Source organism: Furipterus horrens, unplaced genomic scaffold, assembly GCF_987537825.1.
Source record: "Furipterus horrens unplaced genomic scaffold, mFurHor1.1.pri manual_scaffold_8, whole genome shotgun sequence".
Taxonomy (NCBI): Eukaryota; Metazoa; Chordata; class Mammalia; order Chiroptera; family Furipteridae; genus Furipterus; species Furipterus horrens.
The window spans coordinates 34,197,082-34,485,439 of NW_028327178.1; the positions used below are offsets into that span (position 1 = coordinate 34,197,082).

General features: G+C 37.4%; 1 protein-coding gene and 1 non-coding gene across 2 annotated transcripts; both read left to right on the forward strand.

The window, feature by feature from the left end:
* Positions 1-24,609: 24,609 nt before the first annotated feature.
* Positions 24,610-235,247, forward strand: CDH2 (cadherin 2). The gene is made up of 16 exons (XM_090285686.1): positions 24,610-24,757; positions 53,432-53,543; positions 174,520-174,746; positions 176,434-176,580; positions 178,332-178,487; positions 182,471-182,615; positions 185,280-185,452; positions 194,463-194,600; positions 195,266-195,451; positions 197,701-197,954; positions 199,334-199,476; positions 203,127-203,360; positions 203,652-203,885; positions 205,852-205,991; positions 224,485-224,649; positions 233,875-235,247. The coding sequence occupies exons 1-16, from the start codon at positions 24,698-24,700 to the stop codon at positions 234,079-234,081; spliced, it is 2,721 nt and encodes a 906-aa protein (XP_090141812.1). The 5' UTR covers positions 24,610-24,697; the 3' UTR covers positions 234,082-235,247.
* On the forward strand, positions 232,695-232,799 carry LOC150002715 (U6 spliceosomal RNA). The gene has a single exon (XR_016512806.1). It is a non-coding gene; the product is annotated as a U6 spliceosomal RNA (small nuclear RNA).
* Positions 235,248-288,358: the final 53,111 nt, after the last annotated feature.

Consider the following 288,358-nt stretch of genomic DNA (forward strand, 5'->3'; position numbering starts at 1 on the left):
CTCTCTGAAGTGCACATACTAAGGAAAGGCCATATGCACACACAGAAGAGCACTTTCACCAGAACCCAACCGTGCTGGAACCCTGCTCTCTTTCATCCTCTAAATTTAAATTTCTGTTGTTTAAGTCACCCAGTATACAGTATTTTGTTATGGCAGCAAGAGTAGACAAAGTACTCATACACTTGGGCTACTTTTGTTTTCCTTTTTATTGAATTTATTGGGGTGACACTGGCTAACAAAATTATATAGGTTTCAGGCACAGGATTCTGCAACACATCATCTGTACAGTGTATTGTGTGTTCACCACCCCAGGTCAAGTTTCCATCCACCGCCATGTCCCACCCTTAAACCCTCCTCCACCACCCTCCATCCCTCCCTCCAGGCAATGAACACATTGTGCACTTAGGTTACAGTTTAAAAAATTAAATTCCTTGAGAATAGAAAATGTATAGGTATACTAATGACAAATTTTATATAGCCAGATTAATTATTAAAGTCTGGGAAGGTGAAAGAAATGGATAAAGGAAGCACAATTGGTTAAAAAAACAGCCTCTTTGTTGCTATTTTGATTAATAAACAAATAGTTATGAATATATTGTAATGATGAGGAGATACCACTAACAGAATTAAACACAGGAAATCTGCTTTCTAAAACTGTTGAGAAGATAACAGTAAACAATTAGCCTGTAGAACAGAGGTCAAATGCGAGCAAACAAAAAACAGACAACAGAACTACCCATCAGACCAAGAAAATTAACAAATATAGTTTAAATTCCCCTATTAAAAAGGAAAAATGTATCAGACTAAGCAAAATATAATGCTGTGATTTGAAGAGGCATTTCAATACATTTAAGAGAGATTTAAATAATAATAAAAATAATTACATCAGAGTTGGCAACTCACACAAATGGGACTAAAAAGGGCAGTTATATATTGAAAAAAAGTCACAAACAGTAAGAGAAATGACACTACTGAGTACCTAAAGGCGAATAGCTTAAAACACATAAAATAAAATTATTAAAATCATAGGAAATTACATTTTAAACACTCTATCTATCTAATCTATTTTATCTATTGTTAAACATCAAAATATGCCAATAGACAGATAGCCAGATGGATGGATAGATATAACACATATCTATATTTTTAAATTAATGTCTATATTGTTCTGACAAAAACGATTGTAAGGAGTATGGACAAGGTAGAACTGGCATCGGTATACGTAATGTATCTTCTACTCCCCTGAGGGAAGATCATTGTCCATGGGTGTCTTGCATTTCTGCACATTGTACGAGCTGAAGCACTATATTCCTTTGTTCCAGACCATCTTTCCAAGGATGTTTTTTGTAGAAAACAACCTTGGAAGAGAAACACAGTCTACATCTGAAGTAAATGGCTGGCTTGCTTAGAATCTTGGAATATAAACACAGTCTCCCTCGGGAACAAAGGACAGATGATTATGAAAAAGAATAAGGTTCCTTAAGCTCAGGATTCCTCTTCTGTAACTATACACTGTGCTTACAGGTGCCACATGGTCCTCTTCACCTCATCTTGTAGAAATCACAGCCTGGGGAGCTGCCACAAGAAAACAATGATGCCGTAGCCATTGCCGTTGCTGTAAGTAATACAATATTTTCTCCCTAACCCAGGAATTAGCTGTCTTCTCCCAACAATCATACAACAATGGAAGCTAGTAAGTAGGACAAAATCTCAACCATTCACAGTATGGGCATTACCAGTAACTTTCTTTGTGTAAAATATGCAAGAAGCATAGAAGAAGATTGATACCAGACCAAAAGTGAAGTCAATAATCTAAAGAAAGCAAAAGTATGCTCTGTATTAGCTGACAACAATGGAATTAAAATATATAAATATTCTGTCAGTAAAACAAAATTCATCCACATAGATATGAAAACACACCTTTTAAAATAACTATTGAGCCAAAGAAGAGATTAAAACATAATATAGAAAAATATTAAAGCAAAAAATATGTACAAAATGAATTCATAAGTATAAATATTTTTCTATGTTCATGAAAGATGCAAACAACCTTAAATTTTTGAAAAATAACATCAGTTTACAATAAGGGAATAATTATGTAACAAAATTAATTAATAGAAAATTAAAACCAGCAAAATATACCCAAATACTTAAAAACAGAATAAAAGCTAATGTTTAATGATGTTATTAGCAAATATCAAATACAGTTATAAGTGATAAATACAATATAACAGTACTTTTAGAAATAGAATACCAAATATTTCCAGGAATAAATCAACATGTCTCACAGAAAATGTTTTTAAATCAGAAATAAATCTTAGAAATAGAATTTGATACTACATAAAAGAATTCATAAAATTAGATTTATTTCAGGAATGCAAAAAATCATGTTACATAATTCATTATAATGCATTCAATTATTAGGTCAATTAAAAATTTATAGTTATCATAATTTTAACAAGGCATTGAAAAATTGAACAGTTATAATTACTGAAAACAACTTGATTAAAGAATGTGCCATAAACATGATTAAAAAATAGTCACTATCATAGTTTTCTAATGTTTAACCCCAAGAGAGGCTGGTATTAAATGTGGGGAATAAAAACAGGGATGTCTAACATCCTTATTAGAAAGCTTTGGTCCATGTTAGAACTGTAAATAAAAGACTTAAAGAACAGTGATTCTTTTAAAGAAAATCCAAAATGGCATCCCATGGAAGATGTATACAATTATTGTATTACAGGAGAAAAATACAAAAATAATAGCATGCTTATATACAGGTAACAGCAAATGTAGAAATAAAATTGTATAAAGAAATTTTACTTCTTGCAACAAAAAATATAAAATCCCAGAGGTTTGTTTTAATAAACACACATTTAACATATGAAGAACATGATAATATTTCTGAAAGCTATAAAGGACTTATATGGGAAGGCTAAATGCTATACAGATATTAATTATTACCAACTTAATTGCTAGTTACAGCTATTCAAATAAAATCAAATGTGATTTGCAGTAATTTAACAGAATAATGATAAACTTTTCTTGGAACAATAATCAGGTGATCATAACAAAGAAAAATTTTTAAAAGAGGAAGAAGTAAGTCTTCTGCTATAGTTTATGTATTATAACGCTTTAACAATTAAAGTTGGGTAGATTGGATCCAAATACAGAAAGACCCCGATTAATGGACAAAAACAAATAGTATCCCAAAACAACCAGTAAATATACTTGGGACACTAGGTCAGTAATTAATGGTAGGGTCGGAGGTGGAATTGAATCTTCACACTTTTCATCACTGAAAATCTCCAATATACATGTGGGGTGTACAAGAATTAAACCTTTGATAATTTAAGCCACTGAGTTTTAGGAAGTATTTGTTAGCCCAGAATAATTTAGCCTATCCAAACTGATAGTCCTGCTCCAAGATCTAACTTTTTCAGTAAAGTTTAATGTTGACTCATACTATAAGCATACATTTTAAATTATTTATCTTGGGTAACAAGGGGCTTCAGTGTCTTATGGAACTAGGGTGCAAAATCATGTGCTGCCAGTAGGTGTCGTGATCTACATAATGCAGTGAAGGCTAAAAATACCTGGGTTTAAGATTAAGTATGAGTTGGGTGCCACAGATATAAAAATAAGGTAAGTGTTCTTACTGGCCAAGACGTGACTCCAAGTAATAATATATATATTTTAAATTAGGTCTCTGTTTCATCAATTTTTAAATTTATACAATTTTAAATTTCTGTGCATTGGTTTCCTTCAATGTGGACATTTAAAAAAATATTTAGTGGCGCTGTTTGATTGCCACATTGAACTTGATAACTGAAGTCATTGTTATGTCAGTTAAGTAATTTCTGCATAGTATATGTGCTTTTGGGGCAATCAGAGAAGGAAAACTCTGATTCCAAAAAACCTCCGCTGCCTTGCGGCATACCTCTTCAGGGGAAAGGCTAAGGGAGTAAACCCCGACAGAAAATCTGGAGCCGGAGTCCCTAAGGCGGTTTGACGTTGTAGTCAACACCAGCAACTCCTGCGGCGCACCTGAAGCCAAGCTGTATTGACTCTGTCTTTCCCCTTGGATCCTTCAGCTGCAAAGAGAGGGGGGGGGGTCTGCTGCATGGGCAACAGCTGGCCCTCCATATCACTCACTCTGCCCAGGCTTTGTAGCTTCACTGGAGAGGACACTCCAGCGTCATCGCAAGATGTCGACTCAACACGGGAGGAGACAGATACCGGTTATAAGCTCATCCGATTGGCAAAGGAAACGAGCGCCAGGGGTCTCCTCTGACGGTGGGAGAGGTCATCGCACCTCACTGGACAGCTATTGCCCGCCTCAAGCTGGGCAGCCCCCAGCCAATTAGGTGCCGTCTCGCCATGGCTCGCCTGCCCCACTGGGTGCGTGGGGATCAGAGAGGCGTCTCTCGAAAAGTGGGCCACAAAACACTCGCACCAGGCAATTCCAAGCAAAAAACAAGAAAGAAGCCTCCAGCTCTTCGCCTCGCTAGCTGGAACATCAGGACCATGTGTCCCGGACTTACTGCAGACCTTCCGTGGATCAATGATGCCAGGAAAACCACCGTCATCGACAGGGAACTGGCACGACTAAACATCGACATTGCGGCTCTACAGGAGACCCGGTTGGCTGACAACGGAACTATCAGAGAAACCAACTACACCTTCTACTGGCAAGGGAAGTCTCCGGACCAACCAAGACAGCACGGTGTTGGGTTCGCTGTGAAGAACACGCTTGTTAACTCCATAGAGCCACCCACAGGAGGCACAGAGAGATTACTTACCCTCCGATTGTCAACAACTTTCGGCCCAGTCAGCATTCTTAGCGCGTACGCCCCAACCCTCTGCGCCACCACCGAAGAGAAAGAACAGTTCTACCATGCACTGGACGAAGCGTTATCCAAGATCCCCTGAAGTAACGCTCTTTATCTCCTTGGAGACTTCAACGCAAGAGTAGGAGCTGACCACATGGCCTGGCCCACCTGCCTCGGAAACTTTGGGAGAGGTAAGATCAATGAGAATGGTCAGCGACTGCTTGAGCTTTCGTGTCACCACGGCCTGTGCGTGACAAACACATTCTTCAAGTGCAAAGAGATCCACCAGGTGTCATGGAGGCACCCCCGCTCCCGCCACTGGCACCAGCTTGACCTCGTCATCACCAGAAGAACGGATATTGGCAACACCCTCCTCACCCGCAGCTACCACAGTGCAGACTGCGACACGGACCATGCCCTCGTGGTAAGCAAGGTGCGCATAACGTCGAAGAGGTTGCACCACTCCAAGATGAAGGGTTGCCCACGCATCAACACCAGTTGTGCCAGCAACCCAGTCAAGACCCAGCAATTCATCAACAGGATGGAAGATGCACTCGGCGAGGGAATGGCGGCAGACGATATTATCGAATCCAATTGGTCACGTCTCCGCGACGCCATATACAACTCCGCCATTATTGCTTACGGGAAGAAAGAGCGGAAGAACGCTGACTGGTATGAGGCTCACTGGGAAGAAATGGAACCCGTGATCGAGGCTAAGAGGAAGGCCCTACTGGCTTACAAGGCCACGCCCACTCCCAGTACACTTCAAGCTCTACGGGCTGCCAGGAACAAGGTCCAGAAGACCGCCCGCCACTGTGCCAACACCTATTGGCTAAACCTGTGCAGAAGCATCCAGGAAGCTGCCGATATAGGCAACGCACGAGGAATGTATGAGGGTATCAAGAAGGCAACAGGCCCAATCCCCTCCAAGATCGCCCCCCTTAAGTCCAAGACAGGTGAGGTCATCACTGACCAGGAACAGCAAATGTGGCGGTGGACCGAGCACTACCTCGAGCTGTACGCGACGAGGAACACCGTAACAGACACTGCTCTTAACGCCATCCCAGACCTACCAGTCATGGAGGAGCTAGACACCCCACCTACTGCGGCAGAGCTCGGCAAAGCCATCGACCGCCTCGCTTGCGGGAAAGCACCAGGAAGCGATGGAATCCCTCCAGAAATCCTAAAGAGCGGGAAACCAGTCCTGCTACAGCCGCTCCACCATCTACTCTGTCTCTGCTGGAAGGAGGGTTACATCCCCCAGGATATGAGAGACGCCAACATTATCACCATGTACAAGAACAAAGGAGACCGCAGCGACTGCAACAACTACCGGGGCATCTCTCTCCTCAGCGTCGTCGGCAAAGTATTCGCCCGGGTCGCTCTTGCCCGCCTGCAGACCCTTGCTTCCTGCGTCTACCCAGAGTCCCAGTGTGGCTTCAGAGCTGGCCGATCAACAGTGGACATGATCTTCTCCCTACGCCAGCTGCAGGAGAAGTGTCACAAGCAGCATAAACCACTCTACCTCACCTTTATCGACCTCACAAAGGCGTTTGATCTGGTCAGTCGAAGCGGACTCTTCAGCTTGCTACGCAAGATTGGCTGTCCGCCACATCTGCTTGCTGTGGTCATGTCCTTTCACGACAACATGCACAGCACGGTGTCCTACAACGGCGCAACCTCTGAGGCCTTCCCAGTCAGCAGCGGAGTAAAGCAGGGCTGCATCCTCGCGCCTACGCTGTTCGGAATCATCTTCTCCATGCTCCTCCAATACGCCTTTAAGGACTGCAGCGAGGGTGTTTTCATTCACACCAGATCCGATGGCAAGCTCTACAACCTGGCCCGTCTACGAGCCAAGACCAAAGTCAAAGAGGTGCTCATCCGTGAGATGCTCTTCGCCAACGACGCAGCCTTGACATCACACTCTGAAGAGGGACTCCAGCAGTTAGTCACTTGCCTTTCCCACGCATGCAAGGAGTTCGGACTAGCCATCAGCCTGACGAAGACGAACATTATGGCTCAAGGCACGGGGACTCCCCCATGCATCACCATCGACGGATACACCCTGGAGGTTGTCAACGATTTCACTTACCTCGGGTCCACCATCTCGAGCTCTCTGTCAGTCGACTTGGAGGTCAATAGGAGAATCGCCAGGGCAGCCACAGTTATGGCCAAACTGAACCGGCGAGCGTAGAACAATTCCAGCCTCACTGAGAAAACCAGACTGCGCATCTACCAAGCCTGCGTACTCAGCACTCTCCTCTATGGCAGCAAGACGTGGACCACCTACGCAAGGCACGAAAGGAAACTCAACAGCTTCCACATGAGGTGCCTGCGACGCGTCCTGCATGTCGCCTGGCAGGATAAGGTCCCCAACACCGAGGTGCTGAAGCGAGCCAACATGAGCAGTTTGCATGCAGTTCTTAGTGAGAGACGCCTCAGGTGGCTCGGCCATGTCAAAAGAATGGATGCAGGCCGTATTCCCAAAGACCTCCTCTACGGCGAGCTAGCAGAAGGCAAGAGGATGACAGGGCGCCCAAAACTGCGGTTCAAAGACATCTGCAAAAAGGGCATGACACAATGCTCCATCAATCTCAACACATGGGAAGTTCAAGCAGACGACCGCCTAGCCTGGAGGCTCGCGGTCAGGCAAGGTACGTCACGCACAGAGGCTGCGCGCAACGAGGAGGCGGTCCAGAAAAGATCGAGGCGGAAGCAGCGTCAACAGCAGCAACAACAGCCATCTGCCTTCACCTGTAACAAGTGCGGCAGGGATTGTCACTCCCGAATCGGACTGCACAGCCATTCTCGGCGGTGCAGATAGACTCTCAGGAAGCTACGCCATCGTCTCTCGAGACGGACGGCTGCCGCCGCCGCCGCCGACGATTTTAAAATTTTAGTACTTATACAGTACCCCCTTAACAATAATGTATATTACAAAAAACCAGCCTAAAGTATTTTACTTGCCTCCAAAGAGTGCCTGAGAGGAAAGCCTTGGAAACCTACCCAAGATTTCTGGTGGCCTTACTTGTCCTTTAGTCTTCTTTGTTCCATGAATGTTCATATTTGTGCCAAACACTCATCAAGAAGCCAGTCTGGGCCCATTATAGGAAATAAAATACAATAATAGTGTAAACAAAATGAATAGTTAACATTCTGAATGTTGTCCATAATAAACAGCTGTGAAACTGAATTATGAAAGCAGACTCTACCCTGGAGGCATATTCCGGATGCAAATATACCCTTCTATTTTGCAAAATTAGATGTACTCCTTGGGAAAACTTCCTGAAGACCACTGCTTTACACCAATCATCAACCATATCTGTCTGGAGGCGAAGTAGCTGAGAAGCTGTTCTTTTTCAAATGCTTGTGTTCCTTTTAACCTGATGTGTTTGTCTGAGGGCCTATTGGTGTTCTGTGGTGCTAGTTGCCAAAGAAACATTTGTTTTTTGGGTTAATTGGATGACTTCAGTTTTCAGAGCTGTCAGCTTGACAATTTTTACAAGTTTTAAGTTCAAATAGAATAAAATTTCTGAAATTAAAGTTCTACAACAGAAAACCTAAATTCTGAGCACATTCTAATAGCACCTTGTAAAAAGCAGGGCCATACCTCACCCCTCTTAGGATCAGATGTTTAAACAAAGCAGAGAAAAAATCGAAGTGTGGATAACTCAGTATCTTTTTGTTCTTTCCTCCCCACTTACTTCCCCTCTACTTTTTTCTTGCTTGTTTATTTTTATAATGTTATAAACTGACTCAGTATAAATACAGATTTTTTTTAGCATCAGTCAACAGAGAGCTAAGAAATTACATTAGCTATGAGTTTTGAATCAAAGGAGGACAAAGTTGGAGAAATGTTTAGTAGAGAAGACAGGTCAAAAGCGATTATTTTAAAATAAAAATAGAAATTGGGAAAATGATAACTAAGGATACAAAATATATTTGTATTCAAAATTTTGCATAAAGATTTAAGAACTTGATTTCTGGAAAAAAATGGTAATTACGATATTGGTTGTTTGATATAAATGCACCATTTTGGAAGACCACATGTGTTTTTTACTCTTAGAGAGTAAAAACATTTTTAAATGCAAAGTTTTTAAACAATAATTTTGGTCAACTAAAAACAGCACATACACCTTTTACTTTTACTTTGATAATAATTCAATTTTCTGTATTGATTATAGGAGATGTTGTCCAGAACCTGAACTGCATGATTTATAGAGGAATGTTAAAGGAGTTTCTTAAAGACAGAATTTACTTTTTGATGCTTAAAAACAAACAAACAAACAAACAACACGTGCCTCGGGGTTGCTAATGATCAGGGCATGGGCTAGGTCTCTAAGTGTATAAATGTGCACATGTATGCATGCACATGTGTGTGAGAGAGAGAAAGTATGTGTGGGTAAGAGAGAGAGAAAAAGAGAGAATTTATAGAGCTGGGATTTAAAACAAAATTTAATCAAAATCATAAGGCTTTAATATTTTAACCAGTCCTGGGTTAACTTTTCTAGGCTCTACTGACCAAATTGAATAATTTCCTGCTTATCCAGATCCAAGGCACCTGCATTCCTCCAGGCAGAAACTATATGAACTCATCATCTATTCAATGCTAGCTTTTTCCAGGCACATGGAGTATAAAAACCGTCCTGGAGCGTGCCAGCGTCCATGCTCCTGCGCACCATGCTTCTCCCTTCCACCAGCCAATGGTTGTGCTCTTGTTTCTCTTTGCATAAGCTCTCCAGTCTGTACAGAGTCACTCTAAAGTCTGCCTGTGCTCCGTAGAGCTAAGGTTAAAAGTTAAAAAAATAAAAATAAAATAGCGGCATTGGTCTTGTATTTTGTTCTCACTCTCAAGTTCTCCAGTTTAGACAATCTTTTAAAAAGTCACCATTTTTTAAGAGTATTCCTTTTTTAATTAAAAAGAGGTTTTATCCTTCCATATGTTAATACATTTGTTGTTGCCAGTAAGTGGTAACCTCCCCAGTTTTACTGAAAGGTAAACTGGATATTTTAAGCAGGAGCAATACATTTCTTGAAATTGATTATCTGAAAGTAAAACTTCTGGTGAAATGGTAAATGATTACTCTATATCTGTTAAATGGATGCTAATATCCCTTTTAAATTGAAGCTTGAAATCATCGCGTATAAAATCTTATAAATCCTCAGAAGATGAAGTGATGGCACATTGTCAAGTAACAAGATGAAACTGAGGGTCCTTATGACTTTAATTAAATTTAGTTTTAAATCCTAGCTCTAGATATCATACCACTCTCTATACAGGATCGAGCAAAAGTTGGTTTACAGTTGTGGGTATGTGAAACAGAGTTTACTCTTGTATTACTATGTATTAATTATTTTCCATGCAAACAACTGTAAGCCTCCTTTTGCCCAGCCCTGTGTCTTCAGATATACCCACTCAGAGACCTAACCTTTTCCGGAGATAATCAGCAACCCCCAGAGGCAGCAGAAGACAGTAGCCCGAATCTGACTAATGGTCACACAGTGTGGACCTCTGGCAAGATAAAGATCAGATTTTTACTGAAATTGTTTCAGTTCCTGAGCCTTAAGGTGGAATTACCTACTGGCTACTTTCCCATGAGATGGGACAACTGGACCCTGAAAAAGTCCTCAGAACTGCCCTCAAAGCCTGAAAAATGATTTATTACCTGTTCTTCACTTCTGGCCAATCAGCTCCCAGCAAAACCCAAACTCCCTAACCTATGATATCTTGTGATTTTGCCCTATTTAATCTGTAACCTATATGCTACTCTAGAGTCAGGTCTTTAGAGCATTCATTCCCCAAGTCCATATTGGCCAATTCAATATTAAACGTTTTTTTTTTGTTGTTGTTGTTTGTTTTCTTTTTCCTGTACTAAAAAGTCCTGCTCGTGCTTGTCTTTAGTCCAGTGCATGCAGGTCGGTAGATCCAAGGAAGAACATTGGAGTGCCAGTAACAATTTTTGGTGCCCAATGTGAGTGATCCCTTCATGTGGATACACCAGTCCCCAGCCCATGTGGGGTCTCTAGGCCCCCTCCTGGCGTTGCTGGGGCCCATTTGGCCTGGAGGCAGGAACTGGGACTGGATGACGACACCTTGTTAGCTAGCAATGCTGACCTATAGCGGGGTTTTGTTTTATTTTTTTAATTTATTGATTTGAGAGATTGGGGGAGAGAGAGACATTGATTTGTTGTTCCATTATTCTATTCATTCATTTTTACTTTTTGTTTTTGCCCTGACCAGAATCAAACCTGCAACCTTTGCAAATTTCGAGGATCCCTAAGCTACCCTGTCAGGCCCTACACGCGCTTCTTGTTTTGCAGTAGGAGAAATGCAGAAAGTCAAGACACCTCTTTGATTTTGTTTTGGAGATGTCTACTGGAGGGAACTTCTAGGGTGATGATCCCAGGAACACGCTCCCCCTGTATAATTACTTTTGATTGGGTGCTTGAGGGACTCATTTAACTTGGTTTAGGGATCCCCCTATTGGTTGTATTAGGGAGGTTACAGTTAGTAAGTAGAATTGATTACTAAAACTGTATCTGTTATTTGTTGGGTCTATTTAGTCTCCTAGGAAGAAGGGGCAGGAAGACAATTAGAACTGTGTTTTAGCAGATCTTGATGGAGTGGGCACCCCAAGTTTAACCCAGCATAACTCACCTGTAGTAAGTGGCCCTTGTGATCCTCACCACCCTCCCCAACCCCATTCCCCCACTGGGAATTATACTCAGGGTCCCAAGCATAGTTGAAAATTTGGGCCATCCCCACTGTCTTGTCTGTAGTGTCCGACTTGTCGGGGGACAGAGTTTATAATATAAGGCTTGAAAATACAGTTTTTGAAAGAATCAAGGATAGCAGTTTTCTCCTAAGTAGGTTGGTGGACTCTAAACAAATAATAAAGGATAAAGCTAAGAGGGACTAAGAAAGTGGTAGAAGGTCTGTGGAAAGTAATTATGAGGAAAGGTATTGTTTGGGAGAACTTTCTGTCTGACTTGGCCCTACAATGCAGCCCCCCAACAAAACGGGCCACATTTAACTGTGAACCAATGAAGAGAAAGAGAATGCTCTTCCTCTGCCAAGTGGCATTGCCTGAATGTAATTTAGGATCAGGTAAACATTGATCAGAAGATGGGTCCTTAAATTATACTATCATCATGCAACTTGAGTTATTTTGTAAAAGAGAGGGAAGATGGGATGAAATCCCCTGTGCAGAAGCATTTACATTGCTGTATGAGAATAAGTATGTTCAAAGGAAATGAAAAATTATACAAACAGGTCAGCTGGTTAGGTCAGTTCTGCTGGAGACTTCTGAGAATGAGGAAGACTCATTCTTACTCCAGCTTAGTGACCCTGTGGTCACTACCGATCCACCACCTAATGTTGGAGAGGGGGTCTCTACTGGACCTGGAGATAGTCTCCCCTCCTACACCCAAAGGGGCACTAAATTTGGTCAGGAGGTGCCTCCATTCTAGGCAGAGTAATTCCCATTGAGACAAAGGCCAATAGTAGGACATGATACCCATGGACAATCAGCAGAAATGGTCAGCATGTACACTACTTTTACAACTTCAGACCTTTTAACTTGGAAGAATAATATGCCTGAATTCCCAGTGCTTACTTTTTTAGATGAAACTTTTAACTAAACCGAATGCCAAAAGAGTCTTTGCCGTGTGGACGGGAAGGTGCTTCAGGATGAAGCTTGTGCCTTGCAGGCAGTTTTAATGACTTCAGCATAAAAAGGAATTCTGATGGACATCAAAATAATAATAATAATAATAATAATAATAATAATAATAATAATAATAATAACAACTCCAGAGGTCTGGGCCAAGGGCAGACCTGGGAAGGCAAAAACTGCCACTCTAATCAAAGTAAAATTGAGGCCAGGGGCAACTGTGTCCCATCTAAAACTCTGAAAGAACAAGCTAAGAGGGGAATTCACACAATGGTGGCAGCATTCTTAGAATACTAGTTTATCCAGCCTTGTCACTTACTATATAATACTCCCATCGTACTGGGGCAGAAACCAGGCACTAATGACTTGTCTAGGACTTGTGAAATGGAGGATCCTTATGGTTTTGATTAAATTTAGTTTTAAATCCTAGCTCTAGGAATCATATCACTCTTTCTTTATATTCCCCCTCAGAGATCTAGACTTTGCCCCAATAACCTACAAGCCTAGAGGCAGCAGAAGACAGAAGCCTGGACCTGACTAATGGTCACACAGTCCGGACCTCTCCCAGGCTAAAGGTAACATCTTGACCCACTTTATGTTTCAATTTCTAAGCCCTAAGGTAGAATGAGCCCCTGGGTACTTTTTCATGAGAATGGACAGACAAGTGCCGGAAAAGTCCTCAAGACCTCTCTCTCCCTCCTGTTTCCTTTGTTCTGCCTTTCCTTTCCTGGTTCATAAAATCCCCCACCTGCCTGAGATGTTAAGATGGTCTTTGTAACATTAGTCTGCCATCTTCTCAGGCTGCAGGCTCTTGAATAAACTGACTTTTCCTTGCACCAGCCCTTGCCTCTTGATTATTGGCTTTACAGGCAGCAGGCAGCCAAACCTGAGTTTGATATCAGAAAAACAACATCAAAAAATTTAAAAAGTTTAAAGATAATTATACTAAATGGGTTAATGAGTTATTACTACCTTATCTATGCCAAACTTCAGGTTTGGCTTACTAATATTGTAAATTTATATTTCATTATTGTCTATTGAAAACACAAACCTACCCATATTATATGGAAAAGTACTTCACTCTGGATTGTTTTAGCTAGTGTGAATGCAAGTGCACACATTAGGGTGAATACACCTCCATGATTGGCTTCAATATAATGTGGTTAAAACCTTAAAATGTATTTTTTTATAACTATTATTATATTACGCTAAGAATAGGGCACTTAGAAATTTAAAAAAAAATACCTAAAAACTAAAGGGACAGAGAAAATGATCTGGGACCACAATTTGTAAAAAAAAATTATTTCTCATAGAACATGGAAAATGGGGTGTCCTTCATTAACTTCATGAAGGGCTGAGTAACAATGGGAGTCCTAAGCTGCTGTCATGGTCAAGGGCCTCAGTTGAGACCAATGTGTATGTCATCCTTGGGAAGGGTTAGATGACCAACTCAGGGGAAAAGTACAAGTTGTCAACCAGTCTTCAAATAATCACTTAGGTCTCCTTACCTTTGTCAAAAAAAAAGGAACAGATGAAATCTGGACAGAAATAAGTAAGGTCAAGTCACCAGCACTGTGCAGTGTGACTTAAGTCTTTGCCAGCTGGAGAGCTTCTAGAGGTCAGAAACTAGTTCCAGAAGGTATATGGGCATGAGACATCTAGTATAGTTAGGGGAGTAACAACTCGTTTACACAAGTGTGAGAGGGCAGTGATTAGAAGATAATCTGAAAAGACAATCTTGAAGTCTTCAAGACTGGCTTTGAACTGACTTGACTCATGGACTCAAGTAAAGCTCAGGCAGGGGAGGGAAGCTTGTTGAAATCTGGGAGGATTCAATAAAGTTCTAAAGTATATACTAAACATAATACCTATCTCCAAGAAAGAATCTCTCAAACATGAAAGACAGAGATATAAACAAATGCTGCAAGAAAACAACAGAGAGGAAACCAAGATAATGCTGGAATAAAACCAAGATAATCGTTTAGAAAAACTTTGAAACATTTATAAGAGATAAGAGAAACCCCTACCTCCATGAAACAAGAGCAAGTTTCTATGAAAGACACTATCAGAAAATAATCAAATGCTATTGAAAATAGGACTTCTGGCCAAGACGGAGGCCACAACTAAGAAGGAATACAACTACCTAAAAACTAGAAACAACCAGAAGTTCTAGAAAATCAAACTGCATGGAAGTCCAGCAAACAAAGATAAAGAAGACACACTCATCCAGACAGGTAGAAGGGGCAGAGCCAGGGTGGAAAGGATGCGGTGTGGTGGCGGCAGCGGTGGCGGCAGCAGCAGTGGCAGCAGCAGGCCAGCAGAAAGCGCAGTTACACATTTTAAAAAGTCAGGAGGGACACCTGGGCAGCATTCCCAGCTGCTCACCAGACCTCCAAGCTCACAGTCCCAGCACCAGGGAAAATAAAGTCTCGTTGCTTCTGACTGTGCAGACCACTGGGGGTTGAGGTGGAGGCAGAAACTGCTGGTCTCAGCAGAGTCCACTTGTTTAAAGGGCCCCCACAGTCCTAGATCGTCCACAGACCTATCCACTCTGGGAACGATGGCCAGGGCAGCAGCTAGAGGGGTGCCACTCTGGTACAGAAGTGGGAGAGGTGCTGGGAAAAGGGGCGAGTGCTGGGAAGGCAGCATTATTCCCTCTTGGACCCCTCCCACACACACAGTACCACAAAGTGGTGAAACAGGTCATCCTGTACTGATGAATCCCTAAGGCTCCGCCCCTTACAATGTAACAGGAATGACAGCTCTGCCTGGGATGTGGAGGCAAACAAACACAGGAGCCTGTCAGAATGAGGAGACAGAGAAGTATGGCCGAAAAGGGGGAACGGATCAAGTTTCCAGTGGGAGAACTAAGCGACAAGGAGATAGCCAACCTAACAGATGAGGAGATAGACAGCCTAACAGATGCAGAATTCAAAACACTGATGATAAATATGCTCACAGGCTTGACAGATATGCTTGAGTACGGCAAACACATAAGAGAAGAAGTGAAGGCTATGCTAAGTGAAACGAAGGAAAATCCACACAATGGTGAAGGGAAGGAAACCGGGGTTCAAATCAATGATTTGGAAGATAAGGAAGAAAAAAACAGCCAACCGGTGCAGAATGAGAAACAAGAATTGAAAAAAATGAGGAGAACTTCTCAATTTTTGCAAAGGAGATGGACATACAGGTCCGGGAAGCACGGAGGGTCCAAGGTGAGCTGGACCCAGAGGGGACCACACCAGGACACATTATGATTGAGATGCCAAAGGTGAAAGATAAAGACAGAGTCCTGGCGGCAGCAAGAGAGAGGCATAGAGTTGCCTACAGGGTGGTAGGCTATAGGACTATCAGCTGATTTCTCAGAGGACACTTTGCAGGCAGGAAGGGACTGGCAAGCAGTATTCAATATGATGAAAAGCAACCTACAACTAAAATTACTCTATCCAGCAAGGCTATCATTTGGAATGGAAGGGCAAATGAAGTGTTTCCCAGACAAGGTGAAGCTGAAAGAGTTCATCATCACCAAGCCATTATTATTATGAAATGTCAAAGGGACTTACTTAAGAAAAAGATCAAAACTATGAACACTAAAATGACAACAAACTCACAACTATCAACAACTGAATATAAAAAATAAAACAAAATTCAACTAAGCAAACCAGAATAGGAACAGAATCATAAGTATGGGGATCATTTGGAGTGTTATCAGCTGGGAGGGGGAAGGGGGAGAAAGGGGTAAATGGTGCAGGGATTAAGAAGCATAATTGGTTGGTACAAAATAGACAGGGGGATGTTAAGAATAATATAGGAAAGGGTGAAGCCAAAGAACTTATATGCATGACCCATGGACATGAACTAAGGGGGGTGGGACTGCTGGAGGGAAGGGGGGGTACTGGGCAGAGGGGAGCAAAGGGGAAAAAATGTAACTACTGTAACAACACAATCAATAAAATATACTTAAAAAATCTATTGAAAACAAAAAAATATGGCCAAATATTCAACACAGAGGCTGGAAGTTAAAGCTAAAGGAAACTTTCAGAAAATGTATTTAAAAGAGAGAGAAAGAAGGGAGAAAGAGAGTAAGAAAATTATTAATCAATCTGTGAAATTCTACATTCAAACAAAGGAGTTCCAGATAATGAGAAAAAGTTAGGAATAATCTATACCTTTTTCAGCTAAAGCTTTTAGAATATCTCATTGACATTTGGATAGTGCCTATTTTTGACTTAAAAAGGCTATAAACTAGATAGAGCCATTTAACAATTTCCACCTTCATAAAAATAATATGACAGGAATTTTTGAGGTATAAGTAATTTTATATATTTGTTGAGGAAACAATTTGAGAACTAAGGATAGCAACCCACACTCCCACCAGCAAGCATCTCAGATGGGAGCTTTCTTACTTCTAAGGATGACTTGTTCTTCTCAAGAGAAATGCAAATATCTGGTAGCAGACAGACTGAACTGCCCTCTATGGACCCTTACTTATTATTCGCCTTGTTGTGTGGCCATTCCTATCTGTTCTGGACGCTGAAAAGTTGTTGTCCCACGCTCCTGTCCAAATTCCATGTCCTGTTTTTTGTTTGTTTTTTTGTTTGTTTGTTTTTTTTCCTGGCATGACTCACTCCTGAAATTGAACAAATATTTATTGAGCAATTACTAAGATTATGACCTTGCCCATATCTGGTAGTGTGGCCATATTCACATTCTATCTACATCATGAGCCCCTTCTCTCTTTAGAGAGCAGAAACCTCAGGTGTGTTAGTTTTTCCCTTCTTCTGATGTCTAGTTGTGTTCATGTGTCCCTGCATCTGCTCGTCCCTTCCCTCATTGTCCTGATGACTAGACTCCTTAAGTTCTCTTTACCCAATTAGAGGCATCCTTTGTCCTAGTGAGCCTCAGAGAGCTTGAAATTTCATTCAGCTTGGATAAATTAGTTTTGGAATGCAAATACATGTTTATTACAGGCTTTCATAACAACTTTAAAAGTGAGACTATTTTTATCTCTTGAAAACATGTTTTTGAAAAACTCTTCTCAAGGATAATGCAAAGTAATAGACCTCTGAGAAACATAATGCTTATCTGCGGTAATCACTCAACTCTTTTGAGCTGTGTAAAGAATGAATCACAGTGATATACATTATAAATTCTGTAATAAGTGGGCCTATCGTTGACTTTTTTAACATTTAAAGTTTAAAAGAAAAACTAGGACTGTATCATCCATGTAGTACTGCAATGTAAGGACTCATATGTGAATTATGTATGAATAATTATGGTGTTTTTCATAATTATCTTACCAAATATTATTCTCTTAAACATCTATGCATAAACATGTATTGCATTTTAATGGAAAGATAAATACATTATTTTAAAATTTTGTGGATTAGTGAAAAAAAGGTATTTAATAAGTACTTAATGGCTTTTAGGTTGTGCCCCATCATTTAAATGTGACTTAACTTTAGGAACCAAATAATCATTCCTCTTCTGGTAACTGAATCCGTAACCTTAAAGAATTATACATGTATTTATTGAGAATTTCTCTTTCAAGAGCTAAACAGATTTACCAACATTATTTTCTTAGTCATCTTAGCACTTCTGTGAAGAAAGTGGAATTATTTCTGTTCTACAGATGAGAAAACATGTAAAGAAATTAAGTGGCATGTTTAAGGTTATTCAGCAAGCCATACACCTGGGAAGAGAACGCTGGTATCCTGAGCCTAAGAAATACTTTATCAGCTGTCTCGATTTTCACTCGAGGAAAGGGCACAGGCAGTATCAGTTTGGATACTAAACATGCTTACTGTCCTCTAAATACTGACAATTGCATATCAGAACTACACAGAAGGCAGATCTTTGCTTAAAAAGGACACAAGGGCAAAAGATCGGCACATACATTAGCAACATCTTCAATATGATTTGTTTTCTTTTCTGAAGATATATTTATCTTGAGAAATAGGCCTTCTTACTCTTAAGCAATCCAAAGTGCTGCTGTTACCCCATAAATACCCATGCTCCTGATGTAGAGGTAGATTTCTTGAATACCATGAAAATCTAATTTTTTCTGATACAGCTGATCTTGGAGCAGGACTCATGAAATCAACTATGAAGATTTGACTCTGGGAACATATACTCAGAAAGTGGTTTGAGAAATAACAAAAGCCAGGTTCACAGGAGAAAGATTCTAAGTAAAATGAACTTCAGTCCTGTAATGCTATTACTAATTTATGTGGTAATTACAAAAATGAATTGGTTTTCCTATATGAATTGAGTACGTAAGTATCAAATATCTTGTTTCCTATGAATACTTTCATATTCTCAGATGTTTTTATGCATCTTATAAAGCCACCCAATTTTTATTAGTTGTGCCAGTCTGTAGATTATTTACTCTGCCATTACTATCTACACTAGTTACTTTGTATTGTTCTGTAAAAATTGAGCCTCCCAAATAAAACTGATTAAAAGCTCTAGATTGGATTTATTATTTTGGGGGGGTTGTTGTTTTTGTTGTTTTTTTTAATTGCAGACAGAACTGGAAGGGGTGAGAGGAGCATTTACTGAGACTCCTGGATACTCTGCTCCAAATCCCCAATAGAAATAAGCATACTTAATACACATAAATAAAATGCTAAGCTCCTGCTGTAATCCACTTGTGCCTATCAAGGTTTCTTAAGAAATACTGGCATGTTTTCCACATTTGAATACAAGGGAAAAGACCATTAGACATTTCAGAAACTCATCCCTGATTCATACTTGACCATATGTACTTCAAATTACTTACTTGGTTATATTTTCCATGAAAACGTTGAGTTTGATTTTCAAACACTAAAAGAAAAAGGAAAGGAAAAAGGCAAATAACATCCTCAAATAATAGTAGATAAAAAAAGAAAGCCAGGTTTTTCCTTCGAGCATTGGAACTGATCATGACTTCTCTGGTTGAGTACCAGATGAATGGCTGACTTGTGTTTTGACAGCCAGGTTGTACCAAAGATATGGATCTTGAAATGCCAGAATCACACTAAATACGGTGAGATGATCACACTGAGAAAGGCACAGAACTGAGAGCAGCAGAAAAAAAGGCAGAGTCATCTCCAATCTCACATGCAGAGTAATTTCCCCTTATCCTTATCTGCTGTTTCACTTTCTGAGGATTCAGTTACCTGTGGTCCACCATGGTCCAAAAATATTAAGAGGGAAATTCTAGAAATAAACAGTTCATAAATTTTAATCTGTGACCTATTCTGAGTAACATGATGATTAAGCATTCCCACTATGTCCTGCCTGCGACCTGACTCATGAGCATTTCAAGGCTGTATAGGATCCCTGCCCATTAGTCAACTTAGTAGCCAGATGGGTTATCAGATTGATTATCAGAGAGAGACAGAGGGAAAGGAGAGAGAGAGAGAGAGAGAGAGAGAGAGAGAGAGAGAGAGAGAGAGAGAGAGAGAGAGAGAGAGAGAGAGATCACATTCTAACAAATTTTATTATAGTATATTGTTATAGTTGTTCTATTTCATTATTAGTTATTATTGCTAATCTCTTACTGTGCCTGATTTATAAACTGAACTTTACCACAGGTACGTATGTATAGGAAAAAGCATAGTATATATAGGATTTTGTACTGCCCAAGGTTTCAGGCATCACTGGGGGCCTTGGAATGTATCCCCAACAGAGTAGGGGGAGGACTTAATTTACTTTGAAGAACAAAGCACCTGAGAAAAACAGTGGACAAATCCTCAACACCATTAAATTTTCTTATTCTTTCTCTTAAATCTCCCTCTCATTCCATATCCAGTTAGTTGATGCTTGAACAACTTGCATGTTAGGCACACAGCCGCTGCATAGTCAAAAAATCCACATATAACTTGATTCCACAGTTGGCCCTTTGGATCTGCAGATTCAACCAACCACAGATCCAAAACAATATTTTCCATCCAGTAGGGAATCCATAGTTGGGAAGTGTGGTTTGGAATGCAAAAATATTGTTTCTAATCTGCAGTTGGTTGAATTCACAGATGTGAAATCCTGTGGACATGGAGGACCAATGGACTGTATTTAATGAAAAAAGTCCATGTGTAAGTAGATCTGTGCAGTTTAAATTTGTATTGTTCAAGAAGCAACTGTAGTTGAATTTTCTAAAAATAAAAGCAACTCCCTAGACTCACATAAGGAGACTAGGTAGAGAGCCTGTGTAACATTGTGGGCCTCAACTTGCCAGCTGGTAGCCCTACGTACCTCTCTAAGCCTTTGTGTTTTTGTAAAATGAGGGGGTCCATCTTTAAGTTTCATTTAGAAATTTTCATAACTTTGTGAAAGGTGTATTGCCCAGGGACCGTGAACTTTAATACACTTGAGCTAAGTGGGGAAAACCTTGCAATGTGAGGGATACTTCCTAAAGGAGAAGGAACAATCCTAGCTTGTCCTGGAGGTTGTGGGGGAGGTAGAGTAGAAGAGGGTCTTCAGGCAACATCTGGGAAGGATACTTAGCTGGGTGTTAGAAGTAAAGACAAGCATGACCTCTGCCGTGGAGCTGTGTGTTGGGGCAGTGGGAGGAAGGGTGCTGCTACAGATATACTACTACTGTTTGGTATTTGTTTCCAGTTAGGATCCTTTTATGCAAACACTCATCTGATGTATTTATACATTTAGCATCTTCTGCTTGAGAAAATTCACTAGAACCAAAATTTATTGTGATTTTACTTTGAAATGAATGTGTATAAATGCGTCGTCATGGCATTATATATACATGAAAACTGGCTGTGTGCAGGAGACATCGTTTTTTCAGGCTTCTCACAATGCTTGGTGCACACACTCATTTGCAGAACTCTTGTAGCAAAATCGGCAGCAGTCCACAGGTCAGAAATCAGGGAATTAGATTCGTTTTCTGTGTATAAGTCAGCCTTAGCTTTGTTATTTTTCTTGTCTTCCCCTGCTTCCTCCACGATGTGGCTGTTTCTGTGGGTCACTGTCAAACCCCCTGTAGTCCTGGAGTCTTCAGATTGGTGATGGACGCTTTGAGCAGATGCTGAAAATTTGAATTTACTATTTGCCCAGAGAAATGAATGGCTTCATTAGATTATCCTAAGTATGGTGCAATGGAGGTAAGTCTGTGTTGCATGCCAAAGTCAACACCAAATAAACTTTTACTAACATCAAATGAATGCACTAAGTCACCAGTGGCATGATTTTAGACTGGGCTATGCCTTCCTCTGATAAAGGTTGATTAACAAAATTTGGCTGACCGGGTGATCAGATTAAGCTCACTCAAGATTCCAGAGCAATTCACAACCATTGAAGAGAGGCATACAAGTTGGACAAAAATAAAAATAAAAACAAAAACAAAAGTGCTTACTTGCCTGTTCGATCAAAAACTATTGGAATCATAGAATTAGTTCACTTACAGGCATTCCAAAGTAAACTTTAAAGCTACAAAACTTTCATTTATTAGGGGCACGATGTTCAAAGCCTCAAGCTTACTAGCAAGTAATTCATGCTGGAAGATAGCTGTTCTACCTCCAAATTAATCAGAATGGCAATAAATATCAGTGGCTACTTCTGGGAGTGGTGAGAATGGTAAAGCCTCAGGTTCAGGATCACAGCTGAACTCTTAGGCATGGAGACAGGATCTATAAATTCTACTTTGTAGTACGACAAGCATTATTCCCATATTGCAATGGAATGTTTTATTATTATGCATGACTCCTTGAACATAGAATTTATAAATATCCTACTGCAAGGATGACTTTTATGCCAATTAGCAATAATGTCACAATAATATCTAGCAAAAGAAGGATGAGAAAGAGAAAGAACAAGCAGAGCCTTTGGTCTTTAAATTTAATTAACATGACCTTCCTTATTCTTTTCAGAAGAAAAGCTAGGAAAAATTTTTTGAGTTTCATTAAGAAATGGCCTATAATATTATGTTTTAATTAAATGGAATAAACTTCCCTGTGCATATTAAACTTTAAAAGCCTAACCAGCAATAGTATATTACTAAAAGCTGCATCACTTACGTCAAAGAAATTAGTACTTGAATTTTAGAGATTAAGTTCTTAAATGATCATTATCCTGAAACTCAAATTCACATGTTAATATTTCCGTTAGGGAAGGCAGAGAAGATCGTTCATAACTGCAATGAAGAAGTTCAACAGCCTTCAAAGTGTTGAAACTCTTCGATAAAGCCAGTATTTTTATTTACCTGTTAAAACCTGGGGCGGGGGGGAAGGTTCTGGAAAATTTTATCGCCTCCCCCAAATTAATTGTTTCCTCGCCCTTCCCTCCATTCCACAGAAGTTTTTGGCCTAAACTTGTAAAGTCTCTCATTTCTTTGTGTTCAAGTTTGTGCCCTAAAAGGAGAAAGTAAAAATGCCTTCACTTGGTGCGAACTCTGCATGTCATTGTATCTTTTATATAATCCTATTTTCACGCCATGTTCTGGCTTGTAGGCTGCTTCTCCCTTTTTCTTGCCTTTTTTTCGTTGTTGTTGAGGATGGTGTAGGGAGGAGGTCAAAGTTCCCGAAAATGCTGAAAAATACGAACTGCACCACTAACGAGTAGAAATATAAAACGAGAGGTTTACAACAAAATAACACACACTCTCAAACTCTCAGAGGTAACAACAACAACGACAAATAGGAACACTGGAAGTTAGGCTGTTCCGACACAGCCAAAAAGGTAGGAGAGGTGCAAGCGCCCAGAGAAGCCGCGGCCTCCGCCCTGCTCGCCGGCAGGTGGCTCGTGGCATGCGCCTCAGACAACAATGGCCAGAATGGGCTTTGCCTGCGACGCTAGTTTGTGGTGGCTGCCCCTGCCTAGAAAAACAATCTATCTCGAAAGAATGACAAAACAGAAAGAGAAGCGTGCGTTATGCTACCAAGGAAGCACCCGGCCCCTTCTCCCCCCGCCCTTCACCCCTGGTTTCTAATCTTTCACTGATTTCCCATTACGGTCCAAAGAGAAACCTGTCACCAATCAAGTTCCTGCGCAAGTTATTTCCCACAGTCCCTCCACCAGCCGGGGCAGTACTCCGCGCACCCCAGGCTTCCCTCCGGCAAGCACCCCCCACTCCGCCCCCCTCATGGGCTGCAGCAAAACCTGGGCGCTTCGGCGGGGCGGGGGCGGGCGGCTGCGGTAGATCCGGCCGGCTACCGCCGCAGTTTGGTGGCCTCCGATTGGCCACGACGCGGGCGGGGAGGCACGGCGGAGGAGGAAGGCGGGGGCGAGGGAGAGGGCGGGCGGCGGCGGTGGCGGGAGGGGATAGGAGAGGGGAGCGGCCCGCGCAGCCGGGCAGCGCGTGCGGCTAGAGCCGGGAGAGCGCAGTGGTGGCGGTGGCCTAGTCGCGCTCGCGGATGCTGAGCGAAGTGCGCGGCGGCGGCGGCGGCGGCGGCGGCGGCAGGGGGTGGGGCGGTGCGTGCAGTGAGCGGCGCGCAGCAGCAGGTTCGGCGGTGGCGACGGCGGCGGTGGCTTCGCGGGACGGAGCCGCAGCGGTAGTGGCCAAGCTGGTCCCTGGCTTCATCTCCGCGCGGTGAACGAACTGTCTCCAACTTGTCTGGGGGACCGGAAAGGGGATCCCAGAAGCGGCCCTCAGCACCCACGCAGAGGAGGCGCCAGGCGGCGGGACTGCTACCCTTTGTGGGCGCAGCGCGCAAGACACGGAGCGCCCTCCCTGCGGCGCTCTCCTGGGAGTCTTAGTCGTGGCGAGCGAACCTGCAGAAGGGATCCGGAGGGGGAAAAAGGACACCACCAGGAGCCCGAAACCTCGCGTTGCGGAGCTCCTGCTCCACTTCCACCTCCGCATCCTACACCGGCCAAGGTCCCTGCCGCTGCCGCCTGCATCCCTCCCGGCTTCCGCTGCGCTTTGGGCCACAGCAGGATCGCCTGTGCTGCCACCGCGGCCGCCTATCGACAAACACACCCTCTCACGCACTCTCTCCTCCTCCGCCCCCTCCCCAGCCCCTTGATCTCTTGGTCTGTTTTATTACTCCTGGTGCGAGTCCCGCGGACTCCGTGGACCGCTATTTGTCATCAGCTCGCTCTCCATTGGCGGGGAGAAGAGGGAAGCGGAGAAGGGGGTGGGGTGGGGAGGAGAAGGGAAGGGGGTGGAAACTGCCTGGAGCCTTCTCTCCGCGCTGCTGTTGGTGCTGCCGCTTCTGCCGCCGCCTCCGGCTCTTCGCTCGGCCCCTCTCCGCCTCCATGTGCCGGATAGTGGGAGCGCCGCGGATCCTGCTGCCGCTGCTGGCGGCCCTGCTTCAGGTACGCGGCGGTCCCGCGGGCGGGCCGCGGGTTGGGTGGGGTGGGCCGGGCGGCACCGGGTCCCTTTGTTCCCCGCGCCGCTGCGGGGCCGGGCTGCGCACCCGGGAAGGGAGGTGCGGCACCGCGCGGCCGGGAGCTGCGCAGACTAGAGGCTCGGGCAGGGCACAGGGTCAGGACTGCCGGGGCAAGCTGGTCTCTCGCGCCTCTCCTGGCGGGTCCCGAAGAGGCTACCGCAGGCCCCTTCTGGTCCTCCCTAGGGGTTGGGCGAGCTCGCGGGGGTTGACCCTAGGCAGCAGAAAGGTAAGGTAAGATAGAACTCCGGTTTTGCAGTTTTCTCGCCCCTCGAATTCCACTTTGTCCCCATTTTTTGTTTGTTTTGTTTATTTCTGTAGGGATGGGTCTCGACTTTGCAGTAGTGATACTCACTCTGGTGTCTTAGTTACGGGACTTGCCTCAACTCCACCCCACCCTGGCACCCGCGCCTCTGCGGGTGCCCTAAGTCTCCACTGTCCTATTGTTTTTACCCCAGCCCAGAGTTGCCTCCTATTTTTGCTCTTTTGCCCTCACAATTTGTTATGTCTGTCCCACCTGGGGAAACAAACAAACAAACAAACAAACCCTCGCCCCTTGCCTCCAGGAATCTATACGGGTCAGCGCCTCAGCACCTAGCTCCTGGCCCGCACGCCCCTTATCCCGCCTACAGGGGAGAAGTTCCGTTATTCGGCTATTATTCCTTTCCCTTGGTCCGTTGCCTCTTCCCAGCGTGCGCCCTGGGGGCGCCTTCCCCAGAACCCTTAGCACTTTTCACGCTTTGGAAGAGTGCAAGCTAGCCCCTTCTTGGAATCGGTGCTGGGAGGGTCCTCGGCGGCAGGAAGCACCTGCTCCGGATCAACACCCCGGCCGACCGCCCCGCTTTACCGCGGCGTCTGTCCGGAGGATGCCCTGAGGCCCCTCTCGGCCAGCCAGGGAAGTCCCGGGAAGAGACGCTGCGCACCTACGCCGCGACCCCTATGTTTGGTAGGGGCCAGGCGGGGGTCCTGAGTCTGTTCCCGAAAGCAGTGGGATCCTGGAGCCGCTGCAGGGAAGGGGCCCGTCGGCCCTCATTGCGGGCTAGGGTCTCCCGGGTAGTCCGCCGGTGGGGCTTCCCTGAGCACAGCCGGCTGTATAGAGTGGTCAGCTGGTGGCAGCTCCGAAAAGTGCGGGCACAGCTCGGAAGTGTCGTTGCGCGGGGGGCGGCCGGGGTAGGGACAGATGGTGCGGATCACCACCCCCTCCCCCCCGTCCTGGTTTTCACGGGTCAGGGCCTGGCGAGTCCCGGCTTGGGGAAAGGGGGCTTCGGACACCAGGGACAGGACGGGGCCGACGCCCGCGGTGTCTCTCGCTTTCTCCCACCGCCCCCTAGAGGGGTGTGGGCCGCGGTCACTCGGAGCCCTGTCCATGGTGCGCTGAGGAGCGGCACGCCGGGGCCCTATCGGGCTTTGCGCTCTCCTCCCACCAGTGGTGCTCTCCCACTTTCCGGCACTCTTCCCCCTACTGTCTCTGGCGGCCCGGTCCCTCGTTCCTTTCTCCTTGAGTTTCTGCTTTTGTTCTTCAGTCTCCTGCTGGTCTTTCTCTCTCCCCTTCCCCCACTGGCCAGTCCGCCGCCCCCTGGTCTCTCTCCGGACTCTGGGGTTTCAGAACTGTTAGACTAGACATTTTTGGCCTCTGCTGTTTTGGGGAGGGGATGGAATTTCTTTTAACTTGGGGGAGGAAACCTGCCAATCACTTGCTAACAAAAGTACCTCCTGTTATAAAACCGCCCTTTATTCTTGGAGCACGCTCTTCATTCTTTCACCTCCTGTCACTTCATTTATTGCTTTTTCTTTTCAAATTGGGTTTATTAAATAGGTTAGGCTGAAGGGAAAGAAGGAGAAAAGCGTTACTTCAAATGTTTGAGGTTAAGGGAAAGATAAGCTCAAATCCTGGGCACATCAGATATTTTCTTAAAAAACAAAACAAAGGAAATGTCCTAGATCAAAATATCTTCTTTCTTGAAGTATTATTTTTGAACATAATATATCATCAGAGTGTGAGTCCAGCAGTAGATGGTGTATGTCCACTAACTTTTTGATCTGAAAGTAAGTTTTAATTAAATACAGTACAGTGAATTTAGGACTGGAGGAGACAACCGATAATACTATGGGACTTAGTGTGGCCACCACTGGGACAATTCCATTTCCTCTTGTAGTCATTTACCTTGAAATCAGGTGTGAATTTTGGAGGTTACTTACATTTTTTCATCAGTATTTTTTAAATACCACCAATAAATGTCAAATATTACGCTTATCTTGTCCATTGTAAGATCTTTTCAGTCTCTTCTAAATGATGTTACGGTGACTTTTATAAACCTTCAGGAAAGGGGAAATTATAACTGTCATCAAGTTTTTGGCGGTCTTATAATTTATGGGTGCAAGTGAAGCAATAACATTGAATGATTTGCAAGGTCATTAGGAGTAGAAGCAGAGCGGTTCATGCGACATGAGTTTTAGGGTTATGTGCACCATGTGTGTTGTACAACTGAGATTAGAAATGACTTTGTGCTAATGGTCTGCTTTACACACCAGAATAACAAAGATCTGTCTGCAAGGTGAAAATGGCCCCTCTGCAGTCATCTGCTATTAAAAATAATTTTTTTTCAGGCCAGATTAAGGAGTCAAGAGTTATAGAAAAAAGAATGAGTAGGTTAGTAGTGCAGATACAGAGCAACCTTATTTTTTCAGACTCGTTAAATAAGTATAATTGAATAGTCAAAAGGACTTTATGTCTTTGTTAACTGAAGTGTGCCTTGTTTTACTTGGAACACTTTTTTTTTTTTTTACTTTGAGAGCTTCTTTATTGGTTTCATTACTCTATTACTTAGATTTATGTATGTTAAATTTTCTCTGTTCTTTCTCATTTTAACTTAAGGTATTGGTATTGTCCTTTACATTTTAAAAAAGTAGACTTTGAGCACTAAACTTCACTTAGCAAAGGATATCACAAAGGTACTTACTATAAGCTTTCCTTTTAAATTATACAAATGACTTTCAAATCCAAAAACTCAATTTTACTTTTACTACCTACCAAGTAATTAATAGATTAAGAATCTATTTTGTTTTTCTAGTTCAAATTTTAATTACATAACTGTTCTTATTTAAATGACTTGTATGTGTTATGATGTATCAAGGACATAATCTTAATGTTCATAAATATTCTGGATTCATAGTCTGTTCACATAGGTCCAGCATTCAACCTGGAAGAGAACATAGGGAAAAAAACTGCATTAACCATGTATGATTTTCATCTGTTTAGGCATAGACTTTGAAGAAGTTAATATTCAATATATGACACATCAAAAAAAGAGGCTTTTTTTTACAATGTGAACATCTAAGATGCAATAATTATTTTAAGTATACAATATGTATGTCTTTATTTTACTTGATTTTTATGTGTCTTTGTTACAAGTTCTTGTGAAAGTAAAGAGAATTAACATAGTTGGTGTCACAGTTTATTCTACTTATTGGACATAGTTATGTGTATCTTTGCTCTTTCTTATCTTGTGGTCAATACTAATAGATGGTGCGTTGCAAACACACTGGGTATGATTTGAAAAATAATAATGTGTATATCCTAAAATATTTTATAGGCATATTTTAAAATTTAATATATATGTATGTATAATTTTTTTAGGCCTCAGTTTCAAGTTCAGAATTTACTTACAGAGTGTTCTTTTTTACTTTCATTCCTTTATTAAAGTCTGTTTTGGCCTTCTTCTAAATGTTGGGACTGAGACTTTAAGAGGGAGTTCTTTTTAGAAAGTTTGTGGTTTTTTACATGTAGAGACTAAAGTCTTCTTGGAACAGATTATTTTGGTGACAGTGCATTTGACCAAACTGTCCTTAATTTCCCTTTTCATTAAAAATCTTCAATTCTTAAATTTGTTGTGCCTCATTAAGCTTTAGGGTTATTCACCGGGAAATGTCAAGACTGAAAGCAACAGTTAATCTTGCTTTAACATTCCTTTAAAAAAATCCTAAGTAACTCAAATCCCCATATTTAATAAATGTAGTGTTTGTGCATACACTCTCATTTTGCCCAAGTTAACATTATTCAAAAATTTTCTTTTGGCTCAAATACAAAAAGTAATCAACTTTAACCACTGCAGAGACTTGTGGTGAATTTTATCAACCATTTAAAAATGTGATAGATTTGGAATTTGGGTTTTGTAATTTGAGTATTTTATGTCTTCTATTAGTAGTACCTTCTAGAGCCTAAGTATTTTCAAGTTCGGTTAAGAACTATAATTGAAGCATAATTTGTACAAACAAATCAGTATACCTCACAGTTCTGATTTTTTCCTACTAAAACTTACTTTGTCTTAAATTTTCAGTAAGCTATATCAGTTCATTTGAATATCTACTAGTCTTTGTGTGTTGAACTAAGTGTAGATACATTTTAATTAAACAACCCGATCCATGCCTGGCAGATAAATGTTTTAGTAAGAGCTATATCTTCTACATATATCGTTGGCAGCCGTCCGTCTCGAGAGACGATGGTGTAGCTTCTTAAGAGTCTATCTGCACTGCTGAGAATGGCTGTGCAGTCCAACTCGGGAGTGACACGGTATCTGTCTCCTCCCGTGTTGAATCGACATCTTGTGATGACGCTGGAGTGTCCTCTCCAGTGAAGCTGAAGCTACAGAGCCTGGGCAGGGTGATATGGAGGGTCTGCTGTTGCCCATGCAGCAGACCCCCCCTCTCTTCGCAGCTGAAGGGTCCAAGGGAAAGACGGAGTCAATACAGCTTGGCTTCAGGTGCGCCGCAGGAGTTGCCGGTGTTGACTACAACGTCAAACCGCCTTAGGGACTCCGGCTCCGGATTTTCTGTCGGGGTTTACTCCCTTAGCCTTTCCCCTGAAGAGGTATGCCGCAAGGCAGCGGAGGTTTTTTGGAGTCAGAGTTTTCCTTCTACATATATAAAGTGATGGGTTTAAAGTAGGCGGAAGAAGGTGAATTTAGGAGCTAACTAGGAACTTCGAAAGATTTGGACATAAAGGTTACAATTTGTGTTATAATACAATTCTAAAATGAAAATTTTGGTTACACATAAATACTGCTTAGTTTTTATTTCTTGTTACTCTCTGCAGTACTCAGTGTACTTTCTTACCTGAGCTTCAGACTGTACTTAACTGCACCAACCCATTTCCATGGGTTGCATATATATACATGCCACATATGTGTTGAGGACTGCTATTTATATATGTGTCTCCTCCAGAATTTATTTCAGGTTGACAATAAGTGTGAGTTGATAGTTAATTGATACCTTTGTGTGTGTCATCCAAGGTGGTTTGGGCACCAAGAGTATAATAACTTTGTCTTTGCAAATGAACTGCCCTTACAAAGGGTCAAGGGCAAGAGCCCGTGTCAAGGGCAGGAAATTGGGGTTCTAATCTAGTCCAGATGTGGTTTAAGTTCTTAAACTCTCATGACATCTTTTTTTTTTTTTTCTCTCAGTATTAAAATCTTGGACCTAGTTGCATTAGTTGATCTCTAAGGGACTTTTTAGTTCTGTGACTCTTGCAGCTACTTAAAAATATCCCAGATATGCCTTATTTTCAAAGACTTTGGAAAGACTTTATTTTTTAACCTGGAGTGCAGGGATTTTCAGGTTCTCACAGTGGTAGAATGTGATTTTAGGATTATTAACAATAGTTTATCTTTACAGTAGGTTAGAAGTCCTCTGAATATTTATATGCTTGACTTTTAAACATATATTTTTTCATTGGCTGTACTGCTTTTAACACTAAGGGTAAACTTTATGCAGAGAAGGTCCGGTGAGGCTTGAAGGAAGGGAAGTGTAATATTAAGAATAAAATTACTGATTTTGTTATTTTTTTCTGTACTTTAATGTTTCTTTGAGAGATGAAAGCCTTCATGAGAATCACCAAATTCAGTAGTATGGGTCAACATTAGCAATATATCTCGTTGACCTAGTAAGTCCTTCTCTAATTATTTTTCTATAGATATATCTGTATTTGTGGTGTATACATATCATGTATACATATATAAAGATGTGCACTGAAGCATGTAAAAAATAACTCCACGAGATTGAATTAGTTGATCTCTGAAAATCCATCACTAGGAGCCTATTTAATAAATAATGGTAATATGCAGTCAAATTTGAGAACCCTTACTGTGTGGAATAAAACATTTTAGTTCTAGTTCCAGATTAAGAAAATGATCGTTAAACTACCCAATGTTTTTGGCATAATCATGAACCTCGAAGAGCTACAAGGAAGGACACTCCGAATAATCAGTGGGATTCCAGGGCTTCTGAATGAGGAGAAAATGGACAGTGAACACAGCTAGAAGCTATAACTGAAGAACAGAAAATCAGGCAGAGTAGAAATAAGATGAAGATGATGTAAACTAACACTAGAACATTCTTAACTTAGGTTGAGAACAACCTATAGCAAGCTGATCTATAAGTAGTTCCAAAGGAAGATTGGTTAAATTAATGGATAGTTAAATAATAGATAAGTTTCCATGTTGTATCGTGGAATGACCACACTGTGCTGAGTGCCTGGGAGATTATACTAGTTGGCTGAACCATTGTGATATTTCTTACATCCTCTTGGCTGATTGAACATTTAATTTTTCATCTCTTCAGAGGTGAAAGTAGTCTAGTGGACCCTACTAGTATCTAGAACTTGAGATACAGAACATTAGTATAGTATGTTCTGGTCTACTGCCTAGATGAAGTAAACTATTGAACTTGGGTTTTTCCCAAGAAGCATTGGGAGAATTAGTTGTGTAATGCTTTTAAAACAGCTTGAGCTATTTAAAAGGAGGTGCTATTATAAATACCAAATGGCATTCATAATAGAGTAACTTGGAGAGGTGCTTGATTCATCATCTTTTCTTAGGTTTTCTATTACAAAAAATATAATAAGAATAAATACTGGAGCGATAATGTACTTATATAGTTCTATGTATTATAATTTTAATATTGGTTTTTATGTTAATTAAAAACTTTACCATGTTGTATTTGTGTACAACTATATTTTGTAATTTTAATACTGATTTCTGTGTTAATTTTTTTCAAAACTTACTTCACTGTCATAATTTAAAACATTTAAACTTAGATCCTCCCTCCCTCCAACTCTGATATATTATTTAATGTTATAGTGGATTAAAGAAGTAGTAAAAAAAAGTTAACTAAAGGGGCTTTATTTAGAGTCTTTAGTACTACAGAAATTATGGGAATCGGAAGGGTTAAATAACATTTTTCTTCATTACTAAAACATTTCGAGTTTATTCAGCTTTCTTCTGTTGCATTATATACAACACTTTTGTACTACTGCTTTCAGTAAGGGTTCTAAAGATTGCCCTTTCAGTTTTTTTGTACATATGCATTTCTAAGACATTTCACAGTTTATTTTTAGTAATTGCCATCAGTTCATTCCTATAACTCTGAGAAGCACATACTCCCAGGCAAACTATGGAAACTTTAGATATTTGCTGCTACCTCGTCAAGTCTTTAAAATAAAACAAAACCATGTCTGGTAGTATTAAACCTTAAAATGAAATAGTTTTAATTTCAGGTAGGGAAGCTAATATGTTATCTCAGTTAATTATTTCTGTAACTCTAGGAGATGTGGTTTTATTCCCATTTTAGAAATGATGAAACTGGAACTCAGGCATTTTGAATATTGTGAGAATCCAGAGGAAAACCTTATCTGACGCTATAGAGGTGAACCTGACTGCAAAGCACATGATTTTCTCCTCCCAAAATGGGACCTTTTGAATGTGATACTTTGGGGATGAGTATCGCATAATTGAAATTTCTCTCTACTGAATTGATAAAGTTTTTTAAAGTAGTTAACTTTTCAGTTACAGTCTTTAATCTTGACATTAAATATTTTTATTTACTTTGGAATATGAAGCCAAAATTTAATGGTTGGTTAGGACTTTATTTTAAAATGTTCTTTTAGAGAAAGGAAAAGAAAAAGGAAAAAAAAAATTTAGGGAAATGATTCGTAGTCAGTTTTATAATGTTCTTAAAATAGTTTTGATCATCAAATAATGGACTGATAAGTGCTCAAAAAACAATTCTTTATGTGAATCCAAGAACTAAAAAATACTTACCAAGAGCTTATAGAAACTCAAGGCTATGAATGCTTTTTTTAAAAACTTTTTTTCCAACATTCTTTTGTGAGAAGAGAAATTCAAGTTTCCATCACTCCATTTTGAAATGCTTAAATGTTTAATGGCACCTTTCTTATGTTTGAATAGTTTGAATCACTTTTTCTCACACAAATGAAATTATTTGGCATTTAAAAAAATATACGAGGCCTGTCCAGAAAGTATCCAGCCATGCACTGTGAAAAATAGAGACATTTATTGAAGAAGATACAAGAAACATTGTACATAGGACAATGATGCCTAAGTCCCCTTCAGCGTAGGCACCTTGGGACCTCACACAGTTCTTCTAATTGCCATCAGCTGCCCCACTATATTTTCCTGAATCTCAGTGACGGTCTCAAATCTCTTCCGTTTCAAAGGTGATTTCAGTTTTGGGAAAAGCTAGAAGTCACAGGGCTGTAGTGGGGCTGAGTCACCTGGGTGATTTGATATTTCACCAAAAAAATCTGCATAAGACATGATGGATGAGTGGGCACATTGTTGTGATTAAGCTGCCAATCACCAGTTGCCCATAGGTGCAGTCTTCTGAATCATCCGAATAGTTTCTGTGGAGGAATGTTCAATCTTAACACAAAATTTGATGCAGATTCGTTGCTCTTCTTGCTCAGTCATTTTAAATGCAATGATCACACAGTACACATGCTCACTCAATGGTGTCTACCACCCTCACCAACCAGTACAGTGAAGTTGTAATTGTTCGTTCATGTGCATTCCAGTCCACTCTTCTTGACTTCACTGATATGCAAACTGTTCTTGTTATATTAACAATGGTTGGACTTTTTTCTGGACAGACCTCGTATGCGTCCATACCTCAGAAGGACCTACTACAAACAGGTTCCTGTGAATGTTTTGTGCAGGGACTGAGTACAGATACTGATTTATCTGTTTGCTGTTGCAAAAACCTAGAACTATTTTGTTTGTAACTTGACCTACGAGGGGGGACCCAAAAAACTCAATTTATTTTTATTTTTTATTTTTTAAAATAATTTATTTGTTTGCTTGTGTATTTACTTATTTTTAGAGAGGGGGGAAAGGAGAAAGAGAGAGCGAGAAACATCACTGTGTGGTTGCCTCTCACTTGCACACCCAACTGGGGACCTGTCATGCAACCTAGTCATCTGCCCTGACTGGGAATTGAACCAGCGACACTTGGTTCGCAAGTCGACGCTCAATCCACTGAGCCACAGCAGCCAGGTCAATTTATTTTTAAAATACGTATATTCTTAAATGTTTAAGCTTCAGGCACCTTCAAAGTACTCTCCATTTGATGCAGAACACCTACCGAGATGTTTTTCCACTGGTCAGAACAGTTTTGACCTTGTCAATTTTGATGCCTTTTAGTGTTTCTGCTGATATTTATTTCACTTCTTCCACATGGGCAAAACATTTTCCTTTGAGGACATTTTTCATCCAAGAAAACCAAAAGAAAAATACCTTGGGGCAAGATGGGATGAATAGGGAAGGTGGGGTATGGGTGTCATGCTGTTTTTGGTCAAAAACTGCTGAACCCTCAGTGTGGTGTAGGCAGGCGTGCTTGTAAATCGCCCATCATGTAATGGGTAAATGCATTGAAAGTGTCTTTCAAAAAAATTCACTGAAACTGAATGCAGCCTCTCATAACAATGCCAGCCGGTAGAGATACAAAGAGAGTCCTAGAACACTCACCTAGCGGGGGAAGCCTGTATTACAAGGAGCCTGCCAGCCAGAAGATAATTCCAGTGTCTTCTTTTGGGGCATCTTCCTTGGTATTTTTGGTGGGTGGATACATTTGGCTGGACTATAATCTCCAACAATATCACCGTTAGTTGATTGGGGAGTTATTAAGTAAACTGAAATAAATAACTAAAAAACATTAATTTTATTAAGTTTAAAGGGGATATAATCCACTCCTGCTTAACATAAATCTTTAAAAGTAGAGACTATGATCACTTCATTTTTTTCTTTTGTCTCAATTGGTTAACCCAATGGTTCAGAGTGAAGTTCATTTTTTATGGCTTTCTGGTGTAGTAAATAATGAAAAATTAATTTGTGCAATCAAAATATTAGCCTTTTACAGCTCCTGTGGCATCCAGCCCCGGTAGAATCCATCTGGTGCCAACATCTCCATGATCGGGTTCTAATGTCCTGCTTCCCATGTTACATTTTAGGGAACTCAAAATGTGAAGTTTACACAACACTCACACACGACCCTACAGTTTATAGAAGTATCAGTTGCGTACAGGGAAGGGTGCACATAGTGGATAGCCTGCTGAATGTTCAAAAATTGAACATACTGTCGAATCAGCAACTAACCAGTGACAGTATTACCAGCACTCAGGAGTTACCTTCTTCCAATTTTAATTATTTCTCTATGGTAATTATTTACTTGATTTCTAATAGCACAGATCACTTTGCTTATTTTTGTAGTTCATCTAGTAATACACTGTACTTGTATACCCTTTTGTGTCTGGCATCTTAAACTCAATTTGTAAGTCATTCACATATTTGTGTCATATTTTTTATTAGTCACAAAATTAAGAAAGACTCATTGATACTATATAAATATCTGGAAAATTAAGGAAGTTGGAAAAAAATTTTTTTTTGAATAACCAGAAGCAATAGATGGATTTTTTCATTGCAGCAAAGTTCACTTGCATGTTATGGGGTAGAACCACGAAAGGTATTTCCTACTCAGATTTCTTTTTCTGTAATTCTGGTAATTTGGCAATATTGCTCCAAATGTATTTGGAATTCAGTAACTCATAGCCTCTCTTTAAGAGGAAGATGGAGGCAAAGGACTAAATGTCTTTTTGACTTGAAGTCTTCAAGCAGAATGTTTGAGTGTTAACAGATTCTAATCTAAGTGGTGCTTCTTAATACCTTCTCTCAGCTTAATACTGACCCACTTCTTAATGAGGCCTTACCCAGATTTATTTTTAATTTGAAAAGGTTACATTAAGGGTTTATAATTCCACAAACTCCCAGTCTCCTCAGCTACAGCGCATCTTTGGGTACAATTGACCCCCTTTTGTATTTGTGTAGATTTTTTAAGGATTTGAGAGGTTGCCATGAAGGATGCTGAGTACATACTTGTCCCTAGATCTTTCTTGTAGAGGCCTTGACTCTCCATTTATAAAGGTTGCTGAGTAGATAGATCTAGATTCTATGCAGAATGTTGAGGACTAAGGAATCCAATCCAGAAGTAATAGCCCACCAACGATTTGTTTGCTTAAGGTGGATCTCATTTATTGATGTTCTTAAACATGTGGACTTTATTTTACAGAGTTTAAAAGCTTGTACACATTGTTGGCCTTAGCTTATTGATATATAATTTGTATTTACTTTTGTTTCATCCCTACATATAGTTTTTCTACGATAAATTGTTTACACAGTGTTTGTGTTTTCAGCATTAAATTTTATTTACAGTTCTGTTTTTCTGTTTGACAGATAACTAAGAACATTTGGGGAGAATAGCATAACCATTGATTTAATTTACAAATTAATTCTAATTAAGTACCTTGTAAATGAAACTAAATTATTCCATGATTTGGGTTAGGGTTTTACCTTTATTTGAGGTGGTCTCAATGGAGCTATGTTTTAAAGGGGGATAGTGGTATATTTAAATGTAGATAAGAATGGATTATCTGCAGATTGCTTTATAGCCTAAAATACAAGCATTTTGGAAAACAGTGAGGTTACATTTTTTTAGTATTTGCTTTAGTAATAGATATTGTCAAGATTCCAAATCCTTATATTCCCTGAGCCTTAGTTCTTCATAATTGAGATGAATAAATATCTAAAAATAATATATAATGCATTTCTGGAATACTGTTCTTTGATAGGTGAGCCAAGATGTAAGTTGAAACCATCCACCTCCAAACATAGTCTTCCCAGACGTCATGCCATATCATGTTGTATTTATGTTTATATTTTCACACTTAGATTTTTACTTGTCTGAAACTTATTTTTGTATATGGTATGGGTTAGTGAGTGGTTCTTGCTTTATTTCTTCCCCCAGTTTTGTGTACCTAAAAACACTCGGGTGACTATCATTTGTCAAATAAAATTTCCTTTTTTCTGAACTAAAATGCTTCCTTTATTAAATATACTTATGTAAATTGTTAGATCTCATTCTTTTTTTTTTTTCTCTTTACTTTTACTGATTTAACTGTTTAGAGAGGCAGTGTTGCACAGTGGTTAAGAATACGGACTGGGAGCTAGATGACCTGTGTTTGTGCCCTGGTTCTGACACTTGGTTGTTGTGGAATTTGGACAGCATATTGAAATTTCTGTCCCTTGGTGTGCCCGTGTATATAAATAGTATAAATCATAAGGTGGTTATGAAGAGTGAATGGGTTCAGACACACACACACACACACACACACACACACGAGGGTTGCGGGTAGTGTTATATTGATTGTTGCCAGCACAAAATAGGCAAAAACAGAGTGGAGGTAGATTCATTGTTCATGTACATACTGATAATTTATTGACAGAGGCAGGAAATGTTGCTTTTAACTTAGTTTCATCCTATCCTAATATTAGCACATCTTTTTTGAGTAGTACATATGCTAGGCATTGTTTTAAGTACTTTACATGTGGTAACTCATTTAATTTGCCAAAAAAAGAAATTATACCCATTTTACATATGAGGACACCAAAGCACAGACAGGTTAAGCTAAAGTACCCAAAGTTATTAAGTGATAGAGCAAGGATTCATATGTCAACAGCCTGATGTCAGAGATTGTGTTCCTAGGTTTGACATCTATTTATATGCAGGTAAAAAAAAAAAAAAATGAAGGCAGAATTGGCATTCGATTCTATCTTGTATATGTATGAAGTTCAACCTTTAAAAAAATACTTTTTCAATTGTAAAATATTGTACTTGGAGAGGAGCATATAAAGCATATGTATACAGTATGAGCAGTAATTAAAATATTTAGACTATGTCAGTATAACTACCATCCAGGTTAGGAAATAGAATATTGCCAGTCTCCAGAGTATTATTCCCATTCCTCACCTTCTCCTAGAGGTAGCCACTATTTATTTGTCTAAAAATTATTCCTTGCTTTATACTTTTACCATCTAACTATCTATCTATTTCTTATATATGTGTATATATAGAGGTGTTTACATAAGTGTATATACAGTATATCATGTATATTTGTATCAGTGTACAATGCATGTATGTGTATACATGTAATGTAATTTTTTATTTTCTTCTGCTCAGTATTATGTCTATAAGATTCATTTAGTTGAGTTGTATAGCTATAATTTGTTCGCTTTCACTGCTCTAGGGCATCGTATGCTCTGACTATGGTACAATTTACTTACTCAATTTGTTCTTGATGGGCTTGTGTGTGTGGTCAGAATTTTGCCTCTGTGAACATTCCTGTACATGCAAACTGGGCGTAAGTGCCAGGAACACTCTAGGGCTGTATTTCCCAAACTTGAGCTTGCATAAGACTCGCCTGACAGTTTGTTTAACACAGATCCCTGGCCCTACTCCCACCCTCTGAGCTTCTGATTCAGTAAATCTGTGGTGGACCCTGAGAATTAGCATGTCTAGCATGCTTCCAGGTGATGGAATGCTGATCTGCTCAGAACTACATACCAGGAAGTAGAATTGCTGTGTAGCAAGCTATGTGCATGTGCATCTTTACTAGCTAATTTGGCCTTTTCTTCTTCCTTGAGCTATTTGTATGAATCCTAGTCCATCATGTGAAGTTTGTAACTTGCCTGTCTCTTGTTCTGGCTCTTTGTTTCTCATTCCCTTTGTGTAATATTTTTCAGTTATGGCTTGTATGGTGTGTTTCCAAGGATTGTGAGCCTTCTTGAAAGCAGACTCACTTGATTAAATCTAGTATTTGCTGAGTGCTTACTATGTGCCAGGCCAAACACTTCTCATGCATTGTCTCATGTAATCCTCACATCAGCCCCCTGAGATGTGTAGGCATCTTATCATTGTCTATTCTACAAAAGTCTGAACAAAGCCTGGCGTAAACCATTTACCCATGGCACACCACTAGGAGGTGGCCAGCGGGGTGGGAAGCAGTGGGAACAAGATAAGTCTGTCTATTCAAGATTTTGAAGGATTTTAGTCTGGAGGAGGATTTGGACTTTGGAATGAAGACTTAAAGGATCTCAGTTTCAAGGAACAAACTTTGGCCTTACGAGTGGGAAAATCTAACAGATTGAGCCAAAAGTAGGATAGGCCACCATGGAAGTAAGCAATTTCTGTCACTGGTCACACTGCCCCAGGTGGTGATTTTAAGAGATGGAAGTAACTGATGAGTAGTTACTGGTTCTGTGAATCACCCTATTTTCCCTGATTTCAGCTTGGTCCATAACTGTAGTTAGCCAGTAATCCAGAGATACATGTGACTTTCTCTTCCCATACCATTAACTCCCCAAACAATTGAATAATCTTGGTTGTCTGCTCTCAGACCTTTAGTGTCCATCTATCCAAGTGGCCTTGTGGCCCTGCTGACGGTATAAGATTTTTTGGCCTGGCTTCTTTTTTGATCTCTTAGCTTAGGCCTTTAAGTTTTTAGTGATAGTGAGTCTTTATAGGCAATTTTGGGGCCTTTGAAGGGACCTAATAAATAGAGCTTCTTATCCATCTAAGTTCTGAACAAATAAGACAAAAGAGTGAGAAGATGGAGAACTAAAATACAATCTTTATTACTGATAAAGACAAGATTGGAAATGTGGCTTAAATGTGTCAGGTCTCAGAATTAGTTCCCCCCACCCAGCAATACTGGATGAGGGCCAGCTTTCCACCTATGGATCCTGTCACTGTAAATTCACCCAGAGCATAATCATATTTGCACTGCCTGTGAGGCTGGCCCCAGCAGAGAAGAGATAATGTGATGGGGTGGGGGCGACTGGACTCAGTAGGCCCAGTTATTGCACCCAAGCTTGCCGGAGAGGTCGACAGAGGTCAGGAGTGGTGTGGCTAGTGTAGGGCCCTCTACCTGGAAGTAGGGAAAATGGGGTTCTACTCAACCTTCCCCAGATACTGGGTTAAAAATTAAGTGTGTGCTCCCCCAGAAGCATGGTGATCACCCTAAGAGGGGGAGGTGGGCTCTTGTCCGGACAGTTTTGCTCCCAACCTCATGAAGTTTTAAAAGATCTATAGCTTTACTTTTTACAGGGTCCTCAAACCTAATAGGGATGCATGACGAGCACAGTAGTCACACAGCCTGCAGCACTAGAACACAAGCCAGTCCCAAACCTGGAAGAGGAGTCATCTCAGGTGAAATCACCATGACCCCAGAGCCTGTCCTTAAGTGTCCTAAAGAACAAAGTAGAGAGCCAGTGATATCTGAGGGAGGGACTCGCAGTGGGCAGAGAACACCTTCCCTAGGTTAGCTTTTCCTGAATGCTAAGCCCCTTGCACTAATCCATGACCTTTGAACTAAACACAGAGTTCAAAGAGGGAATAAAGACTTAAAGATAATGAATTTGCTGGATGAGAAAGAAAGGTACTTGGAAGAGGATGGGGATTGCCACCATCGGACATTTCTGAATCTTGTGCATAAGCAGCAGTATCTCAAATGTCAACGTTCTGAGAGAAAACCCAGAATGCTGGGGGTGGGCCCCCTCCTCCCCAGGTACATACAAAGTGCTACATTTAACCTCCCTTTGGGAGCCTCTCCCTGATGAGTTTTGGTCTGTAACCAGCACAGTCAAACCTCCTACTTGGCCTTTCCCTGTGAGCCCCTTGAGGCTGACAGCCTGGTGCTGTCACCGGTGTGGGCTCTGGCGTGTGGTTGACTGGGGACACACTGTCTTGGGAGCAGGTGTTTTTAGTGTCGTGCCACATTGGCTCTTTCCATGCCACTTGCTCTGGGGTTGCTTTGGTTAAAGGAGACCATCAACAAGGGCAGGTTTCCCCTTCATTTGTAAAGACTAATCCAGACCACTTGGTGGAAGCTGACCGTTGAGCCTCTGGTCAAGGTATGAGAATCCCCAGGGCTCTTGAACTCACTGTCATTGAAAAACAGCAAACATTGTTCTGCTTACTTAGTCCATGCAATGGATGTTGAAATAATCCCCTTCTCTTCTGCCTCAGCTGTCTCTGTTTATTCAGGCCTGGGGCCCATGGGCACCACCAGGAATGCTGACCTGCCTCAGACCTTTGCCAAAGCCAACCTGCAGCAGCCCTCATCAAACATTTGGCCAGGGTCACTGTGAGTCCTGCCTCATTTCTGAGATCCTTGGTCTGTAGCCTTTCTTGGGGTTCATTGTCTTTCCTCCAGGCTCTACCTGTCTGAACAGCCACTTTCCTCGGGAATAACCACCATCAGTTGTGGTCACACGTGGAAATCAAAATACCCTGTGGTTTAGGAATTAAAGACTCTTGATGTTAAAAGCCACCTGCCAGCTATAAAAACCAGCCACATTGCACATTCAAGACTTCAAACCACTGAGTTAAAGAACATTCAAAGCCTAAGTAAAGCACCCTTTCTCCCCTGCCTGATGCCCCAGTGCCTCCTTGAGTATTTCCTTCCCCACCATCGGACTCCGTTTTTATTTTTTGTGGTCCTTAGAGAGTACACCTAAATGCCAAAGTCTCTAAAGGCACCCAGTAAATAGCACTTCTCTTCCTTGTGCTGAGTTCTGAATCGAGTGTAATGTAAGCCAGAAGAGCCAACAGTTGGAACAGCAAAATACCGCCAAGGTTCTGCTCACGTGTGGGCTGGAGGGGGTGTGGCTTTTATTTCTCTGTGGGCATGTCTATTGCTAATACAGGACCCCAGAATTCCACAGACATGCTCACTCAGTTGCAGGCAGTGATGGACTAACTAACCCCCCTTCCCCAAATGCTGCAGGAGACCTGCGAACTCCCAGCATGGAAAATGAGATCACCACACTTGTTTTCTATGGGTTTGTGACTCCCAGGTGGGGAGGAGGACACAGTGCTGGCCACCAGCTGTCTAGATTTTTCTTTGGAGTTCTGTCTTCAGATAATTTCAGTCCATCCCTCTTCTCTCTAGGGCTGCATTTCACAACTTCTTGGTGCACGGACTCTTTTACACTCTTAAAAATTATTGAGTACCCCAATGAGCTTTTATCAGGTGGGGAATATTTTCAATGTTTAGCATTATTAGAAATTAAACTGAGAAAATACATAATATTTATTTAATTCATTTAAACATTTTAAGTACTAGTGTTTGTGAACAATAAGTATAATTTTCCAAAACAGAAAAACAAAATTAGTAGGAAGAGTAGCATTGTGCTTTTAAATTTTTGCAAATCTGCTTAATGTCTGTCTTAAGAAGAAGAGAGTTGGATCCCCCCCATCTGCTTCTGTGTTTGCCGAGTTCAGGTGTCACAGATCACGTGGCCACTGGAAAATTCCACTTTACATCGGCGTCAGAATGAGAATGAAAAGGCCAGAAATACTATGTTTTGAAAATAGTTTTGCTTTTTCAGATCCTCTGGAAGGATCAGACCCCACTTTGGGAACTGGCATTCAGGGTGTGACTGATTGATTGGTAGAGTGGAAAGAGGTGGAGGTACTACATGGAAAGAAGCCTCAGAAGGGGAAGAAGCATCCCCTCTCTACAGATTACACAGTAGAACTGTCCAAATGTCAGACTTAAAAATTACTCATGGTAGCCACGGTGGAAAAAATGCTAGATTATTCCACCCCTGAGTTGCAGCTGGAACTGACTATCTTAGCTTTAACCTCTGAGTTACCATGCAGTTCTGTGGGTTTGCTTCTTTGTTAGTTAACTTATTAGAAGTCCAGTCAAGGGACATCTATAAAAGACCCACGGACATGGACAATGGGGTGTGGATTGACTCTGGGAACAGGGGTTGGGCGGGGCAGGGGAGAGCAATGGGGGAAAATTGGGACAACTGTAGAAGAACAACAGTAAAAAAGAAAAAAAAAGAAAAGAAAAAAAAAAGCCCACTGGACAAGGTGCTGTTTTGGGAACAAGCTCAGGAATGGCTTTGAACTCTGACATTATTGACAGTGCCCTCCTTTCACTGCAGCACCTTTCTGGAAGCTGTGTTGTGAATGTTGTTTTATCACAAGAAGAATAGTTTAATTGGGTTGGGTTTATCTTATCAAGAACTCAGAATTAGGTAAATTATTACTATGGCCTGTTATTCAAATTAAGTCAGAGTTATGGGGACTGTAAAGGTCTGTAACCAGTTTTAAAAAGTGAAACCATGCTTCAGGTTTTATGAATCAAACCTGAGTGGATAAGTACAACACAGTCTGGATGATAGCAAATTAACACACTGTCACAGACTGCAATCATTCCCTCATCAATATCACCTACTGAAAATTAACATACTCGATACATATTTTTAGAAGAGTTGAGGGTGATGGTGGGGGCTTTGATTTAGGTAACTTAAAAAAACAAGGTGTTTATGGAAGTTTGACTTGATGTCTCTTTCTCTCATTTTTTTTCATAGTGAAAGTATTTTATTAACATATATCACATATGTGAGAATTATATTTTAGAAAAAAAGGTCACATTTACAGAGGGTAAATTTCTCACTGGGTCTTAATTTACCTAGGACAGGTTCCTACTCCTTAGGCTGTTAGATATGTATTAGTGCATTTGGATGCTTCCAGATGGTTTATATTGGTGACTGGGCAGTGGTGAGGGGAGGTCCCTAAAGACCTCCAGTGCTGGGCTGAATAGCATTACTAAGTTGACTGGTGACCTTAGGGCCTGTTGTTTCAGTTTGCTTCCTTGCCGCAAAATGGCACCAGTGTTAGCACTTGCCCCAATGGATTGTTGGAGATTTGTTGAGGAGTAAGGCATGCAAAGCGTTGGATCATAGGCCCTGGCACTTAGTCGTCGTCGTCGGCAGCCGTCCATCTCGAGAGATGATGGTGTAGCTTCTTAAGAGTCTATCTGCACCGCTGAGAATGGCTGTGCAGTCCGACTCGGGAGTGACACGGTATCTGTCTCCTCCCGTGTTGAATCGACATCTTACGATGACGCTGGAGTGTCCTCTCCAGTGAAGCTGAAGCTACAGAGCCTGGGCAGGGTGATATGGAGGGTCTGCTGTAGCCCATGCAGCAGACCCCCCCTCTCTTCGCAGCTGAAGGATCCAAGGGAAAGACGAAGTCAATACAGCTTGGCTTCAGGTGTGCCGCAGGAGTTGCCGGTGTTGACTACAATGTCAAACCACCTTAGGGACTCCGGCTCCGGATTTTCTGTCGGGGTTTACTCCCTTAGCCTTTCCCCTGAAGAGGTATGCCGCAAGGCAGCGGAGGTTTTTTGGAGTCAGAGTTTTCCTTCTCCACTTAGTAAGCACCCGGTAAATATTAGCAGTCACTGATATTCAGTGTATTTAGTTAACTATATTCCCAAGTGGATTATAAACACAGTCTGGTGTTAAATACTATAACATTTGATATTTGAAACGTTGTATGGAAACATGGTACAATCTCTGGTGAGTGTAATGAGTTGAGGGGACAAAATCAATTTAAACCAGGATTGGCCATCTCTATGGGAATTGCCTTAGACACTTTCTGGAACTTTTAATGCAGTTTCCTTGCATAACTGCCTGAGACATCATCTCACAATTATATACTTTCAGAAGCCAAGTCAGTTGGTAGCTATAGTGTTGCTATTCATGACATTAAAAATCAAGGACACTCATTGGTAAACTCCTGTCTGTCCTCTGGGACTTCACTCCAGGTGCCTTGGAAGCCTCCCTTCACATGGGCTCTGGACATCGGGCATTGCATACATCTCTGTGGATTCTAGTTGATGAATGTTTACATATGGTCCTAAGCACTGATAAGTTCAACACCTGGAAGTTGATACTCTAAACCACATTTTGTATGTAGAACTAGGTTTCTGTCCATCAGGCTGTTATATTACAGTGCTGTCCTCTAGTTCAGAGTTCAATTTCAGCAGAGTTGTCAGGTTCCTGGGCCAGTATTGGTGCTATTATTTGATTATTGCCTTTGGCACTATTTTGTTAAAAGAGATAAAAATCAGAAAAATAACTGTCCTGCTACTAGAAATATTCAAGGGCCCACCCCAATAATACAATTGAAGCACAGATGGAAATCTCTAGGTGGGTTACAGGGGGATAATGTGTGGCCTTCGTCAGGTGTACTTTGCACTTAAGTTGGTCTAGGTCGTATCATGAAGTCAAGGCAGAGTTAAAGAACCTGTTTGAAAACAAAACAAAAATATCAACATCCAGGGTTAAGCTTCTTCACGTTTCAAGCATGTTTCCAGGGATATGAAATTCAGGGTGCCATCAATGGCATGACTGACACAGAGAATAATCTTTCAAGAGGGGCATAGCTCTTGAATAATCTTAACATAGCCAACCTCCAACATCATGGATCGAATCCTACGAAATGTAGAGAATCTGGCAAATGTAACTGTGATTATAAATTGGATTTAAAAAATTAGTCATGCAGAATTGGTTCTTGGACAGTTTCATTATTAGTTTGCCACGTACCCCACAAACCACTTGAAATACGTCTTCACTAATTGTTTATATATGCCTATATCATTTGGAACACATAACCACATAATAAAAGCATTACTGTAGTTGTCCCCGCTCCTTCTCCACCACGGCCCACCCCTGGGCAAATCACTTATTATGAAGGGAATTCCACTTGTTTTCCTTTCTACATGTTTGTGAATGGACTTTTAGTGGTTTCTTTTCAGTATTTCTTCTTCACAAAATTCTTTAAAAATAATTATCGGGTAGCAAAGAGATAAAAGTATCCCCCCAAAACAACAACAGTATCTTAATAAGTAATAGCTAACCATTGCACTGTGGTGAACCAGGCATTATTTTTAAGGCCTTTATATGCTTCACAGCAATCCTGTGAGGCTGATATTCTTATTAACTATTATTATTATTATTATTATTAGTAGTAGTAGTAGTAGTAGTAGTAGTAGTAGTAAGGAAGAAGCTGAGGCACAGATGAAGTTATATAGCTTTTCAAGGTCACGCAGGTTTGCTCCAGAGCCACCGCAACACATTACTACCTTTATATCTGTAAAGAGTGAGGGAAATAAACATACTATTAAGGAAAATGAGGTTTTCAGCTTTATTGACTGTGTTCGATATGCTACTTTACAGTATTCTTAATTTTTACCAGATTCTGACCAGAGAATACCACAGGAGAGAGAAGAGGAAGCGATGGGTACTTTGGGGAAAAACATCCAATTGATTAAGGAGTTTATGGTAACCAGCAGAGCCTAGGTTTTAGTTTAGGCAGTCTTCAGAGCCAGAAGGAAAAAAAATCATATTAGGTTTGGGTCGCTTTCAGATGCAGAATTTTTAGCCAATAATCATAAATGATCCTGATCAGGAAGAAGGTGGAGAGGCATGGAGATTGAAGAGTCCACTGAGGCTTCAGTGGAATATTTAAGAGCTTGGATTTAGGAGTGACTTGGGGGAAACAGGAAAGCAGAGCCAGTGACCAAGGATGACTGTAAAATACAGAAAGAAAAAAAAAATTATGAAAACGGGAACCTAAAAGCATAGCGGACTCAGGCTTTAAAACTCCCAATATTCAGGCTACCAAAAAATTTTAACAAGAGCAAAAAGTGATGTCGCTGTGAGTTCAGAACTGGAACAGATAGACTAATACTAACAGGCAAGCAGAACTCCTCAACTCCTATTACACTTCTGTCCTTTTTAGACAAGAAGGTCGATCTTCAGCCGGGGAAGAGTAGAGCAAATACTTGTAGGAGGAAATTGAAACTCAAGATAGGTGAGCTGATTGTGTGAGAGTGCGGGGCAGCACTAAATGAGTTCAGATCCTCTGCCCAGCGTGAATTTCATCCTGATGGGCCGAGAGCACTTGCTGACTGCTTGTAATCTTTGCAGAATTCCGGAGAAGAGGAGAATTACTAAAGGACTGGGAGTGGAATATGTTCCAATTAAAAACAAAACAAAACAAAAAAAAATCAAGAAGGAGTGTTTTTCAAGTAAAAGAATAGCTTCATGCTAACCTGGGGCAAAATTCTCATACAGGTAATTATGAAAGGATGACTGTGGTTTCAATTTTCCGGTGCTCACAGTAACTAGGAGACCACATGGAATTGTTAAGAGCAGAAAAAATAATTGCTTCGCTACTCCTTTTTGTTGTTGCTAAGTTATTAGACTTGAAGACTAGGAACAAAGATAAGATATGCCAAATCTGGAGTTCAGAAACGTTTCAGAGATGGAAACATGGGCTGAACGTGTGGCCACTTGTAAAATATACTGATTTATTCACATCTTCTGACATTCTGTTTTAGTGTGTCTTGAGCTGGGATCTAGGACTCTGTATTTTAGAAGAATATTCCAGATTCCTTGCTATGCTGAGCAAGTTTGGGAGCTAAATTGGCTATACGACAGAGTTAGATTCACATTGTCATAAAAATAGTAGTACTGCTATTGCTGATAACAACCATTGAATAACCACGTGCCAGACACTCCTGTAAGCGCTTCACACATGTGCGTTCATGTACTCCTCTCACCTGCCCTCTGAGTGGGTGCTGTCTTTATTAAACATTTTGTGCAGATAGGGAAACTGACTTCTCTGAGGTCTCACAGATAGTGAGTGAAAGACGGGATTCAAACTCAGGTGGTCTGGCATGTTGAAAGGCCATGCTTCTAACTACTCCACGGACTGCCCATCCAGAGCCTGGCTTTTGGCTCCGGAGCCCCTGTAGAGCATGAGGTCTGGGTGCGTGCCATGCCCTCTCTTCAGTATCTGAGTAGTATCTTCATGAAGACGGTGGGGTGTCTCATTAGATTTGCTTGATACGGAAAGTCAGGAGGACTGACTAAATCTAGATGTAATTATTAATTTATTGAGATCAAGTCTTGTAGGGTTAAATGTAAATTGTTGTTCCCTGGGGCTCCAGATCAGCAGCAAAGATATTGGAAGCCGTGAGTTAACAGTTGCCTGGTATAAAAGATCAGGGTTGTTTGGGTTGACTACAAGCTCAACATAAATCAACAGGGCCTTTGTTCGTGCTGCACCTCTTGCCTGAAATGAATGCCTTTTTCCATTTCCTCTTCTTTCTCCTGGCAAATTTTTAATCATCTTTAAAGACAGAGCCTAAATGTCACTTCAGCTATGGAGTCTTTGATTTCTACAGGAAGATTTACCATCTCATTCTTGCTGCTGCTTTAGCACTTTGTTCCTGATGTGCTAATTTCGAGATGTGTTCCCTTAGTCTGTGCCACTCATGTCCACAGCCACTGAGCTGGAACCGTGGGAGGGCATCACTCCCTCCCTCCCTCCCTGCATCCGCTGTGAGACCCTGTCCTCGCTGAGCCCTGTCATTTTCAACTGCCTGCATATTGATACAGTCTGCCCCTCTTTCATTCCTGCAGCCCCTGCCTGATTCAAGGCTGTGTCCTAAGTCTCAGCCTTCCCTTGTCGCACCCCCCACCCTCTGCCACACACACACATTTCCCACAATGCATCACAGAACTCTCTGTCAAACAGTCCGCCTCTGCTTAAAATCTGTGCCTGGCTCCCCTACGCCAACAGGGTGACCCCAAGCCTCCAGCCATCTATGATCTAACCCCATCTAACTCTCCAGCCTCAACTTTGACTTTCTCCCTTGCTTCTTGGACTCCAGTGACACTGAACTCATTATAATTCCCCAGGCGGTATGCTGTTTCTCACTGCCTTGTTCTCGCTCAGGCAGTGACTGCCTGGGATGGCTTCTTGCCACCCCCCACCTCCTGGCTTCTCCTGGGCTCTGCTTGGAAGGCCCCCCCCCCACCCTTGTCCTGGCTCTCTTATGCCCTTTGCATATCTTTACTTCCCAGTCAGCACTTTATTTTGCTCCAACATAAAGCCTTGAACTTCTTAAGGGCAGGGGCAGTGTCTTGTTCTGTTTCCAGAGGCAAATGGATACTCAGTAAATGAGTCTTGAAAGAATTGTAATGATCTGTTGTACTTGGAAAGACTATAGGGTTAGAATCTTTGCTCTTCCTCCTCCCGGATGTGAGGTCTGGAGTATTCACCACGTAAGTGAGAAGCTGTTTGCTCATTTGTAACATGTGCATAATTTCACCCTGCTCAGGGGGCCATTGTGAGAAGTAAGGGAGATAGCAATGTTTTATAAAATTAGCCACACTGTTTCAGGGATCTGAAAACAAGAATCCTGATGCCTGTTTTTGTATGGCCAGAAGTGTTTTTCACATTTTCAAATGCTTGAATGCTTTTAAAAATAATAAAAAGATTATTTTCTGACACTTGGAAACTAAATGAAATTCAGATTTCGGTGTCCATAAATAAAGTTTTATTAGAATGAACAGTGCCATGTTCATTATTTCCAATTGTTTGTGACTGCTTTTGAACTACATGAGCAGAGTGGAATAGTTTCAGCAGAAATCCTGTGGTCTGCAAAGCCTCAAATATTTACTGCCCCGCCCTCTTACAGAAAACATTTGCTGACCCTGCATTATTCAAACATTAAGAAAATGCATGTGATTCACAACCTCCTCATCTGCAGGGAGCTTTTTTGGGGGATGGTTCTCTCTCCCTTTCTGACTTCTAGAATCTTATCTTAAGCCTGGCAGAGTGATTGTGTAATGTTGGGGAAGTCACAGGTGCTGAGTTTTTGCTTACCGAAAAGGAGGATGTACCAATAAGAGTTCTTTAAACTGGTTAAAGAGATAGTGAGCTTCCCACTGCTGGAGGTGTCAGAGGGTAAGGAGACACTCCTTTTTCATGAGTGTCACCCTTGACCCTGTTGACATTAGGGGCTAGACAATTCTCTGGTAGAGGGGATCCTGTGTGATGTCTGGGAGCTTGTCTGACCTCTAGCCACTAGAAGCCAGGAATACCCTTCTCCCAGTTGTGACAACCAAAAATGTGTCCAGACATTGTCAGATATCCCCTGAGGCACATACCCACACTGGACTGAGAACACTGTTGGACTGGGAACCACTATTGGAGAACATTAAAACATTAGTTTTAGGTTAGACTAGAAAAATTTCAATATCCAAAAAGCTGCTGTCACCAGAGGCTTCACAATGGAATCAGCTTCCCTGGATAGATCGTGTCAGCAGCTCTGTGGAACCCACAATCTCAGAGCTAGTACCAGCTCCAGCCTTGGAGGGCTGCTGTGAGCATTAATTGAGATACTGATGCATCAGCACAGTGGTGGCCATGATGTAGGCCTGCTGTAGCTCCAGTTTTGAGGTATTCATTTCAGTGCTTCCTGTTTTTTTTTAAACATGTTAATTTTGTTATCTCTGGGCTGAATATTAAGAAGGGAAATTAGTATTGTACTAAATTAATAGGGAAAATATGTTTTAATAATTTCATGGAGCCCATTTTAAAGAAAATATAGGTGAAGAACAGCATGTTATTTCTGTGGATTCATTTTGTCTTGGGGAAGAAGAATTTAGGGAAAGTTCAGCTGTTTAAAACAAATGTGAAAATCTCATAAAGTAATGCATGACTCCCATGGTTGTTAAATGCCGGCAGTCCTGGTAGAGAACATTTGTTAGAGATGTGCTTTTGTGGTTTCGGGAGTTCTCAGAGCCACTGTATGTTTCTGGGTGAAGAAAATGAGCAGAGTGTTTGGGTAAAAGGTAGTATTCTAAGGACAGAAGTTCCCTTTTCTGAAATAAGGGGGAGACCGATACTCAGAAGTGAACGTTTGCAGTATTACTGATGGACTTCATGTGGCCTAGAAATTTCATTCCTGTGGGTTTGGATGAGGAGCATGTTGCTACTTGTTCCCCTGCCTTAGGGCAGATCCACTGAAAAACAAGACATTAGCAGTGGAATTCAAGATTACTGTGTACAATGAAGGTGTTAACTAGACTTCCTGTGGTGATTGTTTTGCAATATGTATAAATATCAAATCATTACATTGTACACCTGAAACTAATATAATGTTATATAGCAATTATATCTCAATTTTTAAAAAGTGATGTAGGGTATGGCAATTATAGCTCAATTTTTTAAAGTTTTTAAAAAGTGGAAAAACGAAAAAAGATTAGTTTTCCTCTCGTCTTTGGGTGCATACCTAACACAGGTGCCCAAGTTGGAATGTAACTCCTGCCTGCTTACTCAGTGCCTCCCATTGCTTGGCGGTGGCCTGCTGTCCTAGCCACGCTCTTGTTCCCACTTGCCCTCCTGGGCTGGAACCCTGCCACCATCTCCCTCTGTAGAATCCTTGACTGGAGGGAAAGAGGTGGACCCCTACCCATCAGTGGATGCAGACTTACAACACAGTGGCCCATTTTCTGAGGTGAACTGGTGACCTCCCTTTATATGTTTTGTTTTGCTAAAAGCAAAAACTTTCACTTACTGAGTGCTTGCCTGGTGCCAGGCTCAGGATGAGTGCCTAGATTTTTAGATCTGGCAAGTATCAAAATATTGCCTGGTGTCCCAAACGGAGGGATGTTAGAAGTCCAGCTTCTAACTTATCCATCCCTGATATTTTCTCTTTTTATGGAATATGTACAGTATGGAGAATATATGGAGAATAATATAATTTGCACCCCATGTGCCCATGTACATCTTTACATTTTACCCTGTTTGCTTTAGATTCTTTTTGAAGGAAATGAATTATTACAATTCATATCAAGGCTGCCTGTATGATTCTTCCTGATGTCTTTCCTATCTTGATGCCTTTGGGGAAGCCACTATCCTAAATGTAGTGTTAACGTATCAATAGCATGACATTATCTTTTGTGTTTAAATGTTATATATAAAAATGGAGTCATCAACCATGCTTTTTATTCTTATTTTTTTGCAAGGTTAATAGGGTAGTATGCTTTGTCTCCTGTTGGAATTTGGAATGTTGCATAAATAGATTTCTGAACTTACTAAAAATAATAGTCATCCCTAGTTTGATTTTATAATTAAATTCCTCTTTCAATATTACATGGAAGTTGAAGAAACTGACTTTTTGTTTGTTTGGATGTAACCCTGTAGATAAATGTAGTTCCCAGTCTTCCATTTTAAGGCTGAGTGTTCCTTTGGTTGGCTGTTTGAGAATGTATTAGTCCATTCTCCTACTGATGGGTGTTCGATAGGCTGCCGATTCTACTGTCATAACCATGCTGCAGTGAGCATTCCTGCACATGTTGGCTGGAGCGCCTACGGGAGGATTTCCCGAGGAACATACCTACTGTGCACGATATGTCCGCATTCATCTTTACTACTGTTGTTCAAATTGCACCCCAGTGTGTCTGTGCTGGCTTTCACTGACACCCGTGTAAAGACGTCAGTTGCTCTGTTTCATTGACTTGATACTCAAACTCCTTTCTTGCACATAACAGACTTGAAACTGTTTGCTAATTTGATGGTTTGAACTATTATCTCACTGTTGCGCCTCATACTTTTTTAAGATTAAGTACTGTGTGATATATTCAACAAAGTTCAAATTTACTTTTTTTTATTTTCTCATATTTGAAAAGAACAGAATATTAACTGAGAATTTTATTAGTCTGGGTTTTTGCCGCTTTAATATTTGCAAAAATTCACATGCATAAACCATGTGGCCCTTGAATTGTGAAGCTGCACCGTGTTACTCCATGCAGACAACGGCTTTGAGGTCTCTTTATTTCTGGGGCTTCCCTTTGTCTTTCCTCTCAGTTTCTGATTCTCCTCAGCAATGCAGACTGCTTCTAATGCTGGCCCAGCCACTACTGAAGTCCCTCCCTCTGGCAGCCTCCATCCTCTCCTCCTCCTGTTTCTGGATCCTCATAGGACAGGGTAGTTTCCTGTAACTAATGCAAATGTTGTACAGCTTCTGCTGAGGCCTGCTGTCCTGGGAGGATGTCCACAGGGCCAGAAGAAGTGGTGAAACTAACTTGGAGGACTAGGTGGATAATATTTGGTATAATTGTGTAAGTGATGATAGGAAGATGGCAAGAGAAGCCAATTTGAAGTCTAAAAGGAAACATAATTGTATTAATCTTTATTTATATTTTTAACGTATCCCTATCCTTCAAGTATACGCACACACACACACAAATTTTTTTTTTAATTCATTGGTTTTACTTGGTATAAAATACTCTATATCCCACAACAAGTGTATTGCAATTTTGTGTTTTAATTACCAAAGTAAATAGTGAAACAAACTTCACAGAGAATTAGAGATGAGAATATAGAAGTCTGTATACTTGAATGTATACCTATTTTTTTGAAAGTTAAGTTAGCGATGCTAATTTGTGGAGTTTACAAACAATTTGGCTGTCCCCACCCCCAGATCCATTTGCTAGTCACAATGACCATTTTCATGGAAATACTCAGTTCTTAGAAGAACCTGGAATGTGTATTATTTAGATTTTACTGGACAAGTGGGATTTGTTTCTTCTACCCCACTTATCAGAAAGATTAACCCTCTGCCCTCTACATTCTAATTGTAACCATTTGGAAACAATGGGTTGTTTGTCCATGATTGTTGAAAAAATGAGGCATTAGGCCAAGTGGAATGTTGAAGGAGGTAGCAATCATTGCACACATTTTTCTCTTTGTATTGCAGGCATCTATAGAGGCTTCTGCTGAAATTGCGTTATGCAAGACTGGATTTCCTGAAGATGTTTACAGTGCGGTCCTGTCGCAAGATGTGCATGAAGGGCAGCCTCTTCTCAATGGTACTATCTCAAAATATATTTGTACATAGAGTGTCTATACGCTTGAAACAAATTAGCCACTGAAAAGTCTCTAAGTCAACTCTACTGTATAACAAGTATGAATTTGTCACAATTACTCTAATGAGGCTGTAGGGACCTTATTTTAGGATTACAGAAGAGCTCATGAATCTCTCATGTACAATATCGGAAGGCTCCTGATCTTTTGAAAACTTCATATTTCTTCCATTTTTAAATTGCAGTGGAAACCATTACACAACTAATTTTTATTTTTCTGCACATATGTGGAGTATTTTGAAGAATAATGTTTACTAAACATCTGATTCTAATGGTTTTAAAATTATTTACAGCAAAAATTTAGTATTTTGAATGAAAGAAATTACTGTAATATCTGTGGTAAAACATGTCAAGCTTTAACATTTTGCTAAATTATAATGAACATATTTAGCAGGTAAAGTCTTGAGGCAGGAGCATGAAATGTGTATTTTTGTTATGACATTGTTTATAGAAATTGCTAGATAGCTAATTTGATTATAGCATATGTGAATTTCAAATATAGACTCATCTATTTAAATATGGAACAAGTTCCTTATCACATGAACAGTCGTGTCAGTAAGTATATAGATAAAACCTGAAATAAAACTTGAGTACCTAAAGCAAATTGAAAAGCCCCCTCCATTACCTCTAGTTGAAATCAAATAAAATACTGGTTAGTTGAATTTTCACAGTCTTATTTGTCACTACACAAAATGTCTTTGCAATGTGGAAGCAAGAAGAATTGATTAGTAAATTGTACTTAAATTCCAGTCCCCCACAAGTTGTGCCTGTCTCTGAGGTTGTTTTAGAGAGCTGCTTTTAGAAGATGTGTGCATCATCAGCTAAATAATTTGCACAGAGCTGTTCCACACAACCATAACTGATGTGTCTGAAGCACCGAAGACCTTAGCGGTGCAATACTAATACCATAGACAGAGAACTTTGAAATGTACATGGCCTCTTTGGTACTAAGGTTCTCTGGTGAAGGTTCCCATTTTATTTTCATTTCTATTCTAATTGTGAGTTGCTCACACCTCTGTGCTTTTTCTGTAATTGATTTTTTTTAAAAGCATCTTCTTGTCCCTGTCTCATTACATGGTATTTTAATGAGTAAATATTAAATCAGTCTGTCTCAATACTGAATTGCTACCTCATTTAGTGGGTAATGGTTGACAGGATAGAGGTTTAATTCAAATCAAAGTGTGTAGATTTGGTTTAGCTTAATGTGAGTCTTGGAGTTCTGCACATGTTATTTTCTTTAAATTTAAATTATTATGGGACATTCTAGACCCATGTGACCTGTAAATATTATTTGAATATTGAAAAAAATATATTGATCTGATTTTTTAAACTAATTCAGACAGATATAAAATGTCAGTGGTATTTGTTGCCTTTTTGAAATTTATTTTTTAGATTCATTTTTAAGTGGATAATTCCTTCTAATCTCTTTTCCTAACAGCTTGAATTTATTGGTTGCAAATAAACATATGGTCTGTCACTGGAAACCATTGATTTAAGATTAAGTACATTGGCATGTTTAACAGTTTAAAAAATGAAAGCCTATTTTCTAATTAGAATATAATGCTGGTGAAAGTGGAAATTGGGCATAGCTGCTTGCCAGTGTCTTTTTAGTATAATCTATACACTTGGAATTTTGCTTGAGTTCTAAATGTGAAAGACGAAATCCTTTTGATTTTGTGCGGTAGCCATCACTGGGAGAAAAGTATATGGCAGTCTTTGATAGAATTTCTATGGTTCGAGGGTGCCCAGTTTTATCATTATTATTTTATAGCCTTTTAAAAAAACTGTTTTGTAACACATTATTACTTTTTTTTCCTTTTTCATTCATGGAATATGTTAAAGGGCACCATCATCTTAAAGCTTAAAACATAAACTTCAAAATATTGGTTCATCGAAAAAATGTTTTTTTGTTTTTGAAGGAAAAAAACTAACTCGGGCATTTGGGAAAATCAACAACCCTTTTTACAAGAGTGTTGTCACTGGTTACAGTTTCTTTTGGAGAATCATTACATAGAAGAATTCTAGATTTTTGCCTTTTATATCTTTTGGTAGTTTTCAGTGAGATGATGACCCGAAGGTACATCTATACAGTGAACTCAGATACTATGCTGTAACTATGTTCATGAATTCTGTCCCTTGCACCAGGTCCATTTACCTTATTCATACTGAAGCTGAAAGGGATCTACTGCCAGGCCAGCCAGAGTCATCATTTTTGCCATGGTTTTGTGACTTCCAGTGTTCAAGGAAAGAGATTAATTGTACCTAAAAAATGTGCGGCAGTTTCCAAGGCATTTGTCTCATGGCAAGTCCTATCATACGTGTTAAGGCTGACGTCAGAGTCAAGAGTTCTGTTGAAGTTATTTGTAACTGTTCACTCTTGATGCTTCCTTTAATTTCCTGCGGATGCCGGCTGGGGAGTGGAGGACGGTGTTCCAACGGGATGTGTGGTGTGGTTTCGTAGGATACATCCCTGGCACACTGGACCTTGCACAGAAGTTTAACATTTTAGTTTATAGATGCCACAAATGCTGATGGTTTTTCAGACAGTTCAGTAACAATCTTTGTGTAGGTGCTTGAAAACCATTCAGCAATAGATGGAAATATAAGGTGGTATTAGTTGCGATAGAAAAACCATGCAGAAGACATAGGAAAAGGGAAAGCTGGACTATAATTTGGAATGCATTCCCTTTTCCCCACCCACCCCTTTTATTTTTTGCTGTGTGAGGACTTTTATAGAAAGAACGGACCCAATGAATCAACTATGTCCCTCCAAGTTTCTATTCTGGTTTTCATCAGTATGTTTTTTAAATAAAATCCTGAAGAGGGCAAACATACTTCGTGATTAACTTTTACATTTCATATTATATCACATTGAATATTTCCACTCTTTTGAAAACCATTCAGTATTTTAAAAATGGCTGTGGAGGCCTTTGTTCCATTCTGTTAGCGAATCTGGATTTTGCTTAACTGTGTCTCTATTTTTGTACTTACAGGTTGTTTTCAGTTTTTCTCTCTGACATATAATGCTGCTATGGAGATTTTTTTTTTTTTCTTCTGAGAGCTTTGATTTTTCTTTTAAGTATATTTTCTTTGGGGATTTGTGTTCAAAAGTAGAATTACTAGGCCAAAAGGAATGTAAAGTATGGCAGTATTTTTCTTTGCATTTTTGTAGGACTCTTTTTTTTTTTTATTTTTTATAGAGCTAAAGTATGTGAGTTCTTTTCTACATCTTCATTACCATTTAATTTTATAATGTTTTTCATTTTCCTGTTTCCCCGCAGGTGAAAAACATTCCTTTTTTATCCCATGGCATTCTTCTGTACTTGCCTTTATAAGTTAGGATCAATTTTAAGCATTTATTGCCAACCCCCTCATTTTACAGATAAGTAAATGGTAGCTCAGAGAGATTATAGGCTTTTCCCATCATTATATAGCTCTTTAGATTGTTAGCTACAGATCTGGAATTAGAACCCAGGCTTCCTGATGTCTAATTTAGTTCTGGTGATGGTGATGATAAAAACCCATTGTGGTATAATACAGGGAAGGGTGGGGGCTGATGGGGAACAGCCTAATAGGTATCCTACGACAAATTTATCATAGAGGTGGTCTTCTTTACTCTCACTTAACACCATGACTTGTGTGTTACTAGCCATATTTGAGAATTGGTGGCCATTAGGCACCCAGCATAATAAAAAAATAACTTTCCATTATTGTCACCATTCGTATTTTGTACATACCTGTTTACAAGCAGAAAAAGGGACGGCTTTGGAGAAGGCTATTTAGCCCTTGATGTTTAACTTACACTCCATTGAACTAGAAAAACCTCTTGTGGTAGCACATTACTTGAAAATAAAATAACTGCAATCATAAATTTTCATTTTGTCACCAGCAGTGTATCTGACACTATGAAATAGCAACCACACTGTGACAGTGCAGAGAGGATCTAGGGTGTTTTTAGTGTGGATGTCAAGAGTCATTTTCCTGTGTGTTCTGCCTTGGTGGTCTGCATGCTTAGACACCTCACAAAGTAAACTCCAACTTTGGTGCTCATAAATGCCAACCTGCAATTACCAAGAATATTTTCAGTAATTCATTCATACTCACTAGCTCTGGGCAGCATATGATGATTATTTTTAACTGGATGGAATTTGGTTTAGATTAGGTTACTTACTGATCGAGCCTTGTTGGTATTTAACATGCTTGGAGGAAGCTGTTATCTTTAGATAACAGTCCTGAAAATATTTTTTATTAGTTTAATGGTACTATACAACTACGTTCATTTTTTAAAATGGAATTTTTGTGTGACATGTGTTACTGAATTGGAAAGCTGTATATATTTCAGGCAGGTCTGCTATGTTTGAGGCTTGTATTAATTTGTTATGAAATCCTGGATTTTGTTTATTTTTTACTTTTATAAATTTTTTTTATTATTTAATGTATGTTTTAAAATATTTGAAAAGTAGTTTTATAAACACCTTATTTATAATGTTGGCCATCTGTTTACACTTCACTGATTTCCGATTGATTGTGGGAAATGGTACTGAGTACTGAAATCGTTCTCTTGGATATTGTTGATTAGTTTTAAGAACTTACAAATGACATGCAGCCATGTAGATCCTTGGGGATAGGGAACATTTTTTAATAACTTGTAGCAGTTTTGTTTTTTAAAGAAGAATTAAGTATATAATATCAATAGTAGAACTAAGAAATTTCATTCTTGTTTTTACTGTAATTATTTAGACTTTATTTAATACTTAGAATTTTTATATCTCTTTATATATATTTTTAGGTCTAGATTTCTTAATGTAATGCTGTAAGATAAGCCAGTTTGGGTGGTCACTTATTTTTTAGTTCTTTGGCAATAATTTGAAGTAGGTGAAGTCTGCCCTCTCACAAACTAGCAACCGGATCTGTGTTAAAGATTAAGTAAGTCACAATTCACATCTGAAAACATATTAGCAAGCGGACACTTGAAAATCTTTCTAAGATCAGAGAGCCTCTTTCTCTCTTTCCCATTAAGCTCTCTAGTAAGCATCTAGTGAAGAGTAGAAAATAAACACAATAAGTAATAAAATTTACTGTATGGATAGAGAAAAATAAAGCAGAGAAGCAAAATAGAGAGAATATGTGTTTTGCAATTTATGCAGGATGGTCAGGGAAGGCATCATTGTGCAGGAGGCATTTGCATAAGAACTGATGTGAGAGATGGTTCAAGAGCTATTGACACCTGAAACATTTGAAATAGAACATGCAGCAAGTGCAAGGGCCCTGAGGGGGGAGTGTATCTGACTTATTGAAGGAGCATCCAGGAGCCTGGTGTGACTGGAGTGGAGAGAGGAAGGGGTAGGAGTGCAGGGAATGAGATCAGATGAGGATACAACAGTAATGGGCCACACTGTGTTGGCACCTTATGGAACTTTGGCTTTGACTACGAAGGGATGAAAAGCTATTGGGTGGCTTTCAGCAGAGGAAAGACATGATTTGACTGATAAAATTGTATCATTCTGGCTAATGTGTTGAGAAAGAAAAAAACAACGGGGATAAGAAGGGAAGAGGAGACCAGTTAGGAGGCTGGTGATAATCTAGGTGAGAGAAGATGGTGGCTGGGACTAAGATGGTTGTAGGAGAAGGGCTTGGATTCTAAATACTAAAAAAAAAAAAATTATTGAAGTGAAATTCACAATATATAAAATTAACCATTATGAAGAGAACCACTTAGTGGAATTTATCACATAATAATATTTTGCAACCACATCTCTTATCTAGTTTCACATCATTCTCATCACTTCAAAGTAAAACCTCTTATCCGTTAAGCATTTTCTCCCAAATCCTTCTCCCTACCACTACAAAACCTTTTTGTGTTTGGCTTTTTTACTTAGCATTGTAGAGGTTCATCACATTGTAGCATGGACAGCACTTTATTCCTTTTTATGGCTTAATAGTATTTCAATATATGTTTGTATATGTATGTGTATGTATTGTGTGCATATATATATATATATATATATATATTTGTGGTTTGTAAACTATGTTTAACCATTTATTAGTTGGACATTTGGGATATTTTCACCTTCTCACTGTTGTGAATTAGTGCTAGTATGAACATGCGTATACATCTGCTTTTCTGAGTACCTGTTTTTTTATTCTTTTGGGTATATACCTGGGAGTGGAATTGAGAGGTCACAGAGTAATTAATTCTGTGTTTAACTTTTTGAAGAAATTTCAAACTGTTTTCTACAGCACTTTAACCATTTTATATTCCAACTAGCAATATGAAAGGATTCTGATATCTGCACGTCTTTACTAAAACTTGTTATTTTTCATTTATTTTGATTTTAGACATCCCAGTGTGTGTGAAGTAGTACCTCTTTGTGGTTTTCTTTTGCATTTCCCTAATCATTAATGACGTTGAGTATCCTGTCATGTGTATTGTTTGTACATCTTTGGGGAAGTGTTCATTTAAGTCCTTTGCCTATTTTTTAATTAGTTTTTTTGGGGGCGGGGTGTAAGAGTTCTTTACATACCTAGATACTATACCCTTATCAGATGTATGATTTGCAAATACTTTCTCCCATTCTCTAAGTTGTCTTTTCACTTTCTTAATGTCCTTTTTTGCACTAAAGTTTTTAACTTAGATGAAATCTAATTTACTTTTCTCTCATATTACTTTTTTTGTGTCATATCTCAGAATCCATGTGGCATGAGATAGAAGTCCAACTTTATGCTCTGTGGTTTGAAAATAGTGACAGGATTTATGGATTGCATAGGAGCGTGAAAAAAGAGGAGTCAAGGATGATTCCATGATAGTTTGTCTGAACTCTGGGACTGGTGTTAGTCACTGTGATGGGGAACAGCAGGGACTTGGTTTGAATCTGTAGAGATGAATATGAGAGCTGCCAAGGAGACATTTAAATCTGGGTTTGGGGTTCAATGGAGTGGCCTGGGCTGCAGAGTGGGCAGCACTAAGTGTGTAACTAGTGAAGGCATGACCCAGGGTGAAACCTCCAAGGAGCCGAGTGTGAAGAGGAGACCATTGAAGAAAGAAGGGGAGAGGTTTCGTGTCGAGCCTCTGCGCACTCTAGTGTTAGGAAATCATGATCAAGAGGCGACTGAAGAGCAAGAAAGAGTGACTAGGGAGGTAGGAGAGAAGTCAGTAGGGTGTGGTGTCTTGGAAGGCAAGTGAGAAAGTGTTTCAGAAGAAGGGAGTGATCATTTGTGCCAAATGCTACTGAAGGGTCAGCTCAGGCGAGGAGTGAGAATTCACCATCGATTTTGCACCATGGAGGTAACTGGTGTCTTTGATGTGGCTTCATTCAACCGACAGGTGAAGGAGGCAAGCCAGATACAGGTTGAGTTTTTCTTCAAAAGGAAGAAGAGAAATTGGGTGGTAGTTGGCAAGGGAAGTGGGGTCAACTGAGGTTATTTTTTAAAGATGAGAGTAGCATTTTCTCGTGTTAATGGCAAAGAATCCAGTAGGCAGGGGAGAAGTGATGTTGCGGGAGAGGAGAGAATTGCTAGGACAGTGGCGTGGAGTAGACTAGAGGAATGGGTTCAAGTGGGACCCAGCAGTCTGTTTTTTATAACAAGCTCCGGAGATGTCTTTATGTACCTGCATTTGGGAAATTTGGGAACCACTCTTAACACATTTTGTTGAGTCACTCCTTGAATGATTTAAAATGCTTCATTTCAGCTTGATGATTTTATGGCAGCAGAAGGTTTGCTTGACAGAAATGGTAGCTAGGATAAAAATGAACTCCTTGTGGCGTTCGATGATGTAAACAGCGTTTTTATTGCTGCAGCGTCCTTGACAGATGGTTATCCAGCCACCGCCACTCTCTCCCCCTAGACGAAGAGGATATCACTCCCTTACAGAGTCTGCTCCATCTTTGGAGAGCTCTCACAGTTAAAAAGTGGTTTCTTAAAAAGTTTAACTGAAGCATATGTTCCTAAAATTTTTACCCACTGGCGCCCGTTTCATCTTTTGGCACCACACAGAGCAAGTATATTCTTTTATATTCTTTCATGTTCTGAAGTCATTTATTTTATCATTTCATGTGCCAGGTGTTTTCAGGGAATGGGGCAATGGTGGACAACAAGCCAGGCAAAATGCCTGTAGTAGGGACTTATATTTAAGAGATCTTCACATACCTGAACGTACTCACCTTGGCTTCTTAAGTCTTTTCTGCCGCAGGGTAAACATCAAACAGTTTCTGGCTTACTTCTGCCTTTCAGGGAGAGGGAACTGAAGTTCCCTCCACACCTGAGCCGTGCCGCCTGTGTCCTGTGGATGCTGCAGAGGCTGTCTTCTCGCCTTTGATGTGGACGCAGCCCTTCTGGGGCAGCCCAGAGTGGATGGGTGTTGTGTACTGCGCCTTATTCTGTTGGACCCTGTGTAGGATTGTGGTTCACTAACACTCCTGGGTGTTTTTCAGATGAACTGCTAACCAGCTTGCACTTGTAAAATTGATTTTTGTACTCATATGTTAAACCTGAAAGTTAGTTTTCTCCCCCAGAAGGCCATAGTTTCAATACCATCAGGAGACCCCACCAGCAACCCACATAACATAGTCGCCCCAGGAACTGATGCTAGCATTTATTTTATATCCTCACTGAACAAAGGGGTATGTAGTAACATTTAAGACTTTGACATAGCTGTCAACTTGATGGCGTAAACTACTGCAGATATGGAAAGGTATAAACAACAGGGCACTTAGATCATCCTGGTGGGTAGTTTCAGAATGCTACTGACAAATGAATTTCATTTCACAAAAAAATAAAAATTATATGTTTTCAAGAATGCATATATCTTATTAAAGTGCATCTCTAGCCTTTTCAAAGTCTCCATTTCATCTTGAGAACTTTTATGTCAATAGATGGTTGTCCCCTAAGCTGACAGAACATAGAACAAAGCTGAATCCTTTATGGTGTGTGTAGATCTGAGCACTTTTTGTTATTGTTGTTTTCTTTGCCTTCAGTAACTGTGGTTTTGAACTGTGTTTCTCTGCAGGAATCTAAATTTTGCTTCTTTAATTGTTTTTGTTGAATTTTGTATAGATCACTCTGGTTGGGACTTGCTCACTTGTAAGGGGAACGTCATGGGCACCTTGATCTATTATTTTTCCTTGTTCAGTGTGGACTAAGTTTCCCTTGTGGATGCTCTACTTTGCTGTTCTTTTGAAGAAAATGTACTTTATGCTTTTTTAAATGGAACTGTCCATGATGCTAATATGTGTACTCTTATGTTGTATCAAGACTGTGATTGAGCATGCCGACCATTTTTGAAGACGCATGTCTTTACACCAGGACAGGCCTTCCCTGTGCCCCATGCCGAGAGCCAGTCATCCTTTGTGGCAGGGCATCATTGCTCTTTGTTTAAACTTCTGGTGTGAGGAAGTGAGTTCATCAAATTTTCATTGCACTGCCTTTTAAATTGACTGTTTTTTTATTCTACACTATTTATATGTTTTATTCTTTTCAGTTTAACTTTGTTCTTAGTGTCTGGATTAAAAAGTACAGGAGATAACTTCCAAAGTGCTCTAGTTTTAACCTTCTTTTATTTAAACCAGTGTCACTGATTTTCAGATTTTAGGGTGCCTGAGAGTTACTTTGGGGTAAACTTGTTAAAGTACAGATTCCTGGGGCCCGTCCCAGATTTTAAGGGCTAGATCCTAAGAATATGTATGTTTACAAGTGAACTCCAGGTGATTCTAATAAAGGTGGTCTTCCACCAAACTTACCTAGTTGGCCTTATTGTGTATTTTCATGACAGAAACATGTCGAGTTCAGTTACATTTCTTCTGTGTTTGCATAATCAAACCCTATTAGTCAAGATGGATTTTTGGAAGTGTTATACTTTGGAGGTGGTATATTACCTTTTCTCTCTTGTCTTTTTATATGGAAGCCTACTTCTGTCTTTGTTTGGATAGATACTACAACATCGAACATAGATATTAATTAGTGAACATTTTGTGAATAATTGATCAGAACATACACCTGTATACACTCTAAATTACATTTGTTTGTTTTTAAACATCTGAATATTTATTTCCCCAGATGCTCAAATAAGGAGACTAGTGAGCTCTAATATAAGTGCTAATAAGTTGATATTAAGATTCTTCATTTACCTGGTAGGAAAAAAAAATGCTACAGCAAAGAAAACGGCTCATAAGTTCCACTTTAAGTTAATTCCTAGGGCTGAAAGCTCCTTCTTCCTGGCCCTTCGTTTACCTGCGGATGGTGTGTGTGATCTAACTAAGGGCATTTATGCCAGAGGGGAAGCTCCTAATGTACTGCATTTGATTTTCCTCTGAAATCAACTGGCTTTCCTGATGTTCTCCTTTCATACAGGTACTTGACTTTATTTAAGTTGTTGAATTACATTTTTAAGTCCTAAAAATAAGGGTCAGTTCATTATTACTCTGTCTTTCATTTCAGAAGTTCATTTAGGTGTTCTCAGATTAGCAGGCATTATGAATTTAATAAAGTGTTGATATGGAAATTCTCAGAGCTTAGGGAGTATCTGTATTCTGTACCTCATTCAGCAAATATCTGTCCTATGTCATGTGTAAAGAAGCCACTATGCATTGCCTTGGAAAATGCCAGTGCCCAGCTAACACAGATTAGCTGTGGAAGTGGGGAAAGGGGTCATAATTTGTGGTAATCATTTAAATTATAGAAATTTTTTTGTAGAATTTCGTATGGCTTTGAAGGCCAAAAATAATGGGCCACCTTAATGAACTGATCAGAGAAAAATCTCAACAGGGCTGAATATTTGTTCTTCAATTTCTTTGTGAAATTCAGTACTGCAGATTTTTATATTACACATATATGTGCAATAATTATTCCTTCAGTTCAGTCACAGATCTGCTATGGCATCTTTTGTTGACTTTTGTTGTCTATTCTATCGCTGCAGAAGACGGTTATTAAATCATTTTGTAGTATTTATATTGTAGGAAAATGGCCCTTTATGAGGTAATCTCACATTAACTGCACAAATTCATAAAGCCGCAGTGTGGTATTGTCACTCCACTAATGATTAACAAATTAGTAGATAGCATGAATTCTCAATCTGTATTAGTGCCTCGTTCTCAGAGGTTTAAAGTTTAACCCATTTCAAATAATAATTTATTATTTTTCAAGAAGCCATTTAAATAAACTAGGCAATTAAGGACAGATCCATCCTGTGTTTTGCTGATTAATATGTCTGGTGTTCATAATGTGGGCATTTCAGCAATGCTACATGGAAATGTGTAAGAAACACCTTACACATTTGGCTTTCAGGTTATTTGTTAATGTATTATATTTGCATAGCATTTTATACTTCTTAAGCAGTTTAATACATTTTATCTTAGCTGCCCCAAACCCTGAGTCAGGTAGGATGGTGTGGCCTTTCTGTTTTCACATAATGAAACTGAGTTCACAGAGATAGAGTGACTCACTTAGAATCAGAAGATGAGTAAGGAGCTGAATGTGGTCTCAATACTGTCTTCTGCTTTCTGTACATTGTAGGGAGTTCTTTTTCTCTTGCCCATGAGGTCAGTGACGCTCATAAAAGCCACCTTTTGATGGAGAATTTTGTGCACCTTTCACTTTCTCAGCCCCCTCTCTTGCCCACGTTCTAGTACTCACTTGCTCCACCGGGGTTTTAAAATTCATGCTGCCTGCAAAGGTACACATTTATCCCCTCCCCCCAAGAATGATTGTAAACTTGGCTCTGTTTCCTTGAGATTCTACTATATACACCCAGAATTCTCAGTTGTTTGGAACTATCATTCTACCTTTTTGAATTATGATCGGTTCTCAGAAACTTGTAGTTCTCTTTTCCTTGTTGTCTTGGAGGAGAAGGTAGTTTGTACTGTATTGTCACAATCTACCCAGCATACTTTAAGCCATGAATGTTTTCTACTCAAGAAATATAAATTAATTTCTATAGACGATGATAGAAGACAAATGTAGTCCTAATGAAGCAGAATCTAGGTTTTGCCAGATAGAGTGGCTAGCAGTTCTTTGGGCACAGATAGAGAGATGGATCTTCTTGTTTGCCCCAGAATACTAGTTGTTCAGGGGAGATGTAGTACATCGGGGCACTGGAGAGCTACTAGAGACTCCATACAAACAAAAGATCTCATGGATCAATAAAGGAATGGATCTTTTATTTATCAAGTGACTTGCATGTGCCAGGATCTTAATAGAAATTATCATTGGTCTTCAAAATGGCTCAGCAGAAGTGCCTCTCCTGTGTTACAGAAGGGAAATTCAGATGTAAACAGTTTTCAAGTGATGTATTTAGAGCATACCATTAGCAAGTGGTAGCATCAGGAGTTGAACCCAGGTCTGTGAGATTTCCACTCCTGTACTCTTCCTGATATACTGTGAGGTCTCCATAGGGTGTACCTGACTATTCAGGTAAATATGGGACTAGATCCAGCAGTGATCAGTTATTGGAGAAGACACTCTGGAGAATGGCAGTTTGGATAGATAATGAAGAGAGAGAGATAAGGAGTGGTGTGTGTGTGTGTGTGTGTGTTCAGATTGACATGGGAGGGTGACTTTTGTTGGTGGATATTCCCCCAAAATGTAGACCGTTGGGACCAAGTCTTGATCCTTGAGTGCCAGAGTGAGGCATTCAGTTGGCTGGTAAGGTGGGAATCAGCTAAAGGTGGGAATCAGCTAAAGCTGGGAAGGGAAATTAGGCAATTATGGATTCTGGAGAGGACAATGTGGATGAAGCTGACTTTAAAGGCTATAAACAGTAGGTTGAAGAATCATTTGTGCAAGCTAGTTGTGTAGCGGACATCATGGTGGCCTCCCCTGAGAATCCTCCCTCAATTACTGTCTGGGTACCTACTTCTGGCCACCCTATGCAGTCGTAGCTTTAGAAGTTTAGTCCACCTATGGTCTTAGGAAAGAGGTATCATGGTCCTATTCCTGTGACTGCAGCGGAACCCTCTGGACCAGTGAGGTCAATGGCAGGGAGATAAGAGTTCTCTCTCAAACCTGTCTTGTGTCTGTTGTGCCCTCACTCCTCCAGCCCCCGCCCCTCTCCTGCCCTTTCCCTCCATGTTTTTTTTCCTCTTCCTCAGTAGGAATTAAGAAGCAAGTATGCTCCAGAGTTCTTGTCAGTCATCCACTTTAGGCAGAATTTACGTTATCCTGAGCTTTTCTATCCCTGGGCTTCCAGTCACGTTAGCTGATAAGCCCCGTGGATTGCGTACGGCAGTATAAGGTGAGTGTTATGTTACGTGCAGTGAGTCGCATCCTAACTGACACTGAGTCTTACAGAAGGTCTCAGTGAGGTTGCGAGCACAGACTTCATAACTTTGGGGGAGTAAGAATCTGGTTTATAGGCATGTCAAGGTAGAGAGATGAAAGGTGTTGCTTTGATCAAGGGTTATGCTTTTCTGCTCTGGTCCCAAGATGGTGGTCAGCTGTACGAAGTGGGGACTGGGTCACTTGTTCTCCCAGTAACCCCAGTGCCTAGCACAGTGCCTGGCAGATCCGGGCCTTAACACTAGCTGATATAGGTTAAGAGAATGAATGATTATGAACAAAAGTTTGGAGATGTACTGGGAAATGAGGTCAAGGAGAATATCATCTATTGCCAGGAATAGTATGGAAATAAAAAAAAAAAATGAAGTAGTAATTGAGCAAGATGGGAATGGGATGCTAGCTTATGAAATTGGTAGAAAGTATTTGGATAAAAAGAAAATTTAAGCTGTAGGATCACACTATTTCAGGCCACCAACCAACCAACCAACAAAAAACACCTAGCTTTGGGAACAATTTCTTCTCTGTAAACGGACCATTTTTTTTCTAAATATCCTTCAAAATATTTTGATTTTCTTAGAAGACTATATCGTGAGAGAGAAAGTAGAGGAAGACAAATTAAGGGTTTTTTCTAGGTCAGATCTTAATAGAAAATCACCGTGGCAGTGATTGATGTGCTATGTGAAGATTCTATTAAAGTCTTCCTGTAACTTGTCTAGATGTGAAGCAAGGTGGTGTCGTTGAAAACCCAGAGTGCGCTTGCCCAGAGACTTTGCTGTGGTGGTTGTTACTTCTGTGGCTCCCTTTTTCGCAGAATAGTGATGCAAGTGTTATTCAGAATGTTAGATGTTTAAAAGTTGACAGAAAATTTACTGTCTGGGATTGCTTTTTTTTTTCTTTACTTCTGTCTTAGTCCATTTGGGCTGCTGTAACAAAATATCACAGACTGGGTCATGGGCTTTTTTTTTTTTTTTTCCTTTCAATAAGGATCCTGATTCCATTGTGGAGGCTCCACCCTCGTGACTGTGTAACTCCTAAAGGCCTTACCTCCAAACACCATCATATGAGAAACTAGGTTTCAACATATGAATTTTCCTGAGCCACACATAGTGTATATTGCAGTTCCTAGCAGAAGACAAATTTTGGTATTTTTGAAAAAAATTATCATGTATTTTGTAATTCTGTTTGTGGATAGGGCAAAAGAAAATTACCACTTTCAAATACTGTGGAACTAAGTCTATCTTATTTGAGCTTTTGTGTGTAGGTCATTCTATCAACAAGTTAAATGGTATTTATTGATCCAAAATGACTTTTGCTTCCTCATATTTTTGAAACTGTTTTTTGATTATATATCTTGTTAGCTGAGGAAATGTTTTTTAAAATAAAGAGTTCATTAAATGGATAAGTGTGTGTGCTCATAAATGTGTCTGATTATACATTTTTAATTACCCCTTGATGGGAACTCATCAGAATCCGGGATTACAGAAGTCTCAGCCTCCCACGGAAATTTAATTTTTTCACTGCTCTAGACTGCATGATAAGAGGGATTATTGCCCTTGCAGTGGACCTCCACTTTGGAAAGTCTTGGCAGCATTACTGCTCTCTGCGCCCCAAAGGAGGTAACACAATTTTAGATTTCACTCATGCGGCCAGAGCCAAAATCCTCTCCTCCTGGTAGGGGCCTGCTCGCATCTTGATGCTCTCCATTTTCTCTTAACTCGTGTCAAGTAATTCTGCTTTGTAGATTCCAGGTAGCACCAGTGTGATTGCTGCACAGATGTCCTGTTTGGGATGAGTGTATACCTATGTCTTTGATAGTCGTGGTTTTCAAATTATTATGGCTGGGAAACATTATTAGAAATACATTTTATATCATGTTCCTGTATTCGTATTCATATATATACATATTTCACAAGACAATACACTTACCATTGACAGTGATGTACTCCATTTTCCATTCCATTTTAGACTAATAGTCTGTTGTTATCTGCACTTTGAAAAATAGTGCAGTCCCCCTGCTTTTTAGGGTAGATTAAGTACTTAGCCCGGACTCTCCAGGAATGTTTCTGTCTGTTCTCCAGTGGAAATGGATTCTGATAACCAGCCATGACTTCCCTATGCCCATGGTCACTCTGTTAGTGTTAATGCAATTCCAAAATGATCATCGTGATTCTAATATTTCTTTATGGAACACTCTACTAGATATAATTTTTCTTTTATGAATTAGCACCTCACAGTCATCTGTTAGCTGTGAGCACTATGATTGTGTATCTATTTTATAAATTAAAAGAGAGATTCATTATGCTGCCAAGGTAGGAGCAGAGCAAGGACACTATGCTTCATGTTGCATTATTCTAAAAATTTGCTTTTTGACCTAATAATGCTTTTTGTAGGCAGTTCTAGATGTCCTATAATGAGTAATAAGAAAGGTATATAAATTATGATTACTGACATATAAAATCATCATTCACTTTTTATAGGTTAATAATTTTTATTGTTTAAGTTTTGTGCAGAACTAGATTCTTATAGAAACTGACTCATCTGTTTTGCAAATTGTAAGCTGTACTTTAATTAAGAAAAATAGAGTTTTGATATTTTATCTTTGGTTTATGTTAACCAAAGACATCAGGCTGACTTCTTTCAAAACATTTATTGATAATTACAATTGAAGTATATCTGCTTTAGTTGTAGATAGATTTTTATATGCATGCAGTAATATTTTTCTGTGAGTTTAATAATTTTATAGCTGTGATTTAAAAATATTAAACTAACGAGAGTAAAATAAATTCTTCAGAAAAAAATAACAGCATTAGAAATATGTCAACTCTGGACTCAAGACGTTTTGAAAGGCAAATTATAATTTTTTGTAAGAGTAGCTATTAACTAGATCCCACAATGGCAGTTCTAAGGGACAAGAATCGCATGATATATGCTGTCTAATTACTTTGAGTGGATTAGGATACATCTGAAACATATATCTAAAGGTCTGTGTCATTAGAGATTGTGGGTTTGGCCTATCCATTGTTGGCTGCATCAGAAACTAGTGTATGAATTTACTTTCAGATATAAGCAAAACAGCAATTTACATAGGCTTTGGTCTGTACCACTGGTGAATCTGCCAGGACCCCGTAAATAGAGTGTATTGAATGTGGGCAAAGCTCATTTGATTTATTATACTTTTCTTCTTTATGTAGGAGCTAGCCTCATTAATAATGGGGTTAATGCTACTTCCAGCACTTACTTAGCTGCCTAATTCATGAATGCCACTGAAGCATATTAAAGGAAAAATTTGGATATTACAGTTTAGCAGTCAAGCTTTTTTGGAGGGAAGTTAAATATATGAGAAATAAATATACACACATCTGATATTTGAGGTACACACTTATGATATCTTATTGTTCATAGAGTTCTTGATGCATAATCTATGAAATTTGATAAATGATAAGATTATGAGACAGTTGCAATTTATAAAGGTTTTCATAACCTAATTACATATTGTGGTGTTGCCTATTAATTCACTTTAGTTTTATATTTGATTACAGAGAAAAACAAAAACCGACAAGGATTTTTATGATAAAATGTTAAAGCATATCAAGAGTGTTATGATAGGTTGTTGCCATCAACTCCATTTGGTTGTTAGTGGCACACTGACCAGAATTTTTTACTATTTCCTTTAGTTATGTGCCCTGGGAATGCTGAAGGTATCTCAGGATAATAGCCTACTGGTCATGGGTCCTGTCTTTATCCTTTTAATCATTATCTAAAATCTTTGTCACTGGAACATTCCTTTAGGATTATGAGTTAATAGGTAATCGTTTACTGTTGCAAAATTTGACCACCATCATCCTTGACCAGCATTCCCTGTGTACTTTGATGCCTAAGCACAGAGAGCTTTGCAATAGGTTATCTTGCAGTTAGCTGAGTTCATATGTGTATATAAAATGAAAAAGGAAATCCATACATTTTTGTTCTTTTATGCAAGAGTGTTCTAATTGCATTTGTACTGAAATAGCCTTAGGACAACATTAGGGCAACTCTACCTCCAACTATAATAAGCCCCACATTTTTCTGACCTAACTGTATTATATATATGTGTGTGTACATATATGTATATATGTGTATATATATAAAATATGTGTATGAGTATATAGGTGTATATATGTATGTGTGTGTATATGTACACACACACACACACATACATAAACTTTTGGCATGACTTAAATTGTAAAAGTATAATCAGTCTTGGTACTCTGTGACTAGATTATTCTCCTTATTAAAAAGTGGAATGATTATTATTTTAATAATGCTAAATAAAATCTTCACTGTATTTTGAACAGGTAAAATGGTTTGGCCGTTGCTCACTATGAAGAAAGTGTTTTCTCTGGGCCTCAGGGCCTTGTACTGATGGCTGCTTCCCAGAATTTTGATAGAACTAGAATAACCTGTCACTATGGCTACCAGAATTTAAATTTACTGTTATTAGAGGGAAGCTTATAAATTCCCAAGCCACTCAGAAGTTGAATCCATCAGCTAAATCTGTAACTGCTCCCATAGGAGCTGGAGAAGAAGCCCTGTAGATTTTAGTATTATTTCTCCCATATCAGTTTGTTAGATTGGATAACTTGACAGTGATTTTTTTTTCTTTACAAAAGAAGATGATTTAATATGTAAAGCAATACTGATTATTTGTTCCTTTATAATACAATTTCTCTCCAAGCTGTCATCTACAGTGCTGCTGGAATTCTTTCTACAAGGCAGATATTGTGTTTCTTCTGCATAAGGACTCACCATGGACCTCTAAGGGCCTACAAGTTCCTTAAGGAGAAGGTCAGCCTGCCTAGCCTAGCTGTAAGGTCTCAGATCTGGCCCTGGCTGTGCCTCGGCAGCTTCTTTGCCCCATAGCCCTTGTGGACATCCTGGACCCTAGTCATATGAAACTATTATTGATGGGTGCTAGCTGCACTTTTAGGTCACACTGCCATATCTTTGCTTATACTGATACGGTTCTCCAGAACCTCCTGGCCCCCTCTGTCTACCTTTCAATTCCAGGAAGTTGTTTTTCCCTACTAGTCTGGTAATTCTGTCAGGAGTGCCTGTGTCTTATTTACACCTTTGTCTCTTGTATCAAGCACAGCACAATACTATGTAGCAGAAAGAAAGAAGGAACTCCTGCCATTTGCAACAACATGGATGGAATTAGAGAGAATTATGCTTAGTGAAATAAGCCAGGCAAAGAAAGAAAAATACCATATGATATCACCTAATACAGGAAACTAAAGAACAACACAAACAAAAGAACTAAATAGAACAAAGAGCAGAATAGCAGTCAATAGGGGGGAGGGAGAGAAGGGGGATAAGTAAGGGAAGGGTTTAGTCAAAGAACGTGTATAAATGACTCATGGACACGGACAACGGGGAGGGGTATGATTATGGGAGAGGGGGTGGGCTGGGTGGGGGAGAGAAATGGGGGAGAAATGGGACAACTGTAATTGAAAAACCAAAAATAAAAAATTAAAAAATAATGTTTAAAAGCAATGATGAAGATCACTCATTCATTCCCTTTATTTAAGAGATTAAAAAATTGGAGAGATGTGCCCAACGTTGAGATATTTTTTCAAGGTAGATAATTTGTAGATGGGAGATGAGAAACCTGTGACTGTATTTTATGTTTATGTGAGTGTATGGAATGTCCTTGAGTTCCAGATGCTAGGTTAGGAGCTGTAGGTGTATTAATTAGCTGAATTATCATAACAACTAGTTGGGGTAGATTTTATATATATTTTAAAGGAATTGAGTAAAGAGATTCAGTAAAGATAGGGAGTCTGCACAAGCTCTCTGAGAGTAAATAGAAAATTACATATTTTTACAGGCTACATGCCATCTTTTTAAGTAAGATTGGATATATAGACTGTACTATAATTTAAAGAAATGATCTAGCTTGATTTTTTAAAGGTTTTACTATGTAGTCATATTACCTCCCCTGTTGTTTTATTTAAGTGTTATTTTATTGTCTATTTGTGGAGAATATATAATTGAGCAATAATGGATATCTAAGTCCATTTTTCTCAGGATGGTGGCAGTCTTCAAAATAAAAATATTTGTACTGTTTTTATAACATGCATCTGGATATTTTCTTGGAAAATAATATAAGACCCTTACAATCTCATTTTTATTAAATGTTTTCCTGAATCTGAGCAGTTGAAAGTGTTACACAATGTGGTTGATCATAGATTCCAACTTTTTACCTGTAAAAATACAATCCTTCAGGTAAGTTTTCCTGTTCTTCATTTGCCACAGTATTTTCAGTTCACAATTAAGGAAAATGATGAAAACGTCTTACATATTTTCTACACAACCAAGTATTAAATGCAAAGTGTGCATGTTTTCTAATCAGGAGCGTGAGCTGTAGGGCATAAATCACACCTGAGCTTTAACCACTTCAGTTTCCTTCAGATACTGAGGATAATAATGGTCTCTGTCTTGAGTGCCTATTGGGATGAGTAAATGAGTTAATATCTATAAAGTGTTTAGAACAAAATCAAGCACATAATAAATGCTAAATAAATGCTCATTAGGAACATTTCTTTATAACTTTGTTTTCAATATGAAGTGTTTTCAGAAATCAAGTTAATTCACATTTAACATTTACAACATTTAATAAATTACTTGGATAGATAAGACCATTCTTAGAAAACAAGTGCTGGGGTTAGTGTCTCACCTCTCCTCCTCCCCGATATGTTCCCACTAATCCTGACCCCCTTTTTAAGCAGAAAAATTGAGTAAAATGTGCTCTCTGAGTCTTAGCCCCCCCACCCCATATTGTTGGGTTCACTGCTGGCAGATACTGGTTTTTGCAGTCATTGTATTCATTGAGTGGTGGCAACTCCTTTATTCATTCTCGGTATTTGTAACTTTTGGTTAAGCGAATCAATGATTGTACAGTAACGTGCAGGGTTTCTGGCTTCTTGTCCTTCAGAGAAAGGAACATAAAGAGTTTTCTTATACTTCATATACTGAAACATAAATATTAAAGTAGAAGTCTCTCCTTTCTCTCTCCCTGAATAAAAAGTCCTCAATATCTGTGTCACAGCTATGGCATTTACCTGATAAAGTAGACATAAAGGTATTAGAATTTAAATCCCTGGTAACTTTTTAAATAACTCATATGTGTATCTAATACTGCTTTTAAGATAAAATAATCATCTTAAAGTTTCAGAGCCAACCCAGTGAACAGGCAATGTGTGTTCTATAATACTAACACCGAAGGGCATAGCAACTTGCCTGAGATAATGCTCTGCACAGCCCTTCAGTGGCTAAACAAAGATCTGGATTGCAGTCAAGTTTGAATTCAGTCCCTGGGCTGGATTTCACACCCCGGCCCCTGAACTACATGCAGCCACTTACTTTATATCTTTAAATGAGTCATACTTTAATCATTATTAGTCAGTGAAGTTGGAAAAAAAAGAAATAGTGGGGAGATTAATGTAGTGATTTAATGCTAAATCATTGTCTTTCTATTAAATACTGAAATATTGGAGTAGTAATGGTAGAGTAATATTGAGCAAATATGGTAATATATCATCAGAGCACTTAACCCTTTCAATTTGGAAGAGAAGATGGAAAGGCTTTTTGGAAGTATGCCCTTGGCTGATATTTAGAAAAACAAGTAGGTTTCCCTTTTATTTATTTTAAAATCAAGAACTCTTTGTAAGTGTAAATATGGAACCTAACAAATGTTTAGTTTGTGTTCTGAAAACCAGGATAAAGGGGTATAGTGTCTCTTTTTTTTCCTGAGATTAAAGTCTGCTGTAAATTTTCGCAGTAATATTTTATTTGCGATAAGATCAGTTCACAGCATATTCAGGCTTATTTTGAAGGAAAATTGAGTTTGACTAAAGAAAAGTATATCCTTCCAAATGAAAATGAGCAGATGTATAAAGTGAACCTTAAAATTAATCTTGGATTTACCCCTCCCTGCATGTATCATTTCACGGTAATATTGAAAGTGACAAGGTGGGCTGTGGGGAGGCTGCTGTGTATTTAGAGTTTAAAAAATCACTGAAGACATATTTTGGGGGTTTCAAAGGAACAGCTATTAAGGAGATGAAATTGCTTTTCTGCTTAGAAACATGCAAAGAAAATATTCCTCTTTTTAAAATCATTTTACCTTTAACTTCTTGTTACATCGTGTTTAAAACTGTGAATTGTTTGAATTTAACACTAGTTTTATCTCCCTGCCTGTTCTCTGACTGAATGCTGTCTATTATTTTAATCACGTTAATCTACCACTTAGTGTAAAATGCTGCTCTGTGGCTGCCGGAGAACAAAAGTGCTTTCTGTTCTCCCTTCTTCTGTGAACTGGCCTTCACATCGTGCATGGCCCTGCAAACAGCTAGGCGTTTAATACAAGCTGATCAATACATTCAGAACCCTTTATTTAGTGAGATCAATGCAGCGTAATGAAGTCTATGTTCCAATTCCCTTCCAAGCATCACTGCTGGGCTAGGAAGGTGTCTTGTTTTGTGTTCGAAAGCTCAATCAAAATTATGTTTGAAGTTTTTTCTTATTACTCAGGATGGAGCAATGCTTTCGAGCCCTCTTTATACACGCTCCACCAAACTCACTCCCCGGTATGTTCCAAAGACATGTCCTCTGTAATAATGGGGTAGAAGAGAGAAATCATGTGTTAAAAAAGAAAACTGAGTATCAGCAAAATACTGCTGCTTCAGTTAATATCTATGGCTTAATCACATGATTATTGCTAAATTGTTTTGAATAAAGTCCTTCGTTTTATGAAAATATGCCCACAGGTTTGCAGCATGCCTGTGAAAAGTCCATGGGTTATCATAGCATCAGAGAAGCGATCTGTCAAGTAAGTTTTGTAGATTCATTTCTACGCAGCATAAATACAATAAATTGGAATCTACTGTACTTTCCTTCTGAATTGTACTTTGTTCAGGATTTGCTCTTAGGGGACTTTAAACAGTTTTCATCTTAACTTTAAAAATGTTTATGTATTTGGAAGAGTGTTTCAGAGTATTGGGAGAGCAGTTTGCTAATACTTTCATCAAGATAGGAAGACCTGAGGCCTGAAACTTGAACTATTATATGAAGTGCTAAAACTCAGTTTATCACCTTGTTGGCTATTACATTTATATATATTTTTATAAGCTCTCATCATGACCTAACAATGTCCTAAGATTGTTTTAGCTGGAAAAGTATATATATCAATAAAGATTATCCTATTTACTAGAAATTACTTGTTTTTAGTATAAGACAGTTAACTAATTGAGTGCCATTGGAGAATTTCTATTTTTTATATTTTACTTGGTGTCATAAGACATTGCTTATATTCTTAGGCAAGACCGAATTAAGGCATTTGACTTCTAGTGTGCTGAAAAAGTTTGTATTAAGAAACATTGGAGAATTCACCTTATAATGTGTTGATTTAAAACAGTTTATTTCTCAGTGTTGTATAATGAGAAATCTTAATACTAACAGTTTTTAGGTAACCATATTTTACAAGACCAAGGACTAGAATTCTAGACCTGGAAGGTGTTTTATAGATGGCCTAGGCGCCCTTCTTCCATGGAGCCCATTAATTTAAAAAAAAAAAATCTTAGCTAGCTGAATTTATGTTGATTTTGTTAATAGAGTAAAATGAGATTGTTAAAATACTCTCAATAATAAGAGTAGTGTAAAGATGAATAGGAAATAAAAAGAAGAACCTACTTGGAGAAAAAGCAGCATTTTTGGGCACCTGGTGTTTACAAACACTGGAATGCGAATATGAATACAAATAGTTTTGTTTTGTCATATTTTTTTGTAAAATAGGGTTGTTGAACACAAATAAGATAGTGGAAGTATTAGGGGGATCTCTGGAGAAGTGATTTTTTTTCTGTCTGTAATGGAGGTTGGAAAAGGCTTCTGGGAGATATGGCATTTGAGCTTGGCATTAAAACATAAGCATGAAGTAGATGAACCGAACTGGGATTTTCTGCTGGGCATTTGTTGGGTATGTGGTCCCAGGAGTAGAAGGGAGCCCAAGACTTACAAGATGTAAGTATAGCCCAGACCCGTGTGGCTCAGTTGGTTCGGAGTCTTTCCGCAAGCAAATGGTCACTAGTTTTGTTCCCGGTTAGGACACATTCCTTGGTTGTGGGTTCAGTCCCTGGTGAGGACGTGTACTAGAGGCAACTAATCGATGTTTCTCTCCCACATTGATGTTTCTCTCCCTTTCTCCCTCCCTTCCCTGCTCTCTGAAAATAAGTAAAATCTTTAAATAAAAAATGTAAGAACATTGCTGGTACTGATAACTGAAATAAGTGCCAAGACCAAACTTCAAGAGGGAGAGGGAAGACATTCTACTTTTCTAAAACGTTAAGTTCTTACTTTGCTGAATGACGCATGTCCAGTGTCTGCACACACTCAGCTGTACACCTCTGTGTGTGTCACTCTGACCCTGCACCTTCACTTTCCCACTCTGCCCAGCTAACTTATCTGCTCGTGATTTTTTTAAAACAAAACTCAGGTCAAATGTATGGCTTTGGGTACAGCCACTGGGATACGTGCTCTCCTGCCCCCGGTTAAACTTCTTATAGTTTATCACACTGATGAGAGTGGTTTCATTTTGTGGCACTGCAGTGACCTTGTTTTCCTCGGTAACTCTAATCCCAGCACACAGCTAATACTCAGTAGATTTCTGTTGGATTAATGAAAGACTGTAAAGAATGTTGGTTGTTGTAAAGATAACTAGGGGGAGGACAGGAACCAGCTGTGACTTGGGCCAAGATTTGGGGAAAAGGGGCAGGACTCCTACATGTTAGAGCTGGTGCTTTGAAGCCACAATCTAGAGAAGAGAAAAAGTGCTGAGGACTGAATTGTGGGACCCAAATGTGGAGCTGAAGGAGGTTAGAGGGGAAATCAGTACAACATAAGCTAAGGACAAAGAAAATTCCCAGGGTTAAGGAATGACTAAGGAGTTAAAATACTGCACGGACGCCAAGAAAAATGAGACATAATGAAAAGGTTGCATTCAGTGAATGGGCAGTCTTTGAGGCCCTGGAGACTAGTTTAAATAGAGTGGTTAAGATGAAAATACGTGTTTCTTTAGGAAAACATTCACATGTTTTCACATGTCATTTGTAATGATGTGCTGGACAATTTAGTATATTTAGGTGTTTTCTGTTGACCTTTTTACCCCTTAGTAAGCAGAAGGCTAAGGATTTCTTGTGGTCGTTTTTAGTTGATTTAAAGCTGGTTAATGGGTAAAACACGTTCTAAGTACTGGATACTTATGTGAAACCGCACAGAATAACGTTAGTGTTTCACCATGGCTTCATGGATTTCTCTGTTTGTCCTTGACTTATAATGAGCCTAATAGCTATAAGTTGTTACAGTGCCTGTGGATACAGTCAGATTCTGTGAGTAAAAGTTGACACCTGTGACCAAAGGGGCTTTTTCTTGAGAGGGGCTGAAACCCTTGCCAAACAATTTAATTTTCTAATCAGGAAATTGTTATCAAAGAAAATAAAATGATAAGAAAACTTTTTGATAGCCTGAGAGATATCAGCCTAAGACATCCTGTATATGTTATGTCTGAGCATTTCTTCACTTAGTATTTTTTCATTCTTAGGCTTATAATTTAGGACGGGATAGATGGGGTCAATGAAGGCTCCATAGGTTTTTTGTCCGAGTTGGGCATAAATCATGCCTTCCTTTTATATATATCTGTTTTATATTACTGCTCATCTGTCTTCTTTATTATGGTCATACTTGTTTTCTACATACACACAGGCTCTCTAGCCATGTACTGTTGTGTGAAATATCAATTTTGGTCATAAACAGGCATATATTTGTTTTATATCTATAACTATGCAACAGCAACACTTTTGAAGAAAACTAAGTGATATATGCAACTTACCACAATCTGTGTCTTTTCTGTTTTTTACATTCTGCAGTGTCTTTGCACAGGTTCTTAACTAGTCATATTTTAAAGCATCCAGTCCAGACACATGCATTAGGGAGAGGGAGTTTAAGAAGTATGTTGGACCTATCCCTTTGATATGCCATCTCAAATGATTGGGCCCTATACACACACATGCTACAGACTTCTGAGTGTCTGTGTCTATTTTCCTAATTATGTATGTGAGAGAGTGATAACTTAGCCCAAGTACTTAGGGATAATTAAAAAGCATGAGTTTTGTCCACTCGTCTTATGAATTAGGGAATATACAAACTTGGTGCCGTGAAACAGGGACTAGAAGTAACAATAACTTAAGAAATATTTTTATTAGTCTGATAGGTAACCATTGAGAAGTCTGCATTCAGGGGAGGAAGGATGGCTCTGCTCCATGAAGTCATTCAGAGGTTTAGGCTCCTTCTTTGTTGTTGATTTACCTTCCTAGACAGTTGTCTTCATTTGCAGTCTGAGATGGCTAACAGTCCAGTCCACAGTCTAAGCAACTTAAAGGCAGAGAATGCGCTTTCTTTTTAAACGCATGACCTGGAAGCTGCATATATACCCTGGCATCCTATTGGCCAGAGGTTTCTATGAGGCACAACAACTTGAAGAAAGGCAGGAACATGAACTCTTTATTTTGCGCTGCATTGGCCCAGCTAAAAATTCTATTACTGTGGAAGAAAGTGAGACTGAATACTGGGTTATAGTTTCTGTCCTAGGGCACGATAGAGTTGATGTATCTAAATAGCAGAAATGCCACTTAATGTATTTGCATTATTGTAGATCATTTATGAATGTCCACGCAATATTGCTCAGTATTAAGACATTATCGAATGCTTTATACATTATGCATGCCTCCTTCAGTTGGAAAACTTTTGATCTCAAATTCCAGAATTTTAATCTCTGAGGAATTTGGTTGTGTAGTAGATGGCATTTAATTACTGATGGAAATCCATTTGTTTCTTAGCAGGTTGGGGGTGGTTGGTATCTGATTACTTCTTGAATATTCTGTTTATTCATTAATTTCAATTCCTTATTGAGCTTTCTTAAGTCTAGGTCCTGTTCCAGGCAGTGAGTGAAATAGGAAATGAATTGGACACAGATTCTAACATTAAGGCACTTTTTTTTTTACAGTTGTGTGTACATCCCTGTGAAAAGCTGGCCTTGATGACAGTGGCTGTATCTGGTGAAAATCACCAGAGAAATGCCCCAAAGTCTCTTCCTCTCATTTACTCAGAGTCTGCTCTGCATTACGTTCCCTGGCTGCTAATGTGAGAACATTTTCCTGATGGTTCAGGTTCTTTATTTTCCTGGGATTATGTTTTGGTTTTGAATTTTCTAATGGGTTAGGAAGTTGCCCCAGTCTAGTCAATTGGTCATGTCAGGGAACAAGGAAAAAAACTATGTTTATTTCATTAGTTGTTCTTCAAGATTTGGGAAGTTCTTTTTTTAACGTAACAAAATATACTTTTAGCTAGTAATTTAGCTAGGTAGTAGCTTTTAACGACTAATTGAAGAAGTAATCCTTTTTTAAGTGATTGAGATTTAAAATTTTCCCATCTAATTAGACTCTCAAGTTCTGGACTTTTAGAATGAACGATCTTAAGAAATAAAAGGCCACTTTTAATACAAAGTAATGGAATACATCAATAACCATTAAGGTATACAGGCTAAGCTTCCCTTAGGAGCACTGTTTGGGTTTTATTCTTAAAATCCCAAACACAGCAAAACCTGGTATGAGCTTCCTATTGCTCACAACCTAAAGTCAACACACACACACACACACACACACACACACACACACACACAGCACTTCCTAAACTTTAAATGTACTGCATTAAAAGCAACAACAAAGAACACTGGCTCATCTAGTTTTTTCTTTGTTTTTGAATTCTCTAATGAAATCTTTGGAACTTGTTCTTTTTAACAGTCTTCTTTTGAAATAGGTTGATTACTTTTTCTTTGATTACACTGAAAGAGTGAAAACCAATATTGATGTTACTAAATGTCATATAAAAATAATAGCAGATGGAGCACCTTGCTTGGCTGTAAATACACCTCAGTACATTGGTGGTACAATCAGAATTTGTTCCTAACTCATTTTTTTATTGCATGTCTGTCCTTTCATTTCTTATTCTTCTTTCAACCTTGGTCTGCTCTCTGTTCTGTAAAATAGAGATATGTGAATAGCGATGATCATATAGGAAACTTTTGATAGAATCATATCATTAAGGAAAATAAATGAAACTCAACAGCGAAAAGAAGAAAAGGAAGACTTCTGTTTCTCTACACTTGGCAGGAGGACAGATACAGTTTAAATAAAAGTGGAGATGTAGCATCACTATTCTTCATTCTTTTTTTTTTAAACAAATTAAGTCAAAGCACTTAGGTTGGTATACACGAAAAAGCACTTAAAAATTTTCCCAGGATTGTGCTATTATTTAGGTGACAGGCAGCCTAACCTACTAGGAAGAGCAATAGTCCAAGAGCCAGGAAACTTGGGTTTCAGGGTCAGCTCATCTACTAACTGCAGTATAGGCTTACCATGCATGTAGGATCACCGTGAATGTTTCTCATTTGTAAAACGCAGGGCTTGCACTGTATGATTACTGAGATTTCTCTCAGGGGTGTGATTACCATTTTACTGGTCACTTTTATCTTAAAAATAGAACAAAATAAAACAGAAAGTCAAAATTTGTAAAGCCATCTTCCATAAAAGCAGGATTTGTGCACACATCTATGTAATTCATCTTACCTTAAGACTACATACCTTTCTTGGTAGTTGAAACTCTCCATGAATCAGGTGTATGATTTGGTGATGTTAAGCTCTAGTCCCTGGGTTACGTAGCACGAAGCCTCTTTCTTTTGTATTCTAGGAGCACTTACGTATATATAATAAAATCTCCTGAACCAGCTCACAAGTGAAGCTGTTGGTGGGAGCTTGGTGTGGGCAGCCTTGTGGTTGTGCATTCTCTACGGGTAAGGGGCCTGCTGGCCAGCCTACATGGGATGTCCCTGACCTGCTGGTTGTGAACATTTGTCCCAGCTGTATATTTTTCCTTTAGCCATATTCCCCATGGATCACATGCCTGGCCATATTGATTTAGTTTACATAATTTGAGGTTGGTATTTTCAGTCTCACTTAAGCTTATGTAGAACACTTCGGTTTTTGTGAGTAGGTGAATGGATTTCTCTTGGGGTGTCATTGCGTCCCTTTTAGTAGTAGCAATCAATTTCAATTTGAAGGGAATATTAAATATCAGTATGAGAAAAACGGTAAGATAAACAAGCCACTTTGCAAACTGAAACTTAGAAGATTTATTTCAAATACATTGTAATTTGTAAGGGAGGGAGAGTACAAAATCTAGATGGCGGGCACCATGTGGGAGATGAAGCTGCTTAATGAACCTTACTCTGCTGACAAAACTTGAGCAATCTAGTTTTTAAAAAGATGAAATACTGAGTCTTTCCTCTTCCTTCCTAAAAAGGTACATCTTACATAAAACAAGCACTTATTTCTTTAGACTGTGCTGTTAACTCTTGTAGGTAACTCACTTAGTTACCTTTAGTAAGGTATGGTTTAGTTCACAGAGTCAGGAAGTTGTACTCTGAATCGTTCAAACGTCGAGCATTTGTTGTGTCATACTGACTTTACGCTCAGGATCAAAGGCAGAGAAATAGTGTCAAACTATTAACAAATAGCAGGGTAGGTCGGAAAAGTGTGAAGCCTATAGTCTCTGTCATTAATTGGTTTTATATGAAAACCTCCAAGGTCAGTAACCTTTGGTATCCACTCCTTTTCATCCTCTTGCCTTTTGAGAATTCTTTTCTAAAATAGGCACATGCATGGTCATTCATTTACTCTATGAAATAGGTATTTCCTTGAGAAACTTTACTTTGCACTAAGTTAAACCCATTTAATGAAACCCAAAATGGCTCATAAAAGGGTATTCAAAATAAAACAGAGTTTGATCAGAAAATAAGTTAAAGTAGTGAGTAATGTTTAAAACATTATGCAAATATATCATTAATTATCACTTTTATCCTATAGGTAATCAAGTTTCAAAGTTATCTAGTCCAGATTTTCCTTTTTGCATTCTAAACCCTCTTTATCAACCAATGTTCACTTCCTAACAAATCATCATTTTCAGCCTAGCAAATTGAGGTCATTTGGATTAAAAAATAAGTAGAATTGCAAAGAATTTGTTTAGTGAAGACTTTAACTTTGGTTTCTCTAACTCAGCACTATTGACAGTTTACACCAGGCAATCCTTTGATGTGTGTGGTTGTCCTGGACATTGAACAGTTTAGCAACATCCGCTCTACCATTAGATGCCCCAGTCATGATAACTAAAAATCTCTCCAAAGATTGACAGATATTACCTGGTCACAGAATCACCCATGGTTGAGAGGTACTGCATTAAATAAACAATTATTATCACCATTTAACACGAAAAGTGTTGGAATAAAGGACAAGCTTGCGACATGCAGGACGCGTCGCAGGCACCTCATGTGGAAGCTGTTGAGTTTCCTTTTGTGCCTTGCGTAGGTGGTCCACGTCTCGCTGCCATAGAGGAGAGTGCTGAGTACGCAGGCTTGGTAGATGCGCAGTCTGGTTTTCTCAGTGAGGCTGGAATTGTTCCACGCTCGCCGTTTCAGTCTGGCCACAACTGTGGCTGCCCTGGCGATTCTCCGGTTGACCTCCAAGTCGACTGACAGAGAGCTCGAGATGGTGGACCCGAGGTAAGTGAAGTCGTTGACAACCTCCAGGGTGTACCCGTCGATGATGATGCATGGGGGAGTCCCCGTGCCTTGAGCCATAACATTCGTCTTCGTCAGGCTGATGGCTAGTCCGAACTCCTTGCATGCGTGGGAAAGGCAAGTGACTAGCTGCTGGAGTCCCTCTTCGGAGTGTGATGTCAAAGCTGCGTCGTCGGCGAAGAGCATCTCACGGATGAGCACCTCTTTGACTTTGTTCTTGGCTCGTAGACGGGCCAGGTTGTAGAGCTTGCCATCGGATCTGGTGTGAATGAAGACACCCTCGCTGCAGTCCTTAAAGGCGTATTGGAGGAGCATGGAGAAGAAGATTCCGAACAGCGTAGGCGCGAGGACGCAGCCCTGCTTTACTTGGCTGCTGACTGGGAAGGCCTCAGAGGTTGCGCCGTTGTAGGACACCGTGCTGTGCATGTTGTCGTGAAAGGACATGACCACAGCAAGCAGATGTGGTGGACAGCCAATCTTCCGTAGCAAGCTGAAGAGTCCGCTTCGACTGACCGGATAAGGTCCCCAACACCGAGGTGCTGAAGCGAGCCAACATGAGCAGTTTGCATGCAGTTCTTAGTGAGAGACGCCTCAGGTGGCTCGGCCATGTCAAAAGAATGGATGCAGGCCGTATCCCCAAAGACCTCCTCTACGGCGAGCTAGCAGAAGGCAAGAGGATGACAGGGCGCCCAAAACTGCGGTTCAAAGACATCTGCAAAAAGGACATGACACAATGCTCCATCAATCTCAACACATGGGAAGTTCAAGCAGACGACCGCCTAGCCTGGAGGCTCGCGGTCAGGCAAGGTACATCACGCGCAGAGGCTGCGCGCAACGAGGAGGCGGTCCAGAAAAGATCGAGGCGGAAGCAGCGTCGGCAGCAGCAACAACAGCCATCTGCCTTTGCCTGTAACAAGTGCGGCAGGGATTGTCACTCCCGAGTCGGACTGCACAGCCATTCTCGGCGGTGCAGATAGACTCTCAGGAAGCTACGCCATCGTCTCTCGAGACGGACGGCTGCCGACGACGACGACGACGAAAGGACAAGCTATATATATATAGTGTGGGAAACAAGCTGACCTAACAAAATTTCTATATTCTCATATTTTGAGATTGATGGAATTTACTTGTTTTCCTTGTACATGTTTGACAAATCTAGACCAGAACATAGAAGGTGAAGTAGAGTTCAGATATCTCATTTGTTCTGTCACTTAAAGTCATTGTAAAAATTCAGATTCACATAGGCATAGTGGAATATTCTAAGCAAACTGGAAAAGCTGGCCAGTAAGTTGGTTGTGGTGGTTTTGGGGTGTTTCTAATGGGGCCCACAGGTTGATCATTAATATTTTGCAGTCAGGGGCCCTGCCATCTGGAAATTTCCTGACGAAGATACCAAGGGACCAATAGGCAGCTTTGTCACCAGCCAGTAGGAAACCATTAAAGAATCCTGAGGGTTGACTAATTTGATTTCCTCCTCTCAGTCACGGATGATTCACGCTGCAGATATTCCTGCATCTTCCAGTGTGGGAGGTCTGAAGACCAGGGTAGGAATTAGGACTATTGCTCCCATCCCACAGGCGTTTCTTGTGGAAGTGATTATGGTGACATCTTGTGGGTGGGGGATCTAGCTTAGGAATGTCTTAGATAACATATTTCAGTCATAACTTTCACTCAGGAACCAGTACTCTGAGTAACCCCAATTCTATCCAGGATATTGAATTGGTTCCCAGGCTTCAAGTAAAGGTTGAAAACTCCTGGCACTCCAAAGTTATTGACTCAGTTAATTTTAATAGACAAGTTACGTTCTCCAATAGTGAAAATGTGGGGCTGATACTTACCCTTTTGACATTACCACTCAGGAGCCCTATTATTCTTAGGGTTTGTGATATCCCTTAGGTAGGTTGGGCAGGAAAATAGAGAGAACCACTGAGGCCTTAAACGTTTTTGAAACACAAGTTAAACCTTAATAGTGTTCATTGTAACATATTTTTCAAATATTTGTTTTCCATTATAAAAGAAGTCTACAATTTAGCTGTAGAGTGTTGCGTTTATTGTTTTTAGAAGATGAACAAATTGAGCCAAAGCTCATATTAATAACAAGTTCAATACCTTAAAACTTAGATGACCCATAACTCAAACATCTCATAACATGGCAACCTAAATATTTTACTGATACCAAATCTAGATAATGTCATCATTGAACTACATACAGCTTGATATGCGAATCATTATTAAAACCCATATTTGACAGTTACATGCCATTGAAGGTAAAGGAGAACACTGTTTAAATGAACACTACTTTATTGCTAATCACTTGTCAGTTAAATTAAGAAATAAATTCAAATAAAAATTTAAGTAATTTAGATATGAAGTATGCAATCATTTATTTTTTCTTATTGAATGCATGTTTCTGTACTAATTATATGTTGGGGAAGCAGCGGAAAAATAATTAGTAATGTGTACATACAGCCCTGGAGTATTTAGAAATATTCTAGGATACGGTTCTCTTGTTCTACCTAACATCTTAATTGTTGGAGTAGAGGATGGCACTACTAAAGACTATGAAATCTGATTTCTTTGCAAACGAGTACTTTCGTTTTACATAGTCCTTTTTCTTTTAAAGATGCTGTCAATTTTCCCTTAGCTTTTTTAAAAAAGAAAGTGCTTATCTTCATTATGCCTTCTTGGGGTTTGTGTGAATTACTCAGTCTTTTATCGGAAGTAAGTTTATATACACTAGGAGTCATTATTAAAAACTTGAAGGAATATATAGCATTTCATATTTCATATTTCTTTCAAAGCTAATTCTATTGTATTTTTATAAATTATGCTCATTTTATCCACTATTCTGAGGAAGAGGAACTTTATAAATGCCTACAGTAGAAATGTTTCAATCCCAATAGCTCCGAAGTTCTTTCTGTTGTCTAAATGTAAATCATTCACGTATCTTTTATGCCTAATATTTCTCTTATCTCACCTTCTCTTCTCAGGCAGAAGAGAATATTTATGCCACATCTTCGGTGAACATGTGCCCATTTAAAAAATCTTTTTCCCCTCTTCTTCTGGCTTGTCATAATACTTTGACAATTTTGCATTCTAGACAATTAAAACTATGCATGTACTTAAATATTCTGTTCAGTATGGTTGCCAGTAGTCATGCATGGCTATCAAGCATTTGTAATGTGGCTAAATTTGGAAGACTGAGTACCAAAAAAAAAAAAAAATTGTAAAATATCTCTTTTAAAAATATTTATTACAAATTAAAAGGAATATTTTGGATATGTTGGGTTAAACAGATTTTACTATTAAAAATTAATTTCACCTGTTTCTTTTTTACCCTTTAAAAAAATAACTGCCTATCAGAAACTTTAAAATTACACATACGGCTCACATAGTATTTCCATTGGGCAGAGCTGCTATAGAATCCATATAGTTTATTTGCACCCTGGCATCTAGATTTAGTATTTTACTCAAGGCTTGATAAATACAAATTGTATTGAAATAATACTTACTGTCTTCATATTCCATGAATACTTTTGGGGTTTTTCTTTACCCAACCTTCTAGTATTCTTAAATTTTAGCAAAAATGATTGATGTATTTAAAAAATTGTTTTCATTCTATAAATTTGGCCTCTTTGATTTCCCTTCACTGTGTTGTCTCTGTGCATTGACTTTCCATCCTTAAGAGAATTAGTGGACACTATTTTTTCAACTTTATTTTTATTGTTGGCACTATTATAGATGTCCCCATTTTCCCCTCCTTTGCTTACTACCTCCTCCCAGCTCCCTTCAGCCTATCACTCTCTTAATGACTCTGCCTTGTTTGCTCACCAGTCTGCAGAGATAAGGGTCTCAGAATGTGGGCTTTGATCTGCATGTTTGAAATCTTTTTTTTTTTTTAATTTAATCTGCTTGTTTGGGTTTGTAAATCTGTTGCTTTGAACGTGGGCAATGATTCCCCAGGAAGTTTTTCTTTCTTTTAAAATAAATCTTGAGTTACCAATTAGAGGACGTCACATACTTTTCTGTCGGAATAAAAAGGTTATTGGATATTAAAAGATGACCTAATGAGCACTAGGATGTAGTCTTCAGAAACTTTTTTTTTTCTCCCCAATCTAACCGGTTAATACCTTTTAAGAGTGTTTGAAGCTTTAGTGAAATTCTACATGAAGCTTTAGTGAAATTTTACATGAATGTCACAGCCTGGTGCTGAATCCATCACCTCCATGCCTCCTTCAAAGAATTGGAGTCTGGCCTTTTCATTGGCCATTTGGTGTCCCCTCTGCTCCTTAAGACCAGGGTGTGGAATTCTGCAGGCCAGACATCACTAACCTATTTGAGGACAGTGAGTGCAGAAAGTCAGAAGGTTTTATTTTGGTTCACGAAAGGGTCTACAACCGGAGAGCTGAAATATGAAATAAACCAGCTCTTGAGACAGAGTGGAAGAGATTAGACAAGTGGCTGGGTAGTGACACAGACATGATTCATTCTCTATCTGTGGATGACGAAACTTTCCAAATGCTTTCAGTGGACTGATAACACAGGCCTTTAATGCTAAATATAGCTAACTCTTAACAGCTAATTGTCAGGCTTATTGTCTGTTCCCCTTAAATGCTAAGGTCAGCCTGTCCTTCTGTGTTTGTAGATACAAAAATATGTATGTGTGGCAGAGGGTGCTAAATAAAATATATAAAATTAAGTGTACACTTGTAAAACTTGGTTAGCTTAAATTTTAAAGTAATCATTGTAAAAGCATTTCTGCTGTTGACACTTTATTCTTGTTATTTTTCTCTTGGTAAAGAGTTGTAGAACTTAGATCCCCAAAAATGAAAAAAAGCTTTAGAGATCATCCGTCTCAAGTTCTTTATCTTCCCATGTTGCTGATCAGTAAATTGGGCTGAAAGACGCCAAACCCCCCTTTTTTAAGTCTCCATGGCTAGTGGAGAGCATAGGCAATTAAAGCACAAATTTGAATCGCTGACACTTAAGTTCAGTATTCTCTCGGCCTGCATTTGATGCTTCTCACTCAGAAAGTTTCAGGCAGATCAAGACATCTGAGAATTCTGTGTTTTTAATTTCAAAGACATACCACATGCCTCTCTGACCTGTGTTACTTCTTTTATAAAATAATAGGTCTTGATTAGATGATTCCTAAGATTCTTTGGCACATACAAATTATAGCACAGAATTATTTCTTTTTTTTAATACCACAAATGCATATATTTTCAACCTTTTGAAAAGCCACTTCTATTTCAAGTTTACATTAAGTAACATTCAAAATCCAGATGAAACCAAGGAGAAAAGGAGGGTTGTGATATTTCATTGCTGGGGTGGGGACGAGGGGCACATGTATACCTGTGGTGCGACGCACCAGCTCTGATGTGTCTCCATCTAGGTCAGCAGGCGGGTTCCAGGAGGAAGGGTGAGGCTGAGGCCCAGCTGCGAGGCTTTGAGATTTGATAATAGAAGTCCTGCTCTATTGTTCCTTCCCTGGCGGTATTTGTCTTCCGTTTCCAAGGCCTGTAAGTAGGCCAGACCAGCCACTGAAGGTTAGCCTTGGGAGTTGATAGGAAAGTTGATAAGAACTCCCTTCCCCTTACAACAGTAAGCAAGAAGGTCTACCTTCCGTGACTGCGCTGTCAGATCAGCATGTGCCTTCCCTACCATTCTCTTTCATTTCTCTGCCATGCTAAACCAGTTCAGCTTGATATGGAGGGCCAACTGTACATGCTATTGAGGAGCTAAAGGTAGACCGAGGCTACCTTTCTGCTGTCCAAAGGATAGTGATGAAACTGACATAAATGCATGACGTAAGTGGTAAAGTGAATGTCATTTACTGTAGCAGAGTTCCAAGAAGAAGGATGCCCATGCTTATGTAATGGACGATGTAGACCGGCTTGGTGAAGAGAAGCCATAGTTTGGAGAATAATGATTTAGGTTCTATAGCCAGACTTGTCCTATACCCTTGGCTAAGTCTGGCCACCTCTCTCTTGCCTTAGTTTCAACTACAGCTTACATAAGCCTACCTTTAACTCCTAAATAGCATGTGCAGTTAGCCCTCAGGATCTGTGGGTTCCACGTCCATGGAATCAACTACTTACAGATGGAAAATATTTTTTTAAATGTTACTTATTGCTGATGTGTACTGTGTATAGGCCATGGATAGTTGTCTGTACTAAACGTGTACAGACTTTTTTCTTGTCATCATTTCATAAACAGTACACGTAACAGCTACTTCCATAGCACTCTGTATTTATTTATAATAAATAATCTAGAGATGATTACGTAGGAGGATGTACGTAGACTATATGCAAATACTATACCATGTTATATAAGGGACTTCTGCATCCTCAATTTTGGTATCTGCCGGGGTCCAGGAACCAATCCCCTGTAGATACTGAGGGACAACTGTATATTCATTATCCTTATTCTATAACTCTCACTATTGCTTAGGTGGATCAGCCTACTAACTTTCAGAGCACATTTATTATTTTAGCACTAAGAAAGGAAGGCAAAGGTCTGTATTCAAGAAATAAATGATGCAGCAAAATAATGTGGCTGGTAGTGGGTCTTATATAGGGAAATGCTGTTTGTTAGTCCTTGGCTGAAACTAAAACAAAGCAGAATTAACCAGAGGACAGTGCTACACAGTGGATATAGCAGCAGAGGTCCCCGTGTGTAATTAGTACAGTGTGAGTATGTTTTATCTCATATGTTAACATGGGCCACACCAAGTTCACAATCCAGAAGGGAAATGAACTCCTAAATGTGGCAAGTTCATTGCCTTTCACCTCTTATCTCAAGAAAGGACTCCATATGGCCCTGTATTTGTATACTCTTGCCATGACAATTCCTCCTGTCAAAAATGATTTTCTCCAGAAATTTGGTATGTAAATTCTTGGCCCATCATTCAGAAAGAAAGGAAATAGAGTTTGTTAACCAGCTATTTTGAAGATACTATTTGGCATATGAAAGAGGAATTAACAACCCCCTATAAGTGCTAACATTATTTATATACTTTTAATGATAATAAGGATACATAATTTTATAAGCCTTCAAAGCTTTCTTTCTGATCTGATTATCTAGAGATGGAAGATTACTTTGAAGAATTTGACATTCCAAAGTAGTAGGGAAAAGTGACAAAGAGATTTTGACACCAGTTATTTGTGAGATCACCTGGAAGCTAAGACTTCCTTCTGTCTTGAGTGTTGCTGGAATTTACAATAAGAAACTCTTCCCCCATTTTTAAGAAAAATTGTCCAAAGTGTCTTATTTATGTGATCATTACATTTCTTGCCTCTCATTTTGTTTTGATTATTATAATACTTAGGAGATGTGGCCAGAGTTCCACTTCATTTTCTTTATGCTTAATGAACTTTTCTCCTGAAATCCTCCATGATCTATATAAGGAGGAAGCATTACTCTTTATGTCCAGATACGAAGGGATATAGGAATCTCCCCACTTAAAATTTGATGGTGTTTCACTTATTTGTCAGTACTTTATAAATTAGCAAAACTTTTTTTTTCTGCCCTCTAACAGTATTAAAAACTGAAAGAAAAAGGCTACTTAAGGTCACAGGCCAGTTTACCCAAAATGTATTTATTTTTCTGCATAGGAATCTTGTTTCTATGGAAAATTTTCTTATTGGCATTTCTGGAGTGAACTTTCTCTTTTGCTTCTTTTCAGCTCCAAAAATAGGAGTTTGTAGGTACAGTGTGTATGCCATTAGCTTTCTAATTATTCTTCCAATGCATTTGGCCATGTTTCAGATGCTGGTTAATAAGATTAATCATACTACTTTTAGTACTGGAGAAGGTGCTGTCGTGCTGTCAAAGTACTATTCAATGTTCAGCAAAAACAAAGCCTCTTGAGGTATTAGTATATGTGGGTTTCATTATTTTGCATTTCTTGATTGGTCAGGTACATGGAAATCTACGGGCTCAAAGGGAAAAGGGGGAAACTTTTTTTAAATTTGTTTAGACATGACAACTGCATCTAAAGTTAAGAATTTGGGAAAAGCTATTCCCTTCTCATCATGGCCTTGCTTTATTAAAAGTGCTTCTAATCCTTTTGCACAGCAGAGTTCACATCAATAGAAAATGGCTAGTTAAAACCTTCTGATAATTGGTCTACCTAATGCAAAACATTACCATAGAATAAACTAGAGTTTGTACTTTTGTAATTGTGGTTTGCGTCTATCTGGCATGCGCAAATGCATCTTGAGGACTTAGAATAAACTTGCTTTTCTGAAAGTCCTCATTGGTTAGGTGCTGTGTTTGACTGTGAAAGGGATACACATGTGTCTTTGAGCAGCTGCTTGATTAAAAGCCTAGCCCCAGTCTTCCAGAATGAGTTAGAATTGGCCAGGGCTCAAGTGTACATGATTGCATTTCATCTATTTGCTATCTCAGCAGATGGATCTATTACATTGCATATTTGCAGTTTGTCCTTCAGTGATGGCTAGATACACCATGACTGAAGATTCCATTGACCAGAAAGAGTTAATGATGCTTTTAACTAGATAGTTATGTTTCCCGCAGTAGTTTTAAGATTTATGGATCAAATAAACAAGTGAGAGTTTTCAGCACTATTTCAGATTTTGGAGGTTGTCCCGATAGCCTGATCCAAAGAAAATGAAGCCATTTATCTTTCCAGGGGTTTCCATGCCCTCTCAACACCTATGTGTTAATGGGATAAGTAAGAGTGGTTTTCACTTTGGAAACCTGCAGGCTGTCAAGTAGAGGGAGAAAACCGGAAAGGTTACTGCCTCCACTGTCTACCAGGTTTTATTGTGGAAACTCTTCACCAGATAATTGGGTTTAATTTGTAGCAGAGGGGAAGGTTTGTATTGTAAACAGGAACGTTCTTTGAAGATAAATGGAGCAGTCTCTGTTGCAAGGATGCTACAGAAGGCCTTGATTTTTTTTTTAATGGCCTGGAGTGGTATGGTGTTTTTATTATTTTCTTTTTTTCCATCCTCTTTTCACCCTTTTGCTAGACTACTAAGTGTTAGTAAGGCTGGAAGGTGATAATTAATAGTCCTCACCTGTTTGTTTTTTGTAGGCTGCCTAATTAAAATGCATAAAAACTTGAACTTTTTGCTCCCAAAGAGAAACATAGTTTTTTTGACAGCTGCCTTTTGGCCTTCTGCAGCCTTTCCTGTCACTGTTTTATTGACTGCTGCTTTAAACATTTGACAGGAACTAATATGCTTATTTGTAATACCTAAGTATTAGAGGATGAGTCCTATTTGTAAATGCAAGGTTTGTACCAATATTTTATCAGTGTTATAGGAAATGTATTTATTATAGTCCTATTAAGTCACTTATTCAGTTATTCTAGTGTTTTGCATTGGGTTTTTCCATATTTAGTGTTGTACCATTTTTAAGTCTTAGGTCTTAGTGCTTCTACAGTTTTCTGTGTTGCAATATTCACCAATTCAGTGGTTTCTGTGTTGATACGCGTACCATTTCTCATTCCAGACTTCGCTATCACATCAACCATCAACTAATTTTTCAACATTTTAAACAGTATCTGTAGGTATTGAGCATGAGGTGTTGTATATTTAAGTTATTTTCTTAGGTGTCTTCCTCCTGTTAATGTATTATTATTGATGAACTTTGATTTTATAGTCTAAAATGGTGGTAGATTTTTTAGGCATATTACAATAAATGCATTAAATAGTACATTCTACTTTTGCCTACTTTTAATTGTCAAACGTGGGGTTTTTCAGTTTTACTGTTTTCAAATGTTTATCATCTAAGAAAACGTCTTGGAATTGGTAATGGATGTTTAGTTTTGTGTGTGTGCGTGCACGCATGTGTTTTCTAATCAATACTTTATGGGGTTGCCTCTGTATATAATTTTGATTTTTGTGCTTATATCAAAAAATAATTTTAACTAAACACTTGCTAACTAGATGTACTGTAAAAAATAATCTCATGCTACCCATCGTATAATTAATACATTTAGAGATGCTAAATCAAAATTACACATTATTTTAAGGGCTTGAATTTCATTTTTTTAAATGTTGCTATATCTGATACTTACCATTAACATAGAAAATAGCTTTAAGAAGAATAGCTTGATTAAGCCAGAAACAAAAATCCATGAAATGGCTTAGATGCTCTGAAATGTAGAAACAGATGAATAGCTCTCATCCTGTGGACTACCTCATTGTTAAGTAGTTATATGTACATTATTTTTAAAAAATCATACCTACAGATTCATAACAGTAGATAATTTCAATAGATAGTGTTTTTCAATTTTGAATGAAAAAAAATAAGTACCAACCACCTGTCTAGGAGGAAAAGAAAACACCCTGGTAAATTGATGCCCATAGCATGCATGTAACACTTTCCTACCCCACATATGCTAATGGTAACTGACTGCTTGCCGGAAGTAAGATTTTTTAAGAATCTCACATTCAGAATCTCAGAGCTGAGAACTTGTGACTAAGCCCTGTGAATGAAGTAATATCATGAGAATACTATTAAAGAGAAAGTATTCTACTCACTGTTCATCTCTTACAATTTCTGGTTAATACTTTTATAATAAATTCTCAATTAAGAAATCTACATAGTGGGTTTTTTTTTTTTTCCTGCTTAAGTCGTATAGGGGTTAACCAGGAACCCATTTATATTCAAGTTTTATTTTAAAATATTTCTATGAAATGTATTAGGATACTTTTGCCATTATAACAGCATTAATGAAGGTGATTATATTTTTATTTAAAGACTGTGCATTGACCAAGGTGAATAATTTTCTAAATTTGAATTTTCATCATAAAGTTCTGGGACACAGTCCATGTCCCTGAAGTTAGAGAGAGCAAAAAGGTTTATTGAATAACTGATATAATTTTCTCTTATTATGAGATTGAACTTCTAAGATTGGAGAAAAAATAATTTTAAACTTTAAACATATCTAATTGATGAGTTGTTTAAGACTTCATTGTATTTCTTCTTGTGAAAAGCTTATTTTGAAAGGGATTTGAAAGTATTCTGGAACTCTCTAAAATTCATACTTAATAATTACTTCATTCAGATTTTTTTTTGATTGGCAGGTGATTCCCCATGCTGTGTTCTGAAATATCCAAAATCACAACATCTTGATAGAGTCTTCTCTATTTTGGAATTGTTTTAAATAGTAACTTTAAAATTTGCATTAATTGGAAAGTACCTTGTCATAACATTTGCTTTGTGTCATGAAAGGTTATCTATATTTGGAAGTAACATTTTGGTAAAAGGAAGATTATGGAATATTTATGAACTTTTCTCTCTCACAGATTCATAGGTTATTAGAACAGGATGGAACCTCAGAGCTTTTCAACCACAACCTTCTCAGTTTGCAGGTGAAGGAAATGAAGTCCAGAGAGATTAAGTGACTTGCCCAAGGACACACATCTGAAGCGTAGTTTAAGGATTGTAACCCTGGACTCCTGGCTCCAGGTCAAGTATTTTTTACCGTGGAAGATTCTCTCCAATAAATGTAATATAACTTTTCAAAGACTCACAGTGTGAACCTGGAAGGGGTGAACTTTATTTAAGTATACTTCATTATGGTGAATTAGTTTTTGCATATATGTTTGTTTAGGTAGTTAATTTTTTCCTATTGAAGTATGTTTAACTCAATTTGTTAACTATAAGAATAGGTGATTTTACTTGGATGTGGATAATTTTACTTATTCCCATGACCCAATTTTAGGACTGGTGCTACTGAATAATGCCTTCACAAGATAATGGAAAGGAATAGGGATATAGTGTAAGACTCTTAGCTTAAATTCTTGGATCACTTTATAGTTTTAAAAAATATATTTGAAGAAAGATTAAAATTAAATATTATCTTAAATGGCCCTTGATTTCAAGATGTCAGCAGTTTATAATCTCAGCTTTCATGTAATCAAATGTTATTGTATAGAACAAATACCTGTGCATTTTTAATTAATTTTATTTTAGTTCATTTCTTAACCAGCAAATGTTCTGGGAACCTTTTAATGAATATATATGGTAAATATTTTCACACTTACAGTATTTGGTATCAACAGAATCAGTAGAAACTATGGATAATATTATTTATAGTCTTCCTTCATTATAAATCAGTTTAAGTAACTAAAGTCAATAATACAACCAATTGGAACTGATTTTTTTTCCTGAAGAGACAGACACAATAATGTCACAGCCACTTGGCATCAAGAAGGTGCCACAAGAACACCATGCCACTGGACACAGCTGGTAGAGTTTGCTGGAAAAAGTGCTATTCCAAGTTCTCCTGGGTCCTTGGTATTCACAGTATGCAACCCATTTTCATATTACAAAACCCAAAACAATCTTTTTAAAGAAGCATTTTAAAATCCTCGTTTTGAATCCATGAAAGTATATGATAACAAAGACTTATCAGTTGGGTTTTTGACCCTTGTATCACTCCATTTATTTTTAAAATGGCTATTGACTGAGTCCCACTTCCTACGAGTACCTACTATTAAGTAAGTAGTAAAAAAACAGGGTGCTCTTTCTAGGCAAATCAAGTTTTGATGATTATAATCAGCTCTGCTGTATGTGTTATGTATTTTACCTGACTTCAAATTTATGCTCTAAATATTTTTATGATTTGAAAACTAGTTTCATTTGCAGTGTTAGGGATTATCAGCTATTTAGCATGGCTCACTATATACTAATAACCTATTTTTATACTTTATGTTTCCTCCTAATTTCTCTTCAGTTTCTCACATAAGTAATTTGGGGCCATTACCGTACCCCTTGCCGTCTTGCCCACAAATGAGCCAAATAAATAAGGCCTCTAATTATTAATTCACGCTAAACTACAAGCTAAGTTTGAAGATTTTCTATATTTAATTTACATTGAGAGTCTAAACTCTTGACTGAAAAAGACAAGGGAATAATTTGCATATTCATTTAAAAAGAAATAATCTGTTATGCAATTGCTCTTCCCTAAGGTTCCAAATACTATCATTTACTATAAGAGATTCAGTGTGGATATGGGCCTCTTGTCCTGCAGACAGTCCTCAGCCTTGACTGCAGGGCTGGATATAAAGGACCAGAAAGCAAAGAGATTGGTCTCTGGTACTGCACTCAGTGTTTCTCGTTAGAACAAGCAAAACAAAATAAAGCATTTCAAGAAATGATTCTGCAGAAATGGATCAGCATACCCAGCCAGTGCCTGACATTTTTCATTTCTTAATTCTTTAGGCATTTTTGCAGTTAAGCAATTCCAAACACTTGGGATTTCAGTTCTCCTTTTAATAAGGTAAAATAATAACATTTTATTCTACTAAAATTAACTCGTGATTCCTTGGTGTATGGAAAACATAATGGATTACCCCAAAGAGAGAGAGAAACCACTGGCATTTGCTCTGCCTTCTGACTGGAAAACTAAGACACAGGCCAATTTCTTAGCAGAGAGGTTTCAGGGTCATGATAATGGCGAGTTGAACTGTTAGCCTTTCTTTGGAGAGGGCCTTGGGAAATGGGGACACGCTTTAGCTTCTCACCGTGCGCTTTCATTGCCTGCTCCCTCTTGAGCACTTGGAGAAATAGGAAGACACATAGGTAGAAACAGAGGGGGCAGAGGAAAATTGAAACAGCTGCACAGGTGGCTCGTTTTGACTTTGGTAGGATTTTCATTATGGCTAAAGTAGGAAGTCTTTGTAGTGTGAAGTCATTATTTTACTTTCATGTATTTGGAGTCCTTCTTAAGCAATCAAGGAAATTAGAAACCCTTTCATGTTTAAGGCGGATTTTGGTAAACTATTGTATGCTTCAAGCTACACAATTTAGTTTCCTGGATTCCAGAAAAGTTTATTCTTGTAATTCAATCAGTTCTTTCTCTTTTGAAAACTCTGAATCTCCAAGAACTGCTATTTGAGGCAAACATAACATTTTACTCAAATTAATATGCACATAGGTATTAAAATGGGTATTAAAATGGGTGAGATTAAATTCCCAAAATGTGTTTGGGTGTATTGTTTATAAATCACAGGTGCGGTTATAGTCAAGTCTCCAGATGGCTTTCGGAGAAATGTTAAGTTAATAGGATTCTGTTAAACAAATGCATACAGGTGCAGATGACTTTGAAAGGCAGGAGAATTTGTCATTACCTTTATGATGGCTTGATGAAAATTAAGTTATGTGTAGTAAGGAGGGTCACATAAGTAGCAACAGGGGTCATATGGCATTGCTAGGGAGGTCAAGGTTATGTGTGTAGTTTAAACTTGTATAACATGGGATGTTTTGGAATGCCCTGGGAAGAAAGTTTAGATATAAAATAAAATCTTAAGTAGAAAGCAAAATACTAAGGTATCCTAGATACCATGTAACTGGAAAGTGACTTAAACCATTAACATATTTGTCTTTAAACAGAAACACATGGAAGACAAGCTTATACATTGGTGAGTTGACAAAAATGTTATGACCAGAGGCTTGTAGGACCCTAACTCTGTTTCTCTCCTAGAAGCAATAGTTAAGTATTTTCACTAAATCAATGTTTGAAGTGACTTTACAGAACATGATTATCATGAGTAATGAGAATCAACTTTAATTTTTTTCTTTTTTCAAAAATTGAGTTCTATGTACATTTGTGCATTTCTTCTTCATGGTGTATTATGATTACTTCCCTGTGTTATTAAATATTCCTCAATATCTTTTAGGTTGCAATGCAGCTTACAAATGGGTTTTCAAGTTCATTTAGCCCTGGCTGAATGGCTTAGTTGGTTGAACCATCATCCATACACCAAAAGGTTGCAGGCTCAATTCCCAGTTGGGGGCCTGTACAGGAGGCAACTGATGGATGTTTCTCTTCCACCTTGATGTTTCTCTCTTCCCTCTTCCTCTCTCTAAATCAATACAAAACAAAGGGAAACAAAAAAAAACTTATTCTCAAGTGAGGATTTTTTAAGAAGTTCTTTTATAGAACACTTACTAGCACCCATCCAGTTTTGCTACTACATGTAATTCTGAAATAAAGATCCTTGTAGTTTTATCTTTATTACATCCATGATTATTTTTTTTGGATAAGTTTTGTGCAAATGAAATTTTTGGAACAGGATTTGCAAATTGAGACTTGCTGTTTGCAAGATTCCTTTGTGATCTTTCTGTGTTCTTTTCTGGATAAAAGGAAATTAACAAAAAACTCTCCATTTCTATCAAATTTTGAAAACCTTTATAGGAATATAAGAAAATTATAAGTGATTTTTATCTCTTATTTCTGTGGTCATTTATAGTAAATTTGTTTTAATGTGTTTAAGTTGCAGGGCAGTGTACTTTGGATATGGAGAGAATTGCAGATTAGATAAGAATACATTTGCAGAAGATGTTAGGGTATTTTATTCCAACCCTTCTTTTTTATTGATAAGGTTGGAAATGGTTTGAATATGTTATTTTGAATTTGGTTTTTTAAAAAAGGAACAAAACTGAGTAGCTTTATTTTCTTTTGAATGTTATAACCCATTGGTACAGAGGAAGACTTCTAGCCTCTCTTTGGTTCTTTTTTTTTATAGCTTTGTTTCAGAAGCTAAATTCAGGAAACGCCAGTTATACATCTATTCTCTGTAGAGGCAGTTGCAGAAGTGAAGAAGGCGTACCATTTCCCTCCGTCCAGCAAGTCAGAGCAGATTCCCTTAGACTTTCTGCTACAAAGATCCTGATTAATGCCTCTGGAGAAATCTAAATGAATGCATTGGAAATACAGAGGTCGGAGCAAATACTACTTTCTGCTGTGAAGATTTGGCAGCTGAAAGAGGTGGCATGTGTGCTAGACATTGAAAGATGACTTATGCTCATGGAAAAAATTACCTAATGCTATAAATTTGCATACTTGTACTACATAGGCAAATTTTTAATTTTGCATATGATCTTAAGTAGGGAGCATGCCTAGCTTTTCATTTATTTTAAGCATTGCTGCTACAAGAGAGCACATGTTGGTTTATGCCATTTAATTCTTATTTACAAAATACATGTGGCATTTCATAGTTTGTACATTTCTAAATAACAAACTTTTTAGTTTGTTTCTGTAGTGCCTTGGTGGTCATAAATTATTGAATACACAATATTAGATTGTGTCAATATATTCTAATTTGTTAACATTCTTCTGTAATTTGATTATTTCGGCTACTTTTTGATTAATATGGATAATGCCAAATGAACAACTTAATGCTTCCATCTTTTTCTTTTTGTTTCTTGGTGGGTATTTTCAGAGCATATATTCCTAGGAATAGAATTACTTGGAACTGCTTTATTGCTTTTGTTGTGTATTTCATATTGCTTTCCAAAAATGTGTTGCTAATTAATATTTCCTACAGTGGTTATCCCATGATTGTGTGTTATGTGTATTAAAAACAACAGCAGAAAAGAATCCTGCTTTCTTTTTTTTAGGTATTCATATATGAGCCCAATTCTATACTAAGTTCTTTTTTCCCTAATTACAATAGTTCTTTTTTTTAAAGTATATTTTATTGACTATGTTGTTACAGTTGTCCCAATTTCTTTTTCCTTTGCTCTCCTCTTCCCAGTACCCCCCCTTCTCTCCAGTAATCCCACCCCCCTTAGTTTATGTTCGTGAGTCATGCATATAAGTTCTTTGGCTTCACACTTCGTTATATTATTCTTAAATTCCCCCTGTCTATTTTGTACCTACCAATTATGCTTCTTAGTCTCTGCACCATTTCCCCATTTCTCCCCTTTCCCCCTTCCAGCTGATAACCCTCAAAATGATTCCCATACCTATGATTCTATTCCTGTTCTGGTTGTTTGTCTAGTTTATTTTTGTTTTTATTTTTTAGATTCAGTTGTTGATAGTTGTGAGTTTATTGTCATTTTAATATTCATAGTGTTGATCTTCAACTTTTTCTTAAATAAGTCCCTTTAACATTTCATATAATAAATGGCTTGGTGATGATGAGCTCCTTTAGCTTTACCTTGTCTGGGAAGCACTTTATCTGCCCTTCCATTCTAAATGATAGCTTTGCTGGATAGAGTAGTCCTGGTTGTAGGTCCTTGTTTTTCATTACCTTGAATACTTCTTGCCAGCCCCTTCTTGCCTGCAAAGTTTCTTTTGAGAAATCAGCTGAGAGTCTTATAGACACCCCTTTGTAGGTAACTCTCTGCTTTTCTCTTGCTGCTTTTAAGATTCTCTCTTTATCTTGAATCTTTGCCATTTGAATGATGATGTGTCTTGGTGTGGTCCTCCTTGGGCCTAGCTTGTTTGGGACTCTCTGTGCCTCCTGGACTTGTATGTTTATTTCCTTCGCCAGATTTGGGAAGTTTTCCTTCATTATTTTTTCACATATACTTTAGATTTTTTGCTCTTCCTCTTCTCCTTCTGGCACCCCTATAATTTGGATATTGGCATGTTTAAAGTTGTCCCAGAGGTTCCTATGCTTCTCCTCATTTTTTTGAATTCTTGTTTCCTCATTCTGTACTGGTTGACTGTTTTTTTCTTCCTTATGTTCCAAATCATTGATTTGAACCCTGGTTTCCTTCCCTTTACCATTGGTTTTATGTGGACTTTCCTTCATTTCATTTAGCATAGCCTTCGCTTCTTCCCTTATTCATTTACTATACTTAAGCATATCTGTCAAGTCTGTGAGCATCTTTATCACCAGTTTTTTAAGCTCTGTGTCTGTTAGGTTAACTCTTTCCTCATTTGTTAGGTTACCTATCTCCTCGTCGCTTATTTCTCCCACTGGAACCTTGATCCATTCCCCCTTTTGGGCCATACTTCTCTGTCTCCTTATCTTGATAGGCTCCTGTGTTTGTTTGCCTGTGTCAAGAATTCTGCTTTCTTAATGGCCATAAAATAGCCTCATTTCATACTTTATGGAGTTTCTCCAAGTTAAGTATGTATTTATGTATATAAAATGTAAAACCTATAACATGAACCTTTAAAGATCTGGTAGTATAGAGGGAATAGCACCTCATGTTGAGTTCTTACTTGGATTCAAACACTTTAAGGAGTAAAAACATGTCTGAACCACCCTCATAATGACCTATGAAAGAAGTGTAAAGCATAATTCCCAAACAGTTGATTTTCTCATGTTGGAATGCACCAATTGATACATAGTAATACTGCTTACGCTTCATATCAATTCATTCATTTCTCTTCTGTGTTGTTATTGTACCTTGTGTATATACCTCATGTGTGTCTTAATCACAGTCAATTGTTATTTTTTATTACTTGTCTGTATTTCCACTTCTGGACACTTCCTAAGGAGGGGAAACCCATAGTGTTTTTTCTTTTTTTAATTCCCCCTGCCTAACAAATAACAATGCAGTCACGCCTAAGTTTGTCAAGTATTTATTGCATGTCTGAGTGCTGTCCTAAGCTTTATTGGGCATGGAGGACATAATGATGAAAAGCCCTGGTCCCTGATGTCTGGCCAGATCCTTTACAGGGGGAAAATCCTGGATCCCTAAGTAACTGATAGAGTGTGAAGTCTGATTCTAGACCTTGGAATGGCCCTTAACCACTACAATATATGAGTTGAGACACCTTATTAAAGCAGCAATGATCAGGAATTATTGGAAAAATGTATAGAATAACATACTGTAAACTTTTTAAAGATTGTTTTTCCAGACTTGATAGATTTTTAGTTATATTGGCGTGACCAGCTGTAAAGCTCCACCCTCGTTCATTAAAAACTTGAAGTCATCGAAATGCTGTATTTAGAGCTGGCAGAGACCTTAGAAATCATCAGTGTATACTCCTTTTTACTGTTGAGGAAACTGAACTTCAAAGCAGTTGTGACTTTCCCCAGGCTAGCTGAGGTTTTTTTTTGAAAAGAAAAGATTTCAAAAATGTGGAAGGATATATTTCTTCATAAATAGGATGAAGAACTTTATGTACTTCTTTGCATGTTTGAGCCTCAGTTTTTAATCAGATGCAGGCATAATTGAGATTTGCTACTATCGGGGCCGTCTGCTCACACGCTGCCCTGTGTCCCTTCATTCTGCATGGAGATCCGAAATTGCTTCAGGGATCTGGAAACTGTGATGTTTACATATTTGTATGTTCATTGCTTTTTAAAAAGAGAGATTGAAGTTTACTTCTGGGGTTTCGTTATGGTTCTCTTTGTGACAAAGACATTTTTTGAGTTTTAGTTTTTCAGTATAATGTTTAATTGTAAAGGAATGAAATAGAATATGTCAAGAAAATTGTATTAATCATGCAACTGGCTGGCAGAAGGGGAGTTTTTCCCAATGTTTTATATGACCTTTATGGTCAAGGGGTTCATTGTGTTTTAGAACAATGTAGTGTTTTCTCTTTTACTTTGCTTAGATTTTAAAAGATAAAGACATAATTATCTCAATAACACCTGACAAAGCTAACATAGTGGCCTCCATACAGGATTAGAATGGTGTAAAGGGGCAGAAAGGAACCTTTGAAACTCTGTTATCTTGTTGAATTCTGAAAACTTAGGACACATCTTATTACTTTTTAGTACATGGAAATCCTGTTAAGAAGAGGGCTTAGGGGAAGAAACTCTACTTAGCATCTTCTAACTTGGGCTTTGTTTTTGTGTGAGTCAGAGGTTTTGATTCCTGAGTACTTCTTATAGGAATGTTTGATTTCCTGGAAGTGCCCAATCTTGTGAGTATATGTATTTTCTTTTCCCAGGAAGAGGGTTCATAGATCATCCACTGTATTCTCAAAGGTGTTTTTTTAATGAAAAAGGATGAGACCCATTGTTCCAAACTTTGACATAGTACCTGCTACAGCGTGGTAACTTAATAAATGGCAAACAAGTTTATTATCACTGTCCTTTTGAATTAGTATTTCAGAATGACAGACGTGATAATTCAGTGTTACCTATATTTGTAATTTGCCTAATAATATGAAAAATATTTAAATTCACTTGCTGTCTTTGGAAAGAGCATATAACTTAAAAGGAAATGGCTTAAATAAAGGGCCTAGGCTTGACTACTGACTAATTCCACTTAGTTGTCAAGAAAATTTCTTTTAGTGCTCCTCATCTTTCACTGTTAAAATAAGGGGGATAGATGTGAGGATTTATATGATTCTATCTGTCTTCTTCCTGTAATTTTGTTCATTCAATAGAATTAGAAAATGTTTCGCATTAGTGTAAATGCCTGTACTAAAAGTATAGAGAATTCAAAGTAGTTCCTTCAGTATGCAGTACATTAGTCAATCCATGCTAAAATGTGATGTGATACTACCCTTGATAAGTGTCGCTGGTTCGATCGATCTTCCAGTCAGGGCACATCAGAGAAGGAAAACTCTGACTCCAAAAAACCTCCGCTGCCTTGCGCCATACCTCTTCAGAGGAAAGGCTAAGGGAGTAAACCCCGACAGAAAATCCGGAGCCGGAGTCCTTAAGGCGGTTTGACGTTGTAGTCAACACCGGCAACTCCTGCGGCGCACCTGAAGCCAAGCTATATTGACTCCTTCTTTCCCTTGGACCCTTCAGCTGCGAAGAGAGGGGGTGTCTGCTGCATGGGCAACAGCAGACCCTCCATATCACCCTGCCCAGGCTCTGTAGCTTCAGCTTCACTGGAGAGGACACTCCAGCGTCATCGCAAGCTGTCGATTCAACACGGGAGGGGACAGATACCGTGTCACTCCCGAGTCGGACTGCACAACCATTCTCGGCGGTGCAGATAGACTCTTAAGAAGCTACACCATCGTCTCTCGAGACGGACGGCTGCCGACGACTACCCTTGAATATGGATTTTGTCTTGCTATGGTTTCTTCAAAGATATGGTCTCTACCAAAATAATATGATATATTAGGATTTTCAACTGATTAGTTTCTGTGAAGCTTTTACAATTTTCATACTTTTTGGTAGCTTTTTTCTCTTCTTATCAATATTTTATTTCTATTTCTTGAAATAGGGCCTTTGAAGAAATTTTGAGAATTGGATTGAGTATAGTTTAATTACATTGGGCTTCCAAATGGTGATGACCAGTATTTATGTGTCCCAGCTGACTTACTTATGATTTATTTTATACTACTCATTTCAAATGGAAACTCATAAGTAATCTTAATTTTTAAAAAAATGCTAAGACTAGACCTCGACTAGCACCAAGTGTTGTTGGTTTGTCATCATTGTCAATAATTTCTCTGACTTTCCCACAGTCTTCTTTCCTTGACCTTGGAGATAAAGAAATAATGTTGGCTGAGAAAATTAGACATGGTAGAGCCACTTGAAAATGAAGCGTTAATTTTTGACTCGTGAGGATATTGTGGGCCCAACTTATCTCCACAAAATTCATATGTTCAAGTCCTAACCCCCTACCGCCCATGACTGTATTTGGAGGTAGGGTCTTTAAAGAGGTAATTAAGTCAAAATGTGATCCTCAGGGTGGATCCTAATCCAGTATGACCCAAGTAAGGCCAGCAGGGCATAGACATACCCAGAGGGAAGACCATGTGGGGAAACCAGGAGAGACATATAGCCATTTCTACAAGCCCAAGAGAGAGGCCTCAGAAGAAACGAACTTTGATCTCAGCCTTCCAGTCTCCAGAATTGTCAGAAAATAAATTTCTGTTGTGTAAGCCACCCAGTCTGTGGTACTATCTTTATGGCAGCCCCGAGCAAACTGCTATAGGAACCTTGTTTAAAGAGTGATTAAAACAGCTCAGTTAATGAAATGAAAATATATAAATCTATCATTTCATTTTTCTTTGGAAACAAAGTTTTTATTAATGTCTCTTTCCTATAATCCCTTTGAGGGTGTCCTAAAACCATTGATACTTTATTAATTTTCCAATGGCAGCTCCTTCAATTAGGAAATCAATAGGGTTTCTTTAAAGTGTATTTTTCTGTGAGGCTTCTGGAAATGTATACTTAAAGAAGTAATATGAGTTAATCATTAGTATTAATTACTTCATTCCCGTGAAAATATTATTTTATCCTCTTTGATGGTAAGGGAAATTAATGAGGTATTTTCCCTACCATTTTACAAAAACACATTGAAAAAATTGTGAAATGTTTGCCAGACAGACTGAAGGACAAAGTCTAATTGAACTAATGGGAATTAAACCAATTAGTTACAGAGTAGGTGAAAGACATTTAAGTGTCAGGCTCTGTTTTTCATTTTCTTTCTATTTCTCAAAGTAATTTAAGAATAGGGGGAGGAAATGAGAGAGAGAAAGAAGAAGTACAGTGTTAGCACTTTTGCTCCTATTTTGGTTAAGATTACTAATGTGAATTTCTAGTAGGAAAAACAACTCTTTGAAACCACACAGGTATATAGAAACTTTCACTCCTAACTTTATTTTTCCTTTTGGCTTGATATCAGAGTGTATCTTGATCCTTTCATTTTTACAACTTTGTCCTGGAAAATATGAGAACATCAGCCTATATAATTAAATGTAAAATCAATGTAAACTGCCCAAAGGACTAACATATTGGGTATTAGCTTGTAGAGACAAATGCTTTTTCAGTCCCCTTGTGATTCTACATCTATCGAATTTAGAAATTTAAGGTTTGATCTCTATTATCTTATTGTAATAGTTGTAGGCAGAGTGAAAAGGAGTAAAAGGACTTTTTTTCTCCTTCTCCAAACCAGATAGATCCATGTTGCATTAGAAATATTATATAGGCTTCTGGGTATTTTTAGGCCATGACAGATATAACATTTTACAGTACAATAAAAAACCATGTGTCTTTTGCCCTGAAGTTATATTTTAGCTTTCATTAAATTCTTACCTACCATAAGATTGGAAGGAAAAAAGCATTCATAACACTTCCAAGAGTTTGCTAAAATCTAGAAGATACATTAAATAGTGCACAAAGGGTTTACTTTCAAATTTTGTAGGTGAAAGAGAATTGTACCCTGGGAGGAAGGTTGTACGTAGCACATAAGGAAATGTTTGTAGATGCTACTTGAGTGGAAGCCATTAGACTTCAGTATTGCCAAGGCAACTGTATTGCTAGCCAGTGGTATGACCTTGGGAAGATGATTTGCTCATTTCTGGCCTTGAGTTGGTCAGTGATAAGTGAACGTGAAAGAGATGGATGAGATTTTTGGCTCTTTCCTTTAAGTAGCCTCAGAATTATTGCCTGATACATAAATCCATAAGTTCGTTTACACCACACATTTGCCACTATTCTTCAAATTAGTTTAGATGTTGAGATTATTATAATATGCAAGTACTTAAAAGCATATGGAATTCAAAGTGGTTCTTTCAATATGCAGTGTATTAGTCAACCCACACTAAAAAGAACAATTACTGGTATGTGGGAGGGAGTCCACAGAGTTCTGTTCTTGTGTAGTTTTGTTTTGTTTATAAATTAAAAATTAGTGCTTATATTCAAAAAGGAAAGGATCAACCAGACTAATCTCCAAAAACCTATAGCTATGGCATTCAATAATTTTTTGAAGCGTGCTAACTACACTTGAGTTTCTCATCCCTGAAACCTCAGAGATTTACTGAAATCGTATACTCAGATAGTTAGTTTATTAAAGCACAGTTTACAGTGGGTCTTAGAGATTTTCTGTCTTTCAGCTGTGGATGTGAAGTGTGGAGAGCTCAATTAAGATATATTCCTGGCACCTTTCTTACACCTTTAGATAGTATGTGCCCACTCAATATTTGTTTCCGATGCATGTCTTGGAATAAGTCCTAGTAAGAGTACTAATCATATTTTCAGCGAACCTTACTTCCTCTAATCTTTCTCTTAGAAAGGAAAGTGTTATAGATACAATATAACCAAATAGGAAATCGATACAATAGATATAACCATTTGTTTAGAAAAGATTATTAGACTTGAACAAAATTGCAATTAAAGTTGTTTAAGCTATTTAAATAATTTGAGAACATTTAAAGTATGACTCTACAGACTATCAATTTATAGGCAGCTTTTTGGGGAAAAGAGATTGTGAGGAATTAGATATTCCTATATAGAGAGACAATAACCATTAAAAAATTTCCTTACATCTAGGAAATGTTATAACTGTAATAATTATTAAGATGTGAGGATTATACAATTGTAATGTGAAGAAATGTATGGAATTGGTTATACTAAGTTGTGACTAAATATGATAGCTTGATTTTTTCTGTGGCAATTATCACCTGGAAGGACTTTCATTGTGTTCTGACTCCTTTATTTGAGGCTCTAAAATCTTTTTTCCTGCAAGTTACCAGTTTAGGATGTCCTAATCTGACTTAGAGTCAAAGAAGTTTGTTTCATGGTTAGGCTTTTATGTAGGTCATTTCTAGCTGTTTTTTATTATAAAACAGTCTTCTGAAGTGTAGCTTTCAATGGCAAGTGAAGGGAACATACCTTTCATCTGTTGCCACGTTCCTTTTTCTTTTCTATTCTAGGTATGTTCAGTTATGAGAAAGAACAAATGAATAAAACTAAGTCATAGGTGTGTAAGTTTTTATTAGTTTACAAAACCCTTTTAGAATGGGTATTTAGTAAATTATAACAGTCTTTGTATTAATATTAATATTTTTAAAGTCAGTTTTGGCTTCCTTTTGATTTTGCACTGTAGTCTTGACATGACACCCAGCATAAAACTGGTGCTTTCTCTCAGGGTGCATAATATCTGCTTCCATTTGTTTTTCACTTACACTTCTTTGCATCATTGTTATCTTGTGGAAAGTACAGACAACCCCCAGTTTAGAAACACTCAACTTGCTGAGCAGGTGGCTGCCATGCAACGCTCTTCACCAATCCTGTAGAGAGCCCTTCTCCAACCCTGGAGGGGCTATTGCTGCTGGAAACCTTTACTTCCCTTTGGCCTTCTGTGGGAGGGGCCTGGCTCACCAGGCCCTCTAGACAGACCTACACCCCCCGGAGGACTCCTCATCGCTCTCAGGGTCTGCGTGCCTCCAGGTTCATGAGAAGGAAGGCAGTGTTGTGAGGTTCCTGGCGCTATTAATTCCCAGTGTTCTAGGTTAGAAAGGATTCTCTGAACTAGCTAGGAGATGTTCCCATGATTTTCAGTTTAGTTTGGGAAAATTGTGGTTCAAGTGTCAGATTTATAAATTAACTTTCAAACCCATTAGCATGTCTAGAGCTTTTTAGGCATGTCATATTTCTGACTCTAGATTTTCAGTCTCATCAAGGACAGTTGCTTAAAAAGTGCTTTAGTGATTTTTATTTATATACTCAAAAATGTAGTTTATTTTTGAGTATTAGTCTATCCCCCACCAAAATAAAGAAGAAATTGGAAAAAAAAATTATACTTTAATCTGAATGTGAAACAGTCCCTTTTTTCTTTAATCCATTTTTGCCAGTTTAGTATTATAAATTAGCTGTTTCTTACCCATTCAACCTAATTAATCGAGGTAGTATGCAGTTTTCTCTGTGTGGATTAATATTTTTGTCAGAGAACCATCTTTCCATTTTGACAGATCAAGTCTACCCATTCTGCCCTCTCTGAAGGGGAGAAAGAAGAGGAGAGGAGAAACCCTGAAAGCTGAGTGATCTTCTGCCCAGATTTGTCCGCCCTTCTGTGTAACGCAGCTATAATTTCCTTGTCCCATGGCAGTTTGGTCAGCATTATTTTTTATTTCCTTTTTATTTTTAAGATTGTAGTAGAGGAGAAATGTATTTTAGCAGAAGATGATGATGGTGAAATGGTTTTGCCACACTTTTAAAAATATAGCAATGTTACATCAAAGGAATGTGGATTAGGGTATTGAAGATTTTTGTTCTTCTTAACCCAGTGTAATAAAAAGATTGGAAGAAGAGGATCCCAGGAGTAAAAACCCAACGTGTCAAAATGGTGTCATTGTAGGGGAGGGCGTGACGCCAGTGATGCTCACTCAGACTGTGGTGTGTTTGTGCTGACATGCGGGCATGTATAGAGGGCATCTTAAAGTACCCTGGCATGTGGGAAAGTGAGAAGATGCTTTTAGTAGTTTATCCCCGTTACTGTTGTTGTCAGAACATGTTTCTGCTTTCTTCAGACAGGCTTGTTGTGTTTACACCCCTCCCCCTGCCCCTCCCCCGGAGTGGGGAGAGCGAGTTAGGCTTTACGGTGCTTCTCTCCACACAGATGCACAGCTCTTTGTGTGTTTTGCATCGAACTCGGCTTTCATCCCATCTTTTGTATCTTTTGCAAGGAAATTGATCTCATAAAGAACGCTATCAAATTCATCAACTGGCAAAAGATATCATTTCAGAGTATAAGGAAGAGACAAAAAGGATGCCATCGGAAGCTTGACTGTTTCAACAGAGCTGCTTAGCAGAAAATATGAAATTTGCCTGCAGGCCATTAAATCACTCTGGGCATAACTAGCCAAAGAATTTCACAATGTGGATAACCTCCAGCCCTCTGACTGTATGCAAAGTAGGAGGCCTGAATAAGAGCATTATGTTAGAAAACCTTAAGCTGGAGGGAGACTGAGAAGTCCAATCTCACTGGTTATTTTGGACATTCAAATGCTGTCTGAGGGAAAAGAACTCATTCTGACTCAGTTCCGTTAATTAGACGTAAATTACCATCTTTTGTCTGATACAAATGAAGGTGAAGGGAACTCTGCAAGACCAGAGGATACAGAAATTCTAATGAGATGAGAGCATTGGCTGGGAAAGGACTGAATACAAGGAGCCATTCAACTGGAGGCAAGCCCCTAGTGTGGCTTGTGTAGGAGCAAAAAGCAAAAACATACATTTGTAATTGTCTGGATTCATATACTATTTAGAACAGCGGTCAGTGTCTCCATAGAACTCAGAGAGTCCTGATTTTGACAGGATGTGAGGCTGACCCAGGAAATTTGTTCTTTTCTATTCCTGATTATATTCTGGAGATTTTTGTTGTGTACACAGCCTGTTCTCCTTGGGATACAAAAGGCCTCAAAAGTGGTTGAATGATAAGTACATGGACCTTTCACTTAACAATTAAGGGTTAATAAATAAAGGAAATTGGCAAAGTTTGGCCAAGATACATAAGGAATTAAACAGAAGTTGAGGAATTTTTTAAGCATAATAACTGAGGAATTATAGAAGACTGGTGTTTGAAAGGACTATAAGGTAATTCTGGAACTGAGAAGGGACTTCATTAGGCTAAGAAAATAGTAAATTCATTAATCCTTTATTTAGAAATGTATAAACATGTTTTATGAATTGCATCAGCTTCTCAGTTGCAAACCAGGCTGTTCCAGAGTAATGTAACCTTACTGTGAAAGCTGAACTTCTCTCTTGTGTTAGACAGAGATTAACATGGTCTCAAAGGTCCTATAGTCTGATCACTAAAAGTCATTTGTTTCGAAAACAAGTTTATAATACAGTGGTGAATGTACTTCCAGGTAGATAACATTTTTATTCCCTTTTGAGAAAATGAGTGCACTAGTTTATAATCTGTGTCCTGTGGCATTTACTATCATATAATATTAGAAATAATTAATCAGTTCACTCATTCACCACATTCATTATGTATTATGTCCCAAACACAGTGTTAAGTGCTAAGGGTTAGAGGATAACTGTGACCCCGGTGCTGGGCAAAGGGATAGAGTACAGGACCAGCTTTAGGAGACGGTCCCCTCAGAATTTTGACTGTAAGATGCCCATAAACATGACATCAGTCGGTGCCAAACAGATCATTGAACATGGATTTTTGAAGAGGAGGTTATGTCTGGGCTAATAGATCCAGCTCTAGAAGCCATTAGTAGGGTGTTGTTTTTTGACACCATGTGATAGTGGATGAAATCTTAGAAGGTGACTGAGAAGAGCCATCACAGTAGGATGATGTACTAGGAATTAACTTTTAAGAGGCCGGTGGAAATTTAGGAGCGCGAGATGGAAAATTAAGCCTGTTCAGTGAAGAGGGTAGGAAAGTAGAATGCAGTGTTGTGGTTTCCAGGTAGGGAACTGTGTTTTCTCAATATGTTTTAGTTGTTGAGTGAGTGTGTCAGTTGGGTATGTGTCAGTTGTGTGTGGACAGAGAGGAGGGGGACTGCCAAGTAAAGCTGAGAAGTATATTAAGATAAGGTCTGGGGGAAAGGAAATGGCCATTTTTGAACAAGTTTATGGCCTGTGTACAGGAAAGTGTAAAGAAAGAAGCTGAAAAAAGGAAGTGGAGTGGGGGGTGTCCCAACTATGCCTCTAGGTGAAGTCAGGATCAAAGACACAGTTGCAGTTGGAAGGCTAGTCACAAACAGGAACAGGACTTCCAGCTGCAGTCCTGGAGTTAGGAATGGGTGTGGATTTATATAGGTTTGTAGATAGACTGGAGGGGAATTGAATTGTGACGACGGCTGATGGCCCCCATCTTTCCAAGAGAGATGTGGTCCAGGGAGAAAAGGTCACCTGTTGGTTGGGCAAGAGCCTAGTGAAAGTGCAGTATGATCTCTGAGGGAATGGAAGAAAGAGGTGTAACAAGGACAACAACAAAAAATCATAGCTACTGGTTACCCAATTTAGGACTCAAGGAATGCATTAGAACTGATGCGTAGCTGCAAGATTTTCATCCAGAAACTCTCAGCTTTCTACATCTGGCTGTGAGATGGTGCTTTGCTATTGGTTCCAGCTTTGAGGTTTTGCTGGGTGAATGAGATGGAAGGATCAGGCCAAAATGGAACAAACAATTGTTTAGCTGGCCATTAAGCTAGTAAGGGTGGCCTGGGGCTTAGGTATATTGACCATGATGGGTGTGTGTGTGCGCCCCGTCGGTTCGCAATGCCCATCTTTCTCTGTGAAAGTGTTGAGCCTGGAGAAACTGGGTAAACAAGGAGATTCTCTGGCCACGTCTCGGATGCCTGGCAACAGATGAAGCCATAAAAAACAACTGAAATATTGGTGATTCTTACTATTATAATTTGGCACTCTTGAGTATTCTAGTAAAAAACAAAACAGAAAAGAAATAGTAACAAGTGAAACAAGAAAACTCCTTCCTTATTGTATTTGAACTCAGCAACTTTTTTCCCAGAACCTGCCCAATTGGTGTCTTTAGAATTCTGTATAAGGGATCAACTTTTGTCTTAGTATTGCTTGTTTTTTTTCAGGTAGACATAAAGGCAGTAGGCACTGCCTTTGAGTGGTGATACTTGTAAGAGCTCAGAGACTCATAGGTATACAGAGAAATAAATAAATGGGATTTATTTATGTTGGTTGCTGGCACTAAGTCATGTACTGTTGACATTTGCTAATTTGAATTTGTCAAACAAAAATTTTCATGGTTGATTTGCTTACTGGCTGTCTAGGACAGGCTTCAGATTATGTGTGAACCAAGCTGGAGACAGCTCTCTAAGCTCTGCAAAATTGCTCTCTGCTGAACTCGGCAAGGCAGGTGGAGAACTAAATAAACTACAGTATGTACCGTCCCACCCCTGTGGAAAAATGTGAACATGATGAGTTGATCCAATGCCAGCCTAAGGTGTTCTCCAAATATTGACCTGAGTACTGTGATTGCCAGCCCATTTGCCTCAAAGAAAAAACATGGTTAATTAATTTGACTGTAGTGTGTGTATGTATATTTTCAATCAGCCTTAAAATATAATCTTACCTTTTAAGAGTGAGATAGCATGTTGAAATCAAGAGGTGTGGGGGGGGGGGCGGGTATGTAGTGGGGCAGGGGGAGTTGGTGAGTGAATTTTAGCCTGAAAATAAGGAAAATCTGGGTTTTAGTTCTTTTATTTTTTAATTTAATTTTTATTATATTTTTTCCATTACCTTTTAGTCCTCTTATAATCCCTCCCCCAAGCAATCACCGTATTGTTATCCATGGGTTTTGGTTCTTATTCAGCCACTACCCAGCCTTGTCACCTTATGCAAGTCACTTTCCTCTGAGATCTTAGTTTCCTTAGCCATGAAATGATCTTCTAGGTCTGTTTAGCTCTTAATAATTCATGATCTTTTAAATTGGTGTTTGAAAGATTTTTGTATTTTTCCCTACATTTTCTACTTAGGTCAATGTGGCTTAGCTTTTTTCTGGTATGCCTGTATTTGTGCTCAAACTGCAGATTATCCAGGTGCTGTTGGAACAAAGCCGTTCCTTTTCAAATTCTTTGTCTTCTGTCTACCCTGTAACTTTTGGCAATTTTTCTATTCATTAGCACCCCAGCCGAGGTGGACGGGGACAATAAAATAATGAAATTTAGGCATGGTACTGCAATAATCTTGGTCCTGATGCTGAAAATGAGTTTCTTGGGGGATATTATCCTTAGCTACTTAATTATAATACTATCTGTGTCTCCAGGAGCTAATTGAGGGAATGGCTCTGCAAACAGATCAGCAGCAACAAACATGTTTTACCAGCCTTGCTCCCCTAGGAAGTCCATAGGCAGGAAACTGAATATCAGCATTCTTTTCTGCATTGTTGGCATAAATTGTTACTTGCTTGTAGACTGCTCGCAAAGTATTTTTAGGCCCCTTTATTTGAGTTCATTGTGAAGAAAAAGAACAACAAATCTTACTCCTGTGGTCATTGACCAAGGTGGGGAAGAGCTTTTGTGGGGGTGCAGCCCAGCCCTCCACCAGTGCTAAAATATTCTCCTTAAGGTATGGCATGATGCTCGATTTTGTCTTTGGGTATTCATGGTATTTTGCCTATTCTTTTCATTTGTGTCCTAAATAATTTTAAAAATTTTAAAGTGCATTTTTGTTAGATTCAAGAAACTAAAGCTTAAGTACAATTAAGAAAACAACCATTTAAGGAACAGCTGTGTGGTCATAAAGCAATATGTGTGAGGCACCGTTTTATCATCTAATATAAAATAGGATTAATGAGATGTTAAGAATTACTTTGTGAATCTTGAAGCAATTTGTAATAAGAAAATGTAAATTAATTTCTCGATGGGGATGCCTATTAAAATCTTAAGTGTGACACAAAGACTTAATAGGAGTTTGATCCACTTTTGCTGGTCAGCCTCAACTTACATCATGAAGTCTCCAGAGGAGAATGTAACCATGACTGTAAGTATTGGTTGCTGTTTTGAAAACTTTTTAAAAAACCCTGAGGTGGCTGTGGTCCTTTTAATATTAACTGCAGAATGTTTGGATCAGTCATTTGGTTTCAGTAGTCTTGTCAGTAGGCAAGATGTTACTAGGCTGTAAGCTTAATCTTGAACTTGATTATGTTGTTTCAGGAGTTGATATGGAAAGGGTGTTATTCAAGAGATGACAATGAAGAAAATGGTAAACTGTTGTCTTTTTTACCTGTTTATACTATGTATTTTGAACAAATGAAATACCTTGTTGTAAAATATTTCACCTTCGGCAAACATTATTCACATGTATTTCATTACATAATGCAAAATTATATGTGCGGGTCAACAGCCACTAAGCTGACCGTTTAAGCATGCTGACATGCTGATCCATGTAACATAGAAAATAATTAATTTTATAAATGCACTATAATCATTATTCAGGGAAGACTTATGAACAATCCTGAAGCCAGATGGTATTTTCCCCATGAAGCATCATTACACATGATAAGTGAAATAATACAATTAATGGTGCATTTTACTCCTGGAGAAAATTTACTGTTGTAGGATGATCTATAAACTTAAAGATTTATAATATTGCAACTTATAAAATGTTGTCAGATAAAATATTACAACTAGTTTGTAAAAAAAAAATTTAATATAGCTCATTTGTGAGGGATTCCTTAAAATTTTAAAACATTTTCTAAAAGTTTAATATCTAGGTGTAAGTTATTTGATTTTTTTAAAAGCTGTTTTAAATGTCTCTACTCAGGGCTTCAACATTAAATGAATTGATGAATATTTATTTTGACTAGTACTTTACAAGGTGCTTCAGAATAGGAGATGGGACCTGTCCTATACGAATAAAATACAGTTTGGGGGAATCACCAACATAACTAAACCATTAACAAAAAACAAGTTAAATGCTAAATTGTTAGAGTTTAAGGAGTCCACCAGAAGAGAGATTATGCTAACCCTGATGGACAAATAGCATCTTAGGACGGATCTAGAATGAGAGGCTACATGTAAGTGATTCCTGTGGAGCAGGAGAAACCATGCTAGTTCCTTAACCTTCACCTTCACCAATGGTTAAGCCTCACAGCAAGCAGCCTTTTCTCAGTGAGGAGGCCAAAGCTCAGAGCTTAACCATTTGCCCTGGATCACAAAGCTGCTCATTGGGCAGCTGGCTTTTGGGGATAGATCATTCCAAGTGGAAGAAATGCTTGGAAACAAGGCACAGCCTCGGTACAGCTGTACCTTCCAGGACTTAGTAGATGCTAAGCTTACAGGAAATCTGTGCAATACTGGAAATCTGATTTAGGTGTGACGCATGACCTTTTTGAGTATTGTTAAATATTTGCCCTTGTGTTGTTACAAGATGTGCAGTATCCTAGGTGCTCAGTGATAGCTGATTGGAGTGAAGGAGAACTGCATCTTTCCCAATTTTCCATGGAATATATTAAATTAGGTTAGTCATTGGGTTAAATTTCAGCATGAGCATGATTCATGACTAAGCTATAAGTATTATGTGAACAAAATCAACTCTATCAGAATTTATTATAATGTTTCAGCATTTTTTAGAATCAAAGTTTTCATATTTTTTAGAAGTACTTTCTTTTTCTATGTTGTCTGTGCTGCCTTAATTATCAGAAGACATAATAACCAAATGTTTAGGATATCTCCTAACAGCTTCAAAATTGAGAAAGCGAGGCATCTTTATTGCAGAAACCAAACAGAATTGTAACTTGTGTTTAACATAACTTCTTTTTTAGTACAACTAGGGGCTATCTGAAGTGCCCTTATTAAGTAAGAAATGAAAACCGAGATTTCTTTATTGTGGTGTTATTTGTGATTTTTGGAATATTCCTCAGAGGCCTCTGGGCTTGTGTTAGATTTCAGGTAGTGACCTTCAGTGTTCATTGCTAATTTCTCTTTTGGCTTTAGAGCAAGTATCTTTATAATTTATGCCTTGGCCCTCAGGGTCTTGCCTTTCCTTCACCTCCTGGTAAATTAATTACCAGAATATTTTTTTCTTCCTTTTGAATATTAGCCTTCCATCCTCTTCCTAAGAAATCTGTCATTGGTCAATGAAGGTTCCTCAGGGTCCCTGGATCAGACTCTAGATAATATCGTTCTAGAGAATTTCAGTTATGTTAGATATGTGAAGATATTTTTTCTGACCTCATGTTTCCCTTTGCTAAAATTTTATTTTTATTACTTTAAAATTAATGGTCCAGTTTTTAAACATCAGTGAAATCCCCGTGATGACATGACATATTTTCTCTGGAAAAAAAATTTAATTTTTAAAAAGTCTACCTGCTCTATCTTTAGAATTAAGATTTGTCGTAGGGCATCGCCTAACAATGCAGGCTCTGGTCTCAGGGCAGTATCCTGCTTGACAGGGCTCTCTCCTTCTCAAGGACATGTCTTGCCTCTGACTTGATAGCAAGACTGGAATTGGGAATCTTAACCACTTTGAATTATTGACCAAAATGTCATTCATTATTGTCTTTCATTCTTTCGTAAGTAATTTGATCCTACAAAGAAAAAGAAAAATAAAACATTCATTGGGAATATGGAACTTAAAGCTATGATTCTTAAAAAGCAGAAAGAGTACACAACTCTAGAATTACAAATTATTGGTGAAACCCAAATACAGCTCATTATGCATTTTGATTGTGTACAGACAGGACTCAGAGCTACACAAGATTGGAAATATAAACCATCTGCTGGGCTCTATTGTAAAATACTATTTTCTGGATTGATTGTCATATTTTAAAGTCTAATGAAAAAGTTGAAGAAAGAAATAGGAATGAATGATTAGAGAGTAAGGGTTTTTATAATCTAGAGCAAGCATAAAAAATAATACAGCTTTATTTAGAGAAATTAGGTTAAGCATAGAAAGAAATTTTAGACAGTTTAGGTAGCTAGCTATATGTTAGACTATTTTAATTATTTATTTAAAAAATATTTGTTGAGCACTTACTAAGTTGCCAGATGCAAAAGTAAATTAAAAACATTCCTGTCTGTTTAAGGAATTTGAAAGTCCATTAGTAAAATCAGGTAAGCAAATAATTACACTTCCAGGTGGGTTCTTCTCTCTGATTAATGTGTGGAGAAATGATGTTATTAACATCCAGAGGAAAAGTCCCATTCAAAGTTATCACAGATGTGATTGCTCAACCCAGTGTGAAATAAGCATCCCCATGAAGCAAGAGTGAGCAGTGTGCTTTGGAAATCTAAAAGACAGGGATTAAACTTCTGTGGGGAAGGGAATAGAAAGCTTTTGATGTGTGGAAATGTTTTCCTAGGTTCTTGAAAGATAAATAGTAGCTTCTCAGCTAGAGAAAGGTTATTTCAGGCAAAAAGATGCCTGGGTGCTTGAAAGAGCACATTATTAGGAAGGAGGGTTTAGTTTATCTGGGGTACTAGATATGAGAAAGGAGGTTCAGGAGATGAGGCAGGTGGGTAAAATTAGGAAGTACTATGTCCTGAAATCTGAGATAGTGTCATGCCACTCTCTTATCCCAATATCGCAGTTAGTCACCAACAATGGCCTTTACTGCCTGACTCTGTCTTTAGTTAGCTTCTTCCCCAAAACTCTCCTTTACCCCCTTTGTTGAAGTCCTTCTATCCCTCTTTTATCAAGACATTAATGAATCAAATTTATTCATGAATCTCCATCTTCATTTATATGTGAATATCACTACTCTCCTTGTATGAATTAAATAAGTGTAATGTTTCCCCAAGACTAGGAGTTTAACTGGCTGATTTGGAAAGTCTTTTCAGCTCCGGGCAATTCTTTTTAGTTAGTCTGGAGAGTTCCAGGGCACCAAATGGATCTTGAAAAGTATATTCCAAGATTTCATGAGAACTCTGTTTTCATGTCAAATGGAAATGCAAAAGGAGTGTAATGTATCCAGTATGCAAGGACAGTTTTCAAGTAGCAAGAATATATGGTGTGGTACTGCTGACTCCCTGTACAAAACTTATGTCCAACTTTGATGTTCTCTGAACACAGGCTTATCAGACTTGTACTTGATAACCAAGTACTTTCTTCCTTGCAATGGCCACAGATTTTATTTAGTGTCTAGAATTTTGCAAAGCTTCCACTTTACAGAGAATAAATGTTAGTGAAAACCACTGTTCCTTTTCTTTTGGAACAGGATAAATGGTTTCAGTTTCTTTTATTTTTTCTGTTGATTTTTAGAAGAAGTTAAAAAGTAATGCTCTTTCCAGATTTTCAGATAGCACTGTAGAATGCTTTAGTCTAACATAAGCAGGAATTTTTGGATGTTCTTATACTAGAGAGTTCCTTTATTTTAGGACTTCTTTAAATCTTGTTTTAATTTCTGATTTGATGACATCTTCCTTTATAACTTTTCATTTTATTCAATTTGAAGATTCTGTAAGTCTCTGGTGTAATTCAGTTACTGTTCATTCCAAAGAAGATGACTTCTGCTGTTATAATCAAGAGAATAGTATACTGTTACTCACTTTTATTTTTTTCCCAGCTTTCACATATTTAAAACAACAGTGTGGCCAGTGTACCAGAAAACAATAATTATCTAAAATAGGAAAGGTAAAAATTAACATTTTTTGGCAATAGGGCTAGCTGATGCAAATAGCACCCAGGTTTCATTTCCAAAGTGGAAGATGAAAGGATACTTCTGTAGATGATGATGCCTTATGATTACTATAGTGATGGTAGTGATAATGGCCGACCTTTATTGAGGGCAAGAGAAGGATACTGTAGAGAGTTCTTCTCATGTATTATCTCATTCAGTTTTTGTAATTCTTTGCTCTTTCACTTACCAGAGATTGGTAAAGACGTTTGGCTATAATTTTGTGAGCGATCTGATGAACTAATCAATGCATTCCCTAAAAACAGGGTTTTTCAAGCTGGAGAAATAGAAAAACTTTTCTTTTTTCATGAAGATTTAAGTTGTACCCTGTTAGTTATAAATGTGCAAAATATGAAATCTTTCTTATAATGCATGTCTCATATAATTATAAAATCAAAGAAACTTTAAACATATACCCAAAATCTAAAAAAAAAAAAAAAATTAAATTTGGAATTCAGAGTGTTAATTTAGTGTCATAGATGATGCTGTTTGTTGAAACTAACATTGTACAGTGTGCCTGTGTTATGCTAGCGGGTATTTGTCACATGTCTCTGTTATGCTTATTGTTTTCATGTGTCATTTGACAGCCAACATTCCTCACTACTTTATTGAAACAATTTCAAAACTTCATACAGCATGGTATGGCCCTTTTATACCTTGGCTTGACAAGACAGTGTCATCTTCATATTAAGTCCACTTGTTCATGACTGCTTTGCACTATTTTCATACATGTAGACAACAAATGGGCCTCAAGTACTCTTGTTAACTTCAAAGATTATCATGTGAATAAACCAAAATTTGGTTTTTAAAATTTCTGTAGAGAATTTGTAGTTTTTCAGAATTTCTTGGACATATCTTTCTGCCTCCCCTTCACCCAACATACTAATTAAATTAATGCAGTGGAAATAATAAGCCTAGATGCTGTACTAGGCTCTTTAGATGCACTATCTAATTGACTCTTGAGCAACCCCAGGACCTGGGTAGTCTTGTTATTTCTCTTTTATAGATAAGGATACTGAACCTCAGACATATTAAGTAAATGATTTCCAAGGTCACATGACTAGTAGGAAATCAAACTAAGTTTGAACCCAGGTTCAAAAATAAAGCCAGAGCCAATACTACCCCTGCCAGTAGCCTTATTTCTATAAAAATGATTCAATAAATATGTATAGTGTCCCTTCCAGTGCATCGAGTACCAGGCCAAAGGCTTCTCATATATAATAATCTTTACAAAGTCTCAGCGGAGTGATACTATCATCTGCCTTTTATAAGCTAGAGGAGGTTTAAGGTCACCCTTTTACAAAGTTATTTCTCACCTTAAAATACTTAAGCATTTAAAGACTCATTGTAAATGACAATTTTAAAAGCAGAATTTAAAATAGTGTTTTTCCTAGAGCTTTAGGAGCTTGATTTATATTTTTCAGAGAAAAAAACAACTAAGAGTTCTTCTATTTATATTAATTTTTTAAAATAAGAACTTAAAAAATGTTTTTAGGAAACAGGCCTGTTATGCTTTGTAAAGGACTCTATTGTATGTGAACCTTGACAAAGGATATGAAATAAATGCCTTGTGAAATGACGTTCTCTACATTAAAAACATTTTTGGTCAGCAATTTTTGTGGCAAATTTATCGATGTAAATATTTCATTTACTAATAGGGCTGTTTGGGAGATTTGTTTACACTAGAGTACTAAAGGAAATGTAATCCAAATTATGGGCATAATGATTCTCATTGATATTCTTGCAGTGTCCTCTGGCTTATATGCATCTATAAAATGGCTTTTTGAAAAAAACCTTCTGTTTCACCATCTATATAATGTATGAGATTATTGACAATATAAGACAGCTTATGACAATGTAAGATAGCTTAGACAGTTATAGGAATTCTATATGAGTGTGTATGTGAGCATATGTGTATGTGTATATAGTAGACATGTACACACATAAGCATATGTGTAACCACAAATCCAACTAGGGTTCATATGCTTTTGAACATTGGTTGATTTTCATTTAGAATTTATGATACTACTCATATTTTCAAATATTACTCTGCACAGAGCAGAGATTATTGCTTTGGGTATGAACAGTTATTTAAGGTCTTTTAATATATTACCTTTGTTTGAAAGATAATACATTATAACGGTAAATACATCCTAAAGTTTAGAAAGTCTCCCATTGTTATATGTTAAAGTTTCATAGAAAATTGTTGGTTGGTTTTGTTTTTCATCTCTTATCATTTGGATATGATCTTCCTGCAGGTTTTACTACTCAGAACTCTATTGGTTACTTGCTAAGTCATGGAAGAATATTGTTGTTAACGAAAGGGGCATAGTCCCTGACTTGGTGGAACTAGTGGGTCAGATGGACAACTAGCAAGAATATGATCCCAAATTGTGGTGAGGACACAGAGGACCTTGCCAGGTAGAGTCTTCAGGGTTGAGCAGGTCTTTGTCAGGTGGGGATGGGACATTGAAAAGGAAAGAGAGCCACGTGAATGGAGATGCTGCAGAATGTGGAAGGCATTGGGTATGGTGATCACATAAAGCTAGTGTTGAGGACAGGTGGGTCATTAGCTTGGACAAGTCAAAGGGCTCTTCATATCATTTCAAGGAGAATCATCCAGGGGCATACCCACACTTAAGAGAAAGACGAAGGAGACTGGAAAGGAAAGTGTACAAACGTGGGAGGAGAACCAGGTGAGAGGGTTGACCGAGGGAGCTAGGTTATGGTGCTTGGGTTCAAGGCAGAGGAAATAAGGGATCCACAGCATCAAATGTTGCTCTTTCTTTAAAGACAAATGCTCTAGAGTGTCATTGACTGCAGCAGTTAAGCAGTCATTGGTGGCCTTCTCAACAGCTATATCCTTATTATCCCTAGTGCCTATTGAATTTCTAGAATCTCAGAAAAGGAATTGTAGGATGAAAAAAGGTTCATAAAATAGTCATTTTCCTAATGGTGGTGGAACTAGTGTAGACATCATTACTACCACCGGTAGGGTTCGTGTAATCCCTGTTTGTGAGAAGGAGCCAAATTGTAGGCTGGAGGAGGAAGAAAGAAAGCAGAAAGCATTATTCAAGCTACTTCAAGGAAATGGACAGTGGACCCAGGCTCATCTGGAATGTTTAAGTGACAGGATTTACCTTAAGTAGCTTATACACGGAATGACTCATGTTGGTTGCTGATTAAGAAAATGCACACCAGCTTGTCTGAATGCCAGTAGTTCGTTAATTGTTCAGCAATAAAAAAGGTTTAATTCTTTCCCTGCTTCAGGACTAATGGGACGATAAGAGGTGGAGGAGAGGAGCCAGGTCCTAGTCCTCCTGTTCTTGGAAAGCTCTCTGTTTTGAAGCAAGATGATGGAGTGACTGTTCTGGACAGCTGCCCCTCCCATCTGAGTTCTCTGCTCCCTGCACTCGCTCACACTTGCCCTTCTTACTTCCTACTTCATTCTCCAAGGAGCGGAGGAAGACCTTTCCATCTGTACGCCTGCATTTTTGCTCACTAGCACTTTTAGTGTGTCCCTTTAGGAATGGCAAAGACATATTTTCCCACATTCTTTCTCTTATTTAAAGGAAGGAGAAGAGAGAGAGAGGGAGGGAGGAGTGAGGTAGCAAAAATTGGCAGGAAACCATGAAAGAAAATGAGTTTGACAGATTTGTTCAGTTCTTTCTGTTTCCTCAATCTGTCACAAAAGCTAAGGCCCTGCCCCCACAATGAATAAAATCCCTAAGGCTGCTGTCTGAAAAGAGGGGAGATACACACCATTTTCTCTCCAAATTATCAGCGGAACATCCATGCAGACATGACCGAGACACAAATCATTATCTTCAAATTGTTGGCGGGAAATCAAATTAATGCTTGAGGCTTTAAAATGGGTGGGCTAATGTGGAGGAGAAAAAAAAAATTGAAAAACAGAATGTCTCATGAATAATAAATAAGTAAAATCTAGTTGTAATTTAATTCGAATCCTACCACTAATGGATTGCTCATCATTAGCGGTGTGGTGTGCTTTTTCCTATTTCCTGATATCTCACCTCTCTACCTGTGCTGTCTCTCCTACCACGTTTATCTTCTGATGTTTAATTACTTGTTTACACCTTGTTGTGCCTGGTTAGGCCCTGAGCTCTGTGAGACCTGAGACCAGGCATACTGCATGCTCAGAGCTCAACTCGTAGGTATTCCAGAAGGCTCCGTGAGCATCCGACACTGTGGGGCAGTTTTTATTTTGCAGAGATTTTTTGATCTAGTGAGGGGTCCAACTTTGTAATGCTGTGGTCTTCTCAGATGACTTGGCTCAACACCTTGCTGTCTGCATTCTCTACCTGGCTCCTCTGGGGCTGGTTGATTGAAGCCCCCTGCTGCGTGACGAAATGTACACAGGGCTTGGAGTCAGTAAAATCCCCGTGCAAATCTTGGCTCCACTCCACTCTGGGAGGACCTTAGCAAGTTTCCCCAGTCCTCCCAGCTTTAGCAGTTAAATACAATAAATATACCTTCCTGCTGGGGTGTAAAATGACTCAAATAAGATAACTGTGAATGCACTTTATAAATTATAAAGGTTGTAGTTGTAGTTGGGCTTGTAAGAGCAGAGCAGTAGCCGTAAATACTGTACTTCCTATGGAACTGTTGGCAAAGTGCCTTATATAAAGATATATAGTATATAGTATATATGTAGTGAATTTTCTTTGCTTGTGAAATTTCTCCCTGACTCAAATGTGTATCCTTAAACCACACCCAGATTCCCTGCCCCCATCTCTAATCCTGGGCATTGGATGAGCCTTCTGATTTGTTGCCTTGTTTCTTATTCACATGACCTGTCCCTGCCTATTGGGCTTCTTGCAGCTGTCAGTACACAGGATACCTATAAGATGAACTTCTGATTTTTTATATTCTCCTCTTGGGGGGGGGGGTTGCTTATACCACAATTTTATAGAGTTCCCAGAGAAACAGGACCTTGAGTGTTGGTCAAGTTGGGATGGAGAACTAGGCAACTAGTTCCTGAGTTGTGTCCAGGTGAGTTGGACAGTCAGCACTGAATGAGCTCAGGCTCAGTTATGGCAGTGAGTCCACCCCCACATGAAACATGGGGATACCTGCATTCCTCATCTTCTGGTGGGCAGACAGCTCCTCCCTTCTCTGTATGCTATAATACAGGTATCAATAAGCTTCTGAGAGCCCAGTGACTGGGCACTGATAATCTGTGGGTCAGATATCAAAGTTTATCTTTTAGTCCAAGATCTCGGAGAGGAGTGCATGAAATAATCCACCTGGGAAAGGATAAATTGCCCTGGAAAGTGGCATTAAAGTGACGTGGTTGTCACTGAGTGTCTTAGTTCTGGACATTTGAATCTTAGAATGAAAGGTGGGCACTATTACAAGAAGAGTACCAAATGAGGAGGAGGGGAGTTCCTGTGGAAAGAATGAAATTCAGCATGGAGTGGGAGTAATATTAGAGGTTCAGAATAAAGTGGATACTTTTTTCCACTTAAAGAATAACCACAAAGAACTTTTCAGATTGTTCTTTCAAAAAATATTGAAGATGTCAAGTTCCAGATTAATAAGACAAGCAAAGGTTAGCATCACAGTGTTATCAATTTCCAAAGTTGAAAATACTATAATATAAAGATATGTATAAAATGTTTGATATAAATTCTGAAATAATGTACATCTCTCCAAATAAAAAAAGAATGTCAAGGTTACTATAATTTTGGTTGAACCAAATGAAGTTTCATGATGGTTCTACTGCATATAGTAAATATCCTCAATCATTTGTCAGTATTAGTCTTGGAATTCAGGGAGAATCCAGGAATATGCCCCTTGTGTAATATGTGATAATGCTGTGCCTTTTTCTCCAAAAATACCAAGAGAGAGAGAAAAAATAAAGACGGTTTGTTATATGGTAGGGAAATGACTTCTCCTTTTCTGATTTAATCTAAGTTTCTCAAATAGATTTCAGATTGAATACCCTTTTACCAGCATGGTGCCTATCAAGTTCTGTCAAATTAGTCACAAGTTAATAGAATAGCATGGAATCTTGTTCACCATGATGAGTTAGCCCTTGGCCTCTGCATCTCTTCTTTAACTGGAGGGCGTTTCTTGTCATCCTTCTTTAGACCAAGTTTAGTCTCTAAAAGCTGCTAGTCATGATCGATAGTAGCTAATGTTATTATCTTCATGTATGAACATTAGGTGTCATAATCTTACCACAAGGCTTAAGGAAGCTATTTTGGTTATGCTGTTAACACTTCCATTTTTAATACTGAGTGTCTGCATTATTTGCTGTATGGGCAAATGCAGTTTATTTTTAATTTGCCGATAAGTGTTGTACTGGTTAGAAACATTTATCTGTTTGTTCCTTCTCAGAGTGTTCGAAGTAGTCTTGATGGATATTTGGAGTGTTTGTGTGTGCACATTTGTTAATTTCACATACTTGGATCTCCAGAAATGCATACTGACTTCTACTTATCATTTGGATGCTCTGGAACATTCTCGTATTTGTAAACAGACATTTTGCATGCTAATGATGTTCATAACTTATATCAAGCAACTCTGATATTTTTATTTCCTCTTTTACAATTAGTTTTGGAATGCTTGAGGACGAGGGTTTTTCTTTTTTTTGCCCCTGCAAATCTGCTCTCTGCTCCCTGGGGCTGACCCCTATGGACTACACCACTGGGCCCCTTTGCCCTCTGTTTCTGAGTGGATGCAGCCAATTAAATCCTTAGCTGAGACTGGAGGGAAGGAAGACAAATGAATGAGGATATTTTTAAAATATTTTATTTATTTACCACATATTTATTTATTTATTTATTTATTTATGTATGTATGTATGTATGTATTTATTATAAATAGGTGAAGGGAAGGAGAGAAACATCAGTAAGGTGCCTCTCGTACACCCCCAACTGGGGACCTGGCCCACAACCCAGCCATGTGCCCCGACCGGCAGTTGAACTGCTGACTTTTCGGTCTCCAGGACAGGTCAGTGCCCAACTAAGTGAACCACAGCAGTCAGGGCTGAACATCTGTTGCTTTTATGGAATAATAAATGTGTCACTAGATTATACTTTGTGTTCTAGTCAGCTTTTTCTTTTTTGATAATTATTTCTACTGCATTTTGAATATCAAGATTCTTAAAATGTGAAACTCAGAAGTAATTTTTATTTCACCATAGCTAGATAATTCATTATGTCATAAATGAGAAAATAGAGGCGCTTACAAGGTGTTGGGCCTTGCTTAATAATAGTAGTATCACTTGATTCACAGGAACATTTAGTACTTTTGATCATAATTTTGAACAGAAAGGAAATTATTTTTCTTTAGAGAGGGGATGATTTATAGAGCTTGATAGGGTGACTATTTTTAGTCAAGAAAGTAAAACTAGGCATTACCCTATTCTAAAACCAAAGACATTACAGAAAATAAAATTACGGACCAATATCCCTGATGAAAATAGATGCATAAATTCTCAACAAAATTTTAGCAGATTGAATCCACCAATACATTGAAAAGATCATACCCCATGGACAACTGGGATTTATTCCTGGGATGCAATGTTGGTTCAGTATCTAAAAATCAATTCACATGACACATCACATAAACATTGTAAAGAATAAAAATCATACAATCATATCAATAAATGCATGGAAAGTATTTGAGAAAATCCAACATACATTTATGATGAAAACTCAGCAAGGTGGGAATAGAGGGAAACTACCTCAACATAATAAAAGCCGTATATGACAGACTCACAGATAATATTGTACTCAATGGGGAAAATCTAAATTGTTTTCCCTAAGATCAGGAACAAAATAAGTATGTCTGCTTTTACCACTTTTATTCATTGTAGTAATGGCAGTCTTAGCCATAGCAATCAGAAAAGAAAAAATAAAAGTTGTCTAAATTGGAAGGAAAGAAGGAAAATTGTCTTGATTTGCAGATAACATATTAGTATGTATGGAAACCCTAATGATTCCACCAAAACCTCTTAGAATTGATAAGTGAATTCAGTCAAGTTGCAAGGTAAGAAATTAATATTCAGAAATCAGTTGCATTTTTTATACACCAATATTGACCTTAGTTTTCCCATAAAGAAAAACCAAGAAAACAACCCCATTTACAGTTTAATCAAAAAAAATAAAATAAAATACCTAAGAATAAATTCCTCTAAGGAGGTAAAAAATCTGTATTCAGAAACTTATAAGACATTTTTGAAAGAAATTGAAGAAGATACAAATAAATTGAAGCATATTCTGTGCCCATGGATAGGAAGAGTTAATATCTTTAAAACGTCCTTACTACCCAAAGCAATCTATAGATTTAATGCAATCCCTATCAAAATTCCAATGACATTTTTCACAAAGCTAAAACAAAGAATTCCAAAATTTATATGGAACCAAAAAAAACAAAAACAACAACAACAACAACAACAAAAACCTGAATAGCCACTGCAATTTTTAGAAAAAAGAACAAAGTTGGAGGTATCATGCTGCCTGTTGTCAAACTATGCTACAAGGCTGTACCAATCAAAACGGCATTATACTGACCTAAAAACAGACATATAGATTAATGAAACAGAATTCAGGGCCCAATATGATCAGTTAATCTATGACAAAGATAACTGAGGTAAAGATAGTTTGTTTATTCAATAAATAGTGTTGGGAAAACTGGACAGATACATGCAAAAAAATCAAACTAGACCATCTTTTTATACCATACACAAGAATAAACTCAAAATGGATTAAAGTCTTAAAAATAAGATTCCAAACCAGAAAATTTCTAGAAGAAAACAAAGGTATTGCTCTGATATTGCTCTTAGTAAAAATTTTTCTGGTATATATCTTCTGACAAGGGAGACAAAAGACAAATAAATAAATTGGGACTACATCAAACTGAAAAGCTTTTGCACAGCAAAGGAAACCATCAACAAAAGGAAAAGACACTGAGTGGGAGAAGATATTTGCCATTGATGCATTCCAAAATTTATAAAGAACTCATGCCACCTAACCCCACCCCCCAAAAAACCAAGCTAATTAAAAAATAGGAAGAGGACTTGAATAGGCATTTCTCCAAAGAAGACATACAATGGCCATTAGGCATATGAAAAGATGTTCAATGTCACCAATCATCAGAGAAATGCAAATTAAAACCACAATGAGATATCACCTCACACCTGTCAGAATGGCCATCATCAACAGTTCAACAAACAACAAGTGCTGGAGAGAATGTGGAGAAATGGAACCCTTCTGCACTGTTGGTGGGAATGCAAATCAGTACAGACACTATGGAAAACAGTATGGAGGTTCCTCAAAATTTTTTAAAAATAGAACTAACTTTGACCCAGCAGTTTCAATTCTGGATATTTATTTGAAGAAATCCAAAACACTAATTTGAAAAGATATATATACCCCTATGTTCATTGCAAAATTATGTACAATAGCTACACTATGGAAGCAACCTAAGTGCCGATCAATAGACAATTGGATAGAAACCTGTGGTAAATATATAGTGGAATATGATTAAGCCATACAAAAGAATCAAATCTTACCATTTACAACAATATGGGTGGATCTAGAGGATAGTATGCTGAGTGAAATAAGTCAGAAAAAGACAAATACCTTATAATTTCACAAATTTGGAATCTAAAGAACAAAATAAATGAACAAAGAAAATGTACAGACTCATAGATACAGAGAACATACTGATGGTTGCCAGATGGGAGAGGTGTTGGGGGCTGGGTAAAAATGGTGAAGGGATTAAGAAGTACCAATTGGTAGTTACATAGTAGTCATGGGGATGTAAATTGTACTGTAGGTAATACAGACAATAATGTAATGGCTGTGTATGGTTCCAGGTGGGTGCTGGATTTATGAGGGGCAGTCACTTCATAAATTATATGGATGTATGCCCATTATGTTGTGCATCTGAAATTAATATAAAATAATGTTGTGTCAGTTGTAACTGAAAAATTATTTAAATTAAAAATATAAAACTAGGTAAGAATTATTATTTAAACATTAGTTATTTGGAAGTATCCCAAATGTCCATTAACTGACGAATTCATACTCGTACATAAAACGTGGTATACTCGTCTAATACAATATCATTTCACCACAAAAAGAAAAGAAGTACTGATGTATTCTACAGCATGGATGAATGTTGAAAACATTTACATGAAAGAAGATAGTCACAAAGGACGTTTTATTGTATGATTCCACTTACATGAAATGTCAAACACAGATAAATCTGTATAGACAGGAAGTAGATTAGCAGATGCCTATGGCTGGGTGGTAGGGAGTTGGGATGAAGTTGGTAAAGGAGGTGTGATAGCTAAGAGATGTGGGTTTGGGGAGGGTAAAAAAATTGTCCTAAAGTTGATTGTGGTAATGGATGTACAACTCTGGCAATATACTAAAATCCATTAAATTATATATTCCGCATGGGTGAGTTGTACATAGAATTATATCTCAATAAAGGTGTTAAAAATTAAGTGTCATTACAAGTAAAAAACAAAACCAAATACAAAAAATACATTGTATAATGAATATTTGTATGCAATTATTTGCTTTCAGATTCTGTGAATTTTTAAAAATAAATTTTGATTGTTACCATATACCAGGAAGTATAGAAATCCATAGAATGTATTTATTAGTACATTTGTAGAGTTTGTTTTCCCTTACAGATTTTATAGTTTTGGTTTATGAGGAGAAAGAGCCAAGTAGAAAACTAAATTTCTGTAATCTTATTTTATTTCAATTGTTACTTGAAATTTACTTTTGACTTTTATATTTTATGAGATTTCCCAGTACTTGCATACTGGAGGAGCATATATGTAAATGCTGCACTCATTCTTCTGAATGCTAAAAGTGTTCATATTGTGGATTTCAGATTCTGACAATCAACATTTTTGTTCCTTACAGATTAAAATTTTTTTTCCACCTGATTCAATGGTAAAACTCATCCTTTGTATAATTCAGCTTCAGCTTGACTATAATAGAAATCATTATTCAAACACTAGAGTAGTACCAGATTTTCGGTGGCACCTAAACTAAAAAGAGAATTAGTAAAATGGTTTTAATTACATGCTTGTCTGTTTGATAGTCAGTAAGAAAAGGGTAGTTTTTCCTTTGAAAAGTGAAAGAGGTCTATTTGGAGAAAGGAGTTGTCAATACAATTCCATGCATTACTATCAAGAATTATTCTGAAAATTGTTGATGCATTAAACATAAGAGCCTTTGTTCGAACTCTTTCTTGAAAGGTGGCAACTTTAAAATCTAAAAATGCTCTGATTAGAAACCAAATTCTACCTTAATAGTATAAAATTGGTGTTCTCTTTATGAAATAACTGCATTTTTGAAGTTTATAGGTAATTAAGTTTGAAGATAAAATTATTTTATGTTTAGTAAATGTCAGCTTTGGCTAAGTCTTTTCTTTTTCTGTGCAATTGAAATATGCCATCCAGTTCAATCCAGTTGAATTATAGTTTTTCAGATAAATATTTTGAATTTTAAAATAATTATTCTAAAGGCAGTGATTAAGTACTTTTCAAAAGGTTATTAACAGAGAATTGTGGCATAAATTGACATTCAAATCCTAAAATATAGCAGACTCTCAAACAGTTGATGAAGAAATAGGGAGAGTGGGGGTTGTAGCCCCAGCCCTATCACCCCCATCTCACCCCCACTTTAGCTGGAAAGCCACAGGATGTCCTCTTCCTCAGATTTGCTACTTATCTCAGCAAATAATCATCAGAGCCCAGGGAGACTAAACTTTAATTCTGTGATGTTCTTTAGACCCGGAGCATTTAAGTCAGGCATTGCCTACAAGAAATAAATGCTGATGGTTATCCTGCTTTTCTGAGTCATTACTCACCTCATTACTCAGGGAACTACTGAGATCTTTCTAAGACACCCTTGCTTATAGTCTTCTGCAGAATTTGATATTGGGTAACTGGACAGGATGATGACGATGATGATACAATGATGATGTTGACGAATGGACCATGGAGAGGAGGTTGTTGTAATATTTCTTATAATGTGAGCACCCGGGGAAAACAGAGAACCAATTAATTCTATAGCAAGAGACCATGGATTTCCTTGGAGGTGGACAATGACTGAATTATCAGTTTAGCCAGCATTCTTAGCACTTGAGCCAGTGTCTGAGAATGTAGCACAGCAATCCCTTTTCCATATTAGGAGATCGAAGCATTTGTAGTTGAAAATAGCCGTTCTTTTGAAAGATTCCTCTATTACATTTGCTCTGGAATGGATTCTTCTTAACATATAACCCAAGTGCCTTTTTTAGTAAGTCATCTTCTGTAACTAAAGTGTTGTTTGGATGTACCTTAATCAACTGACATCCTGATATATGGGTGTTATATTGTACAGAGACTCAATTGGGAGCCTAATAGAGTTGGGACCTAGGCTTGGATCTTGACTTGATCTTGTCACCTCTCTGAAGAGTGAAGTGTCAACAGGCGATAAACCCCTTGCTCAGAGTTTCTGGCTCAGCTCCCAATGGCTCCCTGTATAAGTGGGACTGAGGAGTAAGTGAAGTGCTACAAACTGTAATTTATAGTTTTCTTTTGAGCATAGCATCTGAATTGTAGTACCATGTCATTTTTGACATTGCTGGGTAGAAGACATCTTATGGTAGGCAGCTCCTGGTAAGGAAGGGACTTGAAAATTCATGGGTCTTGGACAAGACAAACTGAGGGAGTAAGGAACAGGGGAGAGAAGGTCAACCATGAAGCTGAGGAAGCTAAAAATTCAAAACCCCTCACTTTCAGGCCCAGAGTGATAGGATTTGTTGGGAATTATTTCAGAGCATCCTAGAAGGGGAGGAAAAGCCAGGTTGTAATCTGGAAACATTTCTGGTAAATTGCCTGAAGAGATGTCAGGAGAAAGGCATCCAAATCCCTCAAAGCTCTAGTAATTTTGGTGATTTATATTCTCCTTTTAAGCAAATCTTCACTTTATTTTATATTTTCTATTGTTGTTAAATATGACTTCAGGTTTCTGAATACTTCTGCTTTGGGGTCACCACATTTATTTGCTTTTTCCTTTCCTTTGAACCACCTCGGGACAGGGGAGGTAGCCGGTTACGTTCATCCCTGTCTCTATATTTTAGTCTGTTCATGTTATCTATCTGTCTGTCTACCTATCCATCCATTCATCCATCTTACCTAATTTTGGTACCCTTCTCTTTCCTTTTTCACGACACTGGTCTATCCCCTTATTCTCTGACTGATGCTTCATGGAAAAATGAGTTGTTTATGGAGCCAGCGAAACTGGTAGAGAAAACTGTCCTTATTTCCAGGGATCTCCTCCAACACATGCCAGATTTAGAGTTGGGGTTTCTTTTGAGAGAGGATAGAGAGAAATCTCCCTCCACCCCTCCCCCTACTTTGAGGAATTCATAGATTTAAAGAGATTTCCAGATGTTTCTCATCTAGATGTGTCTGGAGAAACAAATGAAGGACAACATATATTTCAACTTGTTTTGGCTGTTAACGCCTCTCAGGCAGGCAATAAATATTATATTATTTTTTCCTTTGCCTAAGTCGATCTTAATGATAGAATAAATTGGGCCTGGTTATGTGCAATAGACTACGCCACTAGTGAGTTTTGAGGATTGTAGAATATAGATGGTTACCAATAATGATATGAAGCTCCTTCAGGAAGAAAATGTAGAATAGCCTGTTTATACTTTTTAAAGCATGAAAGAAGATACTTTTGTCTACAAACCCCAGGGACATGTAGCTTAAATGGTGTAAAGTTTTACATATACACAGTTATGCTGTCAGATCTGTCCTCGCCAAGTAAATTTGTCTCAGTAGACACCCTGCTGAAGATCATTACTGGGTTCGAGCTTCACTTTATGGCTTCCTGAAGCTATAGACCTCCTGCTGACATTTAGTTTTGCATGTAGATTAGAAAGGAGCCCCTGTGAAAAAATTTTATTAGGATGTGTTAATAGTGCTTTAGTGCTCAAGACAATGGTTTGGAAAGATCTCCTCTGGATGTGGGTATGTGCCACCATAAATAACTTGCTAGAATTCCCCATTTTTCTTTACTCCAGATGAAAAACACTTCCTTCCCATCCCCTCAAACAATATGATACTAATCTTCTGCAATATACTTCCTCTTCAGTTGTTGCTTGTTGACTCTCTTACCCACCTTTGTTTTTAAATCATCACCAAATAGTGATGTTAATAGTAATGACATGTTTAATAAAATAATTGAGTTTTAAAATATAAGAAAAGCAGTATAAATGTTACTGGTGCCCTAGAATAATTTTGCGGTGTGATTTTTTTTCCAAATACTTTTTAATGAAATGAATAGAATTTTACAAAGTTATATGCTTTGATTTCTTTAATCCCCATAAAAATAGAGGGCCATACACAGTTACTTAAATCTAACAGTCAAGAAGCTGATTTTTAAATTACTGCTTTTTTATTGTATTGTAGTTTTAACAATTTGGGAGCCTTTAAGGCTTTTATCAAACATGTATTTAACAATTTGTGATGTTTCATATCATTTCTTAATGTTATACCATTAAACTTTGGAAAATTTTCATATATGCAGCCACCTGATTTATGTTAATGTGGTGAATATTTGCGTTCTTAGCTCAGCTGCGTGATGTGGAATACTCAATTTACAGCACAAGGAGCTATTTTAAAAATAGTCTTATAATTAAGAACAAGCCTAGGAATTATAGCAATTTTCATCCATAGTAACTTATAAAAATAATAAAGGCACACAAAACTGAGATTCTGTTGTTGACTCAAGTTGAATATGTTGGATTATAAATTGTGATCGATTAGTTGAGTAAGTTGCATCTTTTGTGTTAGACTAGTTGATAGATCCTTTCATTTGGTGAACAACTGCATGAGTAGTAGCCAGTAATCTATCTTATCGCATTATATTCTTGTCCTTTTCATATAATTTTAGCCAGTTTTTAAATTTTAAAGAGAAATAGGTAAATGGCTACAAAAAACTATTAAGTATCTCAGAAATTTATCGCAAAATAACAAGGCTGTTCCACTTCAGATTGTTCATAACATTTAAAGGCAGAAACAAACCAAATCCCTGAGTTGGGGACTGGTTGGCTAAATTACAGTAGATCGTCTAAAGAAGTACTATGTGGCTTTAAGAAAGAATGAGGGTTATCAATAAACTGCTGTGGTGAGAGCTTTTGCATAACATGTTAAGTGAAACAGTACAGCAGAGAAAAGTATAGTTAAATAAGTGCTGTTTGTTTAAGGGGCTGTTTTATAGATTTGACTCTAAAAACATGTCCATATTTTACATAAGTATAAAGCAAAAGCAGTAAAAGGAAGACAACCATTAAAGATAAAATAAACATTATATATCTAGTTGCTGATATAATGAGTCACACAGAGAAGAATCATTTAAAATGATACTAAGACACAGAAATTTGACTGTATATCCTCAGTGTGATATATCTGAGATCTAAAATTAGAGGCAAACGAAATTTGAAACTTCCTCGCATTCTTATTTGGTGGTAGTATTAATTTTGGAAACTGTTGTGTGTTTGTATATTGCAGGGTAAAGCAAGTGAGTAAGCATGCTTTGGAGAGAAAAAAAGTAGAGTTGTAAGACCAGTGTGATGAGTAAAAATTCCAGCATCCCAAGTTTCAATGAGAATTATCAAAATTAATTTATTTTTAAAAGTACTCAATTTTTATATTAATCTTTTGAAAAGCCTGAAAACAGTGACCATCTAGTAGCAATGAGTACCCCTGGGTCCATATCGAGGTTCATCCAAAGGAACTAGGGCTCTTTGAAGAAATGGCTGATGCCATGTCTATGGCTGTCATGTTGCACCCATCGCACAGTAATCTGTTAGCGGTTACTTGTCTTATTTAAAGGTCTTCCCAAGATGGGTAAGCTTGGGCATTAATAAGATTAATAACAGCAATGGGAAACAAACAAAAAAACCCTAACCTATTTGGTCATGGTTTTGTAAACTGTTGAATAAAGGATAATAAAGTATTTATCTTGCTTTTTGTCAGTATATTTTATTGATTATGCTATTACAGTTGTCCCAGTTTTTTCCCCTTTGCTTTTCTCCACCCAGTACATTATATGACATTATAGTACTACAATCAGCAAAATCTGCATTGTGAGGAATACTGTATGTAGCTCAAGTGGTGTGGTTTCTTCAACAGTAGCCAAAAAAAGAAAGAAAGGAAAAGGGGGATGAGAACCTATAAATTAAAGGAGACCTTTCAGCTAATCTTATTGGATCTAATTCACACAAATGTATAACCTGTATGTGTAGGTTTATAATATACATACATACACATATAGAAAACATGTGAAACACATGTACATGCATATGTATATATGTAATAGGGAAATTTGACTATTGATTTAATATATAAGATTAAAAATCTTACTTACCTTATTGAATGAAGCCAGTGATTAATTTTTAGAGTTTTCAGTATTACATAGTATATTAGTTTGCTAGAACTGTCATAAAAATATTTTAGAATGGGAGGCTTAAACAACATAAACTTGATTTTTCACAGTTCCTGAGGTTGGAAGTCCAACATAAAGGGGTTGGCTGGTTTAGTTTCTGCTGAAGCCTCTCTCCTTGGCTTGCAGATGGTCATCTTCTTGCTGTATCCTTACATGGTCTTTCCTCTTAAGTGCATGTCTGCGTCCAAATTTTCTCTTCTTATAAAGCCACCAGTCATGCTGGATTCAGGCCTACCTATATGACCTCATTTTACCTTAATTACCTCATTAAAGGCCTTATCTCCAAATGTGTACTGAGGGTTAGAGTTTTAACATATGAATTGAAGGGTGACAAAATTTACCCTGTAACACAGAATATAATATTTTATTGATCTAAAGAAGACAGATTAATTTTCAAACTTAAAAAAAAAAAATCAGCTTGTTTCAATGAACTGTTCCTTGATGTTGAGCCAGCAGAAGCACACAGAGAAACCTGGTCACTTTGTCATGGCGAATTCTCGCTTTCAGTCCCTTGGCAGGTTCTGCTTTGTTCCCATGCTATTCTCCTGTTCTTTTATATTTTTTCCTATTTTGGGAGGAGGGGATGCACTGGCAACACTGAAGTTAAAGCATTATTTAATAACGCAAAACACTTCTCTACAGTCTTTGAAATTCCTCTACCTTTCTCAACAAGTATGAGATCAGATCTTACATAGAGAAACAAACCATTAAATATGATGTTAGCTTTTTGTTTAAATTAACTTAAGAAAGGGGATCCTTCAGAATTCGCTTCTGTGTAGTTTTTAATGGCATTGAACACTGAGAAGTTTAACTTTTCATTTGCTATTGATATAGCCTAAATATAAACTAGAATTCAAATAATGATTTTCTGTATCTGTTTAATTACAAGTTTGATATCCATATTGATACCATGTCTTATCTTAATTATCCCTCTCTTACACAAGTTACTTTCTATGTGCAATAAATTGAAAACGGAAATTTTGATTCATATAATTATGTTTTCATTTCTTCATTTTTCCTTTTTGTAAAAGTAGTGCTGAGAAGTAGAAATAATTTTCTTTGTAAAATATGTTATGACAGAAATCAAACCTTATATACTAGTTATTCCATCATGCCAAACAGTTATCATCCATTGTATTAGGGCTATAATGGCATTGTGTTCTCTGAAGAAAGTGTTCACATTTTTGAAAATGCATACCAATGAGATCAGGGTTTTCTTTAAAATATTTTAGCAGTGAAAACAAGCAGGACAGATGTAACACTTTAGCAAATTCTGATAATTGTCCTATCTGGATGATCAGGAGTTTATTGTATTATTCTTTTTTTGCATATTTTACAGTTACTCCCAGTAAAAATTAATGCCGTGACATAATTATAGTTGTTACATGGTGATGTCATTGAAAAAATAACTAACAGTAGTATTTACCACATTCTGGAGGTTAATTCATGTAGAGTTTGTTTTCCTGTAGACAGAGACATTTCTAACAGGCCCTACATTATGTGTGCTGGGAAATTTTTATAAAGAGTTTTATATCAAGAGCAGGCCAATTCTGCAGTTAATAGGAAGCATTTTTGAGCAAAGGATTAAATTATTTGGTTCTTACTAAGAATGTTTGGCACTAAATATCTTAATTTATGATTCAGCATAGAATCTGTCATCTTACATGCAAATCCCTTCTTTTACCTTGTAGACTGCATTTTGTAGGACTGACGTTTTTAGTTGCAAGCCTGATGTTACTGACTGTAGAGATAACATCATCCTATTATTTTGCGGGGGTTATTTTTCGATGCATTTGGTCTCTTCCAAGGTCATTGTTACTCCTATTCATAATACCTCATTTTCCCATATCTTAAATTTTAAAAGACATTTGCTCTCAGTTAGCTATACTTCAGTTTCCACTACTATTAATTAAATAGAGTTAGCCTGACTACACTGATGTATTAGGAAATCTGATAAAAGATTATATCAGCAACAGAAATATTAATAATAGTTTAATAGAATGCTTAGAAGGACTTAATCTCTTCATCAGTATCTTTTTAAAGCTACTTCAAGAAAAGCATTTGTAGAAAAATGTCCATAGTGATCTGCTTTTAAAATAATATGCTTAAGATTTAGAATTGGGAAAGGAAAATTATTTGAGAGAAGTGTTTTCAGTGTTAATTAAGAATACACCTGGTTAGGGAGATGCATTTTATTTTAAAATATCTGACTTTTCGTTTGTGGAGCCCTTATCAAGACTGACCTAACAATGATTATAGATGAAAATAAATAAACTTTTTTTAAGTATCCTCTTAAGCTAAACCTTATGGCTATCGATTGTAGCAATTTTCTAGGCGGTACTTCTCCTTTGTAAGAAGAGAGCTTTCAGGCATCCCCAGAGGCCTCTCCTTGTCAAGTGGACCATCTGGGGGTGGGAATGGGAGAGCTATTTCAGTGCCAGATGAGTCCCTACAGAGCAACAAAAGCGAAAAAGACATTATATCTCCTCTATGGAGTTGGCTTTTTCCTTCTTTAACCATTTTTAAATAGAAAAAAATGTTACTGAAATATGGTAAGTATTAAGGAAGCACCTACTTGAAACCTAGAGCTGCAGCCTGTTAGCTCTGTGGTCTGAGTTACTTAACCTCTGTGAGTCTTGATTTCCTTATCAGTACAGGGGGATAAAGTTACATTACTGGACATGTTTTAAGAATCAAATGAATAGAAAGTGACTGCTTTAGTGCCTGAGATGCTGAGGCGTAGTATATAATAAATGGCAGCAGCTACTTATGTGGGTGTAGAAAGCTTGGAGGGAGTAAAATTAAGAATGTCCAATTTTACTATGGCTCATAACTATACTGTATTCTATCAGTAATAATGAAATCTGTATTTTCATTTCTCCCTATACCGTTTATTGAAAATGCATAGTTCTTACCATGGCACAGTTTATGATCATATACTAATTATATCATTATTACTATTATCTCAGTTAGCTATTGCGAAAATGATGCTGTATAACAAACCATTCCAGAACTCGTAATTCTTGCTCATGCATTTATGGGCTCAGTAGGGCTCAGCTGATCAGGTTGGGCTTGGATACAAACTGCAAACTGAGTTTAGTCTGTACATTTCCTTTATCCCCTTGAACTCAGTGAGTACCTAGAAACCATTCCTTTGCAAGGTGATGGCATCCTCAAAGAAAGCAAGTCCCACATGCTCCAAGAAGGCAAGCACATTTCAAGCGTTTGTTTGTGTCATGCCTGCGAACATCCTAGTGACCAAAGCAGAACACATTTCCAAACCCAACATCTATGGTCTGAGAAAGTATATTCTGCTCATAGGTAGGGGAAGAAGCTAGTGAATATTTGCTGTGTAATAATTCAAACTATTAAAACCATTATTATTATTATCATTATTAATTACATGCAGGTTAAATTAGTGAAAATTTCTTAAAGCAGTGACCAGCTCTGCCAGACATGGTGTTGGTTGGTTGCTTTTTGACATTTAATGTGCATGTTGCCTTATCATAGATGTTATTCAGTGATGAGTTAATCCAGTCACTGAATTGGATCCTTATGGTAATACACTGTGCCTGACAAATGAATATATGTTAAAATTCAAAAGCACATTCGTGCTTCTCTGGTATCGCTAATAATCTAGTCTAGCGGATGTTTTCTACTGGTTTTATCAATATGCTTATTCGATCTCACCCTTCAGTACCACCGGAGTGCATATTTGTCCTGTCATTTCATTTCTGTGTGAAGAGTTTCTCACAGAAGGCAGAGTTTCAGGAGTGTGTTTAGCATGTAACCTGTGGAATGGAAATAGCTGCATAGCCACTAGGGGCTGTTGTTGCGGTACAGGTACTACCTGCCCACAGCACGGGTTTGTGTAGTCACCACAGAGGAGGCTTTTGAAAAGCATTCACCTTGCTGGTTAGATTTGCCACTCATCACTTTTAAATTCTTGTTTTTTCAGACTTTTCCTTTTTCCTCCATATGACCCCAAACAAATCAATCAGAAGTCCTCTGGTTGCAAACTTTTCCAATATGTGCTATGACACCAGCAGAATATTTTTAAAAATTACTGTGTATTCCTTCCAATGTACAGGAACTAGGAGTATCAGGTAGGTTCCTTGAATGAAATAAAGTCTAAAAAGGAGGTTGTGGCTGATGGGGAGTTTATCCTGGAGACAAGGTAGACCAGCAAGGTTGTCCTCCTGTTTACATGCAGATACTGTTGTCTGTTTTTTTATTTTTTTCCTCTTTTTCTTTCCTTTCTTCTACTTTTTCTTTCTTTCTTTCTCTCTTTTCTTTTTTCTCTTCCTCTTTTTCCATATGGAAATGGGAGAAGAGGGCTGTTTCAGCTGCCATTGGAAAATCAAACTCCCAGTGTTTGGTGCCAGGCTGCTATTTCATGCTCTGCCGTTTTGTTTTGACAGAAATGTAGTTTGTTGCTTTTGCAGGCAGCGTTGGCCTGTTTTGAAGTGGAGAGATGGCTGCATCTAGTTAGGGGGTCAGCATGCTTTTCTTATATTCAAATTCATGTCATGGTTCAGGGGCTTCCAATTCATTAAACAGAAACACCTTCATGTAGACTGGGAAATAGTCAGGAATAACGTTGTAGTCCTGAAGAAATGCCAGAAAACTTAATATCGGTCTCTAGGTACCCACTTTGTATGCTTTGGGGGCATTTGGCCCACATTACATATCAAATAGTTATTCTTAATAATGACCAGAATCATTATTTATCACCATGAAGTACATTTCTGCAGGGTTGTTTCTTTGTATACATTTAACATCGTAAAGTCTCTGCCCACAATTTCAAGAGAAAAGCAGATATATGAAACAAAAATGTAATGGGAAAATTTACTTCAGCTCCCCTTCCCTTTTTCTTTTTATTTTTTAGAGTTAAACACTAAATAAAGATAAAAATACATCACAGTTCAAACTTACCAAGGCCTTATTCTTCATATGTTCTGTTTATGTCATTTAAAATGTTTTATAATAAGAACATGAATAATCAGATGAAAACTTGTTTTTGTTTTGTTTCCTGATGCTTACTGAACTAAAATCCAGCATGGCTTCAGAAGGCAAGGGTTTTCTTTATTTTAAAAGGGCACCTATAAATACTGCAATTTAATGGCCAAATGCTTGGCAAGCCAATCTTAACCTTTTGTCTGAAGATGTCTTGAGTTGTAAAATGAGTATTTTGATACATTTTTCTACTCAGCCATGAATATAGAGAACCAAGGCTTTCTACGATAGATATCTAACTTTTATCAGTATATCATTTCTGGGCTTCTAGCAAGTTTCTAGGTATTTAAATCTCTTAGTGCTTTTGTGTAACTTTGTTGCTTCTACAGCTAGGAATCTCTTGGCTGTGGAAGTGATGGTAATTTGTTTGTGAACTGCCTGGAGCGTGGCAGACCACAAGGCCATAGAAGATTTGAAGTGGAAAGGAATCCCTCTGGAAGTCACAGCAAATGCAATCATTTGGTTTCTAGCACATCCAAGTAATGCACAGTTCCTGAAATCCATAGTCTTTCTTTCCTAAACCTCCAATAGATTTTACAAAGGTACTATTGGGTACCCGCTAAGGCTGCTTTAAAATGAAAGATTAGTAAGTCAGTCATGGGTCCTTACACTCGCATCCATTACTCCAACAGAATTGAGATCTGTAATGCCAAATTAGAATTTTTGCTGAGTTAAGTTCATTACAAAGCACAAACAAGTTTTTTAAAAAACTTATTTAAAAAAAAACCTTTTATTAACATTAGAATGGGTAGCATATCTAAAAGTTTATCAAAATGTTTATTCATTCCCTTCAGTTTTTTATTGACTAGATCGAAAATTGATGGATAAATTACATCAATCTTATCTAGTCTGTGACACATTTTCATAGCAGATTTGTTATCTGGGATGCATTCTGTAAATTTGCAGAGCATTTTCTCAGTGCCGAGTCTTATATTACAACTTAATTTGATTCAGTAATGTAAGATTTTCCTCTACATTATGAGTTATGTTTATATGCCTTCTCACCTGAATCGCTTTATGTTAAAATTTTTTTTTTGGTTTTTGATTATATCTTTGCATATATTCTTAATGTTTTAGTATGGCATAACTGTGAACATTTTTTAAAGAAATATTATTCTTTTGAACAGATTTACCAGTACATTTTTATCTTCCATATTTTTCCTAAACACTCCATTTCTCATTGAGAAAGTTATATGCAAATTTATTAAAGTTTCCTAAATTTCCTAATAATGTAAGAGATGAGTCTCAGATTACTAGACATTAATAATCTGTTGTTGCTCAGTAATGTACTGTATTTAAATTTGTCTCTCAATCAAAATGTTGTTTAATGGGCAATAGCCACTTTAGAAAGCCAATGCTTGACTGAACAAACCCCTTTTGGAACAATATGTCAGCTTTATCACATACTTGATTATCTTAAATAGGGGGAAATCTGAATAGCTATGATGGAATGCTTTTCTAATTAGTAGAAATCATTATGAACAGTTTTCATATTCTGTATTGTTGTGAGTCTCATGAGGTACTGAATGTCTACAGACTCCAAAATAGGCACTGAATTCCGCTTCGCATTCTTGAAATTCCCTCACTGTCTCTGTCTGTTACCTTCTTTCATTCAGCAGACATTTATTAAGGGCTTGTTTAGTGCCAGAACTGAGCTGAGCAACAAAGTCCCTAAAGGAAAAAGGCATAGCTTTCTTTGGCTTTCAGTTTGGAAAAATATGTACATAGCATGTTAAATACAAGTATGAGTGCTAGAAGTGATAGGAGATTCTCAGGGTTATAGTTGGAGCACACTTGGGGGAGGCCTATGTCTGCCAGGGTTTCATAAAGGAAGTAACCCTCAAAAGATGCATAGTCACTTGCCAGGGTGCTGAATTAAGGGCTTTCCACCCAGATGCACCAGCGAGAACAAAGAAAAGGAAGTCTGAAACAGGCTGATGCATTGCCGAATCTGTAAGTGGATATGAGGGGAGTGGAGTTCACTAACAAGGCACGATGAGAGAATTGACTTCAGGCCGTGGCCACATTGTCAAGGACATGTGTAATAGTCCAAAGAGAATATATTTATTCTCTAATCAATGGAGAGTTATTCATAGATTTGAATTTGATCAGCTTTGAGTTTTAGAAAGACTCATTAATTAGCTGTTGGGAGGGTAAATTTGGTGAGCATAATGAAGGCATAATATATTCACTAGGAAGCTATTGCTGGAGGCCTGGTGACAGGTGCAGAGGATCTGGGAGCCAGGGAGAAACAAGAGGATGGATCCCAGAGATGTTCAGAAGGTAAAGTGTGCAGGGTGAGGAGGAGATCAGTTGGGTGAGGAGAGGAGTCTGAGATTATCATGCCCGTCATTGAGACTGGTGGGTGGTGATACCATTCTTCAAGGTATAAGGGGTGTAGGACAACCCAGGTTGGGAGGAATGTAGGTGTTAATTTCCTTTCGGACAAATAATTTGAATTTGAGGTCTTTCCACATGGAAAGTTTCTATAAGATAAGCACTGAAATCTGTGGCTCTGCATCTGAGGAAAGAATTTTGGGTTACAGATAATGAAATAAAAATGGATCTCATTTATTGAATACATTACAAATACATGCTGTGGCCTGTGCCAGGTGATTATATATATATATAGCCTTTTAAATATAACTTTAGGAACAAGATACTATTATCTTCACATTACTAAGGCATAGGGTCGCAAGGAAACTTGTACAAGCTTCCACATCTCATAATTGGCAGGTCTAACATTTGAGGCTAAACATATCATTAAAGTAATGCTCACTGTCTTTTCCACTATCATTTTCAGTGGTGACTTAGGATGAATGGGAAGCAAGGTATGGAAATGGTGACAGGCTATGTGTGTGTACTAGATCTGGAAAGTCATAAAATGAATATTGGAATGTTAGTAGATTGGATTTTTATCTTATTGGCAGAAGGGAACATTAAAAGTTTTAACTGGGTGATTAGAAAAAAGGAAATGACTTCAAATGAAGCATTCAAAAATGGGCCAGTGGGAGGAGATGTGATTTAATGTTCTTTTGGATGCAAGCAACAGAAATGAACTTAAGCAAAAGTAGTGGTTTATTAGGAGACTACCAGAAAAATCTCAGAGAAACAAAGTAAAAAGTCAATAAAGAAGAGCAGTTTACGGCATCTTCCTTCCAAGGTACAGCCGGAAATTAACACACTATCAGCAGGTCTCCGTTTATTTATATCTGTTTTCAAAATTCCAAGTGGCTGAGAAAGAGATGAGGGGTCCAGCCAGGGACGAGTCTTTAGCGCCGATCATGTCCATTGAAATCACTGTAAACGCAGCTTCTGCAGTTCCTTCTGGTTGCTTGTCCAGTCATTTCTTTTCTCTTTATTTGTTAACTTGATTTAAAAAATGATACTTAAAAAGATACTTATAAGAATAGTGTGTGGGGTATATGTATTTCAGGGAGAATAGCCATAAAGTTTGAAGTAAAATGAAATGTAATGAAAACTCAGTGCCATCAACTACTAAATAACTACTAAAATCATATCTCCATCAATTTCTCCAAACCAAACCTGTTTTTCAGATATATGTCCACATTTTATTTTATTTTTTATTGTATTTTTTCTATTACTGTTTAGCCTCCTTTCTCCCCCTCCCACCCTCCACAGTCACCACTCTGTTGTCCACGTCCACGAGCCCCATTTCCTCTTTGCTCGATCCCTCCACATTCATCTCAGTAAGGTGGTGCTCTGTCCTTCCTTCCATTATGTGTCAGTTCTAGTTTCCCGCTAGAATTTACTGGTTCTAGTTACTCTGGGTATTATTATTACTTTTTTGGAAAATGATAAAAATCCCTTCATTTCTAAATAAAGAAGGTTAAATTGTACTTTTAAAGCCTTTATTTTCTGTAATAACTTGGTCAATCAGTGTTTCTTTAATTGTTCTTAATAGTGCGTGTGTGTGTGAGTGTGTGCGTGTGTGTGTTGACTGCTGTATCCCTAAGGCTCATAGCAGTGCCTGACACATGGTAGGTGCTCAAAAATAATTATTGAATGAGTGAATTATTTTGTTAGATATGTTAAAGTGAGGTGATTGCCTCCTTGTTTTCAATATGAAAAACAATAGAATTTATCAAAGTTTAAGATTTTTAAGTGCTTTAAGAATGTAATGGCAGGCCAGCTATCATGCCATTCTGTGAAGAGTGGATTTAAGTATCAAACAGATCACTGTAAGTGTCATCTGAGACAGGTTAATGATGAGATTACCAAAGAACCTCTAACTTAGCATACTCTTAAGGTAAAATAATAAAGCATTATTTCAGTAATTCTGGTGCTGTATTATTGGGTATTATAAAAGAAGAAAAGCTTATCTATGCATAAAGAGAAATCAGTTGTTCTAATGTCCAGAATTTTAAGTTTCCTTCATACATATAATAAAACAAACATAAAATCTATTAATAAAATGTGAAAGCACATATATTGTTAATAAAAGTGCTTATTAGAAGTTTAGTATTTGAAATATACACAGCTGTTTCTTAGTTCTAACTGCAAAAGGCATAATACAAATAAAGCAAAGCTACTAAAAAGGAAAATTATATCTTAGCATTAATTTCTTTCATCAATATATTGTATTTAAAAACTTTCAGCGATAAGATGAATAAGGTCTGAGAATTTCATGTAGAACATGGTGACTACAGTTGATAGCATAACTTTGTATTGTATAATTGAAACTTACAAAGACAGTAGAACTTAAGTGTTTTTACAAAAAATTACATATATGTGAAGTGACAGATGTGTTAATTAACTAACAGGGAAATCTTTTCACAATCTATACGTATACCAGAACATTGCAGTGTACCTCAGTGAAGCTGAAAATTATATTCAAATGAAATCAAGATAAAATTATTAAGGTTATTGGAAACATTGTTATATAATGGTATACTTTGTGTTTATTGTAGAAAATAAATTTATATTTTTATTTCATTCATTCTTAATGTCTTTGGGAACTTTGTAAGTTGATTATGAATTATAAAAATATATGTGAAGTGTAAGACTGTAGTAAAGTGCCAGTCAGTCAGCTAGCACTTAGCACACAAGCGCTCTGTCATTTCAGGAACAGGTATAAAAGTGAGGTGGAGGCGGGCCCATGCTTTTGTCATGCTTCTTAATTCTGTTAAGAATGAGTCATCTGTAAGAAGGAAAAGAAGGAGGTTGATTGATCTCTAGGCTAATTCTATTCTTAATTTCTTTGAGCCTGCTAAGTGTTGCTTGGACTATGGCATTTTTTCCTGTTGTCATGGACACTTATCTATTGAAAACACACAGACTCCTGCTGACTGTCCATTTTTTCACATTGCCTGATTAGTCTTGGGTCTGATTTAGGCTTTGATTAAAGTAGAATGTATTCTTTAGAAATTCCTTTTTCTTATTTCATATGAAACTTGATGTACAATTCCAGTGAGAAATTGAATGAATTCTGATTATTTTTAGAAAAATGAAAAATATTTATGACTCCCCAGTGCCTATGGATACCTTATTTTAAGTACAACGGACAGGTTTTTTTCACCTCAGAAAACCACTTTTATAAACATGCCAATTAAAAGAGATCATTTCAAGAATGTAAAATATAAGATTTTATTATTTTATAAATGTATAATCTAGTGCAGTTCCTAAGAGAAAGATACTTTTATTCATAATTATATTAATTGGTGGCTCATGTATTTACTCTTGACTTGTGCTCACTATGGACTTCTCTCCCGTAACTGAAAGGCTTTGGAATCACAGAGCCGTGTTCAAATATGAGTTCCACCACTGTGTGACCTTGGACCTGGTACTTTATGTCCCTGTGAATCTTTTTTTTTTTTCCATCTCAAAAATAACATCTACCTTTTAGAGTTACTCTTAGGATTAAATGAGATATGGTGTATGTTGTGGCATAATCGCTTAATCAGTGGACCAAAGATCTTTTGATAAGAGAAAAATGAACTTAGGATCCTTGGCATTTATTGCTCTTTCACTATGCTGTGAGTCTCTGGATGATTAGGACCAGGACAGGAGCTGCCCATCTTGGTTATCTGTATTTAATATGGTTACACTGAGTAGGGCGATATTTAACCATACTGAGGGTTTGCAGAATTCTGCATCAAATCTCAGCTGGAGTCTTGTCAGTTCAGCTTCCACTTTATCCTGTCTTGTTCTGCTTTTTGCATCTGATATTTTTCAAGCAGTTGCCAGGTTTGCTATTTGTGGATAATTTTGTTCCTGACACTTTTGTTAACAGGTGGTCGAACTAAGAGCTTTTGTGTTGAATGTAGATTGTAGGAACACGGTTTATATCAGCATGTGGATCTAATAAAGTTAACATGATTGGTTCATCACAGAATTTTAGGTACTTGAATGTGAGTTCATTATTTTCCTAATGTATGGACTGTGCCCTGCTGCGTACCGTCTTTGGAGTACTGCCATATCAGAAATCATAGTTTGCCTCTTGTTTATGTGAAGGCAGTTTTATAACTGGTAAAGTGCTGTAGAGCTGTACGATATGGTGGGCCTATTGTTATCTTGATCAGACAGTAAGGATGGGATCATTCCTTTGCTACAGAGCAGTATCTTAGCTATAAAACTAAGCAACTGGAAAGGACCGCAGCATGCCGCACACTTGCTCGGATACTTAACTCCAAGGCCCTGTGCACAAATGCTCAGTCAACTTTCAGTAAGCCTCATTGGCTCCAACTGAGAAAACAGTTATTTATTCCTCAGTGGCAACATTTTAAGATATTAGCATAATAAAAACTATTTTCAAGAGTTACTTGAGTTCAGTTAGTCAAAAAGAGATTTCCTTCTGTTGTTTGCATTGTCCGTCAGTGGTTGCCAGTATCAAAGCATGCAGTATCGCCAGGTATAGTTTAGAAGACGTTGATTCATTGTTGGTTACTTGATCCTCTCCTGTTTTTGAACCATAAATGCTGACTGACCTTAACTTTGCTTTCTTTATGTTGAGAGTTTCACTGTAAAATCTGCTTCATAGTCACACAAGACAAAATTTTGTGGACTTGCTTATCCCTATAATAAATAGAATTAGAGAAAAATTATCCTTACAAATGAGTAGTGCATAGAACCTGACCAAAAAAAAAACCCACACATGATACAGATTGAAATCCTGACTTAGCACTGGTAGAGCAGAAAATAGGTAATTATAACTAGCCATAAACTAAATGTGAGCTAGAGACCTATCATTAGTGTAGTTCATTTGGTCCCTAATAACGGCAGTTTGTTCTCTTTGACAATAGTGGGACCTGAGGCAGGTTGCTTAATCTCCCTGAGCCATAATTAATTCATTTATAAAATGGAAATATGAGTCGCTACCTACTCAGACTGGAATGAGTTGTAAGGATCAAATATGATCATGTCTGTGAAATCACTGGAATACCAACACCAGTTTCCTAAATCCAAGGACAGTTTGGAAGGAGCCCTGGAAACACGCAGCCAAGCAGAGAATACCAATGTGCCAGTGTGCCCGGCCTCAAACACTTGATGTCCCGTGCATCACATGTTCTAAGTGTGGATTTATGCAGATGCCAGGTGGTATAGGTTATGTGCTTTTAGGAGACAATTCTCAGTGGTTGTGATAAGGAGAGAAATGAAGGGACCCTTAGTGACATTATACCCAATGAATAAATCTGGTAGAGCATTAAGCAGGAGACCAAAAGCCTGAAGGATGACTCATAGAGGTCACTGCCCTGTGTATAATACCAGAGAGGAGATGGTCTTTGTTCAGTGATCATTAGTACTTCCAAAGATTGCTAAACTAACAAGAAGTTGCTAAGTCTGCATAGGAATTACAAAAGCTAAAAAGTATTTTGCATTCAGTAGGTACTCAGATATTTTCTTAGCAATAATTAGCACCAGCATTTGAGCTTAAGGATTTTATAAGTTACATTTGAAGAAAGTACTAGCAAGTTAGAATATGGTGCAAAGAAAAAAAAATTACCAAAGGCCATTAGTAAAGAGACTAATTAATTTAATAAGGAGGAAAGAAAATAAGATGATGGCTGACATCAGTATATCTTTCATATCTTTTGGGAAAGATGTCTGTGTACAAGGTGGCTCTCAGGTGTTTTTTGTCAATAAGTCAACTAAACAAGATAATCTCAGCAGGAACATTTTAGATTAGACATGACTTTCTCCCTGAAAGATTTCACCTCATTTCTGTGACTTCAATTAGGCAAATGATTTGTGTGTCTCTCTCTATAATCAGGCTAGGAGCTCCTCCAGGTAAAGTCTGTTTGGTAATTTATTAATCTTCTGCACCTAGCCCAATGTTGGGCAATCAGAAGATATGCAATTCATATATTTTTGTAATGCTAAATTAAGTCAACAGCTTTCAAAAAGCAGTCTGTCATAAAACTATTTCCTCCTTCAAATTTAACCCATTTCCATTCATCTTTCTACCAGTCGGTTAGATTCAGAACATTGGAATTCTTGTTGACTCCTTACGTCCCTTTTGTACCCATTCCTCATCCGCTCATCTAATTAGTTATCAGTTCCCCTGGATTCTTTCTTCAACACCTCGTCGGATATATATTTCTTCTTTTCGGATCCCTGTCGCTATTACTCTGGCAAAGATTCTTAGTTTAGTCTCAAACACTAACGTCTTCAGTACTTTGCCAGTCTTCGGGTTTTCATTTATAATTCAGCCTGTACATTTGTTAGGTCACCTTATCCCAAAACACTACCTTCACTTCCCCTATCCCAAAACTTTCAGCATCTGTCTCCCAGGTTTTTGCAAATCCTCTGCAGTGTGTCCATTCTAAATTCATGGATGTATTTTCCACTATATTCCATATAAACTGTATTTTAAGCAATGGCTGGCTTTAGGGGTTTTCTTGTCATATCATCTTGCCTTGTTTCTTTTGATCTGTTATTCCTACTACTTCTGGAACGCTCACTTTCTGTTCCCACCTCAAAACCCTGCAAGGTTCCGCATTGCTCTCAAGTATTTCTCTGACTTTCTCACTGGTTCCCATGATGTCCTTGGGCTGTGCTAAACTTTTAGTACGTGATATAAACTGGAAAGTTAATTGTTGAAAGGGGGGAGTTCAAGGACAAGACAACATTTCTGACAAGCCATTGTTAAAAGTAGTTCTACCTTCTTGTAGAAAACTGATCTGAAACCTCATGAAGTTTCTTGGTGTGTTTAATGTATAAAAATCTGAAAGAAAAAGCACTCTTCAAGAACCTTGTGTCTACCCATTAACAAAATTATCTGCAGGCATGTTTTATACTTAGCATCTCTCCTTTTACAAACAGTGCATTCCTTTAATTATGAACTTTTGTATTTTAACAAGTATTCTCAGACCTACTCCTTTGAGATTTAATTTCAGATTCATACCCTATTTAGGTTATAAAACCAATGACTCCTTACCAATATTAATTATCTTCTAAGGATTTTGAGTGCACAAGCCAAATTTATTATTGACTTTTCACCCAAGTTACTTCTTTAGAGAAAGCTAGATGAGCTACAGATGTTTTACCTTGAAAGATCACTAAATAACAGGTGATGGATAGTTATTAGATGAAAAACCAAGATAGCCCATGCATCTCACAATAACCAAAAGGGAGATAGTTGTTCAAAAAGAAATGCTGTTTTATCCTCAAAGACTTTATTCTCGTGTTGTATTTTGTTTTTCTAACAGACAAAAGGACCGGCAGGGCTCAGGAAGGTTTTGTGTTGCTCTGAGGTTGGGGGCAAGAATGTGAAAGGGATCAGTGAATCAGATGTAATACGGGCTCTGTTTGAGTCACCCAATCTCTGTTTTGCTGACGGTCAGTATTCCACTTATAAAAAGCTGCATAGGCATTTCTGTCAGCCTGAAAGAACTTTATCCCTGTTTTCATTCTGACATACCTATTATGACTTTGTTCACCAAGCAGAAGGAATTATGGGAAATGGAATCTCGATGGTGTGTTTTTATTAAAGAGCTATGTGTGTATCTTTACTGAGAAATCAAAGAACCAAGCAGAATCGTATATTTTCCTTTCAGGTAACAGAAATTGCCTATTCATTCCCTCTGACAGTGATTTAGTTAAATTGGAAGACAAAGTAGCATAAAATGAGAAGGCTTATGTACAAAGCATATTTTTATACTTTAAAGAAGGAAGTCAAAGATTCTATGAATTTTTATTCTAAAATCAAGCAAAACAATCACAAAACCACAAAAATACTTTATGGGAGAAGGGGTGGTGGTTTAAGGAAGTGATGTTTTAAAGCTGTACCTCTCATTTTCCTTCTTCAGAGGTACAAATTTAGAGAATGGGACATTTGTATTTCAAAACCAGGTACACACTTTCAAAGCGGGTGTCAATACTTTGCAACAAGGTGTATTTGGCCTTTTCTCTATATGGTAAACTTTTCCCCTACAAACTGCAGGTAAATTAAAATTTCACAAAGAAAATGTGTTTTGTAGCCCACTTCATATTTTTGTAATACTCTATTTAATCATGTTCTTAAATGTCAACTTCAGCTTTTTAATTTCTTGGCCTGATTTCCCTAATTCCCACTGTGTAGATCTTTACCTTATTTCATATAATTTGCCAGAGAAATTTAGATGAGACTGTGACTTCTTTAATGGTGGAATACTTACCCAGTTCCCTCTTATATTTTCAGTTCCTCTCACAGTTCTGTCTCATACTAAGCCATATGCGTTCAGGCATGAAAAAAAGAAGGCAGAATATCATGCAGCTATGAAAGGGAACTTTACAAAATGAAAAGCATTATAAATGCCACTTTAAATTTTAGTTAAGATGTCTATATTTTTATAAATCTAATTTATATTAAGGACAATTAAGTTGTATGTAGTTGTCCTAAAGTGTTTAAGGTTAAGAAAGTGTCACACATGTCTCTTTTCTGGGGGGAGAGGGAGTGGATCTACCTTGAGCTGAGTTGACTTTCCCAAAAGTGAAGTCAAATTTAGAAGTCCTTGACTACGAGTCATCTTTAATTAAGGGGTCTCTGTTAACATAAAGTAACACTGCAAGTCTGAAAAATGAAGGTTAACGTCATTAATATTGCAAAACTTTGCCAAACATCAAGGGATTTGTAACTGCCTAGGGAAACAATAAGATATTCAACAAAGTTCCTTGTTTTAAAGTCTGAACTGTAATCCAAAGAGTAGTAGGTACATATAAAATGGACTATAGCGGTTCACTTATTGCGGCCTCACTGTATTGCAGGATTTTTAAAAAATATTATATTTAATTATCGTGGATTTTTCGCTATATCGCGGGATTTTGCGGTACTGTATATGTATGTTGTTAAAGTTACATAGGTTTAAGAGTATAGAATAAATGTATGGTTCCTACTTCGCGGAGTGAGGGGGTCTGGAACATACCCGCCATAAGTGAGGGAATACTGTATTTGAAAAATGACTTTGAACCTGAGAAAAAAGAATACTATGGCTATTATAATAAGAATTGAATAGAGAATTTCTGGTTTATACTAAATACTGAATTTATTTTATTAGAAACTTTAAAAATAAAATAAGTCATGTAAATGTTAACTTAAGCCTGTCTTAACTTAAACCCACGGTAGAGTCATATTGGTTTTCTTGTCATATATCTTCCAAGGGATTTTGCAGGTCATCAGTTTATCTTTCCCAAAGAGCATTTATTCCATCAAAATTGTAAATTAATAAAAATCATGGATTGTATCTGTAGTTGTCTCAAATATATGTTTTTATTTTTCAAAGTTACACCCGTTTTGTATTCTTTACTGAGTAGTTCTAAAGAAGTGTGTTTTAAAGAATTTGAGTTTTACCTTTTCTCATTGGCAGTCATTATTTTCAAAGGGGACAATGCACAGAATTTGAAACTTGAAGTACTGGTAGTGTCATTTATCTTCAAGGATTTATACTCGTTGTGATGCTGAGTGATGAAATGACAGACTGAAATCTGTTTTATCGAAATATGATGACTAGTCTATTCTAGGAAAAGTTATGTTTCAAACTGAGTAACTTGAGCTTCTTGTACTTTTTGTGATTTAAAAAAAGTACGTGGGTTATACATTACAATTTATTAGTGCCAACGTAATTTGTTATTCTACTGAAGAGGAGAGTGACCATTGAATAATTGCGATGATTTTTCTCACTGTTGCTATTGCTGCCCTTTCATATACAATTACATGGGATGTGATGTTTGAATTTTATCTTGGTCTGGGATTTATTGCTTTTTAAAAACTAGAACAAAATCCATTGAAAAGCTTTATTCCTATAGGAGTTCTCCTTTGCTTATGTCCCAGAGAAGCCATTGTATTTTACTTACAACCTGCTCAACAACAAGAGAAACAAACACAAAGCAAAAATACTTGAGTACAAGCGAAAGCAGGGAAACTCACTCAGGGGCCTGTTTGGATGTTGAATTTTAGAGGACCGGGTGCATATCTTAACGCTGTAAAAGCTATTAGCAGTCATCTGGGGCTAGTCCCTCCCATGCCAGCTGAAGGAATGAAGACTCAGACCTGTGGAGAGAATGATTCCATGCAGGGGACCCGCAAGCAAAACTGCGTTTTCTGGCTATAGTCCACTGCTCTTATTATTTTATTTTACTTCTTTACCAAACAAGAAAAGAATGATAAAAATCTCATTATCAATGCCATTTCTCCCTGTTTAAAGAAAAGGACTCTGTGTTGGACTAGTTGAAAGTATGGTTCAATTGCATATAAAATTACAGTTTATAGTGTTTTATTGAAGATTACGTATAAAATACGTGAGATTAAAGTTGGCCTTTATACAAAGCAGGGTTTTATTTAGTATCCTTTAGCTTTATTAATAATTCATCTCATTAGATGGTGAAGTTACTCCTGTACTCTACTCCAAACTAAAGGGCATATTTAGTGCCCCTGTAGGTCAGACTGTGATTTATACAAGGCGTGCTTGTTATATAATGAATCTGATTTTTCTATGTAATTTGTGAAATCAATCCTGTTTCTTTATCATCACATCCTGCATTTATATTGTGTATTTTTGAATAATTCCTGTGTTTAAAAAGTGCCATTAATGGTCTTTCTCATATTAACATGTCTAACCCATGGGCTCAGAGAAGGGGGAAATGCTAAGCCTTTTTCTAAAAACTGCAATGGCATTTACATTTTAGCACTTAATCCTGCTGTCAGACGGGCATGGCACACACACTGCCCCTAAGTTCTGTGAGCCAATTCATGGGCATCAGTAATTAGATCTTCAGTTTGTGCCTATGTTATTTCTTCTTTCAGCCTCATGGATTTCAGCCTAACTAAAGACTGCTTTTCTCAATAAAGACTTCAGTCCATAAAAATTCCTCCCCAGCAAAGGTAATGTGCCCTAAAAACACCTAGCCAAACAAATTTGCCCTAGGAAAAAATCCTTCCCAGTGACTTGTCCTTAACACAGCCATTGAGTGGGGATAATTGTGCTGATCCAAGCACTGGTCTAAACACAGATGCCTCTGTGAAGACACTTTGGCTGCCAGGCTTCATGCCCCGTTATTGCTAAGCCCCTGACTTTTGCCTCTCCCTACACAGCCTGTTGGAGTCTTGCTTATCCTTCTGTGCTCAGATCAAAAGCCAGCTGCCATTTCTATAACATTTTCAGTGGTTCCTTTCCACTCTTCCAAAATAAATAGCAAGAGCTTTGGTTTTGCCCATATTGTTATATATTGTTTCACTTTACTCTTAATTATTGAAGGCGTTTCCTCCCAAATTTAAACTCCTAGGGATCAGGGACCTTGCCATATCCATCTCTGAGTGCACCTTAAATGGTAGGCTGGGAATCATTTGGTTAGTTTTCATTTTGACCAGAAATGGCAGTTTCCCTTGGTCCTAATATGTAGTGGGTGCTCCTTGGGATGACCCCAAGAACTTGAGTCATCACTGCCACCGCTCTCAGTGGGACAAGGTAATTTATATTATGTGGCCCTTAGTTTTTCTGGGTGTAAAAGTGAGAAACTAATATGTGAACAAAAATAAAGTACATGAATATTTGGATCATTGTAGGCAATATCCAAATGAAGTATGATCACAGACATTTTGAACTCTGAACTCCTGACTGGAAACAGCAGTAATAAGAGTAATAAGAGTAATATTTGATGACTTACTCTGTTCAGAGTACTAAACTCTTTAAATTTTTATACATAGTTAGATAGATGAATGGATTTACACAATGCATAGGAAACAAGTTAGTGGTATTTACTTGTGCTATTGGATCTGAGAAAGTGGGTGCAATATCCACCTTTGTCCTTTGTTTCTTTATGTTAGGAGTCATCCTGTACACATCCTCACTGAAGGTGGGTTATAGTTGGTGATTGAGATACTGCCCTCACAAGTTTCTTTAATTCATACTAGACCCCCGTTTGTGTACATGAATGAACACAAACTTGTTGGCCTTGCCCATTACAGCTGAGGATCTACTTGGATTTCGTTCATTCCTCCTGCAAGTTTTTAAGTTCCAGTGCTGTTTGAGAGGCTTTGTGGTGCAGTGGAGTACAGACTATAGTTACTCAGTGGTATCCCAGCCCTGGCCGCATATTATGGTCATTACGCCAATTGCTATATTGCAAACATCAGAACAGTTTTGTTTGCTACCTCTCTATTTTCCTACCTCTTATTAAGGCACACAACATGTTGCACTCCTCCCCCATTCATTTTATGACTTATATCATTCATCTCTAGTCAAACTAGCTAATATAAGTAAAAAGAGAGTCTCGTGGTCATTTTATTCATTATCTGGTTTGGCTAAAAAACGTCAACTCCAATCATCCATGGAATGCCAATGACCAGTAAAGAAAAGAAAGGAAGAAAGTTGAAAAAATGAAGGCAAGGTAACCTTAACTAGCCATAAAGCCTATAAAAGATCAAAATGACCCTAGTAATCTTTCATCGGGACAGTTGATTGAACCTCTTGTCGGCTTTCCAAGTTTTTTTGCTTCTACTCCTATTTTATTCTTTCTTCCCCTCCATCCTGCATTGGGTGATATTTTACATATACAGGAAGGACCTGTAGCAGGAATTAATCTGGTTTGTTGGAGGAGTCACAGGACAGCCAGCCTATGGGAGCGCAGCTGCCCAGTGGACCAGGAGAAGCAGCAAGGAGGAGGAGGTTGCAGGGCCAGGGGCTTTTGTTGAGGATTTTGTTCTCTCTTGGGGATTTTGTTCCCTGTTAAGGATTTTGTTTAGCAGGATCTAATTTATGTTTCTAAAGGGCACTATGGGTGCCATGAAGAGGGGACATGCTAGGCCACTTGGAGGCACTAGCCGTGATTTAGTACAGACAGTGGCTGGTGGTTAGATGGTGGCAGGAGAGGTAATGAGAAATGGCTGTATTTTGAAAGTAGAGCTGACAAGACTTTCAAATTCATTACATTTGGAATAAGGAGTCAAGATCAACTCGTAGACTTGTCTGAGCATTTGGGCTGAAACTATTTACCATGGAGTTTGTTGCCTGGAGACAGGAATGAATCAAGCCTTGGCTTTGGTGCCTGTTCAGTGTGAGTTGCCTGCTAGATTATCCAAGTGGCGGCAGCAAGTAGTCAGTTGGATGTAGAAATCTAGATCTCAGGGGAATGGTCAAGATTAGTACGTATGTATTCAACATTCATCTTTATATCTGTAGTTTTTAAAACCTTTGGGCTGGTTGAAATCACCTAGAGTGAGAACGTAGGGAAGTGAGGGTCCCGGACTGAACCTTAAAGCGTCTTACAGAGGTAGAGAAGGGGTGGCCAGTGGGGTCAGGAGACCCAAAAGAATGTTCTGTGAAATTAATTTCATTCGCTGTTTGTTAGGTTCTGACTGTTGATTTTTGTCAGCTGTCCTTATTATTTAATTTTTTTGTGTGTAGTAATTTGGGGATTTCAGACTCCTTGAGAGTAGGATTTTGGTTTCCATCTCTCATCCTGCTTTTTCACAAAAGCAGCACCAGTGCCAGCCCCAACCCCATTCTGTGGTATCAGGGGGCATCCTGAATGCTATTCCCTACTTCTTCTCACCTTCAAATCCCTTTACTCTGGAAACAGAACTTCCGGTTGCCCCTGCTTGCTTCAGATCCAGGTGGCAACTTAACATTAAGTCCACTTCTGGATATTCATCTTATTTTTGAGCCTGCCTAGATTTTGTCTTGTTTTGTTTTAACTCGCTATACTATATTTCTGTCGCTGTGTATTTGGAGCAAGGTGATACTTCAAAAACATAGACCCATTGTTCCATGCCATGCTATCTGGAAGTTCCTTCGTACCTATAGTTTCTATCTGTTTTTGGTTTTTAATAACCATCTTTTGTTTTAAAATGTTTTTTTAGGTGAAAATTTCACATTTAATAGGTCTTTTATCATTCCCATTTAGGTCTGTGTTTTTTCTATCATTGTTCCAATTAATTGCATTTGATTTTTTATTTTATTTTTATGCCTCTGGAAGTCAAATGCCCACACTAAGTTAATTTTTTAAAATAGTGTTTTCAATATATTCTAAAACAGTAATATTTGCAAGGGCTTTTAGGCAAAAAAGATATACTGCTTATTTAAGTCGATTTATTGTAGCTAATAAATAAAAGCTAAGTTAAAAGCAAATAGTATGTGCACAGGATATTTGCCTTAACATCATGTTGGTTAACGTAATAAAAATCCTTTAATACAGGCTCATGCATTTACATGGTGTAAATTAAATGTAAAATCTTTATCTCTGTAAAATTTAAAGATACCTTGCCCCTTCCTAAGTATACCTACAGAGCTGGACTGTGAGTGCTTAGTGGCCATCAGGAGGGGAGGGCTGATGTCAGCGCTCCTAGGCAGAACACTCAGGTACCTGTGATATTTTCAGCTAAATCACATGGTGAGCAGCGTACATGAGATGGCCAAATGTTACAATTAATCCTATTCACTTTGATATAATTAATGAGAATGATGAAATAGAAGTGTAATCATTTCTCCAAGAGGAAATGTCAACCCATTAATGAATATAAAGCTTATTATTGTCCATTGAAACAGCAAGTTTTTTACCAGCTATTCAAATTGCTGAGTTGGTGTGTTCACAGAGGTAGATGAGGTAGGTAGGTGTTCTTTTCAAGCTGTCATAGAGGGAGGGCAAACTTTTGAAGATGTGCCCTCCCTCTATGTATTCAACATTGTTTTATTTTTTTGTTTGTTTTGCACTAACGACAGCATTTTGAAATGACTGCAGTTCTGGACACATAATAATTGAGTAAGCATAAAATATTGCTTAATATAAGTGGAAACTAGAAAGAGTTATTCAACTAAGTCTTTATGTATTTGTGTAAAATTAAATACTATAATCTTTAAATAGCTCTTTATTAGTGTTAGGTAAATGCATTAAGAAACATAGCCCACTTTTAAATTATATGTCACAGATTAATTGTCCTGTTTTCCTTGTGACTACATGTGGTAAATTGGAGTGCGTGGAACTGGCTCTAAGACATACTATCTATGTAGGTGGTTCAGAGAATACATTCATGCTGCTCCAACAGTTTTGTAGGATTTATACAATAATTCTTTAAAAAGTTGAAAAATGGTGTATTGAGACAATAATAAAAGATGGACTGGACGACCATGTTTTTTCCCCAGGTTATGTGGTGATATTTCCTAAGTAATAATGCATTACTTGAACTTATATTAGAATTTGTTAATTGGTTTTACTACTTAAATTTCATTGGTAACTTAGGGAATTTATGCAAGTGCTTTGAATAACTTCATTGGCTTTATGAAATAAATAACATTGATGAAATTTTTACGGAATTCTGCATGTATTAAATGCTTTATACACATCATGTTGCTAATGTTTAGAAAACATAGACAGCCTTTAGAAATAATGCATGTAATATTGTGGGGTTTGGTGCTACTTTTGCTAAATTTTTATAATTTGCTTTCTGTAGAAAGTTTAAATTTGCTATTTATAAAGCACTTTCCTATGGCTAGTGAGCTGATATATCCTTGAGGGAAATAAGGAGTAAAAATTGGGAATTCATGTTTTAAACTATGAATTATATATAATTATGGCAAATTTTCAAGAGCTGTTTTATATACATCATTTCTCTGTATGTGACCATGATCTTTTTCTCCTAAAAGTGCGCAAAGGAATAAATATTTCTTAAATTGATTTAAGTGTTTAGGATAAAATCTTACCCTGTTTGTTTTGTAACTTTATTATCAGCAAATGGTTTTGGATGTAATAGTTTAATAGTTCAGTGGAATTTAATTTTAGTTAATGTAATAACATGTCATACAAGTAGGGCTACTGTGCTTAATGAGCATTATATTCCATGTACCTCTTTTATTCAAGTTTTGTAAAACATAGGACATTCTCTTTTACCCTGGTGTGCCAATATCTTACTAAGTTGAGAATTCTAGGGAGACATTCATTCTTTCTGGTCTCTTTGACATATTTTTAGGCTACATTTGTTGAATTGATTTACATAGAGATTAGTTATCTTTTCCTTTTCTAGTGTTTTTGATAACAATTTGCAAGAATTTCTGTTTTCAGTAAAGTTTATTACAAAAACTCTTCTTAAGTTTAAAAAATAACAGATGTCACAAAAATTGTGAATTAGGATTCTTTCTTTATTGAGATAAGTAGCCTGAACTACAAGGCTAATAACTAAATTGCACCAACTTTCAGAGAATAATAACCATACTGTTGGGAAAAAGAGTTTCTATACAACCTGTGCTCTGTCAGAGTAATTTAATTAGAGGTAGTGATATTTCAGTGTAATTTGTTAATGAGCACATTCTGCAAAGAGAGAGAAGAAGAATTCTTACTGAGCACTGATAATTCTGTACATTATTAGTTGGAATCTGTGAAAAGAAAGTTTTCATTGACTTTCACAGCATAGAGAGGCCTGGAGGAAGAATATCAATAAAGTGAAGAACAACTTAAATTTTTTTGAGTTTTTAAAATGCACACAAGAGAGAATGCTTTAATCTTACTGCTTTTTCAACAGTATAATATATGAAATTGTATGCATAACATTATTGGACTATTGAAAATCTAAATTTCATATTTTTGATGTCATAGTCATTCTTTTATATTATCTCTCCTGCTTGTTTTTATTTTTCAATTTCATATCAAAGACAAATATTATAAATTTTTATACTTTTCTTTTAATTGTGGCAATTTGAATACAGATGTTAGTTAAATATTACGTGGCTTTCCCTGGAAAAGAAAATGAAATAACATATCCTGTAATATATTTCATAAAATTTCAGAGAACATTATAATAAAACCCTTTCCTTTTGGTGCGGAAATACCAAGACACTTAAGAAATATTTTAGTTTTACAAATTTAATCTACATTGTTTGATTCCAGTTGATTTTATTTCATAGATACTTTATCGTAATTCTACTGCATTGAAAAGACTTTTAAATCACTCAAGTTGAGGCCTTATCAGGCATGATAGGCTGGGATGTGCTGTGCTGACAGCTACCATCCTTATTCTGTGCCTGACACAGAAATGTCCATTTCTCCTTCATGAGACTCCATTGTGGAAACAGGTGATTCTTTGAGGAAACTCTAGTGTAGTGGCTCATGCCACGCATCCATGGGTTTTCCATCTTATATTTCCTCCATTTAGCATGTTCTTTCATAATTGCCACTGCAGAGAAGGAGGATATCAACTTTTAAATGCTTCTGCCAGTAAGTGATGTGTGTCACTTCAGTCCCTGGATCTTATTGGCCAAAGCAAACCACATGATCATGCCTAAGATCAAGGGAGATGAGAAATGTCTAGGAAGGGGAGGAAAACTGCAAATATCGGTAACTATTAGTAATGCCTTCCTGCACCTTAATATTTCAGCGGTACTGCAATCTACATCAGTGTTTTTCAACCAGAACTCCAAGCATGGAGCACATGTAGGCTATAGATACACATGACTCAACTCTTTTATAGTGCTAAAAATGTGAAGGCCTTTTAATAATGAAGCAGTTTAATAATTAACTCACAATACTTAAAATTATATTTGAATGCTCTTTGTGGCTTTTTCTAAAAACTTCCTGAAACTTTATTATTTTCTAATTTGCCAAATAAGACTCGTCTAGACCCAAGTATCCACATAGCATCTCCTCAGAACTCCTTGACTAAGAACTCAGCCTTGGAGCGAGTACCAAAAAGTCCCTGTTCCTCCTGAAGTCCCCCGGTTATCTGACCATTACTTTTGTATCAGTGAAGATTTTATGCAACATTCATTTTATTATTATTTTAATTTAATTGGTTTGTATTTTTTGCTCATAGTTTTCACTCTTTAATTCCAAAATAGAAGATATGTATAAATTGTTTTATGTGTTTGATAGGTACTAAAGAATCATTAAATTCTCAGATTTTCTCAATTGTTTATTTCCTCTTTCCACCATCATTTCTTTTTTTTCCACTCTTTCTTCTTTTACTTTTTTCCTTCCTTCCTATTGGATTTTAATGTTGACAATTAGTGTTATTCTTTATGGAAGTCAGTGATTAATTTTTGTGTGTTTATTAGAATTAGAATGTCTATATTACATTAAATTTTATATAGACTTTTTAAAACAAATTTCTAAGGATTAAATTAGTTGGTTTTTCTGGACATAAAAATTTACTAAGTTATTAAAGAGGACTTAAGTTCCAGATATTGACTATTTTCAAAATGGTTTTTGATTATAGAAGTGACTATATTTTGTGCTTATTTTAAATATTTATTGATTAAATGAACATGAATATTCAATATTCTAATTTGTACTTATGTGAATAACTTTAAGCTTTTTGTATGCTTTAAATCATTTTTAAAATGCAAATGACTATTTATTTTACGTATACACATATATTTAATATTATATAATTACAAATACTTATAATTTATATATTACATATATATTACTTGAAAATAGGTTATCTGAAGTTATACATCCCTGCAGTCTGTTTTTGTCTTTAGATTTCAATTTTTACTTTTGTTTACTTTTCTAACCAATGCATAATTTGGATGAAAGTTGGAAAGACTTGAATTTCCTAAGAACCACCTGACATGTTTAAGATGCTAATTAGATAATATAATGACTCCCTCAAATTAGAATTTATGTATCCTAATTATTCTCATACCTGGTTTAAAAGTTTTATTTAATTTCAAATGTGATCAAATGAAGCTATATGCAGGACAAATTTTGTGGCAGCATACCCAAAACAGCCATTTGAGGCAGGAGAAACTTTGGACTCTCTCTTAAGCAGAAGGTGGAAAAATTGCTTTATGAGATTCAGTAGAGCACTATATGATCAAGCTCTAAAAGCCACTTATAAAAGTATAGATTTAATGCTTTAAGCCAAAATGCCTCACATCAATGCAGAACTCCTTATTTTACCAGCCGGTATATAGCTTGTTAACAGTATAGAGGGAACCAGTGAAGTACAGGAAATAGAAAAGGAACCACTTTGGAATAATACACTCAGGAGAGGGGATGATGGCATATCACCACATCATAGTGACAGCACTAATCAAAAAGATTATTAAATCAAAAAAAGTTAGCATTGCATGTTGATGGCTTTAAGGGATTAATATGTTAGTTAATATCAGTGATTAGAATCCCTGAAGAGCTTTTTTTTCCTGCAAAAACATAGCCACAAAATTAACTTTTGTAAATTATGTAAACAAAGAGACAAATACTTTAAAATAGGATGTTGGCAAACATTGCATGCAGCTGTTTGCTCTGGCCCTAATGGCATGCAGGTATAAAGGCTGTAAATGTTATAAAGATAAAAACATCAAGAATTTAATATGAGAGCCCAGACTGTTTGTGCTTTTTATTCAGATGGAAGCTCTTGTATATAAAAAGTTTATCATAAAATGTAATTCCACCTAAATTGATCGTATGAAGATAAATGGCTACAGCTTTATGCTTAGATAAGGAATTAGACAACCATATTTGCTGATATATACCAAAGTACATTGTGTGTTCAAATGTTGTTCATTGCAGATTTGTTGGAGAGTTATTAGCTTGAAAAAAAAATAGCTTACTTAACTGAAATTTTGGAGCACCCAAGTGAACTTAATTGAAAACTGCCAAGACCGTGTAAAAAAATACCATACATACGCACACAGTTTGTGGATTTAAAGCAAAAGTTTAAACTTAGAAAAAGGAAAAAAAATTTGTTTGTGATAATTAGTTGGTGTTATATTTTTAATCTTACAGAAAATTATGACTTTTAAAGCAATACCAGCCTATGCTTGAAGTAAAGTTTTAGTATTTTAAAATACTTAATTTGAAAAAAACTTAAAGCTTGTGCATTTCAACAAGGAATTCTAACAATCTTTGTCAATATAAGAAAAGGATCATGAAATTTAAAGGATGTATCCCTCGTGGTTTGCAACAAGAAAGAAACTTTCTGTCAATTGGAGGAAAAGGGATGAATTCCATGCTACCATTTCAATCACCAACTTTTTTAAATTACAGTTTTCATTGAGGGTAATTACCAAGAATTTCATATCTGAATTAGTAAGCTTGTTATAAAAAAGTTATTCCATGAAAACAAGCTCTATAACTTTATATTCACTTTTCTTGGTTTTAACTGACATTTAATTGATACATAACATTGTATTAGTTTTAGGTATGCAATGTATTGATTCAATATTTGTATATAAAATTGATCCTTAAGCAAAGTAGGGGTTAGGGGTGCCAGCACCCTCCTTACCATGCAGTAGAAAATCTATGTATAATTTTGTTTCCCCCAAAACTTAACTGTTCACCCCTTTGTATCTGTGGGGGATTGGTCCTAGGACCTCTCACAGATGCCGAAACCCCCAATGCTCATGTCCTTTAAAGGGAATGGTGTAGAACAATGCATATAATCAGCCCTCTGTATCTGCAGTTTATTGAATCTGCGTATGTAAAACCAGGGCATAGGGAGGGCTGACTGTATATTTATTGAAAAGATCCACATGTAAGCGGACCTGATTTCAAAACCATGCTGTTCGGTGGTCAGCTCTACTGTGAAATGATACCAAAGTAAGTCTAGTTAACATCCTTCACCATACATAAATTTTTTTCTTGTGGTGAGAACTTTTAAGATCTACTCTCTTACCAACTTGCAAATGTGCGATACTGTATCCTTAACTATAGTCACGACATTGTACATTGCATCCCTTGACTTCATTGCTTTACGACTGGAAATCTGTGCCTTTTGACTCCCTTCACCCATTTCCACCACACTTCAGCCCTACCACCCCCACCTCAATGCAACAACTAGTCTGTTGTCTGTATCTCTGAACTCAGGTTTAGTTTTTTTGTTTGTTTTAATCCCACATATAAGTGAGAGCATATGGTATTTGTCTTTCTCTGACTTATTTCACTAGCATAATGCCCTCAAGGTTCATTCATGTCATCACCAATGGCTAGATCTCATTCTTTTTTATGGCTGAATAATATTCCCTTTTTTAAATCAGTTTATCCATGGGTGGGGACTTAGGCTCTTTCCATGTTTTGGCTATTGTAAATAATGCTGCAGTCAACAGCATTTTTATATATATTTAATAGTCGATATGTTTCCTAAAATTTTATATTTCATCTTATATCATAATTACATGGTGTAAAGAAAATGGAATGACTTTTTTCATATGTACAGTCCCAATCTATCTCTAGTGTATTACATCAGGCTTGTGTGGAAAGGACTGATAGACCACGAAATGGCTACCATATTTTTCGAAGACAAAGTGTTCCTAGAATATAAACTCAGAATGGGCCTGGGGTGACAAAAGAATAAGCATATTTTTCAGATTTATGAGCCAGTTTGTCACTAAGTGACCATTCTTTGTTGGAATTTCTTAAGTAAAAACACTTCGAAATATTACTGTTGAGGCACTTCCTCCCTATCTTACTCCCTCCCATTCCTTCATTAATAGATATTTAATTCATTAATAAATAAGAAAACATGTTAATACTGTAAAACTATTTGTTTTCCCAACATGCTTCATAAATATCAATTAATGTGGGAAAACAATTTAAAAGGTTAAAGGCATATTTAGGCACAAAAATATTTTACAGTGTTCCTTATAATTGCTTCTAAATATGATACAATGTTTTACTTGAGCAAAAATTATAAACCCTATCTCAGTATTTGCACCTTTTTATTCATATGGTTTATGTAGTGCTATAAACTGCTAATGCATTTAATATGTAAGATCCATGGTTTCCAGTTAATATTTTATAAGGATATTATGGTTTTATGGTTAACATTAATTTGATGTATTGCTTTAACAGTAAGAAGTACTTTAAAATAATTATTTTCCTGATGTTTAATTTGTATTAATCATGTTAACACAGTACCTACATATTATGTAAAGTATGCAATGGGTCTAATAATAAATTTCTTGTTTAACATTATAATGGGTTTAGCTAAAAATATTTAATCAAATGTAGAGTAATTTTTAATTTGAATGATCCAGTGGATCAAGCCTGTTCTTTTAGTTGTCTGAGGAAGTTTATTTTCTTTTCTTTTATGATATGAAATCTAGAGTTTCTACTTTGACTTATCTGAGCACTTAGGCAAAATTGATTTTTTAATGTAAGGAAAATTGTTTTGTCAGGAGAATACTTCAAATTAAGTTTCTTGATTATTTTTTAAAGAATAGAATTTCAGCTTTACTATATGTGTCTGATAAAGTATTATGATATTCATGAAACAGCAACTCATCCATACCTAGGGTGTTTATGTAAAGTTATTCAGTTACCACCTTGAGACAATATACTGCTTGTTTGTGAGTGACCGAGGATATGGACAACTACCCAGTCCTTTCAAATATCTAAAAATGTGATAGGTCAGACTATCAAGGGTAAGGAAGTATTTTTTATACCAGTTCTAGGTTTACCAAAAATATTAGGACAAAGTATGGAGAAATCCATATCCTCTGCCCCCAGAAGTTTTTCTACTGCGCTATCCAAAAGTAGAACATTCCCATGACACCTTTCTTAAGCCAAAATGGAGTAAAATGAAAAGGCAACTACCATTAATTTCTATGGAAGAAAATTGACTGCCCCAAGACCCAAAAAACCTACCAGTGATACCAAATAACACATAAAATCTAAAATAATGCTAACATATGGTAAAAACAGGAATGACATAATACCAAAGTTTTGTACACTCACCAATGCACTCAAGCAATGGACTCTTCCCATTTTATCCATTACTGGATGCCAACTAAATGAGACCACTTTGCTACTTGCAGAACCAATGGTATCTTTGGGCAGCTTTCAAGACACTCCCTGTGTGTAAATAGTACAAATGGTGGATGGAAGCAAGTTCAAGCAGCTGGCATGCTGTCTTTATTTTATTCACCACAATTGAAACAATTATGTCCAGTTTTAGTCTAAGTGTAACACCTTTATAGCTCTCTTAGGTTTCCTCGATAGCCTTGGATGACACGTCTTGCTAATGAATACACAAAATAAATCAACACAAAGCACAGTTGTTCACATATACAGTTCAAAGCTATGGTGCTTGATGCTGAGTATAGGACGCAGGGAAGGAGCTTGGCAAGTCCACTCTCACTGTTCGGAGTGTGCACTGCCCCTGTGACTGATCACTGAGGGAAAAAAAAAAAACACACACAACATTATTTTTGCTTTTTGTCTTTTTCATAAAAGGGAAAATTTATTTCAGGTTTATTTTGGTTAGCAAAAACAGATACTAATGTGGGCCTTGATTAAGGCAAAATGGGATAACCCAAATTTTTAAAAAGTGGGAAATACCTGTATGAACATCTTATATAGTGTGACAAAATTGTTACAACCAACATTATGCATTATTAACTAAAATCCATGGTTTACCCTAGGTTTCAGTCTTTGTGTTGTGCAGTTTCATGAGTTTTAACATATGGATAATGTCATGTATCCACTGAATATAGTACAGAATAGTTTCACTGCAAGGTATATATTTCATCTTTATTTTTAAATGTATAGTCACCTTTTCTTAGAAAAAAACATACTAAAGATATCAAATATACTACAAAGTCACTGTAATTATAACAGTATGGTACCGGCATAAGAGCAGACACGTCGATCAGTGGAACAGAATAGAGAGCTCAGAAATAAAACCATGTCTCTATGGTCAGTTAATATTTTACAAAGGGGGACTTCCAGTCAGGATAGAGGCATAAGTAAACACAGCCCACCTCCTTGCACAAACATAGCAAAAATTACAACTAAAATACAAAACAACTCTCACCCAGAATCATCAGAAAATCTAGCTCTGTGGAAGTCCGACCCCCAAGGAATTAAAAAATACACATTCATCCAGACCGGTAAGGAGGGCAGAGATGTGGAATGGGTGGCCCCACACAAATGTGTGGTGGATAAGTATCGGGAGGAATACCTTGGGAGTGAGCAATCCCAGCTCTACACCAGACCACCCAGCCCAGGGTTCCAGTGCCAGAAAGACATGTCCTCATAACTTCTGGCTGTAAAAAGTAGTGGGGGTTGGGATGGAAGGAGAAACGGTGGGGATTCTCAGGTGTCTCCTCCTACAGGACCCAAGACAAACCTAGGACTTATGCAGACTGACTCCTTCTGGGCTCCAGCACCAGGGCAGCAGCTGGAGGTGCACCAGTGGCACATGGGGAGAAACTGAATTGTCTGGCATCAGGGTGAGTGCTGAGAAACAGCTTCCTCCTGGACAAAACCCCATAGGCCAGACAGCAGCCCCTCCACACAGAGCAGCAACACCATATGGGAAACTCAGTCAACCTGGTTCCCATTGGTTGCCCTGCCCAGGTATTACCTAAGGCTCTGCCCCATCTAACTTATTGGTGTGCTTTTAAATGAGGAGACAAATATGCCCCAAATGAAAGAACAGAACAAAACTCCAGAAAAAGAACTAAACAAAATGGAGATGAGCAACCTATCATGGGCAGAGTTCAAAACACAGGTTATTAGAATGCTGAAGGAGCTCATTGGGTACTTCAACAACATAAAGAAGACGAGGCAGAAATGAAGGTTACACTAAGTGAAATGAAGAAAAAATTTAAGGGAATCAACAGTGGAGTGGTTGAACCCAAGAATCAAACCAATGATTTTGGACATAAGGAAGAAAAAAAACATTCAATCAGAACGGCAAGGAGAAAAAATAATTCAGAAAAATGAGGATAGGCTAAGGAGCCTCAGGTCAAGTTTAAATATACCAACATTCAAATCATAGGGGCGCCAGAAAGAGAAGATAAAGAGCAAGGAATTGAAAAATTATTTGAAAAAATAATGAAAGAAAATGTCCTTAATTTGGTGAAGGAAATTGACATACAAGCTCAGGAAGCACCAAAAGCCCCACACGAGATGAACACAAAGAGGACCACACCAAAACACATCATAATTAAAATACCAACAGTTAGATAAAGAGAGAATCTTAAAAGCAGCAAGAGGAAAGCAGTTAGTTACCTACAGGGGAATTCTCATAGGACTGTGAGCTGATTTCTCAAAAGAAACTTTGCAGGCTAGAAAAGACTGGCAAGAAGTATTCAAAGTGATGAAAAGCAAGGACCTACAGCCAAGATGACTCTATCAAGCAAAGCTATCATTTAGAATGGAAGGGCAGATAAAGTGCTTTCCAGACAAGGTAAAGCTAAAGGAGCTCATCATCACCAAGCCATTTTACATGAACTGTTAAAGGGACTTATTTATGAAAAAGAAGAAACCAAAACTATGAAGACTAAAATGGCAATAAATCCACAGCTATCAACAATTGAATCTAAAAAGCAAGCTAAGCAAACAAGCTAAACAGAAAGAGAATCATAGATATGGAGATCATTTGCAGAGTTATCAGCCAGAAGGGGAAGGGTGAGAATGGGTGAAGAGGTGCAAGGATTAAGTACAATTAGTGGATTAAGAACAGACATGGGGATGTTAAGAATAGTATAGGTAATGCAGTAGCCAAAGAACTTTTATGCATGGCCCATGGACTTGAACTAAGGGTGGGGGAACTATTATTGGAGGGAAGGGGGAATACCAGGTGGATGGAGAAAAAGGGAAAAATTGAGGCAACTGTAATAACATAATCAATAAAAAATATATATGTAAATATTTGACAAAGGAAAAAACGAGCATACTATGGAGTAAAAATAGCCTCTTCAATAAATGGTGTTGGGAGAAGTGGACTGGTACATGCAAAAAAAATGAAACTAGACCACGAGCTTATACCATACGCCTAAAAAAACTCAAAATATATGAAAGACTTAAATGTTAGTCATGATACCATAAACATCCTAGTAGAAAACATAGGCAGTAAAATTTCAGATATCTCATGCAGCAATATTTTTGCTGATATATCTCCCAGGGCAAGGAAAATAAAGGGAAAAATAAACAAATGGGACTCCATCAAATTGAAAACCTTCTGCACAGCTAACGAAACCATCATCAAAATTAAAAGGGGACCGACTATATAGGAGAACATATTAGCCACTGATACATCAGACAAGGGTTTAATCTCCAAAATATATACAAAGAACTCATTATGACTCAATACCAGAAAGAGAAACAATCCAATTTTAAAATGGACAGAGGACCTGAACAGACACTTCTCCAAGAAGGACATACAGAGGTCCCATAGGCATATGAAAGGATGCTCAGCATCACTAGCCGTCAGAGAGATACAAATTAGAAGCACAATGAGATATCACTCACACCTGTCAGAATAGCCATCATCAACAAATCAAAAAACAACATGTGCTGGTGAGGATGCGGAGAAAAGGGAACCCTAGTGCACTTTTGGTGGGAATGCAGACTGGTAACAACCACTGTGGAAAACAGTATGGAATTTCCTCAAAAAACTAAAAATGGAACTGCCTTTTGACCCAGCGATTCTGCTGCTGGGATTATACCCAAAGACTCCTGAAACACCAATTAAAAAGAACTTATGTATCCCTATGTTCATAGCAGCACCATTTACAATAGTCACGTGTTGGAAACAATCTAAGTCCCCATCAGTATAGAATAGATTAAAAAATGGGTACATTTACACAGTGGAATACTATGCAGCAGATAGAAAGAAGGAAATCCTACCTTTTGCAACAGCATGGTTGAAACTGGAGACTATCATACTAAGTGAAATAAGCCAGTCAAGTAACATATGATCTCACTTATGAGAGGAATCTAATGAACAAAAGAAACTAATGAGCAAAACAGAACCAGAGATATGGAAACATGGAACAGACTGACAGCTGCCAGAGGGGGAGGGGAGGGGGGAATGGGGGAAAGAAGGGGAAGGGGCTAGTTAAAGAGCATGTATGAATGACCCATGGACAGGGACAATGATGTGGGGAATGACTGTGAGTGGGGGTTGGGCTGGGAAGAGGAGGGCAAAGCGGGGAAAGTTGGGTTAAGTGTAATAGAATAAACAAGAATAAAAGAACATATTAAAAATGATAGAACTGCTTTATGTTTTGGAACAGAAGTTGAAAGTCTTTTTTATTATGTTATTCAGGGTTCTTTATCTACCATCCATTAAGAAAATGTTGTACTAACAAGAACAGCTTGGTTTTACTAAATTCTATTTCTTTTTACAAGAGTCACATGTCTATGATGTTTACCTTATTTTCTTCATTTTCAAAGTTAAGTTTTATATCTAATTTTAATCATTTGAATAATTAAAACATGTCTCTTGGCTATCTTTTTCTCTCTTCCAAGAAGCATTTTTTGTTTATCACCAGTTTTTTGTACACATATTTTGTCATCCTCCTGGAAACATTTTAAAAAGTTTATTGATTATAAATAAATGTAACTTATAAGTCATGAATACATAGTAGCCCTGTAACAGTAGTTTTCTCTATCTTTTTCCATGGACTTACAATTTTCTGTAAAGGGAAAATTCTTCTTGAGTAAATTCCAGCTCCTGTTCCAAGAGTGCAGGTGAATCTTAACAAATATGAGAAAGTATCCCTAGCTGCACCTTAGTCATAAAAACAAAACAACAGGCAATAAATATTAAGCAATGGTTAAACAATGGAATCCACATGTTAACCATTGTATTCGTTTGCTAAGGCTGCCATAATTAACTACTAGAGACTGAGGGGCTTAAACAACAGACATTTATTTTCTCAGTTCTAGAGGCTAGAAATCTGACATCAAAGTGTTAGCAAGTTTGGTGTCTTTAAGACCTTTCTCTTTGGCTTGCAGATGGCTACGCTTTTTCTGTGTCTTCACATGGTCTTTCTCCCATGTATGTGCGTATCTGTGTCCATATTGCCTCTTCTTAATAGGACACCAGTCATTTTGGATTAAGCTCCACCTATATGAACTCATTTAACCTTAATTATCACTTTAAAGAATGTATCTCAAGTACAGTCATATTCTAAGGTCCTGGGAATTAGTGCTGCAGCATATGAATTGGGGGAAACACTATTCAGTTCATAACATACCATGAATTAGTAAGTATTTTAATTTGTGTGACTTGAAAACAGTAAAACATGGTTATCACTGATTAAGCATGTCACTGTGAGCCAGGCACTGTACCTGCATTAGTTCACAATCACAAGATTAAGTTAGAACTAACATTTCACCAAGGAAAACTTCGTCAATTGGCAATGAACTTTTTTCATTTATGATGTTGTTTCCACTGATTGTGTGTATAAATGGAATTATATAACACAAAACATTTCTTCAAACCTGAATGCTAAACACGTTGCTTATTCTATTTTAATATCACAGCAAATAAGAATTAGCATTTGTTTTCAAAACCCACAGCAATTTAATAGCATATGTATTAAACTAATTCATATTGGTTATAGGTTAGGTCACACAAGGGTGACAGAAAAACTAATTGACTTTAAATAATTGACCTTTATGTGGATTCCGCCAAACAGTTCTCTCCAGTGCTGGACTCTCTGAGGTCAACCACTCTGCATTCATGGGATTTGCAGTGGCCCTTTTTGGGAAAAGACTATTTTTCTTCTTTGCCAATGCATTTTTTTCAAAGGCCTCCTTCTATTTCCTCCAGCTTCATTCTGACACATGAATCCAAGCAGGTAGTTGAGTACCAAATTAAGAGAATAGTCAGTCATATAACAGCAAGAGTAAAGTTTCCTCTTCTGCTTGCAGACTATTCACATCAACCTAAGGGGTTCCACCTACTTGCCTCTGTAGGATATTTAAGGTAGCTCCAATTTAAGAATTCCTTTTGAAGATGCTACTTACTTTGGTACTTTCAAAGATCTAATGTGGCAGTGTTCTCTTCACAAGCATTTATCAAGTCTCTGTCACTTCTTTACCTTTATTGTTTAATAAAGGTTTAGGTCTCACTAACTTAAGAAAGTTTAGATTCGCTTACGCATTGTAGGGAAAATAAGACTAGAAATCAGACAGCCAGGATATGGCTGGTTCTCTGAGCTTTCTCCTGTTCTGTACGATAAGAATAACCATACCCAAGTCAGGAGGTTATTGTTGATGTTAAAGTAGGTAAACTAATCTTAAATATCTTGTTCAATGCCTGGCATTCAACAAGTACTAGCTCATTTTCTTTCACTACCAACAACCTAATACAAAGCCAGATTAATTTAAGTCCCTGGCATGTTGTTACTGTTGTGGTTGCTGAGTGTTGCTATAGCAGGCTGGGCATACTTCTAAGTTTCCCATCTGTTTTCCAGCTTTTTAAAAAAAGATGTAAGATATTAATGTATACAATGGACCCCTGGATATTTTATGAACATATATACTGTACCTGTCACTGCTGGGTGTTGTAGGAAACAAAAGAACCAACCAAGACTCAGCGCCAGGAAGCTAATGTGGGTATATGGTCTGCTTACAGAGAGATCTAGTTATGTGAAGCCATTTATACGTAGAGATTATTTATTATAGTCATTATAATAACAATACAGTGCTAACATGTTTCCATGGACAAGAAATGTAAAAACAAGTAATTAAAATGAAATATTAGAACCTTTTCAGATGAGGGCATGGTTTGCTGTCTGCTGAACCAGGACATCCCATTTAACTTGCCTTGTGCAGTGGCCTGGCTCTGGAGCTTGCGGCATGGAGAATGGGAGAGGTGGCGGGCCACCCAGAAGGCATGATGCATGCTGGGTGTGGACCACAGTGAGGTGGGAAAAGACCAAGAAATCTATCTGACTGGGAAGAACATGTGTTAGAATATGATGTAAATTAGTTACTAAAGAGACCAAGTGTATAAAAATTACTAGGTAAGAGAGTTTACTTATAATAATTCAGATTTTAAGCAGGCAGGAGAAAATCACTGCAGAGTTTTGGTCTAGGAGTGGTTGGACAATGACCTGGAGCAGAGAGAAGACTGCCTAGGAAGCAGACCGAATAATCCAAGTGTGAATTGATGAGGATTAATGCTAGAGTGGTAAAGTGAACATTAAAATGGAGAAGAGTATGTAATACTTCTGATCCACATTATATGTTCTTAAGTTTTGTGAATACCTTTTGTGATAAAAAAGGGTACTTATACAAAAAGATGATAAAAGATTTTAATTTTGATTTCTCAGCAGTGTTTCCCCGAACAATTTTTCTTTTCATTTTGTTGTCTTTAATAAAAGATAAGCAGTAGATGGCATTGTTCTATAGAAAGGATTCCCATTTTTCACTTTTAAATCGCATGTCATATAAGATAGGGTAATTAAGTATCTCTTGGGATACTTCTATTCCAAAAACAAATATGTTGGTTTAACATAATTTAGTGTGAGATACAACTTTTATTTTTATTTTTAAATTTTTGAAAGATGTGGTATTGTGTGAAAAAATAATATATCCAATAAAGTATTTTATTACTGTTATCAGGGATTTTATGGTCGCTGAGGGAAATAAACCTGCCTGTTACTTTTCTGTGGTCCTGTGCACATCTCAGTGAATTTATATTAATGAAAACAAAAGAACTGTCATCAATGTTTATGTGGGATGGGACTATTAATAAATTTACTTAGATTCTTAAAAGGTAAAAGATGTATATGATTACATTTTGTAATGTGTACCTATTAATTCACTCCAAACTGTATCCTATGGAATTGTGGTCAGAGCATATCACATGTTTACAGAACAGAGAAAAACTGCATTTCTTTGATTCCTTTATGCTATTCCCATAGAGTTTTTCTTCAAAGGAAATGCTTAAGGGTTTCAAAAGAAATAATCTTTAAAGAATACTTTCATTATTTTATAATTTTATTTGGCTTACATGTCTAGTTCTACATTTATAAGGATGTGGTTTAACTTCTGTTATCTGATGAGACATAAGCTGATTGATTTTTCTACTCTTAAGACATAGATATTTTTAGTTAAAATTTATTGATATACACCTTTATTTTTATTTGTTTGAAAATTATACAATTGTTACTGCTTTGTAGAACCATTATAAGCACCACGAGGACTAGAAATTGCAAATTACTCACCTTTAATTACCATAGGCTTTGTAATTCTAGAGCATAGTGGACATTCAAATTAGTAAATGGTATTGCTATCTTCTTTTAATCATTCATTCAAAAATTATGTATTAAGACTGTTTCAGGAAATATGCAAGGTATACAAGATAGCTAAGATAGTTTGCTCAGAAGAACCTCTCCCAGTGCGTGTCAGGCAAAACTGATAGCAGAGTTCAGTTTGCTGTATGCAGGCTGAGAGCAAGGGGTTTGTTCTACCCTCACTGACATCTGAGCCAGGATCTGAGGATGAGTAGGAGTTTGTTAGGGAGTGGTAGGCAAAAATTGGTGAGAGGCATAATGGGATAAGTAGATGTTTCTGAGGGCACAGGATCCAGGGGAGGGGTGGAAAGGGGAAGGCTTTGAAACAAGAAGATGCTGGGGAACACCTCAGAACCATGGTCGGATATTCTCTACTATGAAAATCCCCTTAATGATGTAAAAATAAAAGTTTTGTTTTTCGTGTTACTACATTTTATCCTTTCACATAAGCAGGCTGTAGATTTAGATATTAGTTTTCTCTGCTTTTAGAGTATACATACTTAGACTTCTATATTTATTGTCTTTTACAGTGAAGTTTAGCAACTGCAATGGAAAAAGAAAAGTACAGTATGAAAGCAGCGAACCAGCAGATTTTAAGGTAGATGAAGATGGTATGGTGTATGCCGTGAGAAACTTCCCCCTCTCCTCTGAGCATGCAAAGTTCCTGATATATGCCCAAGACAAAGAGACTCAGGAAAAGTGGCAAGTAGCCGTGAAACTGAGCCTCAAGCCAACCTTACCTGAGGATTCAATGAAGGTAGAGTATCTATGTTTGGAAATTAGATTTGTACAATTTGAACTAAATATGTACTTCGCTTCACATGCTAATGGAAGCCTAATATTTGAATTTTTATTAACTTCAGTCACTTCAATAGTGTTTTGTTGTGTTTTTCATCTTAAAAGATACTTGGACCAAATGTATTTTAAGCAATCTGAAATTGTATTTGAAAGATTTGTTTACATTTTGAGATTTATAACTTAAATCAGAAGTAGTTGTTTGTTTGAAATTTCTTAGAAGCTTTACAGGCTGTTAAATATAACCACAAAATAAATAAATGCTCCTCCGCAAGATTTCACCAAATTTATTATTAGATGGGAAGTTCAGATTTACATTAGTAACAGGAAACTATTTTTGGCAAGGAGTATTGGGTTTTTGTTTTGTCCCTTAATAATCAAATGTGGAGTATGAGTTACTTATACTACCAGCATTACTTTTAGGAATAATATATGCCCTCGGTAGAAGCTGCTATAAGCCAAGATAAAATAAATAAGATACATTTCCAACAGAGTGCAGTTCTATTCAATTCAACAAAAACTTATTGAGCACTTATTTTGTATAAGTCACCATATTAAGAATTTTAAATAAGATACAATAGCTTCTTCAATAAAATTATTATAACACTACTCATTTGAATATTCTTCTTTGAGTTCATTTGAAACCAATATGAGGGGACACCACACTCATATTCTGAAGTTTCTGACTCTATAAACTATGCCCAATACATTTTGTATATTTATTTTATTGTGAGAGATAAGAATACACACACTCATTTCTGGTATTTAATTGTAAATGCAATATACACACCAGTAATCAAATATGAATAAATAAATCATAGGAAAATATATCATTTTTCTTTTATGCCAGTGTCGGGCTTTCATTATGTGGAATATAATTGGTTAAACTATGAATTGTAAAGGGTAATCATTGTCATTTTGGTAATGTAAAGTGAGAAACTGGTGACTAATAGAGTGAAAAGTTGCTTTTGTTGTTGATAATTCAATGTGTTCCAGCAAACTAACTTGGGTATTTTCACTGAAGCAGCAAGGGCTAATGGCTAAAATGTCTACAGATATAAGGAGAAACACAAGAAAATGGTGACATCCAGCAGAGATTAATACCCCATGTGTAAAGTGGGTCATCTACAGCATCCATCACAGCTGACATAGGTTTAGAATAATTACAGCATTAATTCTGTGGGATTTAATAGGGTCATAAATATTTGAGACATTCCTTAGCAGTATGTATTAAACTTCTCTTGGAATTCAAATTATATTTTAGCACATCAAGATCTAAATTTAATGTACAGTGGCACATTACCTGAACTGTGGTTTAAACTAATGAGAAATATATAAAAGGGTCTGATTAAATTTTGCTCAATATTAACTACTATCTAACATGGTTTATGGAAACTGAAAATAGTTTACACAGCTGTGCCACATAATAAATGGTTTGGAATTCAGTTTTTCAGTGAACAGTATAACCCAAAATTTTTATGATATTTTTACTATATTAATATGGGGGCAAGGAAAGCACCTCCAGACTTATTTTCTTGTTCATAATAAACTGTGATTTCTACGCTTTCAGGTATCCATTGATAATGATATACTTTCAGAAAATGTTTCTCCTAGTACTCAGGAATGTCTTCTTGTATTTTAATGGAAAGGGATCACAAGAAATTGAAGAAATAGTATTCCCAGGACAATTGACTAAGCACAATGGTCACCTACAAAGGCAGAAGAGAGATTGGGTTATCCCTCCAATCAACTTGCCAGAAAACTCCAGAGGACCTTTTCCTCAAGAGCTTGTCAGGGTACGGTGGCACAATTTTCATTTTCTGTGTGGCATGTATCTAGTGTGTGTTAAAAATGTTTTTGTCTTATTTTTTACAAAAGGTAGAGTTTACAACATGTATGTACAAAGAACTATACTTTTGCATAGGTGAAATGTCTTGTAAGAGCCTCTTCTGATTTTTTATTATCTAAGATTATTTATAGGTAGAGCTCTCTGTACTCTGTACTCCTATACGCTGTGGGTGGTAAAGTGTGTATAGTGTGTGAAGACAGAAACACTAGCTCCAGTATGCATTCGCACCCATATCACCATACCCTTAGCCACGAAGCGCATGCACCTTGACTTCCCTGTCTGAACCCTGTACTCTCCATGATGATCTTTGCCCTCTATAGATAGCTTCTGGGCCAAAGGAAAATTGAAGGGGCAATCATTGCTAAAAATGCCAGCACTAAGTGCATTTGAGAGTTTTTAAAAGAAAAAAAATGACCTCTGATACCATTAACAGAATCCCTGGGGCTGTGCAAAAATATAGGCTTTCAAATGTGAAAAGTCAGTTTTTTTAGTTACTCTAAATATATGTCATCAAATGTGGAGGGAAAAAAAATTACAGATATTTCTGTGTGTTTAGCAAAATTAGCAACCCATTATTTATTACAAAAGGAAAATAAGAAAAAGTCATTGTATTGCCATTTATTAGAAAATAAATGTTTCTGTAGATGATTAATTAAGCATTCCAGACACGCTTACTAAAAGCTGTATTTTTAATAAGTCACTTATTGTGTGATATATGCTATTCTATTGCACATTATAATTCACTTCAACAATGAATGACTTAACCCCAGATAAAGGCATTGCTTATTTTTCTACTTTAATGGAGAATGAGAAAAAATAATTTTGCCTTAACTTTAAAAATAATAACAACATTCTATTTCTGGATTAAGTGTAGTATTTACCTATTACATTTTTTATGTAATAAATGTCTCTTACTATCACGTCCAAAAGTATTGCTCTACTGGCCCTTTCTCTGTACTATTCTTTCTCCTCCCTTTTTATTGCCTGATCCTATGATTGCTCGTCCATAAACTTATTTTTCCTAGAAACTGTGGTATTTGGAGGAGAAGGAAGTGAGCCCATGGCTATAATGTTTGAGTGTATAAAAATATTTTTTAATCATTTCTTGTATGATTCATTATTGATAAGGAATTTGCAGTAATAAGTGCCACCTGAAAGCGAAATGGGAAGTTTTGGTTGCAGTGAATCATCAGTACACCGCAAGTACAGAGATCTGACTTCCAGGCTCACCCATAATCTTAGAGTTCTCAAGTGAGGCTATTTCACACCACAGTTAAGCAATTATTTCTTAACCTAACTGACACAAAAAGGTAAACAATGTTTTCTCATTAAACTGAACGCCTATTATTTGGTTAATATTCTAACCAGCAAATTTCCAGGATAGAATTTGTTACTGTTTAAAAACTGACTCTTCTTAATTTTGGCTTTTTACGCTGCTTTGAGTGCATGCTCTTTTTGATGTTGACGTCTCTCCCCAACCCCCACCACCGGTCTTTTTGGTGATAGGTGACATCTCTTTTTGAAGCCTATCACCAAGAAACAAGGGCAAGGAACAGGCCTGGGAGCATTTCAGTGATTTTTGGGGAGGAGATGGTCTAAGTGTGTAGCTGGAAAAGGGCACGAGGTGTGGCACACTGTGTCTCAGGTAATGAGCTCATTTTGTCTCTCACTTAATGTGATTGTCTTCTTGACCCTCAGATCAGGTCTGATAGAGATAAGAACCTTTCACTGCGGTATAGCGTGACTGGGCCAGGAGCTGACCAGCCTCCAACTGGTATCTTCATTATCAACCCCATCTCAGGTCAGCTGTCAGTGACCAAGCCTCTGGATCGTGAGCAGATAGCCCGGTTTCATGTAAGATTTCAACTGCTGATATCCTGTGTATTAATAGTCTTTCGAATGTGTGCAGAGTTTAGCATTTGCCTCTCATTTGAGTCTTAAAGTTTTGCTTCTGAGAGTCTTAGCATGTGAAATGTACTTGTAGGCTTCTCAATTTATTTTCTGTTTTTATAGAATTTGTGAATGTTCATGCTAAAAAATAAAAGTGAAATTGCTTAAAATTGCATTACCTTCTACTTGTTGATACTCTCTTTCAGAGATGAGGCTAAGAACATATAAAAGAAAATTTCATGTAGAGGGTCAAAACTGTTTCTTGTAAATTACGTAGAGATCACATTTTTAATAGCTGTATAGTATTCCATTGAATGTAGTCTAATTTTAAAATAGTTTCTTATTAATAGATGTCTGTATTTTCCATTTGCCATTTTATCTGTTCTCGCTGGTATTATTATTACCATTAAATAGAGAACTAGAACTTGGATAGCACATTTTTGTCTTGTTGTTTATTGGCAGTGTTCCCTCCAGAAAGACTGGCATTCTGACACTCCTACTAACACTCGGGATCATAAGTCGGCCAATACAAGCAATCTTTTATATTACATATACTAACTAGTTATATTTCTAATGTTAATTTGTGTTCTTTATTTTTGTTTCTATTTTTGTATTGAATTATAACCACTTTTATATATAGTTATATGTTTATATTTTTACATATATACAGGATGAGGCAAAAGTAGATTTACAGTTTATATGGAAAACAATATAATAACTAGTAAATAATAATACAAGAATAAATTCTGTTTCACATATGCAACAACTGTAAACCTGCTTTTGCCCCAACCTGTATATATTTGAAACTGACTTTTACAACTTAAAAATAACGTTGTATTGAGTCTTTTAAAATGCAAGAATGACCTAATATTAAAATAATAAATTCCAGGAAGCTTGTTTCTTTTTTCATTTTTTTCTAGTCATACTTGCACATTTTCCTAGAATTAGCTTTCAACAGTTTTTTTCATGAGTTCAGTATAGAAACCTAAATTGTGTTATTCTATAAACTTCAACATGAGTAAAACTTTTGATGAAAGCACCATTTTCTTTTAGAAGAATATATGTGCATTGTAGAAACTTTTCAAATAATATAAAATAAGTTCAAATGATATATTATTAATAATTAAGTAAAAATGATTTGTAATCTTAATACATAAAACCAACCTTTTTTAATGCTTTAGTGAAATACTATAAGATGTCTTGCTATGCATAGATTCATAAATGTATTCTTTTGAAATTGGGGCCATTTCACAATCATAAGATTTAATATCTTTCCATGTCAATAAAAATATATTTATTTAAATCATAATATTTTATTGCTCTAAATTATTCTGTTAAATGAATGTAGCATAATTTTAACTACCTATTAGTGGATATTTGGGTGATTTAGCTTTTGCATTTATTTTGAAAGTATATGTAACAATGAACACCTGTACATATTTTCTTCATATCCTTGGAATAAATTCTTTAAGTTGGAATTATTTTGATACATATATATATATATATATATATATATATATATATATAGTAAAATTGTTCTTAGAATGGTTGTGTTGCGTTTTGCCATTTACCCATTTTCTCTACTACATGATCAATTCCAGGCATCTTTTTTTTTAAATAAAATATTTTTATTGTTATTTTGCTGCTGTTGTTCTTCCGATGCCCCCCACCCCCCAAAAAAAGGCTTGTAAAAACTTCAGGTACAAATAAATTAGAAGGTCTAAGTCCCCCATGGGCCCACCCTTTAAAACTATTGCAGATTTAAATGGCACCTTTAACCTTGTTTTCTTTTTTTTTTTTAAGTATATTTTATTGATTATGCCAATTTTTCTTCCCTTTTGCTCCCCTCTGCCCAGCATCCCCCCTCCCTCCAGCAATCCTACCCCCCTTAGTTCATGTCCATGGGTTGTGCATATAAAGGCCAGGCATTATTTATTGCCAATATTTTTTGTAAAATATTTATCTTGATGTTTTAAGTTGTATAAGTTGACTACTCAATCAAAGTGGATTCCCTTTTATGTGGAATTTTCTTTTGGATTGCATATCTTTTTCTGTTACTGTTGCTTAGAACCTTTTATCTATTAGAGACATTAATGCATGATTTTCATATAGCGCCCTCTTTTTGTTGTTTGTTATTAATCTTTGTTAATAATTTCTGTGCTGCAATAACTTAAAGTTTTTACATAGTAAAATTCATTTTTTAAATGTTACTGTGCATTCTGGTTTTAGAGATGGTGATGAAAGCCTTCCCCACTCAAGATGCTAATTTCCCCAATTCAATGTAGGCATTTCTTTTTGCACCCAAATTTCTGTGGAGTTTATTACAGTAAAAGGGACGTGGGATATAGATCTACTTTGTTTTTCCTTTGTGGCTAGCCAGCTGTGTCATGTACTGAATTAGTAGTCCCACTGATTCATCATCTAAACATAGTAATTAAATTTTTATTCCATATTTGTATGTGTTTGTTTTTAGTTTCTAATTTTTCCCATTAATATATATGTTTGATTTTTGCACTTGTAGAAACTTTGAAATTTTTTGAGATTTTGGTCATAATTAAAATATTGATACAGGGTAGAGTAAGACTCCTCAAGGAGCTTGTAATTCTAATGCATTTTATATTCTACAGTGTAAAGAAAAAAGTAGAACTTTCAAACCTCTCACAAAAAACATCACATTAATAAGGAAACTTGATAAAGACAGCACCCAATAGACCAGTCTTTAATTAGACTAGTCTCTAATTTATGAATATAAATAAGATCAATACAAAAAATTCCTGAATTTCTCTTCCAGTATGAATTCTCACTATCTGATGGTGCAGTTAAGACTCAGGAAATAGTTTTTGCACAACTTTGGGGTAAATTCTTGCTCTCCAGATCCTCACTCCTTGTACATAAAAGAACGATATTCATAACAAAATAGAATTAATTAATCATAGAATTGCAAGGATTGTTCAGTATTAAGCATCTATTAATGTATTATATTGAATAAATCAAGGGGGATAAGGAATTATAGGTGTTGAAAAGGCAGTAATAAAATTTACATTGTTTCATGTAAGAGAGGGTGTGTTCATGCTTCTTTAACTTGACAAAGCATATCCAACAGAACCCAGCTGCCAGCACCACACTTAACAGGAAAATCATAGAAGCATTCCCGTTAAAAAGAAGCAATTCGATAGAATACTACACAGTTAGTGAAAAGAATGAAATGTATACCTATGTGCTGATGAAAAGATTTTGAAGATATATTCTGCCAAGAGTAGCTGAGGGATTGTATTTGTTAAAAAAGTAGGGAAAAAAAAGATAAAATTTTTAGAATACCTACAGAACTGAGAACTTGTGCTTGGGAGAGGAACAACTGTTTTATATATTCATGTACTTTTAATGTTTATCTTTTAACATTTATGAATACCATTTACAATTAAAAAACCATAGTGTCAAAATTCCGTATACACACTTAATTCCTTCTCAATTCTCTTCTGTTTCCTTGAACTATATGACTACTCTGTGTCAGTACCACATTTTTAATTACCCAGAGTCATATGTACTGGTTTAGCAAAAGGATTTGGGAGCTAAATAGAACTGGCTTTGAATATAGGCTCTGTCAATAGACAGAGCAAAGTTACTTAGCCTTTTTGAAGCTTGATTTTTTTTTTTTCACTTTCAAATGCTGGTCATTTCTGCCTCAAACGTTTTTATTTGGATTAAATAAGTTAAAATCCATAAAGTCCCCAGCACAATCCCTAGCAGGTAGTCGTTGTGGGTTTTTTGCTGCTACATCTACTCCATATGGAGTTTGGCTAACTTACATTTCAATGGCAAGAGTAGCTTTTGTTTTTCTGCTTCTCGGTCCATCTATGCTATCTTGATAACATGGCGATTGTATATTTTATGTGCTCACTCGAGATGTAAATCTGTTAAATAGTTTTGTTTTCTAATTATATTTACAGTTGAGGGCACATGCAGTGGATATTAATGGAAATCAAGTGGAGAACCCCATTGACATTGTCATCAATGTAATTGATATGAATGATAACAGGCCCGAGTTCTTACACCAGGTTTGGAATGGGACAGTTCCTGAGGGATCAAAGCCTGGTAAGTTTGAAGATAATCAATTTCAGATTACTTCAAGAGAGGCAGTGTAATGCAGCACTGCTATGTAATCAAGAAAAGGAGACATGATGTGAGCCTTTTAGTGTCATTTTCTTTCATTCCTAATGCTTTTAGGGAGAAAGGAAGGTAACTTAGGGAAAAACTGATTGAAGGGAGAAAACAGAAAACTATCATTGTACTGCCCTCTATGAGTTTTCCCACCTTTGAAAAAAAATAGACGACAGTATCTGACTATACTACAGAAGCTATAGGAGGATCCTTTCATTCTTTTATGGTTGACAGAGCGGGGGCAGCTAGAAAGTGAGAGCCAGAAGACCAGGGACGTCTGTGCATAAAGTACAGAATGTGTCATACTAGTCCTAGCAGCAACTAAAATGCAATGGGAGAGTCTAAAAGATCCTTGGTGTTCCTGGGCCCAGTGGGGGAGGTAAAACCCAAAGGGGGAGGGCCTGCCTAGGTGACAGCTGTGATTGCTGCCCTCTGGCCACATCAGATATTTACTTTCAGAATGACTGGAAAATCTCCTGCAGCCCTTGCTTTTAAACTGGTGTCATGGAGCGACCCAGCCTAAAACAGCAGTTGCCAAAAGCCACCCACCATTGTGAAGTGATGTTTGACTAAGATTTTAGATTCTTGTGCTGAAAATACTGTGCACTTCAGTCACAGTAGAATAGCAAGCCTAGCAAGCCCTATTTAATGTGAAAAACTAGTGGACAAGGAAATACGTCAGCATTGAGATGGTAAAAGGAAATGTTTTGCCAGCTTTCCTGAGGTAATTTGGTGTTTAGAGAGATTTAATTAGCTACCTTATTGTTGTTTTTTTAAATTTAAAAAACCTCAACACTTAAAATTGTGCTTCTATTACCTTTGCCATTTATTTATACCAGTCATGTAGCTCCCTTATGCATAAGCCAGTTGATATATAAAACCAGATATGCCTTAAACTGGTGTTTTTTCTTGGCCCAACTACACTTGCCTGTATCCTCAGAAAAGAAGTCCAGGTAGGTGGGGCAGCTGGATGGAGTGGGGGTATGGGCTGTGCAGGAAGTTCAATGGTGTGGGGCTCCTTCTCAGTCACATTTTCAGACTAGTCTTCCTCATTATTTTAAAATACTGTAAAACCTAAGCAAGTTAAACATATCCTTACTAAAACACAAATCTTATACACATATTCTAAAGATAATAAACATTGAGTTTTATTTTTATTTTTGCCTGGGAATGTCTTTTGCTCTTTTAAAATTATTTTCTTTTTGTCCCTCTATTATTTCTAACATTTTTAAAGGTACTGCTTCACACAAGTTGTCAAAAATAAACCATTAAAGATATACTTTTTATGCATTTGGCCATGAATTTCCGTAACATCTACCATAAATGAAAGACTTTAAATGATCATCAGAAGTAGAGACATCTCATGAGTTTATTTCCTGTGGTTGTTTTGTAACTTTGAAAACATCCTTCTAGGCAAGGTTTGGTCATGTGATGAATCTTGAGTTAAATTGCATTGCAATCAGTATTTTGGTTCAAGATTCTGAAGCATATTATTTTGCTTTAATGATTCATTCATTCAACACATGTTTCTAGAGCATGTGCTTTGTGTCAGGCACTGTTTTGGCACCGGGGGATACAGCAGCAACAGGCTAGTCCTGCCCTGGAGCTTAAATTCTAGTAGGGCAGAAACACGCAAGCAGGCAGATTCACAAAGCGGAATAAAAAGGTGTGTAGGGATGACATATAATACATAAGGGTGTCTTCTTTAGAGGCTCAAGCTCTGCAAAGTGATTTGAATAATGTGACCACGACTCAGTTAATTTTGCAACAAAAAGGTACCATGTAAAAGGAACAGCAACTGTAAAGGCTTTAAAGTAGAACTTTTTTATAACCCAGCTCTTACAGATATCCCACAGAACAAACCATGTTAAATGATAATTACTTTCTTTCTACTTGTAAATTATAGTTTGTCTAGCTAATTTGAACTTATTTTTGATCCTAATCTTTTGTAGATTTACTTTCAAAATATCTAATAAATCGAAGTCCCTTGACTGTCTTAAAGTGTTCTTTTAACCTCCTAAGAAAAAATGAACCACAATGCCAAACCCCTATGTGATGTACCAAAACAGTAATGCATGAAATGATTCTTTATGACCTGAGTAAATGGAGTGTTCATCATTATGCACACAGCTTACTTTCAGAAAGTGACTTAGCACAGGGGAGAGTCACACTCAGCATGTGATTTCAGATGTTACTGCATAACAGAAGAAAGGACGGCAGAGGGAAGGAATCAATGACCATAATATACGTTGCTAAGGGCATCTATATTACTTATTAATTTGCACTCTATAAATGAAAGTCTGAAGTGATCCTGTCTTTGAATTATATAGTGAATTTGTCTTCTTAGTTATGGAAAAATTAAGTCTTTTTAAATGTATAAATGTTTTACAATTTTCCTTTCAAGCAAGTAAGCCATGTTTTAGATATTTTTTAAGTGAGTAGTACTCTTTTCAACAGTGTTTTTAATCAAATTAAGTGATTAAAATATTTGTATTGAAAAAGTGAAACTGAGATTGAATGAAGAGGTAAATATACCTTCTATTTAGGAGACCCTGAGGTGAAGGGTGGCCATTCATTTTCCATGTCTACTGTGTCTAGGAACATATGTGATGACGGTCACTGCTATTGATGATGATGATCCCAATACCCAAAATGGGATGTTGAGGTACAGAATTCTGTCCCAGGCTCCAAGCACTCCTTCACCCAACATGTTTACCATCAACAATGAGACTGGTGATATTATCACAGTGGCAGCTGGACTTGATAGAGAAGTAAGCCAACCAAACACTGTCTTTGAATTTGTTTTTAATCTTATAGATGCATGGTATTACACACAGTTTATCTCCAGGTAATAATATATCTACAGTATTATTCAATGTTAATTTTCACTGAGAAATCTGTTGTTCTTTTTTCTACACAACTTTGAATCGGTTAAATAATATGTGTATACAAGGTAATTCATTGCTAGTCTGACATTATTAGTCTATATAATATTTAGTGTGATAATTGACTAAGGTAATTAGATACCTCTGGTATCTAATTTTTAAAATTGTTGGCATGTTCTTGGTTTAGCCTTAGAATTCGTTTTTTGTGAGGAATTGAACTAAAAACCATACCCACATAATACATGTATAAATTAAAGATAAATATTAATGTTCATATTTTTAAGAGGCTACAAATAGATTGTTTGAGCCTGTTTTTGTATAAAGAGATTATCTTCTTTATTAGGACTTTCCCCTTAACTCTAAGATTAATTTATTTAACAGGTTCGAACACTTAATAACTGCATTAATTCCACCAACAAGCTTCTCATGTTATAAATGGAGAGAAATACCCTTCTGCATAGTATTTTGTTGAAAAGGCATAAAATTTGATGGTATTGAAATATGTTGTAATATCACAATCTGAGAGGGAATGGGTATTTCAATTAATTCCAGGTGATCTTCTCACTGTGACAGACCCCAACCCACCATGCTCCTACACACCTCTGTTTTCCCTCATGATTCCTTCCATTAGGAACCTCTTGCACCTTTTTCTTGATCTTGAACCTTCTATTTCTTTATGTTCCAATTCAAGCCCTACTTACATTCTTTTCTGAAATCTCCAGCCCTACTGAATCTTTTACAACTTTTCTCTATTCTGTTCTTACCATTTTCTTAAGAAATTCTCAAGGTCAGTATTGACTATCATTAAGCATTGTATGCGTGAATTACCAAAGTGTCAGCTTATAAGGACTTGTGTTTTGTAGGTTTCTGGCCAAGCAAACGTTTAGAGTAATGTACATCAAAAGGAAACTTTATACCTACCATAATAAATATTATTGACAAGGATTTTAAGAGTTGGTTTCTTTGACACTTTATTATCCTAGTAGAATTCACTTAAATTAGATCAAAGAAAACATCACTATTACAATTAATTATATATGTTAGATAGTGCTAGAAGCACTTTAATAAAGTAATATAACCCAATTAAGATTAATTTATTCACAACTGAGCTCAGAGCCTTACTTAGGAGTTCGGTGTATGTTTTTATTTCATTGTACCTAGTAACTTCCAGGTTTCAATGATTATTTTTTCTAGAAATGTTTTGTGTTAGAGATTGTTGAAATTTAGTTTTTCCAGTAGTACTTCTAGTTTAGTGATATTCAAAACATGAATATCTTTTCACCTTTTCCATTGCTATATGAAATATTATTCTTAAATGCCAATAAGCTGAGCATGAATGCCATATTTTATATGAGAATATGGTGTATTTTTTATATTCTTTCTGAGGACCAGATTGCTCACATACTAAGTATGTATAACTCATCTCCCAATCATGATATTCCTCTTGCATTAAAACTTGCATTGTGTGAGGTACAGAAATATGGCTTTATCTTGTTTCCATGCAGTAATATTCGTAGTACATCTAGCCTGGCTGTTTTATGACAAGAAAGAAGCCTAGAGAATTAGTTAGTTTTACTAAAGCAGACCAACCACATTTAAAAATCAGAGACTTTGTAGTTTAGAAAATGAAAATCTGAAGTCTGATCATAGTCATGGGTAAGTAAAGCTTGCAGTGGGCAGAAGCAGCTATTCACTACCCCTAGTGAAATGAATGTGGAAATGGATTTGAAACTGTAGAATCTTGGGTTAGATACGGTGTGAGAAATGACTTCTTGGCAATGAAATTATTAAGCACAACACTGAGTTAGGAGGGAAAATTATGGAGAACCTTCATTTTCCAACAGTCATTGAACAAAGGAAAAATGTGTCTATCTCTCGGATGGTTTATGGTAATTCTGCCTGAAGCCAGGAATAAATTACTCTTCTTCAGGCCTCCTGCAGGCTTCAGATTCTTTTATTTCTATTAGAATTTACAGCTTTCTTTTTGTTAAAAGTAATTTCAGTTATCATTCTCCTAGGATCTTTGACACCTTTAAGTGATTGAACTTTAATCATGGAAGTACTAAGATTCAGCTTTTTATTTTCCTTTAATCTCCAGGTTTAAAAAAAAGATTAATTCTTCAGGTTTTCCTGACTAAAGCTGTACCCACCACATATGCCAGTGTTCTTTCTTTCTATTTTTCTTTTTTATCTCCATCTGACTTTTTGTTGCATTACTTGCTTAGTTCTAGCATTTTCTTCTTTTCTCCACCCTTTTCTCTTTGTGTCTGTCTCCTGACTATTAAGAATCCCCCTCTGCTTCACTGGGTTTGAATTCTGGCCCTGTCTATTCTAAACTATTTGGGACTATTTGACCTTCAATGTATGAACTTGAAACCTCAGCTCCCACATCTGTAAGCAGAAACAATAACCTAACCTACCTCATGGATGGTGTTAAGGATGATGTAACACCAAGCAGAAAGCATTCAGTGTGGTGCCCAATAAATATTAGATATTGTTTTGCCATCATAAATCCAGCTTCAGCATCTACTGGGTAAGCACTATTACTTTTACTCCTTACCATACTTTTTCTCCTGGCAAGGAAATAATTACAATTCCCATTTTCCAAGCCTAATAATCCTTTCACATGTGCCCTCCACACAGAATTCTATCCTGGAGGATGTTCTGTGTTGTGTTGGCTTAGTCTTCCCTTCTTTATAGTGTCCTTCCTACAAACCCTGCAGGTTCCTTCATAATCTGTAGACATGCTGATTTTTCCTTATGGTAAAATGACTCTCCATGACCCATGGCATGAAGTCAGGAATGTCACTCTTTAACGTGGCATTCCAGACCTTCTGTGACCTTGGCCCTGAAGCCTCCTTTAGCCTATTTACCCTCCTAGAATTTCTTGCCTCCTACTTAAGAGAAAGTGATGCCCAACCACATGCAATTTCTTCTACAAATCTAAGGCTTTGTGTGCTTCTGTCCCCATTGATCCCTCTGCCTGAAGATTCCTTTCTCAGCTCTATAGCCAGCTAGTCCCCACTCTCTGACAGCTAGTCCTTACCCGTTCTTCTGAGCACCCACACTAGTCTATGTATTCCTCTGGAAATACAAAGACTATGTTACAGAGACATTACAGCTGCATTCTTGCTCCAGTTCAGAGACATCAGTGTGGTCCTCATCTTTTCACCCTGAACAGGAACCCTGAAGCAATGGTCGTGTTATGAGATTTTTCTCCTTCCTTTAACACTAGAGTCCTCAAAGGACAGCTTATACTTCCTGCCCACTTCCCACTCCTTCCTCATCTCCTTAAAATTTGGCTTTCTGCCTATTTACGTCCTCCAGGATGCGCACATACCACACAAATATTACGACTTTCTTGGAAGGCACCAACAAGGTAGGATGATTAATGGTCCAGACTCTGAATTCAGAGTACCTGGATTCAGTTATTGTCCCTGCTACTTATGGCCGGGTGTCAGGGGGCCAGCCTCCTTGCCTCCCCAAGCCTTGCTTTTCTGGTCTGCAAAATGAAGATTTAAAAATCTATCTGCCTTATTGTGACAACTAAATAAGATAAGTATAGTGCTTAGCTCTGTGCCTGGCACATAGTTCATGCTCAATCACAAATGCTAATTTTGTTATTATTATTAAGGCCCTTAGAAAAATGTCTACACAAAATTACAATTCAAAAATATTTTAGACTGCAGACTTAATAAGGTAGGTGGTACTATCATCCCCACTTCACAAATGGGAGAACTAGATGCTTAGCACTTAAGAATTTGAACAAGTTGACAAACCTGTACTGTCCTTGTAAGTTCTTATGACATTATCACTTAAATGTTCATCCCCTAACCAATGCATTTAAAAGCAAACCTATTGTCTCCCTAAACCTGTGATTCCTGATGAATTTCCAGTTTCATGCAAACATTGTCACCTTCTCCTCTGCCTCCAAGACAATGGTCTTCTTGCCTTTAACATACACTGCCATTAATCCACCTCGCTTATTTAGTTATTGGGTTCCTCTCAGTTTACCTCCAATATGCCTCTTGCATTCATACGTCCCTAAGGCTCTGAGGACTGGTTCAGATGCCCCGTTAAAGGCTTCTTGAATGACTTCTTCCTATTCTTACTACAGTTGCACTGTATATTTGGTTCCATGCTGCAATAATATATCTCCCTCACTAATGACCTCTGGTTTTGTTCATTATTTTATTCAAGTAAATACTTATTATCTGACATCTAGTAGACACTCATTAAATGTTTACCAAATGAATGACTGAATATCCCCACCTCTTCATTCGCTAATATTGCGCTAGTTCAGTGTTTCAAAAGTGTGGTACACCTGGTTATAATAATTTTAATTGATACACATAGGGAAACCTCTAGAGAAAACCAGAGATCATGAGTTTGTTATTGACAATGGATGCTATCCCACCAAGTAGAGACTGCTAGAGTGCAAGAATAGTATTATGTTTATTTTTACAGTTATCTATATGGCAAGTGATGCTAGTTTTCCACTTATGGTGTTCTTACAATAAATTAAGGTTTTTTTTTAAAGGGAGTTAATGTCCAGATAAGTAGTAAGTGACTCATGTTATAGAAATATGAGAAGTGGCAGAATTGGGGAAATGGTATGTGAATCACTGGGAAACAGTGAGCTAGTTTATGCTGCCAGTATGTGTTTTAATGAATAAATGATAGCTAGCCATGTAAATAAGAAGGTGTTTTTTCCTGCCTTGAACGGTGCGGCTCAGTTAATTGGGCACTGTCCCACAAAGCGAAATGTCGTCGGTCAGGGCACATGCTTGGGTTGCAGGTTCAGTCCCTGATCAGGGTATGTATAGGAGGCAGCTAATCAATGTTTCTCTCCCACATCAATGTTTATCTCCCTCTCTTTCTCCTTTCCTTCCCCTCTCTCGAAAATTAAATAAATAAAATATTTTTCAAAAAGATTTTCCAGACCTGAAATGAATTTTATAATGTAATACAGGGCCTAAGGTTTCTCATCTATTCATCCATCCAACCACAAATTCAAAAGCAAAAGGTCAACAAATAACAAGTGTTGGTGAAGATGTGAAGAAAAAAGAAACCAGCACTTTTGGTGGGAATGGAAACTGGTGCAGCAACTATGGAAAACGCTTTTGAGGTTTCTCAAATTTTTTAAAAAAAAACAATAGTTTGACCTGAAAACCCCACTTCTGGGTATTTATCTGAAGAAATCCAAAACACTAACTCAAAAGGATGTATGCATCTCTAAGTTCATTCTAGCATTACTTACAATAGCCAAGATAAGGAAGCAACCTAAATTTCCATCAGTAGATAAATGGTTAAAGATGTGTTATATACAGGGTAGGGCAAAGTAGCTTTATAGTTGTGAGTACACAAAACAGAATTTACTGTTATTATTTATTAATTATTGTATTATTTTCCATACGGATAACTGTAAACTTACTTTTTCCCCACCCTGTGTGTGTATGGAAATATTATACAATCATAAAAAAGAATTAAATGTCACCATTTGTGACAACATGAATGGACCTCGAGGCTATTACACTAAGTGAAATAAGTCAGGCATAGAAAGACAAAAACTGCATGATTTCACTTACGTATGGAATCTCAGAAAGACAACAAAAACAAATGTACAAGCATAACAAGAGAGAAACAGACTCACAGAGACAGAAAACAAACTGATGGTTGCCAGAGGGGAGAGGGGAGGAAGATGGGCAAAAAAGGTGAAGGGGAATAAGAACACAAACTTCCAGTTATAAAATAACTAAATCACAGGGATGTAATGCACAGCATAGGTAATGTAGTCAATATTGTAATAACTTTGTATGCTGACAGACAGTTGCTAGATTTACCATGGTGATCACTTCGTAAGGTATATAAGTGTGAAAGCATTATATTGTACACCTGAAACTAATATCATATTGTGTATAAACTGTAATTTGTAAAAGTTAAGTATTTATAGCTTGGCTTGCTCTATGAATCACTGTGTGCATGGCAGCAACATAAACACTGACAGAGCAAGGGCACTGGGAAGGGATGTGTGTATGTGTGCATGTAGCAGGACAGGACAGACATATGGACTGTGGACAGCCATATAAACTAAAAATAGTGACTGAGGTGTGTCCCGAGTTGGCAAACAGCTCTCCCTAAAGAAGTCATCTCTAAGATGACTTTGAAGCTTTCTTTCTGTCAAGTTCAGAGTGGAGGAAAGGGTATTCTAGGCCAGAGTTTCTTATCCTTGGCACTGTTGACATTTGCATTGGATAAATCTTTGTTAGGGGTGTGTCCTGTGCACCACAGGATATTTAGCAGCATCTCTAGCCTTTCTACCCATTAGGTGACAGTAGTACCTCTTAGTTTTGACAACCAAAAATGTCCCAGGGTGTCCCTTGGGTGGGAGCAGGGGACAAAATCCCCCTGGTTGAGAACCACCAATTTAGGCAGAAGGAAATGCCAAGTGCAATGGCATAGAATCATGATAAGCATTTGAAAATAAATACAGAAAGCTCAAGTAAATGAAAGATGATAGCCATGGTAAGCTAGGTAAGGAAGAGAGGGAAGGATCACCAGCAAGCAGATGAGTTTATCCCTTCTAGAACAAGAAGTGAGGAAGTGTTTTAAGCAAAATCCCCTTGATTAGATGTGGGATTTGGGACAAGGAGGGTGGGAAGTCAGATCCTTATGGAATCTAAATGTCAGTCATTTAGAACCAGATGCCCAGTAACTAAATTAAGCAAGAAGCTCTAAACGGTTTGGTTGTCTAGAACATCTTCCTTACTGAATATAAGAGCATTTTACCAATCAGCATTTGAAAATGGAGATTATATTATTTTCCAAGTCATTTCCTTATTTGAAAAGACATTATACTTCAGAAATAACAATGTTCTTTGTAACTTAAAGATTTCAAGACTAGCTTGGAGCAATAGGAAATTTCAGATATTAGTTACTGATCTCAATATGTCAGCTAAATGGATAATTGCATATAATATGCTTATATAATCTTAGAGATCTTTGTATAGGGTAGACATTAACAAAGAACTGTGTCTCCAAATAATATCTGTGTTGGTTTTCTTCTTTTTTTAAGGCTCCATTTTTTAAAATGTTTTTGAGAATGTTCATTTGTTTCTGTAAACAGCCGCTAACATGTTATTTTAATGACATATTTTTATTTTCATTATTTTCAGCTGGGAAGCTGAACTGCATGCCCTACAAAATTCTCTCACTAACCATGAGACCATTAAGCTGAAATGACACTCTTGATTAGGAAAGGAAATCATTGAGAAATATTTTAGCTTACATACGCATTATGGTGGGGTGTTATGGGTTAAGAAAACTTAAAATGGCTCAACCAGCACTATTCCTTTGTTTCTTTTTTCTTATTTAGAAAAAAAAAAGTGCGGTGTGTTCTCTTTTTTAAACTAAAATAAATAACTGCTAGAGACCGACATTTGGGTAGACAGAGACTTCAAGTCGGATGTGTGAGGGTTGGCTTTCTCTCCTCCTCCCTTCTCCGTGCCCTTCCCACTAACAACTAAATCAAAAGCTACAATTTGTGTCTGTTCTGTCCAAGCTCCAGAAATCCCCTAAGTGTGGCCATTCATAATGTTAGTTATATTTAGAATCAGGGAAAACTGCACTTTGCAGTGACAGTTTATTTTTGTTTGAAGAAATGAGTTTTGTTGTTCGGAATGTTTTAACATTTGTGAAAACCATCTATATTTTTTTATCTGCGCCAATTTTCACAGAGATTTCCAATGATTTTAGATACTTGTTTTGGTTATTTCCTAACATAAAAGTTTGTCAGGTAGTACTATAGACTTCTCAGACAATCTCAAGATTTTATCTTAGGTACATTCAAACTTAATTTGGCTCCCCTCTAAAAATCCCATCTGGAATTTGAAAGCAGCAATGCCTATTTGTAAATAATCATCTGCATGTAAATGCTTCCACATCCATGATAGATCTCTGGACAGAGTGAGTGTTATACCCAAAGAGCAATACCTCGAGTATACAAATATTAAATATTTTCTATGTGCCAGGACTAAGAATGTAAGCATAAACCCTTTAATTAGGCTTTGACTTCATTTAAGAATGTATTTCGTCTATATAATTGTGAATAACATGTATGGATTGGAACTAGAAGGAAATATTGTATCAACCCTCTTATAATAGAAACATATGTAAGAATATATGCCAACAAACATGTAAACATATGTAATGTTTGTGAATTTACACAGAATAAAGTTGCTAAATAAAATGAGAGACCATTTTTGGTTTTTCAGATAGACAAAAATGAAAGGTGGATAATACCCCATTTTGGCAAGAGGATTGAGGACTAGGCTTTCAACACTGTTAGTGAGGGTAATTTTTAAATATATGTCAGATTTGTTGATGTGCCTACTTTTTGATTTGGCAGTCCTACCTTTAAAAAAAAAGAATATATAAAAGGAAATATATACTTTTTGAATTATATATGCTTTCTTCTCCCTCTCAAGATTCTTTACTGTCTTTAGTATCTTAACCTGGGTAGATATTAACATGTGATAAAATAAATGAAACCAATGGACTTGAATGCTTGATCACAATGCACTTGCATGTTGAGAAGTTCAGAAGGAAAGGAAAGGCTGAAACCAGATGGAAGCTTCAGCTTTGCTGTGAATTTCACACATCTGCTCTGCATTTGTTTTCATGAGTAGAGGTGAAAATATATAGTTAAATATCTCTAGACAAAAACCAGACCTGTGGTTTGCCAGTTAAAGTAAACTCCACTTGGGAAATTTCAAGTAATGTTGATCAGAATAAATGATGCTGTGCTCTTCATGTGTAATAAAGAGCCATTTACAGAACCACTGTTATGTCTTCTTGAGGAATTAGGTTCATTGAGATTTTCTTTATGTCTTTGTAGAAAGTGCAACAGTATACGTTGATAATTCAAGCTACAGACACAGAAGGCAGCCCCACATATGGCCTTTCAAACACAGCAACGGCTGTCATCACAGTGACAGATGTCAATGACAATCCTCCAGAGTTTACTGCCATGACAGTAAGTACAGACTGTCACTCACTGAACTTTACATCTGTGGTCCATTCCTGGGAAGTTTGGTTGTGAATAACAAATGTGTTCAGTAAAAGTTGAACTTGCTTAACCTAATTGTAGAAGGGGTACTGACTCAGACATTTTCTGTCACTTAACCAGGGTTTCAAACGATGCATCGAAGTAATATTTTTTCTCTTAATAGCCAAGTCCACTGATAAAGCTGTTAAAAAGTGCTGCCTGGACGAAATGCTCCCCCAAAACTTTGTGCTCTTATAACACAATTCTCATAATATTTTCAAGTACATGAATTATGTGACTGATTTTTACTACTTCATCAGCAAATAATTATTATCTCTCGTGGAAAATTGTTTTCCTCAGACGAGTCCTTTCCTCCCACCTCCCATTAATGACCCTGATACTCACAAATGGATGCTAATTTTAACATTAATGAAACTGTGACATAATTTGGAAAAAATTGATTGCTGGCAAATGTTAAATTATTTTTAAAGTCAACCATAAATGCTGTGATTACCTGCATTACTGCTCTCCACATTTAGTGAGGATAATAAAGATTTAACGGCCTAGTAAAGTCAGGGTGGTGTGGTCATCGAGACACGCTGTCCTTCACTGATCCATGTCACTCCTCTGACTGAGCTTTTTCTTCCTTGTAGTTCTATGGCGAAGTCCCTGAAAACAGGGTGGATGTCATAGTAGCTAATCTAACTGTGACCGATAAGGATCAGCCCCATACGCCGTCCTGGAATGCAGCGTACAGAATCAGTGGTGGGGATCCTACGGGGCGGTTTGCCATTCAGACAGACCCGAACAGCAATGATGGCTTAGTCACCGTGGTCAAAGTAAGTGGAACTTGGGCCATTGATCTGACAGCCACTCTGCAGTGACCGATATGTGCCCCCCACCCTCTTAGTCTGTTATTCAGTCTTAAGACTTTTTTTCTTTCAAACATCTCTAAATCTGGAATTAATGTATTTTGAGGAGTCACATGTGTTATTTTGTAGTTTCTGTTGAGGCCAACATAGATATTCTCACATCGTCCTTGGAATTTGATTGTTTTTAAATTAGTTTGGCCAGTGTTAATAAGCTGAAGACAGCACAGCCCTCAACAGTGTTAAATGTTGGTGCAGTTGTATTGGTGATCCATCACATCCTGAAGTTTGGATCTCCAGTCAGTAGTTATGAGCAATGCCACCCCACACCTGCTAATCTTAAGTCTACAGATTACTCTTAAGAATGCTGGCTTGGGTAAAAAAAAAACAAAAAATCACAAAAGTAAAATGGGATGAGTAGGCAAGAAGATGGTCCACATTTTTAAAAAGGTTTTGAATTTACATTACTATATTTAAATGCTATTTTCAAGGCATTGAGAAATTGGGTCCCCTGATCTTTAATTATAAAAAATATGTGTGTGTGTGTGTGTGTGTGTGTGTGTAATATATATATTACTGCTGAATGAAGAATATATAGATATTACACACACACACACCCCCAAGTTCTGCAAGGAAAGGGGATGTTAACTTCAAGTATATTAAATACACAGCGCTGATGTAAAAGCTCTTTAAAGTGAATATCTCTTATGTTTATCCACACAGTGAAGAGATTTGCTTCCTTGCCTCCTATCCCAATACTCTTTGATTTGTGAGGAAGCCCAAACATTGACCTTACATAGAAAGGCATACTAAGGTGTCAGTTGCCAAGAATGTTAAACATGTATGAGTGGAACGGTCTTTTCCTTCATGAGGTGGGGGCTAGACATCTCTGAACATAGCATAATGATCCTGATGAGCGTGGGCCCCAGAACCTGACCCTCTGTGTTCTAACCCAACTCTGCCTTTGGTAGCGGTGTGACCATGGCAAGTATTAACCTCCTGTAAGCCTCAAATTCAAGTCATAGCTTTGTTCTGAGGGATAAATAAGCTTAATACACGTTAAAGCTCTTAAAATTATGCATACATACAATTTACCTCCCAAAAATATTATGTCCGGGATGTTTCTTCTGGCTAATGATATCACTCAGAAGGGTTGTTTTACTTTCTGGCTTCTCTACTGTCTTGATTGAAATAATTGAGAAGGGGCAAATTGAATCAGTGATTTCAGAATGAAAGAAAAACAACTATGTGTCTGAAGATCTGGAGGCAGTCTAGGTTAAGAAACTGGTGCGGTTTGTGCCAATAATGTGGCTTTCTCTTCAGCCTCAGCTCTTGATCATTCTTAGACAAACTTTCTTAGACAACCTGTGACAGCTCTTCTCTCGTGGTCTTCTGCACAAGGCTACTTATCTGCACCTCCACCAGAAGGTGGTCAGTGGAAGTTAAGAATGAAAGTCCAGTCTAGTCACTTTTGACTCCTGTAACTTTCCTATTGACTTAGGATTCAATGGAACTTTGAAAGTTAGTATTTACACGAAGTGTTATTTGTGTAGTGCCTTTATCTAGAGTATTGTTCTTAGATTGGGGGTTTTTACAGAGTAGTACAATACCCAAAATTATTTTGGAAAACAAACAGGGTTTTTGTTTGCTAAGTAAAAGAGAAAAAAAAAACCTTCTACATACAAATATTATTTTTAAAGTATGTATGTATGTATACTTTAAAATGTATATATCAAATCATGAATGAACTTTTAACTTGAATGTGTTTAACTTTATGAAAAACTATATTTCCTAGTTATCTTTTTTCCACTTCATCACAAACTGGCAAAGGATTTCAAGATAGGAGTAGTCTTAGTACCAGAGTTTGCGAGTACAATCTAGATCATTACGTTCTCACTTGATTTCAGTTTATTGGTGTTTTTGAGAATAATCAAGTTTTTTGGATGTAGCTAAATAAGTTCAATCTTACAATAGTAATATGTATTATTTTGTGAACATAAATCTTTGAAATACCCAAGGTTTATGAATATCTTGTTTAAATTATGACAAACATTTCAATCCCTGATAATACTAATGCATGTTTTCCAGAAATTTGAAAAGAAGCTATGACATAGTGAATGAAAAGTTAATGTTTTGGAAAAGGAGTTGGTAGAAGAATAAACTGCAGAATGAAATTACTATTTCCTGCAAAAACGTGGTTTCCCTTTTATTTTTCCTAGCCAATCGACTTTGAAACAAATAGGATGTTTGTCCTTACTGTTGCTGCAGAAAATCAAGTGCCATTAGCCAAGGGTATTCAGCACCCACCTCAGTCAACGGCAACTGTGTCTGTTACAGTTATTGATGTGAATGAAAACCCTTATTTTACCCCAAATCCCAAGATCATTCGCCAAGAAGAAGGCCTTCATGCGGGTACCATGTTAACAACATTTACTGCTCAGGACCCAGATCGATATATGCAGCAAAATATTAGGTATCAAATGCCATTTATACTGTTTTTATAATTTATATTCTACACTGTGCATAAAATTTACCACTTAAGAAATTTCCATTGGACTGAAAACTATTTATTACAAGATGATTTTTAATTCTTTGATGAAGTGTCCTCAATAGATCAATGAATACAGTACATTGGAAATAAAAGAATGGATCTAGTCAGGTTTTATTTGAAGAAAAAAAAAATGCTATCTGCCTCTCTGTTTCCACCTCCCTTTTTCTTTAAATATTTAACAATGATTTAGTCTGTGCTTTCCTAATGAACTCACAAAAAGCATCTACTGTAGGGAAAGAGGTGACTTTCAGAAGCTTATAACATTTACCTCTTGTCCACACATCAGGAAGAAAACTCATGCCAAAACTAAGATAAAAGCTAATTATTTTCATTTTTTAGGACTTATAAAATATATCTGTAAAGATTTCCAACTTCAGCAAAATCAAATTTATCCTTCCTGAGGAGGGAGTGGATGGTTGGCAGAGCACACCCCACACAGCTATTCATTGCTGCTGATGATAATTTTTTAAATTAACTCATATTTTATTTAGCTTCTTTTAGAACTGCTGCAACAGATAACTGCATATTTTCTCCATTTTTCTATACATTAAAATCAACAGATAAATAGCTAATTAATCAGTGTATTCAATTCCTACAACTTTTTACATCTTAAAACATGGGATATTTTTTTTCTCAATCTGTATATTGGTTATCTAAAGTTTAAAATCTCACCCGCCCCCAGTAAAAAAAGTATAAGATGATAAACTACTGTTATAGATAATCAGCTTCATACAGACTCAGACTGTGGGATTTCATTTGAAAGGTGTAAGTCTGAGGCTTGGCCCGTTGTGGGAGACCCTACTAGGGATAGGATTATGGGGGGGGTCTCCCCACTAGGACCTCATCTTCGCCATTATAAGGTGGCAACCATTTTAGAAGTATTCTGTGATAGAAATTCCAACTTAAAATTTTTCTTCAGTCCTATACATTAGGGCTACTGCTTATCAAGAAGGAATATTTGAGCTGTTGTATTTGCACCATTGCCACACATTGAACTAGACAGGAGATTAAAACAGTATCTGTCAAATCCAACAGAGCCCACAGTAGAGAGGCTGAACTCCTAGTCTTTTCCCTCAAACACCTATCTAATATTCCTGCATAACTGCACATATGCAACCTTTATATGCCTCCCAAAGCCACTGTCACAGAAGTACTTCCCACATTAAAGATGTATTTGCAACCATCATCTGCAAAACTCTTAAGTTAATGAGCTGCATTTGGAACTAAACCAGTAAAATATGCTTTATTTTTTTTAAGTTTCATGTCAAAATAAATAAACTTACTGCACTTTCATTTTGTAGATACACAAAATTATCTGATCCTGCCAATTGGCTAAAAATAGATCCTGTGAATGGGCAAGTAACTACAATTGCTGTTTTGGACCGAGAATCACCAAATGTGAAAAACAATATATATAATGCCACTTTCCTTGCTTCTGACAATGGTACGTAATTCAATACAGTCACCGTATTTTCCTGTATGTTGTTCAGGAGAGGAGAGCCCCATCATGAAGGCATCATCAGGAAATGAGGTTTTCTACAAAACCCAATTTTCTGGAAAACTGACCTTTATTCCTCTAAAGCCCCAACTTCTACTTTCCGTTTCTGCTAGGGTTTCTATGGCATATTCTATGTGTTTTATAACGTTCATGCACCCTCCATGGTCGCCTAGCATTGTGATTAGCAGCCTTTGTAGTTTTCTGCCCTGCTACATGTGATGCCTCATTACTGCAGGTTGAGTATGTCCTCAGTGGCCCAAATGCTGTGTTTTTGGAGATGGTCTTTTTCTACTTCTGCTGCCATCAGTTTTATCTGTCTCTAGCGTTTTTCCTCTTTCTAATTCTGTGCCTGTTGTCTGCCATTACGGGGAAAGTCCTTAATTCCATGCATTAATTGAGATAATTGAGTACATGAGCTTTAGTTTATTGATATTGGAACATCTAGTTTAGCGCTTCTTTTTTTTTTGCATCTTTGCTAGATTCTAAATGGTGAGATTAATAGATATCACATTTTTAAAGCTTTTTTAAAAATCAATGTGTGGTTGTGTGGTTGCCTCTCACACACCCCCAGCTGGGGACCTGGCTCACAGCCCAGGCCTGTGCCCTGACTGGGGATGGAACTGGCGACCCTTTGGTTCGCAGGCTCGTGCTCCATCCACTGAGCCACACCAGCCAGGGCAGAATGCACATTTTTTAATGTGTAAGATAAAAGTGACTTCTTTAAACCTGGTGTTGGACTTGCTTTGCTTTTTTAGCTTTTAGTATGATATGTGTTTAAAAGTTTAAGCTCTGAAAATCTGGCCCCCTGGGTCCAGATTCCAGCTCTACCATTTCCTAACTGGGGGATTAGCAGCAGTGTTTTAAATCTGTCCCTTTCCCTTTGCTGTTAAATAGGGGTAATGGCAGCAGTACCTAACTCACAGTGTATTGGGGAAGATAAAATGACTTGTGCACATAAAGTTTTGAAAATAGTGCCTGGCCCAAACTAAACAATCAAATAAATATTTTTATTATGTATTAATATATCCAAAAGTGAATCACAGCCATATTTTAAAACCCTTTTAGTGTTCAACTTTGCATGTTAGCATCAAATAAAAATAGTCAGCTTCAATTTGGTGGTCGAGATGTGTAGTTTTAAAAACGTTGCCTATGAAACACTTTTGATAAGAACAGTTTCAATGAACCTTTCTGAATCCTATATAATAAGATTCAGTGAGATCATTGTCTGCCATAAATCTATGCGGCAACAGAGCCCAAGCAATATTTTTCTTATCTAGCGCTAATGTTCAAATATTTAGAGTTGAAACATGGGCCATACAGCTTCTGCCATTGCACATCGAAACACAGTATCAGTGTCTGTCTTAGGCTCTCTCACCTTGTGGAAGCGGTAGCTTCTGTTCTCAGTGGAACTTAAAGTAATGTATCTTGCACCCTTATATTGCATTTTAAACAGCTATAAAATCATGTATGCATGTTGGTTGTGAATTGCAAACAATATTTTCATTCACCGGGGTGGATTATTTTCTAATTGAAAGGGTGTTTGATGCAAGCAGTTAAATCTGTGTCGCCGTGATGCTTTGCAGATACACCTGACTTAAATCACAAGGCTACATTTGGATCCTTGTTCTGCTCTTTACTGATTGGGCAAGCTCTTATACTTTCTGTGCCTTAGTTTCATTATTGATAAATTGATTTTGCTTCTTGCTTATTATGTAGAGTTGTCATAAGAGTCAAATAATATTAAATGTGAAAATAAATGTGAAAGTTCCTCAAACTATGTAGTATCAGAGTGGTCACGATGGCATTAGAATTCTGCCTCCATTTTACCAATGCGTACATCACAATAATTCTTTCTGCCTTCGGAACACTCGTATTCCTCATGGAGCCCATGGAGATTGCTTTTGGTCCCCTCCTCAGGGGTGTATATGTGCTTCTTTTTAGTTGCATGTCCTTGGGCAGGTCACTTAAACCTCTGTGTCTCTGTATGCAGCCTTACTCAGAAGATGATTATAGTTCTATTCTATTTATATAATATATAAAGTATATAATTAAATAATATGTGTTTATGATTAATATAGTATTTTTGTTATAGTACAGCAGGTTCTTAAATAATGTTTTGTTCAACATCTTTTCATCATAATATTAATGAGATATAGCCTGTGGTAAAATTGGTTTTGTTTATATATGCCATTTCTCTTCAAGTCAAAGAAGCAACTGATGATGTTAACTGAAGACTTACTTTACATACATTTATAAACATTTCTAATATAACACAGGCCAAATCACAGGAATAAATGATCACAAGACAACATTATATGCTGTAACAAGAATGGTTTTGGGGTCAGTAACATCTTTAGTACCAACCCTAACCCTACCACTTACGAGTGTGTGACCATGTGTATGTAGTTTATAGAGACTTGGGTTGGTCATCTGTATGAACCTACTTCATAGGTTTACAATGGAATAATGTATGCGAGGGGGAACCAATAAAAGAAAGGGATTATCTCCTGGAGAGCGGGCCCCTGGTAATACAGCTTCCCCCACTAGGTGAGTATTCTAGGAACCCATCTGTATCAGTGCACCAGATGGCGTTGTTGTGAGAGGTTGTGCTCAGTTTCAGTGAACTTTTTTGAAGACTCTTTCAGTGTGCTTGCCCATTTCATGATGGGTGATTTTCGAGTGCACCTGCTCACACCGCACTGAGTGTTCAGCAGTTTTTGACCCCCATGCCACACCCTCCCTATTCACCAGATATCGCCCCCAACGACTATTTTTTTGTTTTGTTTCCCCGGATGAAAAAAGTCCTCAAAGGCAAACATTTTGCATATGTGGAAAAGGTGAAACAAAAAATGGCAGACACACTAAAAGGCATTAGAATTGAGGAGTTCAAAAACTGTTTTGAGCAGTGGGGAAAAAGAGTGTTTATAAGTATATTGCATCAAATGGAGAGTACTTTCAAGGTGAGCAAAGTTTAAATATGTAAGAATAAATACACAATATTTTATAAATAAATTTCTTTTTTTCTGGTCCCCATCTTATACAGAGCAACCTCATGCTTTCTCAAGGAGGTAGTTGGTTCACAGTAAATATCATTTCTCCTCTCCATGGTGTTTCTTCCCAAGATGACGTTTGTGGATCTGTAGACTGTTTCAGTATTTCATAGCTGTGTTTAAGCTTTAAAAGCATTCTTGTGTTCTTCTGTGCACATGGCTTGGTTTTCCACCAAAAGTGAGGCCCACAAGATCGCAAGCCTGGTGCTCAGCACTGCTCACATTCACCGCAGTGCCTCGAGGGACGTGGTAGGCACGCGGCCCAGAGTAATGGACGGCAGGGGCAGGGTGGGTGCAGAACTGCTGTCAGCAAGGGCACACGGTGTCACTGCGCGCAGCTCCTGCACACCCGTGGTGGCAGCTCAGAGTCATCCTGGAAAGGAAGCACTAAGTGACCTTGTTCTGAAACATTCTGCCCACGTGCTGTGGCAACTAGATTTTTCCAAGGTTATGCAGTGATAAGGGCAAGAAGGCTGGAAGCTTTGAAAATTTCATGGTCATGGAGAGAAAATTCAGCATTGGTTTGTGGTTTTTCTTTCTTTTAAGGAATTCCTCCTATGAGTGGAACAGGAACGCTGCAGATCTATTTACTTGATATTAATGACAATGCCCCTCAAGTATTACCTCAAGAGGCAGAGACGTGTGAAACGCCAGACCCCAGTTCAATTAACATCACAGCACTTGATTATGATATTGATCCAAATGCTGGACCATTTGCTTTTGATCTTCCTTTGTCTCCAGTGACTATTAAGAGAAATTGGACCATCACTCGGCTTAATGGTAAGAACAGGTTAATTATTTGAATATATATATACAGTTAAGAGATTTTGAGGCTTGGAACAAAAAGTTAATTTTAGGTGCTTTGTACTATCCTCGTTAAATATATTTTAAAAGCTACTTAAAGTTTAAATAAGATATTAAAACCTTTAAAGCCAAAAAAATGTCTTGACAATGCAGCTTAGGTGCAGTCTGCTATATACTATTAGGTAGTACATACATTCTAGTAAATATTATGTGTGTTTCACCATATTATGTATTAACTAGCAAACTGTATTTTTTTTTTTTATATAGGTGATTTTGCTCAACTTAATTTAAAGATAAAATTTCTTGAGGCTGGAATATACGAAGTTCCGATCATAATCACAGATTCGGGTAATCCTCCCAAATCAAATAGTTCCATCCTGCGTGTGAAGGTCTGCCAGTGCGACTCCAACGGGGACTGCACAGATGTAGACAGAATTGTGGGCGCGGGGCTCGGCACAGGGGCCATCATTGCCATCCTGCTTTGCATCATCATCCTGCTCAGTAAGTACTGTCTTTGGCTCTTCAGTTTTCTTTTCACTTCTAGAACGTTTAGCAAAGTAACTTATTACTGTTGCCTTTCCAAGGTAATTTAACAACTCTCTTCGACCTCTTAGCATGTTCTTGCCAATTGTATCTGGTTCAGCCAAGCCCACCTTGAAATGAGAAGAACCTTGAGCACTGTTTGAGCAGTGACAGGCTTGCAGCACACCCAGGCAGCTCACCTCTTCAAGGCCATTTTCTGATGCCGATAGCTTGGGGAGCCGTAACAAGCTCTTTTATAGAAAAACGTTAGAGTCCTTACTTTGAGCACTTATCTTATGATTTGAGTATGAATTTATGGCACGCAGTTGATGATTTAGGAAAATAAGTATATTGCTTTCCTTTCTTTTCCTTCACATAAAGCACAGTCAGCAACCTGCTCCAGTCATGCAAAGATCAAGGTCTTTGTTTCTGAAGGATTGCATAAAATAGTGAAAAATTGTACTTCGTATAGCACATTTGATAATAGAAATGATTACACAGTTCAATAAATTCTCTGTCTTAAGAGCAAGCCTAGATTAAGGAATAACTACTCTTTAAGATACTTTGCAATCTTTGGTTCAGTGGAATGCAAAAAATTAACCACCAGAAAGTACTTTAGGAACCACTTCTAAGCTTGCAGGTTAAAAGAATAAATTGCCTGGGCTCTGTGTTTTATTGTTGAATAGCAGCAGGACTTAGTTTGTTGTGTGATCATGCTATACACCAATCACTTTCTTGAAACTGTTGCCCATTTCTTTTATATTTTCACCATTTACAAGTGTTCTGGTAATTTAGAATTCTGTCCTTTTATCCTAAGCAATTACTATAGAAGCTTGAGCATTTTTTACTTCCTATGTGGAGACTACTTTGACTATAAATTGAAACCTGCATGCCATACTAATAACCCACATGCTAGACTTAGCCCTGGAACAATGGCAAATGAGATCATGTATCTGGCTTTAAAGGGAGGATATTTACTTTTATGGCCAATAATAAAAAATGTGTTCAAATAGGAGTCATTAAATCTTTTGCTTCGGGATGTAAACTAATATCTCCAGATTTTAGAGAGAAAGCGTTCCTAGATGTGCACTTAGGGATACGTTTCAATTTCAACTAAAATGCGGCATATATGCCAACCTTATCAAGAAAGACTTTGATATGATGGATTATGGCATGAGGAAGTGATGCAGCCTTGAAGGAAGATGAATTGGTGCTGATTTTAGCATCAACCCTCCGGAAAACTTATGATTCTAACCCTGGCACAAATGTGTAAAGCATGAAAGCCTAATGTTATTTCAGTGGTCAAGCTAATCCCCTAACCTTCTTACCTGAAACCTGAGGTCTAATATAAAAGGAATGCACAGTAGTGCAGTAGAAAAGCAGCAGCCTTTGGAAATCAAAAATCCTCAAGGTCCAATTGCTGATCCAATTCCATCGTACCACCCAAGTCATCATGGGAAGCAGTTCCCCTCCCTGAGAAGGGCAGTCCTCCTTGACCTGGAGAGTAGAATAACGGCTGACCAACTTCAATGAAATAGCAACTAAATAACAAGTAACAATTTAACTTACTGTCAGTTTTTGTTTTAGAATTCATAAACCATTCTATTAAGAGATTTGCTAGCACACCCAAGTAGAAGATAGAAATAATTATTTTCCCCATTTGTAGTTGATGAAACTGAGGACAGGCACTGACACAGTGAGTTCACAAGGGCACCAGGCTCTGTGACCCAGGTCTTCACCCTCTAAAACCCAGTGGGAGGGTCTTGCTCTGTCTTGTCTCTTGTAATGTGAGGACAGAAATACATAATAGAGTAAAAGATGCATTGCAAGATTTCTGCCCACAGAAGTGTAAATTATTAGTGTTGCAGACTGTTGTTACGTAGATCAAGTTTAAAAAATTACAATGTTATTCTTTTTTACTCTTTAAAAAAAATTTTTATCCTAGTCCTCGTTCTGATGTTTGTGGTATGGATGAAGCGCCGGGATAAAGAACGCCAGGCCAAGCAACTTTTAATTGATCCAGAAGATGATGTAAGAGATAATATTTTAAAATATGATGAAGAAGGTGGAGGAGAAGAAGACCAGGTCAGCTGTGTTTTAAGTCTTTAAAATAAAATGTTATGATCATATAAATAATAGGACAAATGTTAATACATGCAGTGAGATAATGGTTTCAAATTTCTTTTCCGTTACCACATTATTAAACACTTGGTGACTTTCTTCCAACATGTGCTGCATATTTCCTGAGTTTTCTTCGAAGTGTCAACAGTCATACTTATTTTGTAAGAAAATTACTAACATTGTTTTTGAAGTCGCCATCTGGCTATAAAATAACATGAGCTTCTGTATCACTGTGACACAAAGAATGGCATTCTTGTTCAAGGATGAGAATGACCATAGGTGGAAAATGAAGAATTTCATCTGCTTGCAAGAAACATTTAGATGTCATAACAGCTAACATTTATAAGGTCTGCACTACATACCAGGCATTCTGCTTATGTACATTAAATGCTATTCCCGCAAATCTTGTGATATTTTAAAACTTCTGATGTTATACTGTGAATATTCCCATTTCTGAGATAGAAAACTTGTGATGTTATAAGGATGGTTGAACTCTATTAACTCATGTAACTAGGAAGTGATAGATGTAGTACTTGATCCCAGGCCTGTCTTACGTTGGCCTAAACTAAGTGCTCTGATACAGTTCTAAAAATTGGATGATGTTAATGTAATCCATAAGAAATCACTGTAACAGGTATTAGATTTGATAGCTGTGTCATTTTCCACTTACTAATGCAAATGTCAGGAGCAGCATTCAGAAAAAGAACCCAGAACTCTTGGGTCCTGGATCATCATGAGTAAATTCAGAGGTACTCTGTCTTAAGTATTTATGTAGACATCATGATAGGACTGTAAACTTCAAAAAAGCAAATTTTCATGGACATATTTTCTCTTCCCCTTTTTTTTTTTTTTTTGAGGAAATAGTATATTACTTTTTCTTTTACAAAGCACATTCACATTCATTGTGTTTAATCCTTGTAGCCAGCTGTTAGAGTTCTCTGTTTTACATTTGTAGCAAGTTGCAGGATTTTGGCTCAGAGTGTGGCCTGGCAAAGCCAGAACTCAAGCTTAGCTTTCAGCCCCTGTGCTTGGTTTACCAGATTCCTCAACTCTCATTTAGAAGAGTATTTAAAGTCTGCTGAAAATTTGACTTGTGTGTGTAAAGCTGTTTTGAATACTGACTAATTAAAATGGCTCTACAAATATACCCCAGAGTTTCTTGCTTATAACTCTTTGGATATTAAAATTCATGTTTGGCTTAATCCTTAATTAATCTGTCCTTTCACTTTCCTGAGCTGTGTTCAAGATTAGCAAATGTATGTTGATCACATTATCTTGGAAATCTTTTACTGGTATTTCATGCTTCATGTCATTATGCATAATTTTCAGGGCATAAACATAAACCTACCTCAATGAAGCTTCAGTAAAAATAGTAATAGCTGAAAGGGCACCACTCGTAACTGTTAGCTGCATAGAACTGGAGACTTAGAGGCAAGAACCAAGATATTTCTCAGCAACGAGGGTCTGGACCAGGGCACTTGATGCCACCTAATCTGATTCTTTCTCTCCGCTACTCCATCCCTTTAAGAAATTGTTTAACATAGTTTTATCCTTGTAGTTATTTTAGGAAAGACTTACTTCCTTTATTGACTTTATCCACTTAGATTGATGCTTGAGATCAAATAGTAAAACTTAACCTATTACAAATATTTATTAATATTATCATCATATTCTTCATCCTTTTCCTGACCTCTGAAGTTTCCTTTACCCCCGATAAATTCATGGGCATGAATATGTTGTTTCCTACTCCCTTCCCCGAAAGTTCGAAGATTTTTCTGGAACTTTAATCTTGTTTGCTGTGGCTAATTTATTTACTACCTGTCTTCTTATGATGTCCCTTTGTAGCCTCTTGTTTTCTTGTTGGCATTTTAGTCCAGATTAAGAGCCCCCCATCTCTGATCCTCTGTTATGATTTCCATTTACAGTTCTCATTATAGAAAATGGTGACAAAATTGCATGAAGGGTTTTTTATGCATTCTAATGTTTGCCTTATAGTAGAAGAATGAAATGCGCGGTGTAATCGTACTACGACCAAGGGTTCTGTCTCCTCTACCTCTCGAGTGGTTCATGAAATCCATTCACTTATCTCCATTACCTTAACTTAGGTTAGAATTATCACCATCCTGCGACCACATCTTAATGAGTGTCCTGTTTCTGGTTTCACACCTCCATCCACTCTTGGGAAATTATAAAATTCAAACTTCCTCCTTAGCATAACAGATCTTTGGCTCTGCAGCCAGACTTGAGTGTATCCCATCATGCACCAGGTAAAGACCTGTGGGAAAAGTTGGCGCGGTTGCACGGGGTGGGAATCCATCAAGGCTGTCTATCAGGGCCACTCACGTTTCTTTCAAAGTTAGGGTGAAATGTCCTTTTACGATTTAATGTCATTTTTTTCTCTTCCTCTCACCACTCTTCCAGGGATAAAAGCAGGTATAGGTCTTCTTTTTCATAAGAAAGACTTGTCGGGTTTTTGTTTTGTTTTTTCCATTTTTATTCAGTTAAATCTCATCATGTTCTCAGCTATCTTATGGTTTCAAAAGTCTGTGATTCAGTAACTCATCCGGTTTGTTCTTGGCATCAGAGTGCAAATTATAATCTCATGATTTTCTATATTCCAACCAGAAGCAGAGGCTTCCCACAGGTTTAACTCACATGAACACAGGTTCACTCATATCAACAAGGACTATTTCCAGCCGCCCAGAAGCTTCCCTTGTACCCTTGCCAAGTAGTATGCTCTCTGCCAGAAGTAACCAGTATGTTTTTAATTTCTATCATCATATATTAGTATTACCTGCTTGAATTTTATTATGAAACTGCATATCGTATAGTAGGTACTTTTCCTGCCTGGCTTCCTTTACTTAACTTTATATCTGTGAGATTCATCCTTGCTGTATTTAGATGTAGCTCATTTTTGTCGCTGCTGAATAGTATTTATTTCATTGTAAGAATTAACCACATTTTATTTATCCATTCTACTACACTTGGACATTTGAGTTGATCTAATTATTATGTATAAAACCTCTATAAACATTCTTGTGTGTGTGTGTGTGTGTGTGTGTGTGTGTTTTGGTGTGTTTCTTTTCTTATGTACCCAGAGATTGAATTTCTAGGCCCTAGAACATGCGTATGTGCAGCTTTAGTACAATCCTGCCCGTTTTCCAAAGTGGTCGCACCGGTTTACATCCCCTCGCCACAGCTGTGTAGGAGTCCCAATTGCCCTACGTCCTCACTAGTACTTGGTTTTTTCCCTCTTTTAAAAACTTAGCCACTCAGTGTGTGTGTGTGTGTCTTATTATGCTTTAATTAGGATGTTCCCACTGAATTACTATTTTCTTATCTTCTTTGTGAACTTTTTGACTGTTTTTCTGTCGGATTGTCTGTCTTTTCCTTATTGATTTGTAGGATATCCTGATATATTAAGGGTATCAGTTATTTATTGGTTAAATGTATTGTAAGTATCTTCTTCTCCCATTCTGCAGCCTGCTTTTTTATTCTCCTAATGGTGCCTTATGATGAACAGAAGTTTTTATTTTAATAAAGTCCAGTTTATCAATTTTTTCATTATGTTTGCATATTTATATCCTATTTAGCAAGACTGTGTACTCCAAGGTAATGAATCACCTCCCCAAAAAATGTAGCTGTGATTCATCTGTAATGGATTATTCATTTGGTACAAGAGGTAGACCAGAGTTGTTCTTTGTTTTCTTCTCTGGATATCCAGTACTGTTTACCGAAATGATAATGCTTTTCCACTGCATTGCGGTGATTCATGTGACAGACAGCAGATGGTTTCTAAGTGTGAGTCTGTAGATCAGCTTCCTGATTCTCTGTGCTATGGTACTAGTTCTAGTTGTCTGTTTGGGGGCCAGTTCCATGCTGTTTTAATTAGTATAGTCTTATAATATATCCTCAGATCTATTAGGATAAGTTCTCCAACTCAATTCATCAAGCATTTTTTCAAAGTTTTATGGATTTTGTTATTTACCTTTTCTTCTGGAGGAAAAGAAAAAACACATTTATTTAATACTCTTCCTTTCTAAATGAATTTATTCCAAATGCTTCTCCCTTTTCTAAAGAGGATATTAATGCTTTAAATATTAAAATCATGGTCAGTTCCCAAGAAGTTTTGTTAAATACACTTTCTATGTTCCGTAAATAGAAAGGTTACCTGTTAGAAACTTCCTTTCTATGTAGTAGTGTGCCTTAAACCTTCTTAGCCACAGAATATCATTCATATTTTTTAAATTAGTTCTTTTGAAGACATCATCTCTTACACAATGGGCCTCGGAAATAGATTGGTGCTGTGTTGCATTCCAGACGAGTTTTAGTCTATTTTTATTACACATAGCTAGTAGTTTATGGAGCGTGCATGTTATCTCAAGATGTGGACGGGAGACTGTGTGAGTGGAGGCACATGTAGCTTGAGGTCTTAGCTGACAGCCTTAAGGAATGACCAAGTTTAAAGGGTGGGTAGATCTCAGGGATCAATTGAGATAGTCGGTGGCTGCCTGTGGTTAGAGGCACAGGCAGGTCTGCATAGCTGTCTGGAGAAGGGTATAACCCCAAGCCTAAAGCTGAGGTAGCCAAGATTCCCATCATCCTGCCTAGAGAAGGGATCCATTTTAAAGAGCTGATTAGAAAACAAAGCAAAGCATCCTTGACAAGGATAGCCCTCCCTATCGTCCCTGCTTTTGTTTAGAATCTCTGTCCACACTTCGTGCCAAAATACACGCTACTAGTTTCTTGAAAAAAAAAATAGCTGAAAGGGGCCTAAGAGTAGAAAAGCAAACAAACAAAAAGCACCTCTATCTTCTTTCTTGCCTCGTGCATGGTAGACTTTCATCAGTACTGCGGATAGTCTGCCTTGGTGTGGCCTGTCAGGAGATGAGGCTGGGCCATATTCGAAGCTAGCATCAGATATGTTCTGAACGGGAGCTTTATTTCCTCACGGTGCTGTTGGCAGTTGCACAGACACTTTTAGTATAAAACGTCCAGTCTCTTTTGAAAGGGTGAGTCTCAGTCTTTATCTGCTTCACTGCCATTATCAGCAGGGCTTTTGGTGGTTATCAAGTCATGTTTAATTACGCTCATTAGTAAATGTCCTTCAGTGCCCTTTTCGCCAGTGGGGCTGGTTGGAGATACTGTATCCCCTTTAATGATCTTTGACTCTGTTTCCTTGTGTATCAGCTTCCCTAGTAAAATCAAGGTGAATGTGCAACCATCCGCTTTCAGCCCCAGGATAGGAAACAGAAACTGTTAACTTCCTCCTTTTTAAAGATTTAACACTTAAATTAAGATTACTCTTCTATTAAAGAAACATTTATTGAGTATGTATTATGTTTACAACACTAACTGGTGTTCACTTTACACATCCTCTATCTAAATCCCTTGACATTATGCAGCTTCATTCACCATAGTAATAGCAAAAGCTATTTGAGGGTACCCTATGTCCTAAGTGCTATATATACATTTTTATTTCTTTTGACCCTCCCCCAAGTACAGCAAAGTAGGCACACACTGTTAGAAAGTAGCAAAGTGGGGAATAAATCCTAGTCCATCTGGGTCCAAAGAAGACGGTGTGGTGATCATATCTTGTACCATTCTTGGCAAAGCTTAGTCTCAGCCCGGCAATTAAAACAGTGTCTTTGAGCATGTCATTAGAATTCATCAAAGAAGGCTGTCTTTTCTTTGAAGCAGGCTCTGGAACATCCCACGGCTTCCTCTGCTCTTAAAATTTGACTTGGGAAACGTTCCATTGCCAGGGTCTGGGCCTGTTGTGGGGACGCCGGATCTATGAAAGGAGGTTCTGCCATTCATGTTAGGAGGTTTCACAAATGACAGTCAGCGGACACTGGAATCCTTTGGACCACAGCATGAGGTGCAAGGGAGCAGTGGCAGCACGGAGAGCAGGCTTGTCGTCTCGACAGGCTGTCAGCTCATTAGAGATTAAAGCTGACGCCTGTTAAAGCTGGTTGTGACAGAAAGTGTGAGTGGCTACTTAACAATTCCATATCAGTTTTCTCTTGATCACTCTTGGATTTGGGGCCCTTATTATCCATGTGCACCAGGTCTGTCTTCCCATTCTGCTGTTGCTGAGTGTAACATCACAGTTGGCTGCATTTTTTTCTCTCGGTCTCTTCAGACAAGGCCCAGCCCCTCTTGGATTCAGTAGGTTTCATATGCCAAGACTGAGGGCTCTGTGACTTCCCAAATTTGGTTTTCAGAGACTTGCTCTTGGCTAGTGTCTTATACCAACCCTGATGGTCCAGGGACATGTCTGAACGCTGGATTTTGTGTCACTTGAAACTCACAGTTCACATACTGTGGGTCTCTCTGTGTATTTATTTTATTGATTTTAGAGAGAGAGGAAGGAAGAAAGGGAGAGACAGAAACATTGATTTGTTGTATTCATTGGTTGCTTCTTCTGTGTGCCTTGACCAGGGAGCCAACTTTGGCATGTAGGGATGACACTGTAACCAGCTGAGCTACCCAGCCAGGGCCACTACCAGTTTCTGTGTACAAAGCCATGGCTGTGTTTTATTTAATTTGAGGAGGGTAAAATTTGAAAAAATTCACATAAATTTTGGATCTCCCAATTCTCTCAAAAAATGGAAAGATCTAGCAGTATGGCCTGTGTTCTGTTATGACAACAGTTGTTGCAAACTAAATAAAGGCTTCTTTCAGCAGGGCAAACATACCAGCCTATCCTGTATAGATACCTGATTTCGCAGACTCCGATTCAATTATATAGTAATTACTAGGCTTTAGATTCACAAAATAGATTTCTACCAGGAGGAGGTACTTTAGTGCTCTGAAACCATGGAATAATTTTTGGTAGTACTGGTTTAAAAAAGAAAGTGGATTAGCCACAAGTATATTTAGTCAGATATATTAGTTACAATAAAATAGACTAGCTGCTGTAACGAACTCTAAAATTTCAATGACCTAAGCCTAATTGAAATTTATTTCTTACTTACTTAGCAGTAACTGCGTTTTGGTTCACGGAAATTTGGGATGGGAAAGGGAAGTCAGCTCTACTCCACACAGTCATTCAGGGACCCAGAGTGCCACTGGCACCCCCATCTTCTCCCTGAGGCTTCCAAGATCACCCTTGACAAACATACATGCAACCAGTAGATGACAGAAGGGCAGGGAAAATGATTTGTTGGAGATTTGTATGGGCCAGGCCTGGAAGTAGCACACATATCACTTCCGTTCCTGCTTAGGGTTCAATGAGCAGCTGAATGGAAGTCTCTGCCCTGCCTTGCTTAGGGACTTGAGCTTAGAGAATCCTTCCTAAGGTTCTGTGAGAACACATTTTACTCCACCCACACAGTAGGTTGCTGGATCCCGTGAATCATTCTCACCCATCCGGATATGCCAGAGAAAGTGGCTCCCTGAACAAAGACACAGGAGGCAGAGCAGCTCATGAAAATGAGACAGTGTGCGCGCATCAGAAACAGTATATAAGACTCACCAGCCACCAGAGAGGGCATCTTTTCCTTACCTGAGAACATGTCTGAACTCCCCAGACTGCTAACGTCTTCTTGAGCAGGGCTCAGCACGACCCAAGGAAGGAATCAACGAGAAACTTCAGGGTAGAGGAATCACAATAGGATCTCTTTTCAGTGACCCAGGGTCCCAAACCCCAAAAGATGCAGATATAATTGCTGTATGCATTTCTGTTGGCTCTTTTTAAATGAGATATATTTCTTGTGTGATTTGTGGGAATTAATCTAAGCATTTTAGTAGCTAGATCCCCAGAATCTCCATGACACAGAAAACACATTCAGCAATGATCGAGTGCCTGAGATGGGCTAAGAACCTCCAGTTCCTAAGAGCCAGAATTTGGCTTTGAGGAATGGAGACTCGGAGGGTTGATGACTTACCATATCCTCTCTTTGCCCCTCCACTTTGCATTTTAAACTAGAGTAGGATCGAGCTGCCTGTGCCTCTTACCTGCACTGTGTCACTTCACACTTCTGTGGCTAAGTCCGTGGTCTTCACATGCCTACCTATTGAGCCACCAAGATGCACCTCAAGATGTCTTGTCTTGCAGTCCCAGGCTAAATCATATCTCTTCTCTGGGCTCCTACAGGAACCCGTGTCTACCTGTACTTTGAGCTTTGTGTCCAGCCCTGGTCCTGACCTTAAACTCTATGAAAACAAGACTTGTCACATTCATTTTGTACTCTAGTATATATGACAGCTCACACCTGGCAGACATGCACAGAATGTTTGTACATTGGGCCCTCTTCCGGAATCTCTTAGTTTGCAAGTCTATCTAGAAGGTTAATTGAACCAGTGTACTCCTAACAATGTCACATTTATTCCTTGACATTTCTGATGTCTTCAGGAAATGATCATTGCATTCCTTGATGTTAGCATCTATTACATACTTGCTCTGTGTCTGGCACTGTGCCACATTCTTAGTTTGCATGTCTCCTGTACCAGTAACCCAGTAACGCTATGCAGCACCTACTGCTACAAGTTCAGTTCTCAAATCAAGTTCGTGTGACTTGAGAGGCCAAGCTCTGATGCACTGTGCTGGAGGTCAAATGATAGATGTTGTATTCAGTCTCGTTGGTCTATTATGTGATAGATTTTTTTTTTTTTTTTTTTTTTTTTTTAGTCTCATTGGTCTATAGTAGGCAGGCATTGCTGGCTAGGATCAGTGAGGCTGGGAAATTAGTCACAGCTTGTAAAATGATCACTAATAATCTTGCTTGAGAACAGGTAAAGGGTAAGATCCAATTAATTGGTTAAAGACAGTTGGCAAAATTGAGCTCATTTTGACACTCTGCAGAAGCAATCTGAGAAGCCAAGTTATTTTTTTTTTAAGTCAGGAATATAAGCAGCTAGAACTAAAATATAAAATCCAGGCTGGATGTCTAGACAGAGAGATGGGGTGCAGATACAAGAACGTCCTTTGAGACGAAACTAGCCACCTCCTTGTGTCAAGGGATCTCTGCTTGAGCCTGGGGTCACTGTGGGCTTCTGCCCCAATGTGAGCAACCAAACACAACTGTCTAAATCAGCAGAGAATAAAGCTGAATAATTTAACCATGGTATAGTTGATTCTTTAAAATAATTGTTTCACAAGATCGTTCTGCTGTATAAGCAAACTAACAGATGGCTGAATCTGGATATAACTATAGAGACCACTTTCAACATTTTTATTGTTGGCCAAAGCACAGTCTGTTAATTATGTTCCCAAGTTATTCATCTTTCCACATCCACCTGCAAACACTACTTCATACTAGTTATTGAAAGAGTGAGACTGATTTCACAAGAGGAAAGCTTCACCAGGAACTGGGTTATTAGCACATGGTCATTTCCTTTTTGCATGTTGTTCTCGAAGCACCTGTGGCCAGGTGACACACATTGGTGGGCTATAGACAACATGGATTCTGAGCTGTCCTGTTCCCTACTAGGCATGAAATACATTTAACAGGCACATGATTTGCACATGACTTTATTGACTATTCCTGTCACTTCATGTGAATGAACACAATATATTAGGTAATTCATTTTAATATTTATTATTCTTGATTAATCACATTTACCACATTTAGTTTTAGACAAATGGAAAGTTATCAATATCCCAGTAATCAAATGATAAAGATTTCAATGCCAAGTATGTGTTAGCAGGATGTGGGGGTGGGAGGCGGGGAGCTAGGATACCAAGTGTCATTGGCCAAGCCATCAACTACTTGATTTTATATTGGAACACATTCAAGAGCCATGTGCATTGTTTACATTGTCTATGGCCACTTTTAGATTGCAATAGAGTAACGGTATTGTGACAGAGCAGGTATGGTCCCCAAAGCCTAAAATATTTACTATCTGGTCTTTACAGATAAAGTTCATTTACCCTTGCTATAGACTTACTCCATTTATGGAGTCATTAGCTTTTTTGTCCAAAGGTTGAATCCTCCAAAGAATAGCATAGGAAAGTTAAGTAATATGCCAAGATCAACCATTAGGTGTGGTGGAGTCAGGATTCAAATTAAGGCACTCTGATTTTGATTCCATCTTTTTAAATTATAACACTGTGCTTTCTTGTATTGAGTTAATGTGGGGATTTATCTTAAAACAAAAAGTATGGGTCTTTAGGAAATATCAAAAAAGATGTGACATAATGTAGGAAAGGATTTTGGTGCTCTTTCACCATATTCCCAACTAAATATTGCCGTTTTTTTTCATTTTATTTTTTTTATTACTTATTTTTAGGTTTCCTCCAAGATAGAATGATAGGTCATACTGTAACAGAACGCCTGGGCTGCTCCGATTGAAACAGAACCCATGGGCTGTTTAGTTAGGGGCCTGATTGCCTGCCGCCAGAATTATAACTCTTTTTTTTTTAATAATTTATTTATTTATTTTATTTTTAGAGAAAGGGGAAAGGAGAAAGAGAGGAAGAGAAATATCACTGTGTGGTTGCCTCTCACTCACGCCCCCAACCGGGGACCTGACATGCAACCTAGTAATGTGCCCTGACTGGGAATCGAACCAGCGACACTTGGCTCGCAGGCCAATGCTCAATCCACTGAGCCACAGCAGCCAGGGCTCAGAATTATAACTCTTAATACCAGAGTCTGGTGAAAAGAAAAAGAATTATTTATTTACACATAGTCCTGCCTCCCCCTCCCAGACCTGGCCAGTCTTAGGAAAGTCAGAGACACCGTTTCCCTACTTTATAGTCACAGTTCAGCTTTACCAGTAGCTGCCAATCACTCAGTTCTGATTGGGGAGGTCCTTTCTGTGCTGTGGTGCCCTCCAGCTCTCAATGCAGAACCTCCTGGATTCTCAGCCCCCTTGTAAACTGCCTTCTTCCTGTAAACCCCGTGGATCTCCTCTCCTTCTCAAAGCAGCCTGGCAAGAGCCTCTTCTTAAAGCAACCTGGAGACCCCTTCTCCAAGCCACATGGACAGAGCCCACAAGAGCCAGAGACTGAGGGCGTGAGGGCCAGAGAGAGCCTGAGAGAGAGAGCCTCCTAGAGCCAGAGCCAGCCCAAAATGTCCGCAGCGCCTCTTTTCCTCCCTGCCTCCTCTCTCTCTCCCTGCGTCCTCTCACGCAGTGTGTGTTGCAAACGGTTCTGACCATTCACAGAACCCTACGTAGGCTCTGTCTGCTTCTTCCATACCAGCCCACAGTCCAAGACCCCTCCCAGACCTGAGCCTTGGAAGTGAAGCGGATCTTTGCAACAATGTTTCCAGCCACTAGCTCCAGGCATGCAAGGGCATCCTGAAAGCTGCTTCCCTTTCCCTATCTCCCAGCCGCAAACTCTGGGGTTTGTTTTTGGACTCCCCTGTTTCTGTAACAATAGTAAGAGAGAATGACTTTGATATTGTCTGAATCATGACATTTTAATTTTTGTTAAGGAGAACTTGGAACTTAGGGTAAAAATGTAAAATTGAAAATGCATTTAGAAGGCTACACTTTTTGTCTCCTTGGAAGAGTAAAAAAATGTGATTATCTTTATAGGTCTGTAATCAAACTGCATGGAAAGAATGAGGAATGACAAACATTGGATAAAAGTAAATTTCGGGCCCTGATGTGTGTGGTTCGGTTAGTTGTGCCTTGCCCTGCAAAACATATTCCTAGGTTGTGAGTTTGGTCCCTGTTTAGGGCGTGTACAAGAGGAAACCGATTGATATTTCTCTCACGTTGATGTTCTTCTCCCTAGCTTCCCCCTCCCTTCCCCTCTAAATTAATAGTAAATAAATAGAGTTTTAAAAAATAATAAATTTTAGATTTCAGGAAAAACATCCTTCTGAAGTCCTGTTGCTCCGCCAGATCATGAGGTCTCCGTGCCTCCCTTTCCTCACTCTTCCCAACAGCATCTCACGGCTCCTTCCACCCTCACATGCCGTGTCTTTCGTGATAGACGATCGATTATATTGTTTTCATTATTTTTAAATGTGTCCTTTTAAAAGGCATTAGACTAAAAGCTCTGTGAGGTCAGTAACCATGTCTATGACCCAGGGGACTCTTCAGAAGGTACTTTCTGAATGAAATTTAGTCGAATTGTGTTTGCTGTGTAACTTTGTAATGGGAAGTAAGTTGTGCTAAAATTCAGTGGTACCTGTTTCTGAAGCAGAACCGTAATATTGCACCAAAGAATGAACCTTCAGCTCATTTCTAATTCTGAAAACAGGATTTGAAATGAAGCTGCGACAGGGCAGCATTAGTAACAGAAAACCATGGGAGCAGAAACAATGAATGTGCTTAGTGGGAACTCAGCTGCCATCCCTGTGGGAAGTGGAATATTATATATGAAAACAGAGACTGGAGGGCCTTCGTCTATTTATTATGCCCCAAAGTTATTTTATCTCTAGTAGGTTTATTATTCAAACTAGAAATGTTTTTAGCAAGCCTTCTATTGTGGGGGGTGGGGGGGGGGGTGCTTTAGTGATCCATAGAATCTAGTTAGTTTTTCACATTATTTCTCCTTTGTAGTCACCATCATAACTGTATTTCTCTGGGAAGAAAATCAGGTCATAATGTAATTTACATAAAGCTTGCAAGGGTATTTGAGCTACTTGTCAGCAGTCCTATGGTAATATATTGACATCTTATCCCTATTTTATTCAATTATTTTAATGCCAGGAGCGATGGAGAATGAGATAATAATGTTCTTTTCTACCTTCCATTCCTTTCCTTTTTGGGTCTGAAGAGTTTCTTGCTTGTACCATCCACAGCTTTTTTCCAGATAACTTCTATTTTCCTTCAGAATATTGTCCATTTACTTTTATGTTAGCATTTTCATTTCTTTTGGTCAGTCTCAGATATTAAAAGTGTTTACCTTACCTAAATGAGAATTTTCAAGTTCCTACTGTAAAAGAACAACTTCCATGTGTACCAGCCTTTGCCTAGGAGATAACAAAAGTGGCCTTTGGGTTTCATCACTGGCCTCACCAGGGGGCCTGATAATAGACCAGGAACTTGGAGTGCCCTGCCCTCCCTGCCTGCGTGACCCTCGTTGGATCTTCCTGACTAAAAAAAGATCAGTGAGGTTTGTTTTAACCAACAGCCAACTGTGCACAGAACAGAATGCTATGTCCCAGTGCCTAATGAGCATAACCGCCTTGAACTTCCGTTTAGTACTTAAAACCCCTCACATTTTTCCCTCTCAGCAAACTCTGTGGTGCATTTCTCAATGTCCTTGGCAACAGGGTGCAGCTTTTTTGTTTATTTATTTGGCTTCTCTGGTTGTCTCTGTTTATCTTTCCATACCGCTTCACTGAGTCCGTGACCTTGGGCAAATCATTAACCTCTCTGAGCTGCTGTAATCAATGAAATGGAGCAACACCTACCTGTAAGGAATGCTGCTTGTGGTTCAGTTGACCCTTGAACAAGGCAGCAGTGGAAGGGGGGTCGTTACGGGCACTGATCCCTCGGCACAGTCGAAAATCTACGATAACGTTTTGTTCTCCCAAACCTTAACCACTAATAGCCTTCTGGTGACCAGAAGCCTTACGGATAACGTAAAGATCGGTTAACACGTATTCTGTACGTTATATGTATTAGACACTATATTCTTACAATAAAGTAGGCTAAAGAAAAGAAAATATTACTAAGAATATTATAAGGAAGAGAAAGTACATTTACAGTACTTACTGGAAAAAATTCATATGTAAGTGAACCTGTTCAGTTCAAACCGGTGCTCTTTGAGGGTCAACTGTATATGAAACGTCACATAAGAAAGTGCCTAATGTAATTCCTGACAGGGGATGGGTACCACGGAAAGCTCGAACTCCTTCTCCACACCCTCAGGGCTGAAAGTGGCATCTGGCACCAGCGGGCATTCCTGAAATACTAGCGGAACACTAAATGAATGTTTTCATCACTCGCTAAAACAGACTTAATTGCACAATTCCATGGATTTTACCAGCAATGCAGCTTTCTGAAATTTTTGCCTGGGATTCCAGAATGTGAATTCATACCAATACAGCATTTTATTTTATTTTACTTCACATAACCAAATGCCTTACGGTAGATTTGTGGTATCATTTCCTGAGCCAGTTATAAATCATTGCAAGTCAGTGGAAATGAACAAGAAAGGCCAGAACCAGAGTTTTAGCTGCTAACTTCCTAATAACTCTCCCAGAATGATGTCACCTTTAAGATATTTTCAATCAGAGATTGGAAAAAAAAAGTATTTTTCACTACTTGCAGTGTTAATATTTAAAAACCTCTAATTCCATGTCTACTTCTAATGGCCGTTGCCAAATACACACGTTTCAAGTATTAGTTAAAACAAGATTTTCCTTCATTTGAAAATTAAATTTCTTTGGGAAGTTAACATTGTAAAGGTTGACAGTAATAAGATAATTTTCAGATCCACTTTTTCGCCAGAGAGTTTTAGGAACCAAATAAAGATTTCTTGTTGGATTGTTTCTTTATAATCTTAGAATTAAGGCCATGAACCCAATGACCTTGAGAATGTTCTTAAGTCTCTGTAATTCTCTTTATAATTCTTATCCTACATGTTATAATTTGTGTAAGCAAAGCATGGCAGGATTGTAAAGATGTATAATTTAGGAGGTTTGCGTAGAGGGACCCCTTATCAAAAGGCTTAAAATTGGACCCTGAGGTCAGGACCTCTGTTATATAACACAGACTGCAGTGGACAGAGAAGCCCATTTCTGAAACCCGAGCACCCTCCCACCCACTTCCTACCGCCATCCGGTTTTCATACCCCGTATTTGCAGTAGATGAGAAGAGACCATCACAGAGAAACTTGAAGCCATGTGTTTTAACCCAGTTTCTAGCTTCCCGTAAATCAGTGATTTTTCTGCCTCTTTTTTTAGATACCAGTGTCACTGATGATAACACATTCCCATCATTAGGGTGGACTCGCCATTGCAGTGAGTCTCGGCAATGGGACCAACGGTCTTTCCCTCCCTCCCCTCTGTGCACTATTGCTGTAGCATATCATGTGACCCAAGGCACCTTGCTTGAACTGAACAGGCTGTTCTTTTGAGCATCTGGCACAAATACCATCCCTGAGACTTTATTCAACACATTTTTAAATGAGCACTTCCTAGGGGCCTGACGTATTGATGATGGAAAAGACTGAGCCAGGAATACAGACATTTTTAAGACTATTTCTACTCTCTGGTTCTTAAGGTAGTAGGAAAAGGCTGTCAAAAGAATGATAAAAACCTGTAAATGAATATGCTGCTCTGTATACACTAATAAGCAAGGCAGGCCAGGTGGAGACACTTCCAACAGGGACAACTGCTATCAGCTGTAATACATTATGTCAGAATTTAAGCTCTGTTTTGCCAGATCTTTCTATTTCTCAGGTGAAATGTTGGCAACTTACTAGGGAATTTTTAAAACACTGCTAGCCAATCAAAATGCGTTTGTGTTTGTAACCTTTGGATATATTGGGAGCTATATAAGAAATCAGGCTAGACAGGCACTTTCCAGGTAAGAAACAGCATAAAGAAAATCCACATGCCTCTTTCGTTTCTAGTCATGCCGAAGAAATTTCTCCATGTTCTTATACTGAATTATCAGACAATATACTGAAGACTCTTAAGGAGTATCTCACCAGGTAAAAGACACTACTTAAACATAAGATTCAATTACTTAATGACATGCAATTCAGACTTCTAATAAGGCATTTTACACCCTCAGCATAAAAACACTTACTAACTTTCATCATTATACTTAAAATCTGTTTTCCCCTTTTTACAAAAAGCTTTGGTAGTTATCAGAAGGCACACTTACTCTTCTGTGTTATGCTTGGTAGTTATGCAATTAAACATGGCCTGGAAAAACAAACTTCTTAATGTCTGCGCATTCAAATTCTCTGAATAAATCTGTCTTTTTATTTGTATACTATTTTAACATATCAAAGGCTTTCATATCTATGTCATTATATGTCTTGAACATATTCTATAACAGATAAATTCTACAAAATCTTAAATGGAGTACATTTGTGTGAGATCAAGATGTTTTCACTCAAGTCCTATCTTCATAATATAAAATGCTTTATCCCGACAAGAGAAAACAGTATTCTCATGCCTTGGCTCACACTGTTGATTCTTTTTTTCTCCCTAGCCCATTTATTGTTCAAGATGCAAAATTAGTGCCAGTTTTCCCACTCTGAGCATATACTTTGCAATATACCAAGTTTTTATGCCGCCAGGTTGACGTGGCCTGCTCTGTCCTACCTCCCCGCCCATTACCTGCATACTCCTTAAAGCAGGGGCTTTTCCTCCATGCCTTCGCATTTAGATTAGCTGACTCTCTTGGTAAGGAGTTGTTCAGGGGGGTGTTGTCAGGAGCACAAATTGAGTTGTACATCAATGTTTGGAGTCAGACACATCTGGTTTTGATTCCCATCCTAATCATAGACTCACTGTGTGACCTTGGGCAAGTTACTCAACCCCTCCGAATCTGTTTCTTCATCTACAAAGAAAATAAAACATTCTTTATGGGTTTGTAAGAAAGTATTTTTGAGAAGACACTCATCATGGGGCTGGTATAGTGCCTGGTACACAGAGGGCATGAATGTCTGGGACCTTTCTCCTCTCTGTCTCTTTTAATCATTCCTCACATTCCTGTCCCCCCACACTCATCTGTCTAGTTTGTTCCTTTCTAAATCCAACCCGTAGCTCAGACTTGACTCAATCAGTGAAATAAATGACTGGGCAAAGAGCGAGGCTTTGAAGCCTAATGCACGTGGAGTCAGTCTGTCTCTGTGTCTTAGTAGATCTGGGACCTTGGACTAGTTATTTGAGTTGTTTGACACTCAGCTTCCTTGACTCTTAAGTAGGGATAATAAAACTTAATATCACACAGTGTTGTTCAGAGCATTAAATGAGCAAACGTATGTAAAGCACCTAGAAGAATGACAGAATGTGGTAAATATTCAAGCACTGAATGAATCAGAACCACTATAAGAGATACTGCAAACGGTTTCCACCTGGTTTGAGACAAAGAGATGAGGCCTTAATTATAAAGAGGACCAGTAACTGTACTTTCTGTAAACATCAGCATTAAATTGGAGAATTTTCATTAAGCTATGGATATAGCATTTTATATCACCAGAATTTAGGCATTCGAAAACTACAAAGTATTGGCCCAAACCTAATATTTTGATGCATTTTCATATTATAGTCAGTTTCTCTTTATATCTGTGCCTTGCTGGTTGATGTTAAAGCTAAAAATAGTGTGGGAGGCCCAGTCTCTGCCCAGAGCATCCTCACAAGTTCTGCTCTGCCCATCCCACAGAGGACAGGGTGTCTCCCAAGACGTTCCCACAGGGCTTCCCTAGAGGGGAAACCAGTCTCCTGCCTGAGCACTGTGGGGCCGGAGGTTGGCAAACCTTTTCTGTGAAGAGCCAGATAGTAAGGCTTTGTGGGCCACATACAGTCTCTTTGGCACCTTCTTTACTGTTGTTATTGTTGTTTAAACATAAAATGTAAAAGCCAGTTTTGTAGAAAAATAGGAAGTGGGTCAGACTGGGCCCACAAACCATAGTTTGCAGACTCTATACCATGAAAGGACGGAGAAATAGTGGCTTTGAAGCCATGATGAACTAATATTTTCCTTTAAGGAAAAAGAAAACATACTTGCATCAGTTTTTAAAAATTTAAATATTGTAAGGGAGGAAAAAGTTCCCTCCACCCTCTTAGGATCCTTGACTGGGCTTGAAAATTTAACAAAGACTAACGGATGAAGAGTATACACATTTTAAAAAAATGTTTACATGTACACGGGAACCTTCACAAGAGAATGAAAAACTAAAGGAGTGACAACAGCAAGAAGCTTTTTGACAAGAAAAGGGATTGGGGCTAGGTGCAGTAAACAGTGAAGAAGTAGCGAGGAAGATAAGGGTTAGCTTGACAAACTTTGTTTGTACAGATTTCTTGGCCCCAAATTCCCCTGGTGATAAGAATATCTTCTCTCCTCCTGGTACAAGGAAGGGACTTTCCACGTGGGAGATTTATGACCTGTTTCAGGGAAACAGGGTGAAGCAGCAGAACAAAGTCAGAGTGACCTTCATATTTCTGTCATTTTAAAAAATTCCTTCAATTTAAGATATTGACTATGCTGAGGTGACATTTTGGTGTAGTATGTCCTGAACCCCATCAACATTCCATTGTTACCTTTGCTTCTTTGGTCCAACTGTATTTTCTAGGCAGTTTTTCAGTCAGTTTATAGTGGGACCTCATGTCACTGCTGTTTTCCATTGGAAACTGATAAGGAACCTAGTAAAACAGATGGAGCACAGACTGTAGAAATAAAGAAACACAGAAGAGCTGTGTGAAAGAAATATTTAATCATAACATGAAAAACTCATAGTGGCAACTTTTCCATTATGTTAAATTTCACTCATTTCTATGCATTTGGGGTATGTGTTTGAACACAAATGTTGTAATTTTTCATCTTTATGCCCATCCCCATGGGTTTTTGGTTTTCTCTCTTACAGGACTATGACTTGAGCCAGCTCCAGCAGCCTGATACTGTGGAACCTGATGCCATCAAGCCTGTAGGCATCCGACGACTGGATGAGAGACCCATTCACGCCGAGCCCCAGTACCCTGTCCGATCTGCAGCCCCACACCCCGGAGACATCGGGGATTTCATTAATGAGGTACGAAGAGAGATCCACTTTCTTTAAAAGTGCATTTATTTCATGCTAATATTTAGCTTTGTGTAAGCAAATGTGACTTTAGTAACAGAATATAGACTTAATTGTTTTGATCAGTCAAAAAGAGATCTATCCATTAATATCTGCATTTGTAAATGACATTCATATATATTATCAGTATTAGTCACACCGACTCTGAAAGGATTTTGCCTGGATTATAAAAGCAATAAATAACAATGTTAAATAGTGTGTTCTAATTTCATTTATTAGCATTTCTGAACATAGTAAGTTCACTTTTATTTTCCTCACTTTGTACCCTTTAAATCCACTAATGGTGAGAATTCAATGCTTACCAATGACTAGAGTGTTCCATCAAATGAGATTAGTAGGAAGAGCAGCTAAATTAAATATTATGTAAGTGGTTTAAATACTTGTCTAGTTGATGAGTTTTAAGAGCTTCTGTAAGAGGCAGCTAATTCTCTGTTGAATATAACAGATATGATTTTCACTGTCAAAATTATTATGGCATTCTTTCAGTTCATTACTGACCAAGAGTTCTGCTACATTTAATACTTAAGTTTTGAATTGAAATGATTTATGCTGCTTCATTTGATCATGTCTATACTTTGCAATTCTCCTTTTGAATTTTTATTATAAGGGAATAATACACACTGATATTGATTGTGAATATACAGCTGGACTCATGTTTTCTGGCCATATCCTCCCCACTCAGTATCTCCAAGATCAGAACTGGTCTCAGTGCCTTACAAAGTGGAATGCACTGGTCATATATGTCACCTTCAGTCATGTGCTGGTAGACTCTTATTTCCTGGGCTTCCTTGAAATAGTCATGTATTACATATACATAATCAGTCTGCCTTAGGTTTTCAGAAGCATCTACAGTTTGTAAAAGAAAAAGTTTTGAAAAAAATAATATTTTACCCATCTTTATAAATATTGATGACTGTCTATTTCTAAGATGCATGCTGCTCTCTGAGCATATGTATTCACTTCTGCAAAGAGGAAACTTAAATAGTCAAAAGTAGATGGAAGCTAAAAACAAAGGGTACCAGTAACTCCTTTATCTACAAAAATATGCCCTGACTCTTCCAGTTTGTTTCTGTATGGGCCTGGTTAGGGGAATTTGCAGGAATGTTTATATATGACTAGATATTTTTTAATATGTAAGAATGCCTGAGAATTTTACTTCTAATTCAGTTTCCACCCTCATGAAGAATTGTTTAGTTTTTTTCTGCAGTTGTCAGGTTTTCAGATCCAGTGAATCTTTTGAATGTAGGTGTAGGAGCTGAATGTTTTCAAATCAAGAATTCTAACTTCAGTACAATTCAACAAATAATTAACTGAAGGCTTCTGCCTGTGCCCGAAGTGTGAATGTTCTGTGGGATTCCATCCAATCCACGACGTGCTTCTTTCTGTGTTAAATCTCTAGCACTAGGTGTCACTTGTCACTTACAAGGTTGTGTATAATCTGGTTCCCGCCCTCTGCCCCAGCACATTCCCTTCCTGTGCTGCAGCCCCATTGACTATTTACAGTTCCACAAATGCAGCAGAGTTTTGACTCTCATGTAACTTGCAAAGCCCTTACCTTCTTGACCATCATTGAGACACCCACTTTGTCTTCAGACTCATCCCCTTCTCTGTGGAGCCTTCCATGACACCTGTCAGAAAGATCAGTAAGACACTTCCTCTGTCATAGCCCTCACACTGGGATGTGACTGTCAATATTTCTCTTCACCATGGAAGCATGTGTGCGCTCTCTGGAATAGGGGCTATTTCGTGTTCATCTTTGCGTAACCTAAGCATCTAGTCTGCTGCCTAGCTCTTTGATTGCATTGTTTCAGAAATCCAGGTATTGTAGCGAAGTGTGTAGGGTGTGAAGCTATGAGCACCACCCAATTTGCAGTTCATTAGGATTTCATCGGGGCCCATGTCTGGAGCTATTTACTCTAGTGGTGCTGATTCCATTCAGAAAATGATTATATTGGTAGTTTCAAGTTGTGTTTTAGTGTGTGCACTGTGTATGTGTTCGTTCATCATTTTTGCAAGGACTTCATTTTCTTCAGCAGGTAACAAAGCAGATGTAAATAATAAGGTTCAGTTTCCCAAACTTAATGCCACCATAGAAGGAGTTACAGTAGGGATTTCCATTTAGATTTTTCTTTTCCTAAAACAGTACTCAAGTCCAGAGCCTAATATGTGGCTCCAGACCATGATGAACATATGTAAATACTTATATGAGAAACTTTGTGCCAAACAACTGAACTGGAGGTTAACTTCTAGAATACAATCAATTCATAATTTGAAGATTGTCTGCATTAGTTAAAATGGCTTATTTTGAAATCAACTTGGGCTTGGTTTAGAATCATTCACTCAGCAAATAATTATTGGATTGGCTGATGATACTTAGATAAGAAAAAAAATTAGACCTATATGTTTTTTTGTGTATGCTATCCACTTTCCCATTAGCATAGTCTTTGTACCCAGCAAACATTCTGATACCTGAAGCCTTACTTTGCCAGGCAAGGAGGCCCATAGGGTCTGGTACTTACTTGGCATCCCACTTTCACCTCAGGCGCCTCCCCCACCTGAGTCTTAAGAAGCCAACAGCAGAGACCTCTACTTGTAGTTCCTAGGCTCAGCTTGTAATTACATACCAGCATCTGTTCCAGCCTGTTCTTTCTACAAGGAATGCCTTTCCCCTTTTTTCTAGATGTTAGTTCCTTTGTTTTTACCAACCCAAGAAAGGTCAGACACACAGTGTGGGGTAGGTGCCATCCATCAGCCTCCATCCTATCCAGGACTCACTTCCCTTTAGAACTTCTGTCACTAGGTTCCTTCTGCCTCCCCTCGGAGCCCTCCCATATTTCAGGGGTAAAGGTACATCGCTGGTGGGCAGGGTAGCAGTGTGGGGTACATTGGTTTGCTGAGCACATGTGTGGTTGAAAAGATCATGTTTGGGAATCATTCTCCAAATGAATACTGAATCTATGACATTGAATGTGATTATAAGATAGAAAAATGTATAGGAGAAGGGGAACCAAAAAATCTGTGCCTAGAAATGCCCTATATTTGACACTGAAAGAAAATCTAAGGAGGCTAAGGTGTCAGAGAAAACAACTAAAAAGAGAGTCCGGTGATGTGATAGTCAGGTCTGTTGGAAAATCAGGGGGATGAAACTGTCAGAAGGCCTAGGTCAGGAATAACATTAAAACACACCTCATAGGTTCTTCCATCTAAGGCACTTATTAAGACTTGTTCAATATCTTTCTATAACTGGACTGATAAAGATACATACATATAAATTTTTTAAATAGTTGAAGGTACCTCAAAAGAACTCAAGCACATTTTAAAAATACATTTAAAATGCCAACATATTTTCTTTATTTCCAGGTCTTATTTGATTTAGCATAGTACCCAATGTTCCAAAGGAAAGATAATACAGTGGTAATTATAATTAGAGTGTTTTTATAGATGTAAGGAATAGGCAGATTCATGAGAACATTTCTAATTTGTTTATTTAAATTATGAATGACTGTTGCCTTGAATCTTAAAAATGATAACATTTCCAGTCTGGGGGTGGAATAAAACAAATCACACAATTTTTAATTTCAACTACAGAATTTCATTCTATTTTGAGGTTTTTAAACATGACCTTCAGAGGATGATAAGTTGAAATAAATTTATTTAATCTCAGCCCAACAGTAGGTATTATTGAAGGTACCTTCAATAATTTTACTAATCCTATATATTTTTTATCTCAGAAGTATAAAACCCAAGGGCATACTTCTGTTAAAAGACTGACTTTTGATTAATATCATTAAAAAACATATGGAAGATGCTTTTAGAATAATAACTTGCTTAAAGTACTAAAGTTTAAAAAGTGTCCCTTTTCCTCCTATTGACTAAATTTAATTTGTTCTATTTTAAATATCTCTGACCACCCTTACGGCAGCTGGGCATTTGGTTCAAATCCAGTTACCTCACCTAAGAACTCTGTTACCTTGTACAAGGTCAAGATCCTTGATTTAACCTGTTAGATTGCCAGTTCTCTTACATATAAAATGAGGATAATAATAGAACATCCTTTTAAGATTGCGGTGAGGACTAAATGAGATAATCCATATAAAAGTGCTTGGTATAGTACCTGTCACATAGTGAAATCTCTTAATTATTATCAGTATCATATCATTATTATTACAAGTTACCTTTCACGAATAAAAGCTTTCTACTGTCCTTTAATTATAAATAAAACAAACAAAAACGTTTTTAAAAAATTGCTTTAAGTAAAATGAAATTCCCAGGAAGGGACTTAGTAATGTTGGTATATATAAGACCCAGAATTCCACTGTCATGTAACATGGTATACTTTTATGTCTACATATATTTTAAACCTAGGTCCTAGCTTCTTCTAAAGGAGTATATATACATACGAACAATATGCTGACGTAAAAACCTAAATTCAGGACAGGAGCACAAAGTCACCTCCTGTAATCCCTGCTGCTGGTCAGACCCTGTGTTGGAAAGCAGAATGTGGAATGAATACAACCTGTGCGGGAAAGGGATGTCATAATCTAGTACAATGAAAACATGGCAAGAAAAGTAAATGGGACAACAAAGACCACAGAAATTATGTCCAGTCATGACTAGGGGGAAAAATTCACACAGAAGTGACATTTTTAACAGGTTTTAAAGGATGGATGGATGGATAATCAGAGGGAAAAAATATGAGAGGGGATATTTCAAACAAATGGAATCACATTTCAGCTAGCAGGAAAGTAATACATCTATAACATGGAGTTACATAAGCACATGCTGTTTTTAGGTTTGAAGGTGTTTTGGTCAATAAGTCAGTAGTGGCTGCTGGGGTTGAGAATAGCTGAAATATAAACAGTGAGTGAGCAGCCCAGGTTCACGAATGCTCCTCTAAAGACTTTTTTTATCCTGCAGGTTACCCAAACATCATGCATCGGAGTAACGACTTCCACTTTTTTTCCATATCTTCAAACTTTGTCTATTATTTACGGAAACTGTTACTCAATTCTGACTTAATTATTTTATATAAAGAGAATTATTTTAAAGTGCTCATGCACCAATTAAAAATCATCTTGCGTACCCCCAGGCAAACCGATCCTTTCTTCGGGAAAAACTACTAGATGATATAGAAGCAGACAGAGGGTTTTACTTGGAGCAGTGACATCAAATAATATCTGAGAGAGAAATCAATAGTAGTTTGCAGGAAAGAAGCAGGAATGGTGCCGGGAACAGGAGTCCAGCTAGAGAGACTTTTGCTGTGGTTCAGGAAGAATATAATGAGGACCTGAACAAATGCAATGGCATTAAGACAGTAGAAAACAATGTAAGGGAATCAACAGGACCTCTTTCCTCTCGTATCCCTCACAGGTTCCAGTACTGAAGAATCTGGGTTTTTATAGTCTCTTATCAAAGCACGTCTGCACCCATAGAGCATAGGATTAAGAATCCGTAAAGACAAGCTCAGCGAGAACTCAGCCAGAGCCACAGCTCTTTCGTTTTACAGACACCTCGAACTATAGAAAATAGTGCAGATTCATCCAGAGTTCAAGATCCAGCAAAGGTGAAACAAGCACATACTCTTCTAGATTTAGTCAAACCTTAATGGGGACAGAGAGCACGTGCACTTAGTTTCTAAATTTGTCCACAGTAATGCTGTACAGTGTGTGAAAAGGTGCCCACGCCTAAGAACAGAGGAGTCCATAGGCTGGACTAGGAGATCGGTGGTGCACCCACTTGGCTCTGCGCGTTCATTCACTCTGGGGGCTTCCTGGGATGATGAGAGTCCTTATTTAGAATTACTGACGTAGTGCCCAGAACGTACATAAGGCCTCATCCAAGAGTCCTACTTTATTACTGGATAAAAATCAGTACTATACAAGTAGAAGGGTCTTAAAGTGCTAACCTTTAGTGTGGAAAAATGGCTTGCTTAAGAATTCTGGAAAAGTTCAGTGGTTTCTGTCCTCTCGTAATTATTAAAAGCTGAAATAGTGTGTGATGCTTCAGCACAGCACAGTGATCTCTAATGGATGGCATGTCTATAACTTAAAAAAAAAAAAAAAACAACTAGATTCAATAACTATCATGATAATCAGAAAGCCAAGGCAGGAATTAAAGAAAATTTTAAAGAAACAAATATTTTTGAGAATCTCAGTAATGAGAATGAAACTAGATCATCACAGGTGTTACATTTATTTTAAAGAATCAGGTGGCCTAGCACTTGATGAAAAGTCTCCAGCCCTTTAACACACCAGTGATGACTAGACAGCTACTAGTATTTATACCTAGGTTCCATTAAACATGGCTCATCACTTTCCTCTACACAGATTCCAAACACAACTGATGCCCTCCCATTGCCTTGGTAGAGCTAATTTTAGTCTCAAACTTTGCATATTTCCAGTTTAGTGCTGACATATTAAGGGCTGAGCAGGGCTCTCTGTGTACTTCCACTTAAAATTTGAATTGTGATAAAGCAGATGACCTAAACACAATGAAATTTTGCAATGTGATAAAGCAGATAACCTAAACATGATCATATTGGCTTTTATCTCTGTTGTCTGTATTATAAAGCAATCATAATTTCATAATTACTTAAAGTCATAATGAACACTTCATGTTTGTCTTCAGAAATCCATCATTCTTATCAGGAATTTCCTTGATTTTCCTTGACTTTTCCTTTAGATCCTTCATGGGCCCTGTTCTTGTGTGGACCCAATTTAGACAGCGCTGAACTAAAGGGCTCTCCTATGGCTTAAATCAGCAGTGGCTAGAATCTACAGGGAAAAGGAAAGAGGGGCTTGTGCTGGCGTGTGAATATAAACTCCAGGAGGGCACACACTGGACGTAGCTTATTAGTAGCTGTGTCACACACTAAGCAGAATACATTACAATCTAGATATTCAAGAAATATGTCATGAATTGAATAAATAAGTGCAAAAAATGAATGAAGGTGAATTCTTTGGCTATTACTAGCTAAGGCAACAATAACTAACAATTCCAAAGTATAGTTGACTTACAATAACAAAAACTTACTCCCTTAGGAAGTTATATATTAATGTCAGCCTGCTTCCATTTCATTGGTCAATACTAGTCCCATGGCCAAGCCTGAAGGTGGGGTGGGGAAGTAAACTTTGGCTCTAGAGAGTGGCTTGTGGTCCTGTGGGATGTGATCTGCCTCCAGGAAAGAATCATGAATCATAGAGGGCAGTAGTACAATCTACCACAGAAAGAAATTATGAATTTTGAGAAATTGTAGTTTGCCGTTTGCAGTCTTAACAGAATTGCCCTGTAGTTTATTCTATAAATATGATGAAGAAAATTCCATCTAAAATTACTTTTTATATATTGAACTAGTTTGTTGAAGACTTGCTCTATTATATTTTACAGAGGAGGTTCGTTCTAGGTTACAAATAGTATAACTTGACGTGAGGAAAAATGTTGAAATAAATGGTTAGGACTGTTGGTAGGACACTCTTGGGATGGGAAAACTGATCAGGTGCACTTATCTCTCATGTTCTTGATTTAAGTCAGGTGACTATCTTTTTTTTTCAATTTCCAAAGCAAGAAATTTTATTCTAAACTTAAAAAATATTATTTTTTAACTAATATTTATCTAACTGTGGTGAGCTCTTGGCCCTTTTATTCCATTTGGTGTGCAAAACAATTTTATTATTGTTACTACAGTTGCAGATGAGGATCTTTACAGAACTTAGCCAAGTGCTCACAGTTAATATGCTGTTAAGCTGGGGTGTCAACCCAGAGTCTAACCTCTCAGCCATTACACATAATGTCTCTAGCCTCAATTTTTATGCTTTTCCCCTCTTCCCCCCTGCCCTGTAAACTTGAAAAAATAAAAATATGAACACATAAAAACCACTTATATGTGCTCATAAAATACATGTGTATTGAAAGGGTCGATCTAAAGTAGGACAGTCCATGATGTCTTGGTTAACTGAGACCACCATAAGCCCACCAACATTTAAAAAGCAGACTGTGGTGTCCACTTTGGCAGGGCACATACTAAAATTGGAATGATATAGAGAAGATTAGCATGGCTCCTGAATAAGGATGACATGCAAATTCATGAAGCATTCCATAGTTTTGCCTGGAAACAAGGAACACACTGACAACGACCAGAGGGAAAAGGAGGGGGGGATGGTAAGGGGGAAAGAAGGGGAAGGGTCTAGTCAAGGAATGACCCATGGACATGGACAACGGGGTGGGGATTGACTGTGGGAGGGGGAAGGGGGGCGGGGCAGGGGAGAGCAATGGGGGAAAATTGGGACAACTTTAAGAACAACAATAAAAAAATTAAAAATCAGTGTGGAAAAGGAGAATGATTGCTTGGAGACTTATGTTGGTATATCTTGGAGTTTAGAATGGAACCGGGGAAAAATTAGAGAAAACACCAAAAGTACCTAGTATTAAATCCATAAAAATTTTATAGTGCATAATTATGACTTAACTAGAGGTATATATATTAAAATATTTTTGTAAGACTTAATTTATAGATAATAGTTTCATTGGTTTTTATTTTTTAATTCTTTGTAGATCAGCAGAATTCCCTCCTCCCACCCAATATTGATACAATGTATAGATATTAGAACATGACTTCTAGGGCATGTTGGAGCTAGAAGTCACTGTATTCTTAAATAATACCTGATCACAGCTTATCAATTAATTTCACACTTTATGTTTTGTTAAGATCATAAATGATTTAATGAGTAACTTCCCTTATATTGTGATCACATCTCGCCTTGTCTTCCTTTTTCCTTTGACATCCTTCCAAATTCAGGTCAAATATAATGCCAGTTCCTCCTTGAACTCCTAGTTCTCAGTGCTAGTCTGAATGTTTTAGGTTTGTGTTTTGTTTTTTTGTTTTTCAGCATCCTGATGACTTTTGCCTACACTTTCTCCAGTTAACCACCTCCCATTGTATGTCTTGGCTTCACTGAGCTAGACTCCTTAGGGGATTTTTCTTTCAGAGGAAAGACCTAAGTTAGTTTTTGTCTAATTTTGAAACCTGTAGATAACCCCAGTTTCCAGAGGCTGAAAATATGGTAGTCTGCAGGTAGAAACTTACAGACACATACTTGATGCCATGGGGGCAAGAGGATCTGCTAGTGGATTTGCCGATTATGACCCTCTCTTCATTTCTTCTTGTCTTTCCGCTTGTAGGGCCTTAAAGCTGCTGACAATGATCCCACAGCTCCACCATATGACTCCCTCTTAGTCTTTGACTATGAAGGCAGTGGGTCCACAGCTGGGTCCTTGAGCTCCCTTAATTCCTCAAGTAGTGGTGGCGAGCAGGACTATGACTACCTGAACGACTGGGGGCCACGCTTCAAGAAACTCGCTGACATGTATGGTGGAGGTGATGACTGAACTTCAGGGTGAACTTGGTTTTTGGACAAGTACAAACAATTTCAACTGATATTCCCAAAAAGCATTCAGAAGCTAGGCTTTAACTTTGTAGTCTACTAGCACAGTGCTTGCTGGAGGCTTGGGCATAGGCTGCAAATCATTTTGGGCTCAGAGGGAATATCAGTGATCCAATACTGTTTGGAAAAACACTGAGCTCAGTTACACTTGAATTTTACAGTACAGAAGCACTGGGATTTTATGTGCCTTTTTGTACCTTTTTCAGATTGGAATTAGTTTTATGTTTAAGGCTTTAATGGTACTGATTTCTGAAATGATAAGACAAAATATTTTGTGGTGGGAGCAGTAAGTTAAACCATGATATGCTTCAACACGCTTTTGTTACATTGCATTTGCTTTTATTAAACTGTGGAATTAAACAAACAAACAAAAACTCATGGAGCGATTTTATTATCTTGGGGGATGAGACCATGAGATTGGAAAATGTACATTACTTCTAGTTTTAGACTTTAGATTTTTTTTCACTAAAATCTTAAAACTTACGCAGCTGGTTGCAAATAAAGAGAGTTTTCATATCACCAATTTGTAGCAAAATTTGAATTTTTTCATAAACTAGAATGTTAGACACGTTTTGGTCTTAATCCATGTACACTTTTTTATTTACTGTATTTTTTTTCACTTCACTGTAAAAATGGTATGTGTACATAATGTTTTATTGGCATAGTCTATGGAGAAGTGCAGAAACTTCAAAACGTGTATGTATTATTTGGACAATGGATTCAGGTTTTTTTGCATGTTTATATCTTTCGTTATGGATAAAGTATTTACAAACAAAGTGACATTTGATTCAATTGTTGAGCTGTAGTTAGATTACTCAATTTTTAATTTTTTAATTTTTTTATGTTTTATTTTCTTTTTGTTTTTGTTTGGGGAGGGAGAAAAGTTCTTAGCACAAATGTTTTACATAATTTGTACCAAAAAAAAAAAATGAAGAAGAAAGGAAAGGGGTGGCTTGACACAGGTGGCAATACTAAGTGTGTGTTTCTTAAAAAAAATGAAAAAAAAAAACGCTTTTAAACTGGAGAGACTTCTGACAACAGCTTTGCCTCTGTATTGTGTACCAGAATATAAATGAACACCCCAGCGTTCTGAATAAAATGCTAATTTTGAATCTGGTGACTGGTTTGAACTTTTTTTCTACTTGAGCTGCTTTGAATGTTGCAAAACTCCTAAGTACTGGAGTTTAATTGAGAAAACAGTACAAAATGTGTTTTTGTTCCTGCATTATCCCCATTGAACCCTTAGCATGGCAGCCATGTCCGGTGACAGACGGAGAGAATCGTGGTGGATCTTCTCCTTCCTATAGAAGACAAACATCAAGTGATGCAGGAATAAACCACAGCGGTGGTGGTATACAAACCACATCCTTAACTTCAGTGAACTTTGTATGATTCTTAACATCACTTATGCTTTAATTCCCTTCTGCTCAAGAATATGATTACACTGACTGTAATGGGCCTTTCTCCTTAGTGCACCAGCAAAAGGGAAACTTCAGTAAAAATTATAGGCCTGGCCCTGGAAACTGCAGCGGACATCGGGAATTCTCAGGCCATTCATTGAAGCCATTGTTTTATGTACTTAGTGAAATATCCTTTGGTTTGACCATTTTTTCCAGCTTTATTGAGATATAATTGATAAATAAAATTGTATATATTTAAGGTGTGCAATGTGATTTGATATATGTATACATTATGAACTACTTTCCACAATCAAGTTAAGACTTCCATCACCTCACATAGTTTAGTTACCTTTGTGTGTGTGTGTGTGTGTGTGTGTGTGTAGTTGTGTGGTGAGAACACTTAAGATGTACTTTTTAAGCAAATTTCAAATGTATAACATAGTGTTAGCCTAGTTGATAGTCACAGAGGACAAAAATGGAAATGGTCTTACTGAAGTTGTGAAATTGTCTATGTATCTTAATATGATTCACAGGTGAATTTTAAGAGACTTGAAGGAATTCTCAGTGTATTTTCCTATTTGCTTCATGATCATTATTATACCATATATTCTCATACTGGACAGTTCAAAAAACATTTATAAAATATACCTCCTCTAATTAACTCCAGGAGTTTTGTGTTACTTTTCTAATAATTAAATGCCAGAGCTTGCCTCTAGGAATTTACATAATGAAACTTAGTAAATTTGCTAATTGAAAGTCTTTTTCTAAAATGTGTTTTTAGACTATAACTCTATGTCGCTATATATTCAACTGAAAGCTAAATCATATTTGTAAACTCAGTCATTGCAATACTTAAAATTTTCATCATTTACATACTCTTCCAATAGTCTTATTATCATTAACGTACAGAGACTATATCTAATATATGCATAAACTGTAAGCATTAATGATAAGCATTCTATATAGTCAGTATTGTAAACATTGATATTTTTCAAAACTTACCTTTTTAGCAGAAGTAATACATGACTCTTATTACCTTGGTGAAAACACTTAAAAAAAAAGAAACAAAAAAAAAACGGAGACTAATGGAAAGTGGAAGCCCCCTGCCCTGCTATTGGAGGAACTTCTGTTAGCTGTTTGAGGTGTAATTTCTAGTCTTTTTAATTATCATTTTTACACACATTTTCTATAAAAATGTTATTTTGTTTTCATGAAATTGGGGTTGCATGTGATATATTTTCTGTAACTTGCCTTTTTCATTAAGCCTGTATTTTGAATATTTTTCCATTCTTTTTAATTGCTATATACTATTCCTTAATATGGACATATACTTAATTTAAGCATTTCCTTAGCAGCATGTTGTTTCCAATCTTTTTACTACTTGAAACAATGCTACAGTTAACATCCATGTCTCTGCATTTCTCTAAATGTGATGGTTTGGGGATTGCTGGCTTAAAGAATGTGGAGAGAACTTAATTAAATATGGCAGAAATTATAATGTTTTCATGTTATTTCTCAAAGTGTTGTTTAGCCAGAAGATGAGGCTTTCTAAAAGCCTGCAACTTCCTTCTTTGGCAAAAGGATTTTTTTGCAGCTCAGAATAGCAACCACAAAATGTAAGACAATCTAGGCAATGCCTTACTCTTTTTTTCTTTGGAAGTTAGCCTGTGAGTCAGGCCACAGTACTAGTTTTAAGTACTCTGTGAAATGACTGTAACTATGCAATAAAATAAAACCTTTAAAACTATTTATGAATGTGGTTTATGGATCCCATCCAGAAACATGTTTTCCCACATCATTCCTAGCTATTTGGATCTTTTCTGCAACATTGCCAATAAAAAATGTGCATAGAATCTCTGTGAAATGGGTTATTTTCCATGGTAAATATATACACAATTGAGTTTTAATGAGACATGGCCGAATTGTCCTACTTAAACACTGCACCAATTGACACTCCTATCAACACGACACAAAAATCGATAGACCCTCATCCTCAACAATATTGGACATGACACATGTTTAAACATTTTGCCAAATGATGGGCAACAAAAGATACCTCATGCTACGCCTTTCCTGATTGCTAATGAGATGGACTAGTGATTATTGTTCTTGTTTATTAGCCATTTGTGTTTCTTTAAAGTGTCTATTTTAATTTCCCTATTGAATTCCTTAGCTTTTCCAATTATGTTAGTAAGAACTCATTATTTGCATTTTTCCCTGGTTATTTACTAATCTTGTAAATTTGTCAGAGATGTTTTTGTCTTACTGAAATTTTTGTTTGAAGTGGTTTATTCTGTATTTTCAACTCGGGATTTTTGAGATTTTTCCCTCTTCCAAATTATAAAATTATTATCCATATTTTTTCTGTTCTTTTGTTTTGCATTTATTTAGCTCTTTAATTCATTTGGAAATTATTTTGTATGAGGTAGAAACCTAACTTTTATAAAAATTTCTAGACACATGGTCCATATTCCAAACACCACTTATTAAAAAGTCCAAACTTAACACAATCATGTAAAATGCCACATAAGTCATATACACACTTCCCAAATAAATGTATGTTTGTTTCTCAACCCTTTATTCTTTTCCATTGATTTTTTATTTAATTCCTGCACAATAATAGATTGTTATACTGGAATATCAGTTCTGACAAGCCATTCTACACACTGTTCTTCTAATCAAAATTTATATTCTTTTTCAAAATTCTAATTTGTGCATAAATTTTAGAAACATTTTATCAAGTTCCATAACAAATTTTGTTGAGTTGTGAAAAGCTAATAGTTTCACCTATTATCTTATCCAGTGCTAAAATATCCCACTTTTAAGGACATATATACACTTTGATTGAGCCCCATTGAATATCTCAATTTATTACACTGTTTAATAATTTACATTGCTATATTAGTGGGACCTACTTTTCAGATCATTTTGAATGATTTTTTTACTACTGTACTGAAAATTTAGCCACCTTTATATGTTTATTTTGTTTCTAATTATTTTATTCTTGTATTAGTTCTAATAGCTTTTTGGTGATTCTCTTACACAAGTATTTTCCTGACAGCAAATAATCATGACAGCAAATAATAACAGTTTATTTTTCTTTTTTTCTTTCCAAGTTAGTACTTAGTTTATTTCTTGTATATTTAGTAATAATGTGGATCATGAGCATTTTATTGTTTCTTGCCATCATAGAAGGGTTTTGTATATGTCAACATATATAACATTTACCATTGGTATAGATATATTTCATGGAGATTTGGTAAATATACATGTTGGATTTTACAAAATAAATTTCCTTCATCTACAGAGATGATAATATATATTAATCCATTAATATAGTGAACTTATGCCATAAGCTTTGCTAATATTGAATACAACTTCTTGTAATAAATCGTCCTTGGTCATAATATTATTTTAATGGGCATCTGATATATTTGATTTGCTGCTCTTTTACTAAGGAGTTTAAAATTCGATGTGGTTTTCATGTTCCTTTCTGTTTTTTTCACTATTCTTTTGAATTTTAGTCTGAGATTTATGCTGGTCTCAAATAAAGAACTAAGAAGACTGACTTTTTTGTGTGTGCTCTAGAATTGTTTATATAAAATAGGATTACTTATTCATAAAGATTTGTTAGAATTCTGTAATTTTACTATTATGGGAATATGAGGGGTATGTTTTACCCAGTAGGAATTAGTGTATTAAGCCATTATGCTTCTTTTGACAAACTTTCACAGTTTACATCTTCTTGAAAAAATTGTCTATTCATAGGAAGCAGCATACAGTATTTTAAAAATCTGCCATATGTTGTTTTCTCCTTTTACTTTCTTCATTGTTTTTCTTCAGGGTAGTTTAATGTGTCTATTTATTGTTCTATTAAAAGAACCACATTTTTGATTTATTGGTTTGGCACAGTGATTTTCAGCTGCTGCGCTGCAGTACACTGGTGGGCCACAGGATTTTTAAAACATACAGTTACCTGACTTTAGTCAGGGACACTGACCTCTCTTCCCCTAGACTGTCAAATTAAAAAATGACAACAGCCAACACTACAATAGCTGTCTGGTGTGAGTGAATCAAAAGTATACCTATTTTTATGTTAGATCAGCAAACTATTTTTTGGTGTGCCTCAGAATTTTAGTAATTAGTTTCTGTGTGCCATGAGATGAAAAAATTGAAAATTCCTAATTATAGGGTTCACATGTTTAAAACCTGTTACTTTCATTTTTTAAACACCTAGTGCTTTATTTGTTTTTGATTGATCAGTGTCTGAGACACGTTTATTAACATTTCCCAGTAGCTTTTGGGTTTGTGGATTTCCAGGCCACATTGACACATGCTTAAAACTGTTCCATCCTCCAGATAGGATTGTAGCTTTCGTTCGTGGGAGCTCTGCTTTGAGCTATAAATTCCATTTGGTCTGATATTACTATTTAGGTAACAATATTTGTACTTTTTTTATTATTAATTTAGGGGATAGTGGATTAGCACCACCTGCTTGATACAGCTTGGTCCATCTCTTTATTTTTACGGACTTCTAGAATAATTTTTCTTTTAACATCTTTGTAAAACATATATAAATTTAAAATTTTTAGTTTACTGTCATTTTCAAACAGGCACTATGACACAAGATTGGCCAAAATGTAAGTCTTGATAATGATTTGATTTTTGCAATTCACTGTCTTCACAATCAGTAGCCTCCAATCATGTATTTCTAGAAAAGAACTCAGTGTACTGGGGATGTGAGCAGACACTCCCACTGACTGTTCACTTGGTCGTCAGGGTATTTTCAGGCCGCTGGGCTGCGACTAGACCTCAACAGCAGTAAAAGCAGGTCTCTTTCGTCTCTCCTTTTTACCAGGTAGCGTTACATTTGTTCATTTAAAATCCACTATAGTTTGTCCTCACTAGGAGAATAAAAGTAACATTTTCATATTCAAAGGAAAAACTAGAAGACTTAAAAGATGCTATCCTGAACTGTCATTTTGGACTCATATGAGATGATAGATAATACAAATATAAAATGCCTAATGGTTTATTACTACCATGTGCTCACCAAGAACGAAGGAACAAAAACCATCCTTCCTGGAAGAATAACAGTTGATTAACTCCCTTTAAGAAGAAATTTTCAGGGGGAAGCAGCAAAACCATTTCTCCTAATGCAGCAAATTCAGTCTTCTACAGATGTTATGTACTTTTTGATTGCCCATTACAACTATAAAGGTGGTACTAAATACTCACATGCCTTTATTTTTTTTCTTCTTCTTAGCCAGTCTAGTTAAGAAGCCAGTGGGTAGAAAAAGAGATGATGCCACAGCAGCTAAAATGAGTTTTGGGGGAGATTATTTGTAGATATAAACAAATTCTGATTTCCTTCATTTCTCTTATAACAAATGTTTGTGCTGACTATAGGGACAACTTAAAGCTTGAGAATATATTTACTCTTTATAAATGTTTTGACAAAACATATGTTCACGTAAGTATTATGATACTGATTATTTGAAGTTACTACTCTTAGATGGAGGGTATGGAGGGGTGGAGCAGATCTGACACCCTTGAACCAGAAACCTGATGGTGGGCAGATATTTGGGGGGTAGTCTATTCCTCTAATATGTATTTACTATATTGGATTCATTTATTCAGTTTTTAAGTTTGAACATCTTGATGTCAAGAATAATTTTTAAAAGTACTTTCATGTTCAGGAATGCCTGGTGAATTTAATTACTAAATGGATGCCACTCAAGATCTATAGTTATTTGTTTCTCTTGATCTTTCTCTGCAACTAACATACCTGAATATCCTCAAGTTAGGAATGTTGACCTTATTTTGTATGTTAATACATAAACATTTATCAGTAGTAATTTATTTTTTCAATTTCTATTTTGTGGGAAAGATAGTTTTTTTCATAGTACAATTTTAGAGATTGCTGGATTTTCTTTTCCTAATAGTTTTCGATTGTGTATGGTTAAGACATTTATTGCACTAACATTTTGGGTCAGAGGAAAAACATAACTGTTGGATGAGAATATTTTCTAATTTAGTTTGTTTTAATCTTACTGGCTTTTATATTTTGGAGGCTGCTTGAGACTATTTTAATAATGTTTTTCTTGTTTCATTAGATACATTTTTACCTTCCTGGTTTAACTCTATCTTGATCTTTAAGTATCAATAAAGGCATCAACAATCACAAAGAAAATTCTTTTCTTTGCCCCAGGGTTCTTCCACCTCTTATGCTTAGCTTATATCACTGCACCAGGATCTCCGCACTTCAGGAGTAATACAAACTGAATTACCTAATGCCCTATCCGCCCAGGTCCCATATGAACATTATAAATTGAAATTGACTTCTTTTGTGTTTGAAGAAAACATGGCTCTATAGATGGTATTGAACTCAAAGTGTTGCTAGGTTCAAGTAAACCCATATACACATGCTCATTCAACAACATGGATCGATTTTAATAACACTAAGTTCTTTCTATGCATAGACACTGTTCTGTTCAGTGGGTTATTAGCTCATTTAATCCATATAGTTACTTCTAATAGATGTCATTTCCCCCCTGTAAGAATGGAGTCACTCAGAAGGCCATCAAGACACAGTGAGCAGGGAAAAAGAAGTTTATTGGGGGAATTAGCAAGCTGGGAGGGAGCCATGCCGTGGGTGGCTCCAACTCCAGACTCCTAGGGAAGGAGGGGGTTGCTTTATAGAGGGAAGAAAAAAGGAACTATTGAATTGTGGTTATCTTGCAGCTACAAGCATGACAGGCCAATGAAGGCCAAATGCAGCTCGGCTTGACGCACCTGCTATCGTGGGGAACTCCCGGCCCAAAATATCGCTATCTTCCAAGCAGCTGCAGGCGGGCAGGGGGAAGAGAATGGGAACTGAGGCTGTCACCCCCCAGTTTCACAATTCTAAGATCAAGACGTATGATACAATTGAATGAGTTCCAGCCTGGTGGCCTGGTACTGCAGTTGCATGAAAACTTCACCTTGATGATTCGTGGTAACAATAAAGCACTAACATCAGTGTTTTTGAGTCTATGAAATATGTATTAAGTTATATAAGGTCACTTTATTTCCCCCAGGTCCTTTAGATGGAGAAGCCATAGCAGAAGTGATGTGGCTTGTCCCCTAACACTCAGCTGCAGAGTGGCAGAGCCAAGATTTAAGCCCACACTTATCTCTGCCACTCGGCTGTAGCGGACACAGTGAGAAGCCACAGGGCTAAGTGAACAAAGGAAAAAGTAGCTCCATTGCACATTTTCATTCATACTAGGTTGCACCATATAGGATTGCCAATTTTGGATGTCAAGATACAGTCAAAATTTTAATATACCTACCTAACTTATAATTGTAAGTTATTTCAACCTAAATTTAAACAATAAATCATATATTTTACAAGGAAACGTACATACCCTATGATACACTGAGCACGTTAGTGAGGGTGCATGTGGGGTGGGGGTGGGGAATGAGGGACTCCAAGATGAGAGGGGATTTTTTTTTAATTTAACAGTTTCTTATATTCAGTAAGCCCTTTCCTCTCACTGTTCGCACCAAGACTGATACATTCCTAGCATTCTTATTCATCAGTCTCTCCCCAGTCCCAGTAAGACAGCCACTGTGTTCTCTTGACCCAGGGCCTAGAAAGCTGCTCAAAGAAAGCATCCACCATTAGACACTGTCAACAATCTCTCTCATTCACTCAAGCAGTGAGACCTGCCTGCCATCTCTGGCCCAAATGCTTCGTTTTCTAGTTGTAAGCTGAACAATTTAGAAAATCAAAGTAACGTTTCCAGGCTCTGGGGAAACATTTATTCTGCTTGCAGAAACTCATATTCTTCCCCTCTAAGAAAGATGAATTTTTTATTCTGTTTCTTTATCCAACATAGTTGCTTTGTTTTTCCAATATACTGACTTTTGGCCTGCAAGGGCATTGCAACGACCTCAAATGCCTGGAGGACAAACCCAGCTTGGCCAGAAGGCACAGACTGGCAGGAGTTTTCCCTAATTCATATCCTGCTTCTTAATGGTTGCCTAACCTTCAATAGTTTCTTTGACCTCTCCTTGTCTTTGTAAAATAGGAATATGTCACATGGCTGTTGTGAGGACAATGCCTGTGACCTGAAGCACAATAAACACAACTTAAATGCTAGCCATTGTTATTAAGACAGTCATATTTATCTACACACCCATGTTCTTTTGCACAGGCATCTCTCAGAGATTTTGTACATTTGTTGCTGACCGTGATAATAAAGCAAATGTGCCAATAAAGCAAGTTGCAATCTTTTTACTGGTGGAGGGTCTTACCTTCCTTTCATAAAAAAAAAAAAAAAGCAACTATGTAGCACAATACAGTGAAGTGCAATAAAATGAGGAATGCCTGTAATTTAGAAAAGAAAAAAATATTTTCACTCTCCAAAACCTTTTTCACTTTAACTTTCAGTGTAATCTCTCATTGTTTTAAAGATGATTGACCAGATTCAGTAAGAACTTTTATAAAAACTTTACAGTTCTAAACTATATATTTTGCCCTTTAAATGTATCTCCTACTGTGATAAGAGAGTTTATTTTACCTCTTTAAGTTGAAGAGAATATTAGTGTTAATTTTCTGTATTCTATGTCTGAAACTCTTACAATAAAAGCAGTATTTAATATGTTTTATATAATGTATTCAGCCTGAATAGTCAAGTTCATTGAAGTAAAATAGATGATATTCCAGGCCATAATGACAAGAATGCTTCAATACCTGTCAGCTCTGGTATTAAATCCTGAGCTCTGGAAGAACATCCAAGTATATCCAGAAAAGATAGAACTACAGAAATTCTAAAATTTCACTAAATTGCCTAGAAATGATAGGTCCAAAGGAGATCAAACTTTATTAATGTGGAGATTTTTCTTGTGGACTTGGACATGAAAAAATGCAGACTTAATAACTCAGCTATGTGAGCGGAATCATCTATTTTAGGTTGGCTCACCTAACTCTAAATCCACTTTCTAATATTCCCTTCTTAATAGTACCATTCCTCTTAAACTCTTTGCATGCATAAGAGTCTTTCAAAATTTAGGTCATCATGCAATATTAAACTTTAATAGCAGGATGTACATGGACTTAGAAACAAATATATCAAATTGCTTTTTGTTAATCCCGATTACATTTTTAAAAGAATGCCAGTATCACCCAGTTTATTATATCACTCAGCACAACCGAAGAATGTCAAATGAGATAATTGATGTCAAGATATTTTATAAACTGTAAAGTGCTGTATAAACGTTAGGTTTGAAATATTAAATTAATAAATTAGAAAGCTGAATGACATATCTGTCATCAAAAAGATACTTCTCAGGTTGAAGCCTCAAATATGTATCTCTCTTGCTACTGAAAGCTAGGACTTTGCTGGCCAGAACTGATGACCCAACCCAGAGAAACAACATGAAGATAGAACTGTTAGTTTTTCCTCTTCCTTGTTTGCTTGATAATTTTTATTTTCTCAAATAATTTGTTGTAACTATGACTTCTTAACAATGGGATAAAATAATTAAATGAAGTGATAAAAGCAATTCCTTGTCCTCTGACAGATACTTTTGTTTCTACAAGTTAAGTTGATTCTCCTCGTTAAACCATAATTCTAACATGACTACACTAGTTATCTAGGAAAATATCTAATGTAAATATAAATCTTGAAGCTCCTGAAAAATAGAGGAGTCATAATCTGAAGCAAGGAGACCATAGTCACTCATCAGTCTCAGGGTGGAAGAAAGCATGGCTACTCAGATGAGCATTAAATAAAACTATTTCCCAAACCAAATATAAGAATATCAAAGAGATAGCAAGTGTTCTGTTAATAAGGAAATACAGCCAGGGAAGTAGAGAAACTTGATTAAGGGCGGTGGAGTTATTACAAGTGTTTTCCAAATTTACGTACACGTTAGAATCCCAGGGGATCTTTAAAAATACTGATGCCTGGCTCTCACCCCAAAATAGCCAAGGCCACAGTCTGAGCAAATGACCCTACCATGCAGAATCGCCCAGGCAAAGAACTAGTCCGAGTTTGCCTAAAAGCCTTGTTGGGATTCCATCTGACTGAGAAAGTTGGTAAATATATGGCGCAACACCGAGAACATGTCCCAGAATGGGTTGCAAAGGAAGCAGATTCTAAGATGATTGGCATGCGGAAAGTTTATCAGGGAGGACTTTTGGAATTGATGCTAATTGAGGGTATATAAAAGAAGCCAGATTAGGCAGAAAATGAAAGATGCCAGATTAGGCAGTTTCAACGGAGGCCTCAGCTGACACCTCCGTCTACTATAAAGCTCCAGTGGCCCTTCTGGTTGCGTCCGATTGAGGTGAGGACGCGCACATATGCAGTCCCGTGTGGACTAGTCATTGGATGCCCGATCTCCTATTAAGGATTTTGATTTGGGGCGAGTGGATCCTCTTTATTGGAGGCAATCTTAGAAGGGAACTGTCGGTAAGATTGTCTGCCAACAACACTCAACAAGGAAAGTACATTCTTCAGCTCTCAAGAATATTTTGGGAGGCATATCATAGTAAATGCTTAATTTTGTTTAACTTTGGTAACTTAACCATTTTATTATGTGATAGATTAAAAACAAAATCAAGCCACCTGGTATAAGAATTCCTCTTACAGGAAATAAGTCTTTGTTTAGGAAGATCGATTTTGGGGATTGAAACTGTATACAAAATAAATGAAGAAAGAATACCATATTTGAAATGCACAGAAATAGGGGTGGCATTGGGAGGAAGAGGTGGAGAAGAGTATAGAGGTAAAGATGAGAAAATATATATGATCAAATAGCATTAGGGAAAAGATTAATATCAGGGACATTCGATACTCAATTTCAATTTCTTTGCACTGTTGTAGATAAGCCACACCCCCTCCATTTCCACCATAAAAGACATGTAGGAAGCTTTGGGGATTTTGCTTTTTTGTTTGTTTGTTTGTTTGTTTGTTTTTGTCATGTGGCATGTTTCTGATGTTTTGTGAAAATAATAAAGACTCAGAAATGTCGGTGCAATATGGGGTGGCAGATTGAAATAGAAACGATGGAGCTCTTCAGAACACAAATAACCGGGAGACGTCTACAATTTCAGTTATTTTTATTACTCCCTCAACTTGCCCACAGCAATTAGCTCATATGTGAAAGGGCCTGTGATCTCTAGTGGCTGCATGGAAGAAACTGTAGGGAAATTCGGTAGCCATAATGCACAGCCAAACTGGGAGGAGAGGAAGTCCAAGAAAGAAAGGCTGTGAGGAGTGCAGGATGCATTCCAGAAAATGCAAGACAGAGAGAAAGGTCATCTGATCCCGAAGATACACAAACATTCTCCTGACAAATGAATGCATAGAAGTTCTTTGTGTCAACCTCTAGGGATATATGTCTATTATTTAAAGGAAATCCTTCTAATTAGAATGTGTTATAAAGAAAATATCCAAAGAGTAATAAAGTATAATTTGTTAAAGTGAAGAGGAATAGCAGAGAATTAATTCCTACTTAATAGACATAAGTAGTATCTCCTAAAAACATTTTAATATTAATCTCAGAGCTTTGAAAAAAAATGTTTTCAGTTGGAAGAAGATAACCTAAAGATTGAGTCATCTTGTTCTTCTTTTTATCACCTTAAGAATGTTGGTGTCAGATATAAGAATTATTTATTATAAAATTCATTAAGATATATTAGAACCGACATGGTCCACAAATATTGATTTAAATTATATATCCAATATAAATACCATGTGTGCTTTTCAAAATGTATGCCTATATTTTTTAAAAAGTGAAAAACAACTTACTAGTGTCTTCAAAATTAAATGCAAGCTATAACTCTCCATTTACAGCAGATGATATTTTTACTTGACTATCTGGGTTATATATTTTCTTGATTAATTGAAACACTGGGATATTCTATTTATGTCAAGAAAACTTAAAATATAATGTCTATATTTTGACTCCCTACTAATTTTACCATTGTGTCCTGTACGCTATAGGTCTTTTCAATAAACAGTGAACAGATTTTTGAGAGTAAATTAAATCAGATGGCTGAGCGTATCAATTATTTTCATGTTATTCTGTGGTACAGATCAATGATTACTGGTTAGAACACTAAAATACATATATTAAAAATAAAAGATAAATTAGCATAATGTCATAATGCTGCTGAAACCTTTTTTTAACACATATCTTACACTTATTGATGTGCTTTAAACAAATTATTACTTGATCCAAACATCAATCCATTACTCAATTGAGTAAACTAGTGTTAAAAAAAAAAAAGAAAGAAAAGTTGTCTAAATCATATTGTGGATTAGAGTTTGGAATAAATCTGAGCATGACAAATTATAAAATCTCATATTATTAATTACTACATATTCTTTTAAGTTTTCATTTTTATTTATAATAAATATTTATACAAATTAGTTTTAGCTAAAAAAAGAAAACTTTCATACTTTTCTTATATATTTTTCATATCCGGTAAGATGTCAACATTTTAATAAAGTATTTGAAATGTGACCTTACAATGACAATGCTGTTAATGTTCCCAGCAAAGAGAAATAAAATGTGGGATTTCAGGATGTTAGCTATCCTAACATAAATTTTACTCTGTATTTTGAATTTGAATAAATACAACTATTCAGCTTGTACTTTTTCTTTGTATCAGCACATAAAATTGACATTAACAAAGGTTTCCTTCTGGATTAGAATATCATTAAATATTGAGATTGTTTTTACTACTTTGAGTGAAGTTAAAGTCAGCCCCCTATCCCAAGTTTTTTCCAGACCAGACAGAATAAGAAAAGAAGATAAGAAAGAAAAATGTATAATTTATGCAAGAATGAGTGAGGAAATAGTTTTTTCTGCTTATTAGAAGTAGTTGGTAGTAGCAGATTCACAGAATTGGGAGTGCTGTATAGTTCAGTGAAAAGAGAAGGCTTTGGGAGCTATCAGTCCTGAATTAGTATCCCAGAATTAATTGTCAGTTACTAGTGACATGACCATGTGTGAACCACACAATGTCAGCATTGGCACCCTCATCTGTGCCATGGGCATAATAACAATGACTGTCGTGTACTTAATTTAAAGACTATTATGAAAGGCAAAAAGGAAAGATATATAAAAGATTTTTGTATAATGTAAATGTATATAAATATTAATTTTGATCTTTTAACCTTGGCTGGTGATTTTCACAGCAGTTGTTCATTATGAATAAGCCCATGAACTAAGTCTATAACTTCAGCTCTATTTTCCATGGTCAAGAAAAAGTGAAATTAAAAGCATGAAATGAAGTATATCTGACCTTTGTGACAGCTGGTAAGAGGGGAGGAGAGGGAATGAAGGGATTGAGCAAAAGGGGGAAAGGGCTCCTGGACACGGACAACTGTGGCGACTGCTAGGGGGCGGGGCTCTAAGGGGACTAAATGGGAATGGAAAACTACAATAAAGATTAAATAAATAAGTGTATCTGACCCTCACTAGATAATCTGTTTTCTGCCAATATTATAGTTATATTTATAGTATAGAAGGATAATATTGTCATTCACATAAGTCAGAGTTCAGGTTTTAAAGGGTAATACTTGAAATGGGAATTTTTAAAAATGTTTTTTAATCCTTAAGACGCAAATCTTGTGGTGCAAGAAGTATACCATGTTGTATGTCAATTATATCTCAATAAACTAGAAATAAAAATTACATTAAAATAAAATAAAATGGCTCTCATAAAGCCTGTGGTCAATAGCCAAAAAGAGCACATTTTGTGTGATGATTTTATTGTATTTTAATGTGAATAGATTGTTCAGCACTTAATGTGATTATGCCTCATCTAATAACTGTATTATGAAAATTGTAATGCAACCCTTTAAGGGAGATGTTGGTTTAGAAAATAACTGATCTTTACGGTAGGAAGGCAATATCGTGCTAAAATTGGAAAGGATCCCTGAAAGAAAATCTAGAGGTATCAAAGAGACAATAGACCACTCTGATTCCTAGTAAAAAAAGAAATTTATTCCTTCTAGTTGCAGTAATGGAAACTTCACTCACTTGAAAGGAAATCTGTACATCAAAGCATAAATGGCAGGCACTCAGATTGCTCCCAGAATCACGTCAGAAGGCAATGGGGAGTTAACTGACACAACCCACTGGCTTGCTTGATGGACACAGACAGAGACAGCAGTATAAATCAGACCTAAAAGAGAAGTAGGCATGACGGGGAAGAGAAACAGACCTTTACAATATACATGTGTGTGCATGTGTGCTTCGACATTCCTGATGTGTTATATAAAATAGTATTAATAGAGGAATCATAAAATGGTATATTTTATCCTACTATGTGTTTATTAAAATAAAAAGGACAGGCAAGTCAGTCAGCATCTTACCCTTTCATAGCTGTGTGACTAATAGTTTGTGTATATGAGATGACAATATCCTCTTTTTCTTTAATTTACTTTATCTCAATGAAACTATTCACATGGATACAAAATAGGTCAAGCTCTTCAATTAAATCTACCTAAAATTATTGGCATTTGCTAATATATTGTGGCAATAAAGTCAACAAGTTCTGATAAATTCTTATTTGGGTTTGAAAGCCTTAGTTGAGAATAAGTTCAAATTCGAAGAAAATATGCACTGATGTATGATGCCATGTTGTTTAAATCCCAGACGCTACTAGCTCGCTCTTCCTGAAATACCCTTTGACTCACCAGTCAGTTTCAAAACTTGGTGACTTTGGGCATCCAAAGTTGATTAGAGTTCTCAAGGTAAAAGCCATTATGTTGGCACCCAAGACATACCTTTTCTTCTAAGAAAAGATATACTAACCTTTCTTTCTCTCTCTTTTCCGTGTCTCTCTTTTTCTCCAATCTAGTAACTGAAGTTAAGAAAATTCAAGGCTCTGACCAGATGGCTCAGTAGGTTACAGTGTCACCTGATATGGCAATGTTGTGATTTTGATCCCTGGTCTGAACACAAATAAGAATCAACCAATGAATGCATAAATACATACATTCATTCAATGTTTCTCTCTCAGTCTTTCTCTCTCTTTCTCTCTCTCATCAATTAAAAAATTGAATCAGATAACTAAGTATTGTATCAAAATTATAATGTCAAAGAAATGCTATAGATTTCAGCAATAACTTACATTATTATTTATTTGGGTTATGGTAATGATTAAACAATTATTACTGCACAATATATTTACACATTTTTTAGATTAATAGTTGAAAGTTAGAGGATCTGTTTCCAGAGTATATGAATTTTCTCGATTTGCTCCTGACCAAGATATGTTTTTGATTAAACATAGAAATTCCCTTTATTTAAAATTGATATTAGATACAGAAAGACATACATTTTTGTGTAAGAAATTTCTTTAATATTATCACCAGTTTCCCTCATGTTTAATGGTATTTTTAATAAGAAGATTAGATGAGGTTTGAGATACAGGCTTTTCTTTTTCTCTCTATGAAAATCCTGGCCTACCCAGAGCTTGCACCTTTGACCTTGGCTTCATCAACACCATGATCTCAACAATTGATCTATCATCCCTGCCTGTGGACCTAATGAGTATGAACCACATTACATCAGAGGAGAGTGCCAGGGTCAACAATTAATATTTTAGAGTTACAACTACATATGAATGTGTGTGCTTGCACTTATAGCAACACTATAGTCTAGTGCTTTATATTTCTAAAATAAAAAGGAGCAAATAAATTATGTAATATGCTATGAGATATGATTCCAAATAGGCAAATATTGTTCATATCCCTGTACAATAAGTAGTAAGATTCAATAGGCATGGCTGCAAACCAAAACCAATTCTAGCTTTCCCTTAAGTAAAACTCTAGATTTATTTGAATGACATCTCACTGACCATTGATAAATACTGAAAATCAATGAATAGAAGTGCTTGACCTAATATTTTATTTGTCTTTTCCCTTTGTAAGTTAAAAGTTTAAGTAATTTGAGAATTAAAATCAAGGCATATTTTGTTGCCTTCAAAGCTCCTCACACCATTTAGGTGTTTTCTGAAAGGAGCAGCTATATGTGTGCAACACAGTTCAGTCTCCTGACCAGAATGGATGGAGCCAATACCAGTTTGTCTCTGAAAACATGCCATTCGGTGTAGATAAGACTTCAGGTCTAGCTTGCTCATCTCTCAGAAAGGACAATGTAAATGGAGAATCATTAAATACTAGCCATTTTCTATTATACAAGTTGAGAAACAGAGGGAACTGTCTGCACTAGGGACTAACTAACCCAGCAACTGCACAGCAGACTTGAGAGGAGATAGCAGGGCTCCTTGAGGCAGGAGTCCAATGCCGCCGTTCATATTCTTTAGCATCACCCACATCTCCACCTGTGACTCTAAAAGAGACCCCTGAGCCCTTGTACTAAGTTCGACTCTATTTAAAATTATTTTCTCTAGACTAAAACCCCAAGAGTCCTAAGAAATATAACTGGTAACCAGGAAATCTCAAAGAGAAAAGAAGGAGGGTTAATTAGTTCATAATCCCCAAAGAGTCTGGCTTAAGAATTTCTGACAAAAGGAAAAGAAAATTTCACTTAATATTTTCCTTATGTGCATAATATTGATCAATTATCATAAAGAGGTATTAAAATTTTTTAGAGTAAACTTGGTTTCTCATACAATAAGTTCCCCAGATAAATATGCTATTTGAAGAGGATAAAGCTATGTATAATGTAAACAGTTCACCTAAACAAAGACATGTCACTCTTCATGTGGGGCAGTTGGCATTCATTTCTTAGAATAAGCAGATAACATAAAATATAAATTTGATTCTGGTTCTTTGAGGAAGAAAAATTAGGGCCTACCTTGAGACAGAGCATCGGCAGCCGTCCGTCTCGAGAGACGATGGTGTAGCTTCTTAAGAGTCTATCTGCACCGCCGAGAATGGCTGTGCAGTCCGACTCGGGAGTGACACGGTATCTGTCTCCTCCCGTGTTGGATCGACATCTTGCGATGACGCTGGAGTGTCCTCTCCAGTGAAGCTGAAGCTACAGAGCCTGGGCAGGGTGATATGGAGGGTCTGCTGTTGCCCATGCAGCAGACCCCCCCTCTCTTCGCAGCTGAAGGGTCCAAGGGAAAGACGGAGTCAATACAGCTTGGCTTCAGGTGCGCCGCAGGAGTTGCCGGTGTTGACTACAACGTCAAACCGCCTTAGGGACTCCGGCTCCGGATTTTCTGTCAGGGTTTACTCCCTTAGCCTTTCCCCTGAAGAGGTATGCCGCAAGGCAGCGGAGGTTTTTTGGAGTCAGAGTTTTCCTTCTCTGATGTGCCCTGACTGGAAGATCGAACCAGCGACACTTAGCTCGCAGGCCGACGCTCAATCCACTGAGCCAAACCAGCCAGGGCTTAGACAGAGCATAGGTGACGACAAAAGAGACTAAAAGAAGGCACATTGTCAAATACCTTGACGTCTCATCTGTTTTCGATTGCATCATAGATAACCCTAAAGGCCTTTACTTTTTACCTCCGGGTTTTCAGGATCCAACAAAAGTATGAATATGTATGAAAGGGGATTAATGATTCAATGAAGATTTATTCTGTTAGCTAAGAAAGCCAGAGGCAATTTCATATTTGCATTTTTATCATCATATCTTAAAATAAGATTACTAAATCCTAAATTATCCAGTTATTTTCCAAAACTTTTTTGACATTAAATTTTGAATTGAAATTTATAATTGAAATAATTTAAATCATTTTCTGAGGTAAAGTTACTCTCTTACACCTATGACTTAGGTGGAAATTTTAATTTTTGTTTTATTATATTTTTCCAAAGACTCTTGATCATGCAATAAATATCTTGACTTCTAACTTCAAGGCTTGTGGTTTGTTCATGTCTATATTTAAGAAAAAAAATTGATCCAATAAAACAATATAAATAAACTGGTTTATACACCTAACACAAATGGCAGTAACCAAAAAATTCCAAGAAATGTAATGTCTTATACCTTAAATTATACTGAATAATCAAGGTGTACTTGTATTTTAATATCTTCACACATTCATTAAATGCTATTCATTAAATAGATCTGTAATTTTTCAATCATTGTTAATTTCATTACTTGATGGGGCAAAATCGTTTAGAAATCATTACAAACAGAAATCTTAACCTTTTGAACTTGGGTTTGAAAACGATACAGAGAGAATTAAACAGATGCTATCAATTCTTAGATTTTTGCTTCAGGAAATTACATTTCAGCTGCTCACTTACTGTTATTTTTATAAACAAAAAGAAATGGTTATTGCTGGTGTAATTATGAGATGCACTTCAGAGACCGATATTATTACACAGAGAGAGAAGCACTACATAAATCAGAACTTTAGAAACAGGCAAATTTGACATGTTGTTTCAAGAGCACTTATGGGCATAGTGCCTTTTCAATGTGAATGACTAACTTCCATTATTGTTAGTAATATTTTCTTACATAGGCATCTCAGAGAAGGAAACCATTTTCCTTTTATTGGTTGCCATTTCCATGTTTCTGAGTGAATGCCAGCTCTTTGCAAATTGAACTAAAAATACTGATGTAAATGTATACTAAATTTCTTCGTAACAAGATGGTGAGCTTCTTAAGACTATTAATTACTAAGGCTTCCAAAGGTCAAGGTGGTGGCATAGGTAAATGCAGTATTCAGAACCTCTTACAACCACATCAAAATTACAAATAAACTGTAAAAAAAAAAAGAAGAAAAGAAAAGAAAAAAACATCATTCAGAACCACCTGAAATCTAGCTGGATGAAAATCCTAGAACCCAGGTTATATAGAAGAAACCACATAGAGACTAGCAGGAAGATTGAGACACAGTACAGGCTGGTACCGTACCCACACATGGTAGATAAAAATTGGGAGGGATATCTTGGCTTCAGAGGTCTCCCTGAGGAGCCAGGGGTCCCAGCATTACACCAGTCCCATAGCCCAGGGTTCCAGTGCCAAGAAAAGTCCTCATAACTTCTGACTGTAAAAACCAGGCTGAGGAAAACAGAGAATTGCTGTACTCACAGGCAGTTCCTCTTAAAGTGCCTGCATATAAACTTACTTGGACTCATTTAATGTGAGCTCCAACACTGGGACAGCAGCACAAAGGGCACCAAGAACATATGAGGAGAAAATGAATTGTCTGGCTTCAGGGCAAGGGCTGGAAGAGTGACTTTCTCCCAGAGAGAAGAGCTGGAAGAGGCCATTATTTCTTTGCTGAGCCCTTTCTCCACAGAGCCAGAGGGCAAGCATGCACCATGTCCAAGACTCCATCAACTCAGACATCACCATTCACCCTACCCTGGTGATTCCCTGAGACACCAACCCACCCAACTTGGGAGACCACTCAAGCTGTTTCTAGTGGCTTTTTCATACAAATGGCCTATCTTGACTCAGACCTCAGACTTTCCTAAAATCCCTCAAACAAGCAGCATCGACCTTGATGTGCTTCCATACCTCCTGCTAAGTGGCCCCAGGCCTGGTACTAATGGTGGTTAACATTGGTTGGCAGCTTGGCCTCTCTTAGGCACCTCCAATCCCAACACAAGTAGCAGCCATCAGCAGATCACTGTGTAGATCATTTGAAGAGGCCCCAGGCAGAACATAAGCGATGGAAAACCTTAGCCTGTAACTCCTGGGGTACCCCAAAGCCATTGTACCCAGTGGAAAAATTCAGACCATGTCGAAGCACCACACAATCATCTCCACAAGTGACACACTCAAGGGCCATACCCACTGAAATGTCCTTCTCTGTGAGATGGGCCCCTGCACAGCTGATCCTCCATGGTGGCCAGTGGTAAAAGTCAGACCTTGCAGCTGATCAGTCTGAGGGTAAAACTTCCTACTGAGGTGTGAACAGCAATCAAGGTTCAACTAAAACAGTAGGGTGTATACAACCCACAAGGGGAAGGGAGGGGGTGTACATGGAGTGCCCACCCAGCTCAGTTGAAAAAGGAGACTGTGCCACTGGAACTCATAAGACACCTACTATATTAGGTTACTCTACCAAGTCCAGGAGACCTAGCAATTTTACCTAATACATAGAAACAAACAGAGAGAGGCAGCAAAAATAAGGAGACAAAGAAACATGTCCCAAATGAAAGAACAGAATAAAACTCAAGAAAAAACAACAAAACAAAAAGGAGATAAGAATCTACTAGATGCACTGTATCAAAACACTGGTTATAAAGATATTCAATGAACTTAGTGAGCACAGCAATGACTTAAAAAAGTACACGGAAACCATAAAAAAAAGAGCTAGTTAGAAATGAAGGATACACTACTGAAATGAATAATAATTTACAGGGAACCAACAGTAGAGTTGATGAAGCTGAGAATCAAATCAGTGATTTGGAATTAAAAAATAATCCAAAAAATGAACATAGTGTAAGGAACCTCTATAACAACTTCAAGTATTTGCATCATGGGAGTGCCACAAGAAGAAGAGAGAAAACAAGAAATTGTAAACTTATTTGTAAAAATAATGACAGAAAATTTCTCTAATCTTGTGATGGAAATGGACATAGAAGTCCAGAAAACGTGGAGAGTCCCAATCAAGATGAACCCAAAGAGGACCACACCAAGGCACATGATAATTAAAATGCCTAAGATTTAAGAGAGAATCTTAAAAACAAAAAGAGAACAGCAATTAGTTACCAAAAAGAGAGTTCCCATAAGACTGTCAGCTGATTTCTCAACAGAAACTTTGGAGGCCAGTAGGGATTAGAAAGAATTTTTCAAAGTGCTGAAAAGCAAGGACCTACAAACAAGAGTGTTCTACCCAGCAAAGCTATCATTTAGAATTGATGGACTTATAAGGAACTTCCCAAACAAGAAAAAGCTAAAGGAATTCATCACCACCAAACAATATTACATGAAATGTTGAAGGGTCTTTGTTAAGAAGAAGAACAAAAAAATGATAAAAATATGACCAATAAAATGGGAATAAGTAGATATCCATCAACAATTAAATCTATAAACAAAATAAACAAGTAGAACAGAAACTCATAAGTTGCCAGATGAGAAGTGGTTTGGGAGGATGGGTGAAAAAGGTGAAGGGATTAAGACGTACAGATCGGTTGTTACAGAACAGTCACGGGGATGCAAAGTACAGCATAGGAAATATAGTCAATAATATTCTAATAACTTTGTATCCTGTTAGATGGGTACAAGATTTATTGGGATGATCACTTAGTAAGTTATATAATGTCTAATCATTGGGGTGTACACTTGAAACTAATCAAATATTGCATATTAACTTTCATTGAAAGGTAAAAAGTGATTTTAAAAAGATATAAAAAGACTATATTACTTATTTTTAATACTAAAACAAACATGATGTCCAATGTTAAAATGTTCATGAGTTATTATTTTTCAATGTTATTATTATTCAATGAGTTATTATTATTCAATGTTTTTCACATACATCATAGTACTGTTGTCCTGTGTTCTGGTAAAGGGTATCTTATGAGGCCACAAAATTTACTGTATTTTGTATAAAAAGTCAACTTTAAATTTTGAGCACCTGGTGACAGAATAAGATAAAACAAAAAGAATTTCTCATCTCCACTCAGAATGTCTTAGGACCGAAGGACTGAGGAGAAATAAGACTGGTAGTGTCAAATCAATCCCTACTGGACATCAACTCACATCAATTTACCATTACATAAAATTCAACATGAAAGACAGCTAACTAAAAACAGGTTAAGGAATATTGTTCTGGGGACATAAACTGCTTATCACCTCTTGTGATTGAAAAAGATTATATTTTCAACTCAAAATTAGTATTAGTGACAGGCAAGCATACAGTTAAATAAACAAAATGAAAGCTCACTGCTGTGATGTAGATAAGGGAATATTTGCTAGGATTGAAAATAATGTGTAAGCATAAAGAAAAATGACATTTTAGGTAACTTATCACTATTAAAATAACATTAAGTGAAATCTGTGAAAGACAAACATGGGTATTAAAGAAGCAAAGAGTGGGTATAATAAAGTTACCAGAAAATATGGGCAGATAGATTACCCTCTATACCCAAAGAGCAGGTTCTTGATTACAAAAACAAAGACTGTAAACTATCTTTAGCTTATTTCTGCCTAAGTCTATATTTTCTCAATCAGGAAACAAAGATATTAGTAATCATACATACTTAACAACATTGTTCTTGAGTATTAAATGAGTTAATATGTCTGAAGGTCTTTGAACAGTACCATGAATATACAGTCACAATTCAGTAAATGTTAGCTCTTACTATTTTAATTATTATTACACTATTTTTCATGAGAAAGAGAGAGCTTGGGAAGTAATCATTTTTATTTTATTTTACTTTTGGAAAAGATTGCTTTTCAAGTGATGCACCCCTTATCCTTATATTAGAAAGAGAATAACATATTATATAACTTTTCTCAAATTGTATACAACTCAGCATTTGAACTCATTAAATACCTCTTATTTGTTACCTTTTTAAAAGTTTCATTTCGTTTTACAAGCAGGTCAGTCCCAAGTCACATCAAAGTCACAATTAAATATCTGTCTTTGTGTTTCTACAAGTAATGGATCCTAGGGTGTCACTTCACGCACATTCCTCAAAGCTTTCTTTAGAGGCCTACTGAAAAACAAAGCATTTAACTTTGTAAGAGGCAAAAGACTTTGGGGAGACAATAGCATCCATTTACCACACCTTAAAATAATGTGAACATCATTTTGAATTCTTTTTCAAACAAGTAATTTTGAGTAAAATAATGAGTGAGGTACTAGCAATGAAGATATGGAGATAAATAATACATGGCACCTAGCAACAAGGAGTGTATATTAGTATATTTTGGGAAACAGGAACATGACAGTAGCTAAAACACAAATTAGATATTGAAAGGTGATGAGATAGAAACATCCAATTTCCATTGGACATGGCTGGGCAAGATTTCACAAAGAAAATATTATTTATGAATATGGATAGGAACAGCTTGAAATCTAGACCTGGAGTTCAGAGGAGTGCTAATGTCTGAAGGTTAAGATCTAAGAAAACATTGATAAAGGAGATAATAGAGGTTATGAGAACAGTTGAAATTACTCGTGGTAAGGGAGAGATTATAAAACAAAGAAAAAAACCTGGATTTAATCTCTAATATCTTGGTATACATGGTTCTTATGTAAAGAACCAGAGTGTAGAAATAAATAAGTTTCATTTTGGCAAATTCTACTTCTGATACTTGCATAGTCATTTATATAAGACTCCACTGTCCCATAGAAAATAATTATAACTTTAGGCAACTGTTAGAAAGCACTTGAGAGAACTCAAAAGCAGGCAGAAACCGAAGGGGAGTTGACTCTTGAAAAAGGAGAAGTGCACAGGATAAGATTTGGTTCACATGGCATTTTGACAGAGGATGCATCCAGTCCACATGGCATGGAGAAGCTGAAGTTGAAGCAGAAAGCTTTGGTCTTGCTAATTGAAGAAGTCAGAGCTTAAGGCCCAGGACTGCCAGAATAGAGACTTAAAATGGAAGCTCCTGGTCAGAGGACCATGTCTAGAGGGTATCAACCAATATAGTTGCTGACACCAATTCAACACCAACAGGAATCCCTGATTCAGGGTATGGTAAACAAAGAAACTTTATTCAGAGATATATATGGCTATGGAATGGCTCAATAGTGTTGCAGCTCAATTATGAAGCAGCGCAGCCTGGCTGTGAGGTAGCTCTGGGGAGAGGTAGTGCCTCTCTGACTAGACAGCTGTACTCTGTTCTGCTGGTCTGGTCTGCTCTGCTCAGCCCTGTGTTGTGCCATTCTGTTCTCTGCTCTACTCTTGCACTGGTCTGCTCCACTCTGCTCTGGCCAGACATCTTCCGCCGGAAATGCAATCTTCAGTCTTAGGTAGAAAGGAAAGTGCACTCTCTGAGCCAGTGGGGAGCTAGCATATATAGACAGAAACCCCCATCCTTGGTCGTTGATTGGTGAGGACACCAATTCCTCACAGTTTGAATGGTCCAAAAAGTGTTCTTCTGATTGCTCAGAATGGAGCGTCTCTAATGGTCAATGAAGATGCTCATCGGGATAAGCACCAATATAAAAGGAAGAAGAGAATACTGCAGGGCCAAAAATTAGGATGAGAACACTGGGCATCGGCAAAAGGTTATCCCAAGGAAAATAAAAAATCAAAGCTACAGCCTGCAGGACAGCAAAAGTTGGTAAGAGGAAGCAGACACGTGGGCTGGGTAGAGGAGGGGGCATGGTACAGCAGACGGATTTCAGAGAAACGAAACAAAATGAGCAAAGATGAGAAAAATAGTGCCAATAGAGCCAACTAAAATAGTTCAGCATGGGAATTCACATGGGGCCTGTCAGCAAGCCTGGACCTAGAAACACCAAGATTATTGCACTATGCCAAGGTCGAGATTATGGTTGCCCTATTTGGCAGAAGGAATAAAAGAAGTTCATGCCCTGGAGAGATACTATACAGCAGTGTCACTAGTATCTAACTGAGGCAAAGTCTATTCCCTCTAATATCACCAGGTGGCCACCCTTAACAATCTTATTCTAAATTTATCTCTTTAAGAAAGCCTCCTTTGCTTCTCTTCTCTCATAGCATATTATAGCTCTTTTTATAGAGCTAATATAATATATCATGTTATATTGTAATTGTTTCCTCAACAAATAAAGATTGCCAAAGGCAAGAGTGACAGTTCACTAATCTATGTTAGCAGCTCATAGTAGGGAGCTTGGAACACAGTAGCCATTAATATTTAAAACCAACCCATTCCTCCTTCTATAACCAGTGTATACCCAGTGTATATGTGATATATACAGTAACCATGTTCCTCTGATCATTGAGAATAGGCTGACTTTAAAATTCTGTGTCCTGTTCTCTCTCAATAAACAATCAAAATAACCTAGAAACTCCAAATGACATTTCACAACCCTTTTGCAATTTGAGTGAACACAGCAACTCTTTGTGTGACCATGGGTACCAATTTTTTCATTCAGAGAATGAGTTCACCAAAGTATATGCCACGCTGCTTGCAAGCATCAGTGCCTAAGAGGCAGAAATTAATTGTGAGAATGTTCTATTCAATTGATAGCGTGCTGTGGTTGCTCAATACTTATTTAAAATATCAACAAAACTTGTTTCTTTGCTTTGACATTTGAACTAGCTATATAATGTTGGGCAAGCGTTTTGATTCCCATACATCTACATGCCAAAGTTGAAAAATAAGGGACCTATTTTTCCTTCAGAATTGTTTCATGCCTGTATCAAAATACCAAGTTACCATGGTGATAGCTACTCTTGTAAATAGGGCAACTCTACCCCCCTATAGAAGCAAATGTAACACAAAAGGGAGGCAAAATAAGCTCTGAAATAGAGGACAAAAGAGCCTGGGGAAAATCCCCACAGTGAAAGAGATAAAGGCTGTTCCAGATCAAAGTCTTGGAAGGTGACAGGCATTCCTCTCCCCTCCTCCCCAAGCCTAAGTGCCCGCCAAAAGGGAGAGGACCCTGAATGTATGTGGTGAGGGGACCTACAGCGGTGGCATACGGAAGCTGTGCTCACTAAGCACAGTGAAAAATAAAGTGTTACGAATGACAATAATAACCAACATCCAGTGAGAGCCTATTCTGGGCCAAGCACTGGGCTTGGGTGCACAGACTCATTCAGTCCTCTTAACCCTTCTGTGAGGTAGGTCATAAGGCAATTCAGGATTTAGGCTGGGGTTCAAACTTGTGCACTTAATCTCTTTTATTGTGAAGCCTGAGCTGAAATGAGGAAGGAGAATAAGAAAAGCTAAAGAAGAGAAACTGGCCTTATCTTTATGTTTAGGAAAGAGTGAGGAGGAGAGAGGAAAAAATCAGAAGTCATGGTATGACTGCTTAGAGCTATCCATTGCCCTATGCATTATGGGGCCCCCGTGACAGACAGCCAGGCAGGATAGGGAGGAAGTGGGGAGAAGGACGTGAGCAGTAAGATATGGAGAAAGTTGCAATCAAGAGAGAAGAGGAGATGTTCTTGCCAATTGATTCTTTAAAGAAACTGAGGTCTGTGGGCATACAATTTCCTTTTTGTGTGTCAAAATATCCCTTGCTCACTCCCACATCTCTCAGCTGTATGTCTGCTTTTAGTGAACTTGTTTTCCATTTCATTTTAATCAAATTTTGATAAATTGATAAGTTTGGGGAGACTGGTGACCTTGTGACTTTCTTTGTCATTTATTCTAACTCTTTGAAACAGTCTGGATTTTTGGCTTCCTTTTAGTCTGCAGGCTCTGGGAAGAGAGAGAAGAGAAGCTTCAATGTTCCATGCTCTGCCCAGTCGAGAAGAGAAGAGATATGGGGGCAGCACTCCATAGTGATAGCCTTGAAGTGGCTTCTAGGGAAGAGGCCTCGCCCATCAGAAACAGAAGGGCTTGTCAGAGAAGCCTGCAACTCTCCACCATGCAGGACATCAAGCCTTAACCAGCCCCCACTGTTGTACTGCAAGGAATTATTGAGTGTCGTTTAATTGTCAATACCATAACTAATGCAGAAAAGTGAATATTGTTATGCAAAAATATGTTCTTTGGAAGTTTATATGCCCATTTTAATGAAAGTGCCATTTGTGTGAAATTCTTTGGAAATGTCTTTTGGAGAATTTACAATTATTTGTAATCATGCCTCATTTTTACTACAGGCCTCTACTAACTAGATTCATTACCCATTTTGTTCAACTCCCATAATTTTCTATTGAAAAATTGGATCCATTGTTAAAGGATTAAGATTCTCTACTGAGGATTTTTCTGAAGTGTTGTAAACTCTGAGAGCAATTCAAAAGAGGAACTCCAGAAGTGTTTTGGTCAAGGGTCAGCATCAAAGGTCACTGTGATGTTGAAAGGTGACTACTTTGATGTGGTCTGTTTTCATACAGACATGTAAATTTTGGTAGACTTTGTATTTATACAGGTATGTAAAATTTGGTAGACTTGAAATGAATAGCTACTTTTCTTATCAGACACCCCTTATAAGATTATGGCTAACAACATGATATAATGACTATACAATGAAGACAATGTTAGGCAAAGTTATTACTAACTGTCTACACCTTTCCTGTGGAGGATGATTTTTTTTGAGTTTCCTTTATTGCAAAATTTTTAATGCAGGTTTTTTCTTTTGGAAACTACATCCTTAAAGAAAAAAAGTCTTATTAACAAAATTTAGATTTGCATTCATTCAAACACACTTGTGGAATTAAATAAATACTTTCCTACAACAAAGAGTGATTTCAATCAGTGATGAAAGTATAACCAATTACTTTGAGAAATGAAATCACTAACAGACATTTTCTAAGGCTATCCACAGGCCACATGTCATTATAGTCCTCCTGGCACATTTAATGCATTCAGCTCTGTGCACATTACCTATATTGTGTGCATCTCAGTCAAACAAAATTGTTGGCTCCTTGAGGGTAGAGCATTAACTATGATAGTGTTAAATACCAGGAAAAAATCTGATACTTTAAATGTAATTCATCTTAAATAAGCAAAACTGCAAGTCAATAACCAATGCAAGTAATAACAATAAAGTAAAATGTTTTCCCTATTATTACTGTTTCTCTCATTTAGAATACATATGTATAACATTTCTGGCTTTTCTACAGCTCCTTGTTATTTGATATAAAGAAATTTGACTGATAATAAGTTTTTCCCCTGGCAAATTTAACTGGATCAATATTTGCATGATTTAATTTTATCTTAATTGGGTATCCTGAGACTCACTGCAGGGAGATTTTTTTTCAATATGTGCCAATAAGTACTCTCTTCCATTTGCTCTTCTTAAAATTATATCCAAAGGCACATATTCCAACTGTTCCCCTTTCTCCATTGGTACCACACTCAGAACTAAACTGCATTATTACCAAGATTTTACTATCCTCAAATACAAGCCAGCTCACATTAGGGATTTACAGATGGAGAAGTAAGCAAACCTAACACTTTAAATTGTAACCTCAAAAGGCCTTTTTAAGAGTATTCTGATCAAATGCAATGCAACTTCAAATTACTATAAAAAGACTGTTTCTAGTGTAAACTATATTTCTGCTAGAATCTCACATATTTGTATTTATTAAATATATTGCATTAGTTATAAAGAACTATCGAATATATACAAGGTATAATCATGTAACAGTGAACACTTATGTATACATGCCTGTTCAAAGAACAACAACATTAAAATCACCATGAAGTCATCTGCTCAATCCATTGCCCACCTGTAACTCTCAGACGCCATCACTAGCCTATATTTTATACTTATCATTCCCTCCTGATTTTTAATAGTATTACCAAAAATGTTGTAACCCTAAATATGTTTTCTTTTAATTTTTATTTAGAAATGATTTCAGACTTACTGAAATGCTTCAAAAATGCGACAGAGTTCCAGTACTGTATATTCTTCACTCAGGTGCCCCTAAAGTTACCATCTTCCACAGTTCAATTATCAAAACCAGAAAACTAACATTAAAAAATACTATTAACTAAAGACCTTTTCAATTTTACCATTTTTTTCCACTAGTGTGGATCTTCTGGTCCAGGTTCCAATCCCAGATTTCATATTGCATTTCCGTCGTCGGCAGCCGTCCGTCTCGAGAGACGATGGTGTAGCTTCTTAAGAGTCTATCTGCACCGCCGAGAATGGCTGTGCAGTCCGACTCGGGAGTGACACGGTATCTGTCTCCTCCCGTGTTGAATCGACATCTTGCGATGACGCTGGAGTGTCCTCTCCAGTGGAGCTGAAGCTACAGAGCCTGGGCAGGGTGATATGGAGGGTCTGCTGTTGCCCATGCAGCAGACCCCCCCTCTCTTCGCAGCTGAAGGGTCCAAGGGAAAGACGGAGTCAATACAGCTTGGGTTCAGGTGCGCCGCAGGAGTTGCCGGTGTTGACTACAACGTCAAACCGCCTTAGGGACTCCGGCTCCGGATTTTCTGTCGGGGTTTACTCCCTTAGCCTTTCCCCTGAAGAGGTATGCCGCAAGGCAGCGGAGGTTTTTTGGAATCAGAGTTTTCCTTCTCTGACCTTGAAAATACACTATGTAAAAGAAGCCATACACGAAGGCCACATATTGTATGACCCAATTTATATGGAATGTCCAAAACAGATAAATAAGGAGACAGAAAATAGATTAGTGGTTGACAGGGGATAAAGGGAAGGCAACTGAGAGCGACTGCTAATGTGTACAGGGCTTCTTCTGGGGTGGCAAGAATGTTCTGGAATTAGATAATGGTGACGGTTGCAAACTTTGTAAATATACTTAAAACTGCTGAAATTGAGAGGAATCCTACCAAGAAACTGTTACTGGGAAGATGCTGTGTGGGATATAGCTAGACCGCCTGGCACGGATCTTTGTTTTCTACTTGAGTATATATCAGATTTAGTTTATGAACCTTCTTAGATTTTCTTAGAGATGACTTTATGCTTAATGCTACCGATGAGCCCCTGGGAAGATTGCCTGGCATGGACCAAATTCTTACAGGCTGCGGAGAGGATATCTTGACTATTTTGCAGAGAGGCTCTCAGTGGGCTCACCTTGGAAGTCATGCTGTTGCTGCATGTCACCAGGTTGGTAGCTGGGCTCGGCAGCACTTGCTCCCATCTGCTATGCTCATGCACAACTACTTTCCCCTCACCCCGCGCTCCTCTCATCTGCTTCTCCGGGGCCTCATTGTCACTACTGAGGCATGACATGATGCAGGAGCTTCTTAGCACCCATGACACACATTGGTTTGACCACAAAAGCCATGAGGCTGCAGGTAGGCAGCCAGGAGTGTGTTCCTGGGTTCTCCCCTGGTACCTGCTGCCTCTCTTTTCTTGTACATAGTTCCCTCAGAGGACGTCTTCTCTGCTGATATACGCTTGGGCGTGTCCAGGAGCTGCCCAGGCAGTCAGGTAACAACTGGAAAGTATGGGGAACTTAGTGCCCCCTGGGGTGAACTTCGACCAATAAGAAAGTGTAGATGGGAAGAAGCAGGCCATCAAAGACTTCTCTCTTCTCCCTCTCCCTTCCTTCCACCAACTGTTCTGAGATGCAGTGTTTCCACGGAGTTTCTTGAGAGATGAACTTCATGACTGAGTATCCAGCTGTGTTTTCAGCTGAAGATGTGGCCAGCTTGGTAATGAAGCACTTTGTATTTTCTTCCCTTCTTTTCTAGATTCATTTCCCTTTTCCCCTTCCTCTTTGGTATTGCCCATACTCCTAAATATAGTGTTTGTATTAGTTTGCCTCAGGCTCTAGGAGAACTAGGATAAGACAAAATATCATTTTTTTTTTACAAAGAAGCATAAGCTGTTGAGAGCAAGGACTAACACACACTGGGGAGCAAAATGGAGGAAATGTTGGTGCCTAAGATAGCAGAGTATCAAGACATAATAAATTGATTTGGACAAGTAAGACTGCCCAGTTTACTTTCTCGCCATGAGACAAATCCACTACTGCATTTTAGATAGTATGCAAATTTATATTTTGTAAACAAAATTAAAACTATACTACAGCCACCTTGTTAGTTAAAAAATATCATGTTATAAATCAGCATTTTAATCTGTGTGTCCCCCATGCACATAATGATAAGCGTAACACAATAAAACTAAGCACACTAGCCAACATTCAGCTAAACAAGTTTTGTCCTTAAAAATATTTATTTTTGAAGGCTAATCATTTCAAAATTTGTACAATTATTCAAAATACTTTTTGGAATCATTTGGTGTGTGGGAACATCATATCAGCTATCAGCGAAAGCCTGACCCTCTCAATTAGCAGGGTTTTTTTTTTTTTTGGTGAGCTGCCTAAAGACCCCTGGAACAAAAATCCAGTAGATCAGGGCTTCTCAAACTTTTAAAGCCCACCATCCCCATTGCTTCTCTCTTCAGTGTGTGTCTCAGGCGTGAATACTTCCATGACACGTAGAGACAAGAAATGCTGCATTTCTCTAACATCCTAAATTAAACCTGATTTGAACTTTCTACTCAACAAGGTTGGTAACATATGGAATGTTGGTTACCTCTGTAGCCCCATCCCTTTTCCTGGGACACATCCAGGAGTATTTTATCCATGAGAGTCCAGAGTCAGTGTTGGGATCTGCAAGCTTTTCAGGAACCTATGATAATATTTAAGACCTAAAGGTTAAAAAAAGTCACTTGTTTAAAAAAGAAAGCCAAATCAAAATTAACAAATGCTTAATGTTTACAAAATATCCTATTGCATTTACTATTGCTTTAATTTGCACATATCCTTATAATTGAATTTGAATGTTTCCCACATGTTTCAGGACTGTTTGTGTGTATTTGTGAATTATTTACATCTTTTTTAGAGTGTTCTATGAGGACCTTGAACCTTTGTCCTCCAATTTTAAGAGTTCTTTATATATAAAGAATTTAGCTCCTTGTGTAGTATATGTTGCCAATATTTTCTTTTAGTTTTTCAATTGTTTATTGGCTTTATTTTTGATATTTTGTGTCACTTAAAATTTCAGTTTCTATGTTGTGAAACTTATCAATCTTTTCTTTTATTGCCCTTATTCTGAGTCAAATTTCTAAAGCTTTCTTCTAGCAAAGTAACTTTTCAATATATTATTCTTATACTTGTATGGTTTAATTTTTGTATTTAGAATGTTTTCCCTCCCACACTCCTATATAACAACAGTGGACAAACACTAAAAAGAGCTACAAGACACAGACTCCTTTTGAGGAGAAGTACTTGGGGTGGCCCAAAGCTAAAAGGTTGAGAGCAAAACAAGGACACTACAGGAAATTGAAGCCTCTGGAACCTATAACTACAGTGAACATTAGACATAACCTCTATTATAGTCAGGTTACCATAAGTCTTCATACTTAAAACCTATTTATCTCCAGCTTCTATTACCCAACACAACACACACTGCTTTAAACAAAAATAGAACAAGGCATACCAAAAGGCACAAAAAAAAGTTTGAAGAGACAAAAGAGACCAGAATCAGACTGAAAGGCAACACGTATGTTGTAATTACTATAATCAACATGTCAACGCCAGTAATGGAAAAAGAAGATAGAATGAAAGAACACATGAGTAATGGAAGAGATGGAAACTTTAAGAAAGTGTCAAAAAGGGATTCTAGAAACCAGTAACACAGTAACAGAAATAAAGAATGGCTTCCATAAGCTCATCAGTAAACTTGACACAACCAAGGGAAGAACCAGTGAACTTGAAGGGCAGTCAATAGAAAAGTTCTAAACTGAAATGCAAAAGAAAAAAAAAAAACCAAACAAAAAAAAAGGAAAACCAGAGAAGAACATGAAAGACTGGACAATCGGAGAAGCAGTACCATAGGCATAATTAGAATCTCAGAAGAAGAAGGCGAGAATGTATTGAAAGAAATATTTGAAGTAATCATGGCCATGAACTTTTCAAAATTAACGGTAGACAGGAAACCAGGAATCCAGGAGCCTCAGAGAACATCAAGCAAGATAAATACCAAATAAAACACACCTAGGCAGATTACATTCAAACTGCAGAAGGCCAAACAAAGAGAAAATATTGTAGTCATGGTTCCATAGCTCTATTAATTTAGTAGACATCATTGAATTGTCCAATTAAAATGGGTGACTTTTATGATATGTAAATTATATCTCAATAAAGCTGTTAAAAAAACCAAGTCAGTGACTCAGAGCAGTATTAAAATCAAGTGTTGATGTCAGGCAGAACACCAACATTTATCTACGTCAGGGGATCATTTTATGTTTTTCCTATACAGTCAAGACTCTTGAGAGGTGAAATAGGAAGAGGCCCAACGCAGGCACTGCTCTGCCATAGGTGGATTACCAATCAGCAATCCTCACCATTGCTCTTGTCTTTATACTTGGTAACATTTTTGAACTGAGTGAGGCTACGTGAAATCAGTGTTTTATCTACTGCTTTTCTACAGCCCAACTTGGAATCTGAATGTGTTAACCATGCCTTTTCTCTCATTTAAAATTTGCTCATGCTTTAATATTTATTTACTACCTGACTGATGTATATTTTTTGGTTCCAACTTTTTAAAAAAAGAAAGAGGCAAGCTCCCATGGCACAAGGTTAGATGCCAAGTAAGCCTAAAATTCCCAGGGGCCAGAGTCAGCTAGACCTTTAATTGGACTCCTCTTTCTTTTTAAAACTCACAAGAACTTCTGTTTCTATCCGTGTTTTCTCCTCTCTTCAAGAGGTAAAAAAAAGAAAAAAAAACTTCCAGAGTGAAATAGCTTCCCTGACATTTTCCTTCTGATGCAATGCTTATCTGCTTCCCTCTGAAGGTTTCTCATTGGGCTTATCTGTCTTATGCTTTTAACAGTTTCTGATCTGATTATTGTTATGTTACAGCTCTGAAGCCTTTTAATCTCTGTGGTGGAGTTCTATTATAAAGGCTTATTGCTAGGGAAGGACGTGGTTTTCAATAAGATTTTTGTCCTTCAATGATAATCAGCACACAAATGCATCCTGCTTCTTCCCCCTTTAACCTTGTGGCCATTAGGGAGGTTTTCGTACTATCTTAAGTTTTCTAATCCAGTAATTAGCTAAAACAATTTTATTAGGGGAGGAAAGGCAGTAAGAGAGAGTAGAATACTGATTTAGGAATGATGAAATCCATTCCAAGTTTAACCTTTGACCCTGTGGAACTTTGGCTGGGCAACTCATTTTAGGCAGCTTGGTTTGACAGTATAAGCAACTCTGAAGACTGAGGATAGACCTGATAAGATTCACATCCATGCAAGAAAGCAAGTTATGCAGGAAAGGTTAACTGAAATGATTTTATTGAAATTGATTTACCCTGGTCAGACAAACGGGGTAAAGGGTAAAGAGATTTCTTTGAAATTGGTTTGGTAAATTTCTCCTTAGGGGGAAGTGAACCATTGTCCAAATGGCTGGTCCTGAGACCCACTTGTCTTTGTTGTAATAACCTGTTCCAAATAGACCCAACTTCACTGCCATGATCACAGAAGAATGTGAATAGATTCTTTTCTTCCTTGTTTTAACAGACTAGGAAAAAGAAATGGGATAAACAGAGTACTGGGTTCAATCAAGGGAAAGGAGTTATCTAAGAAGAAGTTCTTACAACGGGGAAGGAAGAACTATAAACCTCCTCAAGGGATTCAGCAGCATTGATGTGTGAATAAATAAACTATGTCTCCAGGCTGTGAACAATGTTATGTCCTTCCGTTTTGTTTTCCTCTTTAGAGCCACTCTATCCTCTATCTCTTACCAATGGTGCAGACATTAAAATCTAAGATCAAAGACCCTGCAAATGTCCCTGGACCTATAAATGTGACCTCAAAATATTGGCCTTCCTTCTGAACATATACTTCTATTACATTTTTGTTAAGTAAGTTGATTTATAACACATTCCTTAGATTTGCTTTCATGGTATTTGGGGTCAGAAATTTAAGGTAAAAACCCCGGCACAGAGTAGGTGCAAAACAAAGAAAATGACAACAAAACCCAAAGTGAAACATTACCTGCCCAACTTACAATCGCCAATAGAACTGCATAGAATAATTTAATTTGGGTCATGGTTTTTAGTAATTTCAAAGTGCAATTTCTAATTGTGTTATTGGGAAAGTTATATAGTGCTTTTGGGGACTAAGTTTCTTCACATTGAGAGGGTATAATAATTCTTAATTTTCTTGGTCACTGTATTAAACTATAAAATATATTTAAATGTCAAGCATGGTGCCTGACATATAAGTTATAGTCTTCACTTCTATTTTCTGTAATACCTCCATTTATTATATTGCAAGCTGAAATTGTTTTTAATAACCTGTTTTAAAATTATTGTGAGATAAAGCCATTTTTAATAATTGGAAAATATTGATTAACTCATTAGAAGGCACACTGAGTATTAATACATTACTTTTATATTTTGTTTTTGTTTTATTTTAAAGTTACAGTTGATCTACAATATTATATTAGTTTCAGTTCTACAACTTCGTGAGTAGACATTTATATAAATTACTAAGTGATCATCCTGATAAATCTAGTACCCATCTGACACCATAGTTATTACAATATTATTGATCATATTCCCTATTCTGTACTTCATATCCCCATGACTATAATGTTACTACTAATTTGTATTTCTAAATCCCTTCAACTTTTTCACCTATCCCCTCAGCCTCTCTCTCATCTGGCAGCCATCCAAATGTTCTCTGTATCTTTGAGTATGTGTCTGTTCTGCCTGCATGTTTAATTTGTTTTTTTAGATTCCACATATAAGAAAAGCATGTGGCATTTGTCTTTTTCTGTCTAAATTATTTCACTCAGCACAATGCCTTCCAGTCCCATCCATATTGTTACAGATGGTAAGATTTCATTCTGTTAAAAGGCTGAATCATATTCCATTTTATATATTTGCCACTTCTTCTTCATCCATTCATTTATTGATTAATACTTAGGTTGCTTCCATATCTTGGCTATTGTGATAATGCTGCAATAAACATATGGATATATATGTCTTTTCAGTTTAGTGTTTTTGGGTTTCTTCCGATAAATACCCAGAAGTGGAGTTGTTGGTTTCTTCTTTGTCTCTTGTTATAGTCTTTGTTTTAAAGTAAATATTGTCTGGTATAGGTATTGCTACCACAGCTTTTTTTGTTTTGTTTCTATTTTCATGAAGTATCTTTTTCCACTCCTTTACTTTCAGGCTGTGTGTGTTTTGAGCTGAAGTGAGTCTCTTGTAGGCAACGTGTGCAAGGTTTTTGTGTTGTTACCTATCCAGTCACTGTGTGTCATGAAGTCCTTCAGCTTTTTCTTGTCTGGGAAGCTCTCTATCTGTCCTTTGATTGTAAATGATAGCTTTGCTGGATAGAGTAAGCTTGTTTGTAGGTCCTTCCTTTCCATCACTTTGAGTATTTTATGCCAATTCCTTCTGGCCTGCAAAGTTTCTGTTGAGAAATCAGCTCGCAGACTTACTGGAGCTCCCTTGCTGCTTTTTTCTTGTTGCTTTTAAGATTCTCCCTTTGTCTTTAACCTTTTGCATTTTAATTATGATGCCTTGGTGCAGCCTTGTTAGCTTCATCTTATTTGGGACTCTGTGTCTCCTACATTTCTGTGTCTATTTCCTTCACCAGGTTAGCAAAGTTCTCCATTATTCTTTTTCCAAGTAGGTTTTCAATTCCTTGCTCTCTCTCTCATCTCCTTCTGGCACTCCCATGATGTGACTGTTGGTGCTCTGAATCTGTCCCAGAGGGTCCTTACACTGTCCTCATTTTTTTTTAAAATTCTTTTTGCTGTTGCAATTGAGTATTTTAGCTTTCTTATCTTCCAAATCACTGATTTGATTTTCTGCTGCATCTACTCCACTCTTGGTTCCCTATAAGTTATTCTTTATTTCAGTTAGTGCATCCTTCATTTGTGACTGGTTCTTTTTTATGATTTCCGTGTCCTTTTTAATGATGCTGAAGTTCTTACTAAGTTCCTTGACCATCCTTATAACCCTTGTTTTGAACTCTGTACCTGATAGTTCACTTTCCTTCATTTTATTTCATTATTTTTTCTATTCTTCTTTGGGGGGACTTATTTCTTTGTCTCCTTATTTTGGCTGCTTCCCTGTTTGTGTTTCTACATATTAGGTAGAGCTGCTAGTATCTCCCAGTACTGGTAAAGTGACCTTAATTAGTCAGTGTTCTGTAGGACCCAGTGGTATAGCTTCCCTGGTCACCTGAGCAGGGCACTCCAGGTGAGCCCTCATGTGGGCTATGTGCACCCTCCTGTTGTAGTTGAGCCTTGATGGCTGTTGGCATGTCAATGAGAGGGATTTACCTACAGGCTGATTGGCTGCAAGGACCAGCTGCAACTGTAATGGAGAAGCTGCTAGGCAGGGGCTCATCCCACAGAGCAGGACTTGATTCAGTGGGGCTTTGTTGCCTGGTGAGTCCATCCCTTGAGTGTGTTGCTTGTGGAGGTGGTTCTGTTGTCATCTGGCTTGTCTGAAGCTATCCACTGGGTGCATTGGCTCTGGGACTCTCTGGGGAGATGTAAAATCAGCCATCACCTGTGCCCTGCCCAGGGCCAGCTGGCATGAGCTACAGAGAAATATGCAGATGGTTGCTTCTTTGCTGGGCCTGGAGGTGCCCAGGAGAGGCCAAGCTGAGAACCAAGACTAGCTACTAGTATCAGTCCTGGGACCACTCAGTCAGAGGTATGCAACAGGTTGGGGCAAGATGCTCCTTGTTTGAGAGATTTAAGAAAGTCTGAAGTATGAGCCAAGAGAGGCTGTTTGTAAGGAAAAGCCACTGGAAACAGCTCGGGTGAGTCTGCAAGTCGGGTGAGGCAGGGTTTCAGGGAATCACCGGGCAGATAAAACAGTGTTAGTCAAGTTGATGGAAACTCAGATCTGGCTCATGCCTGCTGGCTCTGTGGGTATGGAGTGGTGGTTTCAGTAAAAGGAATAGTAGCTTCTGCCAGCACTTCTGTCTGGGAGAAACATGCCTCTCCAGGCTTCGTCCTGAAGCCAATTCCTCCATGTACGTCCCTGGCATCTTTCAAGCTGCTGCCCCAATGCTGGAATGAGTCCAAGTAAGTCTGTGCATGGGCCCTTTAAGAGGAATGCCTGGGACTCCAGAAGCCCTCTGTCTCTCTCAGCCTTAATCCCCACTGGTTTTTATAGCTAGAAATTATGAGATTTCTCCTCCTGGCACTGGAACCCTGGGCTGGGTGACCTATTGTGAGGCAGAGGCCCCTCACACCTCAGGGGAAACATCCAAAGCCGAGATATCCCTCCTACTTTTATCTGCCACCTGTGGGACCAGCCTTCACATCTTCAACATTCCTACCAGTCTCGATGTGGCCTCTTCTTTATATCCTTAGTTATAGAGCTATACTTCTGGCATTCTGAATGATGGTTACTCAGCAAGTTAGCTGTACTTTTAATGTGGTTGTGGAAGATGTCGAGTACTGTGTTTACCCATGCTACGGTGTTGACTGGAACCTTGCATGCTTTGATTCTAGTGAAGTTTGACTCTGGGGAGAGCTCCAGGGTTCTGCCACATGAAGATTCATGATTGGACAAGCACATATTTGGCCAGGTTATTTCATTGGTCATTTGGTAAGAAAGACAGAAACAAATGATGACACTAGTATTTCTGCTTTTCCCATGTGACTTGACCCTACCAATAAGCTGTGACTATTCAAGCTGATGACATTTTACAGTCCTCATATACAATAAGTCCTTACTTAACATTACTGACTGGTTATTGGAACTGTAACTTTAAGTGAAACCACGTATGATGAAACCAATTTTACCATAGGCTAATTGACATAATATTAAGTAACTATGGCATATTTTTGGTCACAAAAACACCACCAAACTTCTAAATATAGAACCAAAATATTAAACAAAATATTAAACATGGAAATAAATGTGAATTATACATACATTTAAGACATGTTGATGAAAATAAGTAAAAGACATCTTTTCCAATCTGCTTATTCTGGTTCCAGGTCACAGGTGCCCAGAGCCTCTGCAGGCAGCTCAGGGTACAAGGTAAGACCACCCTAGTTGGGATGCCCTTCCATCACAGCGACACTGACGTGCGTGCGCACACACACGCACACTCACTCAGACTGAGACAATGTAGACACACAGTTCATTTAATGGGACACCTTTGGGATGCAGGAGGAAACTGGACTACCTGAAGTAGATCTACGCAGGCATAGATCACTTTACACAGACAGTGGTCCTGACAGGATATCAATTTTCTCTTTCTCTTCAATGTTATTATGAAAAGATGTCAAATGAAATGACAATATTAGAGGACATGCTGTCGCTTGTTCACCAAATGATCCAAAGTCTATGACCTATGAGTTTTTCAGAAGAGATAGCAGTACTTACCAGGGTGACTGTGTTTGTAAACACTGCTGTGGGGGCCCATGAAACATTTGTAGGCTAATATGATGGTCAAATGATGTTAGAAAATGAAGGTAGAGGACTAAGTGTGAGAGCTTTTAAGACAGCAGCGAAGAATTCTCTGCCCTTGGGTAGGGTCTTTTCTTTCTTCATGAAGTCATTGTGAGTATGGATTTTCCAGTCCTCTAATGGTGTCAGTAGATCTTGGCACCTACCTGTAGGTATTTTGAGCATATTTTCCCTACTCTTCCTCATGTTGCATTCTTGTTTATCAAACACTGATGTGTATCCATGAATGCTTCTTATTAAATTATATTGTTCAGTCAGTATTCATTGTTTTTTTTTTTTTTCTTTTTCTACACATGCCAAACACTGTATGGTGTTGGACAGTTTCATCTGAGTTTCTCCCTGTGGACCGTAATTTCCCTTACCGTATTTCAGATCATTACCTCAGGTGCTTTTGCTGCTCCAGAGAATTTTTTAGGAACTCCTTGAACTCCATGAAAAGCAACTGTTAAGAGATTTTGTTCTTTAATTAATCAAAGATGTTCCAGGCAATCAAAAATTATTCAGTATTCATAGAATGGTGTTGCACATATGTCCCATAAACTAGGAATATAAATCTGAGTTACAGACCTTACTACCTTCAGTTAGTGCTTTCTAAGAAAATAATCAGTGGGTTATATTTAAGATTATTTTTGTCTTTTGCTCCTTTTTAATAGAAAACTCTAGCTTTTTAAAACAAATTTGCTAATGAGATGATTCCTTATGAAACACTACTATTGTTTTATTTTTTCAAAAAGAATTATTTCAAATCATGAATTTTCTCATTGTTAAGGTTATCAGTTGATCTTGTGATGACCAGACTTTAAGTGTTACTTGGTATAATAAGTGACCTCTAGCAGCAGAGAAGTAAAAATCCTTATATACCTACTCTATGACTCAGGTCTGTGTGAGATGCAGTAATAATTAGGAAAACCTTGGTTGCTAAATTCATTTCAAACTCCCCTAACAGATAGTGAGCAGTTAATAATCCAGACAGCTGCATGAATCTGGCAGAGGCCAAGGAGAGAATTAATTACGTGTTCTCCCAAACAAACTGCTAATGCATATTTGTTTCACAAAAACCGAAGACTCAAGTTCTGTTAAAGGATGTGTAAGATAAATAACGACAAGAGGACTGGAAATTTTTCTCTAGATTAGCTAATCTTTTCTCTCTTTGCTTTAACTTTCATTAATCTGTGAGATTCTCTTTGGATCCCCAGTGCCGAATAGAGCCCACCCACAACACAGCTGAGGCATCATGAAAGACTATGACGTGAATGAGGGACAGCACATCTTTTATCTTTAAAATATATAATGCTGGGCTTTCTTGTGATTTGTTATACTCATATGTCTATCTTTAGCTATCAAATGGGTGTGTTGATGTGCATATGGCTGAAGAATTTAAGTGTAGTAGTTCCTTTAATTCAAAATATCTATAGATTATCTATGTTAAATGTGTGAGATACAGATATAAATAAGATAGAAAATTCAGCCTTCAAGGATTGGGTAAATGATTTCTTTCTTTTGCTGGCCAGAAAGATGGCAAAATAAAATTCCATGGTTGAAAAATTTAAAGTGTCACTAAACATTTTGGTTAAGATTGCCAGTTAAAATATGAGATACTTAGTTAAATTTGAAGTTCAGTTAACAACAAATCATTTTTCAGCATAAGTATCTCCAATGCAATATTTGATGCATATCTACCCAAAATATACTATTCATTGCTTAGCTGAAATTCAAATTTAACTAAGCATCCTGTATTTGTATGTGTGCATGCATGTGTGCTAAATCTGACCATACTTTTCAGGCCACATTTTATATAGCAGAATCATCCAAGTTGGTTTTCCTCTTCTGCATCTTGCATACCATGTGACATTGTAAAATCCTTTAGTGATGGAGAAAAGTAGAAACACAGCGGAGCAGCAGGGAGGAGAGAAAGGTCTTAGATAATAATTAACTATGGAAAAAATTACATGTTCAAAATGTTGAAGCTGACAGTGGGAACAGGCGGGTTTATTCATTTGTTTGTTTGTGGAAACATGCCACTGTGTCTTAGAATCTAGGCTTTGAAGTGAGACAGGCCAGTTCTCCAACCTAGCAGTGCTATGAACTTAGACAAGGAAGTCAAGCTCTCCATGACTGAGTTTATTCACGTGACAAATGAAGACAGATTATTACTTCATCAGAGCTGTTTGGAATAGAATAAGGTAATTATCAGTGTTTGTTCATATAATAAGCACTCTCTCTATATTAGATTTACTCTTATAACTATCGCTGTTTAGGTGGAACAAATCACCACTTCTAACCAGTATGACTTTGCACAGAGAGATGGAAAAGCATTCACTGCATTAAGGAGCTAGCCTGACACAGCTAGGCCTTCTCTGGTTAAGTATAAACAATTTCATGGAACACCAAGATCAGACAAAGCCACTCTGACTATAATAGATCAAGACAAAAAAATTCCATAATCATGTATGAACTCAGATAAAACATGAGTAGTAACCATACATAAAAAATGACCTAAAAGCACTTGAACTTAGATAATATGAATGACTAGCTTACATGAAAGCTGTAAAAAGTTCCTTATTATTTACAACTTTAGTTTTAGTCTAGATTTTCTTCTTTCTAGAGAAGATGTATCAAGTTGCCTGATTATGAAATTAGTGTCATTTCTTGATAGTGTCCAATTCAAAACAAAGGCCTAGGTCCTTGAAACCACCCCCAAATCATGTAACACAAGCCTCAGTCCTTTCTCACCTATCTTACTGCGATGACCCTTGCCATTCCCCTTCTCCATGCTGTGCCTTTTCCTTTGTTGCAATGAGCCATTCCACTTGTTCAACTATAAGTTTATTCCTGGTGGTCTTTGACTGGAGGGTATTTCCATCATCACCTTCTCTCTTCCAACTTTTTCTGTCTTCAGTGTTCCATTTTCTCCTTGTGACTTTTTCATTTTTCATCAGAAAGCTAGATTTAAAAGATATTGGTGTCATAAAAATTGTAGTGAGTCATCACCATGAATTTATAAACCTAAATAAATATAATCAAATGCCAGATTCTAGGAACTCAGTGATCACCTCTAGGTTTCAGAGAGCCATTTCAGGCTTGGTCATGTTCAAGGCCCTTCTCAATTTTAGTAAATGATTTCTCAAGGACACCAGAATATTGCTATAGAATTCGTTTTTTTCCCATTTGCCAGCAGAAAAGAATCCAGTGATATACTGTAGTCCTCCCTTATCCACAATTTCACCCTCCTCAGTTTTCAGTTACCTGTGGTGAACTACAGTCTGAAAATATAAAATGGAAAACTCCATAAATCAACAATTCATAAGTTTTAAATTGTGCACCATACAAAGTAGTGTAATAAAATCTTGCTTTGTTCCACTCTGTCCTGCCTGGTATATGAATCATCCTTTTGCTCAAAGTATCCACATTGTATATACTGTATATTATAAAATACCTAGAAAGAGAGAGACCACATTCACATAACCTTTTTTATAGTATATTGTTATAATTATTCTATTTTATTATTAGTCATTGTTGTCATCTCTTATTGTGCCTAATTTATAAATTAAATTTTATAATAGGTATATGTGTTTACATCTGCAATTTCAATAATCTACCATGGGTCTTGAAATGTATCCCCCATGGATAAGGGAGTAGTACTCTAATATTATAAAGAAAAAATTATGGAAAATAATATTAATTGTGCTACTTTTTGGGGTGTATTTTCAGAGAACAGTAATAATTGATATATGAGGTTTGTCCAGCCATGTAATATGAAAAATAGAGACGTTTCTTGGAGAAGATACAAGATACAAGAAACATTGTACATAGGACAATGATGCCTCAGTCCCCTTCAAAGTAAGCACCTGGGGACCTCACACAGTTCTCCCAATAACCATCTGCTGCCACATTGTATTTTCCTGAATCTCATCAATGGTCTGAAATCTCTTCCTTTTCAACTGTGATTTTAGTATGGGAAAATCCAGAAGCCACAGGGAGCCAAATCTGGGCTGTAGGGGAGCTGAGTACCTGGGTGATCTGATGTTTCACCAAAGAACTCTGTATCAGATGTGATGCTTAAGAGGGCTTGTTGTCACGTTGAGTTGCCAGTCACCAGCTGTCCATATCTGTGGCCTTCTGAATCATCTGAACAGTTTCCACAGAGGCATGTTCAAGCTTAATGCAAAATATGATGAAGATTTGTTGTTCTACTTGCTCAGTCGTTTTGAACGCGACGGCCACACAGTCCACATATTCACTCAGTGCGGCTACCGCCCCCACTAACTAGTACAGTGAAACTGTCATTGTTGATGCCTGCACACTCCAGTCCACTCCCCTTGGATGCCAGGTTACATTGGTGTCACACAAACCATTCTCGTTATATTGACAAAGGCTATACCTTTTCTGGACAGACCTCATATATGGGAAGTGACAGATAGCTTCCACCCTTGAAAGCATTACCTATTTCTAGGTTAACTTTAGAAGGGTAGATTCTGCCATGGACAGCAGCTCTTTTTAGCTGCTGGGACACAAGCAATCCTGACTTTTTGCATCCTGTATCCCTCTAACATTCTCATCTATAGTTAGGGACAAAAATATTTCCTTTTCTCGTTATTTTTGCTGAGTGAGAAATCCCATGTTATTTCAGCTCTAAGTTGGCAGCATAAAACCTAGCCCAACAATCTTTTTAATTTGCGATATTGGAAGGTGCTATGTATCAAAAATATCAAATTGATTTTTTTCCTCAAATTACACATACCTCGGTGGAGAACGAAAATTGGAATGGAGGTTTGAATGAGGAATATGAGTATTTATGTGCTTTAAAAACTCTCTGGATAATTCTTATTTGACCCAATTCCCCAAGAACTACTCTTTAGATGCCATATAGCCTCTGAATGAAAACGAAATACAGTACTTTAAAGATATCAAATTTGGGATCAACTTATGATCAACTATTTAATAGTATTTGTAGTTGAAATTCTTAACAAATTGAGAACAGCATCATATCTACCTGAGCTGATCCAATTGCTTGTTCTGCTAAGTTTCCATGGTGCATGATGTACCAAGACCAAGTCATGAAGAGCCCTAACACTTATCGCAGGTAATCTAGTTTAAGGGACAGAAGTAGTGATGCTCTGATTAAGAATCCTGACGTTATGGTGAGCTAACCTCTATTTTTCATTCCTGAATAATTTTTCAGAAAAACACCTTTGGATATATAATTTATCTTGCCTAGTTTGGGCTCAGAAAGTAAATGTGAGAGAAGAAGGCGTCAATGAAATCCAGTATGTTTTCAAATTATGCTGTCGTAATCAGCTGACTATCCTATGCTCCAGAATATACTAGTAGATATATAAGCCTTTATTTCCACCACAGATGGTTTAATTTGAACCTCAGACTTATGTGAACATTCTAATGTGGATAATGATGAATTATTAATGAAATTGTAAGCAAATATTTCTTGTCTACAGAATTTTTCAGGACATGACATAGATATGACTTAATGATTCTTTCCCTTCATGTTGAAAAATAGATGAATAGTGAATGTTCCTTCCTTAATTTAATCATGATGTGCTCAATACAGAGGCCAAACATAATTTATTGAAGAGCACCATGTAATCATTGTAAAGCCCCATAGTTCAGCCTGAAGCTTTTGTAAATAGGACAAAACAGAGACTTTTAAAATATATTCTTGTCACTGAATCACAACTTGGGTTTTAAGTGTTAGATAATTCGTGAGCTACTCAGAGGAAAAATGCAAGGTTTTGTGCTCAAGTACCTGCTGTACTATCAGATACCAGACAAAGCCACATACTCAAATAAAAATCAATCAGACAAATAAACAAATACCAAAATTAAGGTAGACCCGTGGCTTAACATTATCAAGTCTGTTTCAAAAAGGAAGGCCTAAATATACTTTGTCCTTTTTAGTTTTGTGTCAATGTTAAAATTTGGAGGGAATTATTCTGGAGTCTCACTAAATCAGTGAAATTTCAAATATTTTACATTAATCAAGTGGTAAATAAAAACCATCTTTAAAAAAATCTACTACTAAGAGCTAACTAATTACATTTCTTATGGTTGTTTAATTTTTTAAAAAGTTGCTGAAAGTAGAAGGTGACATTCTAATGATTCTATTGATTGTTCATTTTCAAATGCTTATGAATTTTATGGGGATTGGAGTGCTGGAAGGTAGAAGCAGCCAGGGGAAGAAAATACACAGTGACTTCCTTAAAGCAAAAGCTGTTTTCTGTAACAAAGAATAAAAGTATAGTATTCCTTCCCCTTTCTATCTCCAGATTTGCCCTGTTGCCCTCTAATCCTCTGGCCACTCCAGTCTCCCCTTCAAAGCTCCCGCAGTCTGGGTCTCCACCTCCCTTCCCTTTAACTCTTCAATACCAAGGGAGACTGTGGCTCCATAGTACTTGACATAAAGGATTTTAATAGATTATACAAGAATTAGATTAGATAACACTTGGATTTTTATGTTTGAATATTTTGGCCTCTAACTCCACTTTATGAAACTTTTGAAGATTAAATATAGTTACTTCTAGTATAGATCCATCCATTTATTTCCCAGTGGCAAAGGATGAGATGAGGGTATCTGGAGTAGAGTTAGTTCAGGGACAGATACCTCTGTGGTATTTTTGGAGAAACTCGTTATCTGAAGTCCTGTAAAGACTTGCTTAGAGTAAGGGATGAGGAAGGCACCACCAGCCTGTTATTACCCCCAGCTGATAAACTTAAATGGAAACTGGCTTCTATGAGAACTAGCTGTAAGAGGAAAGCAGGGACTAGGGACTATAGCTCAGGACAACAGCAATGCTGGACTGCAGGGAGGAATCTGGTGACGGTGCTTATTTGCCACCGTTCATGCCTGGAATCATCTTCAAAGCTACAAGTGCTAGAGACTGTAATCCTGTTGAGTGCATTTCTGAGAATATCATGTGATCAAGAAGTACCTTTTTAAAGATGCTCCTTGTCTATCTTTATTGTTTGATCCTCTAAATACTTGACTATTCATTTTTGCTGTGTTTCACTCTAGAGTAGATCTTAACAATCCTACACATACAATTTTATTCATAATGGCATCAAATATAGTGTATTCTATTATCAGCACAAATTATTTTGGAAAAAGAATTCAATGCAGACCATGTACACCAAATTTGTTCTTAAATAGTTGTTTTCAAATTAGGCATGTATTTTCCAAATTTAATATGCTTTTTTCTCTAAACATGCTGCAGATGCAACCTCATCTGCAAGCATAATTATTCCTATAATCCTAGAACTAGTAGTGAATAAAAATTAGAATAAGTAATAAACAATGAATTAGTTTGCTATTATTAAATATTCATCCTTTTATGGAAGATTTTGTGCCATGTTCATGGATAATCCACAGGGAAAACCACCCTAAACTCTTTCATCCACTACAGGCTTCTTTTTGTAAGGAATTCTAATACCTGAATATTGTCAGGAAATACAAATGATTTGGTTCCCTTTCTCATGATTTAACAACAACAACAAAAAAATCTTACTTTTAACTAGTCATGATTCTGGCAGTTAAAAATCAGGACCAGTTAATATTCCATTTTCAAGTTGTGTTTCTTAGGATATCTGTGATGTTCAATCTTTGACTCAGCCAATAGTTTAGCTGTTGGCTTCTTCACTCCTTAGATTCCCAGGGGATACATGCAGAAATGCATAGCAGACAGATGCATATCCCTATAACCTCCTGTGTTTTAGCCCCAGGTCCCTGGCTGGGCCCCTACCCTGCTGAGCTGTGTCATCCCATGGGTGCAGTACAATGATTCATTTTGTTAAGAGCAGACATGTGAAGTCTAGCCTTGCCTTCATTTTTCTGGAGCCTTCCTTGGTCCTACTTTGCTTTCCAAAAGCAGAGAGTGCTCCTACTCTATTGGCCACAGAGGAGAGAAGAAAGAGAAGAGCAAAGAGCTATGGGAAGAAACCAATTTTTAAGGGGTTGTTCCGGTCCTGTTCTATTTATAATTCATTTCCCCTCTAGAAGCTATACCGTTTAGTACAGTAGCCTAATTATATGTCCTTGGCACTCATTCTTCTCTTGGAGTGCTCTTACTTGATTTATCCTGAGAGATGAAAGAATGAGACTGACTAAAACCTACTTAGAATCGGTGTCAGAGCTGGAAGTGACTTTTGAGATGGTCCAGACCAGTGGTTCGCAGCCAAGACCGCTCCAATACCCTGGAAGAAAGCAACACACTCCATCAGTTACATCGAATATAGTGACTAGTGAAGGGACCCTTCAGAAAAGAGCACAGAGGGGCCTTATAGGACCTTGGCAAGGTAATAGGGAACTTGTATAAATTTAAAAGACCACTCTGCCACCATGCCATGCAGGATATTCTGATGCACTGCTTGGCACAGAGCAGGCGGGGAGTGAGGGGACATTAGTGAACTGTTGTTTTAAACAATCCTCTTATTTAGAGAGGAGAAAACTGAAGCTCAGAAAGGTTAAGAGATTTGCTCTCATCTCACAGCTAGTTAGTGACTGACTTGGATATAAAAACCGTAAATCTTACCTCCTCAAATGAGTGTGTTGCACTCTGCTGCATCCTCATTAAATCTGGATTTTGTAGCACTTTTTTGTGCCTAATACAAGAAAGCAAGAAAGAAGGAAGTAAGAAAACAAGAAAGGAGAGAAAGTAGGAAGGAAGCAAGGAAGGAAGAAAGGAAGGAAGAAAAGGAAGGAAGGAAGGAAGGAAGGAAGGAAAGAAGGAAAAAAGGAATGAGGGAAGGAAACAATACAAGGGAAGAAGCACCAGGGCATGACTCAGAGAAGCCTGGAGCAGAATGCAAATTGAATAATGTATGTGAGTGCTGTCATTCAGTGACTGGACCCTGAAAATGAGCAAAGGAGGAGCTGGTAAGTCAAAAACTCAGAATTACTTGGGAGGATCTTAAGCTGATACTGATATTGTGAACAAGAATGGCTTGTATTAGAGCAGGGCCTTTATTGTGTCAATGTGTTTTTCCTCTGAAGTCCCCCATCTCCCAAATGGGGACCACTCCTCCCACCTGACATATCCTGTCCATCCAGGAGAACTGTTGGAATTCTAAGGTCTGATTTTTCTTAAGATTCTTATTTTTGTTAAAATACCAACAGCTCAGATGAAGTACCCAAGAGGGGTTTTGATAAGGGCTGGATGATGAGAACAGGAAACTACCGACTGACTGACCTTGTGGGTGGAATTGTCACAGTTACCTCTGAAAGTGGAAGGATTCCAGAAGAATTTTGCGTAGTCTGGGCCCTGAAGATAAATACATGAACTACCTTTCCATCTAACTTTGACCCAGATCAGAAGGAGGTCCTTGCCTCTCATTTACAATTAAGGTTGGAAAAAATGATTGTTTCTTTTCTTTCAAGAATTGTAAGAGGAACTGAAATAATTAAGGTGGAAATGTTTAAAAGACTATGGGGGGCGGGCGCAAAAAAAGACATACTTTCTAGTTTAAATGCATTCTTGAGTTTATCTGGTTACTCTAGGCTCACTAATAATGCAGAATATGCCCAAATATATCATTAGGATTAAAGTTTATTAAGTACTAATTATGTCCTTGTCACTGTGCAGGTAGTTTACTTACATTCTGCCTCCTTTTGGTGGGGGAGTAGGGTCCATCCGGCAGCTCCTTTCTCCTTCTAATGAAAACATTTCCCTGTCATTGGAAGAACTGCCCTGCCTCCTTCCAGGTGACCTGGTGGGACTGCCACATTGGTATCCTACATGCAACTATCACTTTCCCCTGATTCTTTCCTAATTTCTGTTCCCATTCTTCACCCACCAAGCTTACCACAGAGTTATACTCATGGCCCAGGCAAGGGCTGATGAATTCTCTCCCAATCATAGGAATTTTAAGCAGAGATGTGCAAGGGCATGAGCAGACTTTAAATATTTTCATGCTAGGAGTGTCCAGAGTGGTCTGGGGCTCTTCCTGTGAAGATGGTCCAAGCTACCACAGCACCCTGCTTTCTGAGGTCTGACTATTCCCTCCTCTTTTGACTCTTTGAGCTCCTGTAGATTACAATAAATTTCCCCTTTTTGGCTTAAATTAGTCAGCTTTTACTCTTTTAAACAGAAGAACCATTTTGCATCTACACTCTCAGGAACAAGGAGGTTAAATAAAGTGACACAACCACTAAGATTTGTATGCAAAATCTATATTTTCAAGAGAGAGTTCTGTTGTTTATTGATATATCAGATTACTTTTCTTTGTTTGTTTGTTTGTTTGTTTTGTTATGTGGTCATCTTGAGGATTAAAATTCTGATTACCCTTTCTAGTAAACTCTTGGTGGCAGATACATATCTAATCTGTGATTGTTTGCACTTGCTCTCCTTTTTTGCTGTCCTCAAAACACCATTTTTCTTTACTACTCTGCATTAAAAACTCAAGGCTACTCTATTAATTCCCAGAGTTTTTCTGAATAACACTTGATTTGAAAGAGGCCCTTGAAAAGGAGGACAATGGTTGGAAATAGATATAGAAGAGTGTTGGCTAATTCTACCATTTTTGTTTTTGTAGACAAACAAATACATTTCTGATTATGAACCTTAAATCAAAGTGAATGTTGGAGTGCTGCCTGGGTGGCTCAGTTGATGGGAGTATCATTCTGTACCTCAAAAGGTTGTGGGTTGCTGCTTAGGGCACATACCTAGGCTGTGGACTCAGTCCCAGGGTGGGGTTCATTCAGGAGGCAATGGATCCATGTTTCTCTCTCATATCAATGTTTCTCTCTCTCTTTCTCTCTCTCTCTCTCTGTTCCTTCATCCCTCTCTAAAATCTCTAAAAATCATATCCTTGGGTGAAGATTTTAAAAAAGTGAATGTTGGAAAATTAAACATCATTAATAATTCAGTAAATAGCATGTATAATTGTATCCTTTACAAGATAACACGCTGACATTGCTATATTCAGTAAGACTCACTTAACTAGGTATGGTTACAGAGAGTCTGCATTTATGGGCTTGCTCATACCTCTATTTACCTTTAAAAAAGATACACTGAATTTTTTATTCCCTCCTAACAAAAAATGATAATGGAAATAACAAAGATTTTGATAGAGATATAACTTTAATGTATAACTTTGGAGCCATGTCTTTCATTGCACACCTTTTACTTTGTTCTTTGACTGCTAACGATGGGGAACACTCCAGTGACAAATCTCTACTTATGCCAGGTACAGTTGAGAAGAAATTCATAGTAAAATTGCTGAGTAACCATCCTAATTCCCCTCATTAGTGTAGAGAATATTTGGTAAAGGGAATTGTGTGTTTAACTGAATAAATAAAACATGATTGTTTAATACCTCCTGCTTAATTTTTCTTTCACTAGATACACAATTATTTTCATTCATTCCCCAGAGTCTCTACTATAAAGAGATGAGTAAACTGCAGATTAAAGCTTGTTAAATGAGTCTAAGCACAAAGAAAAGGAATGAGTTCACATTTCTGAAACCCATTGTATTGTCTCTATAGTGAGTTTTACTTTATTGTAAATATAATTTCAACTTAATAGAAGTTAGGTAAAAGCAAATGCCATTATTGTGTGTAGAAATGTAGAGGCCAATAAACATCCATAAAATATATGGAGATGTACTTCTCTCCATTTGATGATACTTTTAGTAGTAGCTTTATAAAAGCTAAGAAATATATTGTCCTTTTGTCTTTCTGTATCATAAAATTAAAAAAATGGAATCCAAGATACTTTTAAGTGATTTTATTATAAAAATAACATTTGTGATATTTAGAAAGTATACATTATACATATGATTTACTTTGATCATGGATAGTATCATCAAACAATTTTTAAAATAAAATTATAAATATATACTTTAATAGTTACAACATTTTGAAATCAAAATAATTTTGTTATTTCATGAAAACTTTTCTGCTATCTAATATATGAAATTATTTGGAATTTTTTAGGAACCAATTTATTATTTTGTGAGTGAATCTTGATTAAACTGATTTTCTTTATGGGACTATTTGCTGGACTTTCAGAAATTGTGTGCACAACCTAAGAAATAGCCTACAAAGCTTAAGGGCTGAGACTTAAGCCTGAAACTCATAGCAAACAGTGTATTCGTAGTCATTAGTCTTTTACCTAAGAAAATAAGGATATGTTTCTTTGGCTAGTCATTTTAAATGACAGTAATTCAGTGTTGGTTTAATAAATATTCAATACACTTCTTCGGACTAAATACAAAGCATGTGAGGATTACATGGGGTTACAGCAAACCCTCATTCCCCTGAAGGCGGCTGACAAGGGCAGCAGCCCCTGGTTGCCCAGCGCTGCGGCATGCCAAGGAACTCCACAGTGATCACCTTGCATCACCCTGTCAACGACCTCACGAAGAGCATGGATTCATGAGCGATACAAAATGTAAAGCAGTTAATAAAGTTACATGGATTAAACATGGCAAGGCGGTGTTTTTATCTGATTCTAGACCCTGTTCTCTTACCGCTCTGCTATGGACTAGGTTTGTGTTTATCAGTCTTCACCTTATTGTCTCTGGTTTATTTCTCCACCCTGGATATTTGTATTATACTCTTCATTTCACAAATCTAGAACATAATAATAGATGGTTTTGAATAGTATCAGCTATATTCACTGAGTCTTTATTGTGCTGCCAGCATTGTTCTAAATGCTTTATTTTCCCTGTTTTACACACAAACAACAGAGTGAGCATTAATATAATATGGCTAAAAAAAAAAAAAAAAAAGACTAAGAAGGAAGCTGTTGTGTGCTGACTTGAAGCCCCTCAAAACCCAAACTTTTAAGTCCTAACCCCTAATGCCGCAGAATGTAATTGTATTTGAAGAGAGGGCCTTTAAACCAGTAGTTAAAGCAGGCCTTAATCCAACATGACTGGTGTCCTCTAAGAAGAGGAAATTTAGACATAGACAAGCGTGGAGGGAAGGCCACGCAAAGGCACAGGAAAGGATGATAATTTATAAGCCAAGGAGCAAGGCCTTGGAGAAACTAGCCCTGCCAATAGCTTGATATGAAATGTCCAGCCCCCAGAGCTGTAAGAAAATAAATGTCTGTTTGTTTAAGGTACTTTGTTATGGCACCTCGAACAGACTAATACAGAAGCCTATAAAAAGGTATCTTCTAGAATAAGGGTTTAGAGTAATGAGTAGAATAAATTTATTCCACAATCCTTATGACTAGTATTGATTGGAGATTATATCTAAATAGGTTGAATTGCTATTATCCGGATATATTAAGTCAGCTGTATTTTAAGCTCTTGAAACTCAGGTAGGAGAAAGATGTAAACAATAAAATCTAAGACACTTCTTAGATTCAATGGAAACATTGACCAGTAAAGACTACCAAATTTTTTTAATACTAAGACAAATAAGAATTCATAACATAAAAAGTCATGGATTTATAATAATTGATTACCAAATAAAAAGGCAGAAAAAGTATACCCTGAATAATCAATGAGACTCATATGCCAAAAAGGAGAAATTTAATATAAATGAGAAATGTGTAATGAGACTACATGAAGTAAAAGCTATGTTTGTAATCATTTGTTTCAAGAAAGGTCATTGCTTTTATAGATTAAATTGAACCCTGAGAAAGTACTCTCCCTTTCTTTGTTCTGTGAGCATTCATTATTACAATGCTTGGGCACTAGCATTCATTAGAGCTGGATTTTCAAGGGGACTTTCCAGAGTTACCTGCAAACATTGTGCCATGGTTCTTTATTTCTTTGGTAGGAAGTAAGATAATTAACTTATATCTGCCTTTTACTTGTGCAATCTTTAACAGAACAGAGAGTTTTTTACCTGTGACATTTTCCATTTAGCCATCATCACCTCTGAGTAGTGAATTCCATAGTGCTTCACAAAACTCTAATTCC

Bases quoted from the DNA above. Each gene is read 5' to 3' on its own strand.
- CDH2 (XM_090285686.1), top strand. From the start codon at position 24,698: ATGTGCCGGATAGTGGGAGCGCCGCGGATCCTGCTGCCGCTGCTGGCG. The intron at 185,453-194,462 runs GTAAGCCAACCA...ATGTCTTTGTAG, and splicing joins CAGCTGGACTTGATAGAGAA to AAAGTGCAACAGTATACGTT. The intron at 195,452-197,700 runs GTAAGTGGAACT...TATTTTTCCTAG, and splicing joins GCTTAGTCACCGTGGTCAAA to CCAATCGACTTTGAAACAAA.